A 259,713-nucleotide genomic window follows, 5' to 3' on the forward strand; every position below is an offset into this window, starting at 1 on the left:
CCGTGTCACAGCCTCTCATGGTAAAGACCAAAGCAGTTGGCAGAAGGGATGAGGTAACGCAACCGCAGCCGTGCGCGCTGCAGGGTGAGACGTGGGAAACCTGAGGGCTGGCTCCTCACTGAGAGCAGCGTTGGCCTCCTGTGCTGCTTGGGTTGTGCACACAGTTTGAAAAGCAACACTTCTCTTTTTTTTTTCTACCCCCCTTCATGTTTTTCTTCCTTAAAGACTGGGAACACCGGTGGTTCTCAGCCCCCGTTACCACAGCTGAGGGCAGGATGCCTCTAAAAGCTCTGCTGAAGAGACTGAGAAGTAAAAACTTAGCAAGATGTCAGCTGAAGTGCTTTGCTATTTCTTCATTTGTCCAAAATAATTTTTGAGTGAATGAAGTTTCATGCAGTAGTTCTGTGCAGGTTCCAGAACAGGAACTGGATGGGTTTAAGCTGAAGCCAAAGCTCAGGTAAGGAAAGCTGTCAGCTGCTGTGTTGTGAACTGATACCGCAGGGTTTTGTCCAACTGCCCATCACATGGGTCAGGGACAGACATTTCCTTCCAGAGGTGCTGTGAGGACAGGCTGAAAGTAGCAGGTCTGCTGCACTGAGAGGCAGCTTAACCAAGAGAGAGATGCATTTGGGTTTAAGCAGCGTCGTCCTGCAGTGCTTAAATACTTGGATCCACATCTGTGAAGTTTTATGTTGTAAGAACTAAGTTTAGTTAGTGCTGCTCAGCTTTGTTGCACTTCAGGCACCTGCAGAAGGTAGTTTTCCTATTCTTGAGCTGCACTGGGAAGGATAAAGAGATTGCTGCTGCCATTTCTGATTACATACATATGTATGTGCCTCCCCTCTGATTTGAGAGGATAACCAGTGAAATGCCAGACTCACTGCAGGCACATCAGGGCAGTTTCATTGGCTAAATCAGTTGACTGGGGTTTTGGTCACAGACTCACCTGCTGAATGTTCCCTGAGGTGGGTGTTCACAGCCCCAGCACCTGCCTGCGACCCCACGAGCGTCTCAAACTCACCCCTGCAGCACCTTTTGCTGTGAGACAGCCGCTGTGCCAAGGACACACTAGTTCTTGCAAAGCAGATCTTTACTATTAGCCCTTCCTCAGCCTACGCCCTCGGCAGTGCAACGTGACACATTTCCAAAGACACATAACATTTCAGGTGACTTGCAGGTGTTCTTTTTTATTGCCTCCCTGATTGGAAACCTTTGCCAGCCTTGGAGGCTTCATCCCCCTGCGCAGTGTTGGGCTGCGTGGCCCTGTGTCCTCCCTGGCAGCAGCCAGTACCTGCCTGTGCCAACTGTCCTCGGACCCAGGGGCAGGACGCACAGTGCCCGGCAGTAAAACCTCACAGTGGTGCCTGGGAAGATCGATGCTCATGGGAATGACAAAGTGTGGGACAGGAGGGACTTGCTATTGAGTTCTCTTCTGGGTTTTTTTTGGAAAAAGAGATGTTGAATGAATGAACCCAACCACTACTTTGAGGGGGTTTTGCCTTTTAATTTGCTCTGGGAACTTACCCACAGAGGTTGTTTGGACTGAAATGCCTTCATGGGATCCTTCTGCAGACATCAAACACACTGTCACTCTGGTTTAGGATCCTTCAGACTAGAAGTCACTTTGTCATAACCCAAATGTCTTTTCTTTCAGTCCACTTACATACCTGGCACTGAAGCTGGTTAATTAAACTGCCTTTTATTGGTAGTTCAGAGCAGATTCAGGATGTTCCCTGAATTCCAATTGTAAGGATCTGAAAAGAGGGAGGGCAGCTTACAAAAACTCTGTCAAGATTGGAAAGTATCAACTTCTTCATATTTTATGCAGAGCATGCAGATATCTTTGCTTTATCCAAAGAGTTCATTTGGGATAAACAGACTAATCTCATTTTTGTAAATCATTTCATATTGACTTTCATTCTCATCTTCCCCAAATCTGGAAAAGTGCTGATGCCAAGTTCTCAGCAAGAAATGAAGATGCCTAGACCTCAGGATTTAATTATTCATTTTCATAAAGCAGGAGACTTTGTTCTCTAAGTAAGGGAGAAATATCTTAAGAGAGGTTTTGGTTGGCTTTTCTCCAGTATGTAAATAATACACTGTAAAAATGCCAGAGGCAGCTCGTGAGCTGACGGCTTCTACCTTTGGAAGTCCAGGTCTGGTTTATATGTTCCTTCCTTCTACATTTATAAGGTGGAAGAATTGACTGTGCCTGCTAAATATACAATGAATTGCAGAGCATGAAATAGAGATCTGTATCAGCTTAGCCAGAGTGACTAAGTTAAATCATAAACCAAGGTGCAAGTGATTTAATTACTCCTGGGTAAGATCTCCCCTGAAGTTCCTGTGAGTGGATACAAGCATCGATGTGAGCAATGAAACAGTGGAGATCTGAGCCTGCAGCTGCCTCCACAACCCATGCCCAGTGTTACCCTCTCTCTGCAGGAGAACTGGGCTTTGGGAGTGGGCAATGCTCCCCAGTCCTCCCAGTCACAGCCCTAGTTCAGGGCTGTGAGATGGCTGCTGAGCCACGTGTGTCCCACTGGCCCTTTGCTGCTTTCCAGGGTGGCCTCAAACAAAACACTGGTGTTTCCTCCCTTCCCTGACATGAGACAAGAACATCTGGGGCCCACAAGCTCTTGGGAAGGATGCCATGGCCTGGCCTGCCCTCCTGAAAGCCTTTTGGGCAGGTGGACAGACACTTGAGGGCCTCAGGGGCTCCTTTGGCTCATGCCTCAGCTGCGCTGCGTTCAATCGCTGGCAGGTCTCAGCCTCAGCCTGCACTATTTAAATCACAGACCACGCTGTCTCCTGTGACAACGTCTGCCAGGGCTGTAAATCCTTCACATCCGGGACTGGCCCCGTCTCTGAGCACATGCAGAGCCCCGGTCAGGGCGGCTGCTGGGCTGCTGCTGGCCAGTGGCTATGCAGGGAAGCCCCACAGCATGTCTGCTCCAGGGACACTCAATGGGTTCTCTGTTGTAGAGGGTGATGGAGGGGGCTCGTAGGCAGCATTACAGAGCAGCAGGCTGCTGCTGTCACTCTTCAGGTAGATGTTTAGGCAGACTGTGACTTTTTTTTGGCTGCCTAAAAATGCTCAGCATTCCTGAGCCCTAATGCTGTGGGCATCACCCCATCCCACTGCCTCTGCTGGGAACCCAGCCACGGGTGCTGCAGGACTCCTGAGCTGGCCACAGAGGCCCCAGCTTGGCAAGAGGCATCGCCAGGGCTCTCAGTGCTGCACCAAGTGCTGTCCTAGGGCAGGACCTCAGCACATGTGTTAAGACTCATCCTGGCACAAGCTGCGTCTGAGGCTCTGGCCCAGGTGAGGGAAGGAGACGTTGTGCCCAGCAGTGGCAGCCCAGGGCTGTACAGAGCCCACCGAGGAGCTGCCCGTGCCGTGTGCCACACTGACAGACTGTGTTACTCTGCCACTGTGATTCATCTCCCAGTTTTCCTTCTTTCCCCTTCTCTCTGTTCTGTGCTCTTCTCCCCTCCTCCCCTGAGAGCTGTTGTGAAGCTCCACATTCCTTTCCTCACAGTCATTTCCATTTTCCATCCCTGGGCTTTGCTTCCACCCTCTCCTCCACTTCCTTTGCTCAAATGACCAGTATCAAAACAATTCGGGATGCTCCCATCAGGCAACGTTGTGGCAATGAGGCTGCGAGGGACAGAGGTGTCTGTGCTTCTCCAGGATTTGTTCCAGCACTGTGTCCCTGCTCTGGTGACTCTCTGTTTCCACTTGGAAGGTTTTCCACGAGGTTTAACCCCAACGTGTCTCTCCACGTGGACCTTGCACATGGGCACAGCTGGGTCCGGGTGTTTGACACCAAAGGGAAGCCCTTGAGACCAGCCATCACCCAGCTTTGCTGTGGATTCCTCCACAGGTTCAGGAGCTTTCCCAGACAGGGCTGGGATGAAAGCAAGCCTCTGAGCCGGCTCAGCCCCTGCCAAAGGGTGGGGTATTCCCTGCCCCAGGCCCGCAGCCGCACGGGCTGAGGCAGAGGCCCCGGGCCAGGCCGCCCTCCTTGGCACGGCCTTCAAGGGCTCAGGAGTGGGAGGACAAACCAGAGCCCATCCCGCGGGGCAAGAAGGGAGAGTCCTTCCAGGCAAAGAGAAGGAGCAGGACAGGGTGGAGTGCTTGTTTGTCTGGAAAGACGGTGCAGGGAAGCCATGTAACGTGGGGACAATCCATCCCTGCGAGCAACAGCAAGGGAGGAGGAGGCCCCTGGCCTGAGCCCACCCAGCTTCACCCTGTGCTGGGCAAGGCAGGGCAGGGAGAGCCCTGCTGCTGGCTGAGGGGGGCTCAGTAGCTGTATTTGCCTGTTCTTAATGAGCAAATCGAAGCCGTTTCCTTTCTGCTCGTATTTTCTTTGCTGGTTTTCATTGGAATCTGGGCTGGTTTTGATATTGGTGCCTGGTGCTTGTTTGCCTGGCAAACTGCAAAGAGGAAAACTCTCATTAGAGAGATTCCAGGCCTGTGCTTTTGTGGCTGAGGGCTTGGAAACTTCTCATTCCTGCTCTGTGGTCCTCCAGGGAGACCTCCAGCCAGAGCAGGAGAGAGCAGGCTTGCTACTCACACCACCTCAAAGGTAAACCCAGAGTAGCATTAGGGCCCCTTTATCTTAAACACTTCCAGCGCCTCCCGACAGCTTTACAGGTGCTGTTTGCTTTTTGTCCTCCCGGTACACGCCATGTCTACGGCAGAACGTCCCCCTCCAAGATGGAATGAGCCTGGAATCGTCTCCTCAGCCCGCAGGGCAGCACCCTCGCGGCGATGCTGAGCAGCTGTCTGCCTGGCAGGGCTGTTCCACTTGGCAGCCAGACAAAGGACTCAGGAGTAGGAGCAAAACAAGGCAGGGAGGGAAAGTCGCTCCAGATAATACGGCATCTGGCCTGGGAGGAACCATCAGGAAAGTGGGGAGCAGGGCTAGGCTAGCAAAAAAAAGTTTGTCCAGGAGAATTTAAGAGGTGAACCTGGCTGGAACAGGCACCCAAACTTGAGTGTGAAATCCTCACGAGCCTGTCTGCTGACATGGGCCAGGCACTAGCAGCACGGCTGCTGCCGCAGTGCTTCTGCCTTCCTTTGGCACTCTACCTTGCAGAGGGGCTCAGGGGGCTGTTTGCGTGGGGGAGGGAGCAATCCAGAGCTCCCAGAGAAAAGGCAAGAGGGCACGGTTGGGGAATCCGTGTTTCTGTCCAGGACTGGGTGTTTTTCATGCATTTTGGTGAGGATGAGCAAGTAAGTAGCAAACACCAGGCAAAAAGCAGCTCACAGTGGAAGGATACCATGGGATTTCACCTTTATCTCAGGAACAAAAACAGCAGGAGGGAAACCTTGTACCATCAGCAGGAAGCAGCTTTAGGGAACAGCGAAAGGAACGTAAGGAGCTGGAGCAAGACGATAAGAAGGGAGAAGCAATGGTGCCCAAAAGGATAAAATGCCCCATTTTCCCCCTGTGCCAGCATCCCAGACAGCCCCAGGAGCACAGGGTGACCCTGGAACAGGGCCTGGGGAAGGAGGTGCTCTGCATTTCCTCATTATCATCCCAGTAAGGAAGATGCTCAGCTGTCTTAAGTGTCTTTTAAAATGCCATTTGTTCGAGCTGACACTCACTCGCCTCTACCACCTGTGCTCTTCAAAGAGGCTAAGCCTGCCTTCAGTCAGGACTGGAAAAGCTTAATTTTCAGCCTAGGCCTATCAATCAGAGACTTTTCACTGCATTTTGGATGATTGTCTCAGTTTCAGCACAAGAGAGCAGTCTGGAGGCTTGCAGATGAAATGGGTGCTCAGAAACTTGTAGGTTCATCTCTGATTATGTGTGATGCTGGATCCCTACAAAAAATTGTGAGGATAAGTGTGTGGACATAAACTCCCTCCAGAAAAAAAAGGGAACACACTTCCCATCTCTTTCCCCTCTCCTCTACACGGGGCCCTGTGGTGGGTAAAGGACAGTTAGCACATCCCCAAGTCACTCCATTGATTAAACCTGACAACAATTAATTACATTGAAATGAATGGGCAAATGTAATGTTTTACACATGTCAGAGACATGCCAGGAAAAAAAACAGGGTGTTTCTGTGCCATCATTAATTCTTCTCATTGTTGATTTAACCCAAGATGATAAGAAAGGAGCCTATTCGTGCTTCTCTGTTTGCAGGTCTCTTGCATGGCCCAAGGCCTCTGTCTTGACAAGCAGCTGCCAGCCCCTTCCAGCATCACACTTGGCATCTGTATTCCTTACACCCTCACCAGAGGGGTTGGGCATCCAACCCCACAGAGCTTTGGGAAGGGAAAACCTCCTGGAGATCAGTCAGCTTGGCTAAAGCAGGGGCTGGAAGGCTCACTGTGTGGAAACGCTGGCTGCTGAGTATTCCCAGTGGCTTGGGAGGAGCAGAGGTGAGAAAGCCAAAGCCAGGAGAGGGAACAGAGAACACAGAAAGAAAAGGAGGACAGGGTGAGTGTTGCAGATCTTACACAACTGGGAAGAGGTTCCTGGAAAATACATCATCTGTGCTTGCAGATGACTGAAGAGACAGGCACCTCCTGTCCATCCTCCCTTGCTGAAAACCGTAAGCACAGACGTTTATTTTCAAGTCACCTCTTGGTGTGGAGAAGGCTTTTAAATGTCACAGGTGTGGTAAAATGGCTCTGCTGCATTTCCTGCTGGATCACTTGGCCACTTGGTGATTAAGAGCTGCTTTCACTCTCAGTAAACAAGGTTGTGGCACCAGTCTGCAGAGCAGGGACCTGGGCTCACTGCGAACTGCGTGGGGCGTGCACACTGCTGGAATGGTGGCTGTTCCCCCTGTGTGGGGTTTGCAGAAGACAGCTCTCAGCAGTGTGAGCCACACTTGTGACATAAACTGAGTTTTGACTGTGGGCAGCTCCTTCAAGGGAGCCCAAATCTGTAATCACTCCGCTGAACAGTCAGCCCAGGGCTCAAGCACGATGGTGGGTTTATTCCTGAGGTCACACCTGGTTCAAAACAAGTGAAGTGACTTCACATAGCACGTGGCAGATAGGAAGAACTTGCAGGAACTTCCTACCCAAGCCTACTGCAAAAAGCCCCCCCACCAAGAGGCAGCCAGTGCAGTCAGCTGGAGCTTACACAGCATTTGAGGCTGGGCAGCAAGGTTGTCATTTGCCAGGGTGTCGTGTCCTGTGCCAGCACAGCTTACCTGTGCCCAGAGGGCTGCAGAGCTATCGTGAAACACTGAGCTGTGGTACTGCTGGGTTCCTGTGTACAGCACAAATACTCTGGCCCTACCACTTCATCAAGCCTGACCCTCAGCATCTTGCGCTGAAGAAAGGATCATCGGTACAGGATCATTCCTTACCACCGCCCCCCCTTCTGGAATAGTGTGTGTTTTGAAGCCATCGTTATAGAAAACCCACACAAAACACAGAGGATCTTGTTCTTCACAGCGTTGCTCTGAGCAGAGTTTGTGTAGGGTTGGTGTAAAGCTGTGAAACACACAGTGAGCGGGGAACACTCCCCTTTCGCACTCACTTGGTGTGACTGTAAACAGCCGCACCGCAGTGGAAAATCCCAGTGCGGCATGGCCCTGGCCTGCAGGACTGCTCTGCCCTTCCAGGAACACACAGAAAGGCAGGCACTTAACATCTGGGAGAGGAGCTTCAGGGATGCAAAGTTCTCCCTCAGACAGTGCTGGATGCGAGGGTTTACCAGTGCAATTCTTGCAGGACTCTGATAGGAGTTACACAGTGGAAGCCCCAAGCACCAGTGTGAAAATATCATCACTGAGCATGTAATTCTGTGCCTGGGGCTCACGGGTCAAACAGAGCAGGGAGGGTCAGTGGTGTGAGGACAGTCTGTGCCACCATGAGCTTTGCCACCACAGCTGGAGTCATGCAGTTGGACTGGAGATAAAACACCAACCCATATCAAGTTCATATAGTTCATCTGGTACCAGTCGTAACTTTTAGATGGTGTTTTTTCACGCAGTGTGTACAGGCACAAGCTCAGGGAGCTTCAAAGGCTCGATGGCTTTTCCCACTCTGCCTCGATTCTCCTTGATACAGAGGAAAACATCTAATTGCTCCATGTCTACTCGCGTGTCTCTGCCATGGAAATGCCACCCGCCTCCCTCTGCAGAGCCCAGAGACACTCTGGCCCTAAATCAGTGGCGCTTCAAATTAATATGCTCCTGACTGCCAAGGAGCAGGAGCAGGCTCCCTGTGTTTGCTGCCACCAGCATTATGAGCAGTATATGGGCATTAAAAGCAGGATACAGCCTTGGATGGATATTTACATTGTGCAATAAAACTATCAGCTACCTCTCCCACTCCAGAGGGGCTTCTGGTAATGACACGTGGGTCTTCTCTTGTGGGTCTCAGGCTGAGCTGTGGACTCAAGGAGAGATTGTCCAGGTCCCGAGCAGTTACCTCGGTACAAATCTGGAGTAATTTAACCATTATAGAGGTTTATTTCAGATTAATTGACAAAAGGAGCGACCCTGAGTATGGGTGGGAAGGATGAGTTCTGAAGTGGCAGATGGAGGCTTGAAAGCTTTTGTAATTTAACCTGCAAATTTAGATTTATTTTGTTTCACGGGGAAGCTTTACAGCGGCTGGCAAGGAGGAAACGAGCCCGTTATCCATGAGGCTCCTGTTTATTTTTTAATCCCCCAGAAGCTGCCATCTACGTTATCCTTCACCCTGCAGACGGTGGTTTGAAAGAAAAGGGGAGAAAAAGAAGAAAATGCTCCTTGGCGGCGTCTAAGGGGAAAAAAATAAAGAACATCTAAAATTATCAACAGGTATTTTCCATCGAAATTAACGGGGGGAGACGGGGGATACACGAGGCGAGCGCCTGGCCTGAGGTGCAGGGAGCGAGGCGGGAAGGCAGCGCTGCCCGGGCCACCCGCAGGGACGCGTCAGCTTTTCTCCTCTGACAGGGGCCGCGTTTCCCCCCCGCCCGGCGCGGGCAGAGCCGATTTAAACGAGAAGTTGTGCCAAAACTTTCCGAAGTTAATTAAAACAGCCCCCCCTCGCCTCCTCTCGCCGTCGCCGGGCTGCCCGCCCTCCCCTCCCCTCCCCGCCCGGCTCCTCTGGCGGCGGCGTCCCTGAGGGGGAGCTCCATTGTCTGTGAGGGGATGGCCGCGGCACCCCCCGCCGCCGCGCCCCCTCCGCGCCCCCTCCCGAGCCGAGGTGCGCGGGCCGCCGGGCCGCCGCGGCGGGTGCCTGCCTCGTCTCTCCCAAAGTTTTTGGATCCGCGTCTCCTCATGATGTATGGATGATATATTGCATTGTGGGTGTCAATATAACTGACGGCCATATTTGCCGGTGCTGCTACTGCTGTAAACAACCCAAAGTGTCTGGGAGACACGGAGACGCTTCACTGAATTTCAGGACGCTTCTCCTCCTCCCGCTGGCCATGTCTCTGGGAATGTCTTACAAGCCCAACTTGAACGCCCACATCCCCGGGACTCCCCTCAACCCGGGTAAGTCCGCGGCGGCAACTGGGTGGCAAGTTTGGGGGGCGTGCGGGGGGCCGCCGCGGTGCCGCACCGGCACCTGGGGGGAAAGCCGCGGACGCCAGCGGGGTGGGTTATTTGTTTTTTGGCTGCCCGGTCCGGTATGGCGGGGCAGCGGCTCCGCGCCGGCTCCGCGCCGCCATTACCAGCGCCGGCCCGCCGGCCCGTGCCGCTAGCTCGCGCCGCGCCTCCCCTCCGCGGGGCGCCGAGCCCGCCGTGCCGGCCCCGCGCCGCCCGCCGCCGCTCCGGGGCTCCGGCCGCCGGCTTTCCTCCATGCTCGGCTCCCCGGGGCGGCTGATTGATCTGGATCAGGAATATTCCGCCGGCGCCTCAGCGAGGACCGCTGCTGGCGGGACGCCGCAAGTGCCGCTCGCGCCGCGCCGCGCCTCACGCCGAGCCGCTCTCCTCAGGCGGAGGGGCCGCCCCGGGCCGCTCTCCTCAGGCGCGGGGGTCGCCCGGCACCCCGGCCCCGCGCCCTCCGCCGTCGTGGAGCGCGGGGGGAGCCGCCAGCGCCTCCGGGGGACCCTCGGTCCGTGCTCCCCCCTCGGAGGCTCCCGGCTCCGCGGAGCAGCCCGGGCGGACGAGCCCTCTCTGCTCGCTGGAGAGATTTTGGAAGTAGGGGGTACGGTTGCTCTTTATTTCTTACAGAACCCCTTCTAAAACACTATTCCTCTACTTTAAATCTATACACGAGTCTTTCCAACTTTCCTCCCTAAAAGTTTCCTTCATGGCATTAACTTTTTTTTTTTTTAACCTACATTTTCCCTCCCCCTTTTTTTTTTTCTTTAATCTCCCAAATTTCCGAAGGTAACAGCCGGCGAAGGTTTTATCTGGTGCTGAGGTGATTGCTGTACAAGCGGGTCTCTGTCGTGGGGAGTACGTGTAAATCGGTGCAGCCTGAACAAAGCCGCAGCAGCAGTCGCTTCGCGGTGGGATATTTGGAGGGGATCTCGCTGATCTCCACGCGTCGGCTGGTATTAAACAGAACCAAAATGGAGAAATTGGGTCTGGCTTAAAAATAATATGCCCGTCTCCCTTCCCCGCAGCCCCAGCCTGCAGGGTTGGCGTCAGACCATCTTCATCCAGAAATCAGGGTTTTTTTTGGTGGGGTAAGGTGTTTTTTGGGTTTTTTTTATTTGAGAAGGGAAAGTTTTGCAGTTGGGTTTTAGGAGGGAGGGAAATCTGCCTGGGTGGGTTTTTTTTACAGCGCCGTTTGTGGTTGTAATCCTGGGAGATCGATGAAGGAAAGGGATCAACAAGATGCACCTCTCTCCTGGATACCAGGAGAGCGGCAATCTTATTTTACTGCATGGAATCGTAAGCAGCTGGTGGATGAACCGAGGTCCCTGTGCTTCAGACACTCTGATCCTGCGTGGAGCTGAGCTCAGTGGGGCTGTGAGCCTGGAAAGGCTCGGTGTGCGCGGGCTGCGTGTGGGGAGCAGCGTGGGCCTGAGCACTGCTCTGACAAGGGGTCAGGAGGCAGGGGATGTGCGAAGGATTTTTTGACAAAAAGCAGAAGTGTCACTGGAGGAAAAAAAAAAGAGAAAACAAAGCCCAGCAAGGGAAACGGTTGGGTTGTCGGCTCCCATGAGAACCTGTGCCTTGCTCTCCGGAACAGCCGTAAAATCGCAGGGAAAACAAAGGTGGTATTTTGCGATGGTGGGTGAGGGGTGGGGATTAGGTCATGCTGGAGTGGGGGGGGATCCGAGCCTGGCTGCTCTGCGAGCGAGGACTGCAATATCCCGGCTCTGACACGCTGCTCACAATGTGAGCTGAGCGGTGAAGTTTCAGCCTCCGGTGCTCTCGCTGTCTGTGTGCTTTCTAACGCTCCGGCTGCGATCAGGCTTTTGGGTTATTTCACACAGTTTTATCCTCCCCCCCCCCCCCACCCCAACCTCCCTTTTAAATTTTTAATTTCTTTCCTCGTAATGGCAAGTTAGCAGCAGTTTGCTGTCATGCTGCAACTATTCCTGTCTAAGTTGTCCTCTCTTCTGAGTTCGGATCATCCTCAACACCCCCAGAATCTTTTCAATGAAAGAACGTCCTCCTCTGAATCCAAAATGGGCTCTCTCTTCCCTCTCTGTCTTCTGCCATTATCCTCACGCACCAGCTCTTCCTCTAGCTAGTGGTATTGCCAGCACCGTGGCCTAAGGCCAAGGGAGTTAGACAAAGCAGTCCTTGCAGTTGCACATATCGCATTCAGAGTGATATGACTGCAAATGGCCCCCTCCTTTCTGGAGCTTCATTCTGACTTGAAGGAGATTGTTTCTCTATTGTGCTTAAATTAAATGCCCTCCCAGCCAGGAGGCTAAATCCTAGGTTTGCTTCCAAACCTGGGGTGAAGGACCCCCACCCAGCCCTGTCCTGCAGAGGAGAGGAAAACAGGAAATCTGTCCCTTTTGGCTTGAAATCAGCCCTGCAGAAGCTTCTCTGTATGAATGCTGAATATTTTGGTCTCGGCCGACGGAGGGCTCTGGGCAGCTGTGGATCTCACAGGGATTTTCCTCTGGGAGGTAATGCTGCTTCCCTGCACTGCAGGGCTTCTGGTGCAGGAATATTTGGAAAGGCAGCATCGACTCGGCTCCTGGAGCTGAGTCCTTGCTGCAGAGCTAACTCCTTTCAAGTTTAGGCTGAGAGTGTCCGCTCTGCAAAATCGTGTTTAAACGGCAGTAGGTGGATCAGTGACATGAAGCAGTTGTGGTTGGTGGGTGAGTGTGCTCTGTTCTTGCACGGGAGTGTGTTGGGAACTCAAAACCCGAGTTGAAGTCCTGAGGGAGAGGAGCTGTCTTGGGGGGGGAGGAAGGATGCAGAGGAAGCTTTGTGGGTTGTCAGCAGGTCTGGGGATGGGATGGCTGCGGATGGGGAATATTACAGTTACTCCACAAGTGACTCAGGGTACTGGAAGCATCTGGATGGTGACTCCTCTGCCTTACACCCGACTGAGAGAAGGAAAGTGTGTAGTTACAGCAGAATTTGGTGCTTAATCCTCTTTGGTGTTGCCTAGGTCGGTGGGCACACTTGGGCCAGGGTGTCTGCAACCAGGCTTGCAGTGTTTGGCCCAAATTGTCAGTCACTTTACTTAGGGAATGGGACCCCTGCATGTAACACCCCAGGCTATCAGTTCAAAACTGTCTGTGCTTGGGGAGCCAGATTTAATCTCTTGCACAAGCACCTTCTCTGCCTGGCTGGTAAAAAGGTGCTCTGTTTGGGGCCCATGATGCTGTGGCACCTTCCCAGCCTCACCTGACACTGCAGTGTCCCACAGGAACCTTTGCTGCCCTTCTTAGCAACGCTGTTTTGATTTGTTTGTGTTCTTGTGCATATCATACTGGATCCTGCAAAGTACAGTACCGTTTCCTCTGCATCTGTCTTGTGTTTCATATTGTTTAAGTGTTTCTCTGCAAGAGGGCCAGATGCTGAGCTGAGGTGAAGTAGAGCATCTCTACTGACTTCAGTGGAACCAGAAGGATCTACGACAGCTGTGAACTGATCTGCAGTTTGTCTTTCCCCTTGTTTCCGCATGTTTTCTGGCTGTCTGGATATTCACCAAGTTCAGAGTTTACACAGGTCAGAGAAAAGTAGTTCTGAGTTACAGAAACCAGCAGGAACAGCTCAGGATTTTCCTTTGGCTTTATTCTGACATTTCTGTAAGAATTAGGTTTCAAGGCAAAACCCCGTTCCTGTAGTAAGGCTGAAAAAGTTTTGTGTGTGGGATGTGGAAAAACAAATTCCAACAGACTCTGAGAAGGGAAAGAGTTTCCTCTTGGCTCCACAGGAACAAGTGGTGACCTGTACAACAGGTAGTGCTGTAGCTGAGGACCAACAGGGCTGTCAGTGTACCTGCCACACCTCACAGCAACCAGGAGTTTCTTGGTCAGAAGTGCAGACTCTCACCCAGAGGTGAGAAATAATTTCCTGAACTGGGGCTGTCACTTGCAACTGGAGAGATTAATTTCATTCAGTCCTGAGAAACGATACCAAGCACACTAGGTCATTCCTTATATTGTTAAGACTGCAGTGCAGACCTGTGCAAGTGAATGGCTCGTCACCCTTTACGGAGACAGCTCGTGTTGGATGTCGTTGTCCATACTGAGAGGTTGTTTTTGGAGTGGGAATGCTGGAAGTAATACTGTTTGTAGGCAGAGCGGAGCACAAAGTGTTCATGCCTTAGCACAGGGAGTGATTTCTAGGAAATACACTCCTTGAGTGGTTCCCTGATCTCTTGAAGTCCATGTGAAGTCAGAAACGACCTGAAAAGAAGCATGCTAAACGTGTCTCAGAATTAGCAATTCTCAAGTGGATTTCTTTGGACATTTATTTGGCTTTGTCTGCCTGGATATCTGGCTTCAGAGCAATGGTGTGGTTTTCGCCATCAGCAAATCTCATCCCCACCTCTCACATGTCAGTTGAGCTCTGCAAAGTCGTTTTGGTTCATGTTAACGTGATTCCTTTCGGATAAAAGCAAACCAGTAGCCCTGCTCCAGTTGTGTGCTGCAAATGCTCCTTCCCTTAATGGGAACACAAGCATCCAAATCAAAGACTGGACAGCTTGGAACCAGACTCATGATGCAGACACTCAGTCTAAGGGACCAGACTCTAATCTAGTCTGAAGTTATACCCCTTCACCCCAGCTACATGTGGTGTATGTGTACCAAATGCTTTCATCTTCTGATCCTTTCCTGTCGTGCCAAAAAACTTGCTAGTGTAGAAATAGCTCATGTCTTAAGCTAGAAAAGAAGAATGGTGGGGAGTTGTTTTTCTGATTTAAAAAAAAAAGGGGGAGTAGGAAGAAGAGAAGTAAGAGGAGACCTAAAACATGACCGTTATCCACATGGAAGGATTAAGTAGAACGAGGGTACTAGAGGAAAGGCCCAGAGTGTGACAGATCAAAAGAGCAAGGCCTCTGGCTGTTACGATAAAGAATGTCCTAGTTCTTGAGAACATATTTATGTGTGTGCACGCTGGATTTTTTTTGAAAGGAAATAGTTTTATTCAAAGAAAGGTCTGTTTCTACCACAAGGGCTGTTTAAGGGGGAAGCAGTGGGTGAAAATACAACTTTCACAGGCAGTGCTATAAGGAATGTTTTGTGCAAATGAGAACAGGGTCCATTACTTTAAATTAAAACATTTATTAGTAGGTTGGGGGAATGGGGGCTGTCTGGTTTTGCTCTGGGTTGGCAGCTCCCGTAGAGTTCAGTGTGTGGCTTGGCTGTGCAGTAGATCTGCTTGTGTAGACATGCATGTGGTGTCCCATGGATGGCAAAGAGTTCTTGTTGCACTTAAACCAAAGTGCGTGGAGGGCTAAGGAATCAAATATTCTTGTAGTCAGCCAAAATGCTGCAACTGTGGCTGAGGTACTCACTGAAGAAGTTGCTGTGCTAGTTGAAAACGTTACCTCTCCTCTGTGCTGGAAGATACTTACCTCACAGTGTACCTTGGCAAAGCAGCTTACTGAATATTTCTCGTGTGTTTTGTTGCAAAGTTGTCTGCTTTAGGACAGAAGAAGTTACGTCCTCTCAGGTAAAATATTCCAGACAGGTTGTCTTGTATTCCATACTGTCAGGAATCAAACTGACATATTTGAACTAGATGAGAAATGACCTCCGGTTGTGTGGCAGAGGCAATAATCTCCAGCAATGGACTCTAAAGAAAGACGTGATGACCAGTAGCCATCTAAAGCAATGATCTTTATGTTGCAAGCAACCTCAGCTTGAAGAGACCGTGAAACAGAAGTAGGAGCTATGAGATTCCATAGACTCTACCACACACCTTGAATAAACTGCAGAGTACAGGTGTCTTCTCTTAGATGCTGTCGTGTTCCCGTGTACAAAGAATTTGTAAAATAGCAGGAATTATTGCAGTTTCGTAGGACCTTATGAAGTACCGGGTAGGAGAGAAACACATATCCAATGGGGTTTGGTCTTGTCAAGTCTGTTCTACATTAGTAACTTGGTGAGTTGAGTAAACTCTTTGTGATTTTGCTTTGCTATGTGTGAGTGTGGTGGCAGTTGAGAAGTGTTGATGCCCTGGCATCTGCTGGGAGTGCATCAGGTGAGAGTACCCCAGCATTCCTGCTCCCACTGTTTCTTTGCAGAGTGCTCAGTAAGATGCCTCTCCAGTTATTTCCTCCAACAAGCAGCAGAAGCAGTAGAATTAAGAATTAAAACTTAGATCAACAGAGTGGTATCACTGCTTGGGCTGGGAGACAGTGGCAAAGGAGCTGAAGGGATCCCTACAAGCCTATCAGAAATTAATGGGATGATTGCTGGTCAGTGGGAGTTTAGGCAAACAAAGATTGATTCAACATCCTTTGTCTTCCAGGGTGTTAATTTGAGCTCAGAGAGACTGCTGGAAGGAAGAGTTTGACACAAAATTCTCATTCAGTTTGCAGTATTGTTAGACCCCCTCTCCCCAATTAATACAGATTAATATTGATTAACAAGAAAATCACTATATTTTTTCTGGGGAAAACCGCCTCTGGCAGTCTTCTGTTCAAATACAGAAATAAAATACATTGTTGGCATGAGAATAAATGGGTATATAAAAGGCTTTGTGTCAATTTAATTAGGAAAGTGGAGGGAGGAGGATTGTATATGTTCATTTAGGTTTCAAACAGCAGCAAAGCACTAAGGCAATTTGAGATGTGATACAGGGTGTCACTTAAATTCGGTACCAACCACACTGCCTTTTAGATTCTGTCAGTTTTTAACTGCCTTGTCTCCATTGTCATTTTAACATGAGTGAGCAAGCCTCAATTTAGATCCCCCCTCCTTCTTTTTTTCTCTCTAGTGAATACCTAACCATCACACTGATTTTTGACTGGGTATTGGCTGTGAGACTTCCTGGCCTAATTTTCCTTGCTAACTGTAATAGCAGTAGCTGGTGATCTCTGTTTTTTTCCTTCCATCTGAGATACACATTTGAATGTTCAGACATGCAGATGTGTTTTGGGTTAATTGAGTAACAGTCATCCAAGACCCAGAGCTTCTCCCTGAGGTTAACATACAAAGTGATAGGTCAAAAAGCTTATGGTCCATTAACCTGTGAGATACTAATACCCCCGCAATTAATTTCATTTTCACGATTGCATCATCTTAAATTGAGGAGAAATCAAAGATTGTTCATTTCCCCCCCCCTCCAGCAGAGTTTGACTGGCACAACTTCTGACATGGGTGTGTGGAAGCTGGTACCACGGCCAAGTCAAATCCTTTTCTTTGTTCTCTGGGCCTGCTGCTGCTGATAAAGTGGTCGGCGCATGGCATTATGTCTTATTACATTTTTGATGCAGACTGCAAAGAAACGGGTAAACTCACCATGGTTACCACGATCTGTCATTTGGCAGGGCATGCCGTACTCAGCAATGGCCTCTAGTGTCTGCAGCACAGCTCTGCATATGTCGTGGGTACAGTAGACAATACCAGAGCCCTTGGCTGCCGAAGCACTCTGCTGAGCTGACTGCTAATTCAGCTCCGAGCCATGCTCCAACTCCAGCCACAGGGTCTTACTCAGAGTTGCCTACTGGAAGTTCTTGTTTGATTTTGTCGTTTGGAGTTGACTGAGTCACTGCTGGATTCAGGCTTCCATGCTGAGACCAGCTACTGCCCACTGCAAGGCCGTGTGTTGCTGACTCTCACAGCTCTGAAACTTTCTTGGTCAGCTGCTGGATTCACTGCTTTGCCTTGGCACGTCGCATTTCTAGTGAGGATTCTTTCTGATCTAGACATACCCTGCTGTGTTATTTCGTACAGACTGAGCATTTACCATTGCTTAAAGCAACATCATGTGCAACAATTATCTGTATGATATTATTATTGACCAATATGGTGGTGATAAATTGTTTTGTGTTTCGTGTGGGCCGTGGCCCAGGTTTGCTCAGAGGGTAGAGCAGGATTCTTGAGCCTGGTCATCAGAGTCCTTGCCTTCATTCTGAATCACTTTGGAGCTCCCAGGTCCTGTGTGTGACTGCTTGCAGTAACAGTTCAGTAACAAGTCTTTGCAGGATGAGTCTTTTGGTTTATGGTACATGAGGAAAAATTGCTTAAATCTTTCTCAGCTTAATTGAGGTAATTAAACCTTCTTACCTTGCAGCACAAGGGCTCATTAATGTTTGTGAAGTATTTTGAAGTCTTTAGAGGAAAGATGCAGCTTGCTGTTGTGTCATGTTTGTTCACCATTGAAGTCATCAAGACTTGAAATGTTGATTGGGTTATCCTTACAGAAATCTTAAAATTGTGCCTGTGTTTTGAGCTGATAATGGTGAAAAACCGATGGAGACAGTAGCTGACAAGTGGAGTATTCCTTCCCCCTCCATGGGTGTGGTGGGTAGTGTTTTGGGCCTTGACTGTGCTTTAGCAAAATATGCCAATTAGCTCTATGTGAGACCTGAGGGACAGAAATGCAGATGGTCAATGCAGTTTAGTTAAGGAGAAACCTTGATTGTTTTCAGCTGACCTAATGACCAGCCCAATTTGACTTTTTTAGGGTTTCACATGCGGTTAGGTAGCAAACATTAGGAACAAACTCTCTTCATGTAGTGAAGACAGCACCACAGTGATACCCTGTGATCAATTCTGAAGTGAAAAGAGGACAAGGGTCTGTTGCACTTTGTTCAACAGTGCGTTATATGGTGTAACTTCTGTCTCTTTTTTTTTAGTGAGAGGAAAATATGAATGAAATTACTTGCAACTTTGTAACAAAGCTGGAGATTTACATACTTCTGAGCCCCAGTGACTTTTAGCATCAGTTTAATTTAGATTCAAATGAAGGCTGGTAAATGAGATCTGTTCCTCATAGAAAAGACAGTTGGGAATTTTCAGCAAAGGAATTGGTAAGGAGGAAGATTTTTGCAGACAGCAGGCAGTCTGTGTCTGTGCCCACAGGCAAAGGCAGCAGCAGCAGTGGATGCAGGGGCACTTCAGCTGCAAGAGTGAGCAAGCTGAATGGTGTCATGCTCCTTAGTCCTGAGTGTACAGTCCATAACCAGCAGCTCCTCTAGCACTGTTGTGAACTGGGCAGCATAATTTAGCCCCCTAAGACAATTCTAAAACTTGTTTCTCGAGCCCAAATTGTTACTATTGTGGAGTGAGGGGGAAGAATTGTTTTGCTGGTTCATTTCTGGAGCAGTTCATCAGTGATCCCATTAGAGTCAGTTTCTGTAACTCCTAGCTGACTCAAAATCCTGTAGATCTGGTATAATCTTTTATAACTTTAGAAAAAGCAACCACAACCCAAAGGGATGTTATTTTTCCTTTAGTTTACTTACATAGCACCATTTGACTGGCTAAAAACGTTTCGTATCACACAGAGAGGAATAATGGTAGCACTCCTCGCCTCCCATGTCATACAATGAGCAGCAGATCCAATCTACCTCAACTGTCTGTTCCCTATGAATAGTTTTGGCTGAAAATAGCACTGAGGGTAACTTGCATTGACCATGTGATGACACTTTGAGTTGCAAAATTACTTTCAGATAACTTGCACTGAAAAGCAAAAATAGCACAGTACATTAGACTCATCTATGTGGAATGTATATATGCAAAAATAGGGCTCCTTAATATTTACAGTTCATCTAGGCAGAACAACCTGTCATGCTACACTCTGTTTCACTTTTAGTCAAACAGTTTGCACTGATAATGTTGCAGGCTGTGCTATTTTCAAATGTACAGCAAACATTAGAGAAGCATTCATTTAACCATTCTCTTCCTAGCAAATAGTGTGACTTTGAAGTGTCAGTAGTGAGCTTAGACAAAGGTGAGAGGTCCCAGCTTTAGAAAAACGTGTTTAAATGTAACAGACTAATTAATCTTTAGATGATAACCATTTTTTCTCTCCCTCTTTTCTCTCTCCAGCTGGGAGTGTTCACTCTCCCTCCACAAGTATGGCAACATCTGCACAATACAGACAACTTATAAATGACTACGGACCCCCATCTCTAGGCTATACACAAGGGATGCAGGTACAGCTCTGCTTGCTTTTCTTTACTCAGATCACTGACCCTATGTTTGCATGGTAGTGTGGATTGTGGCCTGTAATCTGAGGTGTTCCTCCCTCCCACCAAGATCTGAAATCAACCCCAAATGGCAGACTGATTCATCGCACATGTCTTGGGATCAAATTAGACTAAGCGGAGTGTGGGGTGAGATTGGTTACTAATTAACTGTTAGGCCCATCCCATCTGAGACACAGTGAGACATGTCTTGAGTTCTGTTCTGATAGTAAGAGCTCTAACATATTCTGAAATTACTTGTTAAAGAATGAATACTTCTATACTGTTTTTCTTTGGCAAATTTATTCTCTAAAATGTAGTCTCACGAAGTGTGTGTCACAGACAGTCCTGTGGTTTGCTGCAGGAATTCAATGGTGAACTCTCCCTCAAATATATTTGATTTCATAGGATTTCCCTTCTGATAGTCACTTTTGTTTTATCTGCTTCCCACTCTCTCTGCCTAAATACACACCTAAACATTGATAAAGCAGAGACAGGGTTAAATAAGCAGTTCCTAGTTGGCTGTTCTTGGAGGACTGTTTTTAACTTCTGTTTCACCTAAGATCCCAGTCCTGCAGCTGCATCCTCCCAATTGATCCCATTTTTGAAGGGCATGTTGCATTGTGTTAGCAACCACAAAAAGAAAAGCATGTTTATGTAATAAACTTGAAACTTTACTCTTTCAAAAAGTGGCTTCCAGGGCTATTTTTGGTCCTCCATCAATTTCTAAGTTCCTATTTGCCGTAATGGTTTTGTTTTTAGCAGTATTTGACTGAGATCAATCTACTTTCAACTACAGGGCACCAGCAGCAGTCAAGTACCACAAAGCAAATATGCAGAGCTTCTAGCCATCATAGAAGAATTAGGAAAAGAGATTAGACCCACATACGCTGGGAGTAAAAGTGCGATGGAGAGGCTAAAAAGAGGTAACGTTGAAATTTATTAAACATCCTCCCCCCAGTTGTGTCCCATACACTTTGTGCACTGACTGCTTGTGTACGGCTTGTGACAACTGTTTCCTTTGAAAGGAGACAGCTGTCTCGAGCTCATCATTGAACTTGGTGGATGAACAAGTAATTGAAACCTTGGGATACTCTATTTGTGTTGCGTTTTGATAGATGAACCAGTGACAAAATGTGTTTCCTGTGTGCAAGGGGAGGTTCAGTTCATAACTGAAAACCTACAGTGTCTAATGGATAAGTTCTTTCAGGTTCTTGGTGACTTACTTGCCTCTTCAGTTCCCTTTTCTCCCCAGTCTCCAAAATCTACAGCCAAGCATTGTTTGCTACTTCTCATATACATCACTCATCTACTTGACCCAAGAGTCTTTGTAGTACAAAGTGCGTTTTTGCCTAAAGAAATACTAGAATATGTTAATTCACACTGAGGCTGGAGGAGAGCAGAGCTAAAAAAGCCCTAAAAAAGGTTGTCAAGTTGTTGCAGTTCAGATTGAGATGTCAAACATGTGCATTCCCCCCGTCTGTGGAGCACTGAGCTGCTTGGGCTCCCTTTGCCTGTTGTCAAATGGATATCATTAAAAGTCCACCAGTAAGAGACCTAGAAGCTTTTAGGCCGGGCTGCTGAGGTCTCTCTACCTTTGCTTTGTCAGCTAAAAGGGGTAGTAAATGCCCTTTTCTTGCAGTGTAAAAGAAGCCCCCTGCGTGCCCCACTGCTGACATCAGCTTGACATTGTGCTCTGCAGGGGCGTGCGAGGGGTACTTCTGAAGGAGTGCTGGGACATTCCACTGCTCCAGCTCCTGAAATGACCTTGAAAGGTCATCAGCAACAATTGTGCTTGCAGTTCTGTCTTTGCCAGCATAATGTAGTTATCTTTTCCTCCCTTTCTTCAGTCCTTGTGCTGAGTTTGGCTCGTGCATTCAACCCTGAATGGGAGTGGCATTGTACCAGACTAACTTCACCACCTTGCAAATCCCCCTTACATTTACCCAAGACTACAAAGCTTTATTTAAGGCTCAACCATTATGGGAGAGCAATATATCTGCCATGACATGCAATAAAATGACTAGGAGCTGTTCTGGGAAAGGATGCAATAAAGTCTGCTGATGAGTGGTAAGTGGAATCTGGCCCAGCTAAAATCAATGTTGCTGGAGTCTCTGTTGCATTGCCCGAGTCAGTATTAATAGATCATGAATGGCAATAGGCTAATGGGGACAACCTGAGACATGCCAGGAGAGATGCAACTCTCTCTGAACTGAAGGGCTCAGTTTGGTGAAGAACAGTTGTTTTGCTGCTTCCTGCAGTGAGTCTTTTAGTTTGTTGGCTAATGTAGGTTTAAGATTCAGTGCTGCCACTCTTTGCAAGACTTGCCAGTGTTGCAGAAGTTCTCAAATAAATACTTTTTGCTGCCATCTTTTGGCCAGACAAACCTCTCTTCCCATTTTGGGAGCTTGATGGCTGAAGGAGCATGTGCAAGTGTGAGAGCAGAAGCGAGTGAGGGTAACCAAGTGACTGCAGCCTCTGTGTCCATGTCGAGGTTGTTCCTGAATAAAGTCCCTGTCTCCAGCTCTGTCTGCTCCTAAGCACAGAGGCTCCTGACCTCTAAAACTGGCCAAATTCCCAGCGTTCTACATAATTCAGGGTAGTTCTGCTGCATAAACTGGGCGTCCTGCCACCAGATCCCCATCTAATGCACTGCTTTGTGTCTGCATTTCGGCATCCCACAGCTGCAGGATGCAGCTTTACTTGTCCATGGCAATTTAACCCTCTGCAAAGCCTTGCACCCATCATATCTGAAGTCAGTGCTCTTTGGGTGTAAAGGCTGTTGCTGTGACGTGGGCTAGCAGCCTTCTAGAAACAGAATCCATTATCTGTAAGTAGAGATCAAACCTCATCTATTGCCTTATTGTCCTTTCTCCACCTTGTTAAGGAGCATGACTGAGCAAAGAATTTGCCTTCTATCTTGTCCTGTCAGTAAAATACAGCCTCATTTGTTGCAGAAATCTGTCTGTCTCATTTAAAAATCTGTCTCAAGCTCTGCTCTTTCAGCAGCTTTGTGCACATGAATCTAGATTTAGTTCCAGGATTAAGAATCAAGGTCCAGATTGCTGGAACTCAAGGCAATGGGACTCATAGTGGAAAATTCCACATTATGTCTATCAGATGAAAGTAGAGATATGGCAGCATGTAAAGTGGTGATGATTTACACTGGGAGCAGAGCCAGTGTTATGAGGTAACTTTTTGCACATACCATAACGAATTTCATCTTAGAAGAGACACAACTTGTGTTTGAGCACTATTATGAAGGCTTGGATTTTGTTGCATCCTCTCAGGAGGAGAACTGTCCCAAGGTCTTAAGACTTTTAGAGCTTGCTAAAATGAGTTCCCAGGTAACTTTGGTTGTGGGTTTTTTTCACTTCACTGTAGCAAAATAAAAGTAAGGTAGAGGTAAGATGTTTTGTGGTTTGTTTTCTTCTCCTTTCTGTAAAGTCTTTGATTTTTAAATCAGCCTGCATTGCACATGAAGATACACCTCCTACTGCACACCTACAACTCTTACCATGCTCTGATTCCTGCTTTACTCCCTTTTTAATCTGTAATGTCAGTTTGGGAAAGCAAACTTGTGTAGCAGCAGCTGATGTCTGGGAAGTGAGGAATCTCTCCTTTTTCTGACAAAAAATACAGAAACCTTTCTCTGGACTGTCATTGCAAATGTGACCTGAGTCAGGTGACCTCAAAGACATGCATTTCTTTTGCAGGCATTATTCATGCCAGAGGATTAGTTCGGGAATGCTTGGCTGAGACGGAACGAAACGCAAGATCGTAGACCATTAACTCAGATGCAAGATTTTCCATCTCTCAATGAAGAAAAAGTAACACTTTTTTTCCTTTTGACTCTTGAAACATTCAGACTCCTTTATTTTCAATGTTTTGTTTTGCCCTTACAAAAATGTATAGTTAAGAATGAGAAAACAAAGATTTTTTTCAACTTACTGAGGGTTTGCATTTTGTAAAGAAGTTAAAACTCCTTAAAAATGTTTGTAAGACATGAAAACTGAACTGCATGCAGAGGAATGCTCTTTCTCTCCCAGGCTATATTTCAGTTCCCTTCTTATCCAGCCGCAGTCTCGTTTTGTTTCTTTCCTTTGACTGTATTCACTGAACCCCAAACTGTTGATCTTTCAAAGTTTGACATAAGCTTTAAGGATTTTTTTTAAATAAATGCAGAATAGCATGTTGTACCTAGTAGCCTGCTAAGTCACAAACTGTCATACAGCATAGAGCCTGCTTAGAAATAACCTTCCCCTTATTTTTCCTTGTTTTTGTTTTGCATAAACATTTGCATGACTGTTAGTGCTTTGAAGTCCATTTAAAGTGCATGAGTTATATGGAAAATAGGGAAACCTATTCAATAATAACAAGGTCCTGGAAAGCTAATTTCTACATTAAGGCTGGAGATTTCAGTTTCAAAGTTTGCAAAAAAAAAACCCACCCCAAACCAGAAAATCCTGGATAAATTACTAAAACTGTTATTTGCATCTTTGTATGTATTTATTACTTGACGTAATAAAGCTTATTTTCATTAACAGTTTGTATTAAAACTATGTACAGTCACTTTAATTGGATTCATACTCCACGAACAACAACTCTAAACAGATTAAAATGTAACCTTTGTGCAGGAGGCTTAAGTTCAGGAACAGAAAAGGGAATGGGCTTGCAGACTGCTGGAGTTTCTTTCCCTTGATGCAGTCGGTCTCTGTAAGCAGGTGGTGTAGTTGCTAGTGGTCTCCGTGGCTTTGGACAGATCCTATGGCTTCTGTACTTGAAGCTCTCTCCTGTCATTGCTGAAGGCCAGAACTCAGCAGCTGTCCAAAAATTACAAGCTTGGGTTAAGCAATTAGAAGTTACAGCAGGGTTAAAGTGGGAAAGTAAAACTTCAGTAGTTGGCTTTGAAGTAACAGCAACAAAGGAAACGTGGCTGCAAATGTATTTGCATCAAATGGGAAACTGTCAAAATGAGTGAAGATACCAAAATGCTCAAGTGCAGCATTGTATGAACATAGTAAATGACTGTAACTCCCTGTTGTACAATCAAATCTAACTCTGAAGGAAGATGGGCTGTTTGGAGCTATGGGTACACATGGAGCTATGGACACTTGGAACACAATGCAGTATTAAGAGAGAAAGTTAATTACTTCACATCTGGGATGAGCTGTATTCTATTGCCTTGGGTCTGTAGTGACCTGATTTTACCTTTGAGGTGGAAAAACAAGATGGACACCCCTTTCTTGAAAGAGTTGTAAAGCTTGTGTTTAAACCTTATTCAGAATCAAGTAGGACAGAGGGTTTGTTTGGCCAAGGGATGTAAAGGAGGGAAGCAGTGACTGGTGTCTCTTCTATCAGCAAGTCTCTTTATACCACCAGAACCAGCATCTAAACCTTGTTAGTTTTTAGAAAGGATTTAAATCAGTAGAGGCATTGAGTAAGGACAGGAAGTTGTGACCTTTTAGGGCTCCTCTCCTTATGTACTGCAACTCCTCCTATGAAACATTGTAAGTTTTCACCCTGGCAGAAGAGACCCATCGAAATGTTTCTTGTCTTCATTAACAATGGTGGAAAGTTTAGAGTTCCTTATGAACAAGGATTGATTTATCATCTTCTAAACTTGGCAGAAGAAATGCTTGCTAAATGTGATCAATGAGATGATGGCTTTTATCATTTGAGTTTTACAGCAATAGCAGGTCATTGCTCAGTATTTCAGCTGTGCCTATGAAGCCCTACATCACCTCAGTTTTGAAACTGTGTTTGGGTATAATGACAAACATTTCCTTTACCCTACCAGGGCAAGTCAGTGTTTCACATTTTTATTTCTTTTCCAGTTGTTGCATCTCTTTAAAAAGTTTTTTCCTTTCTAGGTTTTCCTTTGCTCTTCTTTTTTTCTCCTGCTTCTTCTTCTCTGATGCTTTCTTCTCTTTAAAGACATCACTGTCTTCACCTTTGTAGAGGAGGTCAACTTTTTCCTGCAAGATTTGTCTTGCTATCTTTCGGTTCTTCTCCACTGATCTTGTTTGATGACACTGCAGAAACACAATAGGACATTTTTACTAGAACTTTAACATGTTTATTCTTCTGCTGTTCCTTTCAGTCTACATATCCCTGCCATTACAATACAGAAACTCCCATCCAAGCCAAGAGCATCCTCTTACCAAGAACTGCCGCAACTCTTATACCCAGGTGATACATTTTGGAGAGGCTGCCTAATAATATTTGCTAATGTAATGTGTCACCCTGGCTTTTGCATTAATCTCTGATGTTTCCATATTACCTTGGAAAGCTTCTTATAACTTAACTCTGTCTTCCCTTTGTGGTAAGGAAGCAAAGATTAATTTCCAGGTATTAATCCTGATGCTTAAGAATCTGCAAAGTGAGTATGACCAAGACATTCTAACTGACAAGAGAGACAGGAATATGAGAGCAGCCACCTACAATGAAGATATATTTTGCTGGAAAATACAACATAGTAGTGTATGTCAAAGCCAGGAAGAAAGCTGTGACCCCAAGTTTATCTGCTTATAGCAAAAACTGCTTCTTGCTGGGATTCTTTAAAAATCCTATAAACTTTTCTCTGTGATAGCTGCACTCTGATCATGCTTTACTATGAAAGGAGACTTGGAAGACACAATGCAATTTGTGAGTTAATGAAATGAAACATAATTACCTTCACTACAATCCCAGATGGAATATGCTTCAAGACAACACAGTTGTTTGTCTTGTTTGTGGCTTGCCCTCCTGGGCCATCACCTCTTACAAACTGTTCTTTTAAGTCTGCCTCAGTTAGTTCAAGGAGATTCAAAGAGTTCTTCTTTCCTGCTGCCTGAAGTATGGGCACTCTGTGCAGAGAAAACGGATGCTTTCTCAAAATCCACAGTCTCCATGCTGGTGCTCGTACTTCTCTCAGTAAGAATGTAAAAGGAAATAAACTTGGAACATTCATATAGAAAGGAGGATAATGTCTCTGGAATGAAAGCTGAAACAGAAGTGGGGAAAGAAGTTTATCATGAGACTCCTTGATTTAAAGTGATCTAGTTTAACTGTGGCTTATTTTGATGCTCAGATTAATTTTCAAGGCTATTTTAACTGGTTTCATAGGCATGTGCCTTAAAATATTTACCATTCCAAATGGAATTTCAGTTCTCATTGCAATTAGGATTCTTAAAATAGTCAATAATATTATGTTGTTATTGCAAGGGATCTGGAAAACAGTAAATGAATTAGCACTCCTAGAAAATACTAATCAGTTACAGACTGATACAGCAGTTGGAGTTCTGAGACTCTTTTTAACACTAGGTTATTATGGGAAACAGAGTAATAATCATCTGAACACATTATCTGGTCTTGTCTTTTGACTTTACTCCTTTACCACGGTTTCCAAATTGTGAGGTCAGGCTGAAGCACAGATTTGGTGAGTTGTCTAACACAGAAAATGTAGTAACCTGTGATACAAATGGGTTCTTTGATGTTGGTCCTTTTAACAAGCTTGCCCATCCCACTCTACTCACACAACTTTCTATACATTCCCTCAGATGGAGGAAGAAGATTTGAGTAAGCAGACCATTAGGCTTTCAGCTACAACTTCACAGGCTGATTTCTCCCAGGTCAAGTTATTAACAAAGGCAGAAAAGTGCACATAGATGCATTATCCTCATGGGTAACTGGGAGTGTCAGGTTCTGCTGCTGTCAAATGGCTCTCTTCAGCATGGCACGAGGTAAGCAATTAAAACATGCTGTTCTGTTTGAGGTGTTTAATTTGGTTCAGAACACCTCAGCGTGTGAGGAAGCGTCACTTAGCAATAAACGTCCCTGAAAGTTGAGCAGAAGTTGAAATAATGGTAAGAAAGTTTTACTGTCAGGGAAAGGTGTCCACTTGGTGGCACTACAAGGCAGTGAGATGTTTTATTTGCTGAAAAACGCAGAAAAAAATAGCAGAATTACTCTCTAGTTGTGCGGTGAGCAGTTTAAACTCCACAGCAAGTTTAGTACAGGCACTGCCTGTTTAAAGTAACCTGTTCTGAAACCAGGGCTGACAACACTCCGAGCTGCCTGCTCTTCGTAGAAAAGTCAAGGTAAAAATCTGTGTTCCCACTATTTCTACTACTTGACATTACAGCAATAAACCAAGACTAAACTTAGAAGAGAATAGTGAGCTTTCTGGGGAGGGTGTGGAGGCTCCTTCATGGGAGGTTTCCAAACCCACCTGGACACGCTCCTGTGCCCGCTGCTCGAGGGGAACCTGCTTCAGCAGGGGGTTGGGCTAGAGCAGCGCCGCAGGGCCCTTCCCACCCCACCATGCTGGGATTTGGTGACTCAAGGCAGTACCAGCCGCAGACCCGCAGCTTCGCGGTCACTGCGTCACGACCGCGGCCCTCCCAGGCTGCCGCCTCCCTTCCGGCCTGCAGTCCCCAGCGCGCCCGGCCGCAGCCCGGCTGCCTCGGGAGGAGCCGAGGCCGTGTCCCCGCCGCCTCCCGGCCGCCTCGGGAGGAGCCGAGGCCGTGTCCCCGCCACAGCCCGGCCGCCTCGGGAGGAGCCGAGGCCGTGTCCCCACCGCCGCCGCCTCTTACCTGCGGCCGCTCGGGGTGCGCATGCGGGCCTCGCAGAGGCACGTGCTGCCGCCTGGATGATTGACACCTGGGAAGCCAATCGCCGCGCGAGGGGCGGGCTTACGCACCGGCCAGCCACTACCAATCGCGATCCGGGAAACAGCGCGGCGCGTAGCCGCATTAGCCAATCCCCTCGCGGCGCTGCGCGTACTTCTCCACGTAGCGAATCAGAGCGGAAGGCGCGGGCTGGCGCGCGGTCAAGGCGGCCAATCAGCGAGCGGGGCTCTGTCCGCACCGCCCTCTACCCCACCACGTTCGAAACGCGGCCGCCAATCGCCGCGAGGGAGGCGCTGGGCCGCGCCTGTTTATCGCCTAACGGTCGCTGGAGGAGACAGCTGCCGGGCGGCTGCGGACGGCTTCCCGCGGGCTCCGGGCGATGCGGGTAGGAACCGGGCGAACCCCGGGGGCAGCCGCGGGGCCGCAGTTGGCAGCGCCCCTGCACTTGGCCGCGTCCCAGCGCCGCGGGGCCGCTTCCAGCGCCCCGCCCCGTTCGCTGATGAGTGGCGGTCCCGCCAGCCAATCCGAGGCGGAGACGCTGTCAACATCCAGGAGCGCGAGGGGCGGCTGTCCAATGGGAGCGTGGGGGCGGGATCCATGGGGGGGGGGCAGTGATGGGGGCGGGGGGGGGCGCTTGTGAGGGGCCGGGCCCGAGCGGGGCTGAGCTGAGGGTAAAGGCGGGGGAGCTGAGGGAAGGGGTCACGTATGAGAGGAGCGGGACACCGGAGCTGAGGAGGTCATGGACTGAGGGGAGGCGGCCCTGAGGGTCACTTGTGAGGGGAGCGTGACCCTAGGAGGGGTTTGGCACTTAGGGCGAAGCTCTTCCTGAGGGGGCTGGGCCTTCAGACCCCAGGGGCTTGTTGTCCCTCCTCAGAGTCCCTCAGGAAACTCTTGAGGAGATGAGTGGGGGGAAGCAGGGGCCGAGGTGGCCTGTCACCCGTCTGCGAGGAATCAAAAACAATCAGAGACCTCTCAAGAAGAGAGGCAGAACCACACGGCCTCCAGGGCTGTGCCAGCCTGGGTGTTTGCATCTCAATCAGCACTGACATTTATGACTCAAAATACCTTGCAGCTTGCTTATTTTAATCCTCTCCCTTTATGTAGGGACTTGGCTGTGTAAGGATTGCTCTGTGCTATGGAAACAATAGATGATAACTAAGCTGTTCCTCATCCCAGTTTGAGCTCACTTAATATTTTTTTTTACTGCAAGCAGACTTCTAATGAGGTTATGAAACGAGCCTGTGTCACAGCTAAGTCCCACCCATCTGCTATGCTGCTGAGATAGGCCACCCATGATTTCATCCTGGGGAGAAGGGGGTGACTGATGTAGCCCCCGCCATTGCCATCCAGCTGCTCCAGAGACACTTGCAGCTTCTGCTCTGACGCGTTAGGTGCCTGATAACCTCCACATTTTCCAGACATTTGACTGCTTGAAAAAGAAGAAAGGCTTTTTTTCCCCACTTCCTTTTATCCCAAGAAGCTCTGCCAAAGGGATGTATATATCTGTGATAACTTCCTTCCCGTTCTGGCATTTTCAGCTGTAGCCAAAGAAGACGGATCGAGTGGGTACCATGAAAACATTTTGTTGCTAAAGCTAAACAGGCTCCAGTAAAATAGGGAAAAATTGGACAGTTGCCCATCAATTTCTTTCTAGTGGAAATATTTTTTTTATACTTCTGAAGCTGTTGGAGGTACATCTCTATGTACTTACAAACAGTGACAGCTTATATCTGTAAGGGCTAGTAGCATGTCCTTATAAGCCCTGTGAAGAAAAATAGTCAGGCTTTTTGAAGGCACTGTGCTTCTTTAAGGCAGCAAGGATTTATTCTTAGTACTATTACAGAGTACCAGGATGATATTTCTTAGTGTCTCCTTCTGTTCTTCATCCGTGAGATACTGCAAGGTTCTTCTCCAATGTTAGAACACAGGATGAATTCACCAGGCTGTAGAACATGCTGAAATAAGCATTATAGAAGAACGGATTAATCAATGTATTTCAAGTGTTTTCATCCTGAAAGTGTGGAAACTGGAAGAGTATTTTAGTCTCTCTACAGCCACTCTTGTAAACTGCTGCTTCGAGTGCTGTAAGACCATCACACAAGCCTTCTGTATTTATTTATTTATGATGCTTTCAGTTAACCAGCTGCTGTTTTTAAACTACTGTGCCATTCCTCCATGACTACATTTTATTTTGTTAATTGGTAAGATCTATAACTCAAAACAGTGTCAGGTTTTTGAATTATTGATTGTAGTAATGATAAAACAAGTGTTCTCTGAAAAAGAAACCCAAGCCAAATATTCCACACACAAATGGCAGAACTGGTCAGCTGCAGTCTCACTCAGTGGGTCTCAGTTTTATTTTCTGAGGGTGTTTCTTTCTTTTTCAGTGAAGGCACAGGTCCTTGTTCAGTAGATTTCAGTGAAAGGGCCTTTTATCAATGTATTTAAGTCTCAAAAGTGGTCTGTGGAGCCTCATAAAAAAAAAAAAAGAAAGATCAAACAAATCCTGACAACACTGATCTAACGGGAATGTTTTGGATTCAGACATCCTTTACAGCCCAGTCTAGATGTGTGATGCACAGCTAGGAATCCCTTTGATTTGTAGGAGTCCCTGTAAGTACAAGGCTGACTAAATAGCACCTGTTTGCACAGGATAGGGAAGAGAGGTTGATTGTGAAATGCTGGCACTCTCAGGGATGGTTTGACTGAACCAACTGTATCTTTAATCAAGTTCTGTTTCTACAAATAACAAAGTCAAATGGCTTCTTAAAATAAGAGAGTGCTGTTACTGCTTTATATTTTCAGGGTAATGTCACACTTGGCACTAAGATATGGAAAACTGTGATGTGGTGACTGCTGTACAAGAAATCCCATCGTCTTCTGCAGCCTCTGATGTCAGAAACACCCACAGCTCTGTCTGTAACTTCAATTGTAACAGGTAACGTGTGGAAGGAATATAACAAATACTTCTAGTTTTGCTAGTCAGTTTGCTTTTACAGTGGCATTATTCCTAAGGTGAAGCAATATGTAATACCCTGCAGTAGATGCCTAGTCTTTAAAATATACAACTGTAATCCTTGATGAGACAAACCTTACTGAAAGAACTGTTAAGTCTTCCTTAAAACTTAGTGACTTCCATTGCTTTGTGTCTCTTGGGAGGGCGGTGGGGGGAACCTGTCTTGGCCAAGTTGTAAGAGGCCATTCTTTGGAAAGGTCATGTGTTATGTGAAGTCATTTGTAGAGAAGAGCAGCTTAGAAAAACTGGATTCTTTTTCTATTCAATGCCCAAGGTATTCCCAAGGGATACAAAGAGCAAACACAGACTAATGGTCTAAGCAACAGATGAGGAGAGGTTCTTGACTGACCTATCAAGATTAGAATTACAAGTTGTTTACTGCATGTGTAACTTCTCAAAAGGAGGCAATAGTCTTGGAATTCATAAATTACTGTTACACAGAAGCTTAGCTCTGTAAGCCTCTGACCTCAGAATCTATGAAGAAGCACACAGGTTTGATGAAAAGCTGTATTTACTCACATTTGTACCAGTGAGCAGTAATATCTGTGCTGATGATGCTGTCTCTCTCCTTGGAAAGCTCCTGCCTTACAATAGCATGTAAGAGATTAATGAAGCATGCTGTGGATTCTGAGACATTTTCTTGAAGAACATCCTCATTCTTATGAATATATATTTTCTTTTTTCCAGCACGATGAGATCAATTAAGTGTATAATTCATTCATGGCTGCATAGCATATGTAGGATATTATTTTATTCACTGTGCTGGACAACTGGCACAATAAATAATTGAAGTATTTTTCCTCATGTTTCACTAGAAGTCCCTCATCCAATCCTAATGGAGTTTCTGGTTACTCAGGGAATACCAGGTCCTCATTAACACCTGGGTTTGTTGAGCTGCTTGCCTCCTTCATGCAAGATCTCCAGAGCACTGGAAATGCTGACTTAGAAACTGCAAAGAACTGTGAGGTAGTTGGTGTTAAGTTTTATCTTTTAATATCAGGTTTACATTTTGGTAGACAAATCTAATGATGATAGAGTTTAAACAGTAAGATCTATACTTGTGTGTGTTTATTCTTCACAATGGGACAAATCTCTTTACCATGGATGAAATAAGCACATGGGTGGATTTTACTGCAGTTTTATCTTAAGCTAAGATATTGTACAAAGCTTTTCATCTTAGTGTTTTACAACAGAGATGTTAATACCATGAATTAAGGACTGCAAGCTTCTGAACTGAAAAATTTAAACCTTTAAAGCTTTAGCACTGAAGTGTAGGCCTGAAGTGATCCTGGAAATGGAAAGTTTTCTTTCTAAAAATGACTGATTTAGTGGAATTATTTATTTCGTTTATAAAGACAAGTAGATGATGAATTTGTTTCCAGACTTGAACCTACATCATGACTTTTGTGTCGTTTGAGAGATTTAGCTCGTTAAAACCTTTTTTCAATGTTGTTTTTGTCCTTTATTTTAAATGTTTTCATTATTTTTAGTATCCATAAGGAACATCAGGTTTCCACACCATGGGCTTGTTCCTGCAGAGTTTTTGAGCTTTCTGGCTGTGCTCCATCAAACTGTCTCTTGACAGATGCTTGATTTGTGTGCTCTTTAACAGCTCCAAGAAAAGAATAGGCACATGCATTCTGCAAACTCCATAAACATTAGCATAAAATAGTGTTTAAAATTCAGACTTGACCACATTTAAAGAACTCTTGTGTTGGATTTTTAAAACAAATCATCTTTTTATTTTCAGTAACTAGTTATGCATCATGGCCTGTCACTGGATTGCTGAAGGGAAGAGCTTCTTATTGAAGCAAATGTTTTACTGGACTCGGGGACATTTAATTATCCCTCTTAAAATTCCCTATAATTTGGAAAGATTGATTCCAGTTCAATACAATTTGACTCTACTTTCCTGCCAGCTGTTTCTCCTTTAAAATAATTTGATTTTTAAAAATAGAATAAATCTCTTGCCTTGATATTTTGTTTGGAGTTTTTTAAACCAAGCTGGAATCTTAGAGATGTATTCTCTTGTTGACTCGAAGGACAAATTTGTCCATAGTGAATTGTTTCCATTGATTGCCAGGGAACTGCCTGTAATGTGGGGTGGGCAGCCACAGTGCTGTTAGTAAACTTTGTATTATGTCAACACCTAAATATAATATTGCAAAACTAGTACAAGATAAGAGATGCAATATGACTGTGCTCTAATGATTTGACTTTGTGATTTAACAGATCAGGTGGCTTCACTTATTGCGACTGGTAGAAAAACAATGTCAGGAACAAATAGTTGCCCAGCAAGAGCAGTTCCACCACCAAATCCAAGTAAGTAATGATTTGTTCAAGTAGGTGGGTTAGGCTGAATGTTTCTTTTCTCCCCAACCTCACCTCCCCTGCAAAACAGTGCAGGATGGTCTCCGGCACTGCTGTCTTTTTCTTATAAGTATGTTCAGACAGGCAGTTAATGGAAGTGGATGACTGGGAATGCTCATTTGCAGGATGCAGAGTTGAGACAGCCTCGGCTAGTTGACAAAGTAACTGGAAGGAACCATTTCAGGAGTGATGATTCTTGGGTTGTTTATTTTCAGTGATTTTGTTTTCACAAATATTTGATTTGGAATGCCCACAGGATAGCTGGATTTTGTAGCTACAAGCTGGTTTTTATTAACTGTTAGACTGTATCATTTCTAATTTGGAGACATTGTAGTTTCCTCTTCATTAGAAATAAATGCTAAAGCAACTTCATCTAGACAGTATGTAGCACAGGAACCCGTTCACCTTAACAGCTGAACACTTGCTTCACCCTTCAGTTGAACAATCACCTTTCTAAGAATGAAAAATGGCACAGGTGAAGAGTCACGTTTTTGTTGAATTCTGTTTATCCATTGACACAGAGGGAATGTGTGTGTATGTGTAAGAGACAATAATTCTATAAGTATATATAATGCTGAATATTTTCATCATTTTGGTTGCTGTTTTTCCCTTCCCTTTCCCGATGCCCTCTACACTAGTAGTAATCAACAGTTCCTGAACTGAATTAACAAGAGGTACTGTTCTTTTATCCTGTCTCCTGTTTCTTCCCCTCTGCCCATCATTTTTTCCCCCTCTCATCTCATTATTTTTGTATTACCAGTGTTACCTTTGTATTTTCTTCCACTTACCGTAGTGGTTTGATTCACTTGTTGCTGATCGTAGTCTTGACCAATCCATTGTGTTGGCTTTACTGGTTTTTGTCTTCATTAATAGGAAAGGCTACCTCTGGAAGAGTTGTGTTTGTGGTACCCATGGGGATTTACTAACTGCAGGAATGGCCACATAAAATATAAATCAACAGTTATCACATTACTTTCAATTGTATGAGTGCATTAGACAAAATAGATGGAGCTGTTCCAAAATTAAACTGGTATACCAGTGACCTAGTGAAAAGACTGAAACAGAGGCAACTCAGCACATTCCAGTAAGAATAATAAAAAGACAAACCAAATAATCTAGTGTTTGGGGTAGAAAAGCAAGGTGCTGCATTAGCATTGACATGACTCTGAGATAAGGCTTGCACTATGCTATGTTTAAAGACCAACTGTGCTTATAAAAATACGTCTGTATGTGTGTGAAAATATGGATCAAAAGACCTTGAGTTCATCTTGGGATCAGTCCTTGGTTCATGGAGTTTATATGCTTGAAGGCAAGTGTGGGAATGAGAAGCTGTCACCACCCATGGGCCATGCTAAGGTCAACCTTTATTGAAAAACATTTAGAAACAAAAGCTAAGTACAGTCCCCAAACTGTACAAGTGTTGTCCTATTTTTCCTAGGTCTCTTCTTCTCTTGGAATTATTTGTGAGAGATTTATGCAAAGAGAAGTAAAAGTGCTATTTAATTCAAATAGCAGCCTGTCACTTTTCCTACACAAAGTATTAATGACACAGATCAGATGTCAGTAGAGAATCTGATCGGTTTGGTGGGTTTTTCCCCCATCTCAGTTCTATTTCTTCCCTTTTGTTCTCTCTTCCCTACCTCCCTTGACAGAGTTGAATCACAAAACTAAGCAGCATGTTTTATGCAAGTAATCTTACAGAGGTACATTATTCCTATTAGCATAATAGAGTAATGATTTGTACATCCATTATAGTGTTCTTGTGGTCTTCAAAAATGTATATCCAAGTTATGAATTCTTTTAGACTTAAGTTTAGCAAAAGACTTTTATCCACTTCTAATGGATAGTTTGTTTCTTTAGCTAGCTGGAAGGTAGCTGTAATTCTGAAGGCATGTAGTGAATACATGCATGCATTGTGTTTTTACATTTATTAATGACCACTGAGACCTGTAATTCACTGCATGGATTTAAGGATTGTGACTGTGGACATTTTCCTGTGGTGCACAGTATGCATAGATCTACTTTATGCATGAGATGTCTACACATGGAAAATGTGAGTTCTTTTAAATAAGTACTTTAATTCTCTCACTAATAATGTGCAGTGAAGCTGCATCAGAATGTAAATGTGATTTGTGGCACAATCTCATAGGACTTCTACCTTTTCTTTTTCTATAGCTGATTCAGGATGAGCTAAGGCAGTTGGTGAAACTGCAGACCAGCAACTGGGGTGCTGGCAGGAGCAGAACTTTGCCTGCCAACTTTACAGACACTTTTTCATCACCAGAAACTCAAATGGGGATGCATTCTGAAATCTTTGAAGGAAATGAGTGCACGGTCAATCAACTTCGATCTAACGAAGCAGAAAATCAGCTGAATGCATCTGATCTGCAGCAGGAATGTTTCACAAATGATGCTTCAGTGACCAGTGGGTATGATACCCTTTCTGCCTCTGAACTGAACCCAAGCAAATCCAGTGACATCAGCAAGTGCTCAGACCACATGGAGAAAGCTTCTCAAGGACAGTGTGGCGCAGCAGGATTGCAGAGTGAGGCAGAACTTTTACCCCCCAAAATAGAGGAAAAGCTGTCATCAGGAAGGAATGATGTTTTAGTTTTTCCTGGTGAACATAAAGTTGATGAAGTTCAATGTGGGAAAAAACCCAAGTAAGTCATAAACTTTCCAAATATGTTGATTTATTGCAGACAGTCCCTATTCAGTAAAGAGCTGTTGCTAACTGGAAGCATGTAAGAATTGAATGAAACCTCTTGATTGTGGAAAATATAACTGTGCTGCTTGGTAGATTTGCATCTGCACTATTTTTCTGTTCTAGATAAATTGTGGGAAAATATGAAAATCTACTTTTTCCTGCAAATATGAGCTAAGATGCAGCTTGCATATAATGTTTATCTGCAAACTAGAATTTTAGGTGTTGATTACCAGTTTTATGTAACTCATATTTTGCTACTGTGCTCAACCAGTCTCTTTTTTGCCAGCTTATAGGCATGTGTTACAGTAATCAATGGTAGCAGACAACAGCCAAACATGTTTGGGATTTTCTGATGGGATTTTTTTTGGTTGATCTTTCTTTGTTTTGCTCTGTTCTTAACGTGAGTGGATCTACCAAGTGTTTTTTGAAAGACTGGCCAGCTAATTTGGCAATAATACTGACCAAGCACTGCTCTAGTTACACAGTTTCCCAGTGTGCTTTATTGTCCCTGTCAGGCTGGACTGTAATGGCAGTGGCTTCATGTGGTTGTGAGCAGTATCAGAGCTTTTGTGGGCAGCTTGTTGCCTGTGAGTCCCTGAAAGGAGTTTGGCAGAGACAAAAACTTTCTATTGGAAAGAGAATCATGAAAATGAACTTGTACTTTGTTAGTATGTAATAAAACACAGAACCAGCTTGCTTTGGATTATTTGGTTTGGAAATGTGTTATCTCAACATATAAGGTAGATGATAACTCCATTAGTGTGGTGCTCTCCCTCCCTTCTGATGGGATTTATTCCAGTATGCAATTCATGTTGCACAGTTCCATGAGGATTTAAAAACATAGCTGCAGTTCACGGGCTGCCAGGGAGCTTGGAGCTGGAGAAGTTCAGTTCAAGAGTGTTTGCCAGTTTGAAAAACCTTGTCAACTTTTGAAATCATTCATGTCTGACTTCTTCTGCCTCTTTAATACAAAAACCCACAAGTTTTTTTTCTCTGAAATTGCTTTCTGGTTTATATTATTAACTCAGTTGGATGGAGGAAAGGGTTCAAACCAAAATGAATAGTCCAGTTAACCCAAACTGGTTTTGGTTTTTTGGTTTTTGTCCCCACTGTAAAGGGCATATTTACTTACAGTATATGTGTTTGTTTCTTAACCATCTAGTAAATCTTTAACATCATGGGCACAAAAGTTGAAACAAAACCAACCAAAAAGAATAAATGTTGAAGAAGTGTGTGTGAACCCTATGCAAGACAAAGAGAAAGCAAAGAAATCACCACATGAGACTGTAAGTCTTCTTTTATTGTATAATATTTTCCTAGTTTTCTTCTTTTCACAGTGTTAGATGTTCAGATTCAGCAGATGCTTTCATATTTAGCTGTAAGCATTTGAGTAGTGATGTTGGCACAGTTTACTTCTATCCTTACTCACATAGCTAGTTTGGCTTATTTTATTCCTTGCCTGATTTTTCCCACTCATTTCCCTAATTTATTGTGTCCTATCATTTTTGGAAGGATCTTTGATTTCAGCTGGTAATGTACACAGAATTCTTTGTTTGTGGAGGCATTGGCCATTTTACTCAGAACACAGAGTATTCTTCCAGATTGAGATTGGAAATTGTAAGGATTTTTTTGGCTTAGTTTGGGCTTTTTTAGTGTTCTTAGCAGTCTCTTATGCTAAAATCCAATCTCTTTTTTGGTATTGTTTATGTAAGAATAATACATTCTTTCATTCCTGTGTATAACTATGATTTGGCTAAATCAAGCTACTCCAAGCACTAGTTACTAAAAGTCACCAACCCCCCAACAGACATTTAGGAGATCTCATTGTCTCTTCACAACCATTTGTAGTAATGTTTCTTGCTGTGACTGCTGAATTGATCCAAAACACTTCTTTTAAGAAGAATTTGGTTCATGCCCCCCCATATTCTCAAGATACTGATTGTGTATGTGCCCATGTCTTCAGGATTTGGGGAGGGAAGTTTAATCACCTGTAATATTTCTGATCCAAAAGGATGTTATGCAACATGGTTGTGTGAGTAATCAACATACGTGTAACTATGAGGTTTTAGAATTACTTTCAGTATATTAATTGTCACAAACCCCTCTCCTTATGCTGTTTTTAAGGAAATAATTCCTGAAACTCTGTGAATGACTCCACCTGCGAGAGTATAAGAGAACTATCAAATGTCAGCCACTTCATTCAAGGCAGGGTCTGTTTTCTTTCCTGTGGTCACTTTGAGGGTGAGCCAGAAAGAGTAAGAGTAGCTGTTTGGACTTGCTGTCTCTGGTTTTCTATTGTCAGTGGAAATAAGATGTTATGCTAAGTGGATATTGCAAACCAGGAGTCAAACTTATCTGCTGTGGATTATCACTTTTCTATCTCAGCTTTTGAGAGTACCTTTATCTTTCTGTTCCTTTGTAAGAATTCAGTTGATACCCCTTCATTTTCCTTTCTTCCTGCTTAGGCAAAGGAGAATACCTAAATAAAAACATTAAGAGGGACAAAATAGCCTTGAGGTGAGATGGTACTTCATGCAAAAACTTGAAAAGCTTTAGTTCTAAACTTTTCTTTTCTTACTTTTGTTAACTCAGTGGTTACTATCCCATTTTAGTCCTCAGTTGTATGAGCTGTACAAATACTCCAGGTAGCCTGACTGTTAAGCTGCTGTAATGGAACAAAAGGTATGGTGGAAAAGACCAATGTGAGATGACCATTTTAAAGGGAGCTGCCCTTGCTCAGTTGCTCTTGTATCACTATGATAGATCAATGACATTTCTTCCTTTCATTAAAATGAGAGTTGTAGAAGATCTTGAATTATGTGGGAATTTTGTCCCATCTGTTGGTCTGACCTTTCTCACAGTAATTAGCTGGGAACATTGCCTGGAATGTTGCTTAAAAAGTTTGGAGTGATGAGAAGGGTAGCTCGTATCTTGTCTGAGATAGTTGTGTTTACCTCTGGATTTGTGGTAGGTGAAGTCATAACAACTGGATATAATAAATTCCAATCTTAGGATGAGGAAGGAGTAACACTGTGTTGATACGTCATCTGTCTGTAGACTCGCACCTCTTCTGGAGCAAGAGTTTAGCTGGCTGTCTAAAATGTGTATTTATTTAACAGTTCATCTCAAAAGTGCTCCACAAGCAGACAGGCACATGACTTAGAAAACAGCAGTATCTTTTCATGACGTGGCTTAGCTTAGTTTCCCTTCTGACTGTGTTTGCCCTGAATATGAATTTGGGTCACACTGTATAATTAAATGTATCTCTGCTTGAGAAGACTGATAAGATTTACATGAAAAGACTGGTAACATTTACATGAAAAGTTGTACCCTTGATTCTTTTCTTCTCCATGTCTTATGATTTTCCTTAGAAATCTGTTTCTCTTTGTAATTTTAGACAAAGCTTCCTGATGCTGCTTTGCCACCTTACGCTTTTTACCTCAACCAACCGAACGAAAGTCCAAATTCTGTAGTGTCTGAAGCTTCAGGTATAGTCAATTTTTTGTACTTAAAATTCCTTTTCTTTTGAATGCTTGTTTTTAAAACTGTTACTAGAATGCAACAATCTCCAACAGCTTTGGGGAGATGAGGGGGGTTTGAGCACTGACACGTTGTTAGACTTTGATGTAGCGAAATTCTGCTTTCCTTGCTCTTGTGTTTCAAACTGATGGTTGTTCCTCTGTCATTGCTGGCAGATGTAGGACATGCACCATTTTTTTGTTCCTCACGTTTCTCAACGTTTCAGAGCCAGGCTTTGAAAATCAAAGACCATTAAAATCACGGTCTTTCAAATGCTGGCATTGTTGGGCTAACAATCACAGGAGTGCATGGTAGTAGAGGTAAAATTCCTGTGAGACAAGGGCATGATTCAATGAGTGTATAAATAGACAAGAACAAAATCATGTAGCATGTCATGTGGTGATTTGTTAATTTGGAGAGGGGTGAGCTGCTTGCTTATGTTCTGGTATGGTTTTGCTGCTGTTGTTTTGGGGCCTGTGTGTGGTGGGGGTGGTTCGTGGTGATTTTGGGGGGAGTTGGTTTCTTTTCTTTAGGGGATTTTTTGGTGACAACCAAACAACTAATTCATATTTTTTGATTGCAACAGGGTGGATTCATTTCAGTATCAATCAGGGGTACAGAGATGCAGCCCTGCAAACTGTGTATACTTATTGCTTCTTCACAACCAATTGGGAGAGGGACACATAAGAAATTGAAGTGGGATTGAGACTGTATCTGTTCCTCTTGTGCCATCCCTCTTAGTCCTGGTAGTCTTTTTGCATGCTACAGAGTGCTGTTGAGTACCAAACCACAGAGTTTGTATTAACAAGTGGCTACCTAGGATTATTCCTTGGGTCATACAAGTTTTAAGAGCTATATTGGAATCATTAGAAATACAAAAGTTGGTGGTAAATGAGAATTTGTCCCTTAAACACCAAAGAGTAAATCTGTATGTTTTCCCTTTTGTTACTGATGCTGTGTGATGTGATGCTGACTATGTTGCTTGTGCTTTGCATTGAGATTGTTGTAACTTCTGGTAACAAATGCTTTAGTGACATCCTTAAGAAATAGATGCAAATAATTAATACAGCATTCTTGTTAGCTGACAAAGTAACATCTTACTAATGGATTTTGGGATTCCCATTCTATAGTTGTGAGCTTGAAAATTGGAATTTATTCTTTTTATTTCAATGCTGCTTCTTACCAGGACTTTCATACTGGAAATTAGATGAGAAGGAGATGTACCACTCTTTACCAGAGAATTTCAGAAGTGAGTTTGCAGATGTCTTCTCCACAAAAGTACCACCAGATGAGGTAAACTTTATATGTGTTTTAACAGTTGTCTTATAGTTGCTAGTCATCTTTGCTTTTTTTCTACAGTGGAAAGAATCTGCCCTCCAGAAGGCAGGTTCTGGAGAATTTGCTATGAGAACACTTGGTAGCTCAGTCTCTTTTATTCATACTCGTTTACCCCCACTGAAGTCACTTGGATCTTTGACTTCATTTGTCATTTAAAAGAAATTGTGTGCACAGGAGATGAAAGAGACTAACAAGCATATTAAAGGAGCATCTGCCTCATTAAAGACCCTTTTAAAAACTGGGTGCATTGAATTAAGCCACCTTCTGTTCTGAACTGATTGATTAGCTAAAGCTGACCCAGAGCTTGTTTATCTTTACTGGGGATGGAGGTTTGTGTTCAGATAAACTAATGTAGCAGTTTTTCCTGTTGAAGTTGTCTTCTGCTGATGAAACAAAGCTATCATCATTGAAGGATATTTATCATAAAAGACAAAAGGAGAACAAGCAGCTGCCAGACCAGAATTTTATGGCTTCTTCCCAGTCAAGTCACCCACCAGAGGTAACATTGATTTCTTTATCGTCTCGATTTGAAGGTAGCTCAGTTATAGGGTGGTTTTGCATTCATTGGACCCTGCTGCCACCTTGAGGATTACGCTGGAACAGCATTTTTGCAGCCATGTGATGAAACAACTTGGGAAAGGATCCAGCTGAAAAGATCCTCTAAGAATATCCTGGATAAACAAACACCTTTGCTGTACAACCTTGAGCCTGGTGCAGGGCTGAATCTGCTTACTCTGAGGCTGCAGCTGATGAAATGTACTGCAGTTGCAGAAGCAGCATTTTCTTACTACTTCCTACAAGATGTTAATTCCACCCGTGAATGAGAAGAGGCAGTTTGTGGAAATACTCTTTGTGGTATCTGTTACTTTATACAGCTTTCAGTCCTGTACAAAATCCAGTAGAGAGCTGAATATCTTGTATATAATCCATGACACAATTTTCCTAATGATACAAAGGTTATTGTTTCATCACACAAGGAGAAATCATTGTCCTATATACATAGGTGGAATTGCAAAGGTTTTCTAGAAAGCTACAGATGCTAGTCTCTTCTTAATGGAAACTCAAACTCAGGTTGCAAACATTGGCCATATGTATCATCATCTATGCTGTTACACGTCCCTCTATCTTGCATGTTGCTACCAAATGATTCAATGTAATTCCTGCAATATATTCTGTGGGGTACTAGTGTCTTCAGACAACCTCCTTTTATAGGAACAAAAGTTAAATCACCATTTTTTTTAGCATTGTAACTTATTTCCTAGATCTTGACATTGGACCCAACCCTGCATATGAAACCAGGTCAGCAGAACCCAGGACGCTGCTTGTTCAGTTTTCCTGAAGAGACTGCTCCTTTTTCTCCAGACTCTATGGTGGAGCCCAGATTTTCAAGTCATTGTGACACAGACTCTTTTTCACAGACAAGTAATTCATCTCAGTTAGATGACTCTCCAAAATACCCTGCCAGCAGTGGAGCTGTGCATTTGGACCTCTGGAGAAATCATCCATTCCAAAATGCAAATGGGACCAGCTGTCCCTTTCCAATGGCATATAAGGATGCTAATAATGACAATTTAGTCAACACTGATGAGGAAGAAACACTGACTCTAACTCCTTCTTCTGTTACTCAGTGTGCTAACAACAGTTTGCCAGACTATAGTCCATCAGTGACATCTGTTGAAGATCCTGTGATAATGTCAAAGTAAGTGATTTTTTTTCTTTTTTAAAAGCTGTGGAGTTGGTACTTCCATGAAAGGACCTAAAAACACTGGTAAAATGAACAAAATATGTGAGTCCTGTTGGCTTAGAACAAAGCTGGACATCCCTGTGCCTTTTTTTGTCTCCCACCTCTTTGTTCTTCTTCCCTGAAGTACAGATGGTGTATAAATAGAACAATTATTTCTTACAATTGTCTGTATAATGTACTATTTAATCTTCTTTAGACCATACTGTTTAATCTAAGGCACAATATTTGTGCTCTGTCTTCTTTGCCTTAAGTGGAAGGCAAAACAATTTTCTATGTTCTACTTGGTTGCAAATTAAAAGAGCACATCCTTCGTTTCTAGGCTGTGTGAGGGAGTTAATTTAGGCTGAGAGTGTCAAAATTCTGTGGGGTTATGTTGTCCTGTTTTGAGTCAAATGGTGGGAGAACCACAGAATTACTGTACTTAGGGAAAAAGAACTATCCCCATTAACTATTGGAGCTCTTGCAGTTTGCACAGGGACAAACCAGCATGGCATCTGTTTCCTGTAGGGGTCATGGTTTCAAGGCAGTTCTGTGGTTTGAGTTTTCCTGTTTTAATTTTAAAGGCATATATTCTAGTGCATAGCAAAAGAAAGGGGAGAGGTTAAAGCTTTGTATTGTATTTGTATATAATAGTGTATACTTGTATTAATGTGAAGGCTTCTGTGCAGGCCTGAGGTGTCTGACAGCACTGCCTTATAGAATCATAGAATGGTAGGGGCTGGAAGGGACCTTTAGAGATCATCCAGTCCAACTTAGATGACAAAGCTTTCTTTGCTTTTAAATGCCACAAAGTTCTGTGAGAGAGGTTGATCTGCTGAGTTCATGATGTGCTAATGGATGCAGTTGTGCATGCTTATGTGGATAGCTGGAAATCTTTTTTTGTTCTTGATTTTTGAAAATAGGATTAGGCAGAACCTGAGGGAAAAACACGCTCGACATATAGCTGATCTACGAGCTTACTATGACTCTGAGATCCAGAGCTTGAAACAGCAGCTGGAGGCAAGCCAGAAGACTGCTTCATCTGAAGACTTGAAGAAAATGAATCAAAATCTGGCTGACAGGTACTGTTTGTCCTTACTTGTCCTCTTCCTCTGTTACATGCTATGCTTTCCACTGTAAAACTGAAGTGTACTGGTGTCTCTGCACGTGTTCCCAGTTTGCCATTCGCTCACGACAAGCACCCCAGTCCTTCCCAGCAGAGACACTGGCTGCTCGCTGCAGTGGCTGAAGGCTGTGGGAGGAGTTCACAGGCTGGGCACCACAACTCATGAGGGTGCTAGAGGAAGGAAAGAAGGCTATAAAATGGAGAGTTATTACTTTAAAAATCCAAGAGATTTTTGTAATCTGTATGTTCTGAATAGGTGTGAGGAATTAGATGCAGCTCTGAATGAAGGAAGTGCTCGCATCAAAGCCCTTGAAAACAAGAACAACATGCTAGAAAAGCAAGTGGTAAGTATCTGTTCTTCAATCAAGTTGCCTTTTAACTAAGAGGGTAAGAGAATGCACTTGTTCTTTATTAAGCTGATCTCAGTTTCCATATCTTTCTCTTTGTTTTCAACCTTTATCCTTAATGTATCACCCATTATGTTACAGCAGTGACTTTCCTAGCAGAGATCCTTAAAAACTTAAGAGTTAGTTTCCTTGAATCATCATCACACAAAGTTTAAGAGTGAAATACTGTGATGTTTTTATGATCTTAATTATCTATATCTTAATTATTTTCTCCTTTATCACAGCTCTAATGAGAAATCAAAGCGAATCTCATCTGCACTGGGATAAAAGTATGCTCAACTAGATTGATACAGTTTTTCTGGCTAGATCAGACCACTTTGCTCATGACTGCATAGCTGCATTTATTGGTCAAAGAGCAGGCCACTCATGAAAGTTAGACACCTGGAGAGGCTCATTCATTCCACCTTGTTTAGACATTTGTCAGTGCTGGGAAGCGAGATAATCAGCTGGGATTAGAGACCTAACCTCTAGATGTTTTAAGTCCTACAAAATAAATGTGTCTTTTGGGTTTTTAGTCTTGATTTTCCTTCCCTATACATCACAAAAATGAGCAAAAAATCTTGTTCATGTACAAGATGAACTCTTGTATTCTATTATTATGCTTTGTACTGAAGTAAAAAATCTACTAGATAAGTATTCATAGAATCATAGAATGGTAGCTGAACATGAGCCAGCAGCGTGGCCAAGAAGGCCCAGGGCATCCTGGCTTGTACCAGAACTAGTGTGATCAGCAGGAGCAGGGCAGTGATTGCCCCCCTGTGCTGGGTCCTGATGAGGCTGCACATCGAGTGCTGTGTCCAGTGTTGGGCCTCTCACTCCCAGATGGACACTTTGGGGCCGGAGCGTGGCCAGAGCTGGACAGTGGAGCTGGGGAAGGGGCTGGAGCACAAGTGTGATGGAGAGCAGCTGAGGGACTTGAGGTGTTCAGCCTGGAGAAGAGGAGGCGGAGGGGAGACATGAGCACTCCCTGCAATTCCCTGACAGGAGGTTGTAATGAAGTAGGGGTTGATCTCAGTAATGAATGACAGGACATGAGGAAATGGCCTTAAGTTACACTAGGGGAGGTTTAGAGAGGAAGAACTTTTTCACAGAGAGGGTTATTAAGCACCTGCCCAGGGAGGAGGTGCATTCCCCATCCCTGGACGTAGTTAAAAGATGCATAGATGAGGTGCTGAGGGATATGGTTAATTTAGTGATGGACTTGGCAGTGAGGTGAGTGGTTGGACTTGATGATCTTAAGGTCTTTTTGAACCTTAATGATTCTATGATTCCATAATGAATGTTTTTTCTTCCCCAGGCAGACTGGAGGGAACGTTTTTATGCAGCCAGTGACACTTCCAAAGTTCTGCAAGACCGTATCGAGGAAATGCGCACAAGTAATAAAGAGAAGGATAACACCATCAGCCGACTAAAATCAAGGCTTAAAGATCTTGAGGAAGCCTTTGAAAAGGCTTACAAGTTATCTGATAATAAAAATACCAGGCTAAAGGAAGAAAATAAAATGTTTCAAAATGTGAGTAAGAAAATGAGCAATGGTGTGCAGAGCTGCACAGCGGGTTATGGACAGCAAGGCATGAGGGTTGTGGGAAGCTACTCACTTTGCCACTGTAAAGTCCTAATGTGCAACTAAGAACAGAAATTATTCATCTGACTACTTGTTAGAGTAGGTGTTAGGTGATACTGTGGACCTAACAGATATTTAAACCCAACTATTTAAGGCAGCAAGTGTGTACTTGATGATGGTAACACTCGTCATAGTCTCTCAGGTATTTTATTGCTCCGTGTGCTATTGGTTCATTTTATTTTTAGAGATGTTACAGGGAGTTGCTTTGGAAAGTTTTTATTTTCCCCTCTTTAAGCTCAGCGGGGATGGACTGAACTTTTCATACATCATCACAGCTTGCTAAGGCTGTTAATTGTGGATGATGTCCCTCTAGTTGTTCCGAAATAGCTTTATTAGATGCTTTAATGGATTGGCTATTGGCTGGCAAACCTACTTCATGCTTTAACTCCTTTTTTACAATTACAATTGCAAAAAAGCAAAGCCAGCTTTAAAGTCAGTGATGCATTTTACCTGTTCTTTCCTTCAGTTTCTTTGGAGACAAATAACTTGAAAATTAGAAATACATTGTGTGAGCAGCTCTGTCTCCCCTTATCCTGTCTAACTTCTTGTTCCAATTAGAAAATGCTAGAAGTTAAGAGTGCCTACTGAAGTACACTCTGTATCCCCTATAGTGCATCTACTTATGTTACACAAGCAGTCAACAAAACTGTCATTTGTGTATAGTCTCAGTGTGGGTTTGTGTTTTCTGATTTGTTTTAGCTGTTAGGAGAATATGAGTCTCTTGGAAAAGAACATGAAAGAGTAAAGGTGAGTACACAGTAGCTACAAAAACTAAACATGCAAAACATGATAATGTACCATAGAATTAACTCAATTAACCTATGTATTTTGAATAAGATCAAATGGAAAGATCTATATTTATTTGAACTGATAGCTTCTTACTACATCTTGGGGCTGTTTAGTCTGGAGAAGATTGAGGGGAGATCTTATTAACATTTACAAATACCTAAAGGGTGGGTGTCAGGAGGTTGGGACATCCCTCTTTTCTATAGTAGCTAGCAACAGGACAAGGGGTGATGGGATGAAGCTGGAACACAAAAAGTTCCACTTAAACATAAGGAAAGACTATCTCACTGTGAGGTGAGGGAGCCCTGGCACAGGCTGCCCAGAGGGGTTGTGGAGTCTCCTTCCTTGGAGGTCTTCAAGACCCACCTGGACAAGTTCCTGTGTGACCTCATTTAAGTGAACTTGCCTCTGCAGGGGGATTGGACTAGATGATCTCTAAAGGTCCCTTCCAACCCCTACCATTCTATGATTCTATGATCTTCTGAGCCCTGGAGGGCAAAGGAGGGAGTTTGGAATGTATTGTATTGTTTTCCAGTTACAGACAGCAAAACCACTGTCAAACCATAAGAAATGTACCTCCCTTCCAAATAGGAAGGTATATTTAATATATTGTTTTCAAGACTGATGTTTTAATACTCTTCTGTAGTTTCTAGGCTTTTTACCCTTTTCCTTGTGTACTTGTAGGATACACTAAATACAACTGAAAACAAATTGCTTGATGCAAACACACAGATATCTGATTTGAGAAGGTAAGTGTGAAACTGTCTCCATTGCTATTTTAACAATATGAAATACAAGGTGTAGCTTAAACATTTACTCCTAGATGAGGATGGCTGTAGGTCTTGCAACTTTAATTACATGTTAGGAAATATTTCATGTTGCTTTAAGTTGTTTGGTACACACTGTAAAAATCTTGTTATTTTAGGATAAGTGTGTTTTCTTCTTCCTTAGTCCCAGCATCTTCCAGTGGGATGTAACTGGAATGAATTACAAAGGTCATTGCCACCAAGCATTAACTTGTGCATGGTCTTCAGTCAGAACCAGAAAAAACAGCAAATGTGATACGTGGGAGATGACACAGATCTTGTCTTTGCTCTTCACCTTATTTTTCAAGAAGAATAGAAATAATATAGGAAAGGAATAGAAAGAACTCAAAACCACTCTGCCTTCAGTTTCTATTGGGACTGTTGAGGAAATTAAGATAGTGTGAGGGACAGTCCAGTCAGATGTTTCTATTGGTGCTGCTGTTTTTTCTGCCTGGTTCTCAATGCTGCCAGCTAGGGACCATTCCAGCATAGGGAAACTGTAGTGGAAAAGGAGGCTTTTTATATCCTGCTCCAAAACCTTGTATTCCCCAAGTGGGAAATGCCTAAGATTGTGCTGCATTGCCAAGGGCTAGTTCACTGAAGATGTGGACTGCAGTATGTGGGAGAGAAGAGAATCATGTGAAGAGCCTGAGCAACAGATTGGTGAAGTTACCGAGTGACATGCAGGAGAAGGAGCAAGAGTCAGGGAGACCTTTGTATTATAAGTACATCATTTCAAGGAGGAAAAATGTTCTTTTTTCCCAACTCCTCTGAGGTGAATGCTTTGAGCAATGTCTCTTGGTCCTGCCTTTCTTAGCTAGGTTACCTAACTTCTTTAACTTCAAATTCAAATACATCTTTATATACATATTTAAATAGACAAAAGTGTCTTAGTCGCTCTTGTCCTTCACCCAGGATATCTGAATAAAAACTAGTGAGTTCTAAGAAGTATGCTCTATCTTTTATATCATTTAATTCATCTTCTAACACATCTTTGCTACTTCCCTGTTAGGACAATTTCAAAACTTGAGGCTCAGCTCAAGCAGGTGGAACATGAAAATGCACTGAAACTTCGCCATGTTACTGAAAGTCGTTTAAGAACCTCTTGTGCCAAGTAAGTGAATGTTCCACCTGTGGGGAGAAAGGGTCATGTTGTGGAGGACTTTTTAACATGTTTTGGCCAAAAGTTGATCACCATACTGTCAGTCCCTAAGATAAACTGGATTAAACACGTGTGATGTAATCCAGAGACCTTTAGGAGGGGATCTGATTTTTGATGGTTAGGAAGATGCAAAAATTTCTGTGTTAATGTGTTACAGGGACAGATTCCTGCTTTGGGCTATTTTAATGTTTACAAATGAGATCCCTCAACAGTGAATAGAAAAAAGGAAGAACTAAACATGGCAGACAGTGTTCATCAGGGAGGGGGAGGAGAACCTCGCTCTACCTGCTGGCCACACTCTTCTTCATGCATCCCAGGATGCCATTGGCCTTCTTGGCCACGAGGGCACATTGCTGGCTCATGTTCCTAATTTGGAAATTTGGTGTTCCCACAGCAAGCTGGCAACTCCTGATGTCAGCAGGCGAAAGTGGTTGATACCAGGAGCAGAGTATTCCATCTTCACTGGTCAGCCTTTGGAAGACCAGGAAAGCTCCAAAGATAACAGATTAGAAGAAGCCTATATTCCTTCTAGGTGAGTTGGTTTCCTGCAGTCTCCTGATGTAAAACTGAACACTTCTAAAAATAATTGATTCCAGAGTTGACTAGATTCATGTTTTTAGGTTTTTTCACTTACTTGAGTGCTAAAAGCACCAATCTCAGTGTTGTAAATGCTATACAATCCCTTCAAAAACCAAACAAACTTTCTTCCCTCACTAATTTGGAATGAAGGAAGTGGCAGCAGCCTTCAGGACCTTCCTTGAGATGTCGGTTTCAGCTGCATCTTGCACAGCTGTCTCTACACTCTATGTTTTGTGTCCAGTTCTACTGAAGAGTTTGGACACAGTGTGCTCTGTGTTGGATGTGAGCTGTAGCAGTTGGCTGCAGCTTTCCTCCAGGGTGAAGCTTCAGGTTTAATTTAGGGTATAATTCCTCAGTAGTTTGACTTCCTCAGAAGTTTCTGAAGCTCTGTCAGGACATGTTTAGTTCTAAGAAGACGTCAAATCACCAACTTTAACTCTTGCTACTCAACTTCAGGTTCTTGAATTGGGCATTCCACAAGCCTTTGATGAAATTAAAAAGCACCCTCAGCTTTTTTCTTTTGACAGCTGTAAATTTAAAACTTAATAAACAAAAACCCTAGAAAATTCAGCTAAGATTTGGATACATGAAATAACATAAAAAACCTTGATCCTCTTTTCCCTCCACTGCCCCACCTTCTCTAAGGTACCATTCTCCTCCTGAAAAAGACTCCTCCCAGGAAGACTCATCAACAAGCACAGTAGAAAAAAAGGAAAATGAGATGTCAGAAGCACCAATTATAAAAGCCTTTAAAGAACTTGAAGAAGGAAAAGCATTTAAAGATTGGGGCACGCAGACAGAAAAAGAAGACACATCAGCTAGTAACTGTCATTTCAATATTTGTGGCCTTGTCTTCACTGGGTTTTCTTTGGTTGCATGTCTTTCAGTTTTGTTGTTCTCAGCATTAAAATCCATCAGGCTTGAGTAATGGGATAAAAACAGTGTTAGCATGCAAACTTCCAGAGTTTTCCTAAGAGAATGCAAAATGATGTAGCTAAATGACTTGTTTAAAACAGGGGGAAGACAAAGGTTGCTGTTAGGTCTCAAGCTAAAGAGTAGTTAATGTCCTCTTCCTAAGAATATCCCAGTGTTTATAAGCAGTTAATGGAGTCCTAGCAAAGCTCTGGCTGGCTGCACATGCATTTCAGTTTTGTTCTTGTGGTGGTGTATCAGAATGTTATTAAGAAGGCTGGCATGTGTACTCTAGGACTGCACTGAGCTGTTGTAACAATGTTGATTTAGGAAGCCTTGTAATTAGAAAGCAGTGAGTCTTCCTTAAGTGCTTATATTCATGGTTCACACAGATATCCTCCAACCCTCTTTCCCCAAAAATATCCTGCTTTCCACCATCTCTTTGTACAATCAATGTTACTTAGCATCATTTCTCCCAGTCATGCTGCAAAGCATCCTTTTTCATGAGCTAAACTACCTGTTTCATGAATATGATGAAGAGGAAGTGAGACTTGAACAAAACAGCACAAACATGCTGACGTGAGGCAGACTAAGTGCAGTCTTTATGCAGTACAAGCTGAGTGCTCGAGAAGATTTGTGAGTTCTTGCATTGCAAATACACTGATTAATGACTTTCTCCTTTTAATTAGAAACATCAAATCGACGACAGACTGTTGGGTTTGTTGAAACCTCTTTGTCTTCCAACCGATCCCCAGAGAAAGGGAGAGACCAGTACAGGCCAAAACGGTACAACTCCCCTTCTGGCCAGAGGTCATCGTCCCTTCCTCCTTCCAACAGGAAACCAACCACTCCAAGTGCGTGCATTCCTGATGTTTGGTTTGTGTTGCTCCAAAAGGGGATGCAAATAAAGAAATGCTGCTGTAGAACAAAGAGAAAGAAAAGATTTCTGCAGTATTGTAGCAGGGTGAGAAGCAGCTTGTCTGTAATCACAGGAAACGTGAGAGTTCCAAGTTTATTTTCACTTCTCTGTGCTGTGATGCACTTTTCATCTGATTTCAATAAACATCTTGGTAGCTTTGAGAAGCATTCTTAAGATGCAAGCATCTGATCACGTGAGTGGGAAATACTGCACTGAGAGAAGTTTGAGGTCGTTAAACATCCTTTGTCTTCTGCAGCAAGAAGAGAGATAATGTTGGCACCAGTGTCTGTGACGTACAGCCCAAAGCGATCTCCCAAAGAAAACCTCTCTCCTGGGTTTAGCCATTTGCTGAGCAAAAATGAAACCACAGTGACAAGGTAGGAGTCCTTTGAATAGACCTGTGTTCTGATCATCATTATAGCAGCAGTATGTTTGTGCAGGCTTAATGCTGCTGCTTCTTGGTCATAAAGTCCTAGAAAATGAGTCATGTGGAGATTTCTGAGCCTAAAGCTAAGTTTTACTTTTTATCTGGCAAATGAAAAACCTGGAATGATTTCCTTCTCCAGCAGTCACCAGGGTGAGATGTTGGGTTTCCTATTGACACAGTGTTGATCAGTGATAGGTTTTAGTAGAATTGTTCTGTGGAGTAAGTCCAGGTCTATGTGCCACTTGTCAGGAGCTGTAAATAAAGGCTGAAGGTGATATCTGCCTGTCATGGCACCTACCAGCAGGTTACAAATAGATATAAGCTTTTTCCTAACTATACTAAGATGCTCTGGTTTCTATAGAGATCTTTGCTTGGCAAGGTTTGTAGAGTTTGAGAACATACTTAGCTGTGAGATGAAAGTGTAGGACATGTGCATGAGGAAGAAGAAATGTCTAGCACTGCTCTGATGGTTCTTGAGGATGACAACATGAGAGCTCAGTGTGTTCAGCAGTGACAGCCTGGCCTGCTTCCGAAAGTCACGTTTGGTGTGTACAAATAGGAGTATACTGGATATATATACTATATATATGGTACTATGAGCAGTAACCAGAAGGCTTGAAAAGCCTGTGGGACAGAAATAGTTAATGAAAAAAATATGTAACAAAAAGATGAAGGAGTAGAAAATCCTGTATTGCTTGGTGCCCAGGCTCTAGCAGGTAATTGTGTGCTTCCTGTTCCATAGATTTGATATACTTCTAGATGACCTGGAAGCTGGTCCTACACCTACTTTACAGCACAGTAATCCAAGAAAAAAGCTCCAGTTTCTCTCACAAGATGATGTAGAAGGTAATCTGGCCAAGTGGGGGAACACTATTCTTTATTGTTTTACCCTAATTTCTCCCACAGCTGCTTAACTGGGAAGCTGACACTTCCAACTTTTAAACTCTCTAAATCTGGTCTTATTCCTGTAGACAGAGAAATCCCATTCATACAGCATTTTATTTTTATGTATATGTGTGTGTGCGCAGACACAATGGAACAACAAAGATCATGAAACTGAGGAAGGAGGGCAATGTATTCTCCTGTGCTTAACTCAGTTAAGCAATGCATATCTCAGCAGGGTCTGTATTACGATGTACACAGTCACACTAATAACATTTGATTGCTAAACATTACATTACAGATAGCAGAGGGCAACTATAACAAAGCCAGTTGTTTCAGAGTTATTTTAAATGACTGATTGAACCAAATCTTTTCTCACTTTTGTCATTCTTGTCACAATGTTCTGCTTTTGTTTTTGTTGCTGTGTTTCTTTAGACCAGTGTTTTCATGACAACTAGTCTACTTGGTGATATTTAGAAATGTACCAGTAAAAGTAATTCCTAATTAGCACAGTACAGTAATCTGTTTGTTGGTTAACCAAAACCAATTCTGTGTTAGGAAGATCACTTGTAAGATGACCCACACAAATGTTCTGCATTCTTCTGGGAAGTTTGCCTAAGGCAAGCTAATGAGGCTTTGCTAGTCCCTGTCCTTGCTTTATAGACTTCCAGGATCACACTGCTTTGTTTGTTATTGGTTGCTTTTTCTGTCCTATGTAATAATTTCACAGGCAATTACAAAACAAAGACCCCTGTTTTGTTGATAGGAAGGCAGCACTCAGCTGTCAGGCACAGCCCTTGTGCTGAATCCCTCAGTCCTGGAGTGAAGAAAGCGACGGCTTGGGACGACAGGAGCGTAGCACAGAACTATGAGCCGGTGCTGTCACCTTGTGAGGGAGACTTCAAATACACAGCAAGGATTAAGACTCTGGCTGAAACAGAGAGGCTTTTTGATGAGCTGACTCAAGAAAAGCAACAGGCAAAGATTACTTTTATTTTACAGTTGTGACGAAACATAATTGTTGTGTGAGAGGGGAGGGGCTGACTGCACCAGCCATGCCTGGCTGAAATTCCTGGTGTTACCCTTGGAATGTGCCACTATCATTCCCTGCTCTACTTCCAGACCTTTTCTGTCCCCAGTCCTGTTAAAGGAGAGTCACTTCAGTGTAAAAAATGTGGATGAAAAAGGTGGAATAAATTTACTTACATTCTAAAGCATGGACAATGCTCTCAACAGCCTTTCCAACAGGGATGGTTGTTCTGACAAGTGCTCTCTTCAAAGTGACCCATGACAGGGTTACCATAAGTTAATGTTTAAAAACCAGACTGGTGTGTATCTGCAATCTATACACCTCACCTCTGTTTCTGTAAGTGAGTTAAGAAGGCTTCTCTTGGCTCTTGAAACTATAATTTACAGCTGAAGTATTTTCTGTTACTAGATTGAGGCTGCATTGAGTCGAATACCTTGTTTTGGTGGAAGAATGACCTTGCAAGCAAGACTAAATCAGGTGACTGTTCTCTTAAGTTGCTCTTCCACAATTTGAGGAGATGCAGTGAAAGTTCTGCTATATCATAAGCACAATTACTATGAGATTTCATCCAGGCCACTGAAAATTGTTCCTGGCTATGGCTGAATTTTGTGTGAAAGATGTTCTCTATTCTCTAGGCTTGACCACAGTAGAAAATAAAAGGGAAGTTACTGCAAGTTAATGATAAACCCTCTGACTTGCAGTGTGAAAGGTGTAAGTCTGCATCACTTCTATGCAAGTGATTCAGAAAAGAATATTTAGCCCTGAAAACATTGGAGAACAAATTGACAACTTTTAAGTGAGTGTGTGTGTGTGTGTGTATATACACATGTAAGAAAGTGTATGTGTGTGTGTACATATCTATACATACTACATAGTGTGTATTCTCTAGAAGACTGTTTATCTTCTATTTTTTGTACATGGGATATGTTTTTCTGGATGACTGTAAGCACAGTCTGCTCTGTGGTGACAGTGAGAGGTAGGTAAAGGCAATACATTAAGAAAATGCAGTGGCTATGGAGTAGGTCCATGAAGCTATAAGAAGATGTTGTGCTGAGGAATGTGTAGGTTTTGGTTGGTTGGTTGGTTGGGTTGTTTTCTTCTTGAGAGTTTAAAGGAGAGAATAAGGCAGGTGGAATACAGAAGAGTGCCTTCTTGAGAAACCTCTGCACACTCTTTTAATAAAAATAAGTGTATCAGAGTTGTGTTTTAGAGATCTCTGTGAAGCCTCCAACTTCAGCACCTCCTAAATTGTAATCTGAGGCCTTGCTATCAGTTTATACCTTTGAAAGTAAAAGTGCATTCCAGTAAATCAGTCCTGCCACTCACTACAGTGGTCAGCCATTTCCTAAACGTGTCTCCCTAATTATCAGCCTCACCTAATTACTATCAAGTTTTATCCATAAGCCACATGGAAAAAAACAAACCCCAAGTACCTGGAAGTTTTTAAAAGAGGCCCAAAACCCCCAAATACACACACATACATAAAAATAAACCAAAGAGTTTGAAGGTCTGCCTCTAGTTTTTGGGTGCTAACAGAATGCTGGCAACGTGTCAGAAAGGATACCAGTTGAATACAGGAAGAAAAGCAGTTCCTTTCAGAAGGATTGTTGGATTTGGGTTGATGTTATTAAATCTTTTCCTTTTAACTGTTCCTTTTAGGAAGCCCTGGAAGATCGACTGGAAAGGATTAATAGAGATTTGGGGTCGATACGCATGACTCTGAAGAGATTTCATGTCCTAAGGACCTCTGCAAACCTTTGATCATTCTTTCTTGAAGGCAGATATGCTCTTTGGTTTGTTTGGTTTTGCACTGACATGTAATTATGCACTCAGTAAATGCAAGTTGTTTTGTATTTTTATAAACCCTCACTAGTAGTTTTACAGCCGTGTTGCCCTTTACAAACAGCAATATTTTGTACTTCAAACAACCACCTATATTTGAGACATATTTTTGTTACACCTGAGAAGTCAGTTTCTCCTGTATTGTAATATTTTTAGAAATACTAATTATTTTTAAACAGTGATATTCAATTTATAAGAAGAATAAGAAACTAAAAGGCAGCTTGTTTTCAGAAAATGACCATGTTCTCCTTTTGCACTTCATTTTCCTCACCATTTTATAAATATTTATGGTATGATGTAAATATTAGCCAACAAGGCATTTTGAACTTTGAACTTTTGAGCTACATGGGTTTCCAGTGTTAAAGACAGAACTGCTGTTATATGGCAAAACCTTCCCATTTCCACCTTTTCACATGGATCTTTTTCAGTGTGACGAAACTGTGAGCAATCCTTCCTTGTGGCTGGCTGGCTGGCTACAAGTTGGTGGCTGTTTCTTTTTGTTGCTGCTGGAAAAATATTGCTCTTGATGATTTGGTGTCTCCCAGCAGTGTTTTGATACCACCAGTAGCAGAGTTGATGAGCCTGACAGCAGCCATCCTGCCTTCCAGGGAGCAGCTCGGCTCCAGCTGATGCTTCTGGACTGCAATGACTTAGCTGAGGTTTCTGCTTTAACATGCCAGACTCTGTGCCATGCCAGTGTACATCTCCCACTCCCATCCAAGCTGTACTGGTGAACATATATGCATTTGTTTTTTTCCCCCTTGCTGAAAAATACCTGTTTGCTAGTTGGCATATTGCTGAATTATTGTCTGACATTGATATTTTAGTTTGTATTTTAACATTAAATAAATGTTTAATTAGATTCTTTCCTCTGGCTCAAGAGCAGTAATAGGTTCTGGGATATTACATCAGCCATAATGTAGGTTTTAATCATATTGTGTGGTTCAAATTCTGTCCTTGTTCAAGATGTTTAGCCACCAATGATGTGATTATAAGGCCAGAAGAGCTGTCATCAAGGAAGCTGGTAAAGGTCTGATTCTAAAATTAGAGTACTGTGTTTCAAGATATTTGAAGCACTGTCCTACCCATGCACACTCTTCTGGCAGCCTCTTGTGCCCTGGGGTTTCTTTTAACACAAGATCAGGGTTGGGGAGAAAGGGCTTATTTACTCATTCTCTTATTTGCTCTGTAATGTGGAGATTGGGCCTGAATGCTTGGAGATAACTTGCTCAAATAGATTCCAGGTTCCATGAACAGATCCAATGTCAATGCTATTTCATATTCTTGTCCTTTTTACCCAGCCAGGGTTGAGGGGGGAAGAAAGGATCTTGACTTCCCTAGGCAGCTCTACTATTAAGCTGAAGAACTTTTCCCACCATTTTAAGTTATGAACAAGCCAGCAGCACTTTCCCAAGGAATCCATCACAGGGACAGATTTCATGAGTCCACTAATGGTCTTGCACAACAGCACCAAGCAGCAGCATTTTCCTGACAGACACAGAGATGAGGAGGTGAATCAGTTCAGCTATTGCACTGCCTTTCCTTCTGCCCTCCCTTTGTGTCCCTGCCATTCCTCCCTGTGCTGTTCACATCCATGTACTCTCTTCATTACATCCAAAAAACTGAACTGTGACTCAGAATTTATTTTTTAATCAAAAGTCCTCCTCCATCTGTCAGAGCTCTTGAGGCTGTTCCACTTACAATGTAACACTGAGGCGAGGGGAAAAAAAAAGGTGGAGTGTTGCTCTTAGCACAACCTTTTCAAACAAATGTATGGCTTGGGGTGACCTGTTCAGTATGGTGCCTTCGGCCTCATTCTTCAGAGGGGCAGAGAAGCTGCAGTTCCAGATTAAAGCAGCGGGAGGCTTGAATGGTCGGTGCTTCTGAAAGCCTGAGCTGGAGCATCAAAAGTGGGGCACGTGAAGTGCCCGTTGACGGGGAAAACGTGACTGCACTTGCTGTGTACTTTGCTGGCCGCTGCCTTATTTTTCCTTATAAATTCCTTTTAAATTCATTCCCCTTAGCACGGGCAAAGTGCCTTGTTCCATACTTGGGGACAAATACGGGCTTCCGCAGAAGTGTGTGTGTGTGTCCTCCACGGACTTTAATCATCTTCTCTTGCAGCCGCGTAGGCATTTATCGCCTCTCCCCATCTCCAAGGCTTTGCCAGGAGCCTCAGGCTGGGTGGTGCCCCAGACTGCCCTTGCACGATGCTCCCAGGCAGAGTTTTCTTGGCGATAAGAAGTCATTACAACTCCTTTGGAAAAGTAAATTTCTGTTTGTCTACATCTCTAAAAACCAATCCACGCTGCTGAGTGTGGAATGATCCCGGGCTTAACAAGGCTGCTGCCTGGATGTTGCACCTGAAGAATGGAACATCTCTGCTGCATCCTTAAAAAAAACACTCAAACTACAGCAAACTGACAAATGTTTAAACAGCGCCTTTTCCTGCTGGTTTGGCGCTTCCTTTCCCTCCTCGAGATTTCTGAATTAAGTGTTTGCTGAACACTTTGCAGAGATGTAAGTTTCAGGAGTAACCAGCACGGCTCCAGCCTGCAACTCTTCTGCTGTCGGGGGCTGGGATGGAGCAGACACGGGGCCGGGGCTTCACCCCTCGCCGTGGCAGCTCCGCTCGCTGCCCGTCCATGTTTCCCGCAGGAGCGGGGCCGTGCGCGGGGCAGCGCGGCAGGAGCGGCCGCGGCCGGGCCGGGGGTCGGCCCCGGCGCCCCGCGGCTTCGGCCCGGGCGTGCTCCCCGGCGCGGCCGGCAGGCGGCGCCCCCGTCCCGCCCGGCCGCCGTGCGGCAGCGCCGGCCCGGCGCGGGGAAGGAAGTGGCGGCTGCCCGCGGCGGTGGGCACGGCTCGGGCGGGCGGATAAAGCCGCCCCGCCGCGGCTGGGGCAGGGGCACGGGTAGCGCTGGGGCTCTTCGCTTTTCCCTTCCTCCTCCCCCTGTGCCCTCCCCCGCAGCGCGGAGCTGCGGCGGCCCGCCCGCCTCGCCTTTCCCCCCGCCTCCGCCGTCCCCGCGCCGCGGCAGAGCCGGCGGGCGAGGAGCTGCCTGCGCCCGGCCCACCCTCCACCCTCGCCGGGGATTATGCCAGCGGAGCGCGGGCATGTTGGCAGGCAGCGACTCATAGGCAGCGGCAGGCGCCGAGCCGCGGCGGCATCAGCAGCAAGCAGCAGCGGGAGCCGCGGCCGCTGCGCCGGGAGCAGCCGGTGCGTGGTGCGGGGACGGGCGGGGGGCGACGAGGCCGTGTGGCCGGGCGGGGGGGCGGCGGGGCGGGCCCGGCACCTGGCGGCCCCCGGGGCTGGCCCGGCCGTGCCCCGGCGAGGGCGGGAAGCGCCGCGGGCCCGAGGGGAGCTGAGAGGGGAAGGCCGGGCCCGCGGGGCGGCCGCGGTGGCCGCTGAGGGGCCGGGGCGGCTCGGCGGGCCCTTCCCCGGGGCATCGGCGGGCGGCGGCGGAGGAACGGCCCCCGTGGGCCTCGGCGCCGGCGGGTTCCCGGCCGGTACCTCCGGGCGTTCCTGCGGCCTGAGCGAGGTCGGGCTGCCTCGTCCCCGAGCGCACCGGCGGGATGCGGCGGCGGTAAAAGTTTCCCGAATAGAGGAGTAAATGCCGGAGAGGGAGAGGTGTGCGGGTGTCCGGGCGCTGCAGCCATAGCAGCACGCTCCCAGGTGGTGCACACAGCGTAACGAAACACTCATCGCCGTGCTCTCACAGACCCTGCTGCTGTACTTACGAGGTTTGGTTGTGTTACAGCCCCTGCTCCCCCGTTATTCCCTTTCGTGCTGGCAGGCTGTAGACGGCAAACATCTCCGTGCTTTGCCCTCGGCCGTGGTTGGAGTATTGGTGTTTGACAGCCGGGGTTGGGGCATCTTCTGCTCCTGGTGTTTTGTCAGGGCAGAGGGAGCTTTTTTTGGTAGGTCATGGCTGGAGCCACAGGAAGCCGTGCCAGGAGCCTTCAAGTGTCATACATGTGAGTCCAGAGCTGACCTGCCCCTAGTAGAACCCACAGCCCTCCTTGACCTCCTTCCCCAGGTACGGTATCTCTCAGGCTTGAATTTGAACGAATTCAGCTTTGGCAGAAGCCCTGGGTGGAGACTTGTCATGTGGTGGGGAAAGTGCTGGCCCCCAAGCCCCTCGGACAGGACCTGGCTGTGAGGAGGAGCCGAAAGTCCTGCTCAGGAATGGCCTCTCTGCCTTTGAGGAGCAGAGGGGTGCGACCTGCAGTGGCCTTGTCCAAGGAATGCCTCTGACTCATTACAGCTGAGCAAGGACCTTGTGGTCTTTCAGGGCTCAAGACCCTGCTGTGGTCAGTGCACTGCTGGGTGGCCGATTGGAAGTCAGCTGTGTTCCTGGGGCAGTGCCTGCCTTTGGGAGGGCAGGAGAGACATTTTCCCCCTTTAGAAAGAGCAGAATGCCCTTTCCTCAGCTGGATGATGGCTGTGAGAGGGGATCCTGTCTGCTGGGCCTGGCAGTCCTTTCTGCTGGCTTCTCTGAAGGGGCCCTGCCTGGTGCTCCCCACCAGTCTTGGGCTCCATTCTGGAGTATGCTGCAGCCCCACAGCAGCAGGCTACAGCGTGAACAACTTGAGTTTTTTGTCCAGCTGTGGGCAGGTTAAATGACTCCTTTCACTTCCTCCCCAACCCCTCTCATGCCACTGAAGCAGCAAAAGCACAGAGGAGTGCACTGCGGTGCTGATTGGAGCATCACTAGCAGAGCCAAGAATGGGGAACCCCTCAGAGCAGCACTTGTTCAGTCAGCCACACAGTTCAGTTCTGTCACGTTTCATGTTAAAATGCCATGGCTGGGGCAAAGTTTATTTACATTGTGTATTTAAGCAGGTAACAAAAGTTTCTTCCTGTGTTAGTACCCGCTCTAAAGTGAGAGCTTCCATCTTCTGTGTGCTCCGTGTGTCTGGAAGCAGCTAAGTGGGTAATGCAATGCCAAAAAACACCGTCAGTCTTTGAAGACGTAATCTGCGAGCGCTCAGCTCTGGACATGACAGCAGTTCAACAGGACAATGGTAACAGATTAGTCTTCGTGGACATCAGGACTTGATTAGGAGGTACTTTGATTGCATGTCGAAATATCTGTGGCCTGTAGGACTCCTTATCCTCCCGTTGCATACTAATTCCCTCTCTGTGCCCACATCTTTTTCGCTCGCGCTGTATTTTTATCGCGTAGTTTATTTTTGTCATGACTGTGTTGTGCTCCTGAGTAACACAAGAAGTCTGACTGTGTTACATAGTTCAGCCACTGGCTCCTGAGTGATTTTTTTTCCACTGTTGAATAGGAGTCTACTGTTTGTAGGGCAGCCTTTTTCCCGACCCTTGGCAGACCTCGTGCCCGTGGTGGTCAGTACCTCACTGTGTAGGTGGTTATTGTGACAGGTAACCAGCCCAACGTCTCTGCCCTGAGCTGCTCAACACTTGAAATGCCTCCTTAGGATATGCAAAATAAAGAATGGCCAAGCATGAAAGTGTGGTAGCAGACTTGTCCTGGCTCGCTGTTTTTCACAGGAATGCTGCTCTGTGGTCCTTGCAACATGTTCTGATTGTGGCAGCATCTCTGAGAGGGAAAGAGAAACGAGCGAGCAAGGGCTAGAAACGCAGCTTGTTGTGCTTCATGCTTTTGATAGAGCAGACTTCTGGTAGGCTGCTGGGTTTCATTAATCATATTTAAGTTTCTGTCACTAACTTTTAATTAAAAGCATGGTTGATACCCCTTTAATGAATGTACGGATGTTAGCCATCTTCATGCATAAAAATGCTTTTTAATTCCCTTACTATTCCCTTTATGGCCCTTAGATGCTTTTGTTACCATTTAAACAGCATACAGTAGCAGCTGTTTATCTTCTTAATATAACTTTTTCTTGCATCTGTGTTCAGGAAACAGCAATGGTTTGAGTAAACAATTCCCTGCTATCCTTTAACGGTGTTTTCTAAACTAAGTCGTCAGGAAGGGTTGTAACTGGTGTCTGAATTGTGCACTCTGAGGCTTTTGCTGACAGTAGCCTTTAGCCTATCGTAACTCTGCTAAAACATAAGCACCAGGAGCAACCAGCAGCGAGGTGGCGAGGAAAGTGAGAAGCCCTTGACATGTGGCTTTTGATTCTCCTGAGCTTAATGAGGATCTTTTCCCCCAAATGATAACTCCTTATTAAAAGATCCTTCCTATTTTGGCTTTGCTTCTGCTGGTGTATTTCAATACATTTGTCGCTTGTTGTGCATCTAACAGCCCGAGCGTTTATTGTGATTTACCAGCTGGCACGTGGGAGTTTTATCTAATCTCTCATTTTAGTTGACAGCAACCAGTTTGGAAAGACCTTGTCCTGATTTTCTTTTCTCTTTTTGTTTTAATACAAATTCTCAAAACTTAAACTCTCAGTGGTGTTACAGGGTTTGGAACTTAAGTAAATAGTCTCTTTTTAGTCACAATTTGTTACTGCTTCTGCAAGTTAGCCAAACAGAGAAGGAGCACATCCTTCAATCAAGCTGACTTAAAGTTCCTCCAATTATTCCCAAACAGCTTTAATCTACCCCTTACATACAAATAAAAATCTTGTCCTTCAGTTGCTGTCTTGGCAGCCTGACTGGAAAGCTTCAGAAAATGGCAAGTGAAAGCTGATGCGTGCTCCTGAGCGTAGTTTAACACATACTGTTCATGCATATTCACAGTATTGTCCTGCTCTTGGGCCAGCAGGATCCACTGAGAAGTGTCTGGGGTTTTTTTTCTTTTGCATGATGTTTTTCTTTTTAGGCTCTTATTTGAGAGATGTGCCTCATTTCAAGAGAGGGGAGGAACACACATCAATGGTTTTCTTAATAGCCAATTCCTCTAAATGGTGAAGATGCCTTCTAATTTCATTTCCAAGCTGGCCAATGTAGGCAGTGATGCAATTAATATTTCTGTTTAACTCCCCAAATTAGCAAGATATGTCTAAACTGAGTTTTGAGGCCGAAAGCGTCTTATAAACACAAATGCTCTGTAGTATTCTGTGTGAATGGAAACGGAGCAATGAATGTGGGAGGAGGGAAGGAATAAACCACTTTGTTTCCTGGGTTGTCGAAAGAAATCCAAATGTCACAACATTGTACTGGGGCAGAGGAGTCTGTGTGAACTCACCCACGAACTGAAGGGGAATGTGGCTGCTCTGATCGTGGTGTCCATGCCAAGAGTCCTCCAGAACTTGAACAAAACAATGAATGATGTTTAGATGTTCTGAATGTAAGAAGAACAAAGCAGTTTAGCATGGGGCTAACTGGGATCCTGTCACTTCAGGGGATTTTAATCAGCACAATGCCAAATCAAGATGCAGAGCTCCTGGAGTCACCCTTGTGCTTTTTCAGTAAGCAAGGGATTTCACTAGTGTGCCTGTTACAAAGGTGGATTTTCTAATGAAAAATATCCCTAGAAACTCACAGCAAGATGCTGTGATGCCACTGGGGAACTCAGAAACCAGGTGGTGGAAAAGGTGTCTTTCGTTTTGAAGGGTGGTTGTGGGGATCCAGGGGACCTCCTGAGAGATGGCAGTATCTGGAGACACAGCTGCTTCCCACTCCTGCAACTTTTCTGGAGTGTTTGACATAGGGTCAAGCTTCAGAGAGGAGCAGGAATAACAGGTTGCTTTGGTGAGTGGAGATAAATAATGACTGAGCATATGTGGGTGCAGGGAGCTGCATCATTTGCTATGAAAAAGCAGGAAGAAATCCAGTAAGCTTTGGGCTAAAGCCTGCCTTGGAAAGCTTGGAGATGCCAGAAAGGAGGTGCTGGCTCTGTAAGGAAAGACCATCCAGATGGGGAAACTTGGTGCCTCTTACTGAGAGGAAAACCAGCCTCTCCTGTGTGTGACCTTCACAGAATCATTGTGGTTGGAAAAGACCTTTAAGATCATGGAGTCTGACCCCTCACCTCACATTGACAAACCCACCACTAACCCATGGCCCTCAGCACGTCACCTACATGTCTTTTAAGCATCTCCAGGGTTGGAGACTCCACCACCTCCCTGGGCAGCCTGTGCCAGCGTGTAAGGGATGGTAAAAAGGATACAGTTCCTTCCATATGTAAGGGACAGTAACACGGATACGGTTATCTTGGGTTTGGTGTCTGACACAGCCCAGGTCAATGAACGGTGAGGAAAGCTCCAGCGAGGCTGGCAGGGTGCTCTCAGCTCAGGAGGGAGGGTGTCGGGTCACTGCTCTGGGTGTCCTGGGGCTGCTGCCTGGCAGGAGGGCACATACCAGTGCTCTGACTGCGCAGCCGGTGCCATGGAGGGCAGGAGCTGGGAGCAAACAGCTCAGCTGATTAAGGAGAGTGCTGGGTGGAAGGCACAGCTCTGGGTAGGGGCATGGGCACCCTGAGCAGGAGCTGGATCTTCCAACAACTCCGCAGCTAAGGCTGATCTTCAGCTCCTCACTGAACTTGTACCCGAGGACTCCAAAGTAGATTATATTTTTCCTTCTGGCTTTTAACCAGCCTTCAGCAAATCTTGCTCAAACGGATTTGAAGAGCTACAACATCCAGGAATCTCTGTCCTTGTGGACTTTTTTCACAAACCCCTCCAATCCTGAGCACTGATTTTGGATGGTGAGGACTCTGCAGAGCTTTTACAGCCCTGCCCGTGTTGTGTGTGGACGGCTGAGACCGGGGACTGTTGTGACATTGTAAGCTGGAGCCTGAAAACTCTCTTCTGGAGGAAAGCAGTTGAGCTTAGGTGAGTTGGACCCACTTGATGAGGAAACCATCAGGGAAATGACGAGTTTTTTACAATGAGGAAAAGTGATTTGCCACTAACAGCTCAGTGTCCCGTCAGACACCAGACGCTGGCATTTCTACTTGGGCCTTTTCCATCGCTTTCTATGGCTCGGTCGGGGGTGGGGGGAGCAGAGGGCTGGACAATCCAATAATGAAACAAGGGAGCAGAGGGCTGGACAATCCAATAACGAAACGAGGGAGCAGAGGGCTGGACAATCCAGTAATGAAATAAGGCAGTTTGCTACTAGTTGGTCACTGCATTATGACTTGGGAAAGAGAATAGTGAATGAACAGCTGAAAGTTTCCTAATTTGTCATCAGGGCAGCGATGAGGGAAGTTAAGTCTCATTTATTTGGACTGCCAACACTTACATAAGCTTCAGGACACTGATTGAAGCCTATTAAGTGGCTTAACCCGCAGAACAATGACCCGAGAAGGCGTTCCTCTTGATTGGCACATGGGCTAATTGGGAGGGCGGGAGTGTGCAATCACCTCAGCACTGAGAGAGCTCTGGGGTGAGGCTGTTATCAGCCTGCTTTGGAGCTGGAGATATTTGCATGACTGTTGACTCTGGATATGTGGTGGGGCCTTAATTCTATTATGTGCTTGGAAAGGCTGTGGAAGGATTTCAGGCTTTTATAGTACAGCCGTGGTAAAGTGCAGTTCAGCTTCTGCTGTGTGGTGCGTGGGTCACTCAGGAGCCTGTGGGATCTGAGGCTTGTTGGATCACTCTGGGGCTTTTTTCAGCTCATTTTGACTTGAAGTCCCAGTTACCACTCCATGGGGAACCCTGAAGGGCCATGGGCATTTCTTAAGAGGTAAAAAAATTAATGGGCTGCCATCAGCCACTAAATGTTTGGAATGAAAACAATTTAATATATATATTTCTATCTAGACCTTGTGTAGTTGTTTTGTAAATGTCAGAAGCCAGTTCAATGGAATTAACTTTACTTGTGATTGTAATTTGTTACAAAATCAATACCACAACTTAAATAATCCCCTCCTAAAGGTAGAAACACTGCAGAGTGCTTTTCTCTTTGTGGGCACCTTACCTATTTGAATGCTACTCTCTTTTTTTCTTTCAAAGAAGGAAATAGACATTTTATATTTATCATGTCAGATGAAATTGAAATCTAAATATTTACATCTTTTCGCTGGATCTGAGGTTGAGCACCAGGTGTAGGCGTTGCCAAGCTGTTTAGTTGTCTCCCTCACTGAGTAGGTTGAATCCTTTGGGGTGGTGGAGAGATGGAGCCTCGTATTTCTGTCTATTATCTCCTAGCCTCTGCAGCTGGAAATACTTCCCTCTGTGGGTTTGGTGACCTGGCGTTATGTTCAGAGGGTGTTCTAGCCTAAACATGTGTTATCTCCAGCAGAATGCAGTTAACTGCAAACTGTGAAACTGGAGGGGGAGTTCAGGATACGAGTATGTAAATAACTTGGAGATATTTAGTGAGAAAGAACAGAAGGGGGAGGCAGGCAGGCCTCTCATTTGCTTTTTCTCTGCCATCCCCATCGCCTTGGTAGCACTCTCTGTGGCTTTCAGTGCTCTTTAACAAGGGTGGAGGGTGGCTTCTGTTTTAAACAAGGGTGAACCAGTGGCCTGTGTCTGAAATGTTGCAGGTCACAGTTCAGTAGGAGAGACAGGAAAATCTATTTTTACTGTCTCCAGTTTTGCTGTCTTCCCTGCTTCCAAGTGGGCTGTTATTTGTTGAGCAGAGCTTGCACGGTGCTTTTAGCCTTCTGATCCCGCAAAGCAAACCGAGGGAGAAGGAGAAGAGCAGATAGCTTGTTTTGTTTTCCTTCTCTCCCTTGTTTTTAGGCATCGTTTATCCAGACTCTTGGGACCCATTATTTCTGTAACCTGTGTCTGGATTGTAAAATACTGTTCCAAGTTTTAACTTCACAGATGGTAAACGTCTTCCATGAAATATCCTCAAAAATGTGTTTAGCATGGACACGATGTGTCTCTTGTCTATTTTGGGACTACAGAATAATTTTTAATGTTGGCTTTTGCTTACATTTAATGCCTATAAATAGGCTTTTCAAAAAGGCACATTTGTCTGATGTGCTACCTTTGTGAGAGGGAAGAGCATATTTGGGTACAAGCCTACTTGAAGGATTAAACTTTTTAGTACAGCTTCTGTGTATTGCTCTGGCTTCCCAGTTTTAATCTGTCATTTTGTTTAGAAGAGCCAAGAGGTGGTTTGACTTGCTATGCTGAGGCTGTTCCCTTTGGTATCTCCACTTGATGCTCTGCTCAGGGAGATGGTAATGCTGGAAGTGTAGCGTCACTGTGTTGGGATGTGGGGGGGAGAAAAGACTCTGGAGTGTAAAACTTTTCAAAGTTATTGAGTCTTATAAATTGATTTCTAACAGCAATAATGAAATTAATGCAAAGCTGGAAGGAAAAGTGCTGTGTACTTCTCATAGGTGCTTTTCCTTCCTGCCCTTCAGTGAGACCTGAGGGGCCAAGAGCCAGATCTGCTGCATCTTGTCTGCAAAAAACATCTGGGTGCAGAGGACGGAGGGGAAAGAGCTGCCTTCCTTTTGTCCTTCTTCATATGGTTGCCCCAGCAGAAAAAGGAGCTTGACATAAAGGGGAGATTTCATTGGCTAATGAAAAGCTAGATTATCAAAGGTAGATAAGTTAAGAGTTCTTTTTACCCCCCTGCTCTCTTTTGTTGTCTATCTGTAATCTTGCTGAAAGAACTTGTCTTTTATTTCTTGTTATCAAAGTAGAACTGGAGGAAAGAAAGAGGTAATGTTTTATCTTAGCCGATGATTATTTTTAACAACAGCTAAACTATTGAGAGCATTTTTATTCCTGGTTTAAAGGATGAGTATAATTTGAGTTTTAGACCTCCCATTCTTCCTAAATCAAGTTTATGGTACCAGCAGCTAGGAGGGTAAGCTTCTGATCATAAACTTGTTTGGAGTCACTAAAAAAACCCTCTTGAAATCATTCTGACAACTGTTTGAGAACCACCCTCTTAATATTCCTATCAAGTATTCTGCAGAGATCTCTTGCAGCAAACTTGTAGATCTTGTAGATATCAGTCTTTCTGGGGTGTTTCATTGAACTTGCTGGTAATCTTCCTTGAAGAATGCATGCAGATAACCTTTGCAAAGCTTTTTTCACGTTTATTTTTACATGGAAACTAATGACAACTGCTTGTGCTGTGCTGGGAGAGTGCAACCTGTTGGTGCTCCGAGCACCTTGCAGAGAAGAGAGGCTTTTTGCTTTTCATTGGGTTTTCTTGAAGTTAAATCTCTCTCTCTCACCACAGTTTCTTGCTTTATGTAGCCCGGGTGGGTATCTCTGGAGCTGCTGGGTGTCAGAGGTGAGGCATGCCCAGCTTGGCACAAGTACAAAGCAGTGCTGGGGATGGTCCCTTCGTGCACAGATCCACCTGGGAAAAGGCAAGGGAGACTAGCAGGTGCTTGTTGAAGCTTTATCCCTGCAGTCTGTGTGGCAGCAGCTGGCCCGAATTGCCTGGCTTGGAGAACTTGGGCAGTCACTAAAGGCAATACAAACACAGGAACACGCTACAGAGCCCAGGGGCTCTCCCATTACAGAGCCCATTGCTGTTATCATAAGGTGTTCCAGCTGGAGGTGGAAAAAACAGCCCTTACACAATTTCTTTATCTCGAGGCTGGCAACGAGTGCAGAGTGAGTGACATATTTCCACTTGACTCATCTGTTGTCAAAATGGTGACACCCTTGAGTCACATTAAAAATGAGCCCTTGTAGCTGAATTGGCCATAATTCTGGGGAGAGTGGAGCAGGTGTTTGTTGTGCTTTTCAGTTTTGTCCTTGTTAAGAAAGTTATTTTCCCCTCCTTGAGATGGGATGAAATTGATTAATGCTACCTTAATGCTCTGGGTTAAAAATAACAGGAGAGCCTGATTTAGGTGGAATGCAAGATGTTAGCTGTAAAGATGTTCAAATAACCTGCTTTACAGCTATTTAAAGCCCTAAAAATAAAAGATAACAAAAAAATGAGTGCCCAGTAGCCAGATGGTTGGAGAAGAACACCCCACGATCAATGAGGCAATATGTAAATATTTTTGATCATTACCACAGTACTGCTGTGTTGAAGTGGAAAATCAGAGTGCTGTGCCTTGGGACTCCTCATTGATCAGCAGATGAGCTCTGAGAAAACAGAGGAGAAAAGCACAATACTGAGCATTATTATGGATTGTGAGTTCGGTTGACAAGGACAGGCTTCCATCAAGGTCTATGGATGGATTTCAAGCCCTTTTTAAGCTTGTTACTGAGACATGCTGTGTTTCTTCCCTGGCTGTCAAGTACTGATTAAATGGTGTATTATTTCGTGAGCTGCTTTATTTAAGGTGAAATACTGCATAGTTGACTAATTTGCCTGTGCTAATTGCCACATTTATATGGGAAAGGGCAAGGTGGAAGCTGATGGAGAGTTCTCTGCTTGAAAAATACCTAGCTGGAAATGACTGGAAAGTCATATAAATCAAATGGTTGAATTAAAGTAATTTTGGAGGAAAAAAAAGTCCTCCTAAAAGCAGACTGTAGAAACCCAGGCTGATTCACTTAGAAATCTTTGCAGGGGTGATAGCATTCTCATGCATAAAAGATGAAGTGCCTTTTGCATACACAGGTGCTAAACCCACCAAGAGGCCTTTTCTCTTTTTTTTTCTCCTCCTCCTCCACTTTTTGTGTTCCTGGAAAAAACACTCTTGTAGTGATAAGTCTCTCAGAGGGGAGTTTGAAACTTGGTTCTAAATAGATGCTTGTAAAAATAGATTTTTAAGATGAGAATTTGTAACTGCCCACCTCAAAACAACACCATGTCAGTGTGGAGCAGCTGCTTGCAGTTCCTGGGGTCGTGCTGTGGAGGCAGGAGGTCACTCTGTCCAGGAAGGTGAGATGTTCTGGACTATATCACAGAATCTTCAGGGTTGGAAGGGAAAAATCATCCAGTGCAACCCCACTGCCAGAGCAGGACCACACGTCCAGGTGGGTTTGAATGTCTCCAGAGAAGGAGATTCCACAGCCCATCTGGGCAGCACCTTCCAGTGCTCCCTCACCCTCACAGAGAAGTTTTTCCTTGTGTAACCTCTTAAGTTCCAGCTTGTACCCATTGCCCCTTGTCCTATCATTGGATGTCACTGATAACAGCCTGGCTCCATCCTCCTGACACCCACCCTTTATGTATTTGTAGGCAGGTTACCACTGTCCATGTGTGATGTTACTGTGAACACTTCCCCCAGACTTGATGTGAGGCTTGTAAAAATCTCATGAGGGTGCACACACAGTGTAGGTTTTCTCATGTGTTTTTCTTGCAGCCCAATGAGAGCAATGGCTTGTAGCACTTCACACCCCAGTCTCTCATTTCATACAAGGCAGTAATGACTTTTAAGAGAAGAGGGAGAGGACCTTGTAAATGAAAAGCTCATGATAGCTACAGCAAGGTCCAGAGCCCAGGCAGCTTTCTGGAAACATTCTGCTGTTTGCTTTCTCTCCCTTCCCCCGGGTCTGACTGCTTGCAGCAAGGCCAGGACCCTGTGCTCCTTAAGGAATGTAATCCCAAAGGCACTTCAGAGGCTCCAGATGCTACAAGCATCAAACAAGGAAAATGATTTATGTGTCTTTCCAAGCTGCTCATATTTTGTAGTTAACTGCTGCATGTATCTTGCATGTTGATGAATTTTCTGGCATGTCCTGGAGCCTATTCGTCTTATTATGGTGTTTCTCAGGATTTAAAAGGTATTTCTCTCTGGTCTGTTGCTTTTTAGTTGCTTGCTTAGTATGCCCTTACTGTTTTAGGGTGACTAACTGATAGGAGAAGAGAAACCTCTGAGGATAAAGGACTCTCGTGAGTATCCGTGGTCTGAAACCAATGCTTCCAAACCACGAGCATGCAGTGTTTGACCACAGCTGACACTTGTTAGGACTTAGTATTTATTAATGCATATGGTGCAAAAGCAGTAGGCTGAGCTGAAACAGCTGTGGTGTTAGCTAGGAATGGTTTGCTGCTCCATTTATCCCTGCAAGATAGTGCTGGCAGTGTCTGGCTTTGCAGGAAGAGCATGTGAGTCTCGCTTTCTGTTGCCTTTGCCCTTGGCTGACAGAACTCTGATCTTGGGCGCCAGGCCAGTGTGTTCTGGCCTGTGGTCTTCAGCAAGTGTGTTTGTTCAGGTAGGACTCTGCCTGTCCCAGCAATATAAAGTGTTTTAGTGGTGGCAGTGATGGTACCTCTTAGGAGGAAAGGCTGAAAAGTGGAGCACAGAGGGGGCTTCAGAAGGCATCTTGTAATGAATCCTGCTCTGTGGAAAGGTAAATGCCAGTTGTGTGATAGTGTCATGTAGTGGTTTTGATGGTGGTGGTAAAAGTGAGCACTTGCCACCTACTGAGTGGCACCTCTTCCTCCTTGCACAATGTATTTGCATGTGAATCTGTCTACTAACAGCTGTGATCTGTCTTGTGCCTGGTGATGAACTATCATGCTGCTCCAAAGACAAACGTGGGCTTTGCATGGGTTTGGTTCTGAGCTGCTCTGATGTCCAGAGACTGAGAGATGCTCCCCTGAAAGCTTTTCAAGGGAAGGAGGAAGTTTGTAACGTTCATCTTCACAAATCACCCATAATAAAAATGTTGTAGCCTTTGGGGAACTCATGCATTAACCCATGTTTCTTAATGTTTTTGTTGGGCTGGTTTTTCCTGCTGGTTTGCTTTGGACAAGTGTGTGCCTTGTTTAATAACGCTGAAGTCTCCTGCACTTCAGTAGTATAATTTAAACACAAAAGCAGTTTTAACTGTGTACCACGTATCACAAAATGTTTCTGAAATGCAGACAGGGTTAATTATGATCAATCTAAAAGATGCTTAAAATGGTCAGGTTTTAAGCTTAAATTTTGCATTGGTAATCTGTTCTGCCACCTAAAAATAAGTAAGTTAGGAAGAGCATCCATGAGGAGGCCTCTGCAAAGTGCAGTGATTCAAAAAGTGATGGCTTGGGAATACAGTCAAGGTGAATTGGGTGTGATTATTCCAGAAAGTAAGTTTTGTAAAGATGTGATAATGCTCTAGACGACATTAATTATCTGTTGACTGTAGACACACTCCTGGTGTTTGTTTTTCCAATGGCAGTACTTTCAGTTTCTGTTGTTCCCAGTGCTTTTACTTCTAATGGCTTTTGTTTTCAATACTGTTAGTGAGTGTGTAGAGAACTGTTGTCTTTCTGTTTGGAATAGTTGTTTGAGGCTGAAAATAGGAACTTCTGTCATCCTTCCCAGCCTACAGAAAAGGGGGAAAAAAGCCAACCCTGAAACAAAGAGTAAGAAAGCAGGTGGGGATGTTGGTCATCTGAAACTGAGGAGGCTTTGTGTGTGCTCTTCCAGGCTTGTGTAGCTACCCGGTGAAGCTTTTAAGATTGCTCTCACAGTAGGTCAGCTGAACACTGAAACTCTGAACTCCAGGCCCCTGCTGACTCTGAACTGCACTCAGCTCTGCAGAAGCAGGGAAACAGAGCAGGGCTCTGGGCTGAGTCCATTAAAAAATACATTGATTGCCTTCAGTATAGGGTCTGCTGGATGTTCCTTCTGGGAGGATGTTTTTGAGCAGATCCAGCTTCTATAAAACTTGTCTAGTTTGTGAAAACAACTGTGGGGTGAACACTGACAAACCCCAATGCACTTGATGAGTGAATTACAGTATTGATAAAGTGGTGAGACTCACTCAGAGTCGATGTATGTTGGGTTAAAAAGCTATGTAGATATAATCCTTTTAGAAAGGAAAGGTAATGTGAGGATTCTTGTTTACTTGCAGATCAATGTGGTAAAAAAGGCTAAAAAAGACTAAAATGCTCAAAAATGCTTTTCCTGGAAAAGCATTTGAAAGTTCAAATGCAAAGCAAGATGAAAATGTTATATTTAAATATATTTCCATCACACAGATTTGCATAGGTGATTTAGAGAGAAAAAATCCTTTGGGCTTTAAGTCATCACGTTGTGTGTAACAGTAGGGGAAGAAACACTTTGAATTTCCTTTTATAAAGAATGTAGTGAGCTAGTTCTGCCTCCAAGTGCACACACAACATCTTAATGCAGGTTTATATCAAGTCATCAAATAGTTTTCTTCAAGATGTAATTTTAAAAGTAGTAATGATTTTCACTGTTAATTTTGTTGGAAGCCTGCAGAGTCCATTTTACTTGTGATCTGGACTTGACAGCACTAATCTTGAACAAGAGTGACAGTCAAAAGAAAAGGAAGGTTCAGCTTTGTAGCAGGTTGCTGTCCTCACTGGGTGACACCAAGGAATGGCATCTACTGAGTGTGTAAAGACAACTGCATTTAGGTATGTGTGTTACTAATACTCATCCTGGATAGTTAGATCAGGCTGGCTCTTCATACTTGGTGCTTTCAACTCTCGAAGTGCCTTGCAAAGCTAAGCAAATGCTGCAATACCATTGTGGGGTAGGAGTGTTTCCTCTGTGCTGGGCACAGGAGGATGCAGATGTGTCATGGCTGCTTTGAGGCAGCTGTGGGAAGCTGTACAAGAGCCAAACCTGGCACATGGCATTCTCTCTTCATTAAAACAGACCAGACTCTAAACCACAGGGCTACAGACTGGGCCTGTACTTTCCAGCTCAGATAGATCCACGTCTAATAGTTGCATTGCAGGTTTTGAGATAGGTTAAGCAACTTGATGGCCAATGCTTTCAACTTTTAAGCCCAGCCTGGGAAAGCAGAAGTGGCATTTGGGCTCAGCTGTGAATCAGCAAATGACGTTGATAAGCATTTGTGGACTAAATATATTTTTAAGCTGTCTGGCTGCTCGCTCTTGGTGAGATCTCTGAGATTAATGGTCCTGAAATGTTACTCACATTTCCTCTTCCTCCAGGATGAATTTGACCTGTGCAAGCACTGTTATTATTTTTTTGTGTGTTAAATTGCTGTGCAAGAAGGTACAAGAATAAAGAGCAGTTCCTTCATTCTGAATTGTTGCTAAGACGTAAATCTCTCTGTTAACTGAAGCAGAGTCCTGCAGCTAAAGATATCAGTGGTTATTTCAAGCCTTCCAGGTTCTTTGATTCACAGAGCAGAGTGTATTGATGTTTTACTTATTTTTTTGTTAATGACCCTTTGGTTGTGGGTACTGATCTTAAGGCTTGGATCCAAGTCCCAGTTGAGGAGATGCTTTTCTTTTTAGTATGAATGTAGACCCAGATTTGTGTGTTCTGGTGTGAAATGCAGCTCCTGCTACAGGGAGGGTCAACTGTGCCCTTCCAAAAGGGGAAGGGAATATTTCTGCTAATGGGGAGTTCAGTGAGTGTGTGGTTTTCAGGAGTATGTGGAAGTTGCTGAGGTCCTGCCCTCCCCACGTGCATAGCCCAAGCTGTCTTCTGATCTCTGTCTCTTCCTGAAGCTGTGCTGGGTGCCAGTGAGTCACTTACCAGGGGAATGGGTGCGAATACTGCAGCTTCTCCATCCACCCTGAGACCTCGTGCTACTGAGAGCTGTTGCTCTCTTCTGACTTGTTTGGATGACATCAAGGGCAAACAAACCAAAGATAAGCCAAGAAATTAAAGAAGACCTGAAGGAACTTGAATGTACTTGGGGAGATCTAAGAGAGGAGCAGTAGCTGGGAGGAGAAAGCACATGTGTGTGCTCTAAAGTGCAAACCAAATGCTTTTAGAGCAGCATTAAAAACTGTTTCCAGTGGTTGGAGGTAATGATGAGACTGCCTGAAGGAATCTCTTAGAAAGGTAACAGGCTGCTTGGCAGAAGGAAGCAAACCACACAAACCACATAAGCTGCTTGACAGGTAACGGTTACAAGTTCCTTCTGGCCTTCAGTTCTCCTGGCAAAAATCAGCCTTGGCTGAAAGCAGGTAGCTGATGGCTGGAAAATGAAGGGTGTGTGGCCTGCCTGGGGTTGATGTTTCTTGAGCTGTGTGGGAAGGGAGCTGGATCCATCCTCCTGGGTCCTGCTGGCATCCCTCAGGCCTGGCTGCACCATCCTCTGCGGCAGCCGTGGGAAATGCCTTCTCCTCACTGTTCCTCCCGTGTGGCAGGACTTGTGGTTTATGAAGGCAGTTCCAGCTCTGTTTGCACCCTTGACTAGGAGCCTGCCCAGGCTGTGGGTGAGCTAATTGGAAGAACACTGTGGTGTGATGCTTCGTCTGTGGTGATGTCCCCTTTGTGGAAATCATTCAACACCCCATTTAACAGGGAAATGCTTTAGGAGGAAGTTACTGTATTGTACGGAGAGGAAGCACATGAGAGGGGTCAGTGCAACACATGTGCTTGTGTTTTTCTCTCTCTTTTTCTGACTTGCCATGGGCTGGAGATGCTGATGACTCACTTGAAATCCCTGAGGTGCTTGTTGCCGCCTCCCATCACGTATTGAGTCTCTGACATACCAGAGGGATGTCTGCAGAGGAACCCTGATGTACAATCATACAATGTTGTAGCTTTATGTTGTTTGCATAGGAGCCATTAGCCTGATGTAACTGAAAATAATGCAGCTTTCTTCTTGCTCTTGATTTCCCATGGGCATGGCAGTTAAGCAACTGTGTTTTATCTTTCTTTAGGATGTTGACACATGTGGACCAACACTGACATCCCTTTTCAGCAATGCTGTCTTTACTCCCTCCTGCATTCAGAAGCATCTAGAGAGACTTTTTGCAGAAGGTAGGTTCTGGCATTTCAGCTGGATGGCTGGTTTTTTTCCTTCTATATTAGAAAAAACCCATTTAGATGTTACTAGGGAGAATGGTCTGATGGATACTGACTTGCTGTTGGTGAGAGAGGAGATTAACCTTAACTTGAGTTCTACTTGAATAGCTGCTCAGGGGGAAACATGGTAAGACAGGGCTTAGAAGAATGGCTGTATGAGTTGCCTTTGAGAAAGGTAACAGTCACAGGACATATTGGCTTAAATTGCATAGATATGTGCATTGGTAATAAACCTCTCTTTAAAGAAAAAATCATATTCCCTGCCCTTTTCTGCTTAGTCAGCATTTGTGTTCATTTAAAATCTTTCAAATGGATAAATTAAAAAGGAGAATGGCTGCACAGGATGTGCAATTAAGATAGGGGTTTTTTTTAATGTATATTTAAATCTTGTATGGATCTTTCCCCCTCCTCCTAAATCTTCACCTAACTGCCTTTTATTTGTGTTGAAACAAACAGTGCACAGCTTGCTGCTACTACCAAAAAATTGGTAATTTCGACCATTTTTCCCCTCTGAACTTCTAATTTGCTTTGCATTGCCAAGGGGATTGACAGGCAGAGCTTCACCAGTAAAGAGTGTAGCTAAGGAAGCAAATACTCTCTGCTGATGTTTAATAAATTAACTTTAAGATATTTTAATGCTTTTTCTGTGTGTACTTACCTGCTGCTCTCTTAGGCTGTAGCCTTTGGAGTGTTGCTTGTGGGTTCACTGTGTATGTGGCCAGCTCTTGCCAAACCTCTTGTGTGTGAACTCTAGAAATGTATATCCTAGTGTTAAATCTGCCTACAAAATTCATGACTGAACAGGAGTCAAGAATTGAGACTCTTAACTTATTAGACTGAAATGTGGTTTCGGTTTCTCGGGGTTTATACCTCAGGGTTGCAGCAGTTGCACTGGAACTGCAGTGACACCAGCTCTGTATTCACATGCCATATCTTCACCAGAAATCCTTGAAAAACAAGGGTGATTTGAATAGCTTAATTATCTCCTGTCAGGAAATTGGCTCCCAATGAATTCATCACCATTCCCCATGTTGATTCCCTTTCTGAAGCCTTTCTCTTCAGGTTCAGCAGAAGCAAGGGCCAGACTGGGTAGGCTGCTCCCAGAGCTGTGGCTTATTCCTCAGTGGGATACCTGATTTCCTCAGGAGAGAGCCTTGGCAGCTTCTCTTCTGCCCACTGCAGCTCTCTGAAGGAGCTGTGGACAAGTCTCTCTGGGAACTCAGCAGCTTTAACAGAGGAGTTTATTCTCCTAGAGGCATTAATTGCCACGTGAATTTGTGCTCCTGTGCTGGGAGAGAGCATCTGTGCCCCAAGAGCTTTGCCTCCCTTGCTTTAGATCACACACTACCCCTTTGCTCCCCTGTAGGCTTTTGCTTCTCTGCATTAGTGATAACAGCAAAGAATTAATGCAATCCTTAGCAATGTTTAGGTTTTGCTTTTCCCTGAGGCTGTGGCTCTACTCATTCCACTTGCCTGAAGGACCTGGCAGGGCTGGTGATCCTGGGTAAGTGAGGTGCCCAAGTGGTCATTAATTTCCTGGGCAGGTGAGGGGAAACTGCCTTCAGAATTGTATTCCCAGCAAAACGAATCGGTGTGGTTTGCGTCACTACAGAGCAAGTAACGTCTGTGGATTGGCAGGTAAGGAAGGTAGGGAGAAAAATGGGTTTTAAACCTTGTCAGGGAATGAAGCATTCATGAAAACAAAAACCTGAATAGCAATGTCCAGGAAAATGCTGTAGGGCACTGGGTAATTTTCCCCTCCGCTCTGCCAGCATCCCCAGGCAGCCCTTTGTTTTTGCAAACCCAGAGGCTTTGATTACAAACTGCTGGACAGAATTAAAATGATGCAAGTTGTACCTGGGAATATTTTCCATAGAATTATTTCAAAATCTAGAAAAGCATCCTCAATCCCTGCTGCAAGCAGAAAAGCAGAGCAGGATCTGAGGGGTACGAGTGCATAGGCAAGCTGGAAGTGCTTGTGATGTTCCAAGCATGACTCCGGGACCTTGGCAAGAAACCAGCTGGAGAAGCATTTGATGGGGGAGATGGGGGATGCTGAAGCAGAATGAGGAGGTACCTGCTGGTCTGTTTGTTCATCAGTATTTTTACTTCTGGCTGTCCAGGGGCAGTTGTGTTTCCACCAGACCTGCAACTGCAGAAGCCTGGATAGGATGAGTGAGTGTTTCTCGAACATCGCTATCGGGGGGAGGATGACGTATAGGAGAGGAGAAAGCAGATGAGGTGGAAGCAGGTGGGGTTATGGGGTGTCTTAGCCTGAGGGAGGTTGGGGACAGAGGTCTGGGGAAGTGGTGTCCCCTTTAAACAATTTATGCACAACTATTGTAACCCTAGCCAGCAGTTAAGCACATGCAGCCCCATCCCAGTGGGGCAGGGAGGAGAACCAGGAAAGGAAAAGAACTCATGGGCTGAGATAACAGCAGCTTACTAACTAAAATGAAATAAGACATAATAATAGCAATAACAATACATATAATAATAACTGTAATTAAAAGAAATATTACAAAAAACAGAAATAAAACCCAAGGAAAAAAGCTCAACAAGTGCTGCACACCTGCTTACAGGCAGAGTCTGGGAGACTGAAAAATAAACTTAGCTCAAGGTAAGCACTAATTAGCAACAAACAAAACGTCAGTGTGTTATCAACATTTAAAGCCAAAACACAGCCCTGTACCAGCTAGCAGCAAGATAATTAACTCCATCCCAGCTGAAACCAAGACAGCTTCACTGAAAGAATATATGGTGTTTTGTCAAAAGGAAGCACAGGTTGGCTTTGCATTTGATGCCTTCCAATGCCCTCTAGTATGTCCTGCTTTGCCTGCAGCATCTGTCTTTGTGCCTGTTCCATGCTGTGCTGGCGTTTTTAAGGTAAATTTCCAGCCTTGGCTGTGTAGTGTGACAAGCTTTTACCTTCCAGAGCCCTGTGTCCTTTTATGTGGACACAAATTGGGGCTGAATCTTACATTTCCTGTGTGCAGTACTTACCAGGGGACTTACTGTGTGACCTGTGACATGAGAATTGTACCCCTTGTAAAGGATGAGTTTATAGATTTCCTCTGCATTCAGCCAGCTTCTATCCTCACATTGGATCCTTTATAGACTATATTGCAAAGTACTTTACAGTGAGTTAGATCAAGGTGATAACACTTCAGAGAGCTGGGTGACGGCTGCTTTTGTACTGGCAAGGAGAGGAACCCTCTTAGGCAGCGTAATGGAGCAGTACAATTGTGGCATTCCCATCTCAATGTGTAAAGGTTGTGAGTAAGTGTGGCACTTGTTGCAGTGCCAGGAAAGGAGAAGGGGGAGCTGCTGATAGGTAAGGGAGGGGGAATGGGATCTAGGTCATACATGTTTGGAAGGGTACAGAAGGATCCCTTTTCAAAAAATACAATCTCCTGTATAGTCTGGAACAAGGACATTTTTAGTGGAAATATGGGCAAGTTTTTCTTTCAGTTGTTTTCCTCCAATTACAAAAGAAGCACTAGGCACAAGGAACTGTTTGGTCATATGCCTTTAACTGGGAGGAAAGAGCTGTGACACTGGTGTGGTTGTAACCACAACCTAACTGACGGTTTCCTGTGAGTAACTTTCTATAGACCTAAACCTTTGTTCATCTGTGTTTGTCTGTGCTGCTTGAATAGCTGAGGAAGACTCCACTGCTTCTAGGCTTCTTGTTTTTGACTAAGTCTTTGTTGCAGTAATTTGGGGGATGCTGATGTGAAGAGAGATCATTACAGCACTAATACAAATGGCAGGTGAAGTCCAGGTTTAACATCTTACGATCTTGTATAATACAGAAGTCAAGAGTTAACTTGACTTCTTGCATCAGACTGGTTTTACCATGCCATTTGCATGCACAAAGCTCTGCTTACTTCTGGGGAGAAAGGGCATAATCATGTGAACCTACTTGTGTGTCTGAGGCCTCTTTATCCAATATTTCCATGGTGGTGTTACTTGTTTCTAACTTTCCTGCCTCCTCCCCAGCCTTCTTCCCTGCGATGTGTTAAATATCACGGCTGCAAAAAGGAGGCCACGTTTTTCCCTGCTGTTCCCATTCCAGCTGGAAAACTTGGACAGATCCTTCCCTTGTGGTTTGTCATACTGTAAATAAAGGCTGGGGAGGTCACACGTTTTCCATCTCAAGTTATTTTGATTCCAGTTCTGGAATGGAGGCAGGGAGGAGAGCAATAAAACTAAAAAAACCCCAGAAAACAACAAAACCTTAAACTGTCCTGGCTTGTTGTGGGAAAAAGAACTAATTAATGCAAGGGAAGAACAACTGGAAAAAGGCCTTTATAAAGGAGACTTAGTCTTTGACTAAAGCTGAGACTTGGACAGTTAGAGTCAGAGATTTCAAAGGAATCTTCCATTAAGCTTTGGAATAAAAGTTATCTACAAAGTGAGGCCCTGAGCATCAAACTCCTGTGATCTAGTGTTGTTCCTGGATGGTTCCAAAAGTTTCCTGTCTAGCTTTAAAGGCATATTGGCACAACTCTGTAAGCACACTGGCAAGAAAATTTGCCTGTATTCACATGAATGTGATTACCCACATGCTTAAATGTCAGTTAAGTGGGCTTTTAAGTATGGAGTTGCAAGATTCTGGTTGTAGGTCTGTCTGTCTGTGATGAATTTTGTGCCTCAGCTAGTGTGAGCTGCTGCTTACAGCCCTGGGGCAGTACCTGATGGTCTGGGCTAAGGTGAGTGGGAAACACATATGTAAATGATGGCAGCTCAGCTTTCTGAAAACCAGCACAGAACCATGATGTGTTGTGGTGGCTGTTAATGCTGCCCTACGCCTGGCAGGCTCAGCCCCCTCAGCTGTGTCTGCTTCCACGATGGTGTCTGAGACCTCCACTATGCACAGAAAACACTGCTCAGGCTGAAACTTAATTCATATTCCTGCTTTGGGTGTTGGTATAACCATGGTTTGGATGTGTTAAGATCTCAGCACAAGGTCCATGGGGCTTTACTACTGGCTAGTGATACACAGAATATGATTAATAGTTGCTTACAGTGGAGAAACCAGCAGTCACTGGCAACTGTAGTGCTGACTTGGTTTTGAAGAGGCCTTTTCCTGGTAAAGATTTTTGTGTTATTTTTTAAAATCAAAACAGGATACAAAATGTGAATATAATTTGTCACTGCAGAACTCACACTGTACCTTGACACTGCAGAAGTATTTCTTTTTCCATAAACTGTTATATTTATACATGTACAGCAGGAACAGGAGAGAAACATTCCACATCTAGATGTTAATGTCTGCATAGGGTAATCTTTGCATTCAATAACTTTTCTTCTTTGATCTTCTTTTGCATATTTTTTTCCTTTAATGGGCACATGACCTATGGACATAAAAAATAATGGCCCAATTTCACCCCTGCTGTAGCTCATTGACGTCATTAAAGCTACAGCAGGGAAGACTTGGCCCAGATTCTTTAAAAATAAGACCTGATGAACAGCCCCTCATGGAAAAGCTCTACAGAGAAGGTTGTCCTGAGCACAGCATAGAGCAGATGCTACACAATTCACTCTGACCTTTGATGAAGTTGATGCCCTTCCTGTGAAACAGAGGTAGGACCCTTCCTGGAGGAGACAGCAAGGCATGTGCTTGCAGACCTGCTTTTACCATCCCATAACAGTGTGATGGAAAGGGGCAATTAATGAAGTGAGAGAAGTAGGGGCATAGCTGGGTGGAGACCTGACTTCTTTAGATGTTGTCAGAGATGTTTCCTCTACCTGAGGTCTAGGCTTGCATATGGCCAGCCAAGAGATGGAAACTCTGGTAGAAATGATCAGGGGAAACTGGTTTTTGCCTCAAGCAGATTTTTAGGAAGATGGTTTGTATCTGCTTTGCCTTTTTGTACTTTTCCCTTGCAGAAGTAACATTCCCTGCAATGTCAAAGTGTTGTCAGGATTAGCTGCCTGAACACAGCAGGTCTCCCTTCCTTGACATAAAGGGACACTTGCAGGTTCATTATCTCAGGATAGGTCTAAGGTGCAGCTGCTTTTGCAGGCTATATTGCCCTCTGTATAACTTGGCATAGAAATCACAAGGAATATTGATGAAAGAAGACAATACAGATCATGGTGAACATAGTACATTTGCCCTTGACTTAAAGTGTTCAGTCTGAATTAATCTGAAATGTACTTTCAGATATGAACAAATGGAAAAATGACAAAGGTGAAATGTTCTCAAGACTACTTTCTGTTTACAAAAATAGTGGTAGCAATTTGTGGATGGCAGTTCTGAAAGTCTTTATGCTAACTTAGAAAGTTTTGAGTGTTTTGCCTGCAGTTATAAATAACTGCAGGAAAAAACACCCTTTAAAGAGCAGTCAGAGCCCCAAAGCTGTAGCTGTAGTGGGCGAATGCTTGATTACTGTTTGTATAGCCAATATTTATTGCCTAGGGCATCTTTAATTGAACTGAATTCTTGGTGGTAATAACTCTATCTAGCCAAGACAGGTTCTCTTGCAGTAAGTCCAAGAAATCAGATAGTTCCTTTTCCAATGCCAAACTCTTCTGGTCCACTGAATATAACTGCAGGAACACATAGTTCCCAAGAAGGAAAATGCTTACGGTGTTTTTGGTGACAGCTGAAGCCAACTTGAGGGAGGGAAAGCTGGTGCGAATAGCACTCTTGTCTGCTTCTGAGAGCATGTTCATTTTAAGGGAATTGAAGTTGGAAACCAGAATAGTGTCAAAGTGACACTGACTAGTATAAATAGTGAAGGGAGAATTAGATCTTTAAAATATATTCAGTCTTTTGGTTAGTCATCCAAAACTCTACTGGTAAGATAGGGAAAGAAATCTGGGCTTAACCTGATAAATGTCCTTCTAACTGTGGAAAAAGTCAGAAACCCCAAGATTTGAATTCATTATATCCAGGGAGACCATGCAGTGGCCTGCAGCATTAATGCTAGTGGAAATAGAGGTAACTGGAAACTCTGCAACCTTAAAAGGTTTTGGAAGCAAAGATATTTGATGTAATGCAGATAAGAGTGATGTTAGCTTCCCTTTGTTGCATAGAATACATCCTTATCTGATTAAACTATCCTGCTTTGACATTCTCTTTCTTTGTATTGTCTTCTGTCATCCATTTCAAGCTCCCCTATGTCATTGTGGGTGGACCTATTTAAGGTGTAATCCGACTTCCACTGAGGCCAAAAGCTAAACTTCATAGGTTTGAAAAAAACCCACCCTGGGACTTCAGGTGGAACCTCCACCACCACTCTCCAACCAGGCAGATGAGCAGCGTGGCAGAGTGTTTCTGCTAGATCCAATAAATGCTTGATTGTTGGAGAGAAAGATTGAAGGGAGGATTCTACCTGAATAAGAGAATGTGTGAAAATCCTTAAATGGTGTTTCTTTTTGACTGATACATAGCAGTTGATTTTCCAGAGGCAGGCTACCCTGTGATGAGTCTTAGTTGAGTACAGGAGTGATTAATTCCCAGGTTATATGGCAGAAATATCCTTGTCTTCATAATGAGAAGTGGGTTTTTGTGACTGAGAATATGATTTCCAGGAAGATGTAAAATTGTTAATGGGCAGTAGCATGCTGTTATGTGTGCACTTAGAGGAATGCACGTGCTTTGTGTAAGTCAAGGCCAGCTTCCCTTCTGAAGGCTGAATGGAGCACTCTGTGACACTGCTGAGAAATTATGTGCTACAGCCAAGTTTGGATTGATGTCCTTAGAAACACCAGCACATGGATGTGCACGTTGCACAAATGTCCCCAGGGTATGTGCAGGTTATCAGGGAGATAACCTCTGCTGAGCTCTTGCTCTACAAGTGTTTTGAGGGGTATGGCTGACCCCTTCTGATTGCATCTCAGCTTTACAGCTTCTAGTGGAAACTGTCCAAAAAGTACCAGTTCTCACTGAGGCAGCATGTTCTGCAGTACAAGTTTGTGTTGCTCTCTGTGCATGGGCTTGTTGGCACTCTGCAGGGAGAAAGAAGCACTGGGAGATGTATTGAGAGACTCTTGTGTATCCACTTTATTTATGACGAACGATGAGCTGAAGTCAAGCTGCAGATCAGGAGTGCTCTGAGCATCTAAAGAAAATCCTTTGACTTTGATGTTCCTGCATCATCCCAGCAGTTGTATTTAATATGGGGATGCAGCCCTAGAGAAAAGGGGAAGCATTCCATGCTGAAGGAGAACTTTCAACTTACCTGATTGGAAATTTTCATCTATTCAGGATGATTTAACTGTTAAGCTCTAGAGCAACAGGCTCACTTCAGCTCATCACCTACTAAGTGCATTGTTTCCACTGGGTGCTCTTAAGCCCTACAGGGACCCATAAGGTTCAGCTATGGTCTTGAGAGCTCAAAGAACCAGGAAAGGGAAATTTTCTGACAGTGCTATTTGTGTTTATAAAAGAACCATCTAAGAAAATAACCTTGAAATGAACTTGAGCTCTTCCCTTGGTCAGTGACTCTAGTTTGTCTACTAACTCTCCTGTATATAGCTACAACAGTCTACCAATAAAAGTTCTTTTCTTTATTATTTTGAGCTTTATTTTGATGGGTTACCTTTCCAGGTAATTGTTGAAGGTTATTTCTGGGAAATGCTGCCAGAATGCTTATTACCATGTGACTAGACCCAGGTAGAGCCCCTTTGGAAAATGTGGCTGTTCTATACATCCTTAGTGAGGGGCAGTGACTGTGTTGAAGCGTGTGAGTCCTCCCAGTTCCCTGCCCACGCTGGGCCTGGAAATAACTCTGTCAATAGTAGAAATGTCACAGCAGGAATGACTCGCTGGATGTGCCCAATTCCTTTATCTAAATGAGCTGTGATCTTGGATTTAACATGCTGTTTGGTAGCTAAATAAGAGGCACATGAATTGGATTATTGTTGGAAAAAGAGAGAGGGGTGCTGATATAAATACTTCTGTGAGAAGTTTAACAGAGCATTAGCAAGTCTTTTTATATTTATGAGCAGCAGTGGTCAAAGTAGTATCCTGCAAAAGATGCTTTCCACATGATAGGAACTCCAGTCATTAAAAAAGCATGAATTGGATTAAGAAGTGTAGGGTTTTTTTATTTGCCTTTGAGTCTTCAGATGTCAGTACAAGTTTTAATTAGCAGCTGTGCTGGCAAGAAACTGCCACGTGAAATGGAAGTGGAAGATGTGGGCAGAGATGCTCCTGTCTGAGTGGCTTAGTGGCTCCTCAGCACCTCAGCAGGTTGCTGCCCCACAGGTACTTGCCTTATATCAGCACTCTCACCCCTTTTGTGGTCACCTCAGCAGCAGCCAAAGTTGCCCCCGTGGTTTGTGCAGCTGAGGAGATGTTCAGCAGAGGGGCCGTCGCTTGGACAGGGCAGGTGGGCACTCGGGAGCACTCCTGCTTGTGTGAAATTCCTGGAAGGGCAGCACCTGAGGCCTTGCAGACATATTACAAGTCTTGTGATGACAGTAAAACTGTATGATCACTTAGGCAGTTGTCTGATGGCATTCTTTCAGGTAGCCTTCTATGCTACTTCCTCTCCCTTCTGGTCTTTACAGGTGGGATAAACCTCTGGAGCCATTTCTCTTTTGTTTCAAGTCAAGCTAATGCTCTGAGCACCTCACTGTGTTTCCTGGGACTCGGGGCAGAGGCTCTGAGGGAGATGTAGCAGTGATAAACATTAACATCTCAAAGGGCTTTTTTTTAATGTGCATACTTAATATGCAAAATGTCACCTGTTGTAATTGATTTTGCTGTTTGGTGTCAAAGCAATGACGAGCAGTTCTCTCCCTCCCTGTGTTCTGCTTTGGCCTGGTACCAGTGATTTCACTGTGAGGAGCCAGAAGCATCAGGGCATGGAAGGTGTCCCTTCACAAGGTCGTGGTGGGTAGAGCTCTGCAGGGATGAACTTCCCATCACCTGGAAGGAAGGAACTGTCCCAGCACTCTGACTGTGCTGGAGGGACTTCTTAATGGTCGTGTGTGAGCGGATGGCTGTGTTGTGCAGGTTGAGGTCGGGGACAAAGGCATGTTCCCTGGACAGGATGGCAGGAGGTTCAGGAGGTGGGACAGCAGGAAGCAGTTTCATGATCCTGAGCTACTGCTGCAGAGTAACTGCCCTTCCTTTTAAATCTGCACTTGTTCTGTGTTGGCAAGGCTTGTGTTTAGTTTTGTGATATGTTCAATGCAGTGCCTGCCATGTCTTTAGACAGGTGTACTTAGTCTTATTGTTATCACCATGGCTGTTTACCAGTGATAAAGGGCAAGCTGAAGAGGACTGGGACCTGATACATGGGAACTGGGCAATGCTTTCGTTTGGGTTTGTTGCTTGTGACAGACAGAGTTGAGACTGTGTGTGGATCTGCTTCCTTGAAGACCTAAAATATGCCTTTATTGACTCCTCAGGCTTTATGAAATCATGATGGAAGAATGTAGCAAATCCATTGTGAAGACTTTCCCTCCCCACTTCTTAGCATGCTCTTAGTGGATGCCTGTTATGAATTGAAATAGCTCCCTGTGCCATTTGCTTTCCTTTCTTTTAAGTATAAGCTTGCTTTTATCATGAATAAGTGTAAATACGTTAACTTAATAGCACAATTGCTTTAATGTTGCCAAACCTGTTGCTGGTAGCTCTGGGAAATATTCTGCCCAACAGAGACACGTTGATGTGCCGTTGTTGCGTCTTCTGTGCTGTGACCATCTGGCAGTGTCCTTACACTCCCAGAAAAGCAGGATTTGGGTAACTTACCTTACACTAGCAGCCGTTCAGAATTCTGCCTGTCATGCTAATTTAAGGGAAAATGGCAATTCTCCAGCTCCTTTCACAAATGCCATCATACATGCACTGATTATGCCACCTACCAGCTTTCCTTGCCTGTGGAGTCTGTCTTTTTCCCTTTATCATATCTAAGCCCAGCATCAAGGTGGAGTTGGGTGAGCTCGGGCTGTCCGCTGCTTTTGGCAGCCCTGAGTCTGAGCGAGTGCTGAGGTGTTGCCAAGGCTATTCCCAACTAACCCTGAGCTAATGGCTGCTGCTGCCTGACGTAAAAGCAGACGAGAAATTCTGGCCAGGGGCTAAGCTACATCAAGCTGCACTTTCAGAGGTTAAGCTGATTGCAGAGCTCTCATAAATAAATCTTTCTGTATTAATAAATAAATGCTTGCAATAGTTGCTGTCTGATAGTGCACAGAAGCTTTCCTAAGGAAAACTTCCCGAATGAGCCATTTCTGCAGTCTCTGCTGACTGCCTTTTTTAAAAGATGGGGGTCATTAATTGAATTTTGCCTCTTCCATTAGAATGGAGGGTGTGCTCTTCACTTGCACGCTTGGTTGATGTGCTTGAAGAGTGTGGGAAGAGAGAAACTATTCAGAGCCCCTTGCATTGCTTCTGTGGCAGTCAGGTTACAGGGTTGTTTTGGGGAGAGTGGGCAGCCTTTCAACATGACTGTCTTGTACTTGGGTCTTTGAGAATGGGAAGATTTCCCCACTGAAGCAGTTTTTGTTTGTCTGTAGAGACCTGGTTGGGTGTCCACTGCTGACTCATTCCTCCTGCACAATTTCTCTTAAGGAAAGATACACTGTCTGTATGTTACACCTAGCCATATTCTTTTGTTCAGGGAATAACACTTGTTGGAAATCGATCTTGCCTAATTCAAAGCATTTGCAAATGTAATAATTAAGGTTTACTTAATTTCCACACTTGATTGGTGGGGATGCAATAGCTTGTTCTTTGAAACACTGCTTTATCTTTTGGAAATAATCTTCCCAATGTTACATGAGTGCTGTAGTGCAGCCCGCCCTTCTTAGCCACTGATTAGAGGGTCCTTTGTGAAGTGTGGTCTGTTTCTGACATAATTTAATTAATATGGAACCAGTGAAATTCCTGTGGAAACAAAACAGGAGCAAATTCAATACCAGACAAATGTGTGTTCTGGGCTATGAAAGTGAACACAAAACTAATTTCTTAATGGGACTGCTAGAAGAACAAACAAATCTACAGAGATGTAGTTGTATGCCTCAGCTAGAAGTGTATGTTTGTGGATATAATTAAACTTTAGTTAATAACATATTGTCCTCAGTCTTGGCGAGGAACTGTATTTGGGCTGTGGCTACATGTCCAAAGCACTTTTACTAGATTAACTTCTCTGTACTTGCAGCTCTTGGGTGGCTGCCTTGCATTTCAGCTCCTTCCTCACATAGCTCAGAGAGCACGATGAACCCTTTCCTACAGATGGCTGGTGGAGAAACGGGTGACAGTCCCTGTCACTGACCTGCTGGAGGAGGCAGTGGGCGAGTTGGAGAGACAGTGTTCAGTAGCATTGCGTGAGGAAGGGTGAAGTGTGAAGGTGATGCTTCATGATTCACTTTTTGCATTGCAAATCCTGTTTCGTAAGTAAGCTGCTTCCACCGATGCATTAAATGATTTATTATCTCTCAGAGCTTTTCTTCACCCTGGAATAAAACAAAAGACGATCAGCATTTTTTTTTCCAAAGCTCTGTGCTGAACATTACATGATTAAGTTGTAATTTTGAAGTGATGCATTTGGGCATATAATTTGCAAAACCCTCTTTGATTTCAGGGATCATAAATAGTGGTTTCAAGCTGTAATGAAGTGCTCTGCTCTACTTACTATGTTCCTATCATTGTATGTGTCTTTTTGTTTAAATTATGAAGTCACACTGGCCATGGCCATAATCATGTGGTTGTTTTATGTCTTAGAACAGGGGAAAATCATTTTATTTAGTTGGAATAATGTAATTGTAACGTGCCTCTGGGTTTGAATTAAAGGGGGAGGTGGTGCAGGTGGCTGGCAAGACAGAGTTGTTGATGATTTTCTGCAGCAAATTCCACTGCCTTGGAGTGGCAGCGTATTTGTTTTCAGTGGAACAACTTGTAAGCAAACACTGGGATGTTTATGATGACAAGGAAAGCACTAGAAAAATAGAGGCTATAAAATCCTGCTCCTTAAGGGTAGTAACATGGGTAATTGGCTTGGTCAGGTGTGTCTCAGGGGAGGAGGTATAGCATCAGAGGTCTGGCTGTGGGACTGCCTGAGCCATTACAGGCGAAACACTTCTTTGCACCCCTGAAGGCTGTCAGGGTAAGCAGCAGCCTGCCTGGGTGGTTTTGTGAGGCAAAGTGCTGGGGAAGGACTCGGAGATCCTCTGATGCAAAATGTTTTATAGATGAAGTATTTCTTTCTCCTTTTGAAGGGAAAAGATGTGTGATGGTTTCTTGAATCAGGATGACTGTACCAATTCAGATATAATTTGATAAATCAAGTATAAAGGCCCAGTGACTGACCTTCTGTGAAACACAAGAGTGCCTGAGCCATCTGTGCTTTAAATCTTGCTCCACATCTTTGTATTTCCTGCTCATGCTATTCATTAGTCTCCTGTGCCAAATTGTTTTTGGGCTGATAATGGATAGCAAAGTGGTGCACGCTGGAAAGAGAATTTCTGTACAAATAAAGCAGTGTGATTGTCCATGCATAAAGTGTCTTGTGGATATGAGGCAGAAACCCTTCGGTTTTCTCCCCTTTGATGTTTGTAGATGATTCCTGAGATGTATTAGTGCTCTTTACACATCTCCTCAAAGTCCAGTTTATTGAGGCATCCCTTTCTCCCTGTGAAACGTTACACTTACGTGGCTGCAGCAGCGACTGTGGTTTCCTTCCAAATGAATCATGAGGGTTTTACAAGCTGTAAAACTTCTCTGGAGAGCTTAAGGGTGTGACCAGCTTACAAGCATGGATAACATTTTTTTTTCCCCCTTATTTGGGGCTGAATGTATCCTGAATATCTGTTTGACTCTCTTGATTGTCAGCAGGAATGTTTTTTTCCCTCTTCAGATGGGATGCAGCAGAATCCAAGGCTCTTGCTGTGGCTGCCCACAAAGCTTTGTGGGGACTCCCTTGAGGACTGTGGTGTAGGAAGAGATAAAACTTTTATTACTTTTAGTTCCTGTAAACTTTTTATGAGTAATAAGATTATGCATTTGGAGGACAAAAGACGCTCATCTCTCTGGCTGGGCATTGCTTAAGGAAAGTGTATCTTGTTGGTTGCCTTAGTAGCTCTTTGCCCAGCTCCAGAGCTGCTGGCTGCCTTGTTCTCTGTGGAGACTAATTTGACCAGTCCAGCATAGTCCAAACCATTTCTCTCCAGATCAGTTTGACCTGCTGGCATTCCCTGTTTAAGAGTGTGCTGCAAGAACCCTGCAAAGGGAACTATGGGCTGGGCAGTGCTTATTTCCTCGGGATTGTTGCTGTGCTTGCTGAGCTCTTCTGGCAGTGGGGTCTTAGAACTGGGAGGCTTTGTGAGTGGTGTGTGTTTTCCTCACTGGAATGCACCACTGAGGTACGTGATGTGTGGTCCTGCTCTGCCACCACCTGTACTTGAAAGCCTGGGGAGAGCTGGCACGTCTTCTCTTATCTCTGGCAAGTGTGCTGGCCTGGGAAAGTCTGGAATCAAGGACATTTCCAGTACTTTTGAGCTTTGGGTAGGAGCCTGTTAGGTACACTCCTTGCACAGTGTCACTGGTAGCTCTTCCAGGGTTTCTGCAGCCAGTCCCTTTCCTCTGACTCAACTAGAAAGTAAGCTGGCTGCCCAAAAGAGAGACATTCTCTAGAGCAGGGTACTGGCCAAGAAATCTGGAGCTGGCAGTGACATGGACCTGGCAGAGGACAAACCAAGCAGGTAGGAGCCATCAGGAGCTCTGGGAAATTAGAGGGGATTTTTTTCTTTCTCTCTGGCATATGCCAAGGTAGGTGGTTCAGAAGGGGAATACCTGGCACAGCATGATGGCAGCTTACCCAGCTGCCCTAATGGGATGCTTTTGCCATGGGACTTTGGACCTGTTCTTCGTGGTGTAAATAAAATCAAATAAAATACTTGTTACTATAAATAAATCTGGACAAGTATGATTGTCTTGAGTCTCTGGGTGCACCTTACATGGTCACCATTTGTTCCTTTCTCCCTCTGCAGGCAGTTAATGGAGAAAGAGGGGACCATCAACCTGCACAGACATCAGCCAGGCAGCATGAAGGCTCATAATAACTTTCTCCTATGATAAAAGAGAGACTTTTTTATGGTCTGAATTTTTTACTTTACTTTCCCCCTGGTGAGAGAGAATTACTGGTGATGATAGTTGGTAGACCAGCTCCTGTTGGGAAGCACTGAATGGAGGAAGGATTTATTGAAGGGAATGTGTGGCAAATTCCTTTATAATGCGTTTTTTTCCTTATTTAAAGGGGTTGTTTATAACTAAGAGACCATTAGCACCCAGGAGGTAATTTTGTTGTAGCAGTACCTTATTGAATGAAAGCTTGGTACTCTGTTTCTGGATGGAGGCCTCAGGAGTGGCTCCTGGATAATAAATACTCTACCTAAGCTTTTTTTTTCTCCCCCGCCTTTTTTCTTCTTTAAATGGAGGTTATTGCAGCTCCTTCCCGTGTAGTTTAAAGAACAGCTTTGTGAAGTACACGTCAGCATTTGAATGATGCTTTTCATTTCTGTAGCCAGTTCTAGTACTCTCACCCCCAGGGTTTCTAGAAGGTTTCTTGACAAATCTTCCCCCTCACCCCCTGCAACCCAGAGACAAAAAAACCCAAGAGCTCTTTTGCATGCGGCCTGGCTGCTTTGCCTTTCTCTCTCATACTGTTGGAGAAGTTCTGTGTTTTTTGCAAAGGGTACTGAGGGCAGGGGTCAGAGCTGTGCCATAAAGAGTCCTGGTCAGGTTACTGCCCTCTGCTCTCCTTGTATTAAGGAGTAATCAGAACTCATCAGTGTAAAACCTTCCACACCATGGGAGCAGACAATGCTGATTAACTGCTAAGGGATGGTGAGCACTCTGCATTCCTTATGTGGAGTGGGGTTTGTTACTTCTGGCTTGAATACACACCTAATACTAATAATCCTTTATTTAAACAAACTGCCAAATTTTTGCCATGGTAGTAAAGGGGAAGAGTTGTAGGGCAAAGACTGAGGATCACTGCTAGAACTGAGAAACTGTTGAGTTTAAAATGATATTTCATTTGCTTGAAGAAGGGTAACCTGTTCCAAATTATCTCCACCCTAAAATTTTTGGACCTGTTGCTGCAGGATGGCTAATGCAAAACCTTTTTTTGGTGGAAAAACCAGTGAGGAAGGCCATGTGTGTTTTGCCTCTTCCCCCTTGTACCCTCCCTGCAGTTAAAGCATGTTTGGGCTAGAGTGCACTGAGCTAACCAGGTGCAGAGGATATTATGGATTCTCCATATTGCTAGCCCTAATTTTAGCTCCACTCTGCAGGGTTCATGCCAATACTCACCCACTTGCATTTACACTTTCGGTAGCAGTCATTACACAGTGTGAGCTTCACCCATGTGCCGCTCTTCCTGGAGCTCAGCTGGCAGCAGCAATTTGTATTCCCCACAATAAAATGGTGGGGTTTGTGTGGGCGAGGGACTGGTGGGAGGATGCTCACATCTGTGAACGTGTCCCTGCGGAGCACGGCTGTGCTGTGCCTGTTGGAGGCAATTGGATGGGAGGAAGGGGAAGAGAGCTCTGAAATTCCCTTCTGCTTTTCCTTGAAACGACTCTGCAGTGCATGTTGTGTTCTCTCACGCACTTTCACTGTGAAAGGACTCCCAGTCCAATTTGTCAAGGCAGAGACTTGACGTGAGTCCAAATGCACTTGACAATAGTCTCTCTGCTGTCAAAACCTCTCCTCCTTCTGTGATAAAAACAAAGCTCCTGAATAACACTCCTTCCTTCCTGTGGCTCTCAAGAAAGGCTCACCAGCTCAGAGTTGTTTTGGGAAGGAAGTGTTTTACTTTATACAGAGCACTTCCAATTTTCCATTTAAAAACTTGAAGGAGCAGTGCATTCAAAACAAAATAGCCACAGAGAAATTATTGGCATTGATACTTTCTTTAATTGGACCACATAAGACTTTATTTACTGATAGTTTTCAAAGGCAGCTGTAGAAATATTGCACAAAGAGTGAATGTATCCATTGTGGTAATGGGCTTTTGATAAATGCATTATGGCATAGTTATGAAGTCAGGAAGAAGCCTTAATTACTGTTACGAAGCCATTAGAGTCTAAAGCAGCAATCTGAGATCTGGTTGCAATTGTGTTTTATATCTCTTCACCAAAGACTTCAGCACAAATAAAAAAAAGTGCTTGTTTTAGAAGATAATTTATGCTTTTTATTTCATTTGCCTTTTAAAAATGGTGCAGGAGAGACAGTGGGTACTTGAATATGGCAGCAGGGAGATGCATGTAGATAAAGAAATACAACCTTTACACCGAGCATGTACTGCTCCCATTGGCAGGGAAGCCCATGCCATATGGTCTGTTGTTTTCTGCTGTTACCCATACCCATATAGCATAAGAAATTGCTGAACTTGATTCTCCCAGGTTTAAAAAGGAAAGAGGGCAGGACTGCTCTCCAGAAGTCTCGTGGAAAGCTTCCCCTGGGGCTCTGGAAGGAGAAAGACTGGTTTTGGAAAATTATTATTAATGAAAATTGCTTTGGGAGATGAGCCCATGTTATAACCTACACAGGGGGTCAACAAATTGTCCCTGGGAGCCTCTGCTCACCACAGCAGCTGTTACCGCAGCACAGCAAAGAGCCTGAGCCGTCTCCCTCGGGTCTCCCTTGACAGCAATCACAAAGCAAATGGTTTGGAGCTGACTATTCTTCTACAAAAAGCTTGTGCAAAAGAAGAATTCCGTTTTCAGATGTTTATTATCTCTTTAAGTTATTCAGAGAAAGACTACTCAGTGCTCAGTCACCTGCTTCTGGTGCTTTGTAAATGTTCTTTGGCTCTGGGTTAGCGCATTATTTATAGCAGATGTTAATTTAATGGAGTGAACTTTTACCCTTCAGGATATAAGCATCTTAATTTAAAAAACAAAACTGACAAAAACGTGGTTGTAAATCAAAGGTTAACAGGCATAGCAACGTGAAGGTATTGTTTGCTTGGTTGTTAAATTGATCCTGTGCTGCTTTCTTATGTGGAATATTTCTTTAGTGACAGGAAGGTCAAGTACAAGTTGTACTGTTATGAGAAAGGAGGCACGAACCTTACTTTTTAGTGTTGTTCTAAAGCTGATTGCTTAAAATAATTGCAGGTGCAACATGGTAGCAGTGATGCTTTTTACAGCAGCTGTGGGAAACAGCTGGCTGGTTCAGGGACCCACCAGGAGTGCTGTGGGCTGTCTCTGGCCACTTCATTTGCAGGTGGCATTCAAGCTGGCTCTCACTTGTGCTCAGTTTAGGTTCTGACTCTTGGCTGTTCCTACAGAGCACTGAGACCTTTTGCTCATAACGTTTTGGTTAAGAAAACAGCAGTGAAAGAGCCCTTCCCAAGAACTGGCATAGACTTGGCATCCCAAACCTCGCACTGCAGCCAGGCTGGGAGGATGAGAGCCTTCATGTCTTGCATTGTGAGGTGTGTGAGTCTCAGGCCGTGTTATTCATGCTGAGGCTGAGTTTCAGCCTCTTCAGTTGACACTCAGATCATTTTAGAGATGGCAAGAATGTCTGCTCAGTGTGTTGGAGGAGTTTTGTCCTTTTTCAAAAGCGTGTTTATCTCTGAGACAAAGTCCAGTGTGTTTTTCAGAGGCTGCTCTTAGACTGGTTTTCTGGTTTAATTCAGTTATCATTAATTAAAAACAACCCAAAACACAACCCCAAACCAAACAGCCCCCAGAACACTTAACCATTCCAAGGCTATGGGTTTTTTTCTCTATGTACTTTCAGCACACTGAGCTGGGGAAGATGATGATAAATATTACTGCCTTGTTTCTGAAAGCTGTTGGGTAAGATCTCTCACTGCAGCATCTGAAGCATTACTGGAATTGTTCAGAACTATTAGAACATCTCTGGTGTAAGTTTTCTTTTCCAAAAGTCTTTCCCTTCCCCCTATTTCTGTGTAGAAGATACTAATTAGCAGAAATTCAGGTGTCAGCAAACGTGCCAGGCTCTTGAGTCATTCAGCAGACAGCACGTGCTGAGACGTTCCCCTTCCTTTCTGATGGCAAATGTAATCCTCAGAGTGCACTGGTAGTGCTGCTGCAGTTTTCATCATGGTTGTGTATTTCCAAACTTAAAATGCTTCCAGTTGTGATGCTTTTCCTGATTGACTATCTGTTACATGCTTTGGTGTTCTGAAATTCAGGTTGACTTCTGTAAGTCTGGCATGTGGTGGTAAAATTCTCAGAGTGCTTTGCCTCTGTAGAGGGACAACACTGCAGATTAAACCTAAACATTACTACTCCCAGGGAGACTGCAGAGGAAAAAAAATACTTAGCTTAAATACTCTGAACAGCTTTGTTATTAAAACTGATCTATCTTTTCTCAATTAATACCTGTTATTTCCTCTTTGTTTCAAATCTGGGTAGTTAGGGCAGTTTATGCTTCAGAGATGTAATTCAAATGAAGTTGTTCACAGCTATAAACATGTAGATGTATTAATCAGTTAATGTGAAGCTCTGAAGAACAGCTTGAAGAGTCTGGAGAAATTTGACAAGACGACTCTCCCGTTTTCTGTGTCTGTTCCTGCCCAGGCACAGTTCTCTTGGGTCATCACCATCCAGCTAGCCTCACCAGCCTCCAGCATAGCCCATCTAAGCTGCCTGTACATTTACTTATTCAAAGGATTGGGAGCTGGTGTCTAACTTGCAATCTGGTGCTGTTCCACAGTTTTCTGGATCATGACAATTTTCACCAGGAGATACCTGGAGTTACTGTAGTGGAGCTGCTGGATTTGCATTCCCCCTGGCAGGTTGGAGGGTAGGTGCATGTCTGATGGCTGCTGCCCAGTTTGTCCCTGCCCCACTGAGGTTCTTTTAGCCACTTGAGCTCTGTGTCTTTCAGTTACTCAGCTGCACGTGCACATTAGCAGATACTGAAACCAACCATTTGTCTTCAGGCATTTGGGGCAAACGCCAACAGAAAATGGCACAGAGGATGAAAAGTAAATTGGCCTTCTAAAATCCTTTCAGCTTTAAGTATTACAGATATAATTAGAAACAGAGGCAAGGATTATTATCCTATAAGTGCCTTTCTAGCCTGTTCTGCTTTTGTAACCTTTCTTCTTTTTCATCTGTCATTCTGTCTTGCTGCATTGTTTCTCCTTGCAGCCTGGCATCTCCCCCATCATGTCCCATTGCTGCCTTAACACATTGCACTGAGGCTGTTTGCTTTTCCTCTCTATTTATGTCATAGCTGTCGTCTTTCTGCTCTGCACTGGTGTTCCCGTGCAGCCACCATCATTCAAACAAATAGGTAGTTCTTATTGCTGTAAGAAAATGAAGAGCTGCTCTCTGCATCTGCTCTCCCCAGCTCCCCAGGCCGTTCATCTTCCCCCTCTGCTGCTTTGTAGATTGAAGATTTTTGGGGTGTGGTGGTGTTTTGTTTGGTTGGTTTTTAAATTGCCTCAGAAGTGGAAAGTTGGAGCTTTGTGTAAATTGGGCCCTGCAGGTGCTGATGTGCAAAGAGGAATCGGTCTCTTGGAGCAGGGGTGTAGCTTCCTGCTGGGGAAGCTGCTGTCAGGCAGGAGCTGTGTGGACATCGTGAGGAGAGCCACTGCTTGCTCTAAGAACACACTGCAGTTTGCCCAGGGATTGCTGTCAGTTGTATTTAGATCCTTTTACATGAAGCAGAACTGTCCTCCACTGGGATCTTAAACTTCAGGGTGGGGAACGTTGTGTTTTGTAACTGCTTTTGTCCCCATTCAGTCTATAGTCTGTTACAGGCAATGCTTTCTATTTTTGATGTGTGGTCTGCTCTGCAAAGCTTTTGGCAGAGCCATCTCACTCAGGAGTGAAGTCTTGTTTCCACCATCACTGGCTGGTTCGACAGCTTGATTAGGAGTGTGCAGTTGTCAGCCAGCACGTTGCCCTCTGCTCGTGGCATTGTGTCTCCTTACCCTGACCAAGAAAAACCCCAGAGCCCAAACCCAAATGTCTAAGAGCCCTTGAGTGGGAGGAGGATGTGCCAGCCAGCCCCTGGGAGCGTATCTGAGCTCAGACAGTGAAGCCTTTCCCTGTCTGCACTCTGCAGTATCCGGGAGCACTGGAGGACCTGGGGGAGGAGTTATCTGATGTGATGTGAAGGTGCTGGCCTCCAAAAGCCTTTACTCAGGCATTTCCTCACAAAAGTTATCACCTCAGACAGGCCTGTGAGTGGGAGTTGTGCTCTGTAATGTCATTTCATATCTGCACTGACAGATGCTTCTGTCAGTGTTGAGTGACTATTGAGGATGCTCAGCGGCTCCGAGACTGGGATCCAAGGCATGTTGGCTTGGGCATCCGTGAAGGAGTGACAGCTGCTTGTAAAACAAACCAGCAACCCCCTCTAAAATACTCACACTCATTATTTCTCAGATAAAACTGAGATGTTCAGCCCTGCCCAAAGAGGAATCGATGGTGTGTTTGGGCTCCCCGTTGCTTTACGTGTACATGAGTGTGTTTGTTTTATTTAAGGAGTTGCTATATAATCAGTCTTAAAATTAACTGCCTGCCTGTTGACTTGTCACCCTGTGAATGAAAACACATTGCTTGTAATTTGTTTGACATTACTCTGTCCTGTTGTCAGGCTTCTAATTACATTTAGAACATTATCCAGATGTCTGTCTGTCTCCTCCTGTCTCTTTATTATTTGTATTGTTTATCTTTCTAATCGTAGAACATGGAAGGAAATACTTCTCTGAAGTGATGGAAGTCTGTTTGCTCCTCTGTCTTTTTGGGAGATTAGTGGGTGGTTGCAGGTTTATCTCCTAAAAACTGTGTTCTCTTTAAAAGAAGGTGTCAGTTTGGGCATCCAAAATTACTAGTCCCACATGACTTTGGATCAACCTTCTGTATGCTTTAGGGACGTTGAAACATGTTTGTACCCACATTAAAATGTTTCTCTGGCTACTCCTTTCTAAAAAATGATCACATTCCCCCACCTTATGTATTTTTAAAGAAGAGATAAATTGCTTGTGCTTTTAGGAGATTAAAATATTAATGTATTTAAATAAAACAGTGAAAGGGAGGCAAGGCAGGAGGGGTTGCCCTTTGAAAATGTGCACGAATGAGCAATCTTTTATTGAACCCATTGGATGAGCATGTGATATTCCTTGCCAACACTGGCTTTTGATAATTAGTGAAGGAAAACTCGAGCTGCTCAGTCTGAGGTTTTATTGCCCAAAACCTGTCCTGTAACTCGAATTTTCCTAGAGCCACAAGCTTTTAAGCACCAGAAGCACAGTTTTCCAATAGCATACTGGAACACCAATGCACTCAAGCCCTGTTTTCCAACAGCATCAAGTCAGATATCAAAAGGCTGCGACTTAATGTGACTTTTGAATGCTTTACCTCTGATCCCACTTGGAGAAAGCTGTGTTGGCCACTGAACAAGCTTCATTCCCTTTCTGGTGATTCTTTTTTAGCTGATCTAAATTTGCAAGGCAACGGGGGTGTGTGGAAACTGTTTTTAAGGATAAGAAACTTGACTCTTGGTCCCTGCTGACTCGAGTTTTTTTGGTATTGTGGATGGCCAGCTTTCCTAGCTCTGAGTTGTAGAAAATGACTCTTGTATTTAAACACTGTTTCCTTAGAAAAAAACCAGCTGGCTGCCGCAGGGGACAAATGTTTCTATTCTGCAAAACTTTGTTCAAAAGGAGCTCATGGTAGGGGAGAAGGCACAAGTATAGGAAAGACACAGTGGGTCCCCATAGGAAAGAAAAACTGGAAAGTAAAAATAAAGGAAATAAAGCATGAGTTCAATACAAGTGATAAATGTGACACTTGAGTATAGGAGCTGCAAATTATTATGTGGTCCCTGCCATTAAGCACAAATATATCCCCAATTTTCCCTTTGCATCCCAACCAGCAACATCTCAGTGGAGGGCCAACTGTGCAAACAAATCCTCTGAACCATTTCTGCCTCAGCTTGAAGCAGGCTGCGTTTTTTATTGCCTCTGTGTCACTACAACGTTGCTTTTGGATCTGCTGCTGTTGTTATTTGGGATCTGGGTATCTGTTGGACCTGCCACCTGCAGCAAAGGGCTTCTGGCTGAGCAGTGAAAGGTCATGTGCTGAATGGGGAGTAAAACTGCACCGGGGACAGAAACTGAACCCTGGGTTTTTGTGAAGGAAGAGCTGCTTCCCTGGAGGGACAGAACTGTCTGGCAGAGTTGGGTTTGGCTAAAATGCTGCTGGGGTTTGTGTAGTGAGTGTCTCATCGTGGAGTTTGCAGTTAGGAGAGATGCTGGAGGGAAGGATGTTGTCAGTGGAAGTTCCTCTCTGATCCCCTCCTGTTTTTGTTGGCAGCTATCAGTTAAAGGGGGAGAAAGGCATTTCTGGCTCAGGGCATCGGGGCTCAAGCCTGGCTGCCATCTCAGTTGAGGGTCTGTTGGTCTCAGCTGCCTTTGAAGATCTTGGCCTTTATAGAAGCTGACAAACAAGAATTAATTGATGACTCACCAGCACGATAATGTCACAAGTGCCTGTTTTATTTTGCTGTTCCTGCATGTTCTTCAACCTGTAACCATTTTATGTAGTTTTTTTACCCTGAAGAGAGGTTATCATGTCCATGTACAGCAAGGGATGAAAATGGAGTGTGGGTGCTTCTGGAAGAAAAGTGTCTGTGGTGCAGCTTAAGGATGCAGGTGGATCAGTTTGCTTTGTGTGAAATGTGGAGTGGGGGATTGCAGAGCCTGCTTGTGAGAAGCTGGTTTCGGTCCAAGTGGTTGGTGGTGCAAAAAAAAAATGCTTTCTCTAAAGGTTTGGTGTTTGGTTTTCACTCTTGTGAAGCAGCACAAAACAAGACTGTGCTACCTACTTACATTTGTGGCCTCAAGTTGAGGAAAGGTGTCTGTTTGCATCTGTTTTCACAAGTCTGAGGCTTAAAGTGGAGAGTTAATTCTTGGACTGTGTGGGGAGAGGGAAAATCCTCAGAACAGCCATAGAGCAATGGGGAGGTGTGATGGGAGAAAATCTTAACAGAAGAAAAAAAATGATAGTTTATAGTTTAACTAAGGAGATAAGGAATTAAGATAACAATTTCCTGAGTTCTCTCAGTATTTATTAGTTGTTGTGTTCACTAAGTGTGGTTTCCAGTGGATACAGCTCTTCTATGATGAGAAGGCCCCTTAGTAAATGAAGGGATTTATTAGCAGAAGCCATGTGTTTTCCCACCTTCATCCAGGGGCAGGTATCAAGGAAGCATGAACCCCTTCATGTTTCTTTTTGAGCACGTGGCAGGGTGGAGTGAAATGGGTATTGCACCTCAGTGTGAGCACATCACACGTACCTCCTCATCTGTGTGTCCTTCGTTCTGGACAGTCTGTCTCCTGTGACAATACATTGAGTATCTAAACTCTCTGGACAGTGTGTGCACAAAGTTCTGTTTTGTGGGGTGTTTTTTCTAGTTTGACTTTTCAACTCCTTTTAGCCATACTTTCTTCTTGTTCCACACTAAGCTTGGCTATTAATTCTATGGTATTGAACCTCTCCTTACTCTGTTCCTCACCTACCGTGACAGTAACAGCTGCTTGATCATTTTTGGTAAGAATCTCACCTTTACAACTGCAGCCTTCAAAAAAACACCTCCAAAAAACCAACCAAAAAACCTCCCAAAGAACTGCAAATGGTAAAAGACCCAATGAGGCTTTGAAGAAATGTCATTTAAATAGGTAACACACATGCTCAGGCTTTCTCTCTGTACCTGCTATCTAATTTTCTTTCTCTCAATAGGTCTGACTAATGCTGGGATCTTTCTCTGTTTGAGCTCTGCTATGTATGAATAGAGCAAGTGTTATCTGAAGGCTCGTGAATGCTCACAAGTGCGAGGCGCACTCAGATGAACAATGTGCATAAATAGCAAATAGTTGAAGGACCAAGTCCTCGGAATAATAATTGAGGTGAGATGACCCCGTTGAATATGTGATGAAGCAAACAGCTTTCCTGCTTGTCAGCTCTTTGGTTGCTGGCCCTGGGTGAGAGTAAGTGTATTACTGTTAACAGGACTTGCCATGCAGAATTAAGCTCAGCTGGGCACGGGGGGTGAGCTGCTCCTCCTGAATCCTGCTGAACTTACCAGGTGCTTTCAGTAGGGTAATCTTTTGAAATGATGCTGAGGACACCTGCAATAGAAATGATGATTTATTTTCCCTCATCATCAGTGTTGCTGGCTGAGTTATCCTTTTGCTGCCCTGCTTTCTTCTCTACAACAGGCTGATTTTTTTCAGAAGTAATCCTTAGTGCACTCACTTGCAAAAGGCTCCTGGGACTGGCTCTGTCTTTGACGTGATTATCTCTAATGCTCTTCCTCCTCTTACTGCCTCCCTCCTGTCTATGTTTGCTAAACCAGATGTTCACATCATGTTCCTCTGTATCCTTGAGCTATAAGGGAGGAAACAAGAATATTTGTTACCCTGTGTAGTGCTCCTCTAACATGGAGTGCCACCTCCCAATCCTCACCAGGAGGAAAGAGCAAAGCTGCACCTACACAGTTGCATGACAAAGGCTTCTTTAAGTGCTTTCCAGTTTTCAATGGAAAAATCCTGGAAGCACAATGTTGTTGCTTATTTAATTACTGTTACCATGTCATGTGTTTAGGGCAGCATTTGAAGTGTAACTGGCATAAGGGATTTGGTAAACTCATTACTTGTTCTTCTTGTAACAATTCCTGGATCTCCCTGGCCCTACCTGGGGAAAATAAGCTGCTTAAAACACCTTGAAAGAAGGGCTAAAGAGGCTGCTGAGGTCAGGGCAATTCAAGGTAAAGGTGATGCTCTAATTTTCTGCTGGGTGTCTGGAAGTAAGGCATCTGTATCTCTTTCTGTGACACAGTTCAGTAAATCCAGCAGCAGCCTTTACCAAGCGTGCATGGCTGAGTTGAGGGGAATCTGTGGAGCTGCTTTTAGGTTTTGTTGCAGAAAGTGGTGTATAATGAGCACTGTAATACGTGGTCATTTGTATATTAAGCACAAACTCTTTCAATTCAGTCTTGTTGGGCACTGGCTGCTCAGGTTCAGTCTGCCTTGGTTATGCCTGCACTAGGCACCTGTATCACATCAAGGACACAGGCCAAAGCATGTCACGCTTTTGGTTCTTCCCTTTCAAATCTCATTAACATTGTGTAGGTAAATTCTACCCTTTCTCTGGGAGAAATGTACTCCTGATGTGCAGAGGGAGTTCAGCACAGGGCCACAGTGCTGCCAAGGGGATTCACGCTGATTGGGAACAGCAGTGGCTCGATTTGGACTCAGGCAAGAGAGGGCTGTTCTGATGCATGTGGTGATCACACTTCAGTGAAGACACGTACCTCTACATAGTATTTCTGGTAATGTCACGAACTGGAACAGCTTCATTATTAACACTGACCTTTTCTCTGCCCAATGAGACCTCCATCAGCAGCACTCACTGGAAAGGTTCAGGAGAACAGTATTCTGATACCTGCTGTCAAAACCGATCTCTTTTCTCCTCGCTGTAAACTCTCTTGTGATGTTTTTCAAATGGCAACCCTAAGTATGTAAAGATGCATGTGTTTTCTGTGAACACAGCTGCTGCTCTTGACCCATCTGCCAGAAATTCTGCTCTTCAGACACAGCTTGCTTCCTCCCGATGTCTGACTCCATCAGAAACAAACACTTTAACACAGCTTTGCTTGATGCAAAAGAACAACTAACTCTCCTTTTAAGGGCATGTTTTAGAACATGAATGAATCTAAGGATGAGCTGAATATACTGTCAAATGGGTATTTTAGTTTGGACAACTGTATAAAGTATTTGTTGCTGTGGAAAATCTCTTCTTCCACTGCATAAAAATTCCTTAAGCAAGCATGTCTGGGCAATGCCAAACCTGGTTAATGTAGGGTGAAGCTTCTTGAGTATCTCTGTCCTTCCTGCTCAAAAGAAAACCAAGTCCATGCTTCATCTTTTACTGAGCATTGCTCTGATGCAGAGGCCTTCTCAGTATCACAACCAGTCTTGGTGAAGGAGAAAGAACAGCAATTCATTTTACTACTTAAGTAAAGCAGGGAGGAACAAAGGGGGGGAAAAAAAGGTGCTTTTAAAACACCTGCCTCTCACCTCTCCTAAAAGATGTGTGTAACTGAATTACAGAGGGCCTGGATCACAGAGTCAGGAGTCTTTGCACATCATGGTCATGTTGCTGCCACGGGCGTGCTCACGAGATGTCCTCTAATTCAGTTAGAAGTGCTCTTCCAGGAACCATATCATTACAGACTTTGAAATTCTGGAAACTGAGTGAATGCAGTAATACAGGATGGCTAACACTCTCTTTTCTTCTTGGTGCTAAAAATGTCTCTGAAATAAGCTGTGTCCTGAGCTAGCTGCTGCTCCTGTCAGCTGGGGACAGTGACCTCCGAAGGGTTCCTCTCACCTCCTGGTGCCTCAGCTCCAGGGCAGAAGCGGTGGGAGGGGTTCTGTGGAGCCATATGAAACCCTCCTCTGTCTCCAGGACTTGCCTCACCTTGCTGATGAAATGATTGCATCTTCTCCAGCAGGCCATCAACAGGAGCCTTGTGATCTTCTCAGCCTAGAGCTTAAAATTTTGCCACACACAGGTGCTGCTGGAGAGATGAAACTGCCTCAGCCCACTGACAGTGTTACCTGTGTCTGGGTCTTAATGAAGACAGTAGCTGATAGTGGTTGATCTTTCTGCCACATGGGACTGTACTGAGGAATAGGGCCAGACACAAGAGGAAGATGAGCTGCAGCCTGTGTGCTCTCATTTAACACCTCTTAACTGTGCTGTTTTTCCTGCATGAGCTGGACAGGCTGCTCAGCTACCTCTGCCATGTGGTATCTCTGTGCTTATTTAAAGAGGAACATGTTTGAAACTGGAGTAACAGCTTCCTGAATTCCTCCTGTACAGCAGTTCTGCTTGTTGAGGAGCACTGCAGGACAGGTAGTGGGAGCAGCTCTCATCCCCTTTGAAAGAGAGTTTCCTGGATGAGTGCTTTCTGCAGTATGGTGATGTATCTCATGCTGCCATGTCCAGAAGATATCTGGGCCTTTTTATTATAATCATGTTTGCACATTCAGACCAAAAATCCCAGGGATCTTAATAAGCTAATTTGGTAACTGTTTGTGGTTTTTGTTGTTCCTTTTTGTTGTGAGGACAGAACTGGTTCATGCTGATGAGTGCTGCATGAAAATTATATTATTAGTAATTACTGGTAATTTCTTGTCTGGAAGCTTCAGGTTTGTGGGAGCACTTAAATCCATTTGCTTCTGTATTCCCTCTGGCTTTGCTGTAATGTCTCTCAGCACTGTGTACCTTAAGACACTTCAGCAGTTCCCTTTTCTCCATGGCAACTTCTCACAGTGGTTCCTGTATTGCAGAGTGGCAGTCCTCTCTCTTTCTGCCTTAATGTGTCTTTTCTGCCTGGTCAATATACTGTACATGCTTCCCCAAAGCCAAGGGAGCAGTGCCAGCCCTGAGTCACCAAGGATGTCGGTGCAGGGTGATGCCTTGGGGATGGGGAGGAGAGGCAGAGGACCAGTGTGTGCTTTGCATTTTCCTCTCTTCCAAAGAGAAATTGTAATTTTCATTTTTATTTTAATCATGGTGTGGTAGTGCAGTGGTTTTCTGTCAGCTGGCAAAGCTAAGGCTTAGTCACAGGGGCTTGTTTTGTTTTCTTCTAGAGAAACTGGTGGAAAGGTAAAAGGGAAAAAAACATATTAAACAAAACTCCCTGGAAGAAAACAACTCTGAAGTCCCAACTTTGCAAAGATAATGTACAATATTGCTGTATTTGCTCTTCATAGGAAACATCATTTGGCTACAGTGTCTCAAATCCCTCTTTTGGATTGAAATTAGGGATACTTCTGATTTATTTTAGCTGTGCACAGAAAATAGAGGTAATCTTACCCAGCATAGCTAAGGAGATAGAGAGAAATGGAAGTACTGCTTACTTCTTCAGTTTGAGAGTTATTTTTTCCCCTGTATCAAATACTGAGGGTTTTTTTCAGAGATCATCCTCAGAATAGAAACATTTTTATTACCCTCTCAGACTGAGATTAATAGAGATGGACTCCTTAAAACTGGTATCTTCTGTTTTGATTTGGTTTCTGGCATCCTAATTACTTCTGCTTCTAACCATGCCCCTCTATCTCCATTCCTCTCATCTTCCTGAGTCTGATTTGAAAGTAGCCTCAGGGCAGAAAAGCCAGAGGAAGGAAATCTTTGCTGTAGGTGAGATGAGCAGAGTTAGTGGGGGAGGATGGCTGGTGGCCAGTGCACAGGACCTGCAGCCTCCATGCTCACTGGCTGCCCTGTGTGGTGTTGGCCTTGCTTGGGAATGCAGCCCAAAGGTGGGCAGCTGGGGGTCATCCTGCTTTCTGCCAGCTCTGTCAAAGGGTGCTGGTTTCAAATTTGCCTGGGAATAAATAGTAAGTACTCTGTGGGATATACTTGGTGAGGCAGTTCTTGCAAATGTTCCAAGCTTTTCTGAAATGGGCAAGCAGAAAAAGCCACGGGGCTTACTCCCTTAAAAATAGTGTATATTTTTAAGCTGGATTGTCTAAATTTTTGACCTGTTTGGCTTTGTTTAATGTGGAACCTAATGATTAGATATTCTTAATAAATGTCAGGTTCCTTACTGATTGGTGAGGGCTCTGGAGTATAATCCAATGCCTCTTCAGGTAATAAAGTGGCAGCAACTTTGATTCCACGTGTCAGCATCTTTGTATGCCTTTTTGTCCAGGAAGGTAAGTAAAGCTGAAGGGAAGCAGTTTGTTCGCTAAGCAGTGTGCTTCACAGTCCAGGTTGAGTTTATATTTGTAGCTTTGTTTTGAGTTTTGTTTTTATTGGCTACAGAACTGCTTACGCTCTTCTGGTGCTCTGTGAACTCAGCTGCTGTGCCCTTCAGTGCCTCTGTACTTGGAGAGGGAGGAATGCATGTTATTTGGTGCAATGGAAGTGCCTGGCTGTTTTCAGAGGCTCAAACTCCGTGAGATGTGTAAAACCTATAAATGCCAAAATATCAGCAGAGTGATGCTAAACTTTCTTCTTGTCCAGACATGTAGTGGGAGATTTGCTCTGATTTGTGAAACAAACGTTTCTCACTGGGGGTTTTTTTTCGTGTAAACATTGACTTTTATTAATTGATTCTCCCCCCTTCCCCGCTTTTTCAAGAGAGGTTTAACAGCACATGGAAAATGTGACTGACCCTTAAAGGTCAGATTCTAGTCTACCATTCTCCTTTTATTATCCTGCTTGTCAGAGAACACAACATATTTGCTTTATCTCCTCTCCAGATTTGCTTTTTTCACGTATATCTTGATATTTTTTCCCCCCTGTGTGAATTCTAAAGAGCGTTTCCATAAAATATGGTGGCAGTAAAGCTGCTCTTGGAATGTCATTTTCTGTATTTTATAGCTTCTGCTGATCTTTTTTTAGTTTCTTGCTAATGAAGATATTGATTGGAGCATGGCATTTTTTACACAGCTAAAAGGAAAGGTTATGCTATTACACAGAGCTTATTCTTTTAAAGAGTCTCCACCACTAATAAACATACACAGGCAGCAGTTACCAGAGCTCATTAAGTAGCTGTAAAACCTCTAACAAGATAAACCCTTTAATGTATTGACTTGTTAGTGTCTTTAGCTCTGCTTTTGATGAAGTAGTAGGTAGAGTATATATTTAGAAACTCATTCCAGAAAAACACGTCTCCATCAGATTTTTCAAGACCCTAAAAGCAATCATGTGGTTTTCTTTTTCTTTCCTAAGCAGAAAGTCATGTGCTATATATGAAAGATGCTAGTGGTAAAGCTTTGGCTTACCAAAAGGAAAAAAAACAGGGTCAATCAGCTCATAACATCACAACCATAATAGGAGAGCAAGATGCACACATTGCATTCTTGCTGCTGAAACTCCCCGTTTGACGACGGGCGCGATTCGTGGACTCGTACAAGCTGAGCAGAGGGAACAGCAGAGATTCAGTGGCGTGAGCTGCTCGCTGTAACTTGCACATGATTGGAGTGCCTGGAGCAAGTGATGTTAATTTGAGGCGGGCTGTTTGAGCAGCACAGCTTCTCTGGAAGTACTGCAGGCAGCTTCGTGTTGTGCCACGGTAAGCAAATTTGCTTTTGATTGCGTGAAGGCGGTGTTTGTCGTGGCAATATCTGTACGGTCCTGCTGACAGCCACGCTAACATTTGTTGTTCTTTGAGCACATAAGCCTGAACCAAACATCTCTGACCTTTTGCAAAATGTTTGTGTCCAAATCTGCTTCCAAACCTCTTGGAATTTGGCTTGGCTTTTATGTGTGGCTGTTGCAAAGAGGTACCGTAGCGTGTGGCTTAGCAGCGGGCAAGCTGGGGATGTCACTCCTCTGTGTGGACAGGCTTTGGAGGTTTATCAGGCATCTCAGAGAATGATTCAGTCTGTAATAAACAGCCTCCTTCCATGCATGTTTGCATCTCTCCCCATAGAGCCAGCTTGCTTCTGCCAAGCACTGGGATGTGACTAGTTATTCTAGAATAAGAGCAGAGCTTCCCAAATTATTTAAACCTCACCTCTTTGTATTCTTGTTTCTTTTTTTTCCCCTTTTCCTCTTTCTTTGTCACACCAAAACAGTTATCTGGAGTATGCCAATGTGTAATGGAACATATTCAAGCTCTTGGTTTTTTTTGCTGGGAGTGACTTGGCTTAGATCTAACAATGTTTGCTGTTGGTAGTAAGGTATTGTTGTTGTTGAGCATTTTTTCTCTGCTGGGGAGGTTTGTTTGACCAAAACAATCAACTGCTTCTCCAGCACTTTGCAGTATTTATTTACTTAATTGGTCTTGCTAAGGAGGAAGACATATGTTCTGGAAGGCTTTACCTAATCTAAGGAAAAGTTGAGAAAGTTCCTTTGTGTTTAGTGACACTAACACAAACATCTCTGGGTAACAAGCAAGAAAGCTGCTTATAATGCCCAGCAAGTTCACCCTCTGAAATATCCCTACAGGGAAAATGTGGTTATTCCCATCAGGCAGCCTGAGGCACTGAAAAAAGTTTTGCTGGCATCAGTTTGGCATTAACTAGGTTGCCTCTGAATGCCTGAGCTGCTGGAGAGCCGGGAAGGATCTTGCACATGTATATTTTGCCCACCAGAATTACTTATTTCACCATGTGTGTTTTAGCTTGTCAGCTTTTTGAGGTTTTTCTCTTTCCCACTGTGGTTTCTATGGAAATGTCATGGGTTTGGGTGGTGTGTAGTAACCCTTATGACTGCAGCACAGTCACTCTCTGTATTGCTTAGCTTCTGCTAATTTTGTGCCTGAATCATGCTGCAGGAAGGGGGCAGAGGGTGTTTGATATTAAGTAGAGGTGCCAGTTCCAGAAATGGCAATCCAAGAGATGTCTTCCCCTGGAGCTGCTTAAGACAAAAAGCTGCAGAAGCAGATGTTGCCAGGCAGGCTTGAGGACAGACCTTATGGTCATCAGTCCTCTGGTGTACGATGCACACATGGAGTGGTCCCAGGCTGGGAATGTTGGTTTGGGGAGTGGAAGATGAGAGTGGCTTCTGTGACTGACCCCTGGCAAAGGACACTTGTATCGAGTAACTGGTTTGCCTCTCCCACCTTTCTCAGAAGAGCTGGTACATGCTAAACCATCTGAGGGAACTGGGAATGTTCCTAGCTCTGTGCAAAAAGCTACATGCATTTAAAAATAAAAACTGCTGACATTTCTTTCAGCTGTCCTTAGTGTGAATCAAAGCACTTTGTTTGCCAGTGTTTCTGACACTGAGAACACCAGCCTGGGCAGCAGAGATATTTTAGCTCTGCATACAGGATTAGGGGAAAAAAGAGGCACCTTGTGTTCCAGCAAACTAGCAACTTGCCATTCACAATAAAACCCCATGTGGTGTTGCCTAGCTGGTGGTTCTGTGTTCAACAAGGCTTTTAATCTGGAAATACTGTCCATCACCTTCACAGATGAAAAACTTTTAGTGGGTTGTGTTTGCTGTTAGCATCACTTTGTGTGTGCTCATCTGCTGTGCTAGCTTAGAGAGCTTCTTCCAAAGAACTGCTCACTACAGGTGGCAGGTACTGTAAGTGTCCTTGGGTATGAGAACTGAACTCTGAAGGTATAAATGCATTTACTTAACTGATCCCCTTCCACCTGGAGTAGAATTTGAAGTGATAACTTAAGGGTTGGTCCTAGGGCCCCTCAAACCACAAACAAGGCGCTGAGGTGGGATTTCAGAGATGGCTGCCATTGCTACAAATATTGGGCTTTGCATTTTGCTCTCTTCTTTTGGGTGGGACTTTTAAAACCTCTTCACACTCCTCAGCTTTCTTCCTGGAAGCTCCCTTGCCCCTGGTCTGGCAGCATTTCTGAAGTAGGAGGTGCTGGGCCACTTAATGGGCAAATGCTAGAGGAACACAGAAAATCATCCTCTTTGTCACTGTAATCTCCCCATGTGCTGCATCTGATGAATATTGGCTTGAGAGTGGAAGAGCCTCTCTGATGAGGAGGGTTTCTGTAGGCATTCACAAGAGTGCTGAGAACATCACTAGAGGTGTGGCTAAAACTAGAGGTATTAATGCTTGCTTTTACCAGGTCATCTTAGCAAGCAATTTCTTCCAACAAATGTGACAAGCTAACCTGAGGCTTCCAGAGAGGCTGAAGGAATCCTGGAGGAGCTCAGTACTGGGGAGTGTTTGGGAGGCTGATACTGTTGTATTGAAAATCTTGGAGATGATTGCTAGGAAGAGGAGGAATATGAGAAAATTACTTCCTTCTCCTTTAGTTATGGCCAATTTATAACTGTTTGGCTAATCTGATTATCTCGTGTTGCCTGGGATGGTAGATGGCTTAAATAAACAGAATACAGCTATCTCGGTCCTTTTGTGGTAAAGAATTGAATGATCTTATTTTGAAAATGTAAAAACTTTTGCAGGAAAAAGTACTGCAAAGAGGAAGATGTAGCTTTCTCTACAGAAGATGTAGCTTTCTCTACAGAAGATGTAGCTTTCTCTACTTTCCCCTGTGACAGGCTTTGAAAATGCAGTCTTTTTCTGTAACATGATGTAGTTACAGTCCTGTCTTGTCAGCATGAAACTGAAGAATATTTTCAGCACAAAACAAATTCCCTAACAAGAACAGTTTCTATTCAGAGGAAAACTACTGGACTTCAGTCCTACATAAAGATTCCAGCCAACTTTGGCTCTTTAAGAAGCTGTAGTGGTTGTCCTAAATGTGTCTGCTAGCTTAGCAAGTCTGCTTTTGTGCGTTGCCACTTGCATTGACCAGTTCAAAGGAGCAGGTTTCACGTTGGCTTTTTGGTGTTGCTGGTGCTTTCAGTGCCATTAAGAGAGTGGTTTCAGTTCTGTAAAAACATGAGATGGAAAACTTTCCACACTGTATGTACTGAGCCATCAGTTAGTTGGCAAATCATTTTCAAAGCTTGCCATTGTCCTTTTTACCTCTTTAGCCCTGCTGGGAAAAAAATGCATTAACCTATGTTTGAAGGCAATGATTTGTTTGGTTTTGATAGAACTATTTATTTTGTAAGTGAGAGATGCTTCTAATGGATTTAGCAGTAAATCATCCTCAAAGCCAGCCCTCTGAACAGTGTTTGCTCCTATTCTTTCTCCTGACAGAGCTATCAGTACCTTGTTGTGGAATTTGCAGAAAGGAATGGCTAATCTCTTTACATTTTTCTCTTCAGATTTCAGTGATAAGCAGGGAGGACTGCATCACTCATTTCTGATGCCTTTTTAGAAGGAGCAGTTCTGTTAGTTTGGAACTTGGAAGTTTTCTCTCCCATTAGCTAATTATGGCTATTATGCTTTATTGTCATTGTTGTCACTCAGGGTATTTTTGAAAATTAAGGGTGAAAAGTGACTGCATAACAATGAAACTCATCAAGGAAGGTTCCCTGAGCTTAGTGTGAGTCACCCTTGCTGATTTCAGTGACAAAAATAAGTTTTCTTTTACACCTGTTGACTCTTGCAAGCCCTGAAGATGCTCATCATGGGAGTGGGATCTGGTTTGTGTTCTGGCTATTTATTAGCTTTTACATGGTTTTGATTTGTATCTGCTTTATGAAAATGCTGAAGCTGGTGCTGAGCAATGCTGAGGTGGCTGGTTCTCAGCAAAAGCTTGTGTTTGAGTGAGAGGAGAGGGATAAGGGCCTGGGTTTACATCATTGTTGATGCCTCTCTTTTAGTCCTTTTTTTCTCCTCTGGTCTTTTGTCTGTATAATTGCACTGAAAGGTAGTGGTGGGTTGAGTGGAAAACATCAGCAGGCAGACAGGCTATGGTATGCAGCACTCATCCTCAGGAAAGAGGAACCAGGAGAGTGGTTAAAGACCTCTTACTCTGTTAACCTCATGCTTTCCCAAGAATCACAATTTCAAATTTCCTTTTCCTGTTTCTCCTCACTTTGTTTCTGCAAGGAATTGTCTCCTGTAGAGGTCAGAGACGTTGACCAGCTTCTCTGACATGAGCTGCTGCCACTGTGGAGCTGTCAGTCTGGGCAAGCTGACAGTCTGCCCTCAGATCCAAAGGTCTTCAGTTCCCAAGTCATTTCTCCATTTCACTTTCCTTCTAGCTGCCTTGCTGTTCCTCAGGTAGCATTGCTACTCCTGGTAGGAAACAGAGCTTTACATTGTATGTTATGCCAAGACATGAGCCTGCCTCTAGCAGGTTGGGATTTGCCCACCTGTATGGGCAGGTGCAATCTAACTTTGGCTTGTGAGAGTCATGGGCATCCTTTGAAGCACCTGTTGCACACTCTCAGACACCATACCAGATGAGATGGGACTGTGGAGCTGATGCATAATGACAATTTGTCTTTTTTCTTTTCCTAATTTATCTCCAGGATTCTTTAGCCCATCGTGGTTTGGTGTCCTGCTTGCACCTGGGAGTGTTGCAAGAGTGTCTGTTACGAGCAACTGAATTCCAGAATAGTACTGTGCTGAAAAGGGATGGAAGGAGAGAAATGTATTAGTAAATCACACAGATGAAGCCCTAAGGCATCAGTCTGCAGTGAGCCTGGCTTGTATCTTAATTGCATGACATAAAACTAAACACATAAATTGTGCACCTGAGCAACTGAGACAAGCTATTAGCAGCAGTGGATGTAATTAAAAAAATAATCTAACAAGGTGTCACTAAAAGCATGGACTGTTAGTGCTGCCATTGCTTATGCTGTGCTTTTCTTTCTTGTAATTATCCTGACTGGTATTTTTAGGGTAGCTTTGCAGCTTGTCTATTTTCTGCCAAGTTGACTAAAAATGTTTGTCTCGCGTGACGTGATAAATATTGTCTTGGAAACTGATGCAGTAAATATCCCCAACCTTCTGCCTCTACCTGGATGCAGTCTTTAAAATTGCAACAGCAGGAGCTGGAGGAAAGGTGTCCCTTTTTATTAAAGCCTGTGCATGTGGCTGTTAAGGGCTTAAGAGTAGCTTTAATAGTCTTCCCAGATGAAGCTGATAGACTGGAATGTTTTTTGTTTGCTTTAGCTTTTGGGTGGTATTAGCCTTAGTTGTAACTTCTTTCAGTTTCTGTTATCTTTTATATGGGCTTCCTAGAGCTCTGATCCTGCAGTGCAATCCATGTAGATAGAGTCCTTCTGTGCTGAGGTCTGAGGTTGCAGTAATGAGGGCAGACACAGAGCCCGGGGCTGCTGCTGTGCCTCTCAGTACTGCTCAGTCTTTCCTCCTGCAGTCCCAGGCCTTCTCTGGTTTTCTTTATTTGCTTATTTTAGGGTTGCCCTTTCAGGAGCTTGTTTCTGCTAATGTGTCTCCTGTCAGTGTTGGTAAGACACCTTAGGTATAGAATTATCGAATCAATCACAGAATGGTTCTATAGCTATAGATACCATAGAATGGTGTCTATTCTATGATTCTATACCTAAGGTGTCTTACAAATAGGTTTCTTCAGAGATGTTGAGTGCTGCATGTTGCTGGTGTGCTGCCCCAGGATCTGTCTCTGCTGTCCTGCCTGAGCTCTGACCTGTGGTAACAATCTCACCCTCAGCCCCGCTCTGAGCTCTGCGGAGCCTCAGCATGGGCTGAACGTGATCACTCAGAGCAATGTGACTTCTTGTGTGTTACATATGGTCATCACATATCTCAGTCTGAAAACTCAAGGTGATAGTGCAAAACTTCTGGTGAAAGTAGAAATTACTCAATGTCCTCTTCCCAGTTCCAGGTGGGCTAATGAGGTGCTGCTAGGCAGTGCTTGGGTGGAAAAGTGTTGGGAAAAGGCAGCATTTGTGTGCTTTTCCAGGTAAGGTACAGCTCACAGATAAGCAATTGCCTGATGCATTTGGGCAGGACAGAGTGTACCTTCAAGCAAGTTCACCGGTGACATGAAACTGGAAGGCCAATGGCACCCTGGGGTCTGTTAAGAATGTAGTCAGCAAAATGAGGGAGGTTCTCCCCCAGCTCTGCTTTGCTCTGGTAAGGCCACATCTGTATCTAGTTCTGTGTTCCCCACTTTAAAAGTGATATAGAACTTCTGGAGAGAGTCCAGTGGAAGACTACCAAGATGATGAGGGGACTGGATCACCTCTCTGAGAAGGAAAGGCTGCGGGACCTGGGGGTGTTCAGCCTGGACAAGAGACTGAAGGGGGAATCTTATCAATGCTTGTAAATACCTAAAGGATGATGTGGGAGAGAGGATGGGATCAGTCTTTTTTCTGTGGGGAACAGTGATAGCACAAGGGGTAACAGGCATAAGCTGGAACCCAGGGAGTTCCACTTGAACAGGAGGAGAAAGTCCTTTGGTGTTGAGGGGAGGGAGCCCTGGCCCAGGCTGCCCAGGGAGGGTGTGGAGGCTCCTTCTCGGGAGGTTTCCAAACCCTCCTGGACACGTTCCTGTGCCCCCTGATCCAGGGGAACCTGCTTTAGCAGGGGATTGGACTGGATGAGCTCTGGAAGTCCCTTCCAACCCCCACCATTCTGTGTAATTCTGTGACCTGGGGGTTTCCTACCTGGCTCTTGCAGCAATTGTATGTGCTGTCATAGCTGGCATTGCTGGGAATACTACATCAAAATACCTAGAACTCATGAAAGACTAATCGAATGCACTGTTTGTGTTATTGATTCCTGGACTTTGCTGTCATTCAGGATTTTTGCTTACTGATACAAGCAAAATAAAAGCAAAACTGTGGAAAGGCATAAATCGAACTTTTAGGCTAATGAAGCTGTATTGTGTCTGACAAATGGGTAGCTAATCTGCTGGAAAAGGGGGAGAGTTGACTTTTAATGAGAAGTTATTAGATGTTGAATAGCTGTTAAATTGCTGTATTAATAAAATGGCCAATCCTCTCTAGCTTCTCCTTAAAGTATCCTATTAACTGAGAACCCCCTTTAATCCATTCTCTCAAAAATTAATTAACAGTTTGGAAAACACTTCTTTGACTGTAGCAACTTGATTCAAATTAAACTGGGGTTGTCATGACTGCTTCCTTTATGTACTTTAGCTAGAATTTATGAACACTGTTGATAATACTAACTTCTTAGAAGTCTTAAGCTCCTGTATATGAACAAGTCTAATGGGCTGACTTTTTTTATCGTGGTGTTTTGAATTGGCAGCAAATAGAAAAGTAGAAGTGAGATGAGAAACGAGTCTGGTGCCTGCAGTAAGAACTTGGAAATTGTGTTCAGTTCAGCTGCTGGTTTATAGTTTGACAGTGAGCCAGCATTTGCAGTGAATTTTGGACTAAACTGTCCAAACTTAATTGTCCCTCAGACACTTGCCTTACCTGTAGAATGCAGATAACTTTTATTCCTCAGAATAATTATCCTTTTCTTCATGACTGAAGTTGAAATGTTTGAGCCCTTTAGCTTCTTTATGTGCAAAGCACTGTTGCACTTTCTGGATTTGCTAAACCCTCCAGCTTTTGGTGATTTTGACTTTCCATCTGCCATTCCCAGAGGCTTTTAGGTGCTGGCACTCTTGCATTCTTGACTCTTGTGGTGCTTCCCATTAGGGTGGCCAGCACACACGTGTGCTCTTGATGTTGCCATCTAAGAAAGTCCAGATCTCAAATCAGGTCACTGTTTACAAAGCAGATTTATGTCAGTTGTAAATACAGCTGTAATGCCCTTTAATGAAGGGCATGAGTGGCTCTGGCAAAGACTGTGTGACACTCCTGCTATCTGAGAGTTGAGAGATAAAACTAGAGCAGTGGGGATGGAGAAATTCACAGTGTGAAACAACTGGCCAGACCATAGAGAGAACTGTGAAGCCAGGACAGGAGACTGAAGCACTTGGTCGACACCTTCAGAGCTGCCCCTGAAATCTGAACAGATAGGGTTTGACACTGTCTGCTCTGTGCTTTGCTTCCTTAGCTCTTGTCAGGCTGGAACGTGGTTTCCATCCTATGGGGCATCTAATGAATGGAAAATGTTGTGCCATAACCCTTTGTGAACTTACTTTTGTAATGCTTTCTTACAAAGGACACTTCAAAAAAGGACACTCGGGTACAATTTGGATATTTGATGGAGAACAGGGGAGAAAAAATTATTGAAAAGGGCCTCAGAGGTCAGGAAACAAATTCTGTTTGTTTAGTTTTGATCCTCCTTAAATTGATTTCTTTTGTCCCATGTGTGCACAATGACACCTTGTTGTAGGACACCTTGAATGACGTGTGAAGTTTAATTCGTAGTGGGAGAAGATGGTTGAAATACCATTTCATCTGAGGACTAAAACCACACAGATCCACACAGGAATGTGAGAAATCTGCCCTTGGGACACCTCTCTGATTGCCTTGTTGGGCTGAACCACAATATGTGGTCTATGGCTGTTGAATGCTTTGTTACATCCAGAAATCCTCTGTAGGAAAGGGAATTGTTTCATGGAGGGGAGTCTGTGTGAAACCAGATTTTGGCTTTTTGAAACCAGTGCCAGTGGGGAGAGGCTGTGGGAAGGGTTCAACAGCAAAATGGATCAGAGTAAAAGACCTGAAGAATTGCTGACAGAGGTCTGTCTTGTGGATTTGACAGCTGAAAAGTTTGTTTGGTGATTCCTAAGATACTAAATGCTGCTGTTGGGTTCAGAGCAAAATGACATCTGATAATATTACCCACAGCAAGGATTATTTGCACAGGCTTTTGAGCATACTGCTTTAAGTGAGGGTTTGAGCATCTTTTGATCTTGACTAGTTTCTTTCCTTGTCCTTTATAGAAACAGTCAGGACATCTGTATCCCTTAAAGAAGAGGGAGGGGTGAGTGTTTAGCTGTGACTGTGCTTATCCTGAGTGCATGAAGCCACACGTGGTGGCAGACTGCCTGGGTGGCTCTGCTCGTCTTCACTGAAGTTACTGCATCAAGGAAATCTGGATCTACCCAGATTTAAACAAAGCAGAAGAATTCCTGAAGCTTCTAGGTGCTTTCCTGCAGGAAAAGGGCATGTCTGTGTGCAATGGGAGGTGGAGTGGGATGTGTGCAAAGAGCCTCTGGGTTCTTAGAGAAATTGATTAACTGTGATATGATTGCCAGGAATTATTTTCTGCAGGAATAACAGAGAGCTCCAAAGGCAGTTGTGAAGAAGAAGAAGCAAAAACCCTTTTGCATTTTATTCCTGCAGAATTGGGCTAGTTGTCAGGGAAACTACCCCACTCTCTTCTCTATTTAGAAAAAAATGATTTTGTGTCAAAAGTTGGACTTAGAAACTTCTGAATTGACTCTTGAGTGTTGGACCACGTACATTTTCTCCCTCTACCTCAATTTTCCCCACAAATGAGGGATAATGGTAGTTGCCCTAGCTCCTGAGGCCAGGGCAGGGCTTTAATGCATCTGTGCCTTAAATGTGAGACGGCTGCAAGGAGTCCAGCTGGGCATCAGCCAGGCTCTGGTGGGTCTGGAGCAGCCACTGCTATGCGTGTGCTTACTCAGCTTGGGCAACTCAGTCAAATGATGTTGTTTCCTCTTTTCGTACCAGTGCCTGCATTTGTCTCCTTAGGCACTGCTGCTGTCCTTGGTTTGAGGATTGTTGTCTTTTACTTTTGGAGCCCACCTTGATGGGACTCATGGGTTTCCTTCCATCTAAAGGTGTCCAGGCTAGCTGGAGGTGCTCATGTTTGTTTCATGGTGTCATTTTCCTTCCCTGTTAATCACATCTTGTTTCACTGCAAAGTGATGGAAGTGGTAATTGAATTGCATGTCAAGAAAACCAAACCAATACAAGACTATACAGCTGGCCCTGAGCTTAATCTAGATAAGGGTTTATAAGTATTATATAGAAACACACCGCGCTTTCTGTTCAGAAAATCTCACAAAGTTAAATATACAAAGGTACAGCTGGCTTTCCTCCTGGGTGACAATGTCACTCTGCAGTGTAATCAGCCTCCTCTAGTCCAATTCTCTCTTGGCACCTGAGTGTTTTATTATGATTGACTTTACTGCAGGTGTCCTCTGCTTTGAGGTTCGGGAAGGTTTCTCTGTGTTGTGGGAAATACAAAGATGGATGGTTTGTGACAGTAGAGAAGTTATCAGGGCTGTTGAGAAGGTGGCTGGGTAGATTCAGAGAAGGAATTGAAGAGATGATTTAAAAAAGCAGGGAAAAAAAAAAGGCAATAAGATGAAACCAAATGTGTGGGATTTTTGTGTTGTTTTTAATTTAAATAGCACCTAAAATGAGTTGCAGGTATCTGTTGTGGATGCTCTTAAAATTTAATCTCTACGCTTTGCTTGCATTGGAGTTATAGACCCAATTTGACTTTTATTTTCCCTTTCAATACCATATGGCAGAGCAATCCTATGGTTTGTCTTTTGTCTCTCCAGCCTGCAAAATACATGTTCAATTTGCCTCTTGCATTGTGTCTCTATAAAAGACTGTCCACTCCCATTTCTTTGCCATGGAATCTTGGTTATTTAGAAGAAAAAAAGGTACAAATAAATGCTGTGTTTTTTCCAAGTTTCTAGCTAAACTAATAAATCAAGGTCTTGTGAGAGTTTTGGAGGTTACAGTGAGAATTCTGATGTCTTGGGCAGATTCCAATTTAACTCCATTCTGTAATCATAAGGTTTTGACTGCATGGTAGCTGCTTTTCCTCTGCAAATATTCTTGAAAAGTGAGTATGTTCTGATGGATTCATCCATGTACCTTTTTCCTTCCCAAGTCCTGCATTCAGTTTCCAGCTTTGACTATATTAAGTGACCATAGTCTGTCCCTTAGGGCATTTTGGGGAGGTTGTGGGGAGGGTGTTGGATTTTCCCAGAGGAAATGAGAGAGTTGAGGATGTAGATTGTCAGTATCACTGGGACCTCTCATTGCCGGAACTGACTATTGCATCTTGGTTTGAAAGAAGCATGTGAGATATTCCCTTCAGCTACATAGGGGCTCTTTAACCTGGTATGGAGAAGTAAAAATGGAGCTTCAGACCTTCATCTTACTTCAAGGCTTCTCATCTCACCAAGCACAGCGGTCACAGCAGCTTCCAGGATGATGGTGCCTGTCAGCCCTGGGGATGACTGGGCAGTAGCACAGGAAAATGTTGGCAGCCAGCAGCCCTCCAGCAGTGAGTCACCACACTATTAGAGGGAGAATTGGCACCAGGAATTGTCTTTGTCATTATACAAACTCTGTGGGAAATGTGCTGGGATGTATATCCCTCCTGGATGCCTAATGGAAAATAACTCTCCTGGCATTGGGATTGGGCTGCTTGGGCCAGTCTTGGGTCTTAATAGTCAGATGAACCAATATTGTGTGGTTTTCAAGAAATGATGTCCTCTTTTAGAGCCTCAGATGTTTTGCAAATGGGTATTCTCCAATGGGAAAGCAGTGGCAGATGTTACCTTCCTCTGGGGAGGACTTTCTCTTACTTCCAGAAGGCTCCTGATTTCATCCTTGCATGACTGAATGGTGTCTCTTCTTCCAGCAGCACCTGGAAATGTTTCTGTCCTCAGTCAGAACTGTCCTGACTCTGTTTTTGTACTTCCTGCTAGGGATGCAGTGGCATTTCTTCTTCCTGGAGTACAGTGCTTCAGGTTTTGGAAAAGCCTGCAAAGGTTGTGAGGTTTATGGAGCAGCTGGATCTGGGGGAATGTGAAGAGCCTCTCCATGGAGGGACCTGGAGTCCCATGGCCCTTAAGCTGGAGACTGTTAAAGTGACTTAAAACAGAAGCTTTACCCTTCTGTAGGCTTCTTAAAAAGTTGAAGGATGAGCAGTAGAATTTACCCAGTGATTTTGTTACCCAGACCAAGGAAGAAACTCCACTTTGAAAGACCTTGCAAACCTATAAATTATGTAGGCATTATTAGAGGCTGGGGGTTCCATGTTGTGGTTAGCATTAAGGATGATTTGCAAAAGCAGTAAGATCTGCTGGTTTAAAAATGCTACATCACTCTCCATGTGAGATGCAGGATGGTAAAGGGGAAGAAGTAACGTCAGCCCAAAATGTGCTGAATAATGAACTGAAAATGGGTATTGATTTTCTGTGCACTTTCATTATTCTGGTGCAGTCTGGGAGCAGCTAGTTAATCTTTTTTCTTTATTAAAAAAAACACCCCAAAAACTTTCAAAGGCACTTATGAAATATTTAGTGTAATTATTTCCAAGATCAAAACTCCAAAGAAGCTACACAGCCACAGAAACCTTGTTAATCTGTTGGTGTTATGGATGAAAGATGCAACAGAGATATTAAACACTTACTGCTCTTGTTCAAGATGGCCTGTTACTCTCAATCTCAATTGCAGCATTATTCATCAAGCCTTCACTGCTGCATTTGTCTTGCTTCCCATGCAAGAATTTTAGGTGTTATTACAAGTTTCTTTTGATGGAGTAGAACATATTTGTCTGTATTCCTCTTTTGCCTTTAGGCAAGACCAATCTCAGCCTGATGGAACTAGTAGTATTATGGTGCTATAACACTGGCTTTGTAATCCCACAGTGTTTCCCTCCATGAAATACTCTTTTAAACCAGCTATGAGTGTTCATTCCCTTTCCCACATGATATTTGCATAAGTGAGGTAATAAAATGTTATTTCCAGACTGTAACTATTGAAAAAGTAGAGTAGCTGTTGATGTCTTTTTCCAGGTTGAATGGGGAGTTAGTGAGGAAGCAATCCAGAGCCTGGCCAATGTTGACTCAAATATCAAAACGGCATTTGTGTGTCTCAAAAGCAGGTTTAGTGGATCTGTGAGTATTCAGAGAATAAAATTCAGAATAACCTTGGGAGATAGTCTGAAATGGGCTATAATTTGGAAAAGATGAGTGCAAATGAATAAGCTGTGAAATGGGGATTGCTTGGGGTGGTTATCGTTCTGGGGGAGGTAAGACTGCAGTGGCTCTCAGGCTGAGTGACCATCAACTCATTTATACTGTTGGCAAATAACATGCAGAGGTATATGAATTAGAGCCATAGGAAAGTTGTATTTCTCATTCTTTAGGATTGCTGTGGCTCACACCAGTCTTAGAGATGTGGATCTGTGGGAGAAAGAGTGAAAAAGACAGCTAAGGGAAAGAGGAATCAAGTGATCTTTGAACATGAAAAAGAGGAACTGTGGAAGAAAATAGTTAATGGAAGAAAATAGTTAATGAACCATTTCCTGCCTCTCCTGAGCTCAGCACAAGAAGAGAGGGGCTTGAACTGTGGTGAGGATAACTGAGGTTAGGAAGCAAAAGCTTTTTCCATCTGTAAACAATCTGAGACTTCAACATTCCGTGTTTTCCTTCATTCCTAGATTTTTATTTTAAAAAAGATAAATAGTCCTGTTTCCTGAGTTGTTTTTAGCTGTAAGGCTGTTTGTCTTCAAAGCAAGTCTAAGCATTATAAGTCTAGGCAGGGCTTGTGCTCAGCTGGGTGCCTGAGGACACTCGGGGTGAGCTGATCACCAGCGGTTTGCAGAGCTCTTGCACCTTGGCCTCACTGCTCTTGAAATTTCTTTACCCTCAATTTCTTATTTTCATGCTTAGTGACTGGTAAGATTAAAGAGCAGCAGCTCTTATGACTTCCTGCTCTTGTTGTTGTGATAAAAAGCTGTCATTTCCAGTGCAACTGATGGAGAGCGAGAGAAGGATGGTGTGGGTGCATCTTGTTAGGTGTGGTCATCCCTTGACTCTAGCTCACCCTTGATCTTTCACCTATGCCTGCAGTAAGAGTGTGGTTGGGTTTGTTGATGGCTTTTTACTATTTAATCCAAATGAAGCCTCAACTGACCAGTGGGGAATGCATCGAGCACACTTCTGCTCATCCTCCCACTGAATTCTGTCAGGAAGAAAGATTGCAGCACCCAGACATGGGAGGGCTCCCAGGGAGGCACTCTTGGAAATTCAATATGTTTGGCTTGTTTTTTAAACTTGGCCAGCATCCCATCTCCCTGCCACTGCTGCCCATAGACTATTCAGACTTCTGCATGGCAGTGGCCTTTAGCTAATGGATGTGGCACAAAGGAAAGGAAGGTTTTGCCCATTGCTGTGTGTCGATGGCATTGCATAGATTTTTCTCTGTGGTAGTCTACTCATCTGCCAGCAATTTTCAGTCAGCCAACATGCTGCACTTATCACATTGTCAGTGCTGCTTTTATTTTTGTTTCTCCCTGTTTGTCTCTAGATGTGTATCTATATATGTGCCTATATCAAAAATATATATTCCACATCTATATGTATTTCTGTGCTTGTGTGTAACGTCTGCCTATTTTCAGCATGTAGTGCTGAGAGACTTGGACCAAGAGCAACCTGTTAAAAGCAGGGTCTGCCCAGTTCCTTTAGCTCATCTGAGGAGTCTGTTTCAAGGCCACAGGATGCTGGGTTTTGTGGCTATTCTGTTCGTGCAGACTACTTGGAAACTTTTAACCTTTAATTTCAGACGTGTTCTATTTAATATTCAGCTTTATCCCCAGCATCAGCAAAAGGATTAGAGGCTGGTTTGTCTTTCCCTCTGAACTCATCTGTGACTTTAGTGTGCATATTAGTTCTTTTAATGGCTTCTTTATTAGTTCATTATTGCATCACCTCCAGGCATGGCAGGACTTGAAACATTAATTTTCCAACCAAAGTTCAGCTGATGGACTTCACCTGGTACTCTTGAAGTCAGTGTGTGAACAGGGAGAGCTGCCTTGCACTGCAGCATCCCTTACAAACCAGAAGAAAGGATGTAAAGTTTTCCTCTCTCCAGATGTTAAATGAATAATAGGAATGGAAGGTATGAAGAAAACAGTGCAACATCACTGAATATTTAAAGAGAAAAGGTGGTGTGTGGATGCTTTGGTGTGGTGGTACACTCTTTTTTCCCCCCCCTTTCCTTTTCTATGTCATTGCTTCAAGCTAGTATTTGGCTGCCCAGTGAACTATAACGAGATTTCATAGCTCCAGGGTAGCTATATTGCATTTGGACTGATTCCATCCTTCTGTTGTAATAAACGTCTGCTTTACAGTGAGCCCTTAAATTCTATAAGTGACGTCAAATTGTATCTAATAATGGAAAAGAATCAAGTCCTGTAAATGCGACTTGTTCGCTCTGTTTCTATCCTACCAAGCAGTGTTTTATCCTCAGCTCGTTGCAGCACTGTCTGCATTTAAGATACCTTTTCAGTTTGCCCCTGAGGTTTACACCTGAGGAAGATTGTTTTCCATGCATGCTTGCATGTTCCTCTCCCCCCACACTTCCTTTTTCCAACTGCACTGTAGCTGTGGCCAGCCCTGGCAGAGGCAGACACAGGGAACTCCCCAGCTCAGCTTCAACCTCAGCCATGCACTGCAACTACTCCAGCTCTGGAATGACTGTATTGCGGTTTTACAATGTAGGGAAACGTTTGTTAGCTGCTGATTTCGCTGTCAGATGTGACCTAAGCTTAGTTATGAAACTTGGATATGTGAGAGCATCTGCTTAAAAACTTCTGTTTGGAAAGATGCAACGGATTAGATGTACAATTCAGATGTATTACAAAGAACATCACTTACTGCCACAGCAGCCTTTAAGTGCACTTTTAAGGAGCTTTAACTTTTGATTACTTTTTTTCCCCCCAAGCCTAATGAGTTTTTAAATCTGCTTAGCTGTCAGTCAGCAGGTGGGAGCCACGCTACAAAACCTGAAGGCTGCTGATTTTAAGAAGTGCATGCTGTGAGAGAGAGTTTTGAGGGTAGTGTTGAGTGTTATGGCAAATAATGGTAGCCACAAAGTTACTAAATAGCAATGTTGTGGTTTTTTAATCTTTTTATGTGAACATTGCTTGAAACAGTCCCACTGGGGAGATCATTTTGGCATGGAATTAGGAGAAGAGGGGAGAGAAGGGAATGGTAAAATACAAGCACTTAATATTCGTCTGCTTGGAACAGCCTCATAACTGGTGTTTTCCTGTTGACCTTTACATAGTGGTAGTCATTCATGTGATCAGAGAAGACAGTTGTGCTCCAGCTGGTATTGCTTTAAATGTCATGCATTCACAAAACACCAAGTTCCTCTCTGTCCTGTGATGCTCCCCAGCTAGGCAGCAGTGGCGTGAGCAGGACAGTTCTGAGGCTGTGCTGCTCTGTGTGATGTATGCAGGCCGTGTGCTGCAGCCCTCGCCAAGGGTCAGGTAGGCAAGGCTGGTGAGCAAGGGCTGAGGAGGGTTCAACACTGATGTCTTGCAGATGCTGCAAAAAAAGGAAAGCTTCTCCTGAGAGGCAGGGACACCGTGGACAAACAGGGTGAGAGTGACAGATGCAATGAATTTCTGGACAGATAAAGCTGAGCAAGACAGCTTTTGGGCTAGGAAGGAGAGTGCTGCATTAATCAAGGTGTGAGTGTTGAGACTGCCTTTAAAAAACGCTGACTTAAGGTCCTAGAAATCTATTTCACATTTATGCTGCTGCCTCTAATGGCATAAATAAATCCAAATGTGATATTTATGCAGAGCTTCCAGTCATGGGCGGGCTCTGTGTCCTCCTTCAGGGAACTTTGCAGGAGAGGGGAGGTGGCCAGACTGCTAAGCCTGGTGTTGCTTCCCAAAGCCCAAGTGTTTGATACCCTCGGGACCAATGCTGACATTGCTTTCTTCAAGGAATCATCTTCTTGAGGCATAAAGGAGATGTAGAGAACCTAAGGAAAGTCTTTAGGGAGATGGGTGAGGTCTCCAGGTAATGCCTTTGCTCATCCTTTTGCGGTTACACGATTGTCTTGGTTTCCTTACAGTTGCTTCTGTTAATTATCTTTCATTTCTCAGTTATGTGAAAATATAGCAAGGAAAATTGTTCAATAGCTGAGTCAGGGATCTTTAGCTCATTTAACATGGTCTTTTATAGGGGAGATTTCTCTCAACTTCAGCACAGCCTTAAAGAGGCAGCGGTTGAGAGAAACGTGAGACCTGGGGCCGGTACCTGCCTCTGCTATTGGCTGCTGTGTGTCCTTCTGTGAGGGATTTTTCCTTCCTTGGGTGAATTTTTTAACTTTATAATACTGTAAAATGAAGTTAGAAAAAGCTCTTTATAGCTGCCCTCTGCACCTAGGGCTTTTTCTTCCCTGTTGAAAATGAGAAATAGCAGCTGTGGCACGGAGTGAATTGTTGCTGCCGTGGAGTAGCTCATTCCAGCCATGAAAAGCCTGTGCTCAGCAGCCTGGACATGGGAAACGTGAGCTGGTTAGTTGTTGAGGTAACAACTAGGAATCCTGTCATAGCACAGCTGGGAATGGGGCAGTAACAGCCCTTTTGTATCCTGATTAACTGATGTGAGTAGTTCTCCTGCACTGGACCCAAGTGACATGTTGAGTAGCCAGGTTTTTTGATGTAATACTCAGTTTCCATACTTTTCAGGGCTAGCCTGTGAATCCTGGCCAGAGTTTGGCCTCAGGGACTCCAGTATCACAGTTTAAACATCCTTCATGCTCTCTTATTTCTTAATTACAAACTGTCAGTTGTCATCAGTCCTCTTGTACCTCATTGAGTAAGAAGGCGACTCACTGTGATGGCCTCAAAGTCACAACCCCAGACACCAAACTCATGGGCTAAACGGAGAGAGGTTGCTGGGTCTCTTTATCTATTCAGTTTCTCCAGATCCCAAATGTCCCTGTGGCCCCAGCACTTTAAGGAAAGGATGCTTCCTTGAAAAGTTTGTTATTGTTGTGAGGGAAGCTGTTAAAATGAGAAGTAAATGCAACACCCTGTGCGTTAGCCTTCAGACAGCCTGAAGCAATAGCTCAGAGGTGGACCTGACTCATCACAGCAGGATATTGACTCTGGAGCGTAATTATGATGCTTTGAGAACCTGATTTTAAAATAATTGAAGTATAAAATTATGTGCCTGGCTTTCACAGTTACTACAGCTCTGGGTAGAAATTGAATAAGGGCCTGTACAAATGTGCTACTTGGCTATAGCAGAAATAGCAGCGAGTCTGGAAATGTCCTGCGTCACCATTGTTTTTCCTCATGCTGAGAGGAGCCGGCTGCAAGCTGAGTTTTGCAAACAGCCTTGGGCTGCCACTGGTCCTGGGTGTGTGGCTGCCAGGGCTTGGCAAATCCATTGAAAGTCCAGCTTGGTGCTGGACAGCTGGAGAGCTGAAATCCAGCCTGCAGTCAAAACACTGCCTGCTTGGTAGCCCTGGCACATCGGGCATCACCGTTCAAACACCCCTGGCTGCTTGTAGCAGTGGGCTGGATGCAGATAAGTGCCAGAGATACAGCTGGTGTTTTGACATCCATTTTCCAAAGCTGTGTCATGGCTTCTTTGATTCCAGGAGGGCTTTTACTTCCCTCGATAGTAGCCATCATATCTCCAGACAAACTTCTGTGTTTGTTTAAACAGGACAAGAGGAAATATCCTCAAGTTGTGCCAGAGAAGATTGGAGCTGAGGCAGAACTGTTTCCCTGAGAGGGGTGTCAGCCCCTGTGCCAGGCTGCCCAGGGAGCTGGGGGAGTGCCCAGCCCTGGAGGGATCCCAAAGCCATGGAGCTGAGATGCTGAGGGCTGTGGATTAGTTAGTGGTGGGCTGGGCAGGGTGAGGGGAGGGCTGGGACTGCAGCAGCTTCAAGGGCTTTTGTAACCAAAACAATTCTATGATTCTATCAGTAATAGAGTAACTAGTCTTGGTGAGCTTTGATTCTCTATGAAGTTGTAAGACTTCAGAACGAGGCCACTGTCCTCCGTTGTGTTGTCTGAAAGCACAATTTTGTCACCTCTGCCCACGTGGCATCGTGCTCCCCCAGGATGTGAATCTGGTGAAAAACCATGTTTATCTTAATGGTTTATCACCTGTGCTCCACTGCTCTTAGAAGGGTTGGGGCAGTTTACTTCAAGCTCAAAGGCAGACCAAGTTGCAAACTTATCTTGATATTTATTTTTTTAATCACTCTAGCTTTAAAACAAAAAGAGACCAAAAAGTCAGGTTCATTCCCTTTGTGCCTCCTTCAGGGTCAGGCTGCTAATCCCACGTGCCTTTTTCTGCTGGACCCCTTGGGTTGAGGCTACCATTTGGTTCTTGCTTATTGCTCACTGTGTTTCCAGGGCTGGTTTTCTACCCAGCTCTGGGGACTGGTTGCAGTAGCTGCAGTGGGCAGCTGCTGGAGGAGTTTTTGCGAGCACTGCTTTTCCAACAGGCACATCCTCAGGACCTGCTGCTGCCTGGAGACCTTCAGGCTGGGCTGAAACACTGTTTTTAAACATTGACTGCAGGGGAGTAGAAACCCTAAGGGGAACTTTACAACAAAACCTCAGCTCTTGTACAAGCCAAGCAGGAAACTGGACCAGGAGCCACTGCTGTGGCCAGACACGCTCTGCACGCCAGGTGCTTTGAGGCTGCTGCTGGTGGCTGCCGGTGTTCCTGCTTGGGGCTGAAATGGTTGAGTTTCTTAGGCTATGATAAAATAAGTGCTTTCTTATCTTGGCTGTCTGAATTATTACCTGCCTAGCACTTCATTATAAACACATATTTTCCATCTTGCTACTGGTTTCCTGCCATTTTATTGCTTTTAAGGTTCTATTTTTTGTTTTATTCATCTCTTCCGATCGATAGGAAGGTCCTGTTTTTCAGCAAGCACCACAGGCAGACGTGGCTGATGTCCTTATGGTGGAGCAGAATGGCTTTCAGAGCAATTGGGAAATGGGATGGGGAGCTTTTCAATCTAATTTTCAAAGATCTCTAAAGCATAACAAACTGCTCAAGACATGTAGCTGTCTCCCACTGCCCTTACCTCCCAAGAGGTGGGATCCCAGCATTGCACCAATGCAGACCTGGCCTCAAGGTCCATCCTCTGCTGGTTGTTATTTTTTTTCTTTGCCGTGCTGCTAATTAAAAACCACAAAATGAGATTATCCCCACCTGTTCTGGAGGATTAGTTTGATGGAGGAAATGCCACATGTGCACACAGATGTGCACACAGGCATGGCAGTGTTGGGAAGAGCAGTCTTCCCAGAGTTACTTCTACAGGATTTGCCATGGCAAATATCTTTTATTCCCCCCTCTGCTCCACACACACACAGATTGCTCTGACAGCAGTAAAACGAAACAGAGAATTGAATTTGAAAAGAAAATGTTTAGATGATGCAGCACCAGACAGAGAGCTGTTCCAGAATGCTCCAGGATGGATTTACACTACTGCCAAATGAGAAATACAGCCACCAAAGGCAAACAAGCGCCGAGCCAAGCAGCGTGAGGCCTGTGGGCCGGGCTGGAGCAGACCCTGCGCCGGGGCACAGCGAGCAGTGTGCCCACAGAAACTCGGCCGTGAGGCAGCTCTGGGGATGGGGCTGTGCCCTCCGAGTGCCACACACATCTACTGACTTCTAATCTGGATTATAAGTACTGAGTTCTTGCCCCTGGTTGCTCTGTTTTACCCTCTCTACACCGTGTAAAAGGTTGGTGAGGTGCTGTGCAAACAGCGAGTAGCGCTGAGGCCTCTTGATAGCAGTGTGGTTTCCTGGTTCCCAGACCACGATTGGTTGGTTTTATTCTATTTTGTGTTAGTTTTTATTTTCTCCAGGCTGGGGTTTGCTCTCCAGCAGTTGCATCTGAATATTTCCAATAGGCAGGCACGGCAGAAAGGTGGATTTTGGTGATGAAGAAGGAACAAAGCAAGTGCTTTGTGGACTCGAGGAGTGGTCATCAGGTCCTGCTGAGGCTAATTTGGCGTGATAGGCAGCTTCTTTTCTTGTCCTCTCTTCCTTACCAGTCATCTTCCCCCTCCACCCCCACTTCCTTACACAATTTTGTCTTTATCCACAACCTATAGTGAGTTTTAAGAATATTTGAGAAGTTACAGCTTTAGCCCTTGATGTAGTAAATGCTGCATTCCCCATATTCTTAAGCAATAATTCTATTAAATTGCCTCAAGGTGGGATGTGATGGGATATTTTTATGTTGCAATTTGATCTTTGGCTGTATTATGTAGTGAGAGTGTAAAAATTAGTCTGGCATCGACATCAGTGGCAGGAGGGTTTTGGCTGTAGACTGCTTTGGAGGTGAAAGAGAAAGGATCCTACGAAGACTAATTCAGATCAAAGCAGGAAAAAAAGTATGTTTCTGCTCTCTTTATTGTTAGAATCCAAATTACTTTCTCCATTACGGTGTTACTGAGGGCCAAGGAAGTCTAATCTAAGCCTTTTCTTGTCGCTGAATGAATGGGAGAGGATAAAACCTGATACCTTTGAGTGGATGCATCTCTGGTGCGTGGCTGATATTGGAGAGATACTTTATTGTCTGGCAACAGAAGGCCTGCCTATTCATTTTGAGCCTTTGTCACATCTCTTCCAGGGAGATGGTATTGCATATGAAAGACTGATTGATACAGTGGCAAAGGTCGGGAGGGTAATAGCTTTGATGGTATCCCCTGAAGCAAATAAAAATCCTTCTAAAAGATTCTGCTCAACTTGATACTAAGGCTCTGGGAGCACTCCAACAATTCTTCTCTCTGCTATTAAGCTTGCAGCTATTACAAAAATTAACGTTTGCCTGTTTGTTTGGGGTTTTTCCCTAATAGGACGTTCTGCAAGAAGAACGGAAGATAATAGCATCTCTTTTTTTTCCTCTCTCTCTCTTCAGGGATCCTCCATGCATTTCCTTGCCATTATTTAAGGAGCCTTCACTAAACACTTCTGGATTGTGTTTCTGAGGGGACGAAAGAGTTTTTGTATTCAAAATGCTCATAAAGGAATATCGGATCCCCCTTCCGATGAGCGTGGAGGAATATCGGATCGCACAGCTCTACATGATACAGGTCAGTAACGTTTTCACTCCGTGGGGATGAGCGCAGCATGACCCAGGGCTTCACGTGGAAGAGTGGAGGATTGCTGCTGAATTAGATCATTTAAACTTGAGATTTGTCTGTGTGTTTATAAAGAGGCAATAGAGGGAAAGTAACACAACCTTCAGTCTATGACTTGCCTGTTAGGCAAGCTGTAGGTTTTGAAGCAGTTGCTGCTTCCTGGTTGGCGGCTCTGCTTAGTGGCTATGCCAAACTGCTGCAAACTGAAACATGGTCTTTTGTTGGGAAGAAACAGCCTAGTAAAAATTTGAGAGGGTAAAACCAAAGGCATAACTTTGAATTTAAGGGAGCAAAAGTCTAGAGGCAATACTTCTTTGCTTCATACTGCTATGAAACAGATACTAATCATTTCAGGCATAAAATTTAGATTATTTTAAATAGGCTTCTGAATACTGATGGGGAGTTTTTGTTGAATTCTTTGTCTCCAATAAAGCAGTTAATTAAAGTGTTGGTTTTTTGTAACTCAGCTCCTCTGTGCCCATATTCTCTCAGCATTTGAAATCCAACCAGGAGCATTTTTAAAAGGAAATGAATCTGAAGTATTATTTTATTGTCCTATGCTTTAAATAAGGTTTAATATTGAGTTTGCAGTAGAACTCTTTCTGTGGCAGACTGAAACAATGCTAGAAAAATCTGCTTTGGCATAAAACCTAAAATGAATTAAGGAAAAAACCAAACCTCAGAAAACAAAGCAAAAGCACAATACCCTCATTTCTCCCCTGACCATCCAACCCTGTTCCTTTAAAGACTCACACTTGACTGTTAAAACAGTGCACAGTCGTAACAAAGTCCCTTTTCTGACACAAATGGATCATGGTTGTGTTTAACCTAAACATTAGCAGTAATGAGTAAACATTTTTCTTAGGTTACTTTATTTTTGTCTCTTTTCCTGAGCTGTAGCTGTTTTGAATATATTGTTGTAACTATTTTGTTACAACTTTTTCTTCCAAATTTGACCTATTTTGAATAAAGAGCTGGTTAATGGAAGCTACATGGAACCTGTCAGTGAGCTGTAGAGTGTAGGGAATGATCTGATTAAGGAGGAGAAGCCCACCTGATTTAATGGGATGAGTCATTAGCTGGAGAGTGTCTAAGGGGCCTTCTGTGAGATGTGAAGGACTTGGTCAGGGGACTGAATTTGCTGTTCACTGTACTTCCTTTTACTTCATTAATGCAGAACACTGGCTTCCACTTTGTTCACTTGACAGTGGTTTTGGCTATATGTTAATGCCAAAGGACATGAGAAGCTATTACAGTTTCATGAAAGGGGAAGTTCATTAGCTCAGGAAACTACTTGAGAAATTCTGAATCGCCATCCAGCCCTGTTTGACACCTCCCTTAACTCTCTAGTGCATTTATATGCAGCAAAATAGTGACTCCTCTTAGATCAGGTGCAGTAGTTGGTGTTAGGTCTCTGATCTCTTACCTGAGGGTGAGCTGGAAACACTGCACGTAGCCGAAGTTCCAGGTGCGCTCGAGAAATCCATGACAAGCAGATGACTTTACTGTGTTGTGTTTACAAGTAGTACAAGGAGAAAAGTTAGCTCTGCTTTTTATTGAAAAAAACCCTATTCTCAGCTCAAGAAATAGAAATAAAGAACGAACCAGACCAGAAAACCCACTTTGGGTAAAATGTTGAGTTTATATTCCGTTTCTTAGTGTTTGATAATGATCTGCTTCATCCCTTCATGAATTTGGTGGAAAGATTCCTGCTGATTTCAATGGCAGCTTTTCCTAGAGCATGATATCAAATGTCCTTTTTCTTCAGTTTGATTTAAAAGTGAAGGTTTTGTCTTTGAGACAGGTGCTGGGGAGAGAGCAGCGGGGAGTGCGACTTCCGCTCTTTTCAGAGAATGAGAAAGTGCTTCATGTCACTCGTTTTATTTTTCCTCTGAAACACATAAGGAGGCTCAGGAGAAGCAAGTTCTCTATGTTGAACCCCTTTAGGGGAGCAAGCTGAGATGCCTGTGTAAGCAGGGACATTTCTTAGAAATCTTTGGCTGAAATGTAGAGCAGAATGATGTAAAGTAGTTCCTGGGGTGAGGACCAATTCTTAAAAGCAAAAGGTTCATTTCAAAGACATTTGTTGTGTACAGTATGGTGTCATTATTGCTGGAGACACTACTCAGCCTGGTCTTGTAAGAACTAGTTTTCCAATAGTGTAAAAAGGAGATGTCACAATTATTCTTCAAGGGTTTTAGAGAGCCTTAAGCATGTACTTGAAGTTAGTCGCTCATTTAACTTGAAACTCACGAGTGAAAAGCCCCTTTAAACTCGAAACCAGTTGGTATAAAGTCAAACTTTTAAGAGCAGTCAGGTAATTTCCCTAAGTTTAAGTATCCTCCAAATGAAAGCTTTTCCTAAAGAATCTTGTCACCCAAGGGATGAAGCAACTGACCAGAGCAGTTGCTCTGGGAACCCTTTCTATGGAAGTACTGCCTCAAAACCACATTGATCAAGGATGTTCAGACTCCAGCTGTAGCACTGTGGTCACATTTTCAAAGATGTTTTCGTGGAGGCTTTTGCTCTGCAGTGGAAAGTTCTTTTGTCTGTTTTCATGAAAGACCACTCCCTCCTTCTTAGAAGCCTTCACAAAAATTTCCACCAGATATGATGTAAGCAGCATCAAGCCCAAGCAGCAAAGGATCCTCCCATGAAACTGGGACAGGCTGTACTCCTATTTATTGTGCTTACTGGACGGGAGAATTAGAATTGTGCAGTATATAATCCAGCATCTCTGTTGGTTCTCTGCGCCACTAGGCAGGAAGGAGATGCAATAAATCATAGTATACAGGCCCATGGTGCTGTGTAATTCCTCTTAAAATTCTGCATGTTGGTGCACAGAGCTGTGAAGGCTGAGGTGAAGAGCCTGCTGCTTTGCTTTATCATTTTTTAAAGTTTGTTTTGGTTTTTGGGGGTTATTTTAATTATTTAAGCATTGGGGGAAGAAAACAACAAGTCTCTTCAATGTTGCTGTCTGCTGTCTTCAGAAATATTATCTGCAGAGACAATTATTTCAGTCCTTTAAGTAGCACTTAAACTCTTCCATAAATAAGTTAATTTTACATTATAGCAAAGGGCTTAATGTACCCATGACTTGCTTGAAGTCTAAACTCAAATGGGTGTTTCTATTGAATTTTAGACCATCAATATCCGAATTATCATGGGAAACCTCTCACACACTGTTGTCAGCTCTTCAGTTTGGGAGCTCCTGCTGCAGTAGCCACAAAGCAGTTAGGTCTTAGCTCATCCATATGAACAGGGTGGGGTTTACATCTCCTGAGTTTTTATCTGTTTTGCTATGCAAATTAAAACATTTGATTTTTGTATCTGAGCTTGGAACCAGTGGTCTGTCTTTCTGCTGTGCCCTGGTTTTATTCTGGTGCATAAACCAGGCAGAAGGTTACAAAACAGTGAAATAATTCTGTGTGTCTTTCTTTGTAGACAGTAGTTTTGTAGTGTAACTTTTTTCCTAAAGTCTGTACATACATTTAAAAGCCTGTCCTGCTGCCAAGGGGAAGAGGTCTCCAGGTAAACTCAACTTGGAGAGTTGTCCATAGGACTGGGAGAGCTGCAGTTTGATCAGGGGAAACTGCAGGCTCCTGACCTGATCTAAGCAGAAAACAACTAGAGATGAGCATTGGAATGAGTTTTGTGAAGCACAAACTGTTTATGGAGGTGACAACTGTAAGGATCTGTAGGGATTTCTTTCTTCCTGCAGAAATGCTGAACCGAGGGCTCTGTCCTGGATGTCTTCTCTGATTCTGTGTATCACATCAAAGGGACGTGCGGTATTCTGTCTGTGTCAGGACTTTGAAGCCTGTAGGGCATGAAGGAGAGAACCTTCCTGTTTTATACATGAGAGAGATCTTATTAAAGAGTCTCTGAATTCTTTCTCTCGTAAGTGTCCTGCATATTTGTGTCTCACTAGCTATCCTTTCCTGTAACACTCCCCTTTCCCGTGTGTTTAGGGAGCCCACCTTTCTATGTGCCTCCCCCTTGCCTCAGAAACAATGCACACTTTAATGTTAAGTCTCCATCTCATAAAAGCTTGTATTGCAAGATCTGAGTGTGTCTGTCAGAAAGATCAGTATGTTATTAGCCAAAGGTCAGTCCATTTATCATCTTAATACCATTCATTACTGCATTCTATATGCCATGAGATTCTGAGAGACCGTTGCCTTTCTGACCCCAACATCAGATGAGAGAATTCCTCTTGTTATTAAGTCTTATTTTGATATCAATGTACATAGCTTGCTTTCTCTGCTGTAAATAAGCCCAGTCCTCATTTTCTCTATGATTACTTCTGACCTTCCTCCAAAGATAGTGTACTTTAAAAACATTCCTCTGGACCCAGCAATTGCCTTTTGAGGATGAGACTTATTTTAAGATGCCATGTCATCTTTATAAGCTAATAAAGGTAATACTCTGTCATTCAGCACTTTGAGGGTCCACAACTGGGGAAGGACCCTGGCCCCTGTTCGAGACAATCTGTTAAAGATAATCCATCTGCATAGCACTATCTGCTGAACTCAAGTAGGATCCAGGGAATTGAGGGCTTTTATCATCTTTTAACATGAGCCTCTCTTCTACAGTCCCGCAGGGCTTTTCATTTATTGCCTTCCCTGAAACACTAGAGCATGTTTCCAAGCATCTGCAGTGTGCTGTACTCAACTGTTGTGGCTGCTGATGGAATACCCTGAGCTGCTTTTCTCCTTTCCATAGCCTCACGATTTGTCCATCCTCTCAGTCTCCAGACCATCGTGCTCTCCTGTTGTATCTTTCGTTTGTGTATAGCTCTCAGCACCTTTGAGAATAGATGTGCTTGGTAGTGGTATTTCTTGAGGCCGTGTCCTGATATCTGGGTGCAAAAGTCATGTCCCTTAAGCTGTTAGCTACACTTGGCAATTGCCAGCAGGCTCAGCAGATGGTGAAGGATTGATTGAGTGGGGGGAAAACAAACTAACCCTTCATCTCTGGACACTGAAGAACTGGATGGCTGGTTATTTTTGTTTCATTTGCAGATGCCTTGGCCATCTGGACAGCTAGACATATATACTTTAATTTTAAAAGCAGGTGACACTGCTGACAGCTCCAGAGACCCTGAAAGATTCACGAGTCTGAAAGCAAAAGCCTGGTTTGAAGCTTTTCTGCCAATTTCTGTGTGGCAGCATTAAACACCTGTGAGTTCTATGGTCTTTTTTTTCTTCCTCTGGTGTTTGTAGTCTTTCCTTTGTGGTCATGAGGGCTTGCATCCTGAAAGAGGAGAGTAAGTCACTTGCAGGTGCTTTAGCTTTGAGAACAAGGGCAGTACAGGTACATTCAGCACTGCAAGACTTGGGGTCTATAAGGGCTATTTTGGGAAAACATATAGAAATAGCAAATATCTTTTCATAGAATCATAGAATGGTGGGGTTGGAAGGGACCTTTAGAGATCATCTAGTCCAACATCCCTGCAGAAGCAGGGTCACCTAGATCAGCACACAGGAACATGTCCAGACGAGTCTTGAAGACCTCCAAGGAAGGAGCCTCCACAACCCCTCTGGGCAGCCTGGGATATTTGTAAATGTTAGTAAGATCTCTCCTCAGTCTCCTCTTCTGCATGTATTTTTTTTCTTGTTTTGTAGTTATTATCCTTGAACAGTTCTTAAACTGGCTGCTATTCTATACCTGGTGAACAAAAGGTCGATTTTAGAGTAGTGAACTACGTTGCCCTGACAGTTCACACATGCTGTTTTCATTGAACAAAACCCAGTTAAGCTGAGACAAGGTTATAACACAAAAAATAGTTTAAACTTCAGATTTGTGCTGGTTTTAATACAGGATCCAGCACTGATAATCTCCTGAGCTTGTGGCTGTCAAAAATCCTTTGTCCTTCTTTATTCTTATGACCGGAGATTTCTGACAAAGTGTGTGGACAAAGCCTTGGCTCTTGACCCAGATGAAATTCTCACTTTTTCAGACACCTGAAGGCAACTAATGAATTAAGTATTAGGAAAACTGGATATTTAAGCCAATCCTCCAGTGTTTTAGCTCACAGCCTATTGTTTAGTGAACAATTGCACTGGGTTCCTAAAACCTAAGGGATAAGTCAAAAGATCAGAATTGATCCAAAACACCCTGAGTTGGAATTTCATCTCTGACTCACAGTATAACAATAAGCAACTTGCTTTACCTCTCTTCAAACTAGGAACAGTAATTCTCTCAGTGTCTGGGGAATTGTTAATACAGTGAAAAAAATCTGTTTAAGACAAAATACTGAGCTGGAAGTGTAGTTGACATTTTGAAAGATGGAGCATGTGGGGTAAACAAGTTTGAGGTATCTCCATAAGAAAGTGATTCCTAATTCATGTGCTTCTGGCACATCCAACCCTGGCTCCATAGGAGTGTGACTGGGTGTCTTCGTAAGGCAAAGTGATTAATGAGTGGCCATGAGAATGGTTCTTCTAATGCCATAAATTATTTATAGTCCTGCACAATTGATTGTCCCCAAAATATCCTGCTTTTGTGCAAACAGCTTCATTAATAGCTAGACCTGATCCTAAATAACGCAGCGCATACAGCACTTGTACAAGTTGCTGCTGCACATATTTCTGCTCTGTCTTGCCAGAGCATGCTGCTGACATGTCCTGCCTTCAACTTTTAAGGCTTTTTTAAGGAGTGTGTTTTACATTACAAGAAAAACAGCCAAGAATGACGGTGCTGCAGGTGCAGTGCAGGTAATGAGCTCCTGCTTGGCTGAGAATGGTCCCTTCCTTAAGGCCTTCTGCATGCTCAGCTTTGTCCTGCTTCCACTGCCTGACACAGCAGCCTGGAGTGTGGCAACCTTTTTATGGCATTGTGACTAGGTTTCTTCTAGGATGGGGAGGGTCTTCTGATTTCTCTCCCCACACACACACACTCTGCAATTCTCTCTCTTATTTTAGGACTCCCTTTGTTTGTTTTTGACTTAAAACCAGCTTTTATGTTCAGCTGGTGAAGCACCGGTGTTTGAGGGAAGGGGTATTGGCCAGATGGAATGAAGCACTGGACATTGCCCAGCCACTGGTCAAACCTAGAAGGGGAGGATGTTTAAAACAGCTGCTCTTTTGCCTTCGTTAATAAAGCCATTGATGAGGAACAGATATCTTCCCTTGTCCCCAGGGTTTCAGGTCATTCCTATGTGTGTAGCGCAGTGAGGCTCAGAGTCAAAGTGCTATTGTAAAGCCTCATGTTCTGATCATTATCTTGTTGACTCAAACTAACCTTCCTTTGCTAAATAGGTATTGACTCTGGCCCTTCATGTATTTTTTTTTTAACAACACTAATTGGATTAAAATAATTGTCATGCGTGAAGGATACATGTTAGAGGCAAAGGGCACACACAAACCTCAGCTGTAGGCACCATGGTTACTAGTTGACATCACTTGGTTTGCTGTTAACAGAAATGATTTGTGTGCAGTGCTGAAGCCTGAGTGAAGATGGCCTAAACTAAACCAGTGAGTTGCTGATGCAGTCCCATTGCCATGGAAACAGATGTTGCAGTTTAAAGTTGTCTGCATTCATAATGTGGTGCACATGGTGTAAACAAAAACATGGTTCTGTGGTGTCCACAACTGCTGGAAGGGCAGGAATAAGCGTTGCTGGTGAGAGTGGGAAATCCCATTGCAGTTGGACTTGGGTTTACTGTTAAGGTGGTGCCAACTTAGCTGTGCACAACGAGCTACAGTAAGCCATGCATTTGCGTAACAAGAACAAAACTCCCAAGTGCCTCACTGTCCTCCAGCAGTTCTGGTGCTGAAGGACTGTCAGTCTCACTTGACATGGGTTGTTTCTGACCTGTACCTTACAAAGTGCAGGCTCAAAAGTACTGTAAAAACCCATTCCTGGGGTAAGAGGGTTTTGTGCTCAACTCCTGCAGAGTAGGAGTAAAGAAGTTTTCTGTCTTCCCTGTTTGAGGACTGTTTTGCTGTACTTAGGTAAAGGTCTTCACTCAAGCTCAATGAAGAAGACTAATGCATCACGGGTAGGATGCTGAAATGGGACTTGAAAGATCTGGGTACTAGACATAGCTCTGCCAGGAGCTTAATGTCTTCAGGTTACTTTCTCCCTCTTGCAAATAGTGCTCTCTTGTTGATTCCATCATCTTTAATGTGAGAGGACTCAGCTGTTCTGACTGCGGCACAAAAGCCTTTGATAGCAAGAAGTTGTGTGTGCTGTTCTACTTCAGCATTAATAACAGTGAGAGTGATTCTTATTTTTAATTGAATTAATGTAACTTCCTGTTTGCTCTAAGAACATGTCCTGCACTGATAAAATTATGTTGGTTTTGATCTGATCAGAAGTTCTCTTTCTTGCCTTCTGTAAGAGTGGAACAGTACCGTCTTCTCTGCTCCTTTTACACTGAGAAAAGCTTTTTGCACAGGTATCACCCTGATTATGGTGACAAGATTTTAAGGGAGTGTTTCAGGTCTTTGACACACATTTTGGAAAGAAAAATAAACAAAAAAACCCCAAAAAACAAGCTTGGGAAATACAACTCTGTACTCTTAGGGTAAACCAATGTTTTGTTTTTGTAGTCAAAGACCTCATTTTTATTGACCTGCAGTATATTCTGACCATGAATGGTACCTGGGTTATTGGACAGCTGTATAATCACAGCAAAAGGTTGCTGGTGGTGAAAGCAAATTGCTCATAATGAATTAGGTGTCAGTTCAAATGCTCAGAAAGGAGTGGTTAACAGAACACAGAGCTGAGTCATACCACAGCAAGAGACAGCTGAAGACAGAACAGGTACACCCATGTGCATGCACATCCCCACTCTACATGTTATCCATGTACAGATATCCAGTGCTGGGAAAAGCCATTAAGAGTAAATAATACTTTAGTGTCAAGACCTTTTGCTATTTTCCAGTATCTTTCTCATTGGCTTTCTGGGTTTAGGTGCTGCTTAATTCTGGCTTGCAGCAGCAATGGCTAAAAGTGCATCTGCTGTTATGCTGCTTTATTTGTGGTATTTGAAAGCTGGTATTTCCACAGCTCTGTGGCTGGGGCTACCAGGCTGCATTGCCTATAACCTCTCCCAGCAGTTCTGTAAAAGGCTGTTGGGCACAAGGCACCCATCAAGCTAACTGATTCCTTCATAGTACAAGCAACTTCTGCTCTTGCACAGTGCCTGCTGGTAGGAGATGCTGATGGCTGGTTTGGAGCACAGTGAGGGAGGCAGTTAGTGACAGGAAGAAGGCAATGCTTTGGAAAATTAATTAGAAGAGTGAAATCTCCCCCAGCCTAAATGATGCCCAACTGGAGGTAGTTGGGAATATACCTGAATGTATGGAAGAGATTGAGAACAGTTTATTCCTCTCCCAGCCTAAAGTTTGGTACTCATCTGGTGTGCCTTTGTACTTCCTTTCTAAAACTAAACAGAAAAAAGAAAACCCACATCTGATTAGCAAAACCAGATCTTAAAAGCTGTCCAGTGATGGCAGAAGTCATCCATCCTGAGCAGCTTCAGGCAGTTTTGTTGTCTTCTGGATTGCCCGAGGCAATTTAGGTTTTCTCTGGTTCCCAAAGGACGGGTCTGTTTCTGGGAACTTAACTGGCACTTGTGGTAGCCTTAGCATCCAAAACAATAAAAATATACTAATTGGCCATAGAGAATGCTTTTGCAGCCTCCCTTGCCACAACAGTATGAGCAAGTATGTTAGCAGGATCCTCTGGGGATATTCACTGTCATGTTCTTGTTCAGTGGTTGCATAGATGCCTTCGCTGCTGCTGTTAACTGAGACCATCAGCCAGCTGAAAACTACTTGTATCCATATCTGTGTCTAAACAGGATAAAAAAAAATCCCAAGGCTTCAGTGCTATTTTAATGAATTCTCCCAGAAGAGTTTGTCTGGATTGTCAAAATACCCTGGTGCCAAATGGGAGCTGGAGGCAAATGAAAAGAAAAGAAATTTGTGGTTATTGTTTCCAGACAATGATTTGTGTGTTCATTATTCACAGACAATAGGTCTATCAAGCATAATGCTGTCAGTCTTCATCATTCCAATCATTTCAAAGCAAAAGTTTCATGGGTCATCCAAGTAGGCCAGTGGTACTGTGTAAAAACATTGTTGTAATGCACCAAGAAGCTTCATTGTAAAACTAAAGCATGCCAACCTTCTGTAATCACTGTCTGACTGATTTAGATTGAGGGGTTGTACTATAAACAATAATCAGTGGTAAACAAGGTAAGATTATTGCTATAATCTATTTTTAAAAGCTAGAACAATGCCTGGATTGCCTGTTACCACCATGCAACCTACCCTGTCTGTACTGTTCTCTGCAGTACTGTTGCAGTGCTCAGAATAGCAAGTCACAATAAAAACCCCCTAAACTTGAGGAGACACTAAACCCCTGAGCCACTGGCAGTGCTGCTGTGGGCTTTGCAGAGGTTCTGTCTGTATGCAGCCGAGCCTGTGTGCAGCCTGAGCTTTACTCTGAGGCTGAAACATAGGGAGAGGGACTCTATTAATTTAGGATCATATTCTCCTGAGCAAGACTGCTTTGGTTGGTGAGGTTGAGTGTTCCAATTCACCAAAAGCAAAACACTACGAGTCATTTGATTCCACAGCCTGAGTTCTGTGTTTGTCCAGCTGATACAATAAGGTACATCTCAGCTGTTTTATCCAGCATTTTACATTCTTGTTCTGTGAATGCCATCCTCCAGCTGTAGTGAGACTCCTCCAAGATATGGGAGTTTCTACTGCCACTCACCATTATTCCTTTACTGAGCTATACTCCACTAGAAAAACAAACGACTTATGAGTCATGGTCTTGCTCAGCCATGCCAGGTTGAGCTCTCTGGACTGAGGCACTGGGAAATGAGATGGAAGATCCGAATCACAGAATTGTTTTGGTTGGAAAAGACCTTTAAGCTCCTGGAGTCCCAGCCCTCACCTCACCCAGCCCAGCACTAACCCCTGGCCCTCAGCACCTCAGCTCCACAGCTTTGGGATCCCTCCAGGGCTGGACACTCCCCCAGCTCCCTGAGCAGCCTGGCACAGGGGCTGACACCCCTCTTATTCTGTCACTAGTTACTTGGGAGAAGACACCTACCTTGCTACAGCTTCCATTTGGGTAATTGCAGAGTGCTCCTGTCTCCCCTCAGCCTCCTCTGCTCCAGGCTGAACACCCCCATTCAGCTGCTCCCCATCAGACCTGTTCTGAGAAGCAATCAACCTGTCTTTGCTATTGGAAGGCTTTGTTTACAGCCATTTGTCAAGGGCAGCTGATAAATGGGGTTAGGCTAGCCCAATGTTTAGATGACATTCATGGGAATTATTCAGCTATGATTGTTATGGTGAGGTCATGTGCTGTGTCCCATGCTATACTGCTGTGCCAAGAGATTTATTTTAATAGAAGCCTTTAAGTAACTGGCATTCTTGCTAATCATGGTGCATCTGCTTCTCTGGGTTCCCTGTTATGAGTAATTTAATGCTATTACTTTAGCTAGAAGGGATCTGTGTCACCATCTGTCCTGGAAAGCTATTGATGGGGCTTTGCAGAACATGGAGTGTCATCAACAGAAGAAGGAACTTCTAAAGGGATGACTGGATTCCCTGTTGGAATACAATATTGTTTACTGTGATTAGGGCTTAGATAACTTCCACATCAAGGCTGTTAGCTACTCCTTGATTGTGTTGGGAACCATTCCTCAGATGTTTATATTTAGAGAAGATAACTGTTGTCAGTAGCAAGTAGTGATAATGCATGTAGTCTGCTGAATAAAGGATATGCTCCTCACAGGGGCATAGCTCTCTGAGGCTGAAACCCTCAAGACTAACCTTAAAATGCCTGTTCATCTGCCCCTCCCAGCAGACAGATGTGCTTTGGGGAGGACTTGCCAGACACTTCTCAAGCCAAATGCTTTCCTAATCAATAGTTATTTTTTTAATAGTTGTTTACAGATCACTTCCTTGTAACAAGCCTCTCCATGCTGTAGCTGAGTCACAATAGACATGAAGAGGCTATATGGTTGAAAAGCAAATTGCTCTTCACTTCTGTAAGAGCTTTACTTCCCCAGTACCACTTACAGGCAGAGTATCATCCTGGTCTCTCGAGTGTGTGTGGCTGATGTCTTTGTTGTAACTTCTTTTTGTCTTTGTGACTGGTTAGTGATTGTACTCTTCACCATCTAACCTGACTTTTTCTGTCCTCCCTGACTTCACTGCAGCTTATTACCTTCTGGGCAAGCTAACTGGCAAGTGTGAGAGCATGCAGGGCTGGGAAGCAGCTTGTTGTGTGGGTTTATGGTGTGGAGTTTCATTGTTCTGTCTTTCACAGCAATAAATTATGGAGTGTTTTGAGTATAAATTGACCTGATTTAAAAGTCCTGGCTCAAAAGATAGTTTGGGAAATAAACTTTGCAGCTCTGACTAATTTGTTGTGCAGAGGTGCAGCTCTTATTTCACATTCATCTAAGAAAATGTTCTTGCTGCCACTTGTCATGTCTTCTGTAAATAAGTGCCAAGGAGGAACGTGTAGGGCCAAAATTTGCTTAAGACTTGCAACTGGGTGAAAGTGGCTGTGGACTGGAGTTGGTCATCTGGAAAGGCTAAAGGAGGAAGCATGCCCTGCCCTCAGAATAGAGTTGATGGTCTCCTGGAGATGCATAGAAGTGAATGAAATAACCAGAAGTGAGATATGCACTGATTTCTGCAAAGCTCTGAGTTTATTTGGGGTTTTCCCTTCTGCCTTCCCTTGCAAGGTGTTGTGACCATAACACCAAACTTTGTGTCACATCTCCCAGGAGCAGACAGCTCTGTCTGAGAAGCTGTGATCATTACCAGGCTGTGTGGAAAAGCTGCTTATGGAAGTATTAGTGTAAAGCAAACATTGACCAATCTTGCAGGTTCACCAGAGTTCTTGCTGTGGGATGAGAACCAGGCAGCTCATCTTCATGCAGAGAGATTTTTGTCAAAACCAGCTAAATCAGGGAAAAGAAGTGAAGAATGTTGGTGGTAGCTGTGTCTGGGCTGTCAGCACTGTGATCTGGGCTTCAAACCAGAAAGGTTTGAGCAGAGGTCTCCCTGAGCTCAAAGGCCTCATAGTTGTGAAAGAATTGGAGCTTGTTTTTCTGAACTGTAGGATACCTCAATTGAAATTTATGCAGATACTAAGGATGTTTCATCCCCCAAAACGGGTAACACTGATGGAGGGCATGGATCAGAACAGTTCTATCTGGCAGCTGAGGTCATACACAAGTGTCTGGCTTTGAATGTTTGTCCTTAGTCTTCTCAAATGATAGACCAAGCTGGGGAGAAACCTCCTGCTTTGATCCATCTTCAGTCCATCAGGGAAACACAACAGAAGAAAATGGGTTTTTTTGGTGGAACAACCAAGGATGATGTGGCATTGAAAGGTGGGGTGCCAGGGGCTTCAGTTAAAGGAAATGCATATTGCAGGAGAGCTCTCTGCCTGCTGCTGATCTGTTTGATGAGAGCTGAAACCAAAATGGGCAGCACAGCATCTTAAACCTTCAAACTTACAGTCATGGAAACAGCTGTCCTGTTGCATGGCCCTCTGAAGAGCTTCAGGCAGTGGAGAGCTCTAAGGGGAAGGCAAGGCATGAGGCATATCTCAGATGTAGCTCTAAAGGAAGACTATGAATCTGCATTCTGAGAAAGGAAGCCTAGAGGGGTTTTTTATACATTTTCATATCAACCATGGCTACCAAAACAAAATAAATCTTCAGTGTTTGTGTTTTCTGTTCTAACACAAGCATCTGTAGATCTGGGGACACCGTTCTGTGTAGGTTCTAGAAGGTGCTGAGTCCCCTTGGTGCTGGGGATTTCTTTTGAAATGGAAAAACTAAATATGTTTTGGTTCCAAAGGAGGACTTGCAGATTTGACTGGAATTGCTGCTAATTATGCAATCTAGAATGGAGTCCTACATCCAGCTGCTGTACAATTCTACGTGTGGCAACTTGGCACAAAGAGAACCCATCTTTGCTTATGATTTCCACATGCTTCTGCCACATAATAAAACTCTACATCTCCATAATTTGTGTCAACTTTTCCAAGCAGATGCTGTGCTATGATGCTGTCTGATGCAGTCTCTGTGCCTGCTGGGTTACTGCCTTTTCTGAGACCTTTGAATTAACCAGATTTTTGGGTCATCGAGATTGTTTAATGTTATTGTCATAAATATTTGTACAGGACTTGGTCAGTGCTTATATAAGAACTGAAAGACAGTAATTTGTGTTAAGAGGATGGGTGTTTTTTAATGAACTGCCAGCTGAATGTTAGAAATAAACTGTAAAAAAGTGCTTTTCTTTTGCAGGACTATTGCAGTGGGGTGGGAAAAACAGACTATTTAGATTGTCAGTGATTTAAATTTGTTGGTTATAGTTGTTTAAATTTAAAAGTCACTTGAGAGCTCTTTAAAAGAGGGCTTTTTACTTCTAAATAACTCTGTTGGCTTACCATCCTGTCCTCAAAAGATGAGAAGCTGATCTCTTGCAGCTTATTAATCATTTTCTGTTAAACCATGCTATCCTTGGAATTGTTTGTATGCCAAAAATTAGAAGTTGTTTTTGTGATAGATTTCACAGTTGATTCTTGTATAAAATTCCTTCCCCCCCCCCCCAAAGTGCTGTGTTCTTAAATACCAACAATCCACTCAAAATATTAATCTATTGATTGGAAATGATGAAGATTGTACATCATCCAATCTGCTGAAATGTGTTAGAAATGAATAAATATTTGGTTTGCCTCTAGCTCTTCTTAGAAGTACTGAAATGAGTGGGGTTTTTAACTGAAGGGGTTTTTGCCAGGTTTCTCAGTGAGGGACAATACTACAAATAAGCCAAAATATGGAGGCTGCTGGGGGTGCTGTGTGCATTCTGGCAAACTTGAGCTGTTTTCTTCTCAGTATCTTAATTAGCAGAGCACAATCTCCAAGCTGTTCTTGGAGAGATGCTGCCATGCCAGACCATGAGCAACAATCCCCAGAATCCCGTGGTTGTAGGTCATAAAATGTCTTGAAGCACTGTGATGTTGCACCGAGTGTATGAATGATTCCTCACACTGATACACCACCACAAGAACGTGCCAGATCAGACAAACCCCCTTTCATCATCTCATCTGGTGATGCCAAAGATTTTTGTGCTCTTGGGTGTTTCATGGCTGGAGCCACGGTTTCGTGTGCTCCTTCAGGAAATTGAGGTGTCATTAGGTCTTCATTCAAACTGTCTCTTATTATCCCAATCCAGATTTTTACAGGATCCCTAATAAATCAAATCTCTGTTCCTGTGTTGACCAGATGAGCCTCTAAATCTTTCCTTTATAGTCTCTAGGCTTGATGGTGTTACTGCCAGGGTGCTGCCACGGTTCTGCTGTCTGAAGCACTGCTCGAAACAACTCCTAGAAACCATCCCCAAAGTTCACGTGCTTTGAGACCTTGGTATGTACAATGCACTGGAAGGATTAACTATGTGAAACATTTTCCCTTTCAGAAAAAGAGCAGAGAGGAGACATGTGGAGAAGGCAGTGGAGTAGAGATCCTGGAGAACAGGCCATACATGGATGGACCAGGAGGCAACGGGCAGTATACTCACAAAGTGTACCACATTGGTATGCACATACCCAGCTGGTTTCGCTCAATATTGCCCAAGGCAGCTCTTCGAGTTGAAGAGGAGTCATGGAATGCATATCCTTACACAAGGACAAGGTAAAACTTAGCAAAATGTCCAGAGCTGTTTCCCTGCTTTAGAGAGAGATTTTGATGTCACCCTGTGTGGCAGTAGCATCTCTTCTGTTTCCACCAATATCCTTTAAAGAAAGTGAGGTCGAGTCTTAAAATTCTTACACGGTGCCTAATCTCAGGAGTGAGTGTTGCCTGGCCTGACTGCATACATACTTGAGAATCTGTGGCTGGTTGCTTTAAAATGTGAGCTGTTTTGTCCATCAAAGCGTGGGAAATCTTGAATGGTTTTTATTTAGTCTTGAATCCTGCACTGCATGTTCTGCTTAACATTGCACTGCTGTCTCAGTGAAGTTATAAATGTACATGGTGATGGGACAGTTGACATGTTGAACGCTGTCAAGTAAGACAAGATTCATTTGTTCTAGCAGGGAAAGTGTGGGGAGAAAAAAATCATAATAAATCTGGTGCTTCTTTTCTGAGAACTGTCTTGCTGGCAGAAAATAACAAACCTACAGACTATGGTTTTCACCCTGAGAAGGGAAGAGAGCCAGAGGCACTGTGGAGCCCTCTGGGACCTCCTCATTTCAGCTGAGTTTGGCTGAGAGAATTTCAGATACCCTGGAATAAGGAGCTTCATGCCAGTTGCTGTAGTTTAAAGCATCTGCCCTTTTCCAGGTTTAGCAGTCTGATATTGCTGTCATCTTTCACAATAAAAAGGTTGTAATGCTTATTTTGTTTTCTGTCCAAAAGTTTCCTAGTTCTGTTTTTGCTGATCTCTGCAAGTAAGTGCAGGTTGGGGAAAGGTGAGGAGCCTGCAAACAGGCAGTTGCTCGTGACTGAATATAATGGAGCTGTCTGACTTTCAAGTGATTGAAGTCCACTTGCAGTTTGTTTTAATCTGTTCTCTTGAAATGCTCCTGAGTGAATCAGTTGGCCATGAAACCTGGCACTGCAGAGAACCAACCTGTACTTTATTCTGCTGTAGATTCCAGGCAAGAGCTCTGCTTTTCTCCTGGTACAGGTGCATTTCCAGGGTGTCCTTCTGTTAGTGTCTATGTCATAACATAACTTGTCAGTATAGCAGGCCCAGAAGTTGTCTTCTTGCTGAAAACTGCTCCTTTATAAACAGTCTGTCCTGATAATAGTCTCCTGGAGGAGATATTGTCAATTTAAGTTGCAGGTTTTTGACAATGTCTCTGCAAAGTGAGATGGCTTTGTGGTCCCCTCAGGCTTTCTGCTTATTCATTGCCAACTGGGAAGTTGCCTCTCAGTATGGCCAGTCTCCAGTATCTTTTCACCTATATTCTGTGTAACACCTTATGGGGAGCACACCCCTCTGCTATGGTCATGAAGTTTTACTAACCAGAGCTATTTCAGCAAAGCCAAGTGTCTCAGCAGAGCTCCTGCCTTAAGTTGTGAAAGAAAATCTCTCTAATCTACAGTCAGTATTTTAAGCCTATCTGAAGTAAAACATGAGCAAAGGGTGGCTTGGATTTGAAACTGATTTTGTACATCTTAGGAAAGCATTTTCTCTGCTTGCCAAGCCAAGCAGGATTTACTCTAAGCTGCATTGTTCTCTCTTTCAGGTATACGTGTCCTTTTGTGGAGAAGTTCTCTATTGATATTGAGACATACTACAAAACTGATCCAGGAGAGCATGGGAATGTGTTCAACCTTTCTCCTGCAGAAAAAAGACAAACCATTCTAGGTGATTAGCCTTTTACTTTGTCCTTTATGATGCCCATCCTCCCCCTAAACACACACTGGCACCCCAGTCTGTGTCAGGCTCTGGGGCAGGGTAACATGGAGTGAGGACACCTGAGTTCTCTTCTGGGCTCGATGTAAATCACATGGAAATCATTTGAATCCCTCACCTTTAAATGGAATCTGTTGCTTTCCTGTTTTACTTGTGCAGCTCCCAAGGAGAGTGAGACATCCCATGAATTTGAGGGTAATAAGTGGAAATAACTAGAGAAGAGGAAAACATTGCTGTGTAATTGTGTAGCTCCTTTGCATATGTTAAATTAATTCCTATCTGCACTTCTGAATTATGAAGTTGTGTTTCAATTTCACTTCCCTGCTTTCAGCCTCGCTCTCATGCAGGTTAGCACTTCAGCTCCTCAACTGTCTTTGGAAGATGGGGTTAATGACCCTCATATATGTAAGGATTTGGTGAGAAAAGGCAAAGAACATCATGTATAAAGGTAGAGAATGGCAGGTGTCACAGCACTTCTCTGTCTTGCTGTTCATTGTTTTCCACACCCATGGCATTTGCTGGAGACCTGCTTGTGTGGCAGAGAGTGCTGGCAATTACAGGCACACAGGACTGAAGCATCCCTTGCTCTGAAGCTGCTGGGACTGGAGAAGTGTTGAGCTCAGGCTGGTTTCTGGCAGTCCCAAGCAGTGTTGGCCACAGCAGGAGCTCTGGGCAAGGACAGTTAGTGGCTGTTCTGGCTCTCCCAGCCCTGTTGACATGCTGGACAGGACAGTCACCCCATGCAATTTTACTTGAGTGTTAAATGATTGAACCTTCTGGTTTGAACTTCAGTTTGAGTGTCCTCATTCCTAAGCTTATCTGATTGGTATTTCAGCATGGAACAAATAGACTTGAGTCATGCTGCCTCACTGAGACGTGTCACAGGAGCTGTGGTTCCGTAGGAAGTGAGATCCTGCCCTTCAACCCAAACTTCAGATGTTTCTGCTGAGGTCTGGGTGGGGGTTGCAGGTCTTTAAAATACATTCATTCACTCTGCCCCCATTGCAATTTCCATTTCTCTACTGTTGAAGTGTTAACTAGGATTTCAGTTAAGCTTTCTGCCTTCCATAGCACAGCTGATCTAACAATAGCAGAAGAGAAGTTACCATTAACATCACTTGAAGGACTCCAAAGAAAACATGTTCTATGGGTAGTGCCTTTTTCCTAACAGTGCAAGGAAGGGGCAAGTGTGTTTAACAGTCTCAGATGAGACAGAGCACCATGAGTGATACTAGAGAAGCTGAAAGGTGGAATGTGTGAAAGATCTTTTTGGAGCTGGAAGGATGGAGTGTGCAGATCTGCCAGAGTGCTGTGGATCTGCAGTCACTGTGGGCAAAAACATCTATTTGGAGCAAAGCCTCTGTTTGTTGGAACTGTGTGTACTAGTTCCTCTGGCAGAGCTGATCACTGCCCAGCAGCAATGTATAAACAATTTAAATATCAGTTGTTTAAGCATAAGTAAAAAGAAACTAAATTGCTGTAATGCTTCTGATACTCCCTAAACCAGAAATAACTCCTGAAAAGTGGTGCTTTCTCCTTTTGTTCAGGAAAAGATGTCTATCTCTCTTCTCTTCTCTTTCTATAGATCCCATTGATATTGTTAAAGATCCTATCCCTCCACATGAATACAAAGCTGAGGAGGATCCAAAGCTGTATAAATCAGTGAAGACTAAAAGAGGCCCCCTCTCAGAAGACTGGATTCAAGAGTACAAGAACAACCCTGGGAAATACCCCATCATGTGTGCATATAAACTGTGTAAAGTCGAGTTCAGATACTGGGGGATGCAGTCGAAGATCGAGCGCTTTATCCATGATGTCGGTGAGCATTTACAACCCCTTAATGTTGCTTCTGAATTGAAACACAAAGGTGAGGTACATGCAGTGTATCATAGCCCATGATGTGTCTCTGAAGAGATTCTCAGGTTTGATTACTCTTTTGCAGGGCTGTGTGTGACTTGAGGAAAAACCCATGTAATTCTATCACTGAGACCATTGCACGTATGAATCCAAACCACATGTAGGCACTGAACGGGTTTCAAGTCCTGTGTGGGCAAAATCTGCCAGTTTATTGTTAACAAAACCCTGCTCAAAGAAATAAGATTTGCTTCTGAGTCATAAGTGGTTCCAGAAAACCACTCCTTGGAGCATCCCCAGTTCCTACCTGCCTCGTGACAGGGCTGCTGGGTCTCTGTGTGGCCACACATCTCCCAGGCTTTGGTGTTCAGGGCTCCTCACATCACTCTGCTGTGACCCACCATGGGTCACTGAGACTTCTCAGTTGTTAGTAAATGTGCAGCTTTGATTGATGCATCCTTCTCTAGATCAATGCTTTTAAGGAGGTATTGTTTGTGTCCCAGAAGTATCTAAGTGGAAACAGCACAGGTGGTAGCAGTGTTGGCAGTAATTTGTTCTGTGCAGAAAATCTATAGCACAACTCATACAGTTTCTGAGCCTTGCCATGAGAGACAGGATCTATGGCCAGGTAGAAAACCAGAAAGAATGTTTGGAGGAAGCATTCCCATCTCCAAAAAAGTAGTACAGTGCTCTGGCTGTCCTCTGGCAAAGAAGAGGCCAAATAAAGACTGTGTAAAGGGTGCTACCTACTTTCTGTACACAATAAATCCTCCTACATGACCTCTACAGCTGTCCTTTCTGTATGCAAAGCTTCTTTGAAGTGCCTGGTGCTCGTCTCAGTAATGTTATAGCTCTTTTCAATCATACCACGCTCCTGAGAGCTAATCTGGAGAACACTGATAGAGCAGCAGAGTGAACAGTCAGAGATTGCTTTCTTAGAGCTCCTTTGGTTTTACTTTACCCACAGATGGAAGTTTTTACCTGTTACAGACTGTATTACAAGTGACTCTCTGCAACAAATTCCCTTGGTGTTTTGGTGGCATGGGTTAATTTAGTGTATGCTGGAAAACATGGGGGCAGAGTAACAACTCCATTGTGTCTGTTAAATGGAAAAGAAGCATGTGACTCTCCAGTTGTTCAGTGGTGTTTGGCACAGACTAAACCATGGCCTCTTTTGTATGTCCTGAAAGATTGCCTGCCATTTTCCTCTTGATTGAGGCTTTGTGGAGAGCCCAGCCACCTCATTGTCTGCCTTTCAAAAGCCTTTCCACTCTGTTATAATGATGGCAAATATGGTTTTTCAAAGTAGTTAAGATGCATAAAATAAGAAAAGTCTTTAAGACAAGACAAAATTGAGTGAAAAGGGAAAGCAAAAACTTCATGTATCTACAGAAGATGTGTAGCCTTCCCCTGTGATGGGGAAGCTGTTAGTGAGTGGGGAAAAATGCCTCTGGTACAGCAAAGTATGAGGATGAGTAAGTTGGAAAGATGTGGGCTGGAACATAACTGACCAGGTTTATATGCTGATCCTAGTTTTGGGGTTTCAACTGATGACCAAAGGCAGATGGAGACCTTTGTGCATTGTGCAGCTGATGGTGGACCAAGCTCTCAAGTGCCAGAGATGTTCTTGTAGGCCAGCCCTTCCTTGGCCTTTCTCTCCTGGTTGCTCTGTTCCCAGCTCCTCCAAATTTGTTTTTAGGGGGAATTAGTTTGTTCTGTACAGGGTCACCAAGCCAGAAGGAAAACAGAAGCTGAAACCAAGAGCAGGATCCAAACCCTGCCCAACACAGGAGCAGTACTTAGTGGTGCAAACTAAAATTAGAGAATGGGTTGAAAGAAGAACACATTTGAGTTAAGTGATGGATGGATTGTGATGTGTAGAAAGGCCACCAAGCACGGAGGGAGTAACTGGAGGATGGTGATGAAACATTCTCAGTCTTACTGAGTGCAACAGCCACTTTTTCTGATGACTAATTGGACAGTTACTCAGTGCTTTGACAGCCTGAGACACAGACTAAAATTGTGGGCTATTAGTCTACTTGGCTGTAATATTTGTATGCTTTTTTACTCCTTTCCCATAGAATTTAAGTTTAATTGGACTGGCACTGCATAATGTTCTGCTCCCACTTGCTTCCTAATGGTGCACGTGGGCTCTGATTCCTTTGTTGTTAAACAAGTGTGTTGACTGTGTATGGGTTATTGCTTTTATACCATAGCAAAGTGTGTTCCCATCCCAGTAACTGGAGCTTTGTCTAAGCCCCTGCTTTTTAGGCTAAATATGCCCCAAATTACTGCACAGCACCAAAGTGGAAGTGGCTTTAGAAAGCTCTTGTGCAGCAGCTTTGCTTTGGTAAAGCACTTCATTGAGAACATACAGAAAGGGCATGGCCCCTTGGGGCTGCAGGTAGAGTTTTGTCTTCTCAAGGGTAGGCAGGTTGCAGTCAGCATGATGTGGATGTGAACACAGGCTTTTGTGAGTGGTCTGAACAAGGGAGGGTAGGGAAGCAAGCAGACAAACTGCAGGTTGCCTTTGATCACATACGTTCAGACAACCAGGACTATACTGAGGTTATTGAATCTGTTGTGACCATCAAGGAAAATCCTTTATTTGCTTTATTTGCATGGGGGAAATCCTTTATCTGCTGCCAGGAGTGGTGAGGGTGCCCTATAAAATGCTTTGGGGTGTTGCCACTGGGTATGTAGTCGATGGGTATCTGAAGCATTGCTGTATATGGACAGTTGAGGGGTCTGACACAGAACTTGTGGTGGCATTTTTTAGTTGTTTTGGGGCTTTTTTTGCACTGAGTTTTTGTTACATTTTGCTGGTTTTACTTCATGTTGAAAAAAACCATCCCCAGAACTAAAGATAAAAAGCTTTTTAAATACATCTAGAGCATCCTCTCTGCCCTGGCCTGTCTCATGGTCATTTACATTTCCTTGTGTAACATTAAGCTCAACACCAAGATCTGGAGGCAAATCACGGGATTCAGCACCTCTTGGATTCAGCCAGTGTCTGAGTGAGGTAGTGAGTTTGAAAGGCAAGTGATTTAAATGTTTACACCTTGCTAGACTCTTCACGGGTGATTTTTCTGCACAAAGCAGCAGGGAATGTTATTAAATCAACTCTACAATGATGGGTACTTCTGAGCTCAATCTCTGTGTGTACATTTGTGCCTGTGTGATTTCCTTCTTTTTTTGTAACCACAGCTTGCAGGCTCTAGAGAAATAATAGTCTTGGTAACTGCTGATATGACTGAAATTAGCTGGTACCTGCATCCTTATAAAAGACCTGTTCCTGTTATTTCTGATTGACCTCAGAGTGTGACTTCCCTGCCCAGACTGGGGGGTTATCATCCACTTCTGGGAAAGGAGGCTCAGATGAGCATGGTGCATGCTGAATAGAGGGGGGAAACCTCTAAAATCCTCCCTGATTCCCCTGTGCAACTTGCTTCTCTCTTCACACCAAAGACACCTCTTTGTGAGACCATCTCCTACCCTGCAGTGCTTCCATACCCCTGGGTTGGTTTGCTCTGTAGTGCTTCCATACCCCTGGGTTGGTTTGCTCTGTGGATGAGAGGGAAGCACACAGCTCCCAGCAGGTGATGGCAGGGGCACTGCATTGCCCAGAGCCTCACCTCCACTGGGCTTGTTGTATTCTGTCTCACCTGGAATAAGGTGACCAGTGGGATGCTGTACCCAGCCTGCCCTCCCAGACAGCCAGTGTGCCACAGGCTGGCAAGACAACCTGCCAAATGGGCTACAGGCAGTGGTGAGGCATGGCTGGAGAGCACAGCTCATGGGATTGAGTGCAGGATAGGGACTTCTTGGACTGAGCAGATGTTTGTACCTCCCCTTCTGCCAGAGTGAAAAAGGAATGCAAACTGGACTTACAGGTGTCTTCAGCACTGTCCTGATGGGTATCTCTGATCTGTTGAAAAGAGAATTTTTCCCAGTTACGCCCATGTCCTGGAAGTGATCTGTCCCCTCCTTTTCTCTTTTCAAATCCAAAGCTTGTTTTTCTCTAACATTTTGATTTTAAAATGCTCTAAGACTTGATTTTGTTCCATTGCACAGGGAGTGAAGCAATGTCCAGACAGATGAGGTCAGTCATTCCAAGCTGTATCTTGAATCCATATAGTTGTGTGGGGACACTCATTGCTGCTTCTGGGTCTCTGCTGCCTGCTAGAAGGTTTCAGTGCTGCAGGCTGAATGAAGATTAATTCAGTTATGTGCTCACTGCTGTGCACTGAGGGAGTGCTCAAGTTTTCCATCCCTAGAAATGAACATTTTTTTCTGCAAGCCATGACTTGTATTGTTCAGTTTCTTTGGTACCTGAGCAGCCTCATGCTCCTGCAGGCTTTCTCCATGTTTACAAAAGAGAAATGGAGCATCGTTGGCACATCCCAGGTGAAGGCCAGAGGCTAGGAAAGAATCTGTCTTTTTAACTTCATGATTAATATGGAGTGATAGAGGCACAACAGCTGTGAAGCCTTGTAATGCCATCCTAGTTTCAAAAGAACAAGACTTTAAGGAAGAGTAATTTGGGATGGCTGATTAAAGTGATGTGAGCAGTGCAGATGGGGAGGTCTGTGGGTAGGGAGGAAGCAATACAGGTGGGTTTTGTGATCTGAGAGATGAAGTGAAAGAAGGCAGAGAGGAACTTCAGGAGACTTATCTTACCCCCAAGTGATTTTCATGTTCCCTGTGATGTTAGTCCTTTAAAACAAAAACATTCAGTTGGTGGCACCTGTGCCTTTAGACAGAATTTCTGAGCAGTTGGTACATCAAGGCTGGATCTCAGAGTGTGAGTGGAGGCTGCTGAGCCTTGGGATGAGAGTGAAGGGGCTATACACTTCTGTGTCTGATTACAGTCTGTTTTCAAGGTGTTTCAAGCAAGGTAGAAGTGGACACTGTGGATGTGGAAGTCCAAAGGATGGCTGAGGTGTTGGAGACTGAATAACAGCAAGGAAAACGATTTCTTGGCTTTTAGTGTTTATGTGATGGGAGTTTGATCTTCATTTTTAAGCTTGGCTGATTGTCAGTCATAACAGGAGGTGAAAAGGCTAAAACATTCTCCTGTAATTCTGCAAGAAGTAATCTGGTAGGGGAAAATAACTCTGATTCTCAACTAAGGTTGAGCAGAATGAAGCTGCTGAGGCCCCTTATTCTGCCCCCAGCAGGTCACGATCTGGTGGGTCAAACTTGCTTATGTGGAGCTCCTTCTGAAAATCAGGCAGAGAAATGCATCAAATATTGATAGATTTAATCTTAATGTGCAAATGAAGTTCAGGTTGAGCAGGTCCATCACAGTACATGCTGATCCCAATGGTTATTTCCTCCAGATAGATGGACTTGGGATGCCTGATGGCATTAAAAACTAACCAAAGAGCAGACAGTAAAGTGTCCAGACCTGGAAGGAAACAAACCTAGAACAACAGGCTTTTTGTATGCTTAAAAAGCAATTTTTAAAGTGATTTTTGAAAACCAAAGGGATATTTAGGCTGAACATCATAGGAACTGAGGGAGTGGTGAGATGTGAGACTTTCTGTACAACAGTGAAGCGTAGAGTGCTGGAAGCACCTTAGAAACCCTGTGTGCAGTGGGACCATCCACCTTTGGCTGTGCTCCTGGAAATGGAAAGTGGCTTACAAGGGCAGATTTTCCTCTTGATGGTGCTTAGAAAGCTCAATCTGCATCTCCCAAAACCTCAATTGTTTTAATGTAGCTCATTGATTACTTTCCATCTTGTAATAGCAGCGATGGTGTTGTGGCCTGTGGTCTTTGGCCATGGTCTGAGAGCGTGGCCACCTGGCCTGGCAGCTTTTTGGTGCAGTGTGTTTCTGCTCTAGGCTTAGCAGTGGAGGATCCTGGATCCATAATCCCACTGACAGCAAATCTCACTGCTGCTTCTGGCATATCTCTCACTGATATATAGACACCAGGTGAAGAAACCAGATTTCCAAGGAAAGGAGAGGTTTTACTCTTAGCACTGCTGATGTAGGGCTGTGCTTCAGTCGTGTAACAGTTGTGGGGGGATATGTGGTGTTCATGAAGGAGCTGCTTGAAACTCCTCTGTGTTAAAAAACCCCAATGGTCAGTGGGTTTTGTTGTTGATAATGGTGCTTCCCCCCCCCCCCCCTTTTATTGTTTTCTTCTGGGAATATAACTTTGAAGGCTGAATCCAAAAGTTCCAACTTCCCAGAATTTCCTCTTGGTTGCAGTTTGCAGGGATTGGGCTGGATGATCTTTCGAGGTCCTTTCCAGCCCTTATGATTCTGTGATCTGTGCTTGGCTCCACCTTGGTGGAACAGGCAGTCACAGGATAAAGTCCTGGATCCAGAATTAGGAAACCCTGTCCCAAGTTAAAAGCAGTTGTGTAACACTGGCTAATTGTTCGGTGCATGGTTGGTTAGCAAGAGTCAAGGGGACAACATGCATGAAGTAACCTGTTTGCCATCCTGGCACTGCTACATGAAGATCTTTTACTGCAGCTTACAGCATCATGCTGATGTGTGTTATGGTTTGGGGGAACACATGGATCCCTGCAGTCCTGTGGTGCTGGTGACTGAGGCATTCTGCCTTTGCAGGCTTGCGGAAGGTCATGGTCCGTGCCCATCGGCAGGCCTGGTGCTGGCAGGACGAGTGGTATGGCCTCACCATTGAGGATATCCGGCAGCTGGAGAAGGAGGCACAGCTGATGCTGGCTCAGAAGATGGCCCAGTTCTGCAGTGAAAACGATACTGAGCAGCACGGAGTCAAAGACACTGCTGGGGAGAAAGATGTTGAAGCCAACACAGTTTCACCTGTTGACACACAGGATGCTGCTGGTAATGGTGACACAGCCTCTGGGAGGTCACTCACCAAGCAGTGGTCCACCTCTTCCAAGTCCTCACGGTCTTCAAAGAGAGGAGGTAAGATGCTGCTGCTGACTTGCTGTTCTGAACTGCCTTGGAGAGTTATGACCGTGTCTCCTTGTGGCTGGCACCTTTGGGACAATGCATATTTCACCTGTCAGACCTTTTGATTCAGAGGCCTTCTCTGCTGGTGTTGGAGGTTCAGTCCTGTCTAGTGACCTGTTACAGTTTTGGGAATGTTTCTGATCATCCTATAGCTGTCACTCAGTGGCACATGGCAGAGAAAACTATGAAAGACCAGCAGAAGAGCGGGCAGCAGCTCGCTGGCAGTGCTGGGTTGCAGAAGCCAACAGTTAGTGCAGTTAGTCCCTATTACTCAAGAGCCACTGGTGCCTTTTGTAATGCCTGGTCTCTCATCCCTATTCCCTTCCTGGATGTCTGCTTATCTGCTGTGTCACAGAACTGACCTGGCTGCAGGTCACTGTTAACTGCCTGTTTTCTAGAAGGCAGCTACAGAGGGCAGCCTGTGCTCCAGGGCTGGGGTTATACATTGCAACATACCATTCATTCCGAAAGTGGGTGTTTGGCTCTGTAGGTGCTGCAGTGTAGCTCACACTGTGAAGCACCCCATCAGCTCTGGGATAGATTAAGGCAGATATCCCCAAAAAGCATGTGAGGGCAGCTGCCTTCCACTGGTGATGATGTTTGGTAGCTGTTCAGAGATCAAACCTCACAGCCCAGGGTTAGATGGGACCATGGATTCACTTTTAAATAGAGCTTCCATTCGGGAAGCTTTCAGGATTCTGCTGTTCAAGCCCCCATTATGATACCCTGGAAGGACCCAGCTTTGAGTCCTGAATTCTGTCATTTACCTCACCCTAGAGAGTCACCTTTTTTCTGCTGTGTAAACTCTTCCCTTCCTCAGATCATGCTATGCAAAGGGGTGAATTCCCAGTGAGTTATAGACAGGAGGTGTGAACCCACAGCAATTCCCTCTCCTTGTCAGTCAAGCACAGCTGATAACAGGATCACAGCTCTCACAGCAAGAAGGCAAAATATCTTGATTTTTCTGAAAAGCCCAAGGGGCAACATTTTTTCCAATGTCAGTGGAACCAGGACATCTGGGTGCATGAAGCTTTTCCAGCTCTTGTATGCACTAAATATTGGGAGCTGAGTCTCCATTTTTACTTAACCATTTCATCACAGGGTGAAGGAGGGATAAGCAGTAGTTTCATCATGCTGTGACTCACTGGAATGAGCCCCAGGGAAGAACCTACCAGCTGCTTCATAAATCATCATATAAAGACAAAAATGCTGGCTATGTTGCTTGCACCAGGGTTTGATATCGATGTACACATCTCTCCTTAGGCTCTTTGTTATGAACCCCCTCTTCCAGTGCTGACATGTTCATTGGAAGCTGTAACAGTTTTCAGACCCCTTAGGATTTCACCTGAAGGTTTTCACTGATAGCAAAGCTTGAATTTCTTTCAAGCTGCAGGATGTCTCAGCTTTTACAAGAAAGTAATGGCAGAATGAATTGTGATGTGCTGGGAAGTACGTCACGCAGATATTTTAATCCTCCTTCATGCTGGCAGCACATTAACATATGGAAGCAAGGAGGGCTGGCTCGACTTAGCACTGCCTCCAGCTGAAAAAAGCAACACCTTTTCTCCAAAAGCTCTTGGTCCTTTCTATACCACCCTAGTGGGACCTCTGGTGATGGCAGGACCCTTGTCACCATCCCATATGTTCTCCTGTGCTCTATTTTTAGCTACGATTATGTGAGTGTCTTGACGTCACTCCAGCGTGAATTAGCTCTGCTCTGCCAACCTCCTGGCTGGCTGCTCCCTGCAGGGTGGGCGGTGGGGTAGCTGGGGGCTGCTGAGCCAGTGCTGAGCTGCAATTAGATGACTCTGCAGAGTCTCTCCAGCCTCTTTCCATGTGACAACCAGGTAGCAAAATGAGTTTTGCTTCGATGCTTAACGTTACAGCGACAGCATCAAATGGCTCGTGGAGCTGTCACTGTAACCAGAGCCTTTCCTTGCCTTTGTATATATGCTAAGTGGGAATTTGTCAGTCTCCTCAGGTTTTGGCTGTGTTAGGTTTGGTGGCTGCTGCAAGGGCTTTGTGTGCACTGTGTGACGTGCAAGAGCCATTTGAAAAGGGGAAAAACCCTCCCTTGGGTCGTGGGTGCTCCTTTCAGCAGACGGCTGTTCTGGAACAGGTTTGGCCAAGGAGAGTTCAGGCTGGATCATTGCTAAGTTGCATCTGGGGAAAAAAGCCATGATATGTTTAAATTTAGCACAGGGAACTCTGGAGGAGAAAAATGAAAAGGAGCAGATAGGTGTGAGAACAGGAGAGCAAGCAGGAACCAAAAGGACCGTTGGGTTTTCTCCTTGCTCCATCAGGACAGCCTCTCTGACAGCTCCCTATGAAGTAGTTGGATAGCATGTTGTTTAAATCATTCAAGTTTAAAGTTTAAATAGATCTCTAATCCAATTTGTGTGGAAGCAATTTCCTTCCAGAAAACAGATTATTTCTATGCAGGCTGCTCTGCTTAGATACCCACCCAAAAGTTAGCGAAGCAGAGGCATGGTTTGTGTGCTGATTAGAGGCATGAAGAAAGCTTCCAATCAGCCTGCTTCCTTCCTAATTGCAAACTTTAAAACCCAGCTGATTTTGCACGTCCTACTAACAATTATAAATAGCTGCCATTCAAAATAGCATGAGAGTGATACAAACAGCTTGCTTTAATGTAGCATCTTGCTGGCAGGTTGTAACAACAGTAAACAAACAGGATCTGTAAAGCTGTACACTGACATCACACCAGCATCATCGGGGTTTTGTGTTTTTAATATTGCAGCAGTGAATTTTCATAGAGAACACAGGACTCTTCCTCCAGCAAAGATCATGTTGGGAACTCTCCATCTTGTCGCTGTAGCGTATCGCATAAGGCTTCTCTGTTTTTTCCAGCAAGCCCCTCACGCCATAGTATCTCGGAGTGGAGGATGCAGAGCATTGCCAGAGATTCAGATGACAGCTCAGATGATGAATTCTTTGATGCACATGGTATGTGGAGCCTAAATCACCATCGTTTGTTTCCTGAACCGGTGGGGTAAGAGGATGGAAGGCGTGAGGGTGGGGGGTGAGCAGGGAAGGAAGCGAGACTTTCTTGCTTTAAGTCTTTTCCTTTCTGAGCAAGATACGTGCAGCATCGGTGCAGCTTCTTCAGGCATCCCCAGCATCACCCAGCACACTCTTATATGTAATGCAGCAACGTTTCAGATTCGATGTGGTGTGTTTGAAGGGATCTGGAGCAGTCTGAACCTTTGGAGCTGTGTTTCGTTTGCTGCAACCGAGTGTGGGCAAAATTCAGAGCTGCCGACTGAACTGTGGGTGTGTCCCACTGATTCTGGTTCAGAATGACTGATTATTTGTCTAATTAATTTTTTAATCAGTAGGAGGTACAATTAATTGTCCTGTCTAGGCCTGGAGAGACCCAAGTTTGCTTTCATTAACTCTTTATTCTCCCGTTCCAAGAAATCTAATAGCTAATGCAACAAGGAGGTGCCAGGATTAATCAATGTTGAGTGGAGAACTCTCAAAGTGATTTTTGACTGTCTGTATTAGGTGAAATCTGTGGTGTTGGGTTTTTTTTCCTTCTCTATGCATGTGTGTGTGAAGAAGCTTTGTTCCACAGCACTCTTTCTATACTGTACTTAATGCATAGTTAAGCCTGGAGGGCTCCATCCCTACTGACAACAGATGGACTCTTCCCTCAGCTTGTAATGCTAATCTAAGTTAAATGCTCACCATGTGCTGATGAAGTTGATGACCTTTCCGTGAAATGCTGCTGTTAGAAGATGACTCCCCACTTCTGTAAAGCAGAATTTCACTGGTGTTCAGCTAGATTTCACTGACATTCAGCTAAAGTTCAGTCTCAAAAAATGGATAGTGTCATGTTCCAGAAGAGTTCTTGCATCGAGCATTTAGGTATGCATCTCAAATGCAGGGGTAGTGACTGCCACAATAGCAGTTGAATGGGCAGGCTGGGAGCACATCAGAGAGTGACTGTGTCTCTTGCCTTAGTTTTTGTAGATGCTACATAAGTTAATAAATAGAGACCCTTAAAATATGTAAGGGATTTATTACAGCAATATACATACAAGGAGAGAGGAGTGAGTCATCAAAACGGCATCGTTACTATTCACTGCTTTTTTGCCTTTTTAATTACTCAGTTATTAAACTGAGATAGAGACAGCTCCTCCTGGGATCCAGGTCCCCAGGGCATCCCTGACGTGCATCTAACAGGCCTTGGGAAGGAGAATTAGCAAAAATGAGCCTTGTGTCACAGTTGGTATCAGCACCTCTGTTGCAATACCTCCAGGAGCTCGCTAACAGCAAAAGCAGCTCCTCTTCTGCGAGCACGCAGCGTGTCTCCGTTTACGTACAGATCGTCCCCTGCAGTCTGCATGGTCGGGTTTGAAAAGTCTCCCTGTTCTGATGGGTGTTTGGCTTACAGCTTGAAGCCTGGGTGTGTGTGCTGTTCAACACAGCTCTCTCTTTGGGAGGAATCTCTTGTTGCCCCTCGGCCCGCAGTTGACATGTCCCAGCTCCAAGTCTGCGTGCAGGGATGAAGCGCTGCTTGCAGCTCATCCTGCTGGGGAGGCTTGTGGGGCTTGGGTACCATGGGAACTGGCACAGATCAGGATGTGAGTCAACACCCAGCAGAGTTCCTCAGAAGTGCTTCCCATGCATACACACGTTTCCTTGCAGTGCAGTGGGTGTAACCTGAGCCCGAGAAGATTTCTTGTTGCTGGCTTCCCACTCATCCTCATTCACTGGCACACTGGTAAAGATAGTGACAAACACAGTAATATCTAATATCTATCCTGTAATAAATGCTAATAACAGGAGTAATATCCCATTCAGTGATCACTCGAGCAGCAGTAAGGGCTGTAATTGAACCTCTCAAGGAAATAAGTTTAATATTTAGATTAAGTTGCTGGAGGAGCTTTGAGTGTGATCTTCCTCTTAATTCTCTGCCAGCATGTGTTGCATACTTGTGCTTCCCACTTGCTCTGAACAGGTATCTCCACACTCCCATGTGCAGGGAAATGGGGATTTATTCAGTCTTTTTCCATAGCTGAAAAAGGAAATGGCATGCTGATGCAGAGTTCCCAGGTTGCTCTCTTTTTATGGTCAAAGTGTAAACAGAAACTCCTAAAAATAATTGGTCTTTGCTTGACTCTGCACTTAGTCCCCCTCATGTTTATTTTTCTATAAGCTGTTGCTCAGATGTGCTGAAAAGATAAATACATTTAATAATCATTTTGCTCCCTATCCTAGGATTCTTCCAATCAATTATTTTCTACAACAATAAGAAAGATGGAATTCTAGTCTAGAAGGGGCTGGAGCACAAGTGTGCTGGGGAGCAGCTGAGGGAATGGGGGTGTTTAGTCTGGAGAAGAGGAGGTTAAGGGGAGACAGGAGCATGCCCTGCAACTCCCTGGCAGGAGGCTGTAGCAAGATGGAGGTTGATCTCTTCTCCCATGTAATGAAGGAGAGGGCAAGAAGAAACAGCCTGAAGTTGCACCAGGAGAGGTTGAGATTGGAGCTGAGGCAGAACCCTGAGAGGGGTGTTAGCCCCTGTGCCAGGCTGCCCAGGGAGCTGGAGGGGTCCCCAGCCCTGGAGGGATCCCAAAGCCGTGGAGCTGAGGTGCTGAGGGCCATGAGGTAGTGGTGGCCTTGGCAGGGTGAAGTCAGTGGTTGAACTTGATGATCTTAAAAGTCTTTTACAACCAAAACACTTCTATGATTTTATATTTAGATACTACTGTGGGGTGTTCTATAGGGTTTTCCCTTCATATGTTTCTTCCTTTTAATTACACTTCTAGGAACATAATGTTTTGGGGACCTTTGTTCTTTATCAACTGTAGCTAAACTGAGCCAGGGCTTCACAGGTTCCTGAGGTAGGAGGGAAATGGCACACACACACACTCAAGGTGATCAAACAAGTCTCATCTCCTAAGGAAATCAGGCTAAAGATAGCCTAGGAGTTCACATTTCCTTTCTTACTCGTGCTTTTTTAGCTATATGGTCCTATTAACAATAGTGATCCTTGTCACTGTTTCCTCTAAAGACATCCTGCAGTTTCCAAACAGATCTGGGGGTGATCCCAGTGGTGAACATTGCTTTATCCTCTCCTGTTCTGGAGCATTCTGGCTGCTTTAGCATCACGAGAAAGCACGGCAAGAAAAACAGCAAACCTAGTATCTGAAATGGCACCATTAAAAACCCATATTATTTGTTAAAAACATGAAACCAAACCATTTTGTTTGCTTCCCTAAAGGTGCTTTGATCTCTGTGTAACTGAGGCTGGTGAAGTATCACGTTCTATTCTGATTTAAGCCATCTTCATGCTTAAAAGATTACACAGAGTTACGGGGGCTTTTAATTCAAGTTCTGTTTGTGCTCTTGTCTGTGCACGTATTTGTGTATGTGTGACTCTCAACAAATCTGTTTCTTAAAGAGGACTTGTCTGACAATGAGGAAATGTTCCCGAAAGAAATAACCAAATGGAGCTCCAATGATCTGATGGACAAAATCGAAACCCCCGAGTGCGATGACGTCCAGGGTAATGTTTGCTGAAGTACAGAGTGCGTGTGATGTTTCACTGTGTTGCCAATTGTTACAGCCACATTCTGGAAAGAAAGAAAAGTTAAGGCTTGTTATCCTCATCTCACAAAAGAAGAAGCTGAGACAGAGCATGAAAATGACTGCCCAGGGCTGCCAAAAAAGAATTGCCCAGTGGGAGTTGGGGTAGCTCTTGATTCTCTTTTGTTTTGCACGTTGGCTGAGCTCCTTTGTGTGACAGCCAGGATTCGCTCGCGTGGTGATGAAATATTCCAGCTCTGTCTTGAGTTGCTTGAATTTCTCCTGATTCTCCTTTCTTCTTTGCTCCATCCTTTGTTCTTATCTGTGTCTCCCTCGGTTTTATTTTCTGCTCATCATTATGAAATTCTGAAAGGAAGATAGTTGCTCAGCCAGATCAATTCCTGTAGCAGCACGGTGCAAGATGACACTTAAGCTTTCTGGTACAAAGTTGGTCTGTGTAGGCACAGATGTATGAACACAGCAGATCTCTGCTCCCCCAGCATAGTCCAAGCAATTCCTTTTCTTTTCCCACAAACCAATCATTTCTGACTATTGTGCAAGGGTTTCCCATTGTTGCCATCCTCAATAAAGCAGCAACACTGGATTGCTGTAATGGGAGAAGGGCTCGCTGATGTCCTCAGCGCTTCGCAAGGTGATGAGAAACTGCTGGCAAATAAGTGACCCAGCATCACCGAGGCTTCTGGGGTGGAAGAGGGCAGAAGGGAGGGAAAGGGCAATTTGATCAAGTAATTAAGGAGATGAAGCAGAAGAGGCTGAGGGGTATTGGCACAAACAGTGTCTTTCTGGAAGAGTGTCTTTGCCAAAGAGCATCTTGCAGCACTGACGTTTGCGCTTCTCTGTGCTTCCAGGTGACTTGTATCACGAACCATCAGCAGAGTACCACGTTGGCTCCAGCGTGGAGAGGCTCAGCATCATTGAAGTAAGTGCTTCAGTTTCTTGTGATGAGATCCTTTGTTGCTGGAATATATCCATGGTGGGTAAATGGGGTAAATGGCTATTTGCTGTGAGCAGTGTCTTGTCTTTGTGTGTTGCTCTGAGCCGCACCAGCGTGCTGTGTACTGCATGGCTGGGTTTAAGGGATTATTTCACCTGCCTTTTGAGTATCATATATAGAAAATGCTCTGTACTTTGCAGGCAGCATCAGGTATCCAGCTGGAAAAAAAGTACTAATCCTGTGGGGATAAGTGCAGCCTGAAGCACTGCTGGGTAGAGCTATCCTGCTAATGCCAAGTGAGCTACATGGGCTGGGGGTTGGGAGAGCTGTGTGACTGCAGCACCGAGGCGCAGGCTGCCATGGTCCAAGTGACATAGCTCAGCTGTAGCTCACCCTTGGAGCTGCTCAGGGTGTTGTCTGGAAACCAGTTATAGCTTAGTCTATATACAGGCTTTTGCAGTTCAAGATGTGGTGTCTCACTAGGACCCTGGAGTGGCTGTACTCATGCTGCCCTTAAAACATCTGCCTGTCTGTGCTGCAGAAATCGTGTATCTGCTTGCAGAATGCCATAGTTATGCTGTGGTCTATCAAAGCCCATGAGCATGGGTTTGATATTGCCCTGTGTGCCAGGCTGTAAGGTCATGGTCGTTTAGCTTTTTTGTAATAGACCAAGAGCTCAAGGACCATGAGAAGAGTGGATGGCTGGGAATGGGAGCAGCTGCAGTCACCTCAAGATAAGCAAGATAAGGTTTCTCTTAGAGCCCAAGGCATTGTGGAGAACTTGTTGTCATCATCAGAGAGCTGTATAAACTTAAACCTCTCTTATGAGACTCCAGCTTTTACAAGAAAGTTCTAAATGGCCACCTCCACCCTTAAACCCATCAGCAGTTGCTTTCCTGTTTCCCACTTCCTTCAAGAGCAGAGGTTAATGAACTGAAAGGGAAACTGTCACCTCCAAATGACTGCTGATAAACTTCTGGGTGACCTAAGCTTGGTGACTCATGCTGCTCTCCAAATGGGCACTTACAGCATTTATCTGAAAGCAAAAGTAGTGCTGAGATGCTGAGAGTGCTCCTCCCATGCCAACAGCCAGGCAGAAGTTCACATTGCAGGCCCTGTAAACTGGAACCAGAGAAGGTTTAAAGAGCAGGCATTAATACAGTGTAAGGGTACTAAATCATTAAAGGCCATTCTTATGCAGGAGGTCTGGAAAATCTTTATTACAGACTTGGATGTGAATTTGAATCCTCCTGGTGGTCTATATTTTAAGACATGCTTTAACATTCTCTGGTAAAAGTGTAAGCTAGTTGTTAAGTTGCTAATGTGTGCCTGGGCATGCCTTCCTCCCACCAGCAGGTTTGTCAGGGGCTCAGTCACTGCTCAAAGGGCAACAGGTGACTAAAGATGCTAAAATTAGAAGAATTTGTCAAATGGAAAACACCAGTGCCCTCCACACCATTCACACCCCCTCCCAATGGCTACTTCCCTGCTTCAGCCAGGAGCTGCTGAGCATGTTCTCAAATGTTGTCAGTGCTAGCATGGGAAGGTCACTACCTGCTTTCACATATCTCAAAGGTTGATGGGGTGGAGGGATTTGAGTCTGTCTGAAGGTGACACTGAAAGCTCTGGTAGTGAACAGATATTAATAAGAGTTACTCTCCATTGTGCTATAATATGTGACCAATACAAATGGATCCTCTTATACCTGCTCCTGAGGCATCAGGATTGGGCTCTACAGCTGCTTTGGCAGGGCACTTAATGATAACCTCCTCTGGAGTTCAGATGCAATGCCCTCTTTCCCCCAAACTACAGCCTGTCTGTTTAGACAAGGAATTGATTCAAAAGTAAAAACCTTGCCTGTGTTCCTGCAGCAGCCTCCCAGCCAGATGTTGGCCAGTCCTTGGGTCACAAGGTCTTGAAGTATTTTTTCTCTTCAGTTCCTCTTTTTGCAACAGTATAAACAAATCTGAAGTCTTGTAATTTCTGTCCTAGGCACACGGATGCAATGACTGATTTCTTCAGCAGCTGGGTTCAGGAGCAGTCAGGGTCTCAGCTGCTGTATCCAGATGCATCTAGTGCCTAATTCCATAAATTAAGCACATTCTTTCTTGAAGACAGTTTAGTTTCTTACCCACAAACCTACAGATGTTACTCTAAAACCTTATATCTCCTGTGTTTAGAGACCTAATTTCCAGGCTACAGTTATTCAGTATTGATTTCCTCCTGTGCTTGTGCCTGCCCTGTCCTACAACTTGAGTGCCTCTTTCCCTCCCTAACCCCCTGTACTCATCTGCACTGTGTTTGAGAGCAGGCATTTCGTTCTCAGGTGGCCTTTGTGAAGCAAACAAAGCTGAATTCTTTCAAGAAAGCCTCCTTGGCTTTAGAAAGCTTCTTGGCTTTCTGTGGTCCTTCTCACACTGCAATTATCTTTGTGTGTGGATGGCCCAAACTGAACTCAGCTCTCTAGGTGGGGGCTTGCCAAGGCCTTATTTCATGGAGCTTGCTGTTTCTGCTGGAAATACCTTGCTTCCCAGATTGCTGATTGCCTCTTTGCTGACTGGACTTGACAGGGGTAGTGCATTTATTTTATGTAGCATGTGTGAGCTTGGGGAAGAAAAGGTGATAACACTTGCATAAAATGCACTTGGCCCAAATAAAACCTCTTGCAGAATAAGCCTTTGTGCTGTGCTCTCTTCATTCCCACCTAGGATGAGTCAGTACAGCCATTAATGCAACCGAGTAAAATCCATGTCCTCCTCCTCGTACTCCATGGAGGGAACATCCTGGACTCAGGGAGTGGTGACCAGAGCTCTAAGCAAGGGGATGTCAACACCATCACGACAGTGTTTGACACAGTGATGAGGGTACATTACCCAGCTGCTCTCGGACACATTGCCATCAGGCTAGTCCCTTGCCCAGCCATCTGCTCCGAAGCGTTCTCCTTGGTATCCAGGTAAGCTGATGCTGTTTTGTCACAGACACACACATAGAAAATTTCCCTCTTGATTTTGGGAGGTTTTTTAATTGCTTCCTTGAAGTGTTCCACTTGTGGTATTGAAAGCTTTGACCACACTTGGAGAATGTACTGATGAATATACCAGCGAGGCATTCAATCTCGATTTCATACTTAGCTGCAGTGAATACAGTAATCATGCAGCAAGGGTTCTGAGATTGATTTATTCTAATTAATCCAATAAATACTAAGGCTTTAATTCCTTGTCTGAGGGTTGTTCTGTCAGTGTAAATGTGTTGTCCTCAAAGATTTACATTTGATGGGAGGGGAGAGATGTATTAAGCTCTCGCTCATTCACAGTGGAATAAATGGCCTTTCTGACTTGAGGCTTTTCTTTAATGAACCACAATAAGTGATTATACTGCAAATAGTTTTCCCCACTCTGTATGTTAGGCTGAACATTTCCAATGTGTCTTGCCCTATCCAGCCTCAGCCCATACAGTTATGATGAAGGCTGCCTGTCCAACAGCCAGGATCACATTCCCCTTGCTGCACTCCCTTTGTTGGCCACGTCGTCGCCGCAGTACCAAGAGGCAATAGCCACAGTCATTGTCAGAGCCAACCAGGCCTACAGTGAGTTCATCAAATCCCAGGAGGGCACGTCATTCAATGGCCAGGTGAGCCAGCAGCTGTTTATAGCCACAATGAAAGGAAGAGCAAGTGAAGCAATTTCCTTCTGAAGCTCTCTTTTCCATTAATCTCTCAGGGGGGCTGCAAACATGACAGTGTTGAGCTGCTGTAAGAAAGTGCTGCACTTCCATCTCTTCCTTTCTGAGAGAGAGAGATTATTGCTTGTGCTCTGTCTTGAACCTTTGGGATTCAAAGCAAAGTCTGAGCTTGTGTTCAGAAATGAAGCCTCAAAGCTGTGAACTTAATCAATTTTCAGCATGACATACCTTTGCAAATCAGGAACACTACCTTTGTTACTAAACATGATCTCTGCTCCCATTGCAAACCAAGCTGTTTAAAAGCTTTTAAAAGGCTGTTCAAGCATTTCCATCTTTAAAGCACCTTCAGCAGCTCGTACCAGGGTTATTACAGAAGTGGGTTTCTTTTTTAAGGCTGTGCAGCTGCTGTGCCCCATAAAAGGCCATGACTGAGCCTTATGCTTCTGTGAGCAAAGTGACTCTTCAGCCCCACGAGGTTTGAGCCCTTGGACTGGCTGTCTTATTGCACTGCTGTAGTGTGAGTTATCCACACCGAGCTTTTTCCCAGCCAGCACAGTGCCCAGGGACCCAGCCAGCCCTCTCCTAACCAGAGGTTTCAGTGCTTTGTTGTGCTTCTCTGCTCAATACCCTTGGAGGCAGGACAGGGTAATCTCCTTGAGGGGCAGAAGCCCACAGAAGCTTGCCTGAGGTAGCACAGACAGCTGGCAAGGAGGGAATCAAGCCTGTTTTGCTAAGGCTGGGGTTAGTGCTGTTGTCAATGCTCTGTGTTACTTTCACTCCAGTCAGCTGATGGGGACAGCCAGAACACATTAACAAGGTTAGATGATGAGAGTCTGCAGGGTGTGAGTGGTTGTTCACTGCTGAAATAGTTTTACAGCACTGGGAATCTCGTTACTGCAGCTTTGCTAGGTGTAATCCAGCACACCACTGAACTGTCAGCCCTGAACTAAAGGGGCTTTTTGGTTTTTTTTTTCTCTCCTTCTCTGCTTCTGTTGCTTTTTCCAGGTTTGTTTGGTAGGGGACTGCGTTGGAGGAATTCTGGGGTTTGATGCCTTGTGCTACAGCAACCAGACTGTGTCTGAGAGCCAGAACAGCAGTCGGCGGGGGAGCGTTGTGAGTGTCCAGGTAATGCTGGCTCCCAGTGTGTGCTGGGGATAGGACTGTTGGCCACAGCACCTCCAGGGCCAAAAGAGAGAGCAAAGACTCTCTTCCTTGTCAAAGGGAAATGTGTCTGAAGGTGCATGTGTATCTCAGTTTGCGTGTTTGCTCTGAACAGCAATGCTTCATCCTCTGGTGTGAAGCCTCACCCATATCCTTAGGAAGTTGTTTGGTGTGAGGTACTGTATTGCCCTCAACTGGATATTGGGATAGATGAGGAAAGGAGGACAGAAGGAGAAGGATATAGTGTGGGTGTACTCTTGATTCATCTGTCAGAGAGGTAAATCTGTACATTTGAAATCCCAGGACACCGACCTCCTGTCTCCTGGGATAACAGTGAACAACAGCTATTGTTCCAGTGGCTCTAATCTGGAAGCCAGCAGACACCTCAGCAGGAGCAACATTGATATTCCCCGTAGCAACGGAGAAGATCCAAAGAAGCAGCTGCCACGAAAGAGGAGTGATTCATCAACCTATGAACTGGACACGATAAAGCAGCATCAAGCCTTCCTTTCAAGGTAAGATTTGGAAGGACCAGAAGCAGCAATATTCTGGAGCTGAGCTGAGGGCATCTGTGAAACCTGAATGTTGCTTTGTCATCCTGTGATAAGCAAGATGGAGGAGAGTGTTTCATTTACATTGGAGGGGTATAGATTTCAGTATGGTGTATATGCAAAAGGAGTTAACAGCACTCTTGGTGAGTGGCAGTGAGAGAATCCAGCTGCTCTACTGCATCCACATCACGGTGCCAAGAAGCCCTTCATCCTGTAGCGTGACAGCCGAGGCAATCGTGTAACTGCTGCTGCTGCTCTGCTGCAGTTGCAACGTGGAGGCCATAAAGCAAATGTAGAGATAAGTGAGGGAAGGTGGTTGAGGCAGAACTGGGAATCCAGTGTTACATCAGTTTGAAAGCATCTTTGAAAGCTGATGCTGAGTTAGCTGGCCTGGGAAAGGTTATCGTGAGCTGAGTGTCCTTTAATTTTGGTCTAGTTCAAGTGTGAGACTGAACTCTGACTAAATGGCTAGTTGGCAAAGACACTCAAGGGCCCTGGATGGAGCAGGGACAGGGGATTTTATTCTATCCCTTGTACCAAAGTTGTATTCCAAATCTGTTACTCACTATCAAAGCCCCCATATTGCATTTCTAAGCTGCTTGAAATGGACTTTCAGAAACATACCTGTTCACACAACTGGTGATATTTCCATAGCCATCCTTCCAGTTCCACTGACTCAGGGGCTTACTTCTGTAAACCTGTAGGCTTCTTCAACCTGTGGATCTGGACAGGCCAGACCTTTTCCTCCTGAGGTTGGAGGAACTGTGACATCCTCTTAATCTCTCTTCCCCCATGTTTCAGGTACGGGGGAGCAATGTCACTCATTTTCTGCATTACAACTGTGTCCAAGGCTGTTGTTTCTCCTCTGTGCCAAGGTGAAGCTTATCCTGCACTTCTGCCTCTTCTTCACTCCTTGCAGTCCAAGGACAGGGACTCCTGTTGTCCTGCCATGTCAGAGACTGTTTTGTAAAAGATTTATAGGAGAGAGAAAGGATCAAAATGAGAGTTGTTGGTGCCCAGAGATACTACACTCAGCTGCACTTACAAAAACCACAATAAGCTTCTCAGCTATTTCCAGCAGGTTAATATAAGGCAATCAGTCTCTTGTTCTTACCTTATCAAAACAGCCTCTTCTATTACAGGAGAAAATATGAGTCGTGCAAAAATGTGCTCTTTCTCCTCCTTGTTATTGACCTCAGGGGCATGGACTCAGCTAAGGAAAGTGAGCTAGCATCTTGATGCAGTTTTATATCTAGTTTAGAGTAAGAGCTGGGCCTGATGTGGATAATGGATTGCAGTTGTCATTTCAAATAGCTTTGTCCTGGTCCTTCTGCTCCATCTCTAAAGGACTGTGCCTCCTCTCAACATGAAGCACTTGAGAGTCCCTAGCAAGGGGGGCTAGGGGGGGACACTCAGCATTCAGTGTGCTGATGGATTGGTGCATCTCTTCCTTTCAGGTTTTGTAGGGGTTTTTAATCTGTTTTTAGACCTTGGGTCAAAAAATGAGTCTTTTCCCACAACTCAAGAGCAAGATTCACTCAGATAAAGGAGCAGCATGAGGCTGCTGGAGTATCTCTATTAGAAGGAATGGCTGTGAGACCTGGGGCTGTTCAGCCTGGAGAAGGGAAGGCTGAGGGGGAATCTCACCAATGCCTAAAAGTACCTAAAGGGTGGGTGTCAGGTTGAGGCCAGTCTTTGTTCTGTGGTGGCCAGTGACAGGACAAGAGGTAACAGGCACAAGCTGGAACACAGCAAGTTCCACTGGAACAGGAGGAGAAACTCCTTTGGTGCTGAGGTGAGGGAGCCCTGGCCCAGGCTGCCCAGGGAGGGTGTGGAGGCTCCTGCTCGGGAGGTTTCCAAACCCACCTGGACACGTTCCTGTGCCCCCTGAGCCAGGGGAAGCTGCTTGAGCAGGGGCTGGGGCTGGATGAGCTCTGCAGGGCCCTTCCAACCCCCACCATGCTGGGATTCTGTGAGCTGTCTCCACATCTCTCTCCCCCTGCTCCCTGGCACAGGGGAAGCCGAGGTGCAGGGCTCCTGGTGACCAGCCCTGGACCTGCGCTTACAGCCATCATTTCTGAGCAGCACAGTCATCAGCAGAATGCCCCTTTGGCCTCTGTGTCACCAAGTAACGATTTTCCTTTACAAACCCCAGTCCCTGGTGTGACATGGCTTCGTGCAGGAGCTTTGCTGAACAGAGCTGAGTTCTCCTAACGGGCTCTGCAGACGGGCAGCCTTGTCTGTCCGTGCCCATCGCAGATCTCAGCTTGTGCCAAAGACACTCCTTTTGATTGGTGTATCAGACCTGCCCCCTTCTCTGGGATAAAGCCCAGCGAGCCAGAGCAGCATCTGGAGATTACAATCACACATTTATTTTTAAATTCAGTCCTTCTGCACAACTACATTATTTCTGGCTGTGCTCTACTTGTATTATTGTAAATGAGTTTATTTGCTTCTGAAATCCATAAGCTCTTGTTTAATTAATGCACACAGTACATCTGCTGCTTTTTAAAGGGAGAACAGGGCACTGTAAGTTGCTTGGAGCATGACAGATTCAGAGTTCCCCTTGGCTCTCATTTCTTTTGATTGCTAAAAAGACTATTAAGTTCCCAGTAAAAGGAGAGCTGTCCAAATTGCTTATTGCTATGAGTGTTCTCACTCTCTTCCATTCCCCACAAAGAGATAGGTGGGTGGGAAGCACCAGAACCCCCTTGCACTCATCCTGCTGGAACACCTCAGCCACTGGGACAGCATTTCCTTCCGAATCGCGTTGCTGTCGTCCCTGTCTTCAGCAAAACCAAACACATGCTAAACAACTTTGTATTCCTCACACACAGCAAACTTAATGCCTCCCAGTCCTGTCAGCTAAGATAATTGTAGCTTCACTAAAGGTGGCTTGTTTTTAAACGTGTTTCAGCGTTGCACGTCTCGGCAGTGGAACCTCAGGGAAGCTCGTTCTCATCACACCAATGGGAACGTGCTCATTTTAGCTGTCTCTGCTGTAACCTCCTGCTCTGCTCGCTTTTGGCATCACTGTTTTGACTTCCCGTGATGTGTGTGTCTGGCAGAAGTGAGCTTGTCACTTCCCCACAGTTAGTAACAGGGAGAATCGTGCTGTGCCTGTGCATGGCTGCACCTTTAGGGAATACATGACAGTGCAGCATGGGAAGGAAGCTTTTTTGGCATCCTTTGGGAGTGGTGTTCAGCAGACCTGCTGCCTCTGGGATGATCCATTATTTGCCAATGCAGAGTCTGAGTGAAACCTGTTTTTCTTCTCAAATCTATGTGTGTTTGCAGTTGCTCATTTATTTAGGAGCTATCCCAAAGGGGGAGTGTTGTGTGAGCAACTGCTCCAGTGCTACAGATGGTAAGGAGTGAGCAGCCTTGTTTCCATGAGTGCAGCAGTGCTGGGATGTCACTGCCCAGCCAGAAGTGCTGCCTTCAGAAGTGGCCTTGATGAACAAGTGCAATTGCATATGGAGACACAGCAAGTGCTGGTGAAAACCTGGGATTTTGACTTTGGGCCACAGAGCTGGCTTGGAACTGTTGGATTTGCATCATTGCTGACTCCAAGCCAGTCAACCTTTTATCCAACCTAGCTGTCAGGGTGTCCATTTACCTTACATATTTTATAGACCCCCTATTCAGATGGTTTTTGAAGTGTTTGCAAACACCCTGTTAAGTTTCCACTGCTTGTACTCTGTCTTCAACTCTCTGCTTCTAATTACGACGATGATAACCCAGCAGGGCTGTCATCTGAATCTCTAGAACCTGGAAAGCAAAAGAAACTGCAGCACACTGCATTTGGGTGATAACAGAAGAATCTCAGAAACCCTTTTGTGGATCAGATTATTAGTGTTACACATCTGTCATTTCTCTATCTAATGCCAGGTTTAGACTGCAAAGAAGCAGCTCTTCCTAATGGGGGGGATGGATTTTCATCTAAGAGTTCCTGCTGCTGCTTCCTTGGTGTCCAAGGGATTTGTGATTTTACATTTCTGGCTTAAACCTGTGTATTGCCCAGCCTGCACTGCACACAGGTTGAATTCTGCAAACAGGTTTGACACCTGAAAGAGGAGGGGAAAGCTTGACATGCTTTCTATCATTATTCTTTTTAAATACAGTTCCTTGGAGTTGTTGGGCTGAGGCTGAGAGATTGGTAATAACAGATGTGGCCTCCTGGGCAGAAGGGAAATGGGAGAGTCCTGGGTGCATGATTAATACAATCTACCACATGGCTGCTGAGTTAATTACCCCAAATTTCCCTTCCCAGTGATTGCCACACACATATATGAAAGCTGTGGTGCAAACCTGATGCACCAAGATATTAGAAACCTTCTTACAGGTTTTGATCTTTCTTTTTCTCTTTCCCTTCCCTTTTTCTTTCCTTTCCCATCCTGTAACACTTGTCCAACTACTTCCACGAGAAAGAAATGGGTAAGCACAGCTTTCCATAACATTTGAGAGGAAGGTGGTGGAAGGAACTCAAATGTTGGCAATCAGAAAGCATAGCAGTAACGTGTGCAATGGAGTGAATCACTGTAAACCTGCTTTTTCCCTCCTCCCCTAGTCATTTTGGCTTTCTGGTTACTTTATTCCTACAAGTGACTATCCTACTAGCAGCAACCAGGGTTTTGACTCCTCAAAGACATCTTGAGGAGACAGGAGTGTGCAAATGAACCCACTCGAAGCTTGTGTTTGTACAGTCTCAATTATGCCAATGCAATGGGGTAGTTGTTTGGGGGGATGTTTCACTGGCCAGAGGAACCACTGAGGCATGGTGGGTTGATTGGCACAGTTCCTTCTCTGAAGAGACAGGAGTTACACTCACTGTCAGTCACTAATGCAGCCTTCAATTAGGAAAACACAGCGTGAATACAAGGTTGACTTTGTTTTCTGCTCTTGTCCCAGTTTACATTCTAGTGTCCTGAGAAATGACCCAGGATCCAGGAGATCTAGCAGCTCTACGATGTTGGATGGAGGAAATGTTGGCAAGTTTGAGTTTGAGATCACTGACTTCTTCCTCTTCGGTTCTCCCTTGGGTCTGGTTCTTGCACTGCGAAAAACTGTCATTCCAGCTCTTGACAGTAAGTCCCGAAGTTAAACTGCTGGGCTCAGTTAGTGGGTGATGTAAGCACCTCCTCCTACAAAGGCAGCAGTTTGATGAGGCAAAGTGATAAAACCCCAGACATTGCTATAGAATGTTTATTGCACTGGAGGGAAGTAGATGACTGTGCTCTACCCAGTCCTGATTATACAATTTACTTCAAATGTTCTTCCAAACATTTAAAAACACTGAACAGCTCTTGAGTCTATAAATACTGTAACACATTGTTTCAATGGACTCAGCTGGAAAAGGAGGGAGATAATAAATCTTCAGCCCTTTGGTTTTTAACCCAGCAGGTGAATATTTACGATATTCTAACAAATAACCTTTTGATACTTGAAGGGGTTTTTTTCTTCATCTTTTTAGTCTTTCAGCTCAGGCCAGCTTGTCAGCAGGTCTATAACCTGTTCCACCCTGCAGACCCATCTGCTTCACGCCTCGAGCCTCTTTTGGAGAGGAAGTTCTACCTTTTGCCCCCGTTTAATATTCCCCGTTACCAGAGGTTCCCGCTGGGTGACGGCAACTCCGCTGTTCTGGGTAAGTCACTTGGGATCCATAGTAACTCTCCAAAGGGTTATATCCACACTACCAAAGCAGCTGGGAATGACAAGGAAGAGAATTGGCCTCATGTTAGCCTTGTTTCCAGTTTACCAGAAAACAAAAGCAGTGCCTTGTGACACATACTCCCTTCCCTTGTCACACAAAGGCCATCAGCTGCTGAGAGTCATGATGTGGTGGCCTCTCTGTGAAGGTCTCTGCTTTACACCCAAGCTGGTGCTTATGACTGGAGCTGAGTGAAACGTGATTAACTTGGCAGAGTTTAGAACTTCAAGGTTTGGAGGGCCAGTGCAGACCGGGAAGAGCAGAGTCACCAGTGAGGTGATTGACTCGGTCGCAACCTCTGCTTTTTCATTGGGCAGGCTACAGCAGATGAGTGGGCTGGTGACTGTGCCTGGCCCTTGCCAGTGATATCCTTTGTCCTCCTCAGTTACATAGGATTCCTTTGCCATCAGTGACCTCTTCACTTGCTCTCCCCCAATTGCAGCAGTAGCAAAGTCTGAAGAGGCTGTGTGCATACCCTTTTGTCTTACTGGGTTGCATTTGAAACAACTGTGTCCTGACCATGCCCTGCCTCAGCTCCCATTACATCAATGCTCCTGCAGTTGATCTAATAAAAGAAATTCTATTTCCTACCATCTTCTCCTCACTTCTGTGCTGAGACTCTCATGGTCTGTTGCCATTTCAGTGCAGGCTCTCATTGCAAGGAGCTCTCAGAGAAGCTTACCACTGTGCAGAGCTAAATTTGACCTTTCTGCTTCACCTAAAGCTTTGGTTCCCTGCAGAGTCAGGACTTTGGGGCAGGAAAAACAATTGCACTGTAATTTTTCCCCTTGTAGAGGTTTTTAGTCAATGGCTACTTAAAGTCAACATTGCAACTGAGTCACTACTGTAAAACTAAACAGCACATGAGAAGTCATGTTGGCAAACCAGAGTGGAATAGCAAAGCCACCAGCTAGAGAGATTGGGATTTGATGGTTGGGTTTTTTTCCCTAGAGCTCCAGTAGATTTCCATTTGTTTAATATTTGAAACATGCAGGACTAAATGAAGAGGAATATGTGTCTAGAGCTGAATAATTCTGGTGCTACTCTGCATAATTTTTAATTTGAGAGCCCAAAGCAGCAATCTCCTGTGTATCAGTTTCTTTAAAGGCTGCATTGTAATTGCTGAATCTGGAGGTCTGATTTGTTAAATGGGCATCAGCTAAACCCCATGTTTAATCAAGTGAATAAAATACTTTCTGCAGGCCCCACTCACTTGTCAGATTTAGCAAAGATCTTTTTGCAATACGTTTAAAACAGGATCCACCCACAATTACATTTGTACCCCATCCTGTTACAACAGTTTGGGGAATCTATAGCAACTTGAAAAGCAGTTTGCTTCTTGGATGTATTCTGGGTATCAGCTGCAAGTGGCTTCTTAAAAACAAAAATCCTCAACATCTTACCTTCTTAAATTCATTTCAAAGCCCCTGATCTCACTGAACCAGAGGGAGAAGCCTCGTTGACACTGAGCAGCCTGTGTCCTGGTTGTCGTTCTGTACAACAGCAGGGATCTTATTTGCTGCGCCTCCCTAGACCTTTGAGTTGGCTGTGTTTAGAGAGACACTTGCTATGAGTGGAGAGGAGTTAAGCAGCAATTAGCTCAACTATGAGGAGAGTAGAGTGGTTTTTGAAACCCTCTCCAGGTTTGAGCCTTGTTATTTTAAGAGGTGCTACTCTGCCTTGATGAATAAAACTGACAGAAAAGCAGCTTTGAATTCGCTTCTCATGTAAGACAAAGCATTTTCATTTGCTAAGCATAATGTAACAGTCTATTCCTTTCAGTTACAGTCAGGATTTCAGTGTTACGATTTGACTGTTCTAACCATGATTTGCAAAGCCACTACTGAAGGTAGTGTTCACTGTAGGGCGCTCCAGAAAAGTTAATTGCTGCTATAATTAAGCTGAATGATTTGGAGATCACGTAAAATTCAGGTGCTCAAACTATAATTAGTTATGTACAAAACCTTCTGGAACACTGCTTGTGCACATTTCCTCCTGCAGAGAGCTGGGTTTTATCAAGTCCACGCTTCAGAAAGCCTCTTAGACTTTCTCATTTTCCCATCTGTACTAATCATTGGGTCCCTGTTCTGTTACAACCAACTGGCAGAATGAAGTGAAATCAAATTCACATCCCCGCTCACTCCTGTGCTTTGCACCGTGTGGGATGTGGGTTTGATTCCAGTCAATCTCCCCTTACAGCTTCCTGATTTTTTTCCCCCTCATGGTAAAAAGATACCTCTGGATCTGCTGGGTATTTATGGATTTGGCTCTTGGAGAAGCAGGTTCAGAGGACTCCCTTCCTTTTGTTGTTGAAATGCCATCGTTGTGCTCTCCTCTGCTACCAGTTAATCTCTCTGATGTCAGCCTATTTGGAAAGTCACCCACCTTTTGTTTCTTTTACTCTATTTGAAGGTTGCCTTTTCATTGAAGACTCATAGTTGAAGTGCTCAGTTGTAACTGTTTGTATGTTAACACGTTGTGGCCACATCTCTGTTCTTTGTCCTTCTGTTTTGTTTTGTTTTGTTTTGTTTTTTCCCCATCTGCTTCTAGTTGAGACAATCCAGAACAATCCCATCCTCCTCATGGACAGTAGTGCTCTGGGTGCTCTCCAGCACCAGGACAGCTTCATGGAAACAAGTATCCCTGTTCCTGTACTGAATTGGCAAGATGTTTCCAATAAAAGTGCTGGTTTTGCTGAGTGTGTGTAATCTTACACTTTTGTATTGTCTATGGTGTTGGGTACTTGGATGCTTTTTGGAGATCATACTGTTGCCTCCTGGAGTTGAAATCTTCATGCTGTGTCTCAGGCTGTGCCACAGGAATTGCTGTTTGGCTCTGGGAGACTCACCCTAAAAATGAAGTGGGATTCCAAACTGCCCCATTCTGATGTTGTTCCAGGACACACCGCTGCCACATACTTACTTTTCTTCCATCTGTGGTGGCTGTGCTGCTGGAAAAGAGACTTTGGCTCAGAAAGACAGAGTCCCTGGGTGGCCCTGCTCGTGTGCAGGATCCCCTGGGGAAGGGCTGTCTGCAGTGTGTGGCTCCCCAGCAGTCAGCCGCGCTGCACCGTGACCAGGAGCCTGATCAATGTCTGTGTCAGAGGAGATGTTGTCTCTGAGCGCTGTGTGTTTGGACACTGCGTGTGGCTGTGCTGAACACAGCTCCTGAGGCTTTCAGACCCCGAGGTGACTGTACCTGATGGCTTCTTGAAATTAATTTCTCCACTTCTGCCTTAAAAGCAAAGTTTGATGCATTTGTTTTGCCTTGTTTTCCATCAGAAGTGCTGCATGGCCTCGTTTGTTCTGGTTGTGGCTGGTGCTTCGTCTGTGACTTTAATGAGATGTGACTTTGTTTTACTTGTTTCTTCCCCGTGTGTCTCACCTGCCCCTTCTCACTCCTTTGTCAGTGTTTTGCATTGAGAGCTTGGCTCTGCTGCCGTGTTGTCTTTAACAAGCTGACCCTTGCTATTTATGCTCAGCGCAGTACGTTTTGTGGTCACACAGGATGGCGACGTTGCTGACTGCAGTCTCTCTCTCTCTTTGGAAGATGGAGGTGATTTTTAGGTGTACAGTTGCCACATTGCCTGTGCAGTGATGTTCTGTACAAAGCAGAGGGGAAAGGCTGTGGTACTATTAATTAATCACTTTGGAGGTCGCTGATGAAATGCCATTTAGCTGTCATCTGATATTTCCCGCTGTCAGGACAGAGCTTTTAGAAGCTTCTCTGCTCTTTACCTTGTGTGTCAAGAGCACACAGCATGGCCAGGCAGTGCTTGGCTTCACTGTAGCAAGTGCTGAGCCTCAGTTCAGCCACTGGACTGTGGGGGATTTACAGAAGCATAAAAACTTAGCGACAACAGAAGTTTTGTGTTGCTCTTGACGTCAGGGTGGTGGCTGCAGAGTGCCCAGCACAAAGCAGTGAGAGCAGTGGCAGCAGGGCCTGGCCTGTGCTCAGCAGCTGCCTGGCTTCTTTCTAGTTTTTAGTTTTATTGAACTTTATTCTCTGTTTTATTGCACTCAATATTTCCTGCTTCAGTGCCCCAGCTTGACCTGCAAATAGCACATAGTGAGATCTGCCATTCACATACCCCAAGGACTGAACACAGTGGCAGCAGTACATCAGGAGGACAGCCCAGTGCTGTTCACTTAGTGGGAAACAATTAGTAAGAACATTGACAAACGAGTCCCTGAGTGCAAAGGCACAAGACTGAAATGAGTATTACAGGTCCATGGGTAGGCAAACAAAAAGTGACTTCTCTTATGCCCCTTGTTCTGGAAGTGCAGTTAAATCTCAGGTCGTGGCATTGGCCCAGCATGTGCTGCAGCTCAAGCAGCCAGCAGCAGGTCTTTTGCTGGGAGAGAGGGTGCTCAGGGCACTGCTTGAGCCAGATCTCCCCTTCCTGAAGCTCTCTTGTTCTGATCAAGTCTGCCTTCGGCCATGGTATAAAGTTCACTTCAGCCGGTCAACAAACCAGGGACATCTCTGGCCTTACCTAGTGACCTGAAGGAACAGCTCATCTTGATGAAAGTCTTGCTACCACTGAGCCTGGTCCAGCTGTCCGACTTCACCTGGAAAACATTTGTCATTGCCAGGGCTGTGGCTGGGGATGGCACCTCTGTGGTGCAGAAGGCTTTGGAGTGGTCCCTTCAGGAGCAGTTGCAGGTGCTGGGGTCTGTCCCTGTGTGGCAGCATCTGTCACATCCCACTCTGGTCACCTCACTCCCCAAGAAAGCCCCTTTGGTTTCAGAATGTCCAGAGTGATGCTGCACAAGGAATTAGGTGCAAAGAATATAAAGAGTTTAAGAACTATGTTGTTAGGTTTTGTGGCTTATTCTGCAAGTCAGGTCCCAGGGTTTAGCTGCAAATCACTGTCACTGCAGCTTTGAGGCTGAGGAGGCTTGGCTGAAGGAGCAGAAGGTTCTCTGTCCATGATTCCTGCCCTGCCTTTTCCTCACCCTTGTTTTCTTCTTAGAAACTGTCCTTTTCCAGGGACAGAGGGTGTGTAGCTTGGGAAAAGGGAGAAGCATGAGAGTAACCCGAGAGGGATGGAGCACAGCAGTGCTACTGAGGGGCAGCACTTTGTCCTCTGCAGAGCAGACTCCTTCCACCAATGTGGGCAATAGTAAACTGCACAAGTTCAGTAATGCTGGAACAGCTCAGGCTTTGATTGGAGTGAAAATCACTCCTCTGGTGGCACTAGCTAGGATGGTGTTGGAACAGCTCTTGAGGTTGGGTGGTTTTGTTTCATTGTATTCAAAAATCCTTGTCCAGACTCAGGGAAGCAAGACTTGGCTAAAAGGAGCAAGTGCAGAATGTCACTGTTTCTTCCTTTATCCAAAAAAAATCAAGCAGAACTGAATGAAGACATGCTCCTGGAGCCAGAGCCAAGATCAACCCAGGCAGCACCACATTTGGCCCAGCCATTTCTCCTCTGCAGCATTGCTGTAGCACTCTCCAATGGCTCTTCCAGCTGCTTCCTAATTTGAGCCACAGATGGTTTATTTTTAAGGGAGAGGAAGAAGTTCAGGCTTCACTGGTAGGTGTGTGTTAAACCTGAACCTGGCATTTTTCTGAGCACAGACAAAGCCAAACCTCTTCTTGCTTCTGCCCAGGTTCAGGGAAGCTGATGGTCATCTCTGAGTGACAGCTGTGTCACATCACCCCTTTGATATGACACGAGTGCATAAGCAGAGAAAGATCTCACAGCCTGTACAGGCAAGGGAAGGGAGAGGAAGGGATAACAGGGAGGAGATGAGAGGGTTGTCCCAGGTCATGCAGCAGTGAGAATAAGACCCTTGAGACTTTTGTGGGGCTGAACACAGCTCCTGGCTTGGTTCACGTTCTCCAGCCACAGCCTCTGCTTGAATTGTCTCCTCTTGCTTGTGCTGCAGTAAGAAAGCTGCACTGGCCTGGTGGGGCTGGCTGAGTTGTGGATACTGGTGGCAGTTTTGGCAGCCAGCAACTCAAGGCAAGGTGAGAAGAGGAGGAAAGTGCTGAGAAAGTGATGCTGGTAATGACCTTTCAGGCACAAGGTGGGCAGTGTGTGCAGCTCCTCATCAGGTCAGGCTCCTGCTGAGGCTCAGATCTTGCAGTCCACGAAGCTTTTACACAGAGCAGCTTGTGGCCTGATTTTCCCTGCAGAGAACAAAACTCTTTTACTGACACTTAGCTACACATTTTCTGCTTCATACATTCCCTTTCCCTCTGCTGCAGCAGGATTTGTGTGGGCACAGACACTGCTGCTACGAACTGAGAGCTCAGAGGAAGCAAATCAGTAACCCCAAGCCAAAAAGATCGATGTTAAAATAAACCAGTTGCCAAAACAACACCCCGTGTCAGCCACATACTGGGATGAATTCCAAGGTTATCTAAACTGGCTGAAACAGGCAGAGGATGCTGGTGTGTGGGAATAATGTACTCGGGTTCCCCCGTGGCATCAGCTGCCTGGCTGGGCTCTGTCTGATGCCTGGAACAGAGCTCAGATGCTGCTCCTCAGGTACAGCAGAGATGGGCAACATGAAAACCATAGTAAGTAACTTTGCTTTTGCATGTTACTGTGGTCCTGGTGCTGCCAGCTGTGAAGTACTTGGTATTGACATTCTGAACCCTCTGCAGTGCAGGGTCTTGGGACATCCCACAGACAATTTGGCTGTGTAGCATCCAGAGAGGAGTGGGTGCTCTTGCCACTGCTGGAGGGAGAAAACCAAAACACACAGATTCTATTGTGACTTTCAGCACCTCTCAGTTTGCCAGTCCTGAACATTTTAGGCCCATTTCCCTCCAGTACATGTATAAGGTCCATGTGAGCATGACTTCAAACCCTCCTTCTCTGTATTTATGTACTCAAGGGTTAGGCCACACTTGGTAAACCTCAGTTGGGACCTATACAATCCAGACTGGCACATTGTACAAAAAAAGCTCTATTTTCACAGAGACTGAGTGGTGTCAGACCCACCAGCACCGATGGGAGATGTAAGTGCTCAGCACCAGACTCCTTTCTTTCAATAGCCCTTCCTTTAGTTTAACTAGTGTTGGCTGTATCCATTAGCAATAAAACACAAGTTCCAATTTAGCCCCTGCCAGGCATGAAAATGTTGGGTTTTTTTGGGGGGTGGGTGTGTTTTTTTGCATTAATGCTTCTATCTTGGAGGTGTTCATTTAAGTGTTTCAAGAAAACAAACATTACCCCCTTTCTAAGGTTGTTTTGCTGTCCTCCTCCTTCCCTTGGCTATTTTGTCTGGATGTGAATGTATCAAGTTGTGTATATTCACATCTGTCTGTGTGACCGTGCTTCCTGCTGCTTCAATCAGTCTGCCTGGATTTTTTCCTTTGGGCTTTTGGATTTGGTTTTTGAGCTCCTTCTTTTGCTTCTCTCAAAGACTGCTCCTCCAGCCACATGTCTCTGCCTGCTGTGCCATTGCTTTCTTTTCAAACCAGAGCTCCGATGAAATGGGTTTTGTGGTTGTGGTTTGTGGTTTTTTTTCCATTCCAATCAGTTCTGAAAGGTTTTTGCAGCCTTGTTTGCCTCTTTCCTCCCCTCGAGTTCATCTTGCCCAGCCTCTTGTCTGTTGGTCTAATATATTTGATTTCCCTGTTTCAACTTTGTAGCAGATGTTGTTCAGTCTCATGGTGCCGTCTTCATGGAAAGCTCGTCCCTGTCCACCCCCATTTCAGCCCCTCAGTTCAGGGGCTTCCGGAGAGCCAGTGAGATCAGCATTGCCAGCCAGGTCTCAGGAATGGCAGACAGTTACACTGCTTCCAACATAGCCAACAGTAAGTGTTTCACCCCCTCTGAGACTTCCCCTCGCTGCCACGCCGCTGTCTCAGCGCCAGAGCCACGCAGCTTCTCTCTGTCTTGTCTGTCTGGGGTTCTACTTTCCATTAATAACCAAAGAAAAGAAGTTGGAATCATTCCACCTTCACCTGGTTCTGCCCTAGTCAATGCCACATGTTACCATTTCCCTTGGAGGAACAGATGCTATGTTTGAGTCCAACACAGGGGTCCCTGCTGTGCTGTGCATGTTGGCCAGTGCTGGCGATGAGCTGTTGGAGTGGAGGAACAGCTGATAAACTCTGAGCACGACTTGGCTGCTGTGCAATGTGAGGGTTGATCCAAGGGGATGTTCCTGTGCTGCTGTTGAGAAATCATGCAGAACTGGTAGAGATCAGCACAGCCAGCCTGAAAATGCAGGATGTGCACGTGGCTCAACACAGAACACTTAAATGTGATCCCAAAACAGAGGGGTGAGAAAGCCCCTCGAATGCTGGTAGGGAAGAATGGGCTTGGGTTATTCCTTACTTTGCTTTAGAAACTCATCTCTTCTGTAGCCCACAGGGCAGCTCAGTCAGCCACTTATGACCCATATTCCAGAGCTGAATGAGGAATGAAAGAGATTGTGTATTTGTTACTTTTCCCAAGGCCTGTGTAACTTCCCAGCTGACACAGGGGAGAACAACAGCCTTTGTTAACAGCTCAGCCCTTCCTCATTTCAGCTGAGGTGTGAGATTAACAGTCTGTGTCCTTAGGGACCCCTTCACTGAGACTGAAAAAGGCTGAAAACCACATAAATTTAAAACCAAAACCCAACCAAAACAACACCCCACACCAGAAAACCCTTCATCCCAAACTCTTGTCCCAGCAGATGGCAAAAACTGAGAGATGCTCCATTCTTGGCACGTTAGACTCCAGGGTTATGGAGGACTCCCTTCCTAATTGATTGCCAAAGTTAATGCTCCCTGAGGCTGGAAGGTCTGTGGGTGCTGGTCAGGAGCTGCTGTAACTTCTTGCCTGGTCTGAGGCAACACTCAGCAGTAGGAATAAACTACCTGTGCTCTGGCAAATGAGTTGTTCTTTCCCAAAGCACATCCTCGTGTGCATTCTTGTGTTTGTCCTGGTGAGACACCTTGCCAAGCACTTGCTAAATGTTACTGTGCTTGGGAAGGAGGCTCCTGGGGCAGGAAGGTGTTTGTTTTGTGCTGGTTGCACACCCACAGAGGAGTGCTGAGCTCGGGGGGCAGCAGCGGTTTGTGTAACACCAGGGTGATGCCTGAAGGCCCTGTGATAGCACAGAGGGATCCTGCTTCTGCAAGCTGGGATCAGGCCCACACAGCACTCTCTGCTTTCCCCAGCTATTTAGCCTCTGCTTTGTGTCATTTATTCCTCCACACACTTCACAGCCATCCAAACCTGTTCCTGAGCTCAGGGAAGAGTCGTGGCAGCAGCGCAGACCCCGTGGCTGCCCTGGCACACCCACAGCCTGTCCCAAGGGCTGGGGCAGCCCCTTGACATCTCTGAGCCCTGGCTCTGGCTTTGCAGCTCTTGTGCTTGACTCCATTAGCAGGGTGGTCCCGTGAGGCCATGGTACTGAGGGCTGGCTGCAGTCGGTGCTTCTCCCTCAGGGAGGGACAGAAGGAGTCCAGAGGGACACTGCAAAACCACGGCTCTGCCTCCCAGGAGCCCTCCCTAGGGTGCAGCTTCCCTTGCACTGTGAATATGTGGAAGATGAAAGCCCTGTTGCCTGCAGCGTGTGTGTGCCATGAGTGTGATTTTTTGCTTGGTTTTTATGTATCTTATTTTTTCCTTTTAGAAACCAAACACCACCTTAATCATTGCAGGGGGCTTAGCCTCCTGTCCCTACTCGCCCTCCCTCACAAATCCCCTACCCAAACCTCATCTAAGAGGCATAGGCAGCATAAACATGAAATCCCTCCCAAGGGAAGAAAGCTCAAAGGGCCCTGGAGTCAGGCTGCAGTCTATGCTCATCGGATACCCGACCTGGACATCAAGACAGGTATTCTGGAGAAATCCACTCTGGTCGACCTCCTCTCTCAATCAGCCACAGAGCTTCACAGCAGATCTGTGCACTTTTCACTGAGGCACTTGCATATTCTTGACTGCATTTTAACAAGCAATCCTGTCACTTTGCTCTGAAGATCCATCATAGCACAGCTAACAACTTGGCAAGAGCAGGAGTTCTTCTGGGCAGAGCTGTGGGGACAACGCTTCTGCCTCCACCACTGTCTTTTGAGCATGGATGAGTAAATCCTGTCTGCTTTCTATAGAGAATCTCAAATTACCCAAGCTGGGGATTTGCATGAGACATGAAAGGTTGAGACATGGCTAGGAGCTGCCAATTTGGAAGACAGGGAGTCAGAAATGGCTGTGTGCTCTGGAAATGCCACGTTGGTCCATCAACGCCCTCCTCTTCCCTCCCATGGCCTTTCAGAAAAGCAAGAGCCATTAGGAGGAGAGTGGCCTGGGCACTCAGCAGAGCTGGGGCTGAGGCACAAGGATGTGCTGATTCTGTAACTCTCTGCATGTTGCCACGGTGGGAGCTTTGTGGCAGGTCTCTGGAAGGAGCTGATGGGTCCATTTTTCAGTGCAGCATCTCTGCTCATCACCAGCTAGATTTCACTTAACAAGAGGGGTTTGATGGATCATACCTTATACCTGGCAGCCTTCCTGGAAGTCTATAGAAAGAAAACATTGTCACAGAGAGAAGTGAAGCTTGAGAAAACCTTTGTCAAAGCCCCAGCTTGCAACCTGCATGCAAACACAGCTCCTCTTCTTGCTCACTTGATCTGATCCATCTTCTCTTCCCATTGCTGCTTTTCCAGGGTGCAGCACACGGGGGCTGAGGGCTCTTCACTGCTTGGAAAGCAGCCCTTGCCTTTGGGATCTGAGGCTTTGGGCTGAGACATGCTCATTGGTAGTCAGAAAGGTTGTGTGTGTGGGCAGAGCTGGGGGCAGCGTGGGAGTGTGGTGGTGTCCCGTGGCTGAACGGTGGCTGTTTGTCACTTGTGTGCCAGTTGTTGACTCCCTGAGGTACAAACTTCTGCATTGTCTGTGTCATTGCCCACCCAAAATCCCAGTGTGTTCTCAGTCCCCACTGAAGTAAAAGTCATGTACTTTCCTTGTTGGCCACTGCAGAGGTTTTGCTCCTGGAAGGCTGGGCTGGATATCTCTGCCTGCAACATGGTAGCCCGGGAGGGCAACAAGGACTTGTCAGGGACTGGCAGTCCTGGCAGCATGTGCCATGTACACTGCCTTGTGGTGCCTTTCAGCATCTCACATGGGCTGCCAGTATTCACATCCTCTTTAGTGTGGCTAACATCTGGGTGCTTTTCCTTGGTTAAAGCTGAAGGAGTTGGAAGCAGGGCAGAAGATGCCTGGGCATGGACTGTGGTGGGCAGAGCACACACATCCTTCCTCCCACAGCTCCAGGGGGATGTGTTTCTGCCTTGTGTTTCAACACATGGATTCCAATTAACACCTGCCCTCTAGTGCCTTCCTATTTGCTGCAATAAAGGAGAGCTCAAGTGCTGCTTCCCCTGTGTGTTCCCTCCTTGCTTTGAGCAGCTGCCGAGCCCTGGGTCAGTTGTTCCCTCTTAGCAGTGCAACCAGCCAGGGAGCAACCTCCTGGCATACCTGGAGTGAGGAGCCAGAGCCTTGAAATACCATTTGTGATGGAGGCTGTGCCTTTGAACTCCCTTTATCTGAACAACTCTTTTTGCTTCTAGTTGCTGCCAAGTGGTGGGGAACCAAAAGGATCGACTACGCTCTCTACTGCCCTGACGCCCTGACGGCTTTCCCCACGGTCGCTTTGCCACATCTCTTCCATGCCAGCTACTGGGAGTCCACAGATGTTGTCTCCTTCCTGCTGAGACAGGTACAGTTGTCTTCCCTCCCCTGATCTCCCTTGGGCTGAAAACTATTTGGGCTCTTTGTTTTTCCCACGTCACCTTCCATAACTCTTGTTGACACGTAGAGATGAGAAAAACACCTTTTCCCACTGCAGATCCATTTCCTTCCCCTCCTTTTTGTTCCTCATCAAACTGCACCAAGTGTGCTGCCAGGTTAGTTGGGAGTTTGGGTTTTCTCACTGCAGGTTTCACACAGCTTCACCAGGGAGCCATGGGGTGAGCCCAGTGCTGTTTCCTATCAGTGGCACTTGCTTTTTGAAGTGAGCTCTTCTCTACATGTGTGACTTTGGATCTCGAGTCTGAAACTTAAGGGAAACTTCTCATTGTACAAACAAAAATAGCACCAAGTCCAGTCAAACCAAAGGGGAAGTTTGCCATGGATTTGGCATGAGTTGACAGGCAGAGCTGGATTCTCCATTTTGGCTTTTGAAGTTGTTGTGGTCTCCTCTAGGAGCTCAGACCATGATCACTGCACTGGGATTTAGTTGTCACTCCTCCAGTACAAAGCAGTTCACCTGGAGCCAGGTAAATGGGAACTGCTGGTGTCTGGAGTCTGACACCTCAGATTCTGTCAACATTACATTTGGCCTGAGATGGAAATTCACTGTTTAAAATGTGATTTTCCTAAAACAAGTGTTTTTCTTGCAGTTCCTTGGAGCTGGGGGGGAATTATTTGCCTTGCAAAGTGTGAGCCCTCCAAGGAACGGCACTTAGAGTGTGGAACTGGAAGAAAACAAAGCTAAAAGCAAGTCTGTGGATTGTGTTGCCCACTTTGGTGCTGGGGTTTGCTTTGTGGGAGCTCTGCTGTTAAGCCATCCCTGCTCTCCTCGACTGCAGCTCTCAATTCTTTATGATTCTGTTGGCAAACTTTCTTTCAGTGCTATCTTCCCAAGTACTCTGGGACCCATAAATAACAGAGATGGCAGTGCTGGTGGCAGCTGAGCCATAATACAGTGAGATCCTTTCTTCTCAGGCTGTGTCTAGCTCAGGGAGACATCTCTGTGCTTGCACACACCTTGCTGCATCAGCTGCTGTGAAACCCACAGCCCTGCATCCAACTCAACCTAAGGGGGCTGAAGGGAGAGACAGAGACAGACAAACCCATAATTGTGCACAAGTGGGAACAGTCACAACAGTGACAATATGTTCCACTGAAGAAACAGGCAATTAGTCAGGACTCCTGTGTCCAGTTCTGGGCTCCCCAGCTCAAGGGGGACAGGGAGCTGCTGTAAGGGGACTAACAAATGCCTGGAGAAGGGCAGATATCTGAGTGTAGAGCTTGTCCTGCTGTGTTTGACTCAGTTTTGTGCCTCTTCACAGTCTGAATTACCTGCCTCCCAGCCAGGATTGAGTCAGTGCTGGCCACAAGCTTTGCTAATTCAGAAGAGACCACTTGTCCTTGTAATTAAGGGAGCAGCCTGGAAAAACCTGCAAGTTGAGACAAGCCAAACAGCCAGCAGGCAAACTGAGGCTGCCTCTGTCCAGGCATTGCCATGGCTCAGGAGATGCAGAACAGCAAAGGCAGGAGGAGGAAGGGGTCACCACACAGGTGACTGAGTTCTTTGATGGGCTGTGTCCTCCCACAGGTGATGAGGCACGAGAACTCGAGTGTTTTGGAGCTGGATGGGAAGGAGGTGTCTGTCTTCACCCCCTCCAAACCCCGTGAGAAGTGGCTCCGCAAGAGGACACACGTGAAGCTCCGGGTAAGGGTGGTTTTGGGGCTGTGAGGGAGTGATGTGTAGAGGAGGATTGATTTGAGCTGCAGGAATGGCACTGGCACAGCCAACACAGGCACAGCTGAGTCTGCCCATGGCACAGGCAGAGGGTTGTGTTGCTAGTATATGTTGGTGATTATCTTCTAGCCATGCAGTTGTGAAAGAGCCACCTGATGGAGCTGAGGTGCTGAGGGCCGTGGGTCAGTGCTGGGCTTGGCAGTGTGAGGGGAGGACTGGGACTCCAGCAGCTTCAAGGACTTTTCCAACCAAAATGATTCTGTGATTCTATCTGTACCAGCAAGGTCTCCTCCATGGAAAACACAGAAAGTGTTGGCTGTGGCTCAGGGAAAGGGACTGAATGTCTTTCAAAGTCCAGTAATGCAAGTTCTCTGCTCAGAGCGTGCCTTTCACTCCCAGGAACTGTCTCTGGTTCCTGAAAGAGTGCAATTGTCTGCTGGAGCTGAAACAGTGTCAGCAAATTTCTCTGGCAGCTGTTTATATTGCCTCTTAAATCCCAAGTGTAAGAGTTAATAGGCAGTGTCAGAACTGCACATACAAACTGCCACTGAAATGGGCTCTTCAGCCACGTACAAACCCACCCCATGGGTGAGAGGCAGATTCTTCTCTTCAGCTGAGAGCTGTGGCTGGAGTGGGGTGGGGGGAATGACACAGAGAAACCCACACTCCAATTTGTTGGGTTAGGTTTGGTGTTTCCCTCTGGACTGTCCATTGCTGCAAACTTTCTTCTTTCCTTTTTCCTTCCCTTTCCCCCCTGACCCCTGCAGAACGTCACAGCCAACCACAGGATAAATGACACCATTGCTAATGAGGATGGGCCTCAGACCTTAACTGGAAGGTTCATGTATGGTCCCTTAGACATGGTCACACTCACAGGAGAAAAGGTACAGTGGTTGCTGCGGGGGTCAGGCACCATGTGCTGAAAAGTGGGGGGGGGCTCAGGGACAGCTGGGGCTGGTGGGTGCTCCCTTGGTCCCTGACAGCGTTTGCTACCTTTCCTTCTTGTCCACATTCCCCTGCTCAGGCTTGTGTGGTGCCTCCTACCAGGGCTTCACCAGCCAGGCTGGGTTTCATTCCAGCATCCCTGATGTGTGGGCACTTCCCAGCTCTGATCTGTGAAGTGCAGAGAGTGGACACAGGACCCAGCCCTGCTGCCATCACAGGGCTGTGGCTGGAAGGTCCCCACGCTTGGCCTCTTCTACCCCTCTGTATCTGCCCTGCTGTTGTTGACCCAGCCTTGCTGTCCTGCCAGGTGGACATTCACATCATGACCCAGCCACCATCAGGAGAGTGGGTTTACTTTGACACAGAGATCAGCAACAGCAGCGGCCGGATCTCCTACGTCATCCCCGAGCACCGGCGCCTGGGCATTGGCGTGTACCCTGTCAAGATGGTGGTCAGGTGAGGTCCCCTGAGCTGTCAGGGCTTGTCACAGAATCACTGCAGTTGGAAAAGCCCTTTGAAGCTCCTGCAGTCCCAGCCCTCCCCTCACCCTGCCCAACCCACCACTAACCCACAGCCCTCAGCACCTCAGCTCCACGGCTCTGGGATCCCTCCAGGGCTGGGCACTCCCCAGCTCCCTGGGCAGCCTGTTTGAGTTCTTAACAACCCTTTCTGTGGAAGAGTTTGCAAGAGGAACAAAAGAGGAATTTGATGACTGTAAAATATGGTCCCTCCTTGCAGAGCAGCTCTGCTTGTTGGGTGGGTTCAGAGCCTGGCTTCCCAGCCACAGGGACAAAGCCATTTCTGCTCTACAGCTGTAAGGGAAGATCCACATTTCTGAGCCCTGCATCAGCAGCAGCGTGGTTAATTGAGCTCCCTTTGCAGGAACAGGCCTGTACCAGAGACCTGTGGCCTCGCTGTCACCTGCAAAACTGCACAACTGGGCTCATTTTAGAGTGCTGTGTCCAGCTCTGGGCTCCCCAGCTGAAGAGGGACAGGGAACTGCTGCAGAGAGGCCAGCACAGGGCCACCCAGATGATCAGGGGACTGGAGCATATTGCTTTTGAGGACAGGCTGTGAGACTGAGGAGGGATCTTGTCAACACTTACAAATACCAAAGAAGTTGTGGAGTCTCCTTCTCAGGAGGTTTCCAAACCTGCCTGGACACATTCCTGTGCCCCCTGATTGAGGGGAAGCTGCTTTAGCAGGGGCTTGGGCTGGGTGAGCTCTAGAGGTCCCTTCCAACCCCCACTGTTCTGTGATTCTATAAAGACCAAACACTTGTCCTTGATGGACAGAACTGTGATAATTCACAGCCCAGGGGCTCCAGCTCCGCTCCAACTGCTGGTGTTGAGCTCTGGAGAGGGAAGGAGGGAGCATCTTCTCCGTGGTGAACCCAGCAGTGTTTTTTTCCTTTATTGAGTTGCTGCCACTAAGGCTTCCACCCCTACTCGAACACAGAGGCCTGTCACTGCTGTAACTGAGTGGCAATGCCATGGAGTGCTGCTTTGGGCTTGTGGCACGCTGCAGGACACCGAATGCCTCTGCTTATAAACACCTGCCTCCCTTTCAGGGGTGACCACACATATGCTGACAGCTACATCACAGTCCTGCCCAAGGGGACGGAGTTCGTGGTGTTCAGCATCGACGGCTCCTTCGCAGCCAGTGTGTCCATCATGGGCAGTGACCCCAAAGTCCGTGCCGGGGCCGTCGACGTGGTCAGGTCAGTGCCAGAGCCTGGGGGACCCCCTGATCCTTTCACCCTGGTGTTGCTCCAGCCCTGCAATCCATTGACTTCGTGGCTTTCCCGTCTTAGGCACTGGCAAGACCTCGGCTACCTCATCATCTACGTGACGGGCCGCCCTGACATGCAGAAGCAGAGGGTGGTGGCGTGGTTAGCACAGCACAACTTCCCCCACGGCATTGTCTCCTTCTGCGACGGGCTGGTGCACGACCCGCTGCGCCACAAGGCCAACTTCCTCAAGTCCCTCATCACAGATGTAAGGCTGAGTCTGCAGGAGGAGGGATCCTAGCGTGGGCTGAGGCTGCTCCCCGGCCAATTGCCCCTGTCAGCACCAGGCTCTTGGCAGAGATGTAACCCGCAGTGCAAGATTAATCTGTTCATTTTATTCCCGTCCTTTTATTGCTCTACAAAAGTGTCTACGCTGTGTAACTGTCATCTCTGCTCTGCACTGCTCCATTTCATCACTGCTCCTTCCAAATACCTAATGAAACAGAGGCAGCAGTGCCTCCCTTGCCCACACAGCACGCTTCTTTTCACCTGTTTGGTGGCGTTCAGGCTGCCCATGGTGTAACCAGCAGGATGGGACACGTGGGAGGGCGTGGGGCTGCTGTAGAAATGGCCTTGCACCACACAGCCTTGATGGGAGGCTCTACAGAGCATCTTCCCAAGTGTGTGACTCCAGGGAGGTCTTAACATCACTCAGCACAGAGCCTCAGAAAAGCTCCATGTAAAACAAGGTGTTCTGTGTCTGGCAAGTGAAGGAATTGCCAGTATCCTGAGCACTTGAATAGCTGATGGTTCCTGTACTGGGGGGGGAGGGTTGCTAACCTCTCCTCTCCCCCAGTGCTGAGTAGGCAGTGAAGTCCCTCCCCCCTGCAGAGCTCAAGGAAAGGCTGTGGGATCAGCAAGCAGAGATCTGTGTTCATGTTGCTGTTACTCCTCTTGTTCTGGCCCGTGGACATGCCCAGCTCTGTTAATTAGCCCTTTGCACAGCAGTGTGTGATCCAGCTCGGAACCCACAGAAGTTATTGACCCAAAATTCCCACAAATGCTATTTTTAAACCCAAAAATCCCCAGAAGCCCTGCTGTTGAGCAGCAGAGGGTGTCCATTATGTTCTGAGAAGGTGTTGCTTTCCCTCCCCACAGCTCCACATGAGGATCCACGCAGCATACGGATCCACTAAGGACATCTCTGTGTACAGCTCCATCAGCCTCCCGCCCACACACATCTACATCGTTGGCCGACCCACCAAGAAGCTGCAGAGCCAGTGTCAGGTAGGAGCTGGCTTGTCTGAGCCCTGGAGGTGCTGCTGGGGGACTCCCATGGGAGAGTGATGGCAATTTAGTCATCTTGGGACTGGTGACTGAGATAGTGTTTGCCAAGAGGGCAGGAACTGCCCCACGTACCGGGACTCATCACATCCGAGTGGTTGTGTCATGTACATCACCTCAGAGAAGCTGCTACAGCAAAGGCCTTTGGCTGCTGGGGTGATGAGGGAATCACAGAATCATTTTGGGTGAAAAAGACCTTTAAGCTCCTCTACTGACTTTACCCTGCCAAACCCATCACCCCCAGCTCACTGCAGCCTCCTGTGAGGGAGTGTCAGAGAGTGCTGCTGTCTCCCCTCAGCCTCTTCTCCAGGCTCAACACCCCCATTCCCTCAGCCCCTCCCCAGCCCTTTGTGCTCCAGCCCCTTCCCCAGCTCTGTGCCCGGCTCTGGCCATGCTGCAGCCCCTCAGTGTCCCTGTGGCAGTGAGTGAGGGGCTCAGCCCTGAGCACAGCCCTGGAGCTGCAGCCTCCGCAGGGCCCAGCACAGGGGACAATCCCTGCCCTGCTCCTGCTGCCACACTGTAGCTGACACAAGCCAGGATGCCCTTGGCCACCTGGGCACGCTGCTGGCTCCTGTTCAGCTGCTGTTGATGAACCCCCCCCAGGCCCTTTCCCTCTGGGCAGCTCCCAGCCCCTCTGCCCCAGCCTGCAGCATTGCCTGGGGTTGGTGTGGCCCAAGCGCAGGTCCTGTCCCTCGGCTTTGTTACTCCTCACACAACTGGGCAGCGTGTCCCATCGCTGTAACTGCTGCCCTTGTCCCTGTCGCCTGGCAGTTCATCACGGAGGGCTACGCAGCCCACCTGGCCCAGCTGGAGTACAACCACCGCGCCCGGCCCGCCAAGAACACCACGCGCATGGCGCTGCGCAAGGGCAGCTTCGGGCTGCCCAGCCAGACCGACTTCCTGCGCAAGAGGAACCACCTCCTGAGGACCATCTCCTCTCAGCCTTCGGCCCCCAGCTCCAGCCACCGCCCCGAGCGCACCCAGAGCCAGTCCGACGGCGACAAGGAGAGGGACAGGGAACGCAGCCAAAGGAGCATGAGCATCGCCACGGGCTGCTGGGGCCGGAGCGCGGCCTCGCGCCTGGAGTCCGGCCTCCTGGGGCAGAAGTAGCTGGGGTAAGAGCCAGCGACCGTCAGCTGCAGCCACCGGAGGAGAAGACAGAAGGAAAGAGGGAGGAGGCCGGCGGTAAGGGGCTGGAAGGGTAAATATGGTGCTACTCTACTAACATCACGGGACGGGACGGTTCCCACGCGAAGGCACAGGCCTGGCAGCGGGAGCAGCAGGTTCACGCAGCACGAGCTCAAGGAACAGCTGGAAACCGGGGGGGGGGGGAGAAAAGTCTCCAGGTCAAGATTGTGCTCTTTCCTGCCTCCTTCTCTTATCCAGGTTTAGTGACTGTAAATATGTGCCTCCTCGCCTCGTTTAGCCATTGCGTGACCGAGTGCCGCCAGCGCCGCAGGAACAGGGGATGAGGCTGAGGGAACTTGCTCTGGGCTGTCCCAGGAGTCAGGCTGAGGTGCTCAGCCGCTGCTGGCACAGGGTGGGTTTGAGCTGGCTGTTTCCCCAGGTGAGGGATTTATTGCGTGGGCCGTGCCAGGCAGAGCGAGCAGAAGCTTTACCTGTACAAAGAGCTTCAAGTTCGGCCACTTCGGCAAGGAGTCCGTGCAGTGGCAAAGCATCGAGCTGTTACGGATGCCGTTGGCAGGGGCAGAACGTCCTGGGGCACATTCACACCCAAGGAAGTGGGGTGGTTCTTCTTCCTACTGTTATTTTTTAAAGAGACCTTTTAGAAGCCGATGGGATTGACCCATTAAAGGAGGAACAGGAGCGATGTTGTTTGAGCTGTTACAAACCTCAGACACTTGATTTGCTGCTTGAAATCTCCAAATACCCTCGCTATATATTCTCTCCAAAAGCACCCACCGTGTATTTGGAAGCAGCTGAAGGCACTCAGCAGCCAGATTGCATTGCAATTCTCATCCAAATGCAGGGTCTGACTCTCTCAACACCCACCTCCGAGACATTTTCTTCTTCCCAGGTTCTCTGCGAGTTCAGTAGCAGCTTTCAGAGGGAACCAGACTCGCTTCTTTGACCTGTAGTTACTGAACTGTTAAAACCTCATTGTGTTTTTTTTTTGCACTGATGATTTTTAGAATGGAAACCTGTTACCATCTCATGTAGCTACACCCAACTGTTTGTAGTGCATGACAATGAACTACTGCTAAGCCAGGCTGTGTGTGTGTATATATACACAGATACGCATACACACGTATAGATATGTACATAGGTAACAAAAAGGACATAAGATCTCTGCAGAAGTTTTTCCAGCAGTAAGGAGACTGGAAGGAAGTGTGCCAACGAGGTCAGGCAACCTTCAAAAAAGGCCATATCTTAAATTTTCCTGGTGTGTTTCTCAGTGGATGTGCCTGAGCTGAGGGTTCGTGTGCTGCCGGGGCTGGGCATGTGGCAGAGGTGCTGGCGCAGGGCTGGGCACTGGCTGCTGCTGCTGGCACCCCCGGCGTGACACACGGCACAGGAACAGGAGCTCGGGCACTCTGCAGCAGCAGAGAACAGTGCCTGGAGAGAGGGCTTGCCAAAAAGCCCCTCAGTCCTGGCCCTGGTCAGGCAAAGGGCCTGGGTCCCTCCCTCCCGGGGTGGAGGGAAATTCCCTTCGTGGAGCCCGTTTGGCCTCTTCACGTGGAGCTTTTATACTCCTAGGGAGCTGCCCTTCTCCGTGGAACCCAGCTTTCCCCCACACACACACCTTCCTGTCTTTGTAACACTTTCTACTTCAAGGATCTTCTTTATAACAAGGGAATTTTTTTAGACTGGCTGCTTTGTTTTCTTACCTGTTTGAACCTGAAGCGCAGGACGGCCGCACTGGGATCACCCAGCACTGTGAACGCTGCTCTGGGCCACGGGAGGCAAATCCGGACTCCTCACACATCCAAGGCAGATGGAGCTGGAGGGTCGAAGCGGAGGCAGAGAAGGGCCGGTGCAGAGCTGCTGGTGGAGCAGCCAAAGCCAGCCGCCCACCCGCTGCCCGGCGCGTCTCCCACGTCTTGCAGCCTGACTGCAGAACCGTTCAACCACTTGTCTTTGGTAATTACTCAATTACAGAATGAATCTGATGACTCTTTGTTACCAAGACTTCCCTTTCTGCCCACTCAGCTCTCTCGGGATGTACCACCAGAGCTCGCTGGGTTCACAGAAACAAAGCTGAACCGTCCTCAGCTTTTTGTGCGTCCAACGTTGTACCCGACAGCTGCCATCCCAGCAGGAAGCCGAGCCACAGCCCCATCCCTGACGGCACCAGAAACCACAGCACGACACAATGCCTTGCAGGTTTTGGATATGGCCTTGGCAAAGTGCAGCTTTCCACAAGCAAGGTGTGACGTGCACGTTGCCCAGCGCCGACGGGACGCTCACGGTCTCGTACGTGTAGATAGTGTAAAACAGGAGAATGTAAATGTGCAACATAAGATGTGGGTATATAAAACTGAAAGTTATTTATTTATGTAGAGGGAGGGTTAAAACCATATATATAATGTCTGGAGGGACTGGAACCTTCAGGGTTTATTAATATTTAAAAATGTAGCTTTTTGTTTCAGGCATTATGTACAAAGCAATTCTTTTATGGACCAAGTTTAATGTAACTGTCAATGCAGAAGTGCAATATTCTACTCACCTCTCCATCACTGCGTGTTCTGAACAGCTCCCGACCCCTTTAGACTGACAATCATTGCACCTCCGTCCTCATCCTTTGTTTGAGCTTCTTGAACGTCGCCCGGGGTCCTTTCCCTGGCCCCCCCCATCTGTTGCCATTGTACAGATCCGACAAGGAGAAGCAATCGTAGAGCAGGACCTTTAATTTGCTGCAATAATACCAGGTGAGGGGGGGAGGGAGTTACCAGGAACTAAAGCCAGTCAGGTTCAGTCCATCCCAGCGTGCATCCATCTCTCCTCAGCCGCCCCCGTCTGGCACTCAGCTATCCCAAGCAGAGAGCCACGTGCCACTCGCTCACTCACACAACAATAGCAATAGTTGAACTCTGTGTTTATGATGTTTGTTCCGAGCCGTTTGGAGAGCAATGCATGTGACCCGATGCCTTTCCACCTCTTTGGACGCAGTTGAGGGGGATAAAAGATGAATGTATGTTCCATCCATCCTAAAGGGGCACTGTCAGCTCACAGACCTTCATCCTTTCTCTTTTGGTACAAAGAAGGTGGTTGCTTTGGAAGGGAAGGGTATGAAGCGTCGCGGTCCTTGGTCCCCCGCAGCCCCCGTCGCGCTCTCACACACGAGCACAAGCGCAGCCCAGCGCTGCACACGCTGCCTCGGCCTTTGGCTTTCTTCAAAAACTCCTTTCCATGGGAATCAAACTCTGCTCTGGAGCTCCAGATTTTTTTACAGCGAGCAGCTTTTTGTATTTACAGCACTCTCGGGGCCAGACTTTCTACCCGACGCCGTCCCCTTCAAGCCTTTTCACGAGAGGAGCCCGTGCGCTCCCTCCCGCCCGGCGCTGGGGTTGGTTGGGTTTTTTTCCTGCCTTTGCCAGATCAGTCAGATGAGGCAAAACTCTGATACCAAAAAGACATGAGCAGCGTGTGGGATCCACGAGCTGAGAGCAGCCCTTAGCCAAAGGCTGCCCCCCGTCCCGCCCCGCCAGCAGCGGCAGTGCTTGCTGCAGCAGCCCCTTCTTCAGGTATCGCCACCGTCTGCTGCATTTCCTCTTAGTTCTAGAAGCCTTACGGTCCTCACTCTCCTCAGCCCCCTCTCTGCCTGTTGACTGTCCCAATTTTATATTCCAACGATGTCAGTTGTATTTTATTTACAGCAAATGGCTCTGTGGTAGGAGGGGGTGTGGGACCCACCCCAGGGAGGGAGGGAGGCACCGGGCGGCCCCCGGACCTCGCCTGTGTGTGACAAACCTGTACAACTTCCTTCTCCTCCTTGCTGTTAGTGCATCGTTCCAATGCCTGGGTGTGCTTTGTGTTACAGTATCATTGTGAGTTACACAGATTAAAGAATGGGAAGGCTCTCCTCTGTCTGCCTGTTTTTGGGGGGGGAGACACTAGAAACAAAAGTCATGAAACCCAAAGAGGTGAGCGGGGGCCAGTTTAATGGGGTTACAGCGATGGACAGAGCGTGGAGACCCTCCACAACTGCAGGACCCACTTATCCTTTAACCTGTTTGTCCTTTTATTCTTTTGCCTTACAGTTTGTAGATGTGTGGACTTTGCTTCACAGCCCATCAAGAAACCCAGAGCCCCAGCCCTGCCCCGGGGCCTGGGCTGAGGGGAAGGGACAGGAGTGGCATGCAGGGACAGCAAAGCCAAGCCCCACTCTGCAAAGCCAGGTCGGTGCTCCCCCAGAGAGATGAAGCTGCAGAAGGGCTGAGTGGAGGCCCTGAGCACAGCAGAGGGGGCACAGAGGAGAGCTGCCTCCTGAGCAGAGCCACGCAGCAGCACGGCTGCTCCTCTCTGAGCAGCGTGGGTGAGTGTGAAGGGCCTGTGAGGCTGCAGCCCTGGCTGAGCCTGGGGCCTGCAGCTCCAGCAAGGAACCTGTGAAGGGAAGAAACAGCAGCCAGCTGGGTATTTTGCAGCCCCAGCACGTGGCCTGTCCTGGCTGCAGTGTTGGCTCCTGCCCACCAAAGCCAAGAGCTGAGGGGCTGCAGCACCTTGAGGCGCTCAGCACCACCGAGCTTGTCCCTTGGGTGCTGCTGAGCTGCTCTGGCCTCAAAAGGAGTATCAAGGCAAGCAGGTTTAAGTGCATTATGGCCCCAGTCAGGAGAGGGAGGGGAGAAGCTGTTTGCTGGCAGATGATCCATTAAAGTCTCTGTCCTCCCCAGTCAGTAACTTACAGAGCAGCTGGAAGTGCCCCTGGGGAGCGTCCTGGCGCGGTGCCGTCCGCATGGGCCAGCGCAGGGGCTGCTGTGGGCGCTCACTGCAGCATCCCCGTCCTCACCTGGAAGGCCAGCCCGTCCCCTCGGGTGGCTTGCTGCACAGGGAGAGACACAGGCACTCACAGCACAGGAGGAAGGGCCACCAGCACCCACCCATGGGGGTCGCTGCAGAGCTGCCAGGGCTCAGGTTGCCCTGCTAGAGTCAGCCGGGTCCCCAGGGAGGTGAGACAGCACCTCTCCACCCACCATCAGCTCATGCTGGGGGCGGTTCCCCCTCACCTTGTTAATCTCCTTGTGTCTCTCCTTGCTGACAATCTCTTCTAGTACTTCTCCATCTCCTTTGATAAGCCTGGAAGCCAAGCACAGGGCCATGAGCTGTGAGGGGTACCAGCAAGTTCCTGCCAGCCCCAAAAGGCGCTCAGCCTGTGGGCTGCTGCTGTGCCCAGCCCAGGCACATGGCCACCAGCTCCCTCACAGTGGCACGTGCCCAGGATCAGGTGCATTATGTGATTATTATGGGGTTTTTTTGGCTGAATCAAGCTTAAAGAGCACAGCAGGCTTTTCCCATTGCTTTTGTGGGATCAGTGTCAACACCACACCACAGCAAGGAGAGGTCAGTGTCTCCCTGCATGGGCAGCCAGCCCTGCCTTGGACTGTGGGCTCAGTCAGCTGTCTGCAGGGCTGGTCACACACACAGCAGGAGAAAACACAATGAAAGCATCTTCTGCCACCCCAAGAGCAGTGGCCTCAACCCCTGCAAAACCTCTTTGTTTTTTCACACAGGGTTTGGGCCTGGTCCTGGCTCTCCCAGGAAACTGCATTCAGAAAAAGGAGCCACTTTGGGCCTGAAAGGCAGCCAGCCCCAGGAGCATCTTGCTGAGCAAATTCCAAGCAGTGTCAGAGGCAGCTCACACCTCCAAACGTGAACAGGAATTTAATTGTCTTCATTACATGCCTTGGAGGGAACTGACCTTTGCTCCCCACCTCCCCAAGCCCTGCAGGCTGCCTTCTATTTTAAGACTGGACTTGTCATACCCAATTCTCTTCAGCAGGATGTTTTCTGCTTGCTGAGAAGATGCAGTTGATTAAAAACTGGGGCATTTCTGTTTGGCAGCTAAAGGAGCTTTGCTTTGCTTGCTGTCTGTAAGCACAAGGGACACCCCCTCCCTTGCACCCAGGTGCTAGCCAGGGATGAGTGCTTTGGAGCTGAAGGGCAAGTGGGTGAATCAGTGGGGTGAGGAGGTAGGTGTCAGTCACCTCTCTGGTTCCTGTCCTGCCCCAGTTGCAGAGTCCCATTTAACAGGGACGAGCTGAACTCTTCATAGCACAAAGGACAAACCTCCTGCCTCCAGCAGCAGGGTGCCCTGGTGTCTGCATCCCACAGCTCCTGGCTGGGACACAGCCCTGTGCCCTTCATGGAGCCCCAGCACAGCTCAGTAACTTGGGGCTAAACATGTCCCTTCCCAGGCAAGTTACACCAGGTCTGATGGGAGGGATCTGTGAGGGATCAGCTCAGGCCTTTGCTGCTGAAGGGGACCCAAGTGCAGCCCTGCAGTGCTGTGGATGGGCATCCTCCAGGACTCCAACCCACACAGCAGGGATGGTGATGGCCACCCCACCTCCCTCCTCCCCAGGGCTCATACCTGGTTCTCCCTGTCTCTGGATCCACGACTCTCCTTATGACGCTCTGCCTCGCGTCCCATTCCTCCTTCGTCATGGGCTTCATGGCCTGGATTCGGGATTTCTGTTCATCTGTCAAAACTGGGGAAGGCAGCAGTTGGTCAGAGCTGTGCTCCTGGGTCAGAGCTGTGCTCCTGGGTCAGTCCCTGCCCGGGGGGCACGGCCCCACTCCTGAACTGAGCAGACACCAGCTGCGCTGCTTTCCCTGCAGTACTCGGGGTTTGGTGAGGAACCACACAAAGAAAGGGCCACTTCACCTCTCCAAGCCAGACCCAGCTTTGCTGGGGTGTTACAGCTGTCCCTGTACACACACCTCCTGGGGGGCCAGGAAGGGAAGCACCATCCTTACCTGGTCCTGAGTCCACCAGTGACTCCTTCTGCCACTGCTCCAGCGAGGGGCCAGGCACCACTTCTCCCTTGGCTTTCTCCTCCTTACCCCTTTCCTTTGACTTCTTTTTTGCTTTCTTCTTTATTTTCTTCTTCTTTTTCTCTCTCTGTTTCCTTTGCTTTTTTTTGCTGTGTCGACTCTTCTTTGTTTTGGAGTCACTGTCACTGGAATCAGCAGAAGAGGAGCTGGAGGAAGAGGAAGATGAGGAGGAGGTGCTGGATGATGTCTCAGAGGAAGAGGTACTTGCCTTCCTCTTCTTTTTTTCCTTTCTTTCCTTCTTCTTTCCTGCAATATGTAAGAGGTTGAGTGAGCAGCTCTGGGGATGCTGGGTAACCCCCTCCCAGCCTGGTTTCTTTCTTGCCTTAACAGCAAATCCCTCAGACTCCAGGGCAAATACCCCCTGCACCGACACCTTTAACACATCACAGTGTGTAGTGTCACACTGCTAGACCAGCACATGGAGGTGCTGTAGAGCTCCACAGCGGTCAGAACGGGACTGAAATAGGCCCAGCAAGGAGACAGACATGGATTTAGCCGAAAGCAGGGACCCTCTTCTCCCACTGGGCCCCCTCCATGCACCTGCCCCAGGAAGATGTGGTGGCAGCGCGGGGTCGGGGGCCTTTCCCCACTTCCCTACCTCCCACAGAGCTCCACTTGTGGCTGTGACACCCAGAGGTTCGCTCCTGCAGAGGAGAGCTGCTGCCCTGGTGTGAGTCCTTGCTGCTTTTCCTCCTTTTCTTCTCCTTCCTCTCCTGTCTGCTCCGGGAACTGCTTTTGCTCCTGCTCCGTGATCGCTTCCGTGACCGGCTGTGGGCCATCGCGCCTCAGCCCCTGCAGGGAGGGGTTACAGCAGGGCCTCAGGGGAGACCACAGCCAGCAGCCCCACACACCTGAAACCCAACCTGCAAGATCTGCTGTGTTAAACTCCCTCCCTGCTCCCCGCTGCTCTCGCTGAGCTGCACCCCAAAGGACTGACCCAGTTTGTTTTTTAAACCAGTGAGAGCCTCCATCCTCCCTGGCCTGTGGCTGCAGGTTGGCTGATGGACAGGGACCCAGCTCAGAGCATAAGCTGTTTTCTAAAAGCAAATTGGAGTATTAAATATTCATTCCTCTCCTTGACTCCTCTGCTCCTGGCTGTTTAAATAATGGGCTGATTGACTCCGTGCTCGGCTCAGACGATTCCTTCCGCTGACTGTGGCTGCAGCATCCAGCACGCTCTGGCAGCATCTGCCTGTGGCTGCTCTGGCCTCACAGCTCCCAGCCCTGGCCTGTGGCTGCTGAGGCTCAGCCCTGGGGCCGTGGGGCACAGCTTTGCCTGCAAACCCCAGTGGGTTATATATTCATCACCACATCCAGGCACAGCCAAGAGAATGCTTGAGGGCAGGAAGGCTCTGCACAGGGATCTGGAGAGGCTGCTCAATGGGCTGAGGGCAATGGGATGAGGGTTAACGAGGCCAAGGGACAGGTCCTGCACTTGGGCCACACCAACCCCAGGCAATGCTGCAGGCTGGGGCAGAGGGGCTGGGAACTGCCCAGAGGGAAAGGGCCTGGGGGGGGTTCATCAACAGCAGCTGAACAGGAGCCAGCAGCGTGCCCAGGTGGCCAAGGGCATCCTGGCTTGTGTCAGATACAGTGTGGCAGCAGGAGCAGGGCAGGGATTGTCCCCTGTGCTGGGCCCTGCGGAGGCTGCAGCTCCAGGGCTGTGTCAGTGCTGAGCCCCTCACTCACTGCCACAGGGACACTGAGGGGCTGCAGCTCCAGGGCTGTGTCAGTGCTGAGCCCCTCACTCACTGCCACAGGGACACTGAGGGGCTGCAGCGTGGCCAGAGCCGGGCACTGAGCTGGGGAAGGGGCTGGAGCACAAGGGGCTGGGGAGGGGCTGAGGGAATGGGGGTGTTGAGCCTGGAGAAGAGGAGGCTGAGGGCAGACAGCAGCACTCTCTGACACTCCCTGGCAGGAGGCTGCAGTGAGCTGCGGAGACTCTCTGCTCCCAAGTGATGAGTGACATGACAAGAAGAAACGGGCTGCAGTTGCCCCAGGGAAGGTTGAGGCTGGAGCTGAGGCAGAACTGTTTCCCTGAGAGGGGCATCAGCCCCTGTGCCAGGCTGCCCAGGGAGCTGGGGCAGTGCCCAGCCCTGGAGGGATCCCAAAGCCGTGGAGCTGAGGTGCTGAGGCTGTGGGTCAGTGCTGGGCTGGGCAGGGTGAGGGCAGGGCTGGGACTGCAGCAGCTTCAAGGGCTTTTCCAGCCGAACAACGCCACGGTTCTGTGCTTTGACACAACCGGTGCCGACAGCGCGTCCCGGCCAGCGGAGCCACAGCGAGGAACGAGCCCCCAGCCCGTCCCGGCAGTGCCGCAGCCGCGGGCTCTCGCCTTCCTCGCCCACCCTCCCTGGGCCGGGCCCGCGGCGGGCGCCCCGCTGCCTGCCGGCCGTTCCCGCAGCCGCCTCACCGCAGAGCCCGCCGCGCCGGCCCTTTAAGCGCCCGGCCCCACCCCCGCCTCAGCCCCGCCAACACCCCCCGGCGCGTCCCGGCACAGCGGCCCCAGGGCGGACTCACCGGGGCCGGGCGCTCCGCGGCTCCCGGCGCGGTCCCGGCGCAGCGGCCCCGGGGCGGCCGGGCGGACTCACCGCTCGGCCTCACCGCTCGGCGCTGGCTGCCCCGGCCCCGCCGCGCTTCCGGGGGCCGGGCGGCAGCGCTGCCCCGCGCCGGGGTTCCGGGGCCGGGCTCGGTTCAGGCGCGGGGGGAAGCGCCGGGAGGGGTTTCTGCCGATGGAAGCGAAGGCTCGGAGATCCGCGTTGCGCTGGGGTTGAGCCGCTTTGCTTCCCGGGATGAGCTGGGCTCCCGGAGACAGCGGCGTTCGCCGGCGGGCCGCTGCTCGGGGCAGGGCTCACGGCGTCCCCGGCCAGGCGCCGCGGAGCCGCCGCCAGGGCTCACTCGGCATCTCTGCGCTGCCTCACCTCGGCCTTTGCCAGGGCGGGGGATGCCGAGCCCGCTGCAGCTGCGTGAGGGAAGGGAAATGGCAGCAGCGCGAGTGCAGCCAAGTATACAGCATTAACCTTCCCCAGCAGCCACCCAATCAAAAGACATCTGGCTTTAATTAGCTTTATCGATGGGGAAGCTGTGATTGCAGCGAGACAGGGAAAGCACTGACCTTCCCCAGGGGATCCCGAGGCCACTGGCAGCACCCAGAGTGACAAAGTTCTTCTGTGTTTTCCCTCATTCCTGTAACTAAAGCAAAGGAGTTGAATGTAGGCTCTTGCCTTGCTCTGGAAGGTTTTGCCGTGTTGCAGGTGGCTCCCAAGGCTTTGTCTCTAAAACCCCCTTGCTGTTTGTTCCCAGAGTCTTTCAAAGGGAGATCTCTGCTCAGAAGAGCTTGTGGAAGCCTTGTGAGATCCTCTGTGGGATCAGCTCTCTTTGAATTGCTCCTGAGTTTCCTGAGCCTGGCTTGGGTAACCCTCTAGTGATGGTAATTCCCTGCCATCCCCAGCAGCTGCTTCTGAATCACCTGGATCTCACTTGGAACACATTCCCTGTCACTCAGCAACAAAAAGCCTCTTCCCTTTCCCCTGGAAGAGGGCAGGAGTGCTTGTGGACAGCACAGAAATGGGTAAGTGTAAGGCTTTATTGTACCTTTCTACAGCAGGACCCAAGATGCTGCTCTTGGCACAACTTCACAGAGGCCAAACAGCTTTGGGGTTCTCCTTGTGCACTTGAAATTGTCTACAAAGCCTTTGCAGTGAGTAAAAGTGTTCAGGCTGAGTCTTAGCCCTCCAGCTCTCCATCCCTGAGCAGCTGGCTTCCCTAAGCCCAGCAGCACGGGGTCTGCATCACTTCCCAAGGTGGCAGCTCCTCCTGTGCACCCATCAGGGTCCAGTGGTGCAGTCTGAGAGGTCAGAAAGGAGCTTCAGGCACCTGCTCTGGAGAAACCAGGCCCTACTGTTGTTACCACAAGGCACAGACATTCACAGTCTCAGGCACATCATCTTGGAGGGGGTGTGTGAAGCCATCCCCAAAGCCCTCTGCCTCCAGCAGCTCTGGTTTCTTGTGGCACATGGGGCAGAGCTGGTTGCGGACGGCAGACGATCTCATCCAAATGACGAGGTTCCAGCGCTCCCCAGAGGCGATGGGCAGGGCCCCGTGGATCTGCCCTCCCCGGTGGAGCAGCCCCTGAGCTCCCACGTGCTCGACCTCAATGTACTGTGGCACAGGGCTGGGATCCTGGAACAGAGGGAGGAGGGTACAGCATGACTCCAGGGAGTCTCCAATAGCTGCGATTTTCACTTGTCCCCCTGGGAGTGAGCAAGCTGGAGGGGCCTCCCTGCACCTCTGAAATGCAGCCACTGTGGGGGTGGCTGGGCAGCAACTCACAACTGTGTCCAAGACAGACTCTTAGTGGCAGCTCCAGAGGGAATTTAAAGAATGTTCCAATCAAAACAAAGCCCTGTTCCAATGGTACATGGGAGCTTTTACCCTTCTTTTGCTGAGAGTCCCCTGGAAACAGGGACTAGAGATTGAGGTTTAAGTCTCAGCTGAAATCAATCACCTATCTCTTGCTCTGTCTCTGGGCTAATTTGTTTCACTCCAGGTTCTACTCTGACAGCTGCCTCTGTCCTCTCTTCCAGCTGGCAGTAATTAGCTTGAGTATTGGGAACTGCTGCAGAAGAAGAGGCTCCTGGATAACTGAGGCACTTTAAAAAGGGGGACAGAGCTGGTTTGACTGCCAGAGGTGAGCAGCTGTTGCTCAGAACATAGTGTTTTGAAGTGGGGAGGTGAGGGGTTAGTGGGAAGAGGATGTGGGTCCAGGCTGGGAACCTGCTCAGTACCTGACTGAAGTCCCCAAAGTACAAGTTGCCTTCTGTGAAGTCTTTCCCCAGGGAAACGTTTAAGGTGACTTCTGCATTGTCATAGTGAGAGCTCAGATCCAGATCTTGGTGGAGGGAGTACTTGACAACAAAGGCTTTGTGGCTGTCCAGAGAAGCACCTCCCAGGTCAGGGTACAGCAGGGCTGTTATGGGCTGCAGGTACTTCTCACGCAGGGGGGTGATGAAAGTTTCGTCCATCCCAAGCTCATTTAGCAAAACCTGTTGCATACAGAGGAGAAGGGAACAGCTGACCCACTGTATCTGCTGCAGAGCTGTCCCCCTGTCACACTGCTGCTTGCTCAGGTAAAGACCTTGAGAGCAAAGGCTCCAGCTACAGCCAAAAGGAGGAGGATAGAGGTGGAAAGTGATGGGGAAAAGGCAAAGTAAGATCAAAAGTGAAGTGTTACTTCAGAAATGGACTCCTGGATTTGAATGTGGATTGTTTAGATCCTCTTTGCTCTGAGAGACCAACTCCCTTCTCCTCTCCTTAGAAACACTTGTTACCATTGCTGATAAATACCGAAAGGATGGGCTCAGTCTGTGTTCTGTGGTGGCCAGTGGCAGGACAAGGGGAAACAGGCACAGGCAAGTTCCACTAGAATGTGAGGAGAAACTCCTTGGGTGCTGAGGTGAGGGAGCCCTGGCCCAGGCTGCCCAGGGAGGGTGTGGAGGCTCCTTCTTGGGAGGTTCCCAAACCCACCTGGACATGTTCCTGTGCCCCCTGAGCGAGGGGAACCTGCTTTAGCAAGAGCTTGGGCTGGATGAGCTCTGCAGGGCCCTTCCCACCCCCACCATGCTGGGATTCCTTGCATTGCCCTGTCCTTTTGTCTGTGTAACACACATTCTCTCATCCCTTTTCACTTCAAAGGGACCTGCAGCTGCTCAGAGCTCCAGTCACACCCATTTTGGAAGGGAAAAGAGTGTGAAGCCAGGAGGTAACCAGAGTCCTGCTTGTGAACAGTCCCCCTAAAGAAGCACAAGAGCTAGTGAGTCTCACCCCATAGTTATTCATGGTGTTGGGCCTGCCTTTAGGCATGTCTGACTGCTCAAAGTTCTCCAGCTCATCCACAAAGGTTTGGCAGAACTCTTCTGTGAACACTGGGAGTCGATAGATCCTCTTATCTGTGAAGAGATGGGAGGGACAGCCAAATGCCAAGGGAGTGCATTCCTGGCTGTCCTGCTGTCAAGCTGCACTGTGCTGGTGTCAGTGGGAACCCACGTGCTTCACCTTGTGCTCAGGCTGCTCAAAGACCTGGAACCCTTCCCCAGGATCAGCTCTGGGTTAGTTGTTGGTTTTCACATTGGTTTCTCATTTCCAGGTTTCTCTATCCAGCTGGGAGAGCTGGCACTGATTTAAGTGCCTGCTGGAGGTGCCAGGGGAATGGTTGGAGACTCAAGGTCATTTAGTGCATGTGAGATTCACTCACCTTTCTGGGAAGAGCAGGTGTGTGTAAGGGGAACTGAGTACTGAGGATACAGAAGCTGAGGTAAGGACAGCATGAAAAGGCTGGCTGGCTGAAAATTGTGCCTTGGACAAATCCAGGAGCCTTGCACATACACATTTGTGTCTGTCTTTTTATCTTGAGAAAAAAAGGCACCTTTGCAGCTTCTCCTCCACATTTTAACAGCATTTATGGTAGGGAGAGAGCTTCACAGTTGCCTCCAGGGAAGCTTAAAACCCAGATCTGACTTTAAGAGACTGAAATCTAGACTGAAACTACTTCATCTCAGAATAACCCAACAGGGATTGTCTGAACTGGTAAAGCACTTGGGGAGGGAAAGCCAAGCTCCCCAGGCTAACCATGGTACAACCTGTGGTACAAACAAAGCCACAGCCCTGCTGTAGGGTTTTGAGACAGCAGCAGGCTGGAAAAGCATAAACCAGGATCTCATCCAGAGCCTAACTGCTGCACAACACTCCCTCTCCAGAGACTCTCATTAGGCAGCAAATAACATCCTGTTTGTCTCAGCTGTGTGTCAAATCTGAGCTGCTAAAGACAGGGCTGGAAAACAGCTGTCATGGCTGAGGCTGCAGTGTCACACAGGGAGGTCTTTGTGGCTGCTGTGTTGTGCTCTGTACCTGAGAAGGACTCGAGGTAGCGCAGGAGCCCATGGAGGTGAGCGCCCGGCGACGTGCAGTACCTCACAACTTCCAGGAAAGCTGGGGCCAGGAAGGAATCCTGGTGTCAAGGGAAGAAGGATAAATACAGAGAAACACAATTAGCCTGCATGGGTCTCTTACAGCCCAAGAGGGAAGTGCACCTGCAGGCAGCCACAGGAAAATATGTGGAGTCTGGGGAGCAAGGCTGAGCGTCCCAGGTGCAGAGTGGCACTGGGGTGTTCCTTGGTGCTTTAGGCATGTTGCTGCTTGCTCTGGTTTGTGGGTTCCTAAGTATAACTGGTTAGAATGACTCTCAGGAAAGAGCCTGGCTTACATTATGGATTCCTAACAGGTAAATGCAAAGCCTTTCCTAGGAGACTTAGCATCCTGTCATGGCCTCAGCACAACAGAGCAACTGCACCGTGCCAGGCAGGGCTTGGGACTAAAGCATCCCAGAGTAAATCTCATCTGTAGTAGTTACCCAGCTGGGGAGAGGAGAAGAGAACTACTGAACTGAACTCTCAGGCAACTCCTTGGGTGCAGAACAGAGCCCAGCCACGCTGCCTACCTGCAGAGTGTACACCTGGGGGTGTTTCCGTTGGTAGCACCTGGAGATGATGCCTTTGCGTTCCACTGACTGAGGGATCAACTGTTTCCTTCTCTGCACCTCTGCCTCAATCTGCCAAAGCAAACAACAGAGCTTACTGCTAGAAAATCAAAGGGGATAACTGCAATGATTCCAGGAGTTTGCTCCTTGGTTTAAAACCACTTATTCTGGGAGGAAACCACCACCCTGGGAGGCAGAGTGTGTGCCTTTGCTTTTCTGTAGTCAGGACAAGTCCAGCAGAGATGTGAAAAGCCAAATGCCCAAGAGGGATTTGAGACATGTTCTCATTACAGATGGCTTAAAGAGTGACTGAAGTCTTTCTATGGACATGTCAAGTGGAGCTGTGAGGTTTCAGCTCTTTGAGGCATTCTGACACCTCCTGAGCTGCCAGTGTACACTTTGCCTGTCTTATGTTCTGACACTATAAGCATTGTCCAAAACAAAGCTGTTTGCTGGGAGGGAGACAGGATCTGTCAAGAAGGGATTACTGCTAAGTGTTGTGGAGATGGGCTAATCAGCTGTAGCAGCAGCTGATTCAGGCAGCTCTTCCTATTCAATAACCTCTCCTGGGACTAGTTTGTAACAGTTCTCAGTGAAAAATAGGAAGGAGCTTGTGCCCATTGCTCCCTGCTCCCAACCCCTGGCACTCTGATTGGCAGAGCTCTTGCCATTTCACAAGGCAAGAAGCTATTGTCTGTGACCAAACAGGTCACATAGTCATTCCCTTTCCCTCATTATCAGGCTCTGGGGACCAAGTAGAGGAAACAAACAGGTTTCTCCTCCTCCTCCCTACAAGCCTCAAGGTTCTTGAGCACCAGGGAAATTACTCCTGTCCTTGTTGCCCTTGGAAAGACACCTTGCCCTTGCCCAGCCACCCTCATCACAAACAGGGGAGTGTGAGCACCCAGAGTCCTGGCTGTGAAATCAAGCAGTTGCAAGCCCTCAGTGAGGAACTTGGACTGGAATTGCTGCTGGGCAGTGAGAGCTGTGGCCTGCCCCATGGCCAGGGACACCCCAATCGTTCTCTGCTTCCTTTGAGTGACTTGTATTCTTTCAGTATGACTTGTGAGCTGGTTATATTGATATGGCAAGACCTGCCCTGCAGAGGTGATCAGAAAGTTAAGTCAGGATTAAGAATGCTAAGTTAGGATTTCCTAGCTCGTACCTTCAGTTGTGTCATAGATCCTGTATTGCACTGCTGCTTGTGCTACATGGGTTCTGCTTGTAGAAACTCCTGGGCCCTTGTAATAATCCCGTGCTACACTAATCATGACGTCCTGCTAAAGCAAAGCTTTCATTCTAACTGTGATTTAGTGCTGTCAGCAGCCAGCCACCAATTTGGCCTAAAAGAATCTCTGTCCCCCTAGTGTGGGGTGAAGTTGGAGCTGGTTGTGTGACAGATCTCTGTCCCTGGCCTGGAAAGAAACACAGATGCCTCCCTAAGGAGCAGCCTGAGGGGAGTTCATGCAGTGACCTGTACAGACCTAGAGTGAACTCTGCAGGACCTCTGAGTGACCCCCTCTCAAGTAATTTACAACTAAGTGACAAAAGTGGGGACAAGGTAAACTGGAAGAGCACTGGCAGGCAGCTGACTAAAACCAGTTGGGGAGTGACAGGAAAGGCCATTGGGAGGGCGTGTTGCATTACTGTATTTGCTTTCAGGGTGTTGCCAGAATAAACAGCACTGACAGCACCCAGCCCTGGGTCAGGTGTGAGCCCCTGGGGAACTTCTCACCCAGTTCCCTCAGGGCTTGTGGCTTCAGTGATTCTGCCTGGCTCCCTTTAGCATCTGCAGTCAACTCTGGGGCCCAGAGTGCGTGGAAATCACAGAATCAGTTTGGTTAGAAAAGACCTTTAAGCTCCTCGAGTCCAACCTCTGACCTCACCCTGCCAAGCCCATCACCCCCAGCTCCCTGCAGCCTCCTGCCAGGGAGTGTCAGAGAGTGCTGCTGTCTCCCCTCAGCCTTCTCCAGGCTCAACACCCCCATTCCCTCAGCCCCTCCCCAGCACCCTTGTGCTCCAGCCCCTTCCCCAGCTCTGTGCCCGGCTCTGGCCACGCTGCAGCCCCTCAGTGTCCCTGTGGCAGTGAGTGAGGGTCCAGCACTGACACAGCCCTGGAGCTGCAGCCCCTCAGTGTCCCTGTGGCAGTGAGTGAGGGTCCAGCACTGACACAGCCCTGGAGCTGCAGCCCCTCAGTGTCCCTGTGGCAGTGAGTGAGGGTCCAACACTGACACAGCCCTGGAGCTGCGGCCTCCCCAGGGCCCAGCACAGGGGACAATCCCTGCCCTGTGCCGCTCCCAGCCCGGCTGCCCTCGCCCACCCGGCGCGCTGCTGGCTCCAGTTCAGCCGCTGCTCATGAAGCCCCCAGCCGTGCCGCTCCCGGGCCTCACCTCCCGCAGCACGGCTCTGAACTGCTCCTCGCTCCTGCAGCCCCGCTCCCGCAGCGCCTGCAACACAGGCGGCCGGTCACCCCCCGCCCGGCCCCGGCCGCGGCCGCACGGGGGGCTCCCGCCGCGCCGTTACCCGCCCGTGGTCGCGCCGCAGCTGCCGCTCGTCCCGGTACCGCACGTGCAGCCCGCAGCGCCTCACGAAGATGTTGTCGGTGAGGAAGCAGGCGCAGGCCAGGAACGGGCGGCCCGCGGACATGTTTCCCGCCGGCGCTTCCGGCCGGGCCGGCGCGTGCCAGGGAGCGTCGGGAAACTCAGAGCGGGGAGTAAAACGAGGGGAGGCGAAACCTGCCCGTTCTCGCCGGATCCGCGCTTCGCTTCGGGACTTTGTGGCGTCGTCACGGCCGCGGGCTGCGAAGATGCCGCTTCCCTGTAACCCCCATCGCCGCCCAGGGCACAGTTCGTTTGGAGAAGCCCCTGAAGCTGCTGCAGTCCCAGCGCTGCCCTCACCCTGCACAGCCCAGCGCTGACCCACAGCCTCAGCACCTCAGCCCCACGGCTTTGGGATCCCTCCAGGGCTGGGCACTCCCCCAGCTCCCCGGGCAGCCTGGCACAGGGCTCACACCCCTCTCAGGGAAACAGTTCTGCCTCAGCTCCAGCCTCAACCTTCCCTGGGAAAACTTGGGGTTGTTTCTTCTTGTCCTGTCACTCATCACTTGGAGGCAGAGCCCAACGCCCAGCTCCCTGCAGCCTCATGCCAGGGAGTGTCAGAGAGTGCTGTTGTCTCCCCTCAGCCTCTTCTCCAGGCTGAACACCCCCATTCCCTCAGCCCCTCCCCAGCCCCTTGTGCTCCAGCCCCTTCCCCAGCTCTGTGCCCGGCTCTGGCCACGCTGCAGCCCCTCAGTGTCCCTGTGGCAGTGAGTGAGGGTCCAGCACTGACACAGCCCTGGAGCTGCAGCCCCTCAGTGTCCCTGTGGCAGTGAGTGAGGGGCTCAGCACTGACACAGCCCTGGAGCTGCAGCCCCTCAGTGTCCCTGTGGCAGTGAGTGAGGGTCCAGCACTGACACAGCCCTGGAGCTGCAGCCCCTCAGTGTCCCTGTGGCAGTGAGTGAGGGGCCCAGCACTGAGCTGCAGCCTGCCCAGGGCCCAGCACAGGGGACAGTCCCTGCCCTGCTCCCGCCGCCACACGAGTGCTGCTCCCAGCCGGGATGCCCTCGCCCAGCCGGGCGCGCTTCCCCTACGGCCGAGGGTTCTTTGCAGACGGTCCCCGAGCGCCCGCGCCCCGCCCCGCGCCGCGCTCGCTCCCGGGCGCGCCGCCGCTGGCCCGCGCTCGCCATGGACTCGGCGCTGCAGGTGGCCAAGGAGGAGGTGGTGGTGGCGGCCGAACCCTGCGGCCCCAGCAGCAAGTTCGAGGACATCTACCGGCTGCTGGCCGATGGCTGCTTCCCGCCCAGCTTATGCTCCATCAAGCGCAAGAACCTCAAACGCTACGCGCAGAAATTCGTCGTTGACGGTGCGGGGCCGGGAGGCGGCGCGGGGACGGGCCCGGGGCACAGCGGCCGCGGGGCCAAGCTGCGGGGAGCGGGGCAGCGAACGCGGCTGGGCGGGGGAAGAGGCTCCGCCGTGCCCAGGGACGGAGGGGCTGCAGAAACCGCCCCGAGGGAAGCGGCCTGGGGAGGGGTCGTGAACTGGAGCCAGCAGCGCGCCCGGGTGGGCAAGGGCAGCCCGGCTGGGAGCGGCACAGGGCAGGGACTGTCCCCTGTGCTGGGCCCCGGGGAGGCTGCAGCTCCAGGGCTGTGTCAGTGCTGGGCCCCTCACTCCCTGCCACAGGGACCCTGAGGGGCTGCAGCTCCAGGGCTGTGTCAGTGCTGGCCCCTCACTCACTGCCACAGGGACACTGAGGGGCTGCAGCTCCAGGGCTGTGTCAGTGCTGAGCCCCTCACTCACTGCCACAGGGACACTGAGGGGCTGCAGCTCCAGGGCTGTGTCAGTGCTGGGCCCCTCACTCACTGCCACAGCGACACTGAGGGGCTGCAGCTCCAGGGCTGTGTCAGTGCTGAGCCCCTCACTCACTGCCACAGGGACACTGAGGGGCTGCAGCTCCAGGGCTGTGTCAGTGCTGGGCCCCTCACTCCCTGCCACAGGGACCCTGAGGGGCTGCAGCTCCAGGGCTGTGTCAGTGCTGGCCCCTCACTCACTGCCACAGGGACACTGAGGGGCTGCAGCTCCAGGGCTGTGTCAGTGCTGGGCCCCTCACTCATTGCCACAGGGACACTGAGGGGCTGCAGCTCCAGGGCTGTGTCAGTGCTGGGCTCCTCACTCACTGCCACAGGGACACTGAGGGGCTGCAGCGTGGCCAGAGCCGGGCACTGAGCTGGGGAAGGGGCTGGAGCACAAGGGGCTGGGGAGGGGCTGAGGGAATGGGGGTGTTCAGCCTGGAGAAGAGGAGGCTGAGGGGAGACAGCAGCACTCTCTGACACTCCCTGGCATGAGGCTGCAGGGAGCTGGGGGTGAGACTCTGCACAGGACAAGAGGAAACAGCCTCAAGTTGCCCCAGGGCAGGTTGAGATTGGAGCTGAGGCAGAACTGTTTCCCTGAGAGGGGTGTCAGCCCCTGTGCCAGGCTGCCCAGGGAGCTGGGGGAGTGCCCAGCCCTGGTGGGATCCCAAAGCCGTGGGGCTGAGGTGCTGAGGGCTGTGGGTCAGTGCTGGGCTGGGCAGGGCTGGGACTGCAGCAGCTTCAAGGGATTTTCCTACTGAAATGATTCAACTGACTTCTTTGCCCTGTGCAGAGAGGGAGCTGTGGGGTGCACCATGGCCCATCACTTTTGGGCTGCAGAGTGGGGACTGTGGCATCCTGAGGCACCACACAGGAGACCATGGCTAAGGCAGCTTTACTTTAGCAGAGGATCTTGCTCATCCCTGGCTGCAGAAAAGAGGTCACTGGGTTGGTGCAGAGATGATTCCAGTTCAGCAGCTTCTCCAGGGGCATTCCAGAAGCTCCCAAGGCAGCAGTCCCCCTTTGTTGTGTCTCACTTCCTGCCCTAGGAAATTACCTGTTTGCAGAGGCTGAGTAGCTGGGGTGAATGTGAGAGTGTGTCACCTTAGATCAAGCTCTGGCCTCTGCAGGTGGCTGCCTCTACTATGTGGGCCCCAAGAAGGAGGAGAAGCGGGAGGTGATCGTGGATCCCGAGCGGAGGCGACAGGTCTTCCTGGAGAGTCACTTCACTGAGATTGGGAACCACCTGGGCCAGAAGAAGACTGTGCACAGGATTCAGAGCCGCTACTACTGGCTGGGGATTGTGAAGGATGTGGTGGACTGGGTAAGTTGAGAGCATTGGCTGTGTCAGACCGGGGAGTGCTGCTAAACATGAGCAGCAACGTGCCCTCGTGGCCAAGGCCAATGGCATCCTGGGGTGTGTTCAGCACAGTGTGGGCAGCAGGTCGAGGGAGGTTCCTCTCTCCCTCCATTCAGCCCTGGTGAGGCCTCATCTGGAGTTCTGTGTCCAATTCTGGGCTCCTCAGCTCAAGAGGACAGGGAACTGCTGGAGAGAGGCCAGTGCAGGGACACCAAGATGGTCAGGGGACTGGAACATCTTCCTTGTGAGGAAAGACTGCGGGAACTGGGGCTGTTCAGCCTGGAGAAGTGAGGATGGGGAGACACTTTGCCAGCAACAAGACAAAGGGTAATGTGCACAAGCTGGAACACAGCAAGTTCCACTGGAACAGGAAGAGAAACTCCTTTGGTGTTGAGGTGAGGGAAATCATAGAATGGTGGGGGTTGGAAGGGACCAACCCCCTGCTAAAGCAGGTTCCTCTTGATCAGGGGGCACAGGAACATGGAAACCTCTCAAGAAGGAGCCTCCACACCCTCCCTGGGCAGCCTGTGCCAGGCCTCCCTCACCTCAGGGCTGGTGACTTTTCTAGCCATCAGTGAAAGTCTAAAACACAATAAAAATTGGCCTAAAAGCAGGGTGAGAAATGTCTTAGCTGTAGGCCACGTTGAGAAACTTGGTTATTGTGTCAGAAGCTGTCAGGTAGGTTTTGTGAGAGCTGAGCTGTGTCAGCTGTTGTGGTTTTACCTCTTCTCCCTGCGCCTCGCTGTCCTGCTGAGTAGAAGGAAGCTGCTCAGAAGTGCTGTGCCTCTCATCCCTTCATCACCTGTCCAGGCTGAAACTGACAGAATTCACCAGCATTTGATGAAGGACATTTGATATGTCTTTCTCCTTCCCAGATCAAGATGTGTGAGACGTGCCAGAACGCAGAGCACAACAAGCACGTGTTGCGGAGGGCGAGGCCCGTCAGAGTGGAGTCGCCCTGGGAAGTGCTGGGATTAGACATTCATGGTGAGTGTTTGCCTCTGCTGACAGACAGGCTTCACAAGGCTTCCCCAGCTGCCCCAGGAAGCATGGCAGGCCTCTGGCTGTGTGTGAGGGAAAGCTGCCTGGGTGGCCAGGTGCCAGGGAGGCCGTGTGGCCTTCTAGGGTGCAGCCTGCTGTGTGTGAGCAGCTCAGCTCTGTGCACAATGGGAGTTGTGGGCCTATGTTACTGCCCAGAATTGAGCTGCCATGGGTGTGTTTTTCACAGCATGGTGGGGGTTTGGAAGAGCCCTGCAGAGCTCCTCCAGTCCAACCCCCTGCTAAAGCAGGTTCCCCTGGCTCAGGGGGCACAGGAACGTGTCCAGGGAGAAGGAGCCTCCACACCCAGCCTGGGCAGCCTGGGCCAGGGCTCCCTCACCTGCACAGTAAAGTAGCTTTTCCTTCTGTTTAAGCAGGACTTTTTGTGTTCCAGCTTATGTCCATTATCCCTATTAGAAAGGGATTTTTAAGAGGTTGGGTGGGAAGCAGCTGTTGGATATAAAGGCAAAGTACGTTGTTACTGTCATCATTTGACTGTCAGTTGTATTGCAGATGAGATAGAGCTAGCTTTAACCCTTTAGTGTCTGACATTCTTGGTGTCCTGTGTCTAATGTTTTGCGTCTGGTGTTCTTGATTTGAGATCTACCAGTCAACTGAACTGTTTTCTAGGAAGCAGTATGTAACAATGATGTCTAAACAGTCTCTTTCTGAATCTTCAGCTGCTTCAGCTTTTATGGTTATCAAAGTACCCTTCTGGACAATACAAGCAGCACTGGTGTTAAACTCTCTGTCCTGAGTTGTGGCCTTTTTTTGCAGTCATTGTTTTGATGGGCTGGGCTTTTAACTTTGATATTACAGCATCACGTTGATTTCTCTTGATGCTTTTTTGTGCAGGACCTTTTCCTGAGACAAGACAGAGCAATACACACGTCCTCCTTGTGACTGACTACTTCACCAAGTGGGTTGAGGCTGCTCCTCTGCAGAAAAAAGATCCTTTATCAGTGGCTAAAGCTCTGGCTACGATTTTTTACAGGTAGGCTTCTGTGTTGCTTGTTACCTTTGCACTTCTGCAGTGAGATTGGGGCATGCTGGGATGTGTGTCACAGAAATAGTCAGCATCCACAAGACAGTTCTCCACAAGAGCAGTAACTCTCCCTTCCCCAGGAGAGACCAGGCAGTGCCTCTCAGTTGCTTTTTACAAAATACTGGGGAAGAGCCTGTTATCTTCTTGTTATCAGGGGAGAAAGAGGCAGAAGTGGTTCTCCAGGTAGCCCCAAGGCCAAAAGTGCCCCAGATCCCAGCTGAAGTTTTAAAACCATTCCCTGATTCCTCCTAGGAAGTGTTTCTTTTGCATTCACGTGCTTCACATCACCATGTGACGTTGTCCCTGTGGGAAAATGGATGTGGCTGGTAGAGATTTGCATTCAGAGCAAGAAGCCTTTGCTTGTTTCTCCAGCTGCCTTGTCCAAAAGCAAACAGGCTTGGCTGTTTTGGGACAGATGGAGCCAGGAGACCTCCCTGCTCTTGGGGAGGTAAGGTCATGCCGGACTCTTTAAACAGCAGCTCCACTAGAGAATCTCTGTGCCTTTTGTATCCTCTTATCACCCATGAAAATTGAATTCCTCTGGCTCTGCCCTGCAGCTGATGGGCTAAAACCAGTTGTGTGTCCTCTTCTCCTTCAGGTTTGGAGCATCCAAGAACATTTACACCACTCAGAGCTGGGACTTCTGTGAGGAGGTAGGTCAGGTGCTGGGGGGTCCAGTGGGAAGCAACAGGACCTTCAGCAGGTTTTTCTGGGCAGCAGATCCTGAAGACTGAGTTGTGTTGTGTCATGTTGAGGAGGGGAAGGAGCTGGTGCTGCCTTGTCCCTGTGCCAGCCTTGCTGCGGGCAGTGGATGATCTGCCAGTGCTTTCACCCAGATTTAAGGTTGTAGTTTTGTGGTACAAGCCCTCCAGGCACAGCACAGCCTCTCTGCTCAGGTCCTGTGAGATCATGTCCTTGATATTCCTGCCCTGCCCTGGGCTCAGCCCATCTTCCCAGCGCTGTGCAAAGCCTCAAGCACGGCAAAACCAGTGGCTGCAAAACATTTTCTCAGGCTCTTCATTTTCTCTGGGGGAGCTTTTTGTGCCGAGCAGCATCTGCTGGCATGGGCTCAGTGGCTGTGTGGTGCTGCACAGGCTCCTACCTGCTGTGGTACCAACCTGCCCTGCTCTCCCTTGGGCCTGACCCCCCATCTCTGCAGGTCAGCCGGCACTTGTGCGAGCGCTGGAGCATCTCGCAGCTCCTCACCCCCGCTGACTGCGCCGCCCCCGACGACCGCAGTGCCGACGTGCTCAAATCCTCCATCTGCAGCGTGGTGAACGAGAAGCCTGAGGAGTGGGACACCCACCTCGACCCCCTGCTCTTCCATTTCCGCACCTCAGTCAACTCTGTCACAAAGTACCCCCCCTTCTTCCTCATGTTCAACAGATACGTGTGCCTGTCCTCCGAGGTAACGGCCCCAGCACCGAGAGGCTCAGGGGCGGGTTGTAGCCACTGGCACAGTTGCAGGGTAACACCCCAATATCTGTGCCTTGCAGGTGGATTTTGTCAAGGACTCTAAAGAGCAAGGGGTTGGCTCTGGCACGGCAGGCAGCCTCCCACCCTTCACAGCCACCGTTCAGGAGCAGCAGAACGCGGTGAAGGAAATTGTAAGTCATGTGGTGCCTTGAAAGTGGTTTTGCGGCTGAGCATCCCTCCTCCCCGGGGTGTGTGTGCAGTGAGAGCTGCACAGAAGGGATTGGCCTGTCCCAGGATCCTGCTCCAGCCTGTGCCTGCTCAGAGGGAGCCCCTGGCCCTGCCTGGCCAGAATCTCACAGGAGCCCTTTGCCTGTGGGCTCTCTCCTGTCACACAGCAGGTCGCTGATGGGCTTGAGCTGGGCAGGGAGGCCCCACATCCAGCTGGGAAGGAGCGAGGCAGAGGCAGGTCAAGCACTGCCTGAGACTCACCAGGCCTGGCCCAGGAGGAGAGGTGGCCAGTGGCACCTTGATGCGTGCTGAGGGCAGCAGGAGCAGAGCCAGAGCCTCTGAGACAGCACTGCTCAATGCCACGGGGAAGCTGGTGGTGGTGCTGCTCAGAGCTGAGCGATGGAACACGAGGGACTGGTGAGCTTACCCCCTCAAGGCTAATGAGAGCTGTGGCCCAGCACTCTGCCTTGTAGTCTGCAGCTCAAAGCAGGCAAAGGAGTCTGTCATTAGGCAGGGACAAAAAGCCTTTAGGGACATGCTGTGTCATTTGGAAGGTTAAAAGTAACCCTGCCTCAAAATGGGGAAGGAGAAAATCTGGGGAGGTTGGGCCTACCGTGGAGGCCCAGTGGGCAGAGAGCTGGCTTTGGGGAGCAAAGCCAGCATCCAGCTCCTGACTGCCTCTGATGTGATAGGTGACCTTGGTCGACTCATTTTATCTCTGTTTCTTGGTTTTCTGACTCCTCAGTGTCCCCTGTAAAGTACTTGGCAATCTGTGTGCCAAAAAAATACCAGACAAGGCTCAAGTGCTTTGTTTTCTCAGTCATTTCATGTCCTCAGACAGAGTTATGTCATCCTCCTTGATCCCACCTGGACTGTGATTCCTCTTTCCAGGCAACAGCAGTGGTAAAACAGAACAGTGAGGAAGCCTGAGAGCTGGATGTGGGGGATCTATTCCCAGCTGGTCCCTGTGGCAGCTCAGGCTCACCAGCTTGGCTCCCTGCTTGTGAAATGAGATGCACAGTGTGGCACGAGCAGCGAGAGCTCTGGGTAACGCCGAAGCATCGTGTCCATTACACACAGCAGTGTGCCCAGGTGGCCAAGGGCATCCTGGCTGGGATCAGAGCTAGTGTGGCAGCAGGCCCAGGGCAGTGATTGGTGAGGCTGCAGCTCGAGTGCTGTGGTCAGTGTTGGACCTCTCATTTACAAGACATTGAGAGGCTGCAGCGTGGCCAGAGCCAGGCACAGGAGCTGGGGAAGGGGCTGGAGCACAAGGGTGATGAGGAGCAGCTGAGGGAATGGGGGTGTTCAGCCTGGAGAAGAGGAGGCTGGAGAGAGACATTAATCACTCTCTGCAACTCCCTGACAGCGGGGTGTAGTGAGCTGGGGAGAGATCTCTTCTCCCCAGTGATAATTCACAGGACAAGAAGAAATGGCCTCAAGTTGCCCCAGGGGAGGTTGAGGTTGGAGCTGAGGCAGAACTGTATCCCTGAGAGGGGTGTCAGCCCCTGTGCCAGGCTGCCCAGGGAGCTGGGGGAGTGCCCAGCCCTGGAGGGATCCCAAAGGCGTGGAGCTGAGGTGCTGAGGGCTGTGGGTCAGCGCTGGGCTGGGCAGGGTGAGGGGAGGGCTGGGACTGCAGGAGCCTCAAGGAAATGATTCTGTGATTTTAAGGGCACTTCTTTTGTCCGGTCACCTGCAGACAGGCCAGGAGTGGGGCTGGAGTTAGCAAGAGATCCTAAAAGCTTCCCTTGGCTCCACATTACTCCAGCCCAGATCCCCTTCTGCCCTCTACTGCTGGAGAGCTGCAAGGCCACAAACCCACGATTTCTTAACATAAGGTCTCCTACCGGCTTGGGACTGGGGAGAATTAAGTCTGGAAACACCTTGCTTGGTCCCTCCCTTGCCCATGGGTGCAACCAGCTCTCACCCCCCGAGCTCAGGTCAGAGCCAGCCCAGCTGATTGTTTTTAAGCAGCAGCTCAAGGCCCAATCCCAGGGATGTGCTTTCAGGTGATGGCCAACGTGAGCACGGCCTACAAGCGGGAGCAGAAGAGTGTGAAACGGAAAAGTCGGGGCCTCCCCTCTCTTGCCTTCCAAGTGGATGACACCATGTTTGGCAGTGATGCCACCAGCTCCCTGAAGAAGCTGAAGAAGGGCCAGTTTGTGTCCTTTAAGATCGAGACGGTGCTGTCGCCTGAGCAGAGCGTGTCTGGCCTGAAGAAAACCACTTAGGCCCCCCTGACGCTTCTTTAGGGGGTGTCTCGTAGCACAAACTCTCCCCAGGGTTTGTGCCCTGGCAGTGTGGGAGCCCAGGGTGCAGTCCTGGGGAGAAAGGAAGGGGAAGGTTCAGACAAAGGTGTCTGTTCAGTCCCTTCCATGTCTGGATCTGCCCCCGGCCCATCCCTCCTGCCGAGGGAAGTGGCACCATCCACGTTCAGCAGCGGGAGACTTGCTCTGAGCAAAAAAGCTGCACTTTGACTATGGCTTGGAAGTTGCCCCTTTGGGGAGTAATTGCATGAAAGCCCAGGGAGGGATCAGATGAGAAGAGAACTAGAAACTAGACCTGGCTTAGCCACATTGCAATATGCCTCCTACACCTTAAAACTGTCCCGCCACCAGCCTGCCGCAGGGCGCGTCACCCAGGTCTGACTCCATTCCCAGAGGGTGTGGGAATGGCGTGAAGTGAGGTTTTTTCCTTTTTATTCATTTCTAAGCACTAATTAGCAGAAATAAAATGAGTGATGGAACGTGATTAGTTTTGGTTTTGGTTACCCAGGCAAAGAGAAAAGGGGTCTTTTTCCCTTTGCCATTCTGTTCTCTCCAGAAATTGAGTGGGATGCAGGAACTCTGCAGTCTGGCAAAGGTTAGAGCGCTGGTTTTAAGCCCAAATGCTCCAAAACCACAGAGAAACTTGGGGATATTCATGTGGACCAGCCCTCCTGTCACCTCCACAGCCCAGCTGAGTACAGGGCTGCACCCAGCCAACGTCCTGAGCACTTCTTCCCCCTCCAGAGCTGGCCATGGAGACTCAAGGGGCAAAAAAAGAGCAATTTATAAGCCGAGTTTCTGCAAACCGAATCCTTCTCTGCCTTAGGGGTTCATTTAACCCCTTCTGCTGCCCAGGTGTCCGTTGACAGGGTGTCGAGCCTTTGTCCCGCTGGTTTTTAAAGCCGATTCCTGTGTTGTGTTTTCCCCTTGGGAACCAAACCAATAAAATAACTCTAAAAACTGAGAGAGGGAAAGAAAACAAACAAGAGAAAGGGGTTGTTTGGGGGGGGGGGATAAAGCAAGACAAGCTTTGGTGCAGGGGGCAGGGCGGGAGGAGCGGGCTCGGCTGTCCCGGGCCGGGCGTGGGCGGGCGCGGGCGGGCGCCGCAGCGGCGCGCGGTGGGCGTGGCTGTGGGCGTGGCTGTGGGCGTGGCCACGGCCGACCCCGCCCCCCCCCCCGCGGCGACCTTGCTGCCGGGACTCTTCGCCGCGGGCTCGGGCCGAGCGGAGCCGGATCGCTCGCAGCCGGTGAGGTACCGTCCGGTGGGGATGGTGTGGTCCTTGGGCTTCAAACGGGATAGCGTGTGTCGGTCTGTGTGTTCGTCCGTGTGCCCGTCCCTCTTGCCATGGCGGGCACGGCCGTTCCCGGGCGCCTGCTCCCGCCCGGGAGGGGAGGTGGGAAGCAGGGGTGAGGTTAAGGACCTTCTTTATCTCCAGCTCTATAGCTGGGGACACCTTCGCGGGTGCCAGGTTGCTGCGGTGTTCTCCTCCTCCTCTTCATCCTCCTCCTATTCCTCCTCCTCCTCCTCCTCCTCCTCCTCCTCCCGCTCCGCCGGGCCGGATCCGCGCAGCTTTGCAGCGGATGGCAGCAGCGAGCACCCTGGGAAGCGTGTCCAGCCCTTCCGTGACACCGCTGCTTTTGCTTTACCTCCAGCCCTCCTTCCCCAGCCATAAACCCCCCCGTTCTCCCGCAGATTGCCCCTCCGGCCCGTGTTAGCTTTGCAGCCCACCTGCCCGGCCCCCGAGCCGCCTTTCCCCCCGGGGTTTGCTTTCGGGTGGCTGCGGCGTTGGCTGCGGTCACGGCAGCCTTTGTGCCAGACCTTCTGCGCCGTGCACCGTCACCCGCTGCTTGGCCAGCACAAAGCCGAGGGTCGGGTCCATCCCTCGGGCACCTCTGGCCACGGCACAGGAGCAGCTGAGCAGCTCGCTCCCGTTTAAAATCGAGCTTTCCACCCCGTTCTGGGCCGGTTCAGATGCAGCCCCACCATCGCTGCCGCTGATTAGACCCGCCGCGGAGCTTTCCTCCCCCTCCCACGGGACACGGCTGTGGGTTTCCACCTTCCTTTGTAATTTCCTCTCGGGATTTTTGTTGCGTGGCTGAACCGCAGGCTGACAGCGCAGCGGCGTTAGTGGGCTGCTCCAAATTAACGCCGAAGAGGGCTGAGGACGGCAAGGTGTGACTGGCTGCCGCACCAAGGATTGAGGCTGCTCTTTGATGAGAGGGGGGGTTCTGTAGCTGAGCTGCTCTCCCTTCTGCTTTCCTATGGTTTTGATCCAAGTGCCAGGCCAGCTTTGTCCTGGGAAAGACGGGGAGGGACTTGGATCATGAATGTCAGAGTTTATCACCCACATGGCTCCGTAGCGCAGGACACGTGGGCTGTGCAGATATCCCGGCATCACCTGGCTGCCACGGCGAGTGGGGACAAAGCTTCCTACTTGCATATGCGGGTTTCTGCTTTGGGATTCAGGACGGGCAGAGGCATCAGGGAGGGAAGTTTGTCTTCATTTGTGCTTGTTGTTTTATGGGGACATCTTGGAGTGTGTGCAGGAAGGAGGCAAAGAAGGAGTAGGTGACGGTGCCTAGAGTCAGAACAGCCTGGTGGGGAGCTGGCATGGTTGTCCCCTAATCCTGCTTCCTTTCCCTGCCACCTCCCAGAGGTGAATACCAACCCTGTTCCCCTCTCTTCTCACCCCACAGCAGAGGCCGACATGACCACATCCTCTCAGTGCTAGGGCTTTCCCCAGCGCCCCGGCGCTCAGCGGCAAGGATGCGTGCCTGGAAGGCGGTGGCCAGCACGCTGGCGCTCAGCGGGGCCGACGTGGTGGTCACCACGCTGCTCTACACCCGCGGCCGCGGCGGCTGGGACGTCCTGCGGGACCTGCGCCACTTCAACATCTTCAACTCGCTGCTGGACATCTGGGGAGGCTGCCTGTACCGCAGCTGCGTGCTGCTGGGGGCCGCCATCGGCGTGGCCACCAACACGGCCTACGGCCCCCGGCGCCTCAGGGCGTCGCGGACCTTCATCGCCATCATCTGCCTCCTCATGGGCATCTACATGATGGTGAAGCTGCTGCTCTACTCGGAGGTTCGGAGGACCATCAGGGACCCCTGGTTCTGGGGGCTGTTTGCCTGGACCTATGTGTCACTGGCGGCCACGTTCGGGCTGTGGCAGCTGCTGGCCTGTGTCACCTCGTCCCGCGAGGCGCTGGGGCCCGGCTCCGAGTCGCGCGCCGAGGCGGAGGAGAGCTGCGACGGGACCGTCCGGCGGGACAAGCGGGAGCAGGCCGCGGGTCCCACCATCCATAAGCTGCTGTCCTACACCAAGCCCGACGCCTTCTTCCTGGGCATCGCCTTCTTCTTCCTCCTCGTGGCTGCGCTGGGTGAGCGAAGGGGACGGGGGGGCTGTGCTGCGCTCCCATCTTCACAGGGAGGGAAGGAGCCGTGGGGGGATTCCTGGCAGCAGCCCAGGTTTGCTTTCCCAAGGGTGCTGAGTGGAACATCCTGCATGAGCTGGGTAAGAAATGAGAACAGGCAAAGAAAGTTGTAGGGGATACAACTCCCTGCACCAGGACAGGCTGGAGAGCAGCTCTGCAGGGACAGACCTGGGAGAGCTGGTTGGTGACAAACTAAACATGGGCCAGCAGTGTGCCCTTGTGGGCAAGAAGGCCAATGGCATCCTGGTGAGCATCAAGAAGAGTGTGAGCAGCAGATCAAGGGAGGTTCTCCTTCCCCCTCTACTCTGCCTTGCTGAGGCCTCACCTGGGGTGCTGTGTCCAGTTCTGGGCTCCTGTTCAAGAGAGACGGCGAACTGCTGGAGAGAGTCTCGTGAAGGGCTACAAAGATAATCAGGGGACTAGAGCATCTTTCCTATGAGGAAAGGCTGCAGGACCTAGAGCTGTTCAGCCTGGAAAAGAGAAGGCTGAGGGGAGACCTCATCAACACTTAAAAGTACCTAAAGGGAAGATGTTGGGAGGATGGGGAGACACTTTTTTTCCTGTAATGTCCAGCAACAGGACAAGGGGTAACAGGCACAAGCTGGAACACAGCAAGTTCCACTGGAATATGAGGAGAAACTGCTTTGGTGGTGAGGTGAGGGAGCTCTGGCCCAGGCTGCCCAGGGAGGGTGTGGAGGCTCCTTCTCAGGAGGTTTCCAAACCCACCTGGACGTGTTCCTGTGCCCCCTGATTGAGGGCACACCTGCTTTAGCAGGGGCTTGGGCTGCATGACCTCTGCAGGACCCTTCCCACTCCCACCATTCCATGATCCTATGATTCTATGAAATACACCCATGTGTAAAACATCCCCATGTGCCACTAAGGGCTGCACCATGAGCCATCTCGTGCAGTGGCTGAGCAGCTCTGTGATGAGCATGGGGTTGTCTGTGGGCTGTTGCAGGTGGAAGCACAGGTCCTGCACCGATCCCACGTGGTGGGGCTGAAACCCTGTGTCCTTTGCTTGTCTGACAGGAGAGACCTTCTTGCCCTACTACACAGGGCTGGCCATCGATGGCATCGTGGTGCAGAAGAGCATGGACCGTTTCTCCACGGCCGTGCTGGTCGTGTCGCTGCTGGCCATCGGAAGGTAATGGCAGGGGCTGCTTTGGCCCTGCCCACGAGGAGGGGGGAGGCTGCCCACAGCACCTCGTGGTTGTGGTGGGAATGGGCTGTCTCACCTTGTGTCCATTCCACTGGGTCCCTGCCAGATGTCAGGCATGTGCTTTGATTTCTTTGTGCTGTGACGGTGCAGAGAAGCTGTGGTGGCAGTCACGAGGCCTCTGCACATCTCTCTGCTGGTGGTGTGGGAGCAGGAGCAGACACAGACACCAAGCTCCCTGGGGAACGCTGTCCTGGCAGCGCTGCCACCCCCTAAAGCTGTCCCCAGCGGGGCCAAGGCCAGGGCCAGCCCTCCCTATGCTGGCTGGTAGCACCTGGAAGAGATGTGGGCTGGTTCAGCCATCGCTTCCCCGCGTGGCAAGCAGTAGGAGTGCAGCAGTGCCTGTGCCTTTGGGGTGTTTGGGTGCTGAGGAGCGGGTTCGTGTCCATTGCTCTATAACGTTTCTTATCTGCAATTAGCTCATTTGCCGCAGGTATCCGCGGCGGCTTTTTTACGCTCATATTTGCAAGACTGAACATTCGCCTTCGCAACTGCCTCTTCAGGTCCCTGATGTCTCAGGAGATGAGTTTCTTTGATGAGAATCGCACAGGTTGGTTCCTCTTCCTCCCACATTTGCTCAGATCTGTCCCATCCTGGCCATCCCTTTGGCTTGTCCTCCCAGCACGCACCAGGTCGGGAGCAGCCAGAGACAGCACCCGGGTGCTTGTGTTTAGAAACCTCAGATGTGTGAAGCTTGCTGTGTGTGCTTGTCCCTTTCCCTGCTTGCAGTCCAGTCCTGTCCCAGTCTGTGCTGCTCTGGGGGGGCAGGTCCCAGCCTGCTACAACTTTTTACACTCTTAATTTTGTCTCAGTGGTATTTTTAGTTTTGAGGCTGTTGCCATATTTGGCGGTGGCTGCACGGTGCCCTCGTAGCTCAGGACACCAGAGCTGTTATTGTAAGTGGGATACAGGTAACCCTGGACTTACACAAGAGCACTGGAGTTCAGCTGGAGTCAAACACAGGCCTAGAATTGAGGAGTTCAGGGTGGTGTTTGCTGTCAGCTCTGCCAAAGGGCACTGCAGGAGCTTCACCTGGCCCTGTGTCCTCAGCATCACTTGAGTCAGCTCTAGTCTGTGGGGCATGTGGTTAAACCCAAACAGTGTCCATGGAGCCACCTCATTCCCTGGTTGGTCCAGCCAGGATGGTGGGGAAAGGTGCCAGCAGTCCCCAATGAGCTCCTGGGGGGCTCCTGACATCATTTAGAACCCTCAGGATTGGGTTGAAAGCTTTGAAGGTGCACCCAGCGGTCCAGCAAACACCCCATCCACATACTTGCTGCCCATCTGCGTGCCTATGGCGTGCCCTTCAGTGTCAGGTGCTGCTGCACAGTCCCCTTTGCTGTCCTCAGTCATCTTTGGTAACCCAGTGGTGTAGCTTGTGCCTTCAGGTGCGTTTCATGCAGCAATCCAGGCTCCTCTGTTCTGCTTCACATCCACAGCGCTGGAGAGTCACCTCCGTTCCGTGCCACCCTTCAGACCCCCAGCGAGGGGCTGAGCGGGGAGCTCCATCTGGCCCCTGCCACGGGACGTGGGATGTGGGTAGGCAGTGACCTGCTGTGGTGACATGTCCCCTCTCTCTCCCCTTCCCCAACCCCTCGTTGCTGCAGGGGACGTCATCTCCCGCCTGACGTCGGACACGACCATCGTGAGCGACCTGGTGTCCCAGAACATCAACATCTTCCTGCGCAACATGGTGAAGGCAGCAGGGGTGATCTTCTTCATGTTCAGCCTCTCCTGGAAGCTCTCACTCGTCACCTTCATGGGCTTCCCCATCATCATGCTGGTGTCTGATATCTATGGGAAGTACTACAAGGTGAGGAGGAGCAGCTGGCACGGCCGTGGTGTGCCACAGCACTGAGCTGTTCCCCTCCCGAAGCTTTGGTGAAGCTTTGGAGCTGCTGGGACTGTTGCTGGAGTGTTTTGCTGCCAGCAGCGGGGGCAGGAAGGTGACATTAAACCTGTGTGGGCAGACAAGCTTAGCCCCAACTCTTACCTTGCTTCATGCTTGGGAGTGGAGCCATCTCAGCTCTGAAAGGAGAGGTAGCTTGGCTGTGGGATGTCCCATATGCACCTGCTTGTCCTCATGTAGTCTCTCCTCTTCCTTTGGAGTGACTTGGTGGGGATTTAACCCGGTACTGAGCTCCCTCTCTATTCCTGGGGATTTCTGTGGGCCAAGGGCTGTTCCCCATGGCTAATGACACATCCCATGGACCTTGTGAGTCCTTCACTGCTGCCCCCACCTCAGTTATCAGTGCTTTCTGCTGTACCAGGGGCATGGTGTGCATGGGTGCTGCCAAAACAGGCTCCTTGGGTGCTGCCTCACCCAGCTGTGACCCCTGCTAGAGCTCTTGGCAGGAGTAGAGCTGCCCTTGGTCTCCATACTTGTCCTAGACTGGCTCCTGGGCCAGGCTGACCTTGTCTCATGGGGGCACCAGGAGGAGCAGCAGTGGCCTTGGGCATGGCACTTCCCCTTCTGAAGCCCAGGTCCCTCTTCAGAGACAGCAGATACAGAATCACAGAATTGTTTTGGTAGGAAAAGCCCCTGAAGCTGCTGCAGTCCCAGCCCTCCCCTCACCCTGCCCAGCCCAGCGCTGACCCACGGCCCTCAGCACCTCAGCCCCACGGCTGTGGGATCCCTCCAGGGCTGGGCACTCCCCCAGCTCCCTGGGCAGCCTGGCACAGGGGCTGACACCCCTCTCAGGGAAACAGTTCTGCCTCGGCTCCAATCTCAACCTCCCCTGGGGCAACTTGAGCCCATTTCCTCTTGTCACTAGTTACTTGGGAGAAGACCCCGACCCCTACCTTGCTACAGCTTCCTACTGGGTAATTGCAGAGAGTGGTAAGCTCTGCCCTCAGCCTCCTCTTCCCCAGGCTGAACACCCCCAGCTGTTAAATATATCCCAGTGCTCAGCCTTGTTGCCCATCACCCTGGAAAAAACCACGGTGCCTTTTTCCTGAGCCCAGCAGAGCCCAGGGTGTGCAGGGACATGTGCCACAGGCAGCCCAGCACCCGCTGAGCCCCCTCTGCCTCCTCCTGCTCCCTGCAGAAGCTCTCCAAGGACGTGCAGAGCGCTCTGGCCAAGGCCAACAACACGGCTGAGGAGACCATCTCTGCCATGAGGACCGTGCGCAGCTTCGCCAACGAGGAGGCGGAGGCAGACGTGTACTGGCAGAAGCTGCAGCAGGTCTACAAGCTCAACAAGCGCGAGGCCATGGCTTACACCTACTACGTCTGGTCCAGCGGGGTAGGTGCCCAGTGCTGGGGCTTCCCTCCACGGGGCTGGGGCTGGGGTTGAGCAGGGGATGATGCTTCAGATGCCAGAATACACATGGCACAAGGCATGTGCTTGTCTTCCACTGCTCAGCCCTGATGCTGCCACTAATCCTCTGCCTCTTGATTATTATCTCTTTCTGTCATTCACCAAAAGAATATGTCCCCTCCCCACTTAGGGCAGAGCTGCCTCTGCCATCAAACAGCCTGTTTGCTCTTGCAAATAAGGATATAACTGCTAAGTGCTCAAGGTCATGGAGGAGCCCGTGCTGGTGTGTTGCTGCATTGCCTGCCCGTGCCAGCTCATCTCCACAGCTCCTGCTGCGAACAGCTGAGCTCGGAAACAGCCATCTTCTGTGTGTGGGTGGTGGCAGGGGGAGGCTGCTGGACTTTGGGGTGGGTTTTTGTTTGCTTTGGTTTGTTTTTTGTCTTGCAAAATGCTTTTTCAGTGTTTAAGAGCAGATGGTTTGGGACTTGGCCTGCATTGGCTGATAATTAAGGCTGCCCTTGTCTCTGCGTATTCAAGGATCTAAGGAGCCTCTGGTGAAGACTTTGCAAGTTATGGTGCCCTTGTACAGCCATGAGAGATTTTATGGCTTCCCAAGTCTGGAAGCAAAATGGGAGCACTTTCAGCATTGTTCCAGGGCCCTCAGGTGAAGGCTGAAATGGGTCAGCACAGATCCTGCTGAGTCAAAGAAAGCAAAAACCCTCAAAATCCCTTCCTGCAGGGCTCACCTAGAAAGAAGCTGATGGATTTAGCACAGCCCTGGTAGAGCCTTTCTCAGAGGGAATGCAGGATCAAAAGGTCAGATCATGGCAGAGCAACAGAGGAAGTTTTTTTTCCCCTGGTATTTTGATCTGGGTGAATTTCCAGCCTTGTCCTGCAGACATCACACAGAGCCCCAGGGCATCGCTGTGTTTCTGAAGCAGAGGCAGAGGCTGGTATTTGTCATCTCAGAGCTGATCTTTCTCCTTTGTAGAGTAGGTGGCACCCCCACACAGATTACAGGCAAGAGCTGAGGTTATGCTTCAGGGGCTTATACATGCAAGGAGGACTTTTTTTGCATTAACTCTTGGCTTGGTTCTGTGTTCTGAATTCAAATGTGTCACACACATATAACAGAAGGTTTGTTTTAGTGGTGAGGTGAGTCATGTGAGTCTAGATTATTACACTTGTCCAAGAGACCAGCTCATGACATGCTCTGTTAGTTCAGATAAATCCCCCCTTCTTGGCTGTTGCCCCTCTGGACTTCTGCTTTGTTGAAAGATGCCAGCCCAGCTCCTTAAATCAGCCCAGGTACTTGAGCTGCTTTTCCCTTCTCGTATCATATTCTCTCTGTTAGGCCTGTCAGCTGCATACTGCCAGGGATGCTCATCTCAGGGCTCAGAGAATAAATGTCAGCACATGAACTACGGGCTGTTATGTGAGTAATTACAAATCCACCAAAATATCATTGTCCTTGCTGATGTTGGGGTGTTTTCTGGCTTTCAGCTGACCCTCCTGGTAGTCCAGGTCAGCATCCTTTACTATGGTGGGCACCTCGTGATCTCAGGGCAAATGACAAGTGGAAACCTGATCTCCTTCATCATTTATGAGTTTGTCCTAGGAGACTGCATGGAGGTGAGTCTGGTTTATCCCTCTGGCCTACTCCATATTGAGATGATGTTTATCTGCTTAAAGGTCCCAGGGCAGTCTCAGGGTTGGATCCAGTGTTGACTTTGCTGTGATGCATTCCCTTGGCGCTGTGGCTTTGCCCACCACTGGGTTGATTCTCCCCAGTGCTCCCTCCTGCTGTGGCCTCACAACTTGAACACATCCAAAGCAGCTTATCCCCAAAAAAGGGAGTTGGGACCAAAGGGGTCAGGCTGGCCCTGCTGAAGAGCAGAGTCCTGGCTGCTTGCCACGTTTCCTGCCATGAAGGATGGAGGGATTACAAAGCTGCCTGGTAAATTTCAGGCTTCATTAAGAACTTAATTAAAACTAATACAAAAAGGTAACATAATTCCCTTCTCTTTCCCTGGAACCAGCTCCAAGCTGCTGCCTTGGCACTGTGTTAACAAGATGGGCTTGTGGGTGGGATGGTAGAGCCCACCCAGGGCCGCCTTCCCCTTGCAAAGGCATAAAGCTTGGGAGGTTTCTTGGCAGCTGAGCGTGGTTTCAGCAGTGCTTCAGCCCTTGTGCAGTGGCAGAGCAGAGCTGGAGCAGCTTGCCCAACTCTCACCATCTGTTTGGATGACTGCAGGCTCTGCTGGTGTTTCCAGGCTGTGGTTTTGGTGTGGGTTTGGTTTGAGGGGGTTTTTTTTCCCCCTCCTGATGGCAGGAGCAGTTGCAGTGCAAGCTGTTCTGCAGCCTTGGGTTTAAGATTAAAGAAAGCCAACCTGATGGGGATTTATTTCAGGGAAGCCAGTGTTGGTATGCAGCAGTTGTAGTCAGGAAAGTGCAATGGTAAATCCCTCAGGACTGTTTCCCAGCAGGGAACAGCCACACAGTTGTCTAGAAGGGTCCCTGCTGGAGCTGCTCTGCGTTTGAGGCAGTGTGCTGGGGAATGAGCCATCTGCCCTTGGGAGCTGCTGCAATGTCCTGCTGTATGTGGACTCCATTCAGCCACTGGGTAGGGGAGCTGCTGGTCTTGAGCAAAGAGAGATGAGTGGAGGACTTTGTTGGAAGCTTGGGTCATATGTCTCCTGGTGCACATCTTCTCTTCCCAGTCCATGTTTCCTTCTTCTGGTCACCTCTGAGTTTACCCAGGCACAATCATAGAATCATAGAATGGTGGGGGTTGGAAGGGCCCTGCAGAGCTCATCCAGCCCCAACCCCTGCTAAAGCAGGTTCCCCTGGCTCAGGGGGCACAGGAACGTGTCCAGGAGGGTTTGGAAACCTCCCGAGAAGGAGCCTCCACACCCTCCCTGGGCAGCCTGGGCCAGGGCTCCCTCACCTCAGCACCAAACAAGTTTCTCCCCAAACAAGTTTTTCCTCAGTGGAACTTGCTGTGTTCCAGCTTGTGCCTGTTACCCCTTGTCCTGTTGCTGGACACTGCAGAAGAAAGTGTCTCCCATCCTCCCGACATCTACCCTTTAGATGCTTGTAAGTGTTAATGAGGTCTCCCTCCCTTCTCTTCTCCAGGCTGAACAGCCCCAGGTCCTGCAGCCTTTCCTTAGAGCTGTTCCAGTCTACTGATCATCTTAGTGGCCCTGCACTGGCCTCTCTCTCCAGCAGTTCCCTGTCCTCTTGATCTGGGGAGCCCAGAACTGGACACAGGACTCAAACCCCAAAACCCTTAGATGTTCTTTCCCTGGATATGCCCATATATCCCCTCCATACCCTACAGAGGCAGGAGAGCTTTCTTCTCCTCTAGTTACTATCAGGTGATAGAAGCCTTGGGAATGCCTCAGCTGTTCTCCTCACAAGTGGCACTGGCTTTGCCATCACACGGGAGGGTCTCACTGTTGCCTGTTCCCTTGCAGTCCGTCGGCTCCGTGTACAGCGGCCTGATGCAGGGAGTGGGCGCCGCCGAGAAGGTGTTTGAGTTCATCGACCGCAAGCCAACGATGGTGAGCGACGGGGCCCTGGCCCCAGAGCACGTGGATGGGAAGGTGGAGTTCAGGAACGTCACCTTCTCCTACCGCACTCGCTCTGCAACGCAGGTGCTCCAGGTGAGCCCCACGGGCACGGCGTGTGGACCCTGCTCCCTGCCCCACGGGAAGCATCAGCTGCCCCTCTGAAGATGTGTAAAGGCAGCAGGTCAGCAGCGTGCTGGAGAACAGGTTGTGAGGAGCAGCAGGTGTTTAGGGCTGGCTTTGCTTACAAGGAATGGGATTTGTTTATGTAAGTGATGACAAATTGATGAGAAACTAAACGTGAGCCAACAGTGTGCCCTCGTGGCCAAGGAGGCCAATGACATTCTAGGGTGTATTAAGAACAGTGTGGGCAGCAGGTTGAGCTACTCTGCCCTGGTGAGGCCTCATCTGGAGTACTGCATCCAGTTCTGGGCTCAACAGGGACAGGGAACTGCTAGAGAGAGGCCAGTGCAGGGCTACCAAGATGATCAGGGGACTGGAGCATCTTCCTTATGAGGAAAGGCGGTGGGACCTGGGGCTGTTTAGCCCAAAGAAAAGAAAGCTCAGAGGGCACCTCATCAACACTTAAAAGTACCTAAAGGGTGGGTGTCAGGAGGATGGGCAACACTTTTTTCTGTGGTGCCCAGCAATAGGACAAGGGGTAACAGGCACAAGTTAGAACACAAAAAGTTCCACTTCAACATAAGGAAAAACTTGTTTGGTGCTGAGGTGAGGGAGCCCTGGCCCAGGCTGCCCAGGGAGGGTGTGGAGGCTCTTGCTCAGCAGGTTTCCAAACCCACCTGGACACGTTCCTGTGCCCCCTGAGCCAGGGGAACCTGCTTTAGCAGGGGCTTGGGCTGCATGAGCTCTGCGGGGCCCTTCCAGCCTCCACCATTCTGGGATTCTGTGACTCTATCACTATTAATAAACCCCTTATTCCCTGCCCAAGCATGGAATAAACACATCAGCATGGTGCAGGGCTTTGTGCCAAGCTGCCACAGACTGTTTCCATGGGAGAGGGGCTGGGGTCATGAGGCAGGAAGCAGCAGCAGCAGAGAGGTTAGTTTTGCTTTGCAGTTTCTAGAGCTCCTGCTACTTCAGCAGGCAAATTTGAAGCAATTTTGGAGGAGCACAACAGCGAGGCACACCAGCGTGGCACACCAGCGAGGTGGAGGGTTGCTGTGGGTGGATTTCAGCTGCCTCTCTTGGGTAGTGCCTGAGCCAGGGAGCCTGGGAAAAGCCAGGACCTGAGCACCCTCTCCTATGCACATTGCAGAATGTATCCTTCACCCTCCACCCTGGCAAAGTGACGGCGCTGGTGGGTCCTTCAGGGAGCGGGAAGAGCTCCTGTGTCAACATCCTGGAGAACTTCTACCCTCTGCAAGATGGGCAGGTGCTGCTGGACGGGCGTCCCATTAACATGTACGATCACAAGTACCTGCACTCCGTGGTACGAGCCACTGATACGCGTACTCCCGCTACCGCCCGCCGTGAGCAGAGGGGGTGGCTGCCAGTGTTGCATGTGGCTTTGGATTGGAACTGGAGACTTCTGAAATGGGCAGAAAACTGGGAGGTGGTCCAGGAAAGGAATTCAGATGACTTGTGGGGGTGGAAGGGAAAAGGGATGGAGAGTGGTTTCGAGGGGAGGAGGGAAATTCCAAAAATCAGAACTGAAAACATGTTTCGTTTTGTATTTTTTGGCCAACGCAGCAGAAAGCTGGTTTGGGTTGTTGGGTTAATTATCATCTAAATTGGGTTTGGGAAAAGAGTTCTGCATTCCTCCCTCACTTTCTGCTTTTAAGATCTTAAAGTAAGCCTCAGCTGAGGGGGAGTTAAACTTGTTGGGATCCTGGCAGCAGGATCCTGGTGGTTTGCCCAGGAGAGGGGTTTAGGCCCCTCAGCTCTCATCTGTGTGTCAGCACAGATCAGCCTTCATCTCCTCTGCAAGTAACTGCCTTCTTTGTTTGTCCTCAGAGCAAACAGCCTCACCAGTCAGCAGGAAAACCTGAAAACAATTGATCAGAGACAGGCTGGGAAGCCAAAGTCAGTGTGACTAATTTACATTCCCTGCCTGTACTGAGTGAAATCTAAAAGACAAGCAAGGCTTGCAGTTTAGAAAGCCTGGTGTGGTGTTGGGAGCATGGGCAGAAGTCAGTTAAAATATTCCCATGTCCTGCTGTCTCCATGCCCAGTTCTGAGCAATAGTTTGGAGGGTTCTATCTATTTCAGTATTGACAAAGCAGGCTGGATGCAAGGGCAGCAATGGCTGTAAGGTAGGACAGGGAGGCTGTTGCTGAGCAATTAAGGAATTGCAGCAGCCATGTCCCTAACTTGTTAATTTTGAATTAAAAGATGGAGGTGGGATCGTTCATGTGGCCCAAGCATCGTTACTGGCCTTGCAGAGAAAACAACAAGAGCCTGGGAGAGGGTCTCTCCATCCTGCCTTGTCCCAGCAACTGGTTTTCCATTCTGGGAAGAGCAAACAGTGAAAGATGGGTCTGGAGTAAAACCACAACAGTCTTGGAGGGTGAAGCTCATCCCAGATGCCAACGTGCCAGCACTGCATCAGGGTTCTTTCCCGCAAAATGGCTTCCCAGCAGATGATACAAACTGGGCTAGGGCTGCCACTGGGCACCCCATTGTTAGCATCCTCACTGGAAGCTCACATCGAGGCACTTGTGTGCCCTGGTTTAATGGTGAGGCTCTGCCTGCTGGAGTCCTTTACCCAGCAGGAACTAACACTGATGATCCAAGGTGCTGGCCAGTGTGCCTTCTGCTCCCAACCCCCTGCTCTTCCCTCCCTTTGTGCAGATCTCCCTGGTGAGCCAAGAGCCCGTGCTGTTCGCCCGCTCTATTGCAGACAACATTTCTTACGGCTTGACTTCAGCCTCCTTCGAGTCCGTGGTCCAGGCTGCCCAGAAGGCCAACGCTCACTCCTTCATCACTGAGTTACAGGATGGCTACCACACAGGTACCAAAATCCCTCCATTTGCACTTGAAAGCGTTGCCAAGGGAAGGCAGAGGCTCTCCCTTGGGTGGAAAGTCAGGCAGGTGGTGGGCAGGGAAGGGGTACTCAGCGTTTGGATGATCTCGTAGGCTCAGGGTCTTCTCTGTGTTGTTTCCATGAGTATCAATCCCTCAAACCCTGGGACAACAATGGAGAACTTGCTGCTGAAGGGAAGGACTGCAGCCTCGTCATTTAACTCGTTTCAGTAGTGCTGCCAAGTGAGCAGAAGCGTTTACCTGGTCTTGGCTTCAAAGCATGACGCTATCCTGACACTGTGGCTGGGAGCTGAACTTGATGGCAGTGCTTGATTTTTATCCCCTCTCCCTTGACCCAACAGAGGCAGGTGAAAAAGGAGCCCAGCTGTCAGGTGGCCAGAAGCAGAGAGTGGCAATTGCCAGGGCCTTGATCCGAGCTCCCCCCATCCTCATCCTGGATGAAGCCACCAGTGCCCTGGATGCAGAGAGCGAACACGCGGTGAGTTGGTGACTCGGGCATTTGGGCCAGAGGCAGTCTGGGTTTGGAGGAAAGACTGTAGCTTCAGTTTTCAGCCTGTGGACAAGCTTAGTCTTGACGTGGTGCAATCAGAGGTTTGGGTAAGATGCTAATTCCTGAGCAGGAAATTGCTTCCAACGCTGCTGTAGCCACAGGAGGGGAATAATCCCACGCTCCCAGCAGCCAACACCTGGCAGACCTCAGGAGACAGGGATCTCTGCTGAGGTTTTTAAATGTGGACAGTGTTAATTGGCACACAGCAACTCTGTGCAGCCTTTTAGGGCAGGATACAGAGGAGGACCCCAAAAATGGTACTGCAGCAGGAAGAGGAGACTGTCTGAGCTAAAATCTCAGCTGAGGCACCAAAGAGGCCACGCTTGCAGGAGAGGCCCTGAGCTTTCTGTGAACTGAAATGGTTCATCTGGCTGAGATGTGGTGACCAAACAGCTCTACCAGTGGCAGTTTGGCCTCGCTGGTTTAATACCATGAGGAGAAGCCAGTTCAAGGTCGAGGTGTCTCCTGGTCTAGAGGACAAGCGTTGATGGCCAGCAGTGTGGGGATGTGCAAGTGTCTGACTTTGGAGCAGCCCATTGGCTCCCAGGTACTCAGCCATGTGCATAGAAACCGACGCCAGCCAGGAACTGATTCTGGCAAGCCAGGGGTGCCAATGTGACTTGTGCCTGGTGGCCAGCTGCCTGCCCTTAGACCTGAGAGCTATTGTCTGTCTCTTGGCTGGGCAACAGCTCTCTTGATGCACCCAGGAAATAGCCCTGCTCTTCTGAGCAGCTGCAGTAACTAGATGCTGGCTTCCTGTGGTCCGTGCCAACACCATGTGGCCTCCAAACCTGGGGCCTAGCTCTAACGAGCCCAGCTTGCAGGGTCAGACCTGTGTGCAGGGCTGGTGGGACTTGAGACAGTGCTTTGGGCTTCAGAGTAAGAGCTGGGATGGATGTGCCGATGCTGGTAGCGCTGGAGGGAACCTTGTGTCCTCTGCAGAGCCAGAGGAGAGCAAACCTCTCCTGACCAGAGGTTTCTTAAGCCAGATGCCAAAGGCGCCGCTGTCTCGCAGAGCAGAGGCGGTGACGCTGCGCTCGGCCGCTAACGTCTGTCCCTCCCGCGCAGATCCAGCAGGCGATTTACGGCGACTTGCAGAACCACACGGTGCTTGTCATAGCTCACAGGCTGAGCACTGTGGAGAGGGCACACAACATCATTGTGCTGGACAAGGGCCGCGTGGTGCAGCAGGGCTCGCACAAGGAGCTGATGGAAGAAGGAGGCCTTTATTCCAAGCTGGTGCAGAGACAGATCCTGGGGCTGGAAGGGAGCAGCGCGGACAGTCACCAGGCTGCAGGCCGAGGGGATTCAGCGAAGGAGGAGGAGTTCAGGATAGACCATTCCCTGCCAGCCGTGGCACAGGACTGATGACAGCGCTGTGGCTCCCAAGTGAGAGCGGTGGTGGCCACCCCCGTGGGCGCTCGCTGGGACGAGAGGCGGCTCTGCCCTTTGCTCCCCCTGCACATCACCCCCCACCCCCTGCACACACCAACACACACTACAGAGCTTCCTGCATTACATCCAGCAGGCAAAGGCCAGCTGGTGAAACAGGGCAACGGGTTTCCTCCAGGGAGCTGAGTCTTTATACTGGGTTTCTTTTCTTAGTACCAGTAATTCCTCCGACTGGGACTTTTCTCCCATTGATATGCATGTGTAACTGCTATTAACTGTAATGGATGTCTGTGGTGGTTTAGCCCCGGCTGGGTGCCAGATGCCCACCAAGTCTTTCTATCATTCCCCCTCCAAAACTGGACAGGAGAGAGAGAAATACACTGAGAGGCTGGTGAGTCGAGATAACGGGCTCCCAGGTCCTGCCAGGAGCTTGCTCCAAGGTGAGCGTCCTGTGGAGCCACGGCCTCCTTCAGGCATCCACCTGCTCTGGCGTGGGGTCTTCCACAGGCTGTGAGTGGGTCTCTGCTCCTCATGGTCCACCATGGGCTGCAGGGGCACAGCTGCCTCACCATGGGCTACACCACAGGGCACAGGGGAGTCTCTCTTCCAGTGCCTGGGCACCTCCTCCTCTCCCTCTTCACTGACCTTGGTGTCTGCAGAGATGTTCTCACATTCTCCCTCCCTGCTGCTGCTGTTTAGCAACTGCACAGCAACTATTCACAGAGGTGTTACCTCAGTCACTAATTGTCCAGGCCTTGGTCAGTTCTAAGTTCTATCTTAGAACTGCCTGGCATTAGCCCCATCAGCTACAGGAGAAGCTTCTGGCAGATCTTAGTTTAAAGAAGCCACCCCTCTAGCCCCCCAGCCCCCACTACCAAAAACCTAGCCCAGGCAAAACCACTACATTGTTAAATGCATGCATGGAGGGGAAGGTAGAGAACCCCTTCAGGAACTTCAGGAGGTGGCTTTTGTAGCTGAACAGAAAAAGAGTGACTGGAAAACAAGGTCCTGCTCCCATTATCAATCTATGGAACCAATCCAAAGCCTACTGAGCTCTGTAGGCAGCTCCCTTTGGCTTTACTGAAAACCGGATTGCTTCCATGGGGCTGAAAGCTGGGAGAGTTTTGCACTGAGTGCCTGCAGGCTCAGGCTCACAACCACTGCTGCTGCTGAGCTTGTGTCAAGTAGTAACCACCCTTGCTGGGATGAGCCAGGGGACTGGCTGGCAGCTGTTGCTTTCAGATTTGCTCGTGGTGATTGGTGGGTGTTTGGTTTTTAAGGATGAAAAGTTTGACCATAATTGCGTTAGGTTTGGGGTTGGTTTTTTTTGGTTTGGGTTTTGTTGTTAACCCATTTGTGTGCAATGTCTGTCTGGCTCCAGCATCCATTGAAAACTGGTCTGTTTTTTTTAACTCAACCTTGGTGCTGGTGTGAAAAAAACACTCTTAAAGACAGGCATAAAATATTGAAAGACAGCACTTTATGAATCCCACCAAAGCTTTGTTCCGTTTCAGGCCATGTTAGTGACTCCACAGCATGGCAAATCCATACACTGTCCTTGAAGCCTGACTTCAGCTGCCTGAACTTTAAAATGTGTTTCTTTGAATGTGGTTTATTAACTGACTTTTAGGATGAGAGGTAGAAAGATGTTGCTTTTAGCCCTTCTGGGTAATGGCTCTGGCTCTGTAGTGTTATCCTGCCATAGATTGGTGAAGAAACCTATGCAGCCAGGCAGGCACTGTTGAAAAATAGCATTTACATGGGGAAAATTGACTGCAGACTGTGCATAGTTAAGAAATTATCTCAAGAACTTTAGCTCTGATGTTTTCCAATATTTGAATGCTGCTGTGTTTTATTTTTTTGGTAGGGTTTGCACTTTTTGTTCTTGGCAATGTTTTGTTTTTGTTTAGTGATATTTTACAAACTCTTTAGTGTCCTTGAGGAGGGATGCTCAAAAAATAAAATACTACCTCTGCCACTCACCATTGAGCCAATGTAGTGGGGGGGTGGGGGTTTGCATTCAGGCTTTTCAAGACAACGTTCATCTGAGATGAAGGCTGAACACAGCTGCACACATCCTGGCTCCCTTGCAGGGAATGAGGAGAAAAACCTTGAGAGAATTAGAGATGTAAAAGACCTCAACACCTGTGAGCTGTGGCAGTAGGTATAACCTGTTTAAGAACTTGTTTGCACCCCAGATCCCATCCTGTAGTCAGTCTCACATGGAAGGGCAGGCAGTCTAACCCGTTCTCAAAGCACAGGACTCCTGACTGGAATCCTTTCAGCTGCTTGCTTTGGTGAGAGGATAAAAATCTGTGCCTCAGAAGAACTAGAGCTCTTTTTGTCTTATTTCCCTCCACTTAGGAAATCTCTGTCATGCTCCGAACTCCTCAGTTCACCCTTTCAGTAAAAGGCCCTGCATTCCTCCTTGACAAAAGTTTGCACTGTGGGTATGAAGAGGTTGGGGGTTCCACCCAGCCCTGGCAGGCAAGTGATTAATGCTGTAGGTTTATCAGTACCTGAGAGCAGAATGTGGCCAGGGCTTCCTAGAGTCATAGAATGGTAGGGGTTGGAAGGGAGCTTTAGAGATCATCCAGTCCAACCCCCCAGCAGAAGCAGGTTCACCTAGATCAGGTCGCATAGGAACGTGTCCAGGTGGGTTTTGATGACCTCCAAGGAAGGAGCCTCCAATTTCTGCTTCATTGAAAAACTTAGGGAGGAGGGGGAAAATGTGTTACCTGGGAAGTAGGGAAGCTGACTTCTCCTGGGAAGTGCTGCTAGGACAATGTTTGCTAGTACACCAGCTGCCAGAAAAGAGGATTTGATCTTATAACCAAGCAGTGCTGCAACAAGGGGAACTGGAGGAAACCATCAGATGAGTTGTATTGCAAAGACTAGAGTGGATTACAGGAAGGGAGCCCTGCTTCCCAAGTCTGCTGTGATGATAATCCCAGCATTGTCAGGTCCAAGCAGCTTCAACTGAAGTGGCACATTGGAAACAGCAGATTGTCTCTGCTGGTGGCACCAGTCCGACCTGATAACAGGGCCCAACTTCATTGCCACAGGTGCTGAATTCTCTCTTTTGCATCCAGGTAACTCAAGGCTACTTTTCCACTGAGCCTCACATCTCATGCTTTGAACAAGTCCTTTTGTTGTGCTGGTGGTGTGTGACAAGGGCCTGTATGCTAAAGCTGTGAGGGTTTTCTCACAGCCTGGGAGCCAGGTGGGAGCTCCACACACCACTCATCTAATGCAGACATATCTGCTGGCCCAGTAAGCACCCTTCGACTGTACAGAAAATCCTGCTTGGCAAAATCATTCCAGCTGTGACTTCTTTTTGAAGGGAAAACCAGGGTCAGTGATGCCTGTTAGCCAACCTAAGCCCATCAGTGAAGATGAGCTTCACCCAGTGCACAAGTGGGAATTGCTGCAGTGCTGGAACACGAGCTGCTCCCTGGAGCTGCCCTGTCCCTGGGGCTTCACTGCCTCTGGGCAGTCTCTGTGTTTCAGGCTGTTCTCCTGGAAACAAGACCAGTGTTCCCTCTGAAACCCTGAACTGTAGTATTTTGTGGCTGTGAGTTTGCCCAGAGTTGCCATTCACATGGGAACGTGAACAAAATCTGTTGAGGAGCTTCTCCATTACAGCAATGCAGGTTAAAAGTTTCTTTTTAAAAGGAAGAGTCGATAAACCCATCTGGGAACCCAGGTGGGATTATCTGGAACCTTAACTCAGAGAGCACAGCTTGAAAACCCTCATGGCAGAATTGGAAGCAACCAGGAGTTTGAAAGCACAAGTGATTACAAAGGTTGACTGTGTATTCCACAGCAGGTTGTTTTTCTCACTGTTACTAAGCTCTAACCATTCCGTGTAATAGGGATAACCACACCTTTATTTGATTTAAACATGGGAGAAGCCTGTCCAAGATGAAGTTCAAGAGTAGATCCGTGTAGTCCTCGTGATTCCCCAAGGACATGTATTTACCCTGGACCTTTGCAGAGACAGGTTATGTGGCTGGCTGACCCAGTAAATGAGAACAGTCATGGAAAAAAGCCCAGCTGTGTTTATTCCAACCACTTGACTCCCAGTGCACCAGCCTCTGCCTCAGTAAGCAACTGTGTGTTTTTCAGTGGCTGAGCTTTCCAGGCCTTCAACAGGTCTGGAAATACCACAAGCAAACAGCCAGAGTGCTTCTAGGTCAGATTCAGGGATGTATCTTAGTCTGGAGAGGGAAAAGAGTATCTGCCTTTTCTACTTCACTGTGAGCTTAAAGCAAAGAAAGTGTTTGCAGGTATATAAACTTGCTGCTCGCTCCTGTGGCTCCCTGAAAGGAAGGAGTATAGTACAAACAATTCTTGCCCTCCCTCAGACAGCAGGACCACTGTTCCCTCTCAAACAGGGCCACTGCTTCTCTCCCAGGATGCTGAGAATGCAGGTCATTTTCATGTATGAAGGAATCTGGATTATGAAATCTAAACAGAAGTATGACTGTGGTTAATAGAAGGAGAGGAAATTGCAGATAAGCCTGAAAACTTATGTGTCCATTGAGCAGCCAGACTAATAAGGGTTAATAAACACCAAGGGTTAGACTTGTAAAGTCGGTCTCCGTGTAACCAACCAGTTTTTCCAGGAAAAGAGAAGAAGTTGTTGTGAAGGTGACTTGCAAAATATGTCTCAATCTAATAAATATGCATGGCTGCAGGGCTACTGGCCGTAAAGGGATACGAGGTGACAGAAGGAAATCCAGCATCAAGCTTCAAACCAAAAAAATCTAACATCTAATTTAAACTAGGCTGGGTGCCAGTTCCTCCTTTTTCCTCATGACACAGTTTCCACTGTAATCTTCCCAATTATTTTGTTCCATTTCTCCTGCACTGAGAAATCCTGACTCCTCTCCTTTGCCCACTTACAGTTTGAATGTTCCTGAATGCTGTCACCCTTCAAAAGGATTTCAGCAAAGGCAAATGAGAACCAGGGCTGGGGAGCTGATAAATGTCAGCCTGCAGCAGTACAATATTTGATAATCCCTGTAGCCTAAAATCCTGGTTTATCTACAATCCTTCATATTCTGTCCAAGTGATGTGCTGTCACAAAACCTTTATCTTTCATGAAGACTGCTGAATGGAAATGCACCTTCCTACCTGTCCAAAACGATACAAAACCAGCTGACCCCTATCTTGTCTCTCAGCCTCAGCTGCTTTGCTGGCCACCTTGAGAACTCAGCCACATACAGATGCAGACCAAAGTACTCAAAACCAGACAGATGTTTCATATAGACCCTGCTTTCCAACATCACCAGAACCTAAACATATCTACACAGGGAGAAGCAGTATTCTCAGTGTAGGCTGTGCTTGAGCACAAATGAGTTATGTGCTTTTTTGTGAGGACTTTGTTGTTCTGCATTATGCAGCTTTTAACTTGGATACAGATCACCACTGACTAATTCAAATAATCATCCATTCCTTGGTGTCTAGAGCAGTGAACATCCAGCAACCACAGGCAACATAAGAATTAGTTACAGAAGAGCTCCTTAGGCCACTGTAAACCATCTTTCCCGACAGCACAGTGACAATTATTATCATTCTGTGGTGCCTTTCACCGGACATACTCAGCCAGAGCAATTCTACAAGTCTTATTCAATGTGAACTTTTCCTCTCCACCCTCACCTAGGACTGAGCAGTTCATATTGTTCCTCTTTTTTAAGCAAAAAGAAGCTGAGAACTACACTCAGGATCACACAGAAAGGCAGTGGTAAAACTTGATTAACAACATGAAGCTGAGTCAGACTCTTCTAAACTACACTCCCCCCATACCAAATATTTAGTTATGCTCTGAAGTTTAAGTCACTAAGGTTCCTGGGAAGAAAGGGCTTCTCCAAACCCCTTGATTCCTCTATTTGTGTTTGTGTGTGTATGTATGTGTGTGTGTATATATATATATGTATATATGTGTGTGTATGTATCTGGTTTAACACAAGGGTGTAACTCTTTTTGGTGGGCATGGTCACATATGGGATATGATATCGTGTTGGCATAGCAACTCTCTCCTGGCTTTAAATAACAACAGTAGGCTGTAGTAGCTGTGCAAACCCACGTCACTGCCAAGGGGTACAGCTACTTACTCATCTGTGCCCTGAGCAGAGCACCCCACACGAGGAGGAGTTCAGCACATACCACAGCAACAAGCAGGTGTGTTGAGGTGGATGAGTGGACACATCATAATCGCTAATCACCTTCTCCCCACCCTGAGGAAGCTCAGCTCAGCTTCCTGCTGCACACATGTCGCGCTCTTACCTGCCTCTGAACACACTCGGTTGTACAGCAGCTCTGCACCAAGAAGCCAGAGGGTCAGGAAGCTTTGTGTCATATTGTTGGGCTTTGTTACCTGTGGCTAATAATGCCAGAGAGGGAATTTGGGAGGTGAGAGGCATGGAGAGCTGAGTTACAGGGCAAAGATCAACTATATAGCTGTCACACCTTCATTCAGTCCAGGAAGTACCAGGTCACTTCCTGAATGTATCATCATTGCATTTTAACAGCATTACATCAGATATTGATCCAGTTCACTTTGGGTTTTTTTTTCCCCAGTTAAATCCAAATTGCCAAAGGACAAAGAGCACATGGCCATTCCCTACCCTGTTCCTTTGGCTCATGCGCTGCTCCTTGCTCTCTCTCTAGTGTTCTACACACAAACACACCCACGCCCACGATCCCTTGGCTACAAAAGCAGGCTGTGAAGGCAGTGTGTGCATGGAGATGCATGCAACTCAGGCTGTGTTAACACAAGACACGTAATTGTCTTTATCAGCTACGCTAACGTCAGTAGTAATTGAAGAGATACTGCTCCAAAGGGTTAGCACAGTGCACCTAGTCACATGTTGGTTACTACATTTAGCTGTAATGTTTTGATGCAGAGATTTTGCAACATTACATTTCAAAAGTATTTAAATTCATCATAAAACACATCTTTGACAGACTGTTTCTTGACCTTGGCTCTTGAAGAAGAAAGTGCTTAAGAGGGACAAGAAGACCTAGCACCAAAGCTTGCCAAGATACAGTTTTAGCTGGTCTTAACCTACATAGATATTCAGCCCCTGCTTGAGAACAATGATACAAGTCACTCTTCTGAGATTTACTGTAGCCACGTTCTACCCATTTCCCTTTGTAATTGACAGCTGTGCAATCATGAACAAAAGGAGAACAAGCCTCCTACCATACATCCAGGCAGGAGCATTGTATGTGGTACCGATGTAAAGGCCCAGAGCTCAGCTCTCCATGTCCTGCAGGGCTTAGGGCAGCATCCACCCCCTGTGCCAGGGTGTGAAATGAAGCCGCTGAGCCTCGGCCGTGCTGCTGAGCCGTCCTACCTCTCGGGACATCGGGACATCGAGGGCCTCGAGCACCAGGCGGCATCACATGAGCCAGGCGGACAAAGCACGCTCTGTGAAGGGCTCCCTGAGGGGCTCCGTGAGGGGCTCCGTGAGGGGCTCCGTAGGCCGATGCCTACGCCCGGCATCTTTATGAAGTGCCACCCGGCTTCTATCCCTGAGCCACCCCAGGGGCTGGAGGCCTGGTGTGCTCTGAACCTCCACGGTGGGCTCCGTCCTCACTCACCTCACCCGCAGCCTCCCCGCCTGTCCCGCCTGGCACCCGCAATCTGCGGCCCCCGCTCCGGCTCCCGCCACCCCTCAGGCGCGGGGGAACCCCCGCCACGCTCCCCGTTTGGTACCGTCCGCCTCGGCGCCCCCCCAGCAGCCTTGGTACGCCCCGCCCCGCGCGCTGCCGCCCCGCCCCGCCCGGCAGGGGGCGCCGAGGGCGGTGCCCACCCCGGGCCGGGGCGACACGGCCGCGGCACTTCCGGTTGGCGGCAGCGGCGGCGGGAGCGGGAGCCGGAGCCGGAGCCGGAGCGGGCCGGGGGCAGCGGGGCCGAGCCGGGCCGGGGCCGCGCCGGGATGGCGGTGGACGTTCGGCGCTTGGAGGCGTTGAGCCTGCAGGAGCTCAGCGCGCTGCTGGACGACGAGGAGCAGCTCCAGGGCATGGCCCGCGAGATGGAAGAGGTGAGGGGCACCCGGCGCAGCCCCGCGCCCGGGCCGCGGCCTCCGTGCGGGCCGCTGCTCGCCTCAGCTGGCCGGGGCGCAGCCCACGGGGCCTCGGGGCTCGCTGTCCCGCCGCCTCCACTCACTCGCGTTTTGGGGGCTGTTAATGACCTCCTGCCCCCCTCCCCCGGCGCAGGTGACACCCCTCTCCCGACCCTGCTCGGCGATCACGGCTCCGCCATGGAGGGGCCGGTAAATAAGGAGCCTCTGTGCTGCGGAAAGCCTTGGCTGCCCCTCTCCCTTCCCCTCTCCCTGCCGGCCTTTTGTTTGCTGGCCCTCGGTAGGGGAGGGGGAAGGGGGAGTCTGTGGCCGGGCACTTCTCCCCAGCGCAGGGTGCCAGAGGAGGGGGATCGAGGGCTCGCCGTGCTGAAAATGGTCGGTTTGTATTAAATTAGGAGACACTGACGGACCGGAGGTGGGATCGGTTTTTTCCTTTAATGCAGCCCTTGTTTTGCGCCTTGGCTATGATGAAGGGTTTTGTCAGGGTTAAATCGGTCCTATTTGCAGCCTCGATCTCAGCAACAACTTCAACTGAATACAATATGAAAGAGGTTTCTGTGTGCCCGAGTTGGTATGCTGGGTGCAGGGAAGGCTGTCAGGGTTTCTGCTGCTTGTTTTCCTTACTTGAAATGTCTTTGTCAGTGTATCACCCTTAAGCCGTACTTTTGGATCTATGCTTATTAAAACAACATAGAAGCCTCCTTTCTTCCTACTGCTGTGGTTGTCTTTGACTGGTTTTCCTATATGCCAGTAGACACAGTGTGTTTCAGTTCTGATATGAGACTGTTCCAGGGTTATTTGACCACAAGTATGCTTGAAAGACTCTTAACTCTGCATTCAGCCTACAACAAATAAGATGAAAACGTTGCTATGAAAACTTTAAAAGGAAGAATTGTGCTGTACTCCTCTGGGTCTTGTACTTATTGATTTTGGCTTGCTTTTGTAAAATTAGAGGACAAAAGCCCTAGGAAAGGAAAAATTGGCAATATATTCTTGAGAAAGAGGCTGAGTTTGTTAAGTAAAATGAATTTTAATGGGATTCCCTCACACTAAGATTCCTGCCCTGTTGGTACTTACAGAGGAGATTGTTTTGTGTCACCTCAAAGCGAGTTGTCAAAGTAGTACAGATGAAGAGGCCAAGGGAAAGCTGAGACCAAGCTAAGGAAGTGTCCTAAGGGTTTTACTCTCTGTATTATGCAAGAATTTGGATTTTGAACTTTGTGTAAATAGATTTGTGAGAGCAGGGCAGACACAATAGCCTTTCATAGGAGCTTGGATTTTGGGAACTTCAGCTGTCTCAGAAACAGATACTGCTGCAGTAAGTGAAATGTGCAGAGATCTTGGAGGCACTTTGGTTTACTGGGAGGCAGGAGTACCTTTCTATATAAAACCTAAATAGTCAAGGAAAGTCAATGTGTTACAATGTGCTTAATTTTATAAAGATAGAAAATCAGTGTGATATTACTGGTTTCAGTGTGACCTCTGATAAGGCATGTGACCAGAAGGGCTGGCTCAGTGGGCTCTATTATTTATTTGTCAATAAACGCTTGAGATTGTAGGTCAGAAGGGACAGAAAACCACATGACCTTAGTAGAAAAGATCTCTCGTGGCAGAGCTAGACCATATTCTCAATTTGACTCTCCAGTTTTCCTCTTTCAGTTGGCAACTGAAGGCTTTTAAATTGTAGAGTAAAGTTCTCCAGGCCTGAGGGAATATTTTGTGGTGTTTGGAAAGTGTGGCTAGGCTTGGACGTATTCAGGCTGTGTGGAAATATGGCTAAGCTACTGTCTGGTTTAATCCTCTTTTATTGTGTGGGGAGGCTTTTACTAGAGTCTGTTCAACTAGAAATGCATTTACCCACCTTGGAAGGAATTGACTGTGCTTGAATACTTCTTCCTCATTCTGCGTTTGCCTCCATTGAATTGTTTTCTGCTGAAGTTTGTGCTACTGGGTCATGATTCTTTCACTCTGAAGTGTGTGGCAGGAAGAGAGGGAAATCCTGAACATTAAAGAGGAACCATGGTGACTTCAGTGCTACTTATGTAGGTACTCTGTTGTCACTCCATTTGTATCTAGGTTATAGGGTTGTTCCAGAGCCCTTAGATTCATGATTTCATTGTGACATGCCAATTAAATCATGATTCCCGAGTCGCTTCTCTGACTTCACTTGTATTTTCAGTGGCAAAGTTGACTAAAGCTGATTATTCCATAATTGAAAAAACCTTTGTTCTCCTTGTTACAAGGGAAACCCAGCTCAAAACCCAGTGTTCTGCTCACAAAGAGGAGGATTTGAAAAACCACTTGGCTTTCTTGCTAATAGCTAAAAATAAGTACTTTCCAGCCTTAAAGGGAATGAATTCCTGTGCAGCATTTGAGCAGGATTTGTATATGTCATTGTGTGTGGGGATGTGTGTGTATATATCTCTCCATGTGCTCATGTGCACATTCATATTTCTCTGGGGTGATGTGCATTCCCCCAGGTATGGGACAATGTGGCCTTAGAGAGCTAAACTGCAGCTTTTTCTGTCAGTAAGGCTGTTTTTGAAGCCTCTGGGCTTTTACCGCTGAAACAACGAACATTTTGTCTGATAGAAAGAGGAAGGAAGCCAATTGTCTGGTGCTCCTAGTCTTTTCAAATTGGAGAGGGTTTCCTTTTTTTGTATCCTTTGAGGTCGATCTCTGTAGTATCTCTGCAATATTCATCTTCATGAAATAAAAGTACATTGTTTATGAAAGTCCATCTCTAAACAGCGTGGATGAGAGAATTTGCGACCTGACACTGAATTTCCCCTGGGAAAGTGAGTTTTCTTTTTGTCTACTGGAACATTACTGTAGTAACCATTCAACATTGTGTCACTGCTAAGGTTTTCCTGCCAAAAATTAATTTGCTCTTCAAGACCTTAATTGTAGGAAACCAAGAAGCCAGAAGTGTGTTGGCCTCCCTCTCATTGCAGGGTTTCAGAAGAGGTTTTGACCATAGTCCTTTTCTCAAAAGCCAGTTGAGAAGATCGAGCAGTGCAGCGAGTCCCAAGTTAAAGCTCTGTGAAGGCATGCCTGGATTGCATGGATTCCCTCTCCTGTCCTATAACCACATTGTGCAAGTGGTTATGTTCTTGTTTGCCGAACATGAAATTTAGTTGCAAAGCTAGGAATTAGCCTTGGTGGCAACTACAGATTTTTCTCTTCCAGCTGAGCATCAGATGGGTAATCTGCCTGTGTCTGCTCAGTGCAAATTGCAGTTTGGGGTCTCTTTCTTCTACAGTAAATGTTCAGGAATTGTAACTTACCTTTTAAACTTGATTTTGTCATTTTTAAAGCCAGTACTTACACAATTAGAAGACCTAATTTTAGCAAATGTAATTACTGTGCAAGATGTATTAATATTTATTAGTGAACAGATGTTGTTAGAGGGTGTGTTATCGTTCCCTAGTACTTGATGAAAAGCACTCTGAAATCTTCCGTAACAGAAGTCTCTCTTCTCCTGCTCTGCACCTGTCAGCTCCTCTTTCAGGAGTTAATTTGACACTCCAAATGTACATCCTGGTACTTCTGCAGTGTGTCTGCATATTTTATTCCTAATTCACAAGTATGTGTAAGTGAAGGAGAGAATGTGGGAATGACAAAAGCTAAAGCAAGAAGCAGAGAAACCTAAACCCAGCGTGGATGTGTGCTATGTATAAAGCCACTAAATTACTGCCACATAAAACTTCTTTTTATTTATAGCTCCTTAACAGACTTTCTTCTTCAAAGTACCAAGAGACTACTTGCCATGGTGCTTGCTGAAGCAAGCTTGTAATTATAGCAGCACTTGATGGACTTTGTGGATGGCTGAGATTTCAGTTGCTCAGACTGCATCTCAGGCTGGAATTGTTCTTCGGGGAATGTGCTTTTTGGGTGAACAGGAGTGACGCTTCTCTCACACTTTGCACAAATAACTCCTGCAGCAAACCATTATTTTGGAGTATATCATAAACAGTAAAAATGTTGCTAAGCTAGTGCTAGCTTCTGTTTTAATTTTATCCAGCATTTATTTTTAAGTGGGATGAAACGAAGCTGCAGTTGATGAAAGCAGTTGAATGTCAATTCCCAAAGCAGTTACCGCTGCCTGTTCTTGGAAGAGCTGATTAAATAAATCCTTCAGTAAAATTATTCAAATTGCTTCTGTTGAAGAAACTCGCTTTTTAAGCACATTAAGTTGTGAAGTATGGCATAAACCATGATTTTCATCTTTAATAACCTCTTGTGTGACCATGGCTTCATTTTCTTGCCGCTCACACAATTTGGGTTGAGCGGTCTGCTCAACGCTGAGCAATCCTTCTGCCATTAAAATCCTTTTATAAGCAGCTCAGTATTGTTGCCCCATTTGTCCCATTCAGAATTCATTGCCAGAGCTTAGCAGTTTAAAATAAAAAAAGCATATGTTCTCTTTAATATCATCCTGTCTCATTATGTCTCATGATTCTGACTGGGTTTTCTCATCTGTTCTCAGATTAATGTTTCGTGTCTGTCAAAGTGCTCCTGACATCCATAGTCTTGTTAGTAATTCTGCTGGGGTCGTGTGCTCTTTGCTTGTTTTCTCTCAGTAACTTTTTTTTATTGCACTTCCAGTAGGCAGGTGAACACCTGGTGTGGTCCCCTGCTAATAGACATTTTTGTCTGACAACGTGTCTGGCAACAGAATAACTTCTGTTGAATTTATTCATTGCTTGGCTGTTGTATTGGACTTGGGGAAGGCTGTGAGTGGATGCTGGAAGTATGCTTTGTGCTGCATTGATAATCTTATTAGGCTGGTCATGCTCTACTGTATCTTTGACCCTTGGATGATTTTGCAACTTCTTTTTTTGTTGTTTGTTTGTTTTAAATTAGCCTTTTTTGAAAGGTTTTCTTTAAGGCTTTTTAGGCTAAGTTCACAGGGTTTGCTCTTCTGGTTTCTTATAGGAACTTCTAAATGCAGTGGAACAGCTGCAGAAAAGTTTATTATGTGTAACTTAACATCAGTGCCAGAGATTTTTCTGGTTTGTAAAATCGTGACTGTGTTCAAGTAGGATTGCTTTGGGACTGTGTCTGTTCTATTTGTGGTGAAATAGAATTCACTCATCCCACAGACTTCAGACTTTTCTCAGTGACACAAAGCATTTAAGTGTCCTGAACAGGTGGATGAGTCTTCATCATCTCATTCTTATGCTTCATCAAACATCATTCCAAAGTTTACCTTGTACTGAAGGAACTGTTTTTTCTTATGGTTTTGAGGAAGATTCAATTTGAGTTTCTCTTCTTTTCAAGTGTCCTTTTCTCATGACACAGATTAATGCTGAAAGTGAAGACTTCAAGAGTGACACTTGATCATTAAATGTCAGTCACGCTTTTTTCTCAACTTCTGTAGAGAAAATGTGCCCTTCTAAGAAGTGCCATAATATGGAAAAGTTGAGTCATGAAATCCTGTGTAATTTCAAGCACTGTAACCTAAAAGTGCTGTTGTGAACACCTTAACTCCTTTCTGTTTGAAAAACAAACCTTTTAAAGACTTTTACTTGATTTTAGACTAGTCCGTAATTGTCCAGTCATGGTCAGGAAGGGATGTCACTCTGCACTTGTTGTAGCTAGATCATAATGTTGATTTTTCTGGTCTTATTCTTTTTTGCAATTCAGGTACATAATATGCTGATAGATCCATCTTTACACATTTGAAATGATTTTGAAGTTACTCAGAAAATCATTGTAGAAAGTTAGGTCTTTGCTTCCTCCTTCCCCTCCCTAGTCCTATTGAGGGACATTACAACACTCAAGGCCGTTACTTACTCGAGTTATTTAAAAGAAGTGATTTAAAACGCCACAAAAGCTTCACCTGACTTAAGCAAGCCTTTTCTGTTTTTCTGTTTACCTAGGTTTTGTCCTTCTCCTCTTCATTATATATGATCTCAATACAGGGTTCCTTTTCCTGCAGCTTGTGCTCTCAAAAGGTTTATAGGTTTGTGTCCACTGGCTTTTTTCTGTCCAAAGAAAATACTCTTCATCCTGAAGAAAGATCAAAGTTCACTCATACAACTGGTCTTCCCAGACTGACTGTGCAGCAGCTTTGAAATGACAATACCAGCCTTACAAGCAGTGAAAATACAATCACCAAATCAAATTGAAGTCATTTGAAGGAAGTAGTTTGCTCATTAAAATGGTGAAAGAGGAGAGGCATCCGAAACCATGAATCTCTTTGCACGCAATCTTTTTTGGCTGGCAGTTCAGAAGACAGCTAGTTAACAAAGCTTGTGGTGATGGCAGGTGATTTGGTAAGAAGCTGGATGCCAGTAATTAAGTTGTTAAATCGTGTGTATTTTAGTTCCCTTCATAGTTGTTAGAAGCAAATGTAAAACCAAGGGGGAGTCAAGCTTTCTGAACGCGACAGTCTTAATGGCATTGGATCATGTGAGAAGAAACAAATGGAAGCAACCAGTTTAATTTAAATTATTTTGCATTGGATTCAGAAGTGAGAAGAGAGGATTTTCTTTCTATTCTTGGAAGGGATTCAAGTTGAGTGCACACATATGGCTGGAAGCTTGTTTAGGCTTGATGTGAGAGCCTCGAGAAGACAAAACAGTATTGCACGTACAGCTTCTCTGATTTTCACATCTTGGAATGGAGTTTTATTTTGATTGATGTGGAACTTAAGACTCACCATTATCCTTGATTATTTTTTTTCAAAGTGGTTTAGAACAAAGTGAAAGAGAAGACTTTGGTATTTGAAGAGCAGTATCTGAGGATAAAGGTGTGTTTAAGTAACGTTGAACCAATGTTGAATTTAGCTTTTTACACATTTAAAAACAAAATAATTACTTTGAAGGAAACTATTGCTACACTTGGAAGATATTTTTGCCTGATGTAGCCAGTTTGGTGCTCAGACTACTAAGAACATCTGAATTCTGGTCCTGTCCTTTTTTTGGGGCTTTTAAATAGTTCATTTGGGTTTCCTTCTTTTCCTGTTTCTGAGGTGTGGCTCGCCTCTATCCACCCGTGGGTGTGAAAGGAAAAAATGCACTGGATTCTTTGTGTTTGTACTGAATTGAGTGCAACTGTCTGTAAGTCAGGTCTGTTACAACTCAACAGGGATGATGTGGGCCTACATATTAATGTAGGAGGTCACTAAAAGTGTACCAAAGCGTTCCATTGATTTTTGAAGGCAGCTTAATGGAATCAGTCTGTTGTACCATGGGAAAACTATCCAGACTGGAAATCTGAAATCAGATCCTTTGGGGTTTGGGTGGGTTTTTTCCCTTCCTTTTGATGTCTGAATGTTTTAATGAATCTAATGTGACATCCAGGACAGGCATCCCCAAACACTCAGCTTTCCCAAAGCTCATGAGGGCTGTTCTGATCAAATGGCCTGCATGGTGTGTGTATGAGCAAACCCAGAATCCGGCTGAGCCTTGGTGTTGTGAGAATTGTCATTTGTTCTTTAGGAAGAATGTCTTGAGGCTAAGATATGTTCAGCAGAAGGATTAAACTGAAAAACAAGGTTTTGGCATGAATCCAGGATTGATTTAATGTAGTTGGGGAAGAATATTCTGGAGAAAGAACAGTAGTAATGCAGTCCTTGTTTGTTTGCATTTTAATAAGGGATGACATTCTTCTGCAGTTTTATGGCATCTTACTGCTGGGATCCAAAGATGTATGTTTTTTTAAGAGCAACTGTTGCTTTCTCTGTCCACATTCATCATGGAGGAGTAGTAAGGGCAGTATGTGAGGCGAGGATGAAGGAGCATCTATGCTAAATAATGAATAAAAAATCATCCAAAGCACGTTCAGGTGGCAAGGTGTGAGTGTAAAAATCCAGTCTCACCAGCTGTGAGAGCCAGATGGTCAGACCTCACATAAATTTGTGACAAGAATTATAATCAACTGGGATGACATAAACTGCAGTCCTCTGCCACTTAGCAGAAATGTCTGAGTGGGCACAGAGAGTCTGGTTTCTACACGGGTACCTCTGCTGTGCTGCCGACACCTGCCTCTTGCCAGCAGTTCAGTGCAGCTGGAACCCAGTTCTTGTTCTGAGCAGGAAAAAGCCCTTCTTTTTATTGGGCTCTTCACGAGCACCTCTGGCCCTGCTCAGAGGAGAGGAGTTCTTTGAGTCCTTTCCCACAACACAAGCTCTGAATAATTATCATTTCCAACTTAGAGAAGAAAACTGTTTCATGAGCTCTCTGCTGCATGGGGGAAGAAATGTACAGGAAGATGACTTTAGGCCAGTGTTAATTCCTGTACACAAAGTGATTCATTCACAGGTACCCATTGCTGAAAGAAGAGCTCCTTCTTGTTAGTGCAATTCCTCCAAAGGCCTTTCCTCCAGGAGCTTCAACAGCACATTGTCGTTTTAGATGATTTTAAGATGCAGCTTGCACCATGGACCACTGTCTTCCTTCTTGATCATACACTAGGGAACTAGTATCTTAGCAGAGCAGTAAAAATACAGTCTGTGAGAGAGGATTTTGTGTAGCAGGAAAGAAGGAGATCATGGAAAAAGAGCGCAATAGCTGAACCTGACCGCACCCACCAAATCAGTGGACATTTCCACCGGTCCTAAAAACCTGAGAGTCTTGCTATTAGTTGCAGGTCCAATCCCATAGTACTAAATTTCATAGAGAGCATATTTTTGTTGTTTAGGTAGTAGTTTTAAAGTCTCCTATTGTCTAAATAACCATTAGTCTCACTTAGTATTTTCACTGTCGTTTTATTTCCAGGCCCAAAATGTTCAACACAGCAAGGACATGACTCTGGCCAGCAACCGTAGCCTGGCAGAAGGCAATCTCTTGTACCAGCCAAAGTTGGAGTCTTTGAAATCAAACTTGACTGAAAAGTATCGAGAGCTGCAAGTTTTTTTTGAAGCATACCAGATAAAGAAAACAAAGCTAGGTAACGTATTTTGTATTGGAGGCTGATTGGCTGCTTTCTGAGGGAATGTGTATCTGTTGCAATTCTTTGGGTTGGGTTTTGGTGTCTCATTTTTAGCTGGATGAATTCAGAGTACAAAGTGAAATGTCTTTCTGTTGTAGTTCTGAAACAGTTGATGCATCTAATGGTTTATTAAGTATCTCTTACACATAGTTACAGATACCGTGGATTCTTTCAGTGCTCTGTGTTTACCTACCTATTGTTGACCTGTTGTTCTTTAAATGATCAAATTCATTTACTTTGCTAAAAGGCAAAACGTAATTTGAATTTTCAGTGATTAATTATAAATGGAACAGAATATTGCAGTTAACTTTCTCATTTCATGCTGGGTTATGAAGTATTGTCTGTCTGATACTGCAGTTGCTGCAGTGCTTTGCCTTTCAGTGTTGTAAATCCATCATTGTAGTTAAATTTAATCTTTTAGCACTCTGACAGTATTCCTAACGTACTTAATATATTTTCTTACTGTAGATCATCCTGTCTAGACCAGTGGAGTAGAGTAGTTGAACATATGCCTTAGAAATTGTTGTGCTTAATTAAGCTGTGTAGCTTCAGTTAGAAGTCATTTAGAGCCAGTAGTCATGTACTGTTCTTGCTGTGCCATTACAGACAGACAATCCAGTAATGCTTCATTGGAGACACTGCTCGCACTGCTGCAGACAGAGGGGGCTAAGATTGAGGAAGACACAGAGGTAATGACAATACACTTCAATTCTGCCACCTACACCTGCTACCAAAGGCTTCCAGTGGCATTGCAAGCAGGACTGAAGTGTCATCCAGCTTAAGTGGCAATCTGGAAAGCTGTTGAACTTGCTTTGTTTCCATCTCTGATCAGGGAAATGCTCAGAGCTAGATTCAGATGTTCTTGTTGTTGCTTCAGTATGAATTTAAGCAAAAATTATATTTAACTCCCGGTGCTTCTGAGTAATATCTGCCTCCAAATTCTTAGTGTGCCAGTCATCCCCCACATGCAAGCTGGAGAATCACAGGCAAAATTATGCTATAGTTAGGATATAAGCCATTTAGATTCTCTTGCAGTACATGCTTTTCTAAGAGATTGTCCTGTGTTTGACAGAATATGGCAGAAAGATTTCTTGATGGTGAAATCCCACTGGATTCCTTCATTGACGAGTACCAGAGCAAGCGTAAACTGGCTCACCTGCGACGTGTGAAGATTGAGAAGCTCCAAGAAATGGTGCTGAAGGGACAGAGACTTCCCCAGGCTCAGCCCCAGGCTCAGCCCAGGGCACCCGAGACAACACCAGCACCTCAAGATTCCTACACTTCGGATGCAAACACTCCTCCTTCAGTTGTGCCCCGACGAATCCCACCCCCTCCACCTTCTGCAGTCCCAGCAGGACGCTTTCCTACTCCGTTTACTGCAGCCATGAGTTCTGGACCAGCTGTTTCTTATCCAGGTGCTCCGTATCCTCCTCTCCCCCCTCGACCAGGAGTCCAGTCTGCGAGTCCGATGCCACAGCCAGGATACCCCTCGCAGTTTGTACCACAGTACCCTCCAGCTCTTCCCCAGAGACCTCCTCGCCTTCCACCTCCCCATCCTGGCTTTATCCTCCAGTGAATATTTGGGTGCGCCTGACTTACGTATTGGTGCTTCTATTTCCTTTTTGTCCCCATCAGAGACTTGATGCAGGCAATGGAAAGCCTCTGCTTTTTGCACAATGGAGTACAGGACCCGAGCTGTGGCGCAGAGGTTTGCAGTTGTGTTTGGTAAATGTGATCAGTTTTGGTTTTCAAATGTCAGTGACAACTAAGGTTTGCTAGGAAGGGTGATAGGATCTAAATCTTGTAAATCCATCAAATTGTGAACCAACTTGCAGTGGATTTGCTGACATTACAAATTACACCCCACTCTGAGTTCTTTAGTGGTGGTAAATCAACATCCTCTTGTGTTCTGGTGTATTCCTCTCACAGCTGGATGTCCGTGTGGCAAACTGGGAGCTATTTGTCTCTCTAAAGAATTCCCTCTCCCTGCTGCTGTTTGGATAGTAACACCCATATCTGAATGCTGGGCAAAGAGTTGCAATGGGCCTCGTCAGCATCCTTTGCAGCCTGCCCAGACAGTGGCACTCGTGGCCAGGTGCACAAAGTTTTCAGAGCTTGCTGAACTGAAACTCTTGTCAGAAAATGTGGGATGGTTTTTAGACAGTGAGCTACAAGAGTTTCATTTCTACATTTCAGTTCTTACCTTAGACTTTCCATGGTGAAAATACATCCTCCTCCCACTTAAAAATAACTTGGAAGTCCTGGTCCCTTGAAATTAAACTAAACTGTTTGTGAAGCCAGTTTAGAGTTTTATAGACACTTTACCAGGCATTTTTATTTCCTTGCCTCTGGAGACTTTCTTACTGTTGTGGGTTTTATTTCTTTTCCACACCTTGGATACAGAAGTGGGTTTTTTACACAGGTGCTTAGCTTTTGACACCAAGTGATTCCAGGAATCAAGGCAGGGTATTTTCTTAATCAAATACTGGGTTTTCACATCATGTAATTGACTGCTTGAAGCTCCTCAATTTCATTTTACCCCTCAAACTCAGTCTCTCACTTGGCACAACTGTTTTTAACGTTCCCATTTCCTTTAGGTTTGCAGTTTTTGGCATGTGTGTCTGTGTCTGGAATTCACAGCTAACGTTTCTCTGCAAGCAGGCAAAACAGAAGAGGTTTTTGAACTCTGTGCTGGCTGTTTGCATCTTACATAATCCATTCTTGACTTTTAATGCCAGTGGAGGGGGAAAGCTTTTTTAGGGGATACTCAGATTTCACAGTCAGTGTGACTCTTAACAGAGTAGACACACGCTGGTATTTTAAGCTAGCATTGGAGGAGGCAAATCTTAACGCTTGTTGCTTGCCCAGAATGTGTCCGTAATTTCATTAGCCGTTTCTCACATCCACAAACAACTTGCATTTAATTCAGGATCATTTTAAGCAGCTCACAGTCCAGAATGTGTCCTAGCCCCTGCATTATTGCAGAACATTCTCCTATCATTGGCCTGGAATGCAGGACATTGTCTGGGAGTCTGCACTACCAACAGCGTCAGTCAAAATAGAATATCTATTTTTCTTTCATTTACGTAAGGCCCTTGACTATCCCTTAATCATTTCCTCTGGAGTGTGGTGGTTGCTAGCAAATACTAATCTGAAATTAAGCTCATAACAGGAAGCTCTGTCTTCTGAAAATATAGTTATTTGGCTTGTTTTGCCTTCTGAAGACGAAGGGCAGAAGGTTGGTCACTGTTACTGGCATCTGAACCAATTCCCCAGTGTAAGTCTGGAAAGTTTCCATAGAAGGGGATTTTGTGCATTGATTTGTTTGTAAAGTGGGGGTTGTTTTGGGTTATTTTTTTTCTGTAATCTAGTGATGGTACAGGATGTGTTCTTTTTAAAGAAAATAGTGTAATATCTTTTCTTGGTATTATTTTCTCACTGAAGCTTTGAGCATGGTTAATTCTGACTCGTTTCAAAGTAATTTTGCTGTGCTATTAGTGCTGGTATTTGGATGGCAACTTTTGTATCTGAACACTCAACATTCAGTCTGCTGTCAAAATGATTTGTGTCCTAGAAAGAATTCCAGTGAGTGGGGGCTACTGGGGTGGTGACCAAGTATAGAAATCCCTACTTTGAGCCCACTAGGTGAAAATCTCTTTAACAAGTCTCTCAAATCGGTTTTGCTAACATTGGATAAAAACAACCAGGTATCTTTTACACTTATCAAGTGCCAACGTTTTTTTCCGAGGGCTGCAGATCCTCAGAAGTGATGGAGGTGACAGATAAGTGTATGGTGAATTTGCACTGCCTTTTATGTATCTCACTTTATTGGTATTAGTCCAAAAACTATTTTTACTACTTGTTAAATTTTCTGTCTTTTGGTAACTTTTGTGATGACAAAACCTTTCAGGGATATTTTGTCTTAGAAACAAACTCTTGTGCAAACTAAACACAAAGCTAATGCAATTTTTTTTCTGTCTGGAAGCAAAACAATGCATTCTTGCATATGGCTGATGTGCCTTAGGATCACTACTTGTGATTGTAATACTAGGATATTAGCATTTCTCTCCTTTGAATGGCCATTGCTCAACTCTTAAGGGCTCTTTGAGAGCACTTTCTTTTACAGAAAAACTCACCCTTGTACTTCAGAAAAACAACAAAGGCTGTATCTGCTATTTGTAAGCTTCTAGTTGCCTTCACTGGTGGGTAAGTTTGAACACAGATCATGTAACTAATGTGACTTTTCAGTTAGAGCAACCTCATAACTGAAATCCAGCTGCTCATGGAAGAAAAACCACATTTTGCCATTAAATGTGTGTGTGTGTGCGCACAAACTGTAAATATATACTTGACTGCTGGTAATGTTTAAGGGTAGGGGAGAAGGATGACTGTGGAGAGCTGTCTGAATCCTTTCAGAAGGTTACAAAACACTAACCTGAACAAATCGGGCAAGAGATGTGGCGGTGCTTTGGACCTGTTGCCCTCCAACAGCTTCTCCTGTTCTGTTATAGCTAATAAATAAACTCTGCTATGGCTAGGATGTTTAGAATCATACTAATTTGCACTGTTGATAAGATAGTGAGATTAAAATGCCATAGGCAAGCTGAGAGTTGAAAGGAGGTGACTCTATGCTTGCCAAAAAAAAAAGATTATATATATATTATAATGTTGTCTTGAGGATTTTTAATGTCTGCTGCAAATAGCATATACTTCCCTAAGGCAATTGGAGTGGAGGAGAACCTTTAAATACGATGTGTAACACGGCTTTTAGAGTGTTGGTAGCATTGAAGATGCTCTCTTGGGGTGGCATTACTTCTGCCAGTTGTTTTGTATGCAGTTTTGTAAGTTATGACTAATTCAATTGTATGTGGTTAGGTTGGTTGGTTGGTTGATGATCAGCATTGAATGGTTCTAACTCAAGGATTCATTTCAGTGCTGTCTCCTAGAGGAAGAGGAGTCAGTTGTTTGTGCACAGCTGATCCACACAGGTCACCTCCACACCAGGGACCCTGGAGGGACTGTAGAGAAACCAAACCTTCCTGTGATGCCCTGAGGCAGAGCCCTGGGCACAGTCTGGTCACGGGGAACCATCACATTTGGTGCCCCAACTTCCACAACCTCAGTCTCAACCTCTTTTGGGACTTCTCTGCCTTCTCAAACTGGAATAATGACTTTGATACAAAGCTCAAATCAACAATTCCTTTAGCCTGAATCTAGAGCTACCTGGCAAACCTTGAGTTCAGAGGAGGTAGAGACGTCCTGCACCTGAACAGTTCCTCTGTGTGATCCTGGACAGTCTAATAAAGGGGCAATTTTATATGCCTAGCAAGTTGTGAAACGTACAGTGGATTTGTTTGCATAAGGAGTCTTTCTGTAATCTACTGTGGTCTGATTTTAAATAAAATAGCATATCTCTTGGTGTCCTGCTCCTGTTGTGGCTTCACTTCATCACCGTGGACTTACGCTCATGTTTTCAGTACTAACGGTGAGTGGGGTTGGTGTAGCAACAGAAAAGCAGCTGTAGGTGAATGTAGAACATAAATTTGCAAGAAAACAGCTTTAATTAGTCACAGTAAATCTGTTGGTCGTGTTTTTCATGACTGGATGGAGGGAGGCTGTTGTCTGCATAGCTGAGAGGGGATGAGTGTGCTCAGAGTAGATTCTGCACACCGTAATTGTGGTGGGGAGATAGGTGGGCTGTTGTGCCAGGTAAAATCCCTTTGCTTTCATTTTAGTTCCCTACAGTTAGCTGGAATCGTGTTCAGAAAAGCTGAAGGAAGGGGGAAAGCCACTTTAATTTGTAAAAGAGGAAAAACTTCGATTGCAGCCAAGACAAATTAGGAGAAATGAGTCAACCAAAGTCATTTAGAAATGAGTCAGAGGCCAGAAGAGACCTGATGTAATTGTCTGTGATAACTGTGGCTTTAATAGCAGTGTGAAATAGAGTGTGATAAGAGATGGAAGAAGATCCCTTTTTTAATCAGTTTCTTGATACATCCCATTTGTGGTGGCTACAGAGCTGTGCTAACCCTCTGCTGCTGCAGAAACAGGAACCTAGAGCTGAGAGGAGTCTCTGTGCTGACTCAGCCCAGGTGGGCGAGGGAAAGGGATGGTGTTATGTAAAAGCTGCAGCTCTTTAACTCTGCTGTTCCCTGAACTTGCAGCTGTGCCTGTGTGTTGCAGCTTGCAGGAGGCACATGAAAACTTCAAGAAGTGCCTGTTCCCAAACAGGTTGGGATGGTCTTTTGCTGTGGCTCACGTGCACTGGGAAAGGTAACCTGGGACAGGTGAGGTACGTGGTGGAGGACAGAGAGGTAACTCAGACCTTGCACGTCAGGAACTTGCATGTCAGTTGTGTAAGGGACCACAAAACCAGCCAAGTAACACCAAAAAGGCAAGTGGGGTGTCAGTGAATAGACTGGCAATATCTCACATGGTCTTGACTTGTCCTTTCTCTTTGGAACCTGCCTTCAGAGGCCGTGCAGGCCTGTGCAGATCCTTTGGTAGCACTTGTTGCTGTAACTTGAGTCCTCTTCTGATTATATATTAACCAACCCTGATGCAAGCCTTTTATAGATCTGCCCACCTCTCCAAGGCTGTGTCACCAGATGAGACACATGTTGCTTTGAGTTCTTGGAAGAGAGGTTTTTTTGCCTCAGCTGAAGTTTTAGAGAAGCCTTACTGGGACTTGGTGCCCCAGGTGACATCTTGTCCCTGGGTCAGACTTTCCCTGGGCAGCTTATGGTGGGCTCTCAAACCCACTTAAAACCAAATCTCTCCTTTTCTCCCTTCCTGCAGGATGAAGTGCAGACTGCTGAGGCTGGAAGACTTGCTGGTGTGTACCTTAAACCCTGGATCCTGCTGTAAGCTATATTGTCTTTTAATACTACTTATTGTCTCCAACCTGTTCAAGGGTGCTGTTTCTGGGCTCTTGTAGATGATCATAGAACCAGAGAGTCACTTAGGCTGGAAAAGACCTTTTAAGATCAAGTCCAGCCATTAACTCAGCACTAAACCACATCCCTAAATGAGTAGGGATTACTTTTTTTCTGTGAAACTTAAAAGCAAATTCACCACATAAGTTAATTCCCCACCTGGCTTCATGCCCTAAGCTCACACATTATAGCAGCCACTGCTGGGGATGGGCTAATTTCTGAGAGCTTCATTAGTCTTGAAAGAAGCCAGCTGCATCCCATGGAGACAGGGGGGTGATGAAGTGAGTGCATTTCTCACCTCTGGAACAAGACACCCCCCCCCCACACACACACCCCCACACCCTGGTTGAGGAGAAAATGTGGAGATGTGGCAATGTGTCCTTTGGGCTGGTGTGTGTATTAGTTGGCTCATGCTGATATTAGCTGATAGTTCTGTATTACCAAGTCATTTTTCTGATTAGAAATGCTGTTACATCCATCTGGGCAGACCTATTTTTAGTAACTGGTGGCTGAGTCACTGCAGGGGAATAACCTGCCTTGTGAATGGGTGGCTGCTCTGCAAGGCTTGATTTAAGGCCTCTTAAAAACATACTTCTGTTTTTTTTAACCTGACTTCCTAAAGCCTACAAGGGCAGTGTTTTCATGTGCATATTTCAAGAGACCTTTTTTCCCCCCTCAATGAACTGAGACACTTGTGTTTTGTAAACGTTGCTCTCTGTAGCAATGCTGTTCCTGAACTTCAGCTGCTTTGTGTGCTTGTGTTAAACTAATTTGTGGTCACTGGAGAGTTGGCTGCCAGGGAGCCAAAGGCTGGGGAAAGGAGGGGTTTGATAACAGGCTGCTTGAAAGCTGTGTTGAGAAAAAACTGTGTTAACCTGGGTGGAAAGGTGCAGAATGGAGCATTTCACAACCTTCAGCTGGTTACTTTCCATTGCTTTTGTGCTGAGTAAAACTTGTTCCCAGTAGCACAAGTCAAACATCATCTCCTCTCCACAGAGCCAATAATGGTGTTTAAAAGTCATCAGCAAATTCAGTCTAGTGCAGCAGGGTGTCTTGATGGAGTCTCAAACCCTGGCAAACACAGTTTGCAGTTGTGATGGCTTATTTTGGTTTTTATCTGCTACAGCTATCAAACACTGGGAGTCAGGCTGGACAAGAAGCTTAATTTTGGTATAAAAATTACTTTAGTACACAGGTTACACTTGAAGTGGTCTCTGGAGTTTGTGTTTAACTTTTCTGATGGATAGTTTTTGAGACTCAAGGTGTGCTTGGCCTGGCTTCTTTCACCTGCTGCCTCTGTCAAGGATCTATTTAAGTAAGTAAATCACAGTCAGACACCAGCAGTGTTAAACCCCCAAGTTCCATTTCCCCATAGCCTCCTCCCTAAAGCCTCATTTTACTTCATTCTTGAATTCTTTAAACTTTAACCAGAGCTGTGGCTAGACTTCAGATTTTACAAGTTGGCATTCTTGATTAATCACTGTTTCCATTATGAAATGTAACGTTGTGAGTGGTTTAGGATGACATCAGTCTCCCCAGCAAATATATCTTTATCACTGCCTATAAATAGCCTGTGAGCTCTTGCAGAAAGAGCTTCCTGGTATCAAGAGAAAATGTTTCTGAAACGAAACTGAGAAGTAGAAAGTTGGCCCCGGTCTCTGCCACGTGTGGATAGACACTGGCCCTCTCCCAGCTCTCCTCCACCACTGCTGGAGACCACAGGTATGAGAAGGATAGAACCTTTTGGGTTGGGGATGATCTCCATGTCATCTGCAGGGTCACAACAGCTGCTTGTCTTGCCCACTACCAAAGCCTTTTAATGTTGACTGCCCTTTATAGAGAGTTGGTTGGGAAATGAGACCCATTGCTTGCTACACTGCCCTGA

At 46.7% G+C, this 259,713-nt stretch overlaps 8 protein-coding genes across 30 annotated transcripts; 5 read left to right on the plus strand and 3 right to left on the minus strand.

Moving 5' to 3' along the window:
- The first annotated feature begins 9,110 nt into the window (after positions 1-9,110).
- CDK2AP1 (cyclin dependent kinase 2 associated protein 1) lies at positions 9,111-24,030 on the plus strand. Of its 2 annotated transcripts, none has more exons than XM_062010114.1 (4): positions 9,111-9,468; positions 19,350-19,456; positions 20,286-20,412; positions 23,203-24,030. In XM_062010114.1, exons 1-4 carry the CDS (start codon positions 9,261-9,263, stop codon positions 23,268-23,270), a joined length of 510 nt encoding a protein of 169 aa, XP_061866098.1. In that variant the 5' UTR covers positions 9,111-9,260; the 3' UTR covers positions 23,271-24,030. The 2 variants fall into 2 exon arrangements, with proteins under 2 accessions (XP_061866098.1, XP_061866099.1); XM_062010115.1 differs by lacking the exon at positions 9,111-9,468 and adding an exon at positions 9,906-10,123.
- Positions 24,031-24,033: 3 nt separating this feature from the next.
- On the minus strand, positions 24,034-28,119 carry MTRFR (mitochondrial translation release factor in rescue). 6 transcript variants are annotated; one of them, XR_009819923.1, is made up of 4 exons: positions 26,616-26,850; positions 26,163-26,471; positions 24,948-25,521; positions 24,034-24,309 (listed from the first exon to the last, which is right to left on the minus strand). XR_009819923.1 is itself a non-coding variant. In XM_010195964.2 (4 exons), exons 1-3 carry the CDS (start codon positions 26,640-26,642, stop codon positions 25,309-25,311), a joined length of 549 nt encoding a protein of 182 aa, XP_010194266.2. In that variant the 5' UTR covers positions 26,643-26,851; the 3' UTR covers positions 24,034-24,309; positions 25,284-25,308. The 6 variants fall into 6 exon arrangements, 5 of the variants coding, with proteins under 5 accessions (XP_010194266.2, XP_061866097.1, XP_061866096.1 ...); XM_010195964.2 differs by having other exon boundaries at positions 25,284-25,521; positions 26,616-26,851; XM_062010113.1 differs by lacking the exon at positions 26,616-26,850 and adding an exon at positions 28,063-28,119 and having other exon boundaries at positions 24,034-25,521.
- A 235-nt stretch (positions 28,120-28,354) lies between these two features.
- MPHOSPH9 (M-phase phosphoprotein 9) lies at positions 28,355-56,082 on the plus strand. 4 transcript variants are annotated; one of them, XM_062010194.1, is made up of 24 exons: positions 28,355-28,483; positions 30,904-31,036; positions 31,930-32,080; positions 33,347-33,436; positions 35,660-36,147; positions 37,354-37,477; positions 39,589-39,679; positions 40,897-41,003; positions 41,422-41,547; positions 42,311-42,747; positions 43,695-43,853; positions 44,154-44,241; positions 45,602-45,817; positions 46,628-46,675; positions 47,399-47,463; positions 48,533-48,634; positions 49,077-49,214; positions 49,907-50,082; positions 50,863-51,027; positions 51,349-51,469; positions 52,262-52,365; positions 53,168-53,379; positions 53,840-53,908; positions 55,091-56,082. In XM_062010194.1, exons 2-24 carry the CDS (start codon positions 30,930-30,932, stop codon positions 55,190-55,192), a joined length of 3,486 nt encoding a protein of 1,161 aa, XP_061866178.1. In that variant the 5' UTR covers positions 28,355-28,483; positions 30,904-30,929; the 3' UTR covers positions 55,193-56,082. The 4 variants fall into 4 exon arrangements, with proteins under 4 accessions (XP_061866178.1, XP_061866179.1, XP_061866180.1 ...); XM_062010195.1 differs by having other exon boundaries at positions 42,677-42,747; XM_010197350.2 differs by lacking the exon at positions 28,355-28,483 and having other exon boundaries at positions 30,910-31,036; positions 31,971-32,080.
- Positions 56,083-58,180: 2,098 nt separating this feature from the next.
- PITPNM2 (phosphatidylinositol transfer protein membrane associated 2) lies at positions 58,181-195,190 on the plus strand. 5 transcript variants are annotated; one of them, XM_062009551.1, is made up of 27 exons: positions 58,181-58,484; positions 74,598-74,697; positions 127,626-127,800; positions 143,328-143,542; positions 145,105-145,226; positions 146,860-147,093; positions 153,716-154,039; positions 156,956-157,051; positions 160,515-160,619; positions 161,509-161,579; positions 164,303-164,547; positions 165,035-165,224; positions 166,281-166,400; positions 166,740-166,951; positions 171,899-172,074; positions 172,461-172,631; positions 175,248-175,397; positions 180,309-180,473; positions 182,288-182,491; positions 184,221-184,369; positions 185,990-186,106; positions 186,904-187,020; positions 187,389-187,537; positions 188,652-188,801; positions 188,895-189,078; positions 189,969-190,097; positions 190,926-195,190. In XM_062009551.1, exons 3-27 carry the CDS (start codon positions 127,723-127,725, stop codon positions 191,262-191,264), a joined length of 4,212 nt encoding a protein of 1,403 aa, XP_061865535.1. In that variant the 5' UTR covers positions 58,181-58,484; positions 74,598-74,697; positions 127,626-127,722; the 3' UTR covers positions 191,265-195,190. The 5 variants fall into 5 exon arrangements, with proteins under 5 accessions (XP_061865535.1, XP_061865531.1, XP_061865533.1 ...); XM_062009548.1 differs by lacking the exons at positions 58,181-58,484; positions 175,248-175,397 and adding exons at positions 59,118-59,304; positions 60,137-60,334; XM_062009547.1 differs by lacking the exon at positions 175,248-175,397.
- On the minus strand, positions 193,634-200,783 carry ARL6IP4 (ADP ribosylation factor like GTPase 6 interacting protein 4). 5 transcript variants are annotated; one of them, XR_009819878.1, is made up of 7 exons: positions 200,685-200,783; positions 198,766-198,959; positions 198,090-198,413; positions 197,704-197,821; positions 196,340-196,409; positions 196,019-196,155; positions 193,634-194,735 (listed from the first exon to the last, which is right to left on the minus strand). XR_009819878.1 is itself a non-coding variant. In XM_062009552.1 (6 exons), the coding sequence occupies exons 2-6, from the start codon at positions 198,944-198,946 to the stop codon at positions 196,099-196,101; spliced, it is 750 nt and encodes a 249-aa protein (XP_061865536.1). In that variant the 5' UTR covers positions 198,947-198,959; positions 200,685-200,783; the 3' UTR covers positions 195,261-196,098. The 5 variants fall into 5 exon arrangements, 3 of the variants coding, with proteins under 3 accessions (XP_061865536.1, XP_061865538.1, XP_061865537.1); XR_009819877.1 differs by lacking the exon at positions 193,634-194,735 and adding an exon at positions 195,261-195,719; XM_062009552.1 differs by lacking the exon at positions 193,634-194,735 and having other exon boundaries at positions 195,261-196,155.
- A 465-nt stretch (positions 200,784-201,248) lies between these two features.
- Positions 201,249-208,358, minus strand: OGFOD2 (2-oxoglutarate and iron dependent oxygenase domain containing 2). 3 transcript variants are annotated; one of them, XR_009819898.1, is made up of 8 exons: positions 208,222-208,358; positions 208,089-208,145; positions 205,660-205,770; positions 205,071-205,170; positions 203,988-204,112; positions 202,952-203,209; positions 201,759-202,346; positions 201,249-201,356 (listed from the first exon to the last, which is right to left on the minus strand). XR_009819898.1 is itself a non-coding variant. In XM_062009887.1 (7 exons), the coding sequence occupies exons 1-7, from the start codon at positions 208,342-208,344 to the stop codon at positions 202,071-202,073; spliced, it is 1,050 nt and encodes a 349-aa protein (XP_061865871.1). In that variant the 5' UTR covers positions 208,345-208,358; the 3' UTR covers positions 201,720-202,070. The 3 variants fall into 3 exon arrangements, 2 of the variants coding, with proteins under 2 accessions (XP_061865871.1, XP_061865872.1); XM_062009887.1 differs by lacking the exon at positions 201,249-201,356 and having other exon boundaries at positions 201,720-202,346; XM_062009888.1 differs by lacking the exons at positions 201,249-201,356; positions 205,071-205,170; positions 205,660-205,770; positions 208,222-208,358 and having other exon boundaries at positions 201,721-202,346; positions 208,089-208,131.
- Positions 208,359-218,609: 10,251 nt separating this feature from the next.
- On the plus strand, positions 218,610-235,855 carry ABCB9 (ATP binding cassette subfamily B member 9). Of its 4 annotated transcripts, none has more exons than XM_062009733.1 (12): positions 218,610-218,680; positions 220,131-220,813; positions 221,900-222,014; positions 222,506-222,636; positions 223,694-223,899; positions 225,134-225,331; positions 226,850-226,978; positions 228,823-229,011; positions 230,192-230,365; positions 231,727-231,886; positions 232,260-232,396; positions 233,537-235,855. In XM_062009733.1, the coding sequence occupies exons 2-12, from the start codon at positions 220,201-220,203 to the stop codon at positions 233,834-233,836; spliced, it is 2,352 nt and encodes a 783-aa protein (XP_061865717.1). In that variant the 5' UTR covers positions 218,610-218,680; positions 220,131-220,200; the 3' UTR covers positions 233,837-235,855. The 4 variants fall into 4 exon arrangements, with proteins under 4 accessions (XP_061865717.1, XP_061865716.1, XP_061865718.1 ...); XM_062009732.1 differs by having other exon boundaries at positions 218,617-218,685; positions 220,134-220,813; XM_062009734.1 differs by having other exon boundaries at positions 218,620-218,685.
- Positions 235,856-241,712: 5,857 nt separating this feature from the next.
- Positions 241,713-256,312, plus strand: VPS37B (VPS37B subunit of ESCRT-I). The gene is made up of 4 exons (XM_062010314.1): positions 241,713-241,914; positions 250,680-250,851; positions 251,500-251,582; positions 251,966-256,312. Exons 1-4 carry the CDS (start codon positions 241,810-241,812, stop codon positions 252,467-252,469), a joined length of 864 nt encoding a protein of 287 aa, XP_061866298.1. The 5' UTR covers positions 241,713-241,809; the 3' UTR covers positions 252,470-256,312.
- The last annotated feature ends 3,401 nt before the right edge of the window (positions 256,313-259,713 follow it).

The sequence above is a fragment of the Colius striatus genome, chromosome 17 (assembly GCF_028858725.1).
Source record: "Colius striatus isolate bColStr4 chromosome 17, bColStr4.1.hap1, whole genome shotgun sequence".
In the NCBI taxonomy this organism is placed as follows: Eukaryota; Metazoa; Chordata; class Aves; order Coliiformes; family Coliidae; genus Colius; species Colius striatus.

Bases quoted from the DNA above. Each gene is read 5' to 3' on its own strand.
- ABCB9 (XM_062009733.1), top strand. From the start codon at position 220,201: ATGCGTGCCTGGAAGGCGGTGGCCAGCACGCTGGCGCTCAGCGGGGCC. The intron at 220,814-221,899 runs GTGAGCGAAGGG...CTTGTCTGACAG, and splicing joins CCTCCTCGTGGCTGCGCTGG to GAGAGACCTTCTTGCCCTAC. The intron at 231,887-232,259 runs GTACCAAAATCC...TTGACCCAACAG, and splicing joins ACAGGATGGCTACCACACAG to AGGCAGGTGAAAAAGGAGCC.
- OGFOD2 (XM_062009887.1), bottom strand. From the start codon at position 208,344: ATGTCCGCGGGCCGCCCGTTCCTGGCCTGCGCCTGCTTCCTCACCGAC. The intron at 203,210-203,987 runs GTGAGACTCACT...TGTATGCAACAG, and splicing joins ACACCATGAATAACTATGGG to GTTTTGCTAAATGAGCTTGG. The intron at 202,347-202,951 runs GTACTGAGCAGG...CCTCTGTTCCAG, and splicing joins ACTTTGGGGACTTCAGTCAG to GATCCCAGCCCTGTGCCACA.
- MPHOSPH9 (XM_062010194.1), top strand. From the start codon at position 30,930: ATGGAAAACTGTGATGTGGTGACTGCTGTACAAGAAATCCCATCGTCT. The intron at 42,748-43,694 runs GTAAGTGATTTT...TTTTGAAAATAG, and splicing joins GATCCTGTGATAATGTCAAA to GATTAGGCAGAACCTGAGGG. The intron at 47,464-48,532 runs GTAAGTGTGAAA...CTTCCCTGTTAG, and splicing joins CAGATATCTGATTTGAGAAG to GACAATTTCAAAACTTGAGG.
- MTRFR (XM_010195964.2), bottom strand. From the start codon at position 26,642: ATGAGAACTGAAATTCCATTTGGAATG. The intron at 26,472-26,615 runs GTAAATATTTTA...CTTCTGTTTCAG, and splicing joins CTGAAATTCCATTTGGAATG to CTTTCATTCCAGAGACATTA. The intron at 25,522-26,162 runs GTAATTATGTTT...GTGTTTCTGCAG, and splicing joins CATCTGGGATTGTAGTGAAG to TGTCATCAAACAAGATCAGT.
- ARL6IP4 (XM_062009552.1), bottom strand. From the start codon at position 198,946: ATGGCCCACAGCCGGTCACGGAAGCGATCACGGAGCAGGAGCAAAAGC. The intron at 196,410-197,703 runs GTATGAGCCCTG...CTTGGCTTCCAG, and splicing joins CCAGAGACAGGGAGAACCAG to GCTTATCAAAGGAGATGGAG. The intron at 196,156-196,339 runs GTGAGGGGGAAC...CTCCCTGTGCAG, and splicing joins GACACAAGGAGATTAACAAG to CAAGCCACCCGAGGGGACGG.
- PITPNM2 (XM_062009551.1), top strand. From the start codon at position 127,723: ATGCTCATAAAGGAATATCGGATCCCCCTTCCGATGAGCGTGGAGGAA. The intron at 154,040-156,955 runs GTAAGATGCTGC...TGTTTTTTCCAG, and splicing joins ACGGTCTTCAAAGAGAGGAG to CAAGCCCCTCACGCCATAGT. The intron at 161,580-164,302 runs GTAAGTGCTTCA...ATTCCCACCTAG, and splicing joins AGAGGCTCAGCATCATTGAA to GATGAGTCAGTACAGCCATT.
- CDK2AP1 (XM_062010114.1), top strand. From the start codon at position 9,261: ATGATATATTGCATTGTGGGTGTCAATATAACTGACGGCCATATTTGC. The intron at 19,457-20,285 runs GTACAGCTCTGC...TTTCAACTACAG, and splicing joins GCTATACACAAGGGATGCAG to GGCACCAGCAGCAGTCAAGT. The intron at 20,413-23,202 runs GTAACGTTGAAA...TTTCTTTTGCAG, and splicing joins GATGGAGAGGCTAAAAAGAG to GCATTATTCATGCCAGAGGA.
- VPS37B (XM_062010314.1), top strand. From the start codon at position 241,810: ATGGCGGTGGACGTTCGGCGCTTGGAGGCGTTGAGCCTGCAGGAGCTC. The intron at 241,915-250,679 runs GTGAGGGGCACC...TTTTATTTCCAG, and splicing joins TGGCCCGCGAGATGGAAGAG to GCCCAAAATGTTCAACACAG. The intron at 250,852-251,499 runs GTAACGTATTTT...GTGCCATTACAG, and splicing joins GATAAAGAAAACAAAGCTAG to ACAGACAATCCAGTAATGCT.